This window comes from Zootoca vivipara, chromosome 1 (assembly GCF_965207765.1).
Source record: "Zootoca vivipara chromosome 1, rZooViv2.hap1.1, whole genome shotgun sequence".
In the NCBI taxonomy this organism is placed as follows: domain Eukaryota; kingdom Metazoa; phylum Chordata; class Lepidosauria; order Squamata; family Lacertidae; genus Zootoca; species Zootoca vivipara.
This window is the reverse complement of record NC_142582.1, coordinates 38,977,343-39,225,800: the sequence shown is the minus strand read 5'-3', so window position 1 is coordinate 39,225,800 and position 248,458 is coordinate 38,977,343. Positions and strand designations below refer to the sequence as shown.

At 41.2% G+C, this 248,458-nt stretch overlaps 2 protein-coding genes across 3 annotated transcripts; one reads left to right on the top strand and one right to left on the bottom strand.

Moving 5' to 3' along the window:
* The first annotated feature begins 43,653 nt into the window (after nt 1-43,653).
* MGAT5 (alpha-1,6-mannosylglycoprotein 6-beta-N-acetylglucosaminyltransferase) lies at nt 43,654-157,924 on the top strand. 2 transcript variants are annotated; one of them, XM_060279337.2, is made up of 18 exons: nt 43,678-44,000; nt 56,547-56,758; nt 91,717-92,113; nt 101,724-101,891; nt 111,948-112,024; nt 112,363-112,452; nt 118,866-118,937; nt 119,805-119,966; nt 122,295-122,464; nt 124,905-125,039; nt 127,989-128,122; nt 129,099-129,232; nt 142,741-142,890; nt 148,226-148,372; nt 150,842-150,958; nt 151,707-151,781; nt 152,353-152,510; nt 153,984-157,344. In XM_060279337.2, exons 3-18 carry the CDS (start codon nt 91,873-91,875, stop codon nt 154,180-154,182), a joined length of 2,229 nt encoding a protein of 742 aa, XP_060135320.1. In that variant the 5' UTR covers nt 43,678-44,000; nt 56,547-56,758; nt 91,717-91,872; the 3' UTR covers nt 154,183-157,344. The 2 variants fall into 2 exon arrangements, with proteins under 2 accessions (XP_034986279.1, XP_060135320.1); XM_035130388.3 differs by lacking the exon at nt 56,547-56,758 and having other exon boundaries at nt 43,654-44,000; nt 153,984-157,924.
* A 5,865-nt stretch (nt 157,925-163,789) lies between these two features.
* TMEM163 (transmembrane protein 163) lies at nt 163,790-242,983 on the bottom strand. The gene is made up of 8 exons (XM_035130432.3): nt 242,629-242,983; nt 238,732-238,851; nt 190,994-191,037; nt 189,282-189,373; nt 180,728-180,824; nt 172,577-172,688; nt 165,430-165,571; nt 163,790-164,985 (listed from the first exon to the last, which is right to left on the bottom strand). The coding sequence occupies exons 1-8, from the start codon at nt 242,801-242,803 to the stop codon at nt 164,925-164,927; spliced, it is 843 nt and encodes a 280-aa protein (XP_034986323.1). The 5' UTR covers nt 242,804-242,983; the 3' UTR covers nt 163,790-164,924.
* Nucleotides 242,984-248,458: the final 5,475 nt, after the last annotated feature.

The window sequence follows — 248,458 nt, the reverse complement described above, 5'->3', positions numbered from 1 at the left end:
GGACATACCAACCTTCCCCAACCTGTTGCCCTCCAGATGTGTTGGACTACAGCTTCCATCAGCCCTAGCCAGTGTGGCCATAACTCCTTACTCTGGAGATTCCCATCTGGCTTTCTTCATCCCTTTGACCATGCTTGCTGGGGGCTGATGGAATCTTGAGTCCAACAGCATCTGGGGAGTCATTATATTATTGCTTTGAGATGCTTCATGGGAAGTGATATAATTAATAATAGACATATTTTGAGGTGAGAAAGTAATTAAGCATTCTGAAGTGGTGCAGTCCTGGATGGACAGTTACTATCTGCAATTTTCTTTTCTTTTTTCTTTTTTGAATTAGCTTTTATTGAAGATTTTATTGTGTTACAAAACAAATAAACAAGGAAGCAAGCATCTCCATATTCAATCCATAGAGTATTTTTCACAGTTTGTTTACATTCAGTCTGAGACACTATTGTCATAGACATTGTGCGGTTGGGGACAGAGGGGAGAGGGACAGTGACCTATCCCCCCCCCCCCATAGCATACAAACCAATATGGCTAATCTGACCCAACATCCCGCCCCCAATACAAACAAACCACACTGCAACCAACCAAATGCAACCAACCAAGTTCTAAATTCTCGCAATACCAATTAATCAATCAATCAATTAATTAAAGGACCTACATGCATGATGCTGATACAAAAATCCTGCACAAACACCATCTTCACTTTTCTAAATTTGACCCCTTGGCTTAGCTTCTACTTTTTAATTTTAAACCTATTCTGTATATTAACCAGCAGAGGGAAGCACATCCCAGCTAGTACAGTACTGTATTGTTAATCCAAGCAACTCATATTTGTTATAATAGTATGTATGTAGAAAACACACAGAGAAAGATGTGATCCATTACATTTAGGAAGGGGAAAGGTATATGGTATAGGTGAGACAGAGTATCTATACTGTGCCATGTATCAATCTTTCAAAGAATGAAACATGAACAGAAGTCCATCTTTGCCTCAGTAACAACAATTTTGACATATTTTGCGACAGTTTTTCCATGCAAGAAAAGAAAATTTATCTAAAATCTGGTTTTAGATAAAAGAGCTGAAATCTTTATTCACAATGTTTACTACTATACTGCATATTGAATGGTTATAGATAATGGTGGAATTGTTCACAGCTCAACAATTTATTTACAACATGCATACCTTGTAATTAGTTCAAATGCATGCTAATGAGAATGTGGAGAATTGAGCCAATATCAAGCATAATCGATTTCCCATTGTGCTATATAGGGTGCTACTACCTACTCCCAACACTATCGGTCAAAATAAATAAGCATAATTTCCAGATCAAAAATCACAGATTTTGCATAGCAGAATAGAATATAGAATGAAAGAAGATAAATGCATGGATTAGTTTTCTTTTCTTGAGTAGAACTGGTGTGGTTCCCTCTAGGCAATGTAAGTCTTTCAGGCATATGAATACTGCAACAATGAAAATCCTTAAGTTGTAGGTTTGGGAGCAGGGAGTATTTTAAGTATGTAGTATAATATATTCTTATAGACCCAGTTCAGACATCATGGACTCAGCTTGAGAACTGTGTCCCAGTGCCATCGTATCTGGTTGTTAGAATCTTTCAAAGGAATCCAATGCAACATCTGCAGTAGTGGAAGCTTGTTGCACAACAGCTGGTTCTTGTGAAACAGCTGGTTCTTGTTGTGCAATACGCTGCACAACAATATTTGGTAATATACTTGTGTTTTCCCTTGTGTGGCAGCTGATTTGTTGAACAACAGTTGATCCTTGCTGGGGAAGCCATTGCAAACAATATATACATATTGTGTTTTCCATTACTCAATAATGTTCCATCAGTACACATATACCATTGAGTGACTTTAACTTGGCGCTACATTGTACACAACCCTGTGTCTTTTGTATTTTATTTCATTTTATTATATACAACTCAGACAGCTTGTGAGAAGGAGCCTGAGTAAATCTGAGTTGTTGGGGAGTTGAGAAGCCTGGACAGAGACTGTTACAAGAAGATCCAGATTGTAAACTAAACTGAAAGCAACAAGACTCAAAACAATAACTTTTTTCCCTCTTCCAAACTCACAAAAGGAATATAAAATGTACAGTTGCAAATCTATTCAAATTGGATGAAGCATGTGAGTTTTAGTCAATTGGTTAAATGTGCACATGGGTAAAAGCAAAGAGCTGTATTTAATGGTGCCTTTGAAAAAAGAACTTCCACTCACCCAATTTTCAAGTGTCCCTTTACCTAGTGCCGCCCTCTGCAACATGTTCCATTCTGTTCTGGAGGGTTACCCAACCCTCAGGTTCCAGACAGTTAAGGTAACAGTGGGGACATATCAAGTGGCACACTAGGCAAAGCTTGGATACAAACTATGGCTTTTCTCAATTTAAACGGATAGATTAGTAAGTCATCTAACACTCATATGATAAATAATTACCAACACAATTCTTTTATGAAGGAAGAAGCACTTTTTTGTTCTTAGAGAACCACCTCTTTTATTATGGTGCGTGCCCTCTGCATTTTTTATAACAGGGTTGTGAAAACCTTTCTAGGCCAAGGGCTGCATTATTTCCTGGGCATCCCTCTGGGGGCTGCATGCCAGTGGTTAGTGGGGCCAGGTTTGCGGGGAAGACCAGAGGCAAAAGTGGGTGCAATAACGTATGTGTTTCCTGTCTTTGCACAGTAGGCTACATTCCGCTCTCCACACCTCTGTGCATCCTTCCATCAAGGCAAGCAAGAGGTCATACCACAGCTCCAGATAACATTCCAAGCAGCTCAAAAAGAAGGTGTAAAAGGGCAATGAGGGGAGAGAGAGACCTGGAAAAAGCCACGAGGGACAGATGGAGGAATCGGGGGGGGGGCTGCATTGGGCTACTGGCCCTAAGGTTACCCATCCCTGTTTATATTTTTAAAACTCCACTGCCCAGAGAGGCCACCTTTTTAGATTAAGCCTACAATTTCATGGGTTCTGGAAGGGCACCCCAAGGTTTATAGGAAGCACTGGATCTCCATCTCAGGGGAGAAAGAGAGAGCTAGCCTTGGTGAGGGAGATCTATTATCAGATCCACCCCCCCCTGTTTCCAATTGGATGGAAACAGGGTAGTACAAGAGCACTTCTTCATCCCCACTTCCAATGGGCTCCTCCCCTCCCACATCCTAAGACAGTAGCCTAAAAGTTTTTGAATCTAACCAATTAAGTTGTTGCCCTAATAAAAGACACACTATGCACCATAGCAGTGACTGAAAAAATAATAGCTATCTTAAGGTATGTATACTTTAGCATACACGTACCTTTATTTCTAAAAATAAAAGCCAGGGATTGTAAAGCCCCCTGATTTATTAACATACTATTTTCGTAGTGCTTATGAAAGACCAAAGAGAGAGAGGTGTTCTTCGGTTCTGTTCATTTTTTTTACAATGTTTTTATTAACTCAGCAAGCCACTAGAGAGCAGCATAACATGAGCTACTCACAACAGCAGCATATTTTTAATGACACAATCATGTAAACGTAAGCTTGTGACACTTCTGTTATTGTAAAAAAAATTGCAACCAGCTAAAAAAACCCCCACAACAATCCGTGTCATCTGGTTTATCATTTATCTTGATGATCATGCCTCATACATATCCTGCCTTTGAATCGGAGTAGTCCTGTCTCAAAGGCATTGTAATTTGCAATCATATTTGGTCCACATCTCAAAAGGGAAGATTTGCCATTGCTGAATGGGAATAGTCATACTGTGAAGAGATTGTATTTCCTACTTTTATTACGTTTGTGGGAAATGACTTGAGTACAATGTGCATTCTTCAACAGGGCCTGGTCGACAACTACTACTACTACTACTACTACTACTACTACTACTACCCTTCCTCCAAGATGCTCAAGGAGATATGAGAATCATAGAATCAGAAAATTGTAGAGTTGGAAGGGACCCTGAGGACTATCTAGTCCGACACTCTGCAATGCAGGAATATGCAGCTGTCCCCTATGGGAATCGAACCTGAAACTTTGGCATTATCAGCACCATGCTCTCACCAAGTGAGCATGTTTCTCCTTCCAGCTTGTTTTGTCACAAGAAGCCTATGTGGTAGGTTATGTTGAGAGAAGCCCAAAGTTACACAAGCACCTTGCAACATTGTTGGGTGTTGCAATGACTCTTCCAGGGCCAAAGTCTAGAAAACACAGGCATAAGCAAGCTTTTCTTACTAGGTGGGGCTACCATATTTCCTAGCTTGGCTTCAAAGGAATGAACACAGAGGACACATGCTCCAGTAGCATAGATGTTGCTATAGGAATTAAAGAGCAATAACCACAAATGTTTTTTGAGTCTTGAATACCAAGACCAAATACAGAGATAATACTAAACCAGAATTTCAAAGCCTTTGAGAATAATGCTCTTGCAAGTATAGTCAAAACTAAGCTGGATAAACATACTAATCTTCTATACTTCCCTTTGTCTGTATTGTTTCTACAGTAGTTATTCATAACATTGATCACAGATGCAATGCCAACAACAGAGTACCTTTCCCACTCCAGTGTCTATTATCTGATGCAGAACGCCATAAAAAGCTTTTTGTTAAAACTGCCAGCTTACATTATTTACTGGTACATGCCTCTTACTAAGAACATGCAGCATCTGCTTTACAAATGGCACTGCACATGTGTCACAGAACAACTTTATACATCGAGTATTTCCTTTCTGGTTTTTTTTTATAAGGGACAACCTGGCTTCATTTTTTTTTTTGGCGGCAATACGATGGCTTGCATTCACAGAGATGAATCTGTTCACTTGACAAAGAGAAATTCAACAGGATAATTTTTATTCCGTTCTCTAATGCCCATCCAGATATACGCATATGTGGCAGCAGGCTGAATAATGCAGAAATCATCATGAAAACAGATGGTTACTGCTGATTACCTGAAGAGGAGGGAAAGATACTTGGTGCAATTCATTCCTGCAAACAAGTGATCGGGGTGTCATAGCTGACAGCGCCAATCTGCCTGACAGGGCTTTTGTGGCATAGGCGCAAAGAGGTTCCTTACACCTACAACATCTGTAGCAAACGTCTGTGTACAAAGGGGAAACCAAGCAAGTAAAATAAAGGATGCACATGCTAAGGTGAGGAGATGGCTGGTAAAATGTTGAATGGAGAGAACTGTGTGGAATACCTATGGCCTGCACTAGGCACCCTAGAGGGAGTGCAGTGGATGAGCCTGGCTCATTGTCAGTGTTGAAATGCGATTCAACTACCAGTCTGGCCAGATTCTGTACCTTGACTGGCAGCAGGAAGGGAGCACCAAATTGTCCCTCGCCTTAGGTTGCAAAATATATTGCGCCAGCCGTGAAGCCAAGTGAGTTGGAACTCATCAGTTCAGGCCCTGCTCTGTAGTCCACAGTTACTAACCTCAGTATTGTATGCTCAGAATCCTGTTGCTCTGAGGCAAGTAAAAAACAACAGGGAGTGGCAGCTATTAATGTAATGTATGTATTCGGAGTGGAGTAATGTCACACCGGAGGAGTGGGGTGGGGAGCTACAGAGACACATAGCAGCAGCAGCAGCAGCTGCTGCTGCTGCTGCTGCTGCTGCTATTGTTGTTAGCATACCTTCCTTCATCCATAGATCTCAGGGCAGTTCACAACATAAAATTACAATATAAAAACCACAAAATACATAATAAAATTAAGAACAGCAGCAAACCGATAATGGATATGGGTGTGTGTTTTCCCCATGACCCATCCATGACAATCAGAATGAATAAGTGGATTCTGTTAAATATTTCATTTCCAAATTCATCGAGCAGCTGGTGGCTGCTTCATTGACAGCCTGATTAGCACCTACACCTTGATTCCAAGCACCTACATTTTTTTCTTGGCATCCATCTGTCTTGAGAGACAATGGAGTGTGCCTCTGGGGCTGAGGACAAACCGCTAGAGAATCACAAAGCGCCTGCTGTAGCTGCAAAGACACTTGTAATTGCTGCCTGTTGCATTCCTAAAAAGGGACCCCCTGACCATTAGTTGTGACCGACTCTGGGGTTGCGGCGCTCATCTCGCTCTATATAGGCCAAGGGAGCCGGCGTTTGTCCGCAGACAGCTTCCAGGTTATGTGGCCAGCATGACTAAGCCGCCTCTGGTGAACAAGAGCAGCGCACGGAAACGCCGTTTATCTTCCCGCTGTAGTGGTACCTATTTATCTACTTGCACTTTGATGTGCTTTTGAACTGCTAGGTTGGCAGAAGCTGAGACCGAGCAACGGGAGCTCACCCTGTCGTGGGGATTTGAACCACCGACCTTCTGATCAGCAAACCCTAGGCTCTGTGGTTTAACCCACAGCGCCACCTGCGTCCCTGCAACCCGCGTTGCATACCTACTGATGTGCAAATACAAAGTTTGTGTTGATCCAGAAGGAAATCCTATGTTAAGTGGGAAGTACATCCAACAGGGTTGCCATACATCCAGAAAGGACAACAACTTTAGGCAAAAAAGTCAACACTTTTACTGTTCAGATTTTCACTGTTTGAAATATGGCAACCCTAACTTCCAACTAAGCGTGCAAAGGATTGCAACCTTTGTTGACCTTCAGCAACAAATGCTAGGTCAAACACACTCATGGATTCACAACTAATTCTTGGGCTGTAGGCTTAACTGTACTTGTATCAATACTTGTAAAGCTTTTTAGTAAATTATGCCAGTGAAAGGGGGTTAGTTGACCGGGTTTGATACATAAAGCTTCAACTACAAATGACTAGAAAATTGCAACCATGAGAAAATCCTGTATACAAATTAATTAATAATTACATAGCTAACACTGAAGCCTTTGTTCAGTCCAATTTCCCATTATAGATCAATGGACTTCAGCCTTGGGGCCTCAGGAAAGTGAACAATATGCCTTCAAAAGAGGATAATTATGAAATAATTACAACCTCATAGCAATGTTCAGTCTAGACAAAATAGCTGCAGCATAAAAGACCAGAAGCAGTTTCTAGACTTACACGGTTCTGAGATAATAGTTCAATTATACAAAATCTGACAAGCTGTTTTAAGTCATTTAAAAATGTATACCGAATGATTTTTTTCCCTTGCCTTGATTCCAAGCAAATTTACTTAAAATTTACTTCCACCAAAATCAGATAGTACTTACTTTAAATGAAATGTATTTAGATTCAAGCTGTGATACAATACAAATACAAAGAAATACAAAGAAATACAAAGAAATTATCTTCTTCCAAAGTGTGGTTCAAGTGCCTTGCAGGCTTAAGTCAGACATTTTTTATATGCTGGCAACTACAACACTGGTTCTTGTATACAATATTTCCGAAGAAATATCTTGTTGCTTCAATGAGTGGTTGATGCACGAAAGCAGTGATTGGTCTTAACTTTATTATCAAAGCAGTGATTGGTCTTAACTTAAGTCATTGAGTCTGTACTCTGAATAGTGACACCAGGGACCTAGAAGGTGCTGGGCTTGGCAGTCCAACCTCTGCACAGTCTCATCAGGGCTGACCTTAAGGCAATTGGAGCAATTGGGCCAAATTGGCCCTGTGGTCAGCTCCTAAGGGGGCCTCCGCACCAGGGCAATCTAGATGGATTTTATTTATATCTCTGAGATTTTGAAGACTTTGGCTGTGAACTGGGGCCCTACCAAAAAAATCAAGTTGGGCCTCACTGCTTCAAATGGGGCCCCACTGGCTAGCCCTGAGTCTCATAGTTGCTGGGTTCAAGTTGCCCTGCCCTCGCATGAAGTCTTGGGTTTGCAATTTTGGGACAGGGCAGGGAGACTGCCCACTGGGGAGCGGGTGGACTGGTGAGGCCCCCTAGATTTAGAGGCCCTAGGCTTCAGCCTACTTAGCCTATATTGTACATAAATCCGGCACTAAGCAGTGGCTCCTATCTGTTGACACTGACAGGTAACATTTTCCAGAACATAGAAATAAATGCTAATAGCACATCTGCCTATCCAAGCTAATATCCAAGCTGCTGTTAAGAAGAAAAAAGCTGGCAACACTAAAGAAATTGCTGGGGAAACTCAGCCAGATGGGCGGGGTATAAGTAATAAATTATTATTATTATTGGAAATAGCTGGAAAGTAAGACAGACACCATTTTGCTCCCTTTTATATTTGAATCTTAGAGGCAAAAATATATTAAGTTGATCACATCAAATCTTTACATGCTGATTCCAATCACCAGGCCCACTGACAGATTCTTAGAAGCCTGACATAAGCATAGAAGTTGGAAGGTAGCATTACAAATGTTTTCCAGAAGCACTACATAATATAGGGGATTGTGATTCAAACTTTTAGCAGTTTAATATTTGTCATATTCTGACATTTTTAAAGAAATGCCATATTCGAAGCCCATCTTGTTGCTTTGTCAGCTGTCTGGTTTGAGGTGTTTTGCAAAAAAAAAATGGTTCTGGTCCATTAAAAGTCTAGTACTCAGTATCTGCCAGCATTCTGGGATTTTTGACTGCAATTTATAAAATCCTTGGACCACCACCATCCCTGGCTCCCCTCAAATCCAGCAAGAGAACTAGCAGAATGCCTAAGTAATATATACAGACTTCAAAAATGTAAAGGATGAGGTTATGAGGTGTCTTGGCCGTGGGCTTTTAAATCTGCATTCAAATACATCTGACAAGCTTTAATATTACCTAGTCAAGGGATTAGCAACACAGAACTGAAAATACAGCCAGTTTGAAAAATCTGACAGCCAAACTGAAAGGAAATTCTTTATTTTAACTCTAGTTTGAAACCTGGCTCATTGGAAGCATATTCCCACAAGATGGAGAAACTTTTAGAAGAGTAAAGTAAAATCCTGTACATTAGGGCATAAACACATACTGTAGGTGAAATTCCTCACTTTCAGTTCTTAATAGGTTACTCCCAGGGAAACTTCCATTCCACTGAGGCAGATAAGCTGCACTTGAAGCTCTGTCATCAAACTTGCTGCTTCATAAATAACGTACAGTATGAGCATTAGATTTGAGTAAACACAGTGCATTTGCTGTTCCACTCACTTTTTTATTTTTATTTTTGTCTCTGGTCCTACTCATCCCTAGCAGGTAAACCCCAGAATGTTGCACAGAATCAAATGCAGCCCTGAAGAAAGGTTCTCCACTCCAGGTCTAGAAACATAGACCTACCTCACCTTCCCCTTTTGACCTGTCAGCCTTCAAGTACTAGCCTTGGTTTTCTCAGATGATAACTGCTCCCAGAGAGCAGGCCCATGCAGAGGCCCAGGACAGGAGTCTTGTTACAACAAAGTTATTAACTCAAATAAAAAAAGCAGCCAGTCCAGTTAACATAAGATGGCAGGGGCCCCCAGACAGCTTCGACCTCCGGTGCAAGTGGACCCTGCTGAACCCACACCTTCACCACAGGCCTGTGAGAAAAAGTAAGTATATTTTTACTTACTGTGTTTACTCTTTCAATAATGCACCTTTCCTGGATAAGCTTCATCTCTGTTGCTTTCTCCCATAGGGCTGAGGTGTCTTCATTCCCCCCACCCCATTCAGTGTTGGGACAGGGCCAAGGGCCCCTCCCCCCCCACACACACACAAAGGGCTGAGCCTCACTGGGCCTCACAGGCTTCACAGGTAGTGACGAGCCTCGCCAGGCCTCACAGTGGTGGTGGCAGGCCTGACTGGGCCTGGTGGCATGCGCCGCAATGAGTGTGATGCCACACACGAACGATACGCCCTTCAGTGTTGGGTGGAACTCGGCGCCCCTGCTCTCTCCCAAGTACTTTATGAAGACACTTCATTATCTATCATAAAGTTTCTTAAGTGTTTTGTGCCTTGCTGCTGGGCTCCTGACAGGAAGAATAGAGTCAGGGGCATAGAAGAGGGAACTCCTTCCTGGCGCTCAGTCTAAATTCTTCTCAGTCATTTGAACTTAAGCATTTGTGTTCCCTGTGGACACAGAAGAGTAGATTTTTAGGCTAGAAAAGAGAGGTGTGGCCCAACCGAGTGTGGTAGAGCAATGGGCTTGTCGTGAAATAAATTTGGGTGTGTTCATCACAGATTTATGCCCCATATACAAAGGGAGGCAGTGCTATCCAAAGATGTTTTGATTCCTGAAATGGAGGCCAATTTCATGCTACCACTACTGCTCCCTTTCCTTACTAGGGCCAAACTTGCAAAAGTCTCCCAGCACCGATTTCTAACTTCATCAATCCAGCCTCATGGTACTGCCTGAGGTAGGTTACTTCACTCTGCTGCCTTTCGCTCTGAAGGCAGTTCATCTTGTAACACACAGCCCTCAGAAACAGTTTGGTATGGTGTGAGCTAGATTGTTGTCGCTATTCCCATAGAAAAATGTGTTCTGATCTGTGACACTTAGCAGACTCCAAGTGAAAAATGCATATTAATAAAGCAATTCACAGGGTATGAGGTAGGTTTGAAAGCTGAGCAGTGTGATTGCATCTCCACACAATGACAGTAACACTTACAATTTCCACATCATTTTTAAAAGAGGAACATCATATGCTCCAGTAAGCACCACTGTGTTTGAGTTAATAAGATCCCTTTGTATATCTGATTTGTTTTCCCATTAAAATGCTATTAGTTTTTTTTTTCCTTCAGTGTTCGAAAAATTTCTAAATAGGAGTTATGTCTATCAGACAACAAAATAGCCTACAAAACTTATCTTTTCCTTTTCTTTTTTAGGAAAACAATATACATCAATCACACACTGGGGATCAGATGGTCCTGTTTGATTGGATTGCCTACTTATTTCTTTACCTAAGATAATATCTACAGCATCCATGTGTCTGACAGAAATGGCTTGAAGCTATGATGCAGTTGATCAAAAAGAAAAGAAAAGTGAAATGCATGCCTCCCAACTTCCCCACAACCCAAACTTTTGCTGAGGTTAAGTGAAAACAGTGAGATGGGGTCATTCAATCAATCCACCAGTCAATCACACTGTGGGATATACTGCAGAGAGCAGCTTCCTCGGGATGTGGTGGATGCAATATATACCTGACTCAGCAGCTACCAAGATTGCAGCAGATCACTGTAATTTGAAACTATGCACACACAATTCATGCTTCGGTTTAAAGGAAAAGAACAACACATCTGCTGCTGAAGCAGATCATGGGATGGAAATGGTCAGTATCCTGAGTCTAGTAGTAGTAGTAGTAGTAGAATAATCATATAATCATAGAGTTGGAAGAGACCATAAGGGCCATCCAGTCCAACCTCCTGCCAAGCAGGAAACACCATCAAAACATTCTTGACATATGGCTGTCAAGCCTCCACTTAAAGACCTCCAAAGAAGGAGACTCCACCACACTTCTTGGCAGCAAATTCCACTGTTGAACAGCTCTTATTGTCAGGAAGTTCTTCCTAATGTTTAGGTGGAAGCTTCTTTCTTGTAGTTTGAATCTATTGCTCCGTGCCCGCTTCTCTGGAGCAGCAGAAAACAACCTTTCACCCTCCTCTATATGACATCCTTTTATATATTTGAACATGGCTATCATATCACCCCTTAACCTTCTCTTCTCCATACCCAGCTCCCTAAGCCGTTCCTCATAAGGCATTGTTTCCAAGCCTTTGACCATTTTCGTTTCCCTCTTCTGGACACGTTCCAGCTTGTCAGTATCCTTCTTGAACTGTGGTGCCCAGAACTGGACACAGTACTCCAGGTGAGGTCTGACCAGAGCAGAATACAGTGGTACTATTACTTCCCTTGATCTAGACGCTATAGTCCTATTGATGCAGCCCATAATTGCATTAGCTTTTTTAGCTGCTGCATCACACTGTTGACTCATGTCAAGTTTGGGTTCGGTCAGTCAGCCAGTTACAAATCCACTGAATGGCAGCATTGTCTAGCCTGCATTTTACCAGCTTCTTTACAAGAATATCATGGGGCACCTTGTCAAAGCCCTTGCTGAAATCAAGATAGGCTATATCCACAGCATTCCCTTCATCCACCAGGCTTGAAATTCTGTCAAAAAATGAGATCAGATTAGTCTGACATGACTTATTTTTCAGAAACCCATGCTGACTTTTAGTGATCACAAAATGGGCGTAGGCAGGGGGGCAGGAGGGGGCAATTGCCCCCCCCCAGAAGCAGGGCCACTGGCCAGCCTGCCCCGCTGCCCGCCCGGTGCCGCCTCCCTTCTCCCTGGCTGGCTGTGGAGCGGGCGGAGGGAAAGCCAGGCAACCGCTTTGCGCGGCTCTGGGACTTTCCCTCCACCTGCCCCGGCGATTGCAGAGGGGGAGGAGGGGATCGGAGCAGCCCGATTTCGGGCTGATCCTGGCTCCCCCTCGCCCCTGCCAATCGCGGAGGGGGAGAAGGGAGTCGGAGCAGCCCGATTTTGGGCTGATCCTGGCTCCCCCTCGCTCCTGCCGATCGCGGAGGGGGAGGAGGGAGTCGGAGCAGCCCGAAATCGGGCTGATCCTGGCTCCCCCTCGCGCCTGCCGATCGTGATGGGGGAGGAGGGAGTCGGAGCAGCCCGAAATCGGGCTGATCCTGGCTCCCCCTCGCGCCTGCCGATCGCGATGGGGGAGGAGGGAGTCGGAGCAGCCCGAAATCGGGCTGCTCCGATGCCCTCCTCCCCCTCCGCCATCGCCGGGGCAGGAGGAGGGAAAGCTGGCAAGGGAAAAGGGAGCTTTCCTTGCCCCGCTGTGGCCCCTCCCCCGCCCCTTGGCCCCGCCCCTTGGCCCGCCCCTTGCCCCCCTGATTTTCATCCTGGCTACGCCCCTGGATCACAACGTTTCTTTCTAGGTGCTCACAGACTGTTTGCTTAATGATCTGCTCTAGAATCTTTCCTGGTATTGATGTCAGGCTGACTGGGCGGTAATTGTTTGGGTCCTCTCTTTTCCCCTTTTTGAAAACAGGGACAACATTTGCCCTCCTCCAGTATGCTGGAACTTCGCCTGTTCTCCAGGAATTTTCAAAGATTATTGCCAGTGGTTCTGAAATCACCTCTGCCAGTTCTTTTAATACTCTTGGATGTAGTTCATCTGGCCCTGGAGACTTGAATACATCTGAATTAGCCGAGTATTCTTGTATTACCTCCTTACTTATTCTGGGCTGTGTTTCCCCTGCTGAATCATCTGCTCCATATTCTTCAGGTCGGGCATTGTTTTCTTTTTTGGAGGAGACTGAGGCAAAGAAGGCATTGAAGAGTTCTGCCCTTTCTCTGTCCCCTGTTCGCATTTCACCATCTTCTCTAAGTGACCCCACTGTTTCCTTGTTCTTCCTTTTGCTACGGACAAACCCATAAAAGCCCCTTTTGTTGCTTTTAACCTCTCTACCAAGCCTGAGTTCATTCTGTGCTTTAGCTTTTCTGACTTTGTCTCTACACATGCTGGCTATTTGTTTGAATTCCTCTCTGGAGATTTTCCCCTTTTTCCATTTTTAGTACATATCCCTTTTAAATCTTAATTCAGTTAAAAGTTCTTTAGATAGCCACCCTGGCTTCTTTAGGCACCTTCCATGTTTCCGTCTCATTGGTATTGCCTGAAGTTGCGATTTTAATAACTCCCTTTTAACAAACTCCCAACCATCATGAACTCCCTTCCCTTTTAGTATTACTGTCCATGGGATTTCACCCAGCGTTTCCCTAAGTTTTCTGAAGTCGGCTTTCGTAAAGTCTAGATTTTGAGTCTTGGAATGCTTGGTTGCTCCTTTCCGCTGTATAATAAACTCCAGAAGAGCATGGTCACTCCCACCTAATGATCCTGCCACTTCTACCCCACTAACCAGGTCATCACTATTGGTTAGGACCAGATCTAAAATGACTGATCCTCTTGTTGCTTCTCCCACTTTCTGGACAATGAAATTGTCTGCAAGGCCAGTGAGGAATCTGTTCGACCTTATGCTCTTGGTTGAGTTTGACATCCAACAAATGTCAGTGCCAATGGCCAATCAACCCTCCTCCCAAATGGCATGTCTGGAAGTGCGTAGACGCGACTTCTGGTGTCTGCGGTGGCCATTTTGGGTGCCCATAGATGGGCAAAGTGACACCGGAAATTGCGTCTACGTGGCTGCCGGTCCCAGATTCTGCAGTCCAGGACTTGGCAGGTATGAAAGCAGAGCAGGTTTGGATTGGAGCCAAGGGCAATTTGGGGCAGCTCCAACATCAAAGCCCATTGTTATTTTTAACAGGTCAAGGAGCTCATGACAAAATCTATTCATCTTGGTGTCAACACAATACAACATGGAAGCTAGTTTGGTGGTAGATTTGGAGCAGAGCCATGACATTGGTGACAGGGGTGTAGCTCAATGTCTATTCCCTGACTTAAGTCACATTGCTCACCTCAAAAACTACAGCGAGCTACAGAGGTGGAAACTCATCGTTATAAGAGCTTTTGTCCATACATTTTTTTAAAAAAATATGCAGATGTGTGTGCAATTTAAGACAGGGAACCAGACACATCTTTAATCTAAGTCAGGCTCTGCCCCACCACTGCTTTTCAGAAAGAAAGCTAGTGGAAGCCTTAATCACAGAGCACTTGCATCACATCTAGTCTGACTTTAAAATGTGCTTTTTAGTTAAATAGGTTGTTAAGACAAACAATCCCTTATCAACACTTGGCTAGGTCCATTTCTTTTGCTAGTTTTTTGACAACCCTTTCTGTCCTGTATCGGAAAGACATGGCATAAATTGAGGCAATTATGTTCTTATGGTTAATTTCCATTGATCTTGTGTACTGTATGTTTTTTGCAATCTTTATGTGCACTGCTTAGAAACTTGGGTGATTAATTTGTATATAAACAGTTGAAATAAAAAATAAATATATTAGGATTAGGAAAGAAGGTATTCATCAGGTGGGTGGGGAAACTGTGGTCCTCCCAATGTTGTTGAACTCAAACTCCCATCAGCTCCAGGCAGCATTGCCAGTAGTCAGGGATTATGGGAGTTGCAGTCCCAACGGTTTTGGTTTAACTGGTATAAACATAAGCCTACCAGGAGAAAGGCTTCTGAATTTCACCTAACATAAAATTCAGTTTGTGGATTTGAAGGGTACTGCTCAGATGAAACACCTGCAGGAACTTTTTGAGGAACTTTTAAATAAGTATAGTAAGGGTATTTTTAAAAATTCACAAGGGAGATGGTTAATTGGCACATCTCTGCCCACAGATTGTATTTCTCTGCTTTTGCTATCCATGTCTACTGATTCTACACTGCTGTTTACTATCTTGTTACTTAAGTTCTCTCAGGTTCTAAAAGGTGTGACACTGTAGTTAATAATGTATGTTCCTCCAACTATAGATTTCTTCACTAATCATGTTTCTCAGTCTCTAGTTACAATTCCACCAACCCATTTGCTTCAAAATCAGCAGTGGGATTTAGGTGGCATTCAGAAAACTCTCTGAAAACTCTCTTCAGCCTTTTCAGGGTTTATGGTCACTGGCCTGTGTTAAGTGTAACAGTGAAACTCATTTTTTCCAGGAACTTGGTATCAGTTGTTCCTGGAGGATGAAAGGTCCATGGTGCTGTATTTCTGCTTAAGCAATAGTCATGCTTGCTTGCCGTCATCCCACCATTATATAGAGAGGTGCCTAGGTGATTGTATTTGATAGCCAAAGCTCAACTTACGTTACTAGAAGAGTGGGTTTGTTAGGATTATTAGCTTGACTGAGCTTCTTAGCTAAAGAAAAACAATTTGCTGTAGTCGGAATTCATATATGACGTGAGTTGCTGTTTTCTATGTAGGGCCATAACAATGAATTATTTAGTCAGAGAGAAAGGACATGAAAGTATTGTTCCTTATGCATGTTGTATTTACTTATACTCAAGGCTACAGAAGGAAACAAGAATGCTGCTGGATCAGAGCAAAGGTTCCTGTAGTGGGACATACAGTTACCCCACTGTTGGGCATCCAGGGGCAGAGGCACATAAAAGGGACCTGCTTCAATTCCTACTGCCCTCCTTTCCCTTCATACCTATAGACACCGTCTCACCATCTTGGTCACCCTCTTCTGGACACTCTCCATTCAGTGGTTTTATTTTATCCATCTTGTCTATTATCTGTCCAGTCAATTTCATTGAGGGCTCAGGTGCAGTGAGGCTGCAAGCAGCTGGGGGCTAACAAGGGAAGGTGAAATAATCACAGGGCAATCACTTTGGGATAAAATAGGCTACAACTTTATTGATTACAAATGTAAGAAACTCTTGGCATAGGCAATGGTTGTATATCCAGAATCACCCAACACGACTTCTGGTTGATTACTGAGTAGGGTTAATCCCAGGTTAAGGATCACCTCTTGATGTATATCTTTTCTTTTTTAATATGATTTTTAATTGAAATCTTTGAACGTATGTGAAATATACTCGGAGTCGAGAGTGAATTTCATGCTCTTTATTCAGCTCATAGTCATCAAGGAGGAGAAGAGAAGACGAATGGCTCTTTTCCCAAAACCATCTGCTTATATACATTATTTACACAATGGGCCTTGCGTGATTGGCTACTTCAGGGCTACACCTGTGGGCCAATTATATTGTGGATTGACTTCTGCCTGCAGCCTGATTGGCTGCTCCTACAGGCCAATCAGGTAGCAGATTCACTTCTGCCAGCCGCCTGATTGGCTGCTCCAGCAGGCCAATCAGGTTGCGGATTCACTTCCACCTGGAGTTGGATTGGGTAGCTCCCGCTGATTCTGAATCCTATTGTTCTAGGATTCAGCTCAGTACATAACACCCCTCCCCTCTAAGTTCCAGTCCTGCCCGGGAAGTTGCATTCGTAGTCCCCAAGGTCTGCTGGCCGCCTCCGTGTGCGTTGTGGCCTGGGGTGTTCCTTGGTCAGGGGTTCTGGTTCTGGCTCGTGTTCCGAGGCTGCTGGCTGTGCCGGGGCTGTCTGGTCTGGCGCCACTGAACCACTAGGTTGTAGCTCTGGTTCCGGTGTCCTTCCAGCCTCGGGGCGCCCCTCTGTGCCTACTGCTTCTGCTTCCCCTGCCCACCCCTCTCGCTCTACAGGCCTCACTGCCCTGCTGTCCCCTTGGGACCCCTCTGTCCCGCTCTCCTCCCGGGTTCCTCCTGGGAATCGTCGCCGTAGCTGGTCGCAGTGGCGGCGCCAACATTGCCCCCCTTCCGTTAGTACCTCGTACGACACGGGACCGGTCACCTTGGTGACTGTGGCGGGTACCCATGCTGGGCCTGCCCCAAAATTCTTTGCATACACTGGGTCCTGGGCCACAAATGTCCGGGGGTTCCTGCCTTTCCCCACCACTACCTCATCCTGAGCTCTGTCGGGGTGAAGTCGGTCCAGTCTAGTTGCAAGGCGCCGGCCCATTAGTAATTCAGCTGGGCTCCGGCCCGTCGTTGTGCTTGGGGTGCTGTGCTGTGCTAGAAGAAATGTGGCAAGGCGGTATTCCCAGTCCCCTTGTGTCATGCGGCGGAGGCTGTCCTTGGTGGTCCGCACCATGCGCTCCGCTTGGCCATTGGTGGCAGGGTGGAATGGTGCTGAGCGGATGTGGCGGATGGCGTTCTGCGCTGTGAAGGTCTGGAACTCCTCTGACGTGAATGCGGTTCCATTGTCCGAGACGAGGGTGTCAGGGAGCCCGTGGGTCGCAAACAGCTTACGTAGTACCCTGATGGCTGCCGCCGTAGAAGTGGATGGTACCAGTGCGACCTCCAGCCATTTGGTGTAGGAATCCACCACTATGAAGAATGTTTTTCCCTGGAAGGGGCCAGCGAAGTCCACGTGCAAGCGTGACCATGGATGTCGGGCGGACTCCCAGGGCTGGACTGGGGCCCTTGGGGGATCCGGGCGGGATTCTTGGCAGGTCTGGCAGTGTTGGACCCAGGCCTCTATCTCTCTGTCAATCCCCGGCCACCACACATAACTCCTGGCAAGGGCCTTCATCCTCACTACCCCTGGGTGTGTCTCGTGTAGGGCTGTGAGGACCCTTTTGCGGAGGGGCTGGGGAACAACAACCCTGCTTCCCCATAACAGGCACCCCTTGTGGGCCGACAGTTCATGTTTGCGGTTTGTGTAGCCAGCGAATTCTGGCCCGGGGCTGCTGCTGGGCCATCCTCGCCACACCCAGTCCAGGACCCGGGAGATGACCCTATCTTTTGTGGAATGGTGCGCAACTTCTTGTGCCTGAATGGGTCGGTCGGGAAGCAGCTCCAGGGTCATAACCTCTTGTGCAGGCGCTGGGTCGGGGCCTGTTTCTGGTAGTGGTAGCCTGCTGAGGGCGTCTGCGTGGCCCATCGCCTTCCCAGGGCGGTGGATTAGTGCATACTGGTAGCCGGCAAGGAAAATTGACCACCTGAGGACACGTGGAGACAACACTTGGGGGGTCTGCTTCTCAGGGGCAAACAGGCCAAGCAACGGCTTGTGGTCAGTCACTATGGTAAAGGGCCGCCCGTACAAGAAATCATGGAATTTTTTTACGCCCTTCACGATTGCCAGACCCTCCTTGTCAATCTGTGAGTAGTTTCGTTCGGCTGCAGCAAGCGTCTGGGAGAAGTATGCCACCGGCACCTCTCTTCCATCCGGGAGTTGGTGTCCCAGGACAGCGCCGATGCCATAGGGAGAGGCGTCGCATGCCAGCACCACTGGCAGCCTCTCGTCGAAGTGTGCTAAGACCGAGTTCGAGACGAGCAAGTCCTTGACTGCCTGGAATGCGGCCCTTTGTCGCTGGCCCCACACCCAAGGGGCCCTTTTATCTAGGAGTCTGTGTAGGGGCTCCGCTACCGCTGCCTTATGTGGAAGGAAGGCATGGTAAAAGTTCAATAGTCCCAAGAATGACTGAAGTTCGGGCTTGCTCTTGGGCGCTGGGGCCTCACAAATGGCCCGTACCTTGTCACCGGTTGGATGGACCCCTTCTGCGTCCACCTTAAATCCCAGAAAGTCCACCTGCGGCACTCCCAGTAAACACTTTTCCCGCTTCACCTTGAGGCCCGCCGTCTGGAAATGGTGCAGGACGGAGCGGAGGCGGTCCTCAAATTCCTCTGGTGTGGGCCCGGCGATCAGTACATCATCGAAGAAGGGGGTGACGCCAGGAATCCCTTTGAGGAGAGAGTCCATTAGATTCTGGAATATGCCTGGTGCCACGCTAACGCCAAATTGCAGCCGCTTTACTCTGAATGCCCCTCTGTGCGTCACAATCGTCTGAGCCTCTGCTGTGGCTTCGTCCACAGGCAACTGTTGATACGCTTGGGCCAAGTCCAGTTTGCCAAAGATTTTTGACCCAGCCAGGGTGGCGAGGACATGGCTGACCACTGGCACTGGGTATGCATGGGCCGTGAGAGCCTTGTTTATGGTGCATTTGTAGTCTGCACAGATGCGGACCGAACCGTTAGGCTTGACGGGTGTGACAATTGGAGTTTCCCAGGGGGCGTTGGGCACCGGCTCCAGCACTCCTTGCTCCACGAGCCGGTCCAATTCCTCGTCTATGCGGGGTTTCAGGGCGAACGGGACCCGGCGGGCCTTGTGTCTGATGGGTCGTACAGCGGGGTCTAGCTGTAGGGCAATGGGGGGTCCTGTATATCGTCCCAATGCCCCATCGAAAACCCCTGGAAACTCTTTGCATATGGCGTCCACGTCCACTTGTAAGCTAGTGCGGTTCACCCCGGTAACGGCTAGCCCCAGAGGTCCAAACCATGCCAGTCCCAGTAAGCTAACGTAGGGGCCCTTAACTACCAGCAAGTCCAATTGTTGCTTTCGCCCTCGATATTGCACCCTGAAGGTCCCCACCCCCATAGTAGGGACCTTACGTTTCTGGAAGTCCCGGAGGGTGAATGGGGCCGGCCTTAGTTTGGGACCCCCATTAGGGCACAGTTCCCTTAATGTTCGGGCCGAGATTATGGATAGAGTTGAACCCGTGTCCAGCTCCATGCGGCATGGGGCTCCCTCTATCTGTACCTCTATATAAATTTTCTCTGTGCTGGGATGGGGCAACTGGAATACCTGGTAGTCCGTGATCTCCGTTGAGTTGCCTCCAAACAAATCTAAAAAAAATATAGAATGAAAGGGGGGGGACAAGAAAGAAAGAAAAAAAAAGGAGGGAAAAGAAAGAGAGAGAGAAAAGAATAATATACAGAGCCCACTATCAGGGGTAGATCTTAACTCTTGTCTCACACAAAAGGGGGAGGACCTTTCCAGCTCTCAACGTGGAAGCTTCTAGGGTGGTCCCTCCCCTTACCTGGCCAATCCCCTGGCAATGCCTCCCCAGGCAGGATTGGGCAGTTGACTGAGGTAGACAGAGACCCCAAGTATCCAGCCTGTGGAGGATGAAGCCAGTGCAAACTACCAGGAGCCACACTGGGATCCAGGGGGCTGCGTGCGACCACACAAAAGTTCCCCCTCATTTGATATTAGGGGTGGTCATTCTACTTCCAGCCCCCCAGCCTGGGAGTTCTTCTCTTCCCTGCCTGTCATGCAGGGTTCTTCATCAGTCATCCATCTTCTTCCTGACATATACCATATTGAGGTATTTGATTAGTCAGAACCATGGATGAGTCAGTGGAAGCCCCTGTGACCACTGGAGGAGGAAATAATATCCTTCCTGGTCCCACAGGAAACCAGCACCCCCACCCCACCCCCAGAGTCACTGTGACCTGCATCGGACCACAATCACTGCACATCAGGGGAAGAAGCAAGCAGTCCTTGTGTAACCCTGAATTCTACCATTACAAGAGTGCAGAGAAAATATTGTCTCTCTCCACATTCTCCAAATCACACATCACAACACACTGGTTTCAAGGGCAGATTTGCTACCTGAAGTAATTAGATGTCTGTTAGCTCTTGAAGCAAAATTCTGTTTACCCAACTGCCAATGACACTTTCACAGTTGTGATCCCACTCAAATCAAATGCAAGGAGAGCAACAAAGAACAGCCTGCCATTCCGCTATGGAAATAGGAGATCTTGCCACTGACTGAACTCTTTAACAATAACATTGTCTTTCCAGAATATTAATGTATCTCACAAGCTCTTAACCGTTTTCTCAGTGATGTTGATTGAAGGGCCTGAAGGAGATCAATAAAAAGTGCTGCATAAGGCTTATTTGTTTTAATCACCTTCAGATAAACCATAAGATATTGATCTTAAGCTTTTCAGCAGCTTGAAAAGGAGCCAAATCTTTATCAGTTTCTAATAGCATGCAGACATTCTGAGGACTAATACCACACTGTTAGGGAAAGTTCCATGTGCTGTACTACCATAGAAGCCTTGGAAAGCCAATCCTCCAGTTTATGGCTGCTTGCAAGTTTTTGCTTCCTCCCTTGCTGGTTGTGATGGAGAACTGGAGCTGTCAATAGATTCTGATTAATGGACAAGGAAACTAGGTAATGCTGCAGAACTTGATGGCTGAAAAACATATTTTTAATTTATTTCATAAAATTCATACACTGCTTGATTGTAAAAAACAAAACAAAAACTCAAAGCGGTTTACAAAAATTGTGACTTTTATCTCCCCTCCCCTTTTTTGGTTTCTGATGTTCTTTTGAACTCTGGTTTCTCCTCTTCATGATGATCTTATTTTGCAGTTTGAAAATATCTTGACATAGCTTTCAACTCTGCTTCAAATTTTGTAACCTACACTGTTCCTGTTGTCTTCACTGTTCCTTATTTAGTATGTTTCATCAACCCGTGCCTTTGAACAGCTGAAGTAAATGGCTGTATTCCATTAAGAGCTTAAATGAAAAGTAAACTACTTGTAGAAAACTTTTTTAAAAAAAGCTGCTCCTTACAACCTAGCTTTGTATGCATTTCAACAATAAACTGAGCACTCTGGAATAAATTTTTCATAAGCTAGTCTTCATTAAATAGCAGCACAAGATCAGCATTGACGTGAGCAGGGCACCCATCCATTAGTAGTGATGCAGCTTGGGCAGTTCATTTGATATGTAGAAAGATGTAACAGCAAGCAGTATACGGTATTCTAATTTCAATACATGCCAAAGAATACTGCAGAGTAATTGGAGATTTTTCATTGCAACGTCACTGAGGCTAGCAATGTTATTTAAGGGTATTGCTCACATGTGGAGTTGCATCATATGAAGGGTTCTAACATATTAATGATCACATAGTTTATCCCACAATTTACCCTAACCCTATCCCCTATCTACATTTTAACTTCACACAACTAACCTGTGAAACTGGTTAAGTCAGGATAAAAGGGAATGATTTGCTCAAAGTCACCCAGTGAGCTTGGCTGACCTTGAATCTAACACATTCCAACACTCTCCAGTCTGAGTCTATCCACTACAACACAATGGTTCTGATGATGTTTGGACAAAGTATAATAACTCCAAAGCCAAATCTGGTAGCCTCTGAAGCAATAACATCTAACCATTCTAGGAAGCATATACAGTAGATCCCTACTCAAGGGGCTGTGGTTTGGGGCAGCAGTTGTGTTGAAAACAAAACATTTGAATTTGATCGTAGATTATTTAAGTCCATGGAAGCCTGTCAGTGCAGAGAGTTGACTATACCCAATGACCTTTGTAGAGTTCTGTGGATTCCTATTACACTGAATTTATCATGATGAACCTTGCCTTCTACAAAATGTCATGCAACATTTAATTGTTTTATGACACAAATGGCATTTTCTTTTGCTGCCATTTAAACTGTGTTGAAAAGATATGTTCTACTTTTACTTCCTCTTCATACATCTCAACACAGCTGACAACTGCAAAGAAGTTTTCCACTACCTTTCCCTCAATAAACTGTTTCCATTTGTTTTGCAAGAACTGCAAGATCCAGTGCCCCAGGTTAACCACCTAATGTATATCATAGTTTGTGAAATGAATTTATGGTGCAATATAAATGCCTATGGTAAACTTAGCTTTTGACCTTTATTTAATGTGTACACTGATTGCTTCAGTATTTAGAGGTAAAACCTTTGAAGTTTAAGGTAGGTATTTTGACAAATAAAATGCCCTGCGTTGATTACTGTGCAGGTTAACATTTAAAATGTCAAACATTTGGGGGCATAGTCAAAATATAATTCTAACGTGTATGTCATTCTGTTGGAACAGCAAGAAAAAGCTAAAGTGCAAGAAGCAAAACGGGAACTAAAGCACAGGAAGAAATTCTTACTAAGCTTCTGTTTTTCTTCCTCCATTTTAGCTTTCTATTGCAAACATTTATGGCATTGTCCTTTGAAATACTTCTTTGAAGCATCACTTATGTAGCTGCTGTGGTAGAAAGTCAGAGGAGCTTTCAGGCTTCCAGGAAGAACATATACTGCTACTTTCTAACAGGACTTAACCATTTATTTTAATGTAGAACACAATCAAGGTCAGAGCCTCTAACAGCAGTCAGCCATCTTCACATAAACAACAACAAGCTGTTCTTCTCGTGCTGCCTCAGGAAGGTAGGTGGCATCTCCTACAATTATTAGCCATTCACTCTCCCAGTATTGAAAAACCTATTTGTTTATCCACAGAGCTGGCAGTGCTATTACGTAACATCAGGTCAGGCCATGGTGATCCGCATGAATGAAGAAAGAACTGAACTGGTGAAACCTCAGGGGGTAAACTACGTGCATCTACCCTAACCCAGATGTGCCCACCCAGATAGCACCAGTCCATAGCTGTCAAGTTCTCCCTTTTTTAAAGGGAAATTCCCTTATGCTGAATAGGCTTCCTCGCGAGAAAAGGGAAAACTTGACAGCTATGCACCAGTCCAGACTTGATACTGGGGTGGGCTTAGAGGGTCTGCACATGGTGCTTTGCCTGTGAGACCCCACCCCTTTTATTGAAGTTGGTGGAGATTGTCAAGGTGGGGCAACTGCAGACTTCTGTAGATAATATGGATTATCTAGACCAGGCACACCCAAACTTTGGCCCTCCAGATGTTTTGGACTACAATTCCCATCTTCCCCAACCACTGGTCCTGTTAGCTAGGGATCATGGGTGTTGTAGGCCAAAACATCTGGAGGGCCGCAGTTTGGGGATGCCTGATCTAGACTCATTCCAGTTTGGTTTCAGGCTTGGTCAGGGAACTGAAAGCTTTGCTTATCCTGATGGATTCCCTTTTATTTAGAATGGGATCAGCAGCATGCAACCTTATTCCATCTTCTCCTTCCCTGCACCTTTTGTTACCACTGACTATGAGATACTCCTGGACCAGCTGTGTGGGGACACTTTGTTAGAGTGGTTATGGTCCTACCTATGGAGCTGAGACTGGAAAATAGTAGCATGTTTTTCAGCTCCCTGGCAGTGGGCACACTTGGAATTTTGAGATACTGCTATTGGCACCTGGCACAAAATGGCTGCTGTGTTGTGTGTGACTTCCACATTGAAAACAGCATAAAAAGAGATGAAAATGGTGCAGATGGTCTCCCAAATCTCATATATGGTGGATTTCTGAGTGGATATTTGCTGAAACTTTCCACGGATGCCAGAGGGAGTACTGGTGACTATGGGCAGCAAGTTGACAACCCCTGTTCTAGGCAGATGCTCCATATCACAGTTCATTGGCTCCCCACAAAGCTGCACACAAGGTTACCTGCTGGGACAAACTTTGGTGATACAGCTCCCTGAGTGAGGACAAAATTTTGTGCCCCCCCCCCAGTCTTATTTTCACAACAATTCCTTTTTAATTCATTATTCTTTTTTAATTCATCATTATATTGTGCCCCCTCAGCTCAGCGGTTGGCAATGCCCTTGCTGAGGTTTATGTAGTATTTTGTGATTTGATGCTGCTCAGAATCTCAGAATATTAGATAAAATTCAAGTGTTCTAATCACTAGGTGTATTCTACCACTGCCTGAAACAGAGTAGGAAGGAAATCTGATGAAATTATTCAGAGTAATATACCAAGAGAGCCATGAAAAGACTCTGTAGCAAAGCTTTCCCCCCATTGCTTCTGTTGTTACTCATATTTCATCTGGATGTTCATTCACCATTGACCTCTTTGTAGCATGTTGTTAAATCAAATTTACTTGAGGTTAAATTGGTATGCTGCTTGGTGAGAGATTTTACTTTAAAGTCAAAGCTGACATGATGTCCCATCTCAAGAATAAACACTGAGACATAAAATATTATCACTTCTGTTAACTTCTAGAAAGGGGGTTTCAGGTTTCGGGATATAACTGGACGAAGCTCAGGAAGACATTCTTACTCCAGTGAAGTGGTGTAGTGATTGTTAGGTCATTCAGATGTTTCAGTTCCTGAAAACTGAGCACCAAGTGTTCTCAAGGCCACATTATGAATTCACATAAACCATTTGCTCTTTGGGCCTCATTCCAATGCCGTCCTGAAAAAGAGTATGGTACAATTTCTGATAATGTAATCAAAGTTTCCAAAGAATGTTTTTACATGTATTGTTTGGTCTTTGTATTGTTTGGTCTTATTCATGTGTGTACATTTCCAGTAACTTTTGAGATAGTAAAATAATGTCTATTTTTTCAAAAATAATTACCGCATTATTTAATGCGTTCCTACTTGTTACTGCTCATGAACCAAGACACTGTGCTTTATCTCGCTTCCTCCTTGTTGCTGTCCCTTAATTTACAAATAACAGTACAACCACTTACAATAATAAATTAATCACCTGGTGAGGATTTCCTTTTATGCCTGCATTTCCAGGCCTACACTAAATGGTTTTAGGTTTTGTTTTGTTTCATTTTATTCTTTTAGTCAAATAGGTGCCCAAACAGAATATTAAGTGCAATTTATAAGAGAATGTTGATTTCTTCTACAACAAAATCTGTGCTTTCTCTGATGGGAGCACCAATTGTCATAGTATACTCAGCATTATTATTATTTTGTTTTGTTTCATGAAAGAAAGATGTGCAGTTTTGTAGTTTAACAGCAATCCAATGAACACTTGCAGGGGAGTAAGCCTCTCTGAACTCATTCGTACTTATTTCCAAGTAAAAGAGTTTAGCATTGTGTTTTTAATCCCATTACCTATTCAGATAGATCCTATTTATCTAGGATTTGTTGTTGTTGTTTAGTCGTTTAGTCGTGTCCGACTCTTCGTGACCCCATGGACCATAGCACGCCAGGCACTCCTGTCTTGCACTGCCTCCCGCAGTTTGGTCAAACTCATGTTCGTAGCTTCGAGAACACTGTCCAACCATCTTGTCCTCTGTCGTCCCCTTCTCCTAGTGCCCTCAATCTTTCCCAACATCAGGGTCTTTTCCAAGGATTCTTCTCTTCTCATGAGGTGGCCAAAGTATTGGAGCCTCAGCTTCACGATCTGTCCTTCCAGGGAGCACTCAGGGCTGATTTCCTTAAGAATGGATAGGTTTGATCTTCTAGCAGTCCATGGGACTCTCAAGAGTCTCCTCCAGCACCACAATTCAAAAGCATCAATTCTTCGACGATCAGCCTTCTTTATGGTCCAGCTCTCACTTCCATACATCACTACTGGGAAAACCATAGCTTTAACTATACGGACCTTTGTTGGCAAAGTGATGTCTCTGCTTTTTAAGATGCTGTCTAGGTTTGTCATTGCTTTTCTCCCAAGAAGCAGGCGTCTTTTAATTTCGTGACTGCTGTCACCATCTGCAGTGATCAAGGAGCCCAAGAAAGTAAAATCTCTCACTGCCTCCATTTCTTCCCCTTCTATTTGCCAGGAGGTGATGGGACCAGTGGCCATGATCTTGGTTTTTTTGATGTTGAGCTTCAGACCATATTTTGCGCTCTCCTCTTTCACCCTCATTAAAAGGTTCTTTAATTCCTCCTCGCTTTCTGCCATCAAGGTTGTGTCATCTGCATATCTGAGGTTGTTGATATTTCTTCCGGCAATCTTAATTCCGGCTTGGGATTCATCTAGTCCAGCCTTTCGCATGATGAATTCTGCATATAAGTTAAATAAGCAGGGAGACAATATACAACCTTGTCGTACTCCTTTCCCAATTTTGAACCAATCAGTTGTTCCATATCCAGTTCTAACTGTAGCTTCTTGTCCCACATAGAGATTTCTCAGGAGACAGATGAGGTGATCAGGCACTCCCATTTCTTTAAGAACTTGCCATAGTTTGCTGTGGTCGACACAGTCAAAGGCTTTGGCATAGTCAATGAAGCAGAAGTAGACGTTTTTCTGGAACTCTCTAGCTTTCTCCATAATCCAGCGCATGTTTGCTATTTGGTCTCTGGTTCCTCTGCCCTTTCGAAATCCAGCTTGCACTTCTGGGAGTTCTCGGTCCACATACTGCCTAAGCCTGCCTTGTAGAATTTTAAGCATAACCTTGCTAGCGTGTGAAATGAGCGCAATTGTGCGGTAGTTGGAGCATTCTTTGGCACTGCCCTTCTTTGGAATTGGGATGTAGACTGATCTTCTCCAATCCTCTGGCCATTGCTGAGTTTTCCAAACTTGCTGGCATATTGGGTGTAGCACCTTAACAGCATCATCTTTTAAAATTTTAAATTATCTAGGATTACAATAACCTTTATCCTGTTCTTCTCTCCTAAACTGCCACTGTCTGTGGATAGAGATAGCATTGTTTGGGTGCTATAATTACTATATATAAAATTTCAAACCACACCACAAATTTGTCAAAGTCTGTTCTAGGAAGGCAGCAAGGTAGCAATGGTTTTGTTTCTTATAACTGTAAAGCATGAAAAATGCATTAGACAGAGGCAGGGATGGGTTGCCAGGTGGAGCAAATCTGCAGTAGTAGCCTCCCTACCACTTAAAGGCAAGCAGAGGAACAAGACAGACTCCTGTTCAGTCCTTCCCTCTCTCTGACTGCTGGTCAAAGTCCTCCCACCTCCTTGATGTGCATCTCCAGTCCACAGAAAGGGCAGAGGAGAGAGCCAGCATCTATTCTTCCCACTGCCTAGCATCTAGGGTTACCACACTCCTCTACGTCTGGGTGCCAATCTTACAGCCCCAACCCCCACTTGCTCCTTCTCCTCCTTCCTTGGTAGCAGCTCAGTTGGTAGAGCATGAGACTCTTAATCTCAGGGTCGTGGGTTCAAGCCCCATATTGGGCAAAATATTGCTGCATTGCATGAGGTTGGACTAGATGACCTTTGTGATATCTTCCAACTCTACAATTCTATGATTCCTCTTCTGTCTGAGGCTGCCAAGCCATGCAATTTCAATCTTGCTATTTCGATCTCTGCCCCACAAAATGTGAAATAAGAGAAATGATTGAACACTTTCCCACACCTCTTCTATTTTCACAAGCACATCCTTCTCTGTGTCCTGAAAAGAAAATATTTAAATTCCAAACCACCCATGGGAAGTTAAACCCTAACCAACAACACATCTTAACTGCTACAATGCCTGCAAATTTCACCCACTTCTATCAAAGGATTGGAGTGGAGTTATGGCCATTTGAAAATTTCCTAATAATTAATACGGGTGAGGAAATGAAGAAATGGCGGCCCTTGTGGAAAAACCACGGGGGGGGAACCTTCTGAAATTTGGTAGGATATATATGCCCTCAGAAGTAGAAACTTGCTGCAAATTTCATATTATTCTGTCCTTTTTACAACACACAAAAAGCACTTCGGATCAAGATCAATAATTAGTTTTTATGGTTTATAGCAAGAGTCAGAAACTTGTGGCCATCCGGGTGTTGCCAGACTGCAACACCTTTCATCCCTGAACTTTTGCCAAGCTGGCTGGAGCTGATGGGAGTGGAGTCCATCCTTGTTTTATAGAGAACTTAGACCCAGGTGTGACTTGTGATCCAGGTATCATGAAATTCCCATGGGAGTCTCCAGGATTATTCCAGAGGTGTTAGTTGTGGATTACATTCACAGGACACTATTCAGTCAAATGTAAGCTCATGCTTAGCTCTATCACATTAACAGTGATACTTAGAAGTGCTTTATTTTGGCTGAATCACACTCTTAGTGTTTTTCTCAAGTCTGCTCAGCTGCTGAGCTGGATTATAGCTCAAGTCTCTCAGGTACAAATATAACAATAGCCACTGAACCAGAGGAGCTCAGCTGTAAATGTATGTTTCAGTTGCCACACTGGTGTCTCTGGAGTTGCTGCCTTGAATGCCATGTGTTATTAACTATTGAGAAATTTGGATGGGAGAATAGCACTATTGGTGTTTTATATATGAACTACCTCCCTCCTTGTGTCCTTCAGTCTAGTATAATTAAATTGAGGGTTGGATTCTTCAAAGAACTGTGTTATGCAGTAACATGAATAAATGAATATATAAAATTAGATTAATTTCTTATATTGCAATTGTGATGATAATGCCCGTTCACATAGAGCAGTGTTTCTCAACCTTTTTTGGGCCACGACACACTTGTTCCGTGAAAAAAATCACGAGGCACACCACCATTAAAAAAGTTAAAAAAATTAACTCTGTGCCGCCCTATATTATAATTATGACTGTAAGAAACACTTGCCAAATATTGCTTTCCGGCGGGTCAGCACTGTGTATTGGCGGCCACCAGGCACGTGACAATGCAAATCGCCCTTCTCGTCGCTGCACATCGCGGCACACCAGCCAGCGTCTCGCGGCACACTAGTGTGCCGCGGAACAGTGGTTGAGAAACGCTGACATAGAGCAAGTTCATGTACTTCTTACTTAAATCTTACAGTTGAGAGGGGTGGTATGGATGGTGTGGTGCTTGTTTTTAACAGCAGCTTCATGTGCAGAATCAGAATATGAAAGTTTTAATGGGAGAAAAATAAATATTATCATTTACCATTGTCTGCACATCAAACTGGAAACCCTATTCTCACTCAGTTGTCAGAACACAAAAGGTGGCCCAAGGTCAATAGCACTTATTTCACACACAGAAAAGGTTTCCCACCTGCATGCAACTTTACGCGTTTTCTTTCTATGCCACTTTTCTTAATTTTACAAATTGATGTTTGATCTCTGCTTTGAAGGGTTGCCGAGCAGAGTGTTAACTGATCTAACAGCAGCAAATCCTTCTTGTAGGGAATCTAAATCAACTCCCTGTGTTGAGTTCTCCATCACTAAAACAGAATCCTCCCTCTTGGCTTAATTATAACAAAGCTTTTCTGTTGGAGAAGAAGAAAAGAAGTTACGCTGCCACCAAAATAAACAAACCTCATAATTCTTCTCCCAAACTGCAATCACTCAGCTCTCAATAGAATGAAACTTCACTTTATTGGGTTCATTTTCAAGGCTGTCATCTTTGCTCGCAACCCTGGGATGAACTCACTCCTATTGTATTCACAATGCCATCATGGCTATAGAAAGAGCAGAGCTGATCTGAAACACAGGTAAAATTGTCCCCTCAGCCTGCAGTCCTTCAAGTTTCCTCAGTGGTGTTGCCAATTTAAAGATGACAACTGTTCCTCTGAGATTCACTTTCCATCTGCCTCTGCTTTCAAAACACTCAACAACACTTCTACTCCTTAACTCCTAAATATATTCACTGATAGATTTTATGCACACACAAAATAAACCATTAAAAATTGCCGTACCTGAACAGATCATTGGTTCATCTGTTCTCATATTCTGCCTTGGCAGTATCTCAAAGGAAACTTAAAGCTCTCATTCTGCACCTGGCCAATTAAAAAGTGCTATATGTGAACAATGCCATTTACTTCCTGGTTACTTTGGCCACCTAAAAAAGAAAAAGAAACCTTTTATTGCCTAGTTGCAAAGGAGGGTATTTCTACAAATAGAGTTGTGCAATGTGTTATATATTCTCACAGGACACAAGCCAAGAGGAGCATAGCCAAGAACAACTTCAACGATAAACCAAACTTAAGTAGAACTAGGGGTAGGGACTCTCCAGCCCTGGGAGCCTCTTCAGGCCTTTCTCCATGTCCCTCAAGTGTTTTTGCCTGGCTGTATGTGTCTTTGAACTGTGATGCCTATTGTTTGCCTGAATGGAGAGAAGTCTTTCGCGCTGTAGACAACTCTGACTTGCATGACTCAAATGTAGCCTACTTTAAAAGGAGCATTTGAAACTGGGACAAAAGTGCTAGCATAATAATCAGGAAAACTATCATGGCTATAACCTTCTGAATGCACCCCTGTTGTTGGTGTCCCTGGTTTCCACTCTACTGTCCCAATGGGCACCAGCCACCACCACTGCACATTTTATTCAACACGACCTAGTCTGTTTAAAATTACCCTAATATGCCATCACTGTTTTTCTTATTCCATATGCCTGTTATTTGTCTGTGGGAAATGCTGTTTCAATTTAGTATGCTATATAAATCAGCTAATATTAACCTGCTTCTCCAGTGCACAGGGTATTATATTCAGGGCTGTCTCGAGCAGGTCAGGGGCCCTGGTGCAGAGGTGCAGAGATCGCTCCGGGCCCCCGCCCGCACAGCATGGCTTCCGCGCGGCTTTGTTGTGCAGCCGGCCCCATGCCCTAGCGCCCCGCACCACCAGAACTGCACCTAGAGCCGGGCCTAATTATATTTTCTTAAGTGTGTTGTCTCCAAATGTAATCAGTTTACTGGATATTTATATGCAAGTCTGTAGAGCAAATCCAGGTGTGTTTCTGAACTCATTTTGGATGCAGTCTGTTCTAGAGGAAGCTACATCTGAAAAATAAAAAGGCATCATTCCAAGTGGCACAAATGTGTGCATAATGCAAAAAACGAAGAAATGTAATTCCTGCTTGGCTTAAAATTTATAGTGATAGAGAAAGTGAGAAAGAACCCCCTTAGGTCTCAGAATTCTGCCTTAAGAACACTAGGAACTATGTTCCCTTTTGGGACAAGGAGGCACAACAGAGGCGGTGGTGTCTTTATGATATATGCTTTATTTACACATATATACAACCTGAACCTAGATGGAGGGATTGTGGGGCATTCACATCCTAAGAGGGGCTTGTCCTTTCCAGCAGCACAGCATTGGATTCAGGGGCATCCTAAGCGCCCGCCACCCCCCTGTCTCTCTTTAACAGCCTCCTCAAGCCATCCAGTATGGCTGCTATCCCTCAGTCCCCATATGGAGTTATGCCCACTTCCTCCTCATTTCCAGCAACATTTGCAGAAAAACAACTACTACTCCCCTTCTACTTCCAGCAAACACACATCCCGGTCACACTGGCATGTCCGGAAGTGCGTAGAAGTGACTTCTGGCGCTGCAGACATTTTGGAAATGGGCACAGCGGCATCGGAAGTCACTTCTACGCATGTCCAGAAGTGAGTAGAAGCGACTTCCGGTGCCGCAGCGCTGCTGATCCCGGATTTTTCAATCTAGAACTTGGCACCTATGTGGAAATATAAACTGTTAAATGTTTAAAATATGCCCTTTAAAGGGAGTTCCAAAGTTTCTCTCTAGCAAAGAAAAAGACAACATGTTTGGCAAGTTAAAAAAGGGGTTACTTACAAACTCTTCAAAGGTCAGGTACATGTGCTTCAGAAAGTTGCACAGGCAGTAAAACTTGGCTTAGTTAAAAAGTGGTGAACGTTCCTAATTTACTGGTACAGTATAAGAATTCAAGAGTGAGAGCCTTGCAGTTTGAGCTGGAACAACCAGTTCAAACTTCTTTACATGCTGAGCAACTCAGGTAGACTGAGGAACAATAGGCTTGATTACCCATTTCCTCCCATGGTAAGGGAAGTGGACATAGCTATGGCTGGCAGGACAGTTTACTCTATGGTATTAACCCCTTCGTGCATTAATTAGTTTTAAGCGTGTTGATCAGGGATCCCCAAACTAAGGCCCAGGGGCCGGATGCGGTCCAATCGCCTTCTGAATCCGGCCCACGGACGGTCCAGGAATCAGCATGTTTTTACATGAGTAGAATGTGTCCTTTTATTTAAAATGCATCTCTGGGTCATTTGTGGGGCCTGCCTGGTGTTTTTACATGAGTAGAATGTGTCCTTTTATTTAAAATGCATCTCTGGGTTACTCGTGGGGCAAAGGAATTCGTTCATTTCCCCCCCCCCCCAAAAAAAATATAGTCCAGCCCCCCACAAGGTCTGAGGGACAGTGGACCAGCCCCCTGCTGAAAAAGTTTGCTGACCCCTGGTGTTGATTATATGAGGCTGGTTATCCCAAGATATTCACATATATCATAATATGTGCCTTCAACATATGTATGCCTTTATTTGAGGGTTTATGGTGCTGTGGTCTAAACCACTGAGCCTAGGGCTTACCGATCAGAAGGTCGGCGGTTCGAATCCCTGCGATGGGGTGAGCTCCCGTTGTTTGGTCCCAGCTCCTGCTCACCTAGCAGTTCGAAAGCACATCAAAGTGCAAGTAGGAACCGCTCTGGCGGGAAGGTAAACGGCATTTCCGTGTCCTGCTCTGGTTCACCAGAAGCGGCTTAGTCATGCTGGCCACATGACCTGGAAGCTGTCTGCGAACAAACACCAGCTCCCTCAGCCTATAGAGGAAGATGAGTGCGCAACCCTAGAGTTGTCCGTGACTGGACCTAACAGTCAGCGGTAACTTTACCTTTACCTTTTTACCCCACTCTTAAACAAATTCCATGACTGGTTTACAAAAAAAAAAAAAACCTACTAGGATTAAATATTAGCAAAGGGGTTGCCTTATAATGTCCCTGTAATTTCCCCAAATAACCATTTCCATGATGCTTGTCTGTTCAGCAGCTACTGGTACCTACCTGTGTGTCCTTAGTATTGCTTTGCTGATTCAGTGATGTCAATGAATAAGTGTTCTAGTATTCTAGTGAGAGCAGCATGGGCACTTCAGTTGGCAAAAAAGATACTCCCCTCATGGTAATTATTACAGTGTGGGAATATTTTGTCCAACATGGGGCTCAACCCAATGACCCTGATATTAAGAGTCTCATACTTTACCCACTGACCTATCCCAGAATGGAGAATACCATTCCTTCACCTTTGAATAACTACAGTGAGTCTTTGCATTGTAATTGGGACTTTGGGCCAGGTATTCCTGAGCCAGTGCCGCCTCTTTCAGACACTGACCACTCACTATTTGTGAAACATTCTTTTAATTATTTGAGACGCTGATTTTGTAAGACACGCTTGATGATACACCGATTTTCAAAAGATTTCACAAGGTGCCTTATGGCCGGGATATATATTGTTCTAGCAAATACGCACAATGGATTATAGCTTATGTTCTTAACTCTAATGCTCTAGCAGTCTGAATATAAAAAGAATCCTCAATAAATGATTTGCTGAAAACAAGGGCAGCTAGCAAGGGATGCTACTTTATTTCCAATATTATGAACCCCTTAACTATTTCTAAGATCAAGTGAGGACTCATTTCTTTCATTAAATCAAAACGGGGTGGGGGGAGGCATGCTGTTTCTATGCTGGTCTGTTTCTTCCAAGAAACAAGCAATATTAATCCCCCTTAATTGTGCTGCTTCATGCTCTGTTTTTCTTTGCCTGTCTGCAGTTCACACACAGAAATGCTCATTAGTAAGTGTGGGGAGTGGCAAGTTGCAGCACTTCCTTGCCAGAGAAACAGTGAAGGTGAATGACTGGGGCCTGCCTGTTGCCACAATAAATCTGTCTGCAGGAGAAAGGTGCAGCCTATGGCGTCAAGCTGCAGCCTGCAGCCCAGTTGTGTCAATGGACAAGAAAAGGTTTCTGTCTGACATGAGTCACCAGGCTGCAGACTTCCTACTAGCAAACAGATACATTTGAAGTTAATGGGTTTCATTTAGGGTTATTGCTTTAGAAGTACTAATTTTCCCAGAGCAACAAAACAAAAATTGAAATGATAGCAGGTTCAGCTTGCACTAGCGATTTACAAAATATATTGTTGTGTGTGAAGATATGTTGGGCAGATCCATCTTCAGATGGCTCTCTCCCTAGGAAATTAAAAACCTTTCCTTCCTGGTGCCCTTAATTTCCTAGACCATTTTTGTAGACCTTAACAATTGTGGTATTGGGGTGTATGTGTATTACAATGCATAGAGTGTTCTGGGCAGCTGTGGTGTGTGAGGTAGGGAGCTGCTGCTTCCTGGATGCAGTGGTACTGCCACTCCAGACTCCAGATGGGCTGGGGCAGGGTGGCAGTGAGGGTTGAGGAAGCACTAGGTTGGCAGCGGCAGGGGCAACTAGCTGCACCCAGCACTGCCAACCCATTGCTCCCCAATCCTCAACACCACCCTCCTTCACCCTACCAGTCATGGAGAGTGGCAGCACCACTGCAGCTGGTACAGTAGCACAGCTGCAGCCCCCTACCACGTACACTGTGACTTGTTTTGGAGAGGTGTCTCTGTCATGGTGAGTTCCTCAGTCCCCTCCCTATGCAGGCAACATAAGGGAAGTAGTGGAACAGAAACAGTACTTTATTGGTTGGCCCTAGTGGAGTTTCCAGGCTGCTCTGGATGTTTCTTCAGTTTTCCTGCAACATTTTGCATATTCTGGTTGTAGATTTCCCCTCCCCTCACTGACTGAGCAAGCGTTCAGTCCGATGGTTGTTCCATTGACATAGTGGCAGCCTGCCTCTGGTCTCAGCATTATATGAGTGTGGATTGTTCTGCTTGTCACCTATTCAGACGTCTGCCATTATGAGTAAAAAAAATTCACTGCAGTGTTTCTGAAGAAAAGCATAAGACATTTTATGAGAAGTTCTGAAAATGGCACGGTTTAAACTTCAAATAACCCAGAGCTGAATTTGTTTTAAATCACATTGATCCACTTTCGAAAATTGTGGCTTCCATTGGCTTTTAAAGACGGAAGCAAAACGGTTACTAAAACGCCCACCCTGCAAATGCCTGTGGGTTGAATTGCAAGCCGCACACATGGTGAAGCAATCAGAATGACCACCTTGCTGTATGCCAGATGCTGCATTCTCAAGGAATTCAACAAGCATGGGCCAAACTCAGCCCACCTTCTCAATGCATCCTCATAGCTTATGTAACTTGACCCCAGAATTTCTGGGAAGCCATCCTGAGACCTGGTGGGCAAATGTCCTAAGCGAGATTCTCCACTGGAATTGCATTTAAATAATTATTTTGCCATTTCCAACTTCCAACCAATGTCAGCTGCTGTCATTTTTAGCTGACATTTTTAGACGTTCTGAGGAAAATTCCTAGTTATTATTAAACAAAGTAACTTGCCTACTTATATAAACTTTTGAAATTGTCCTTCAATAATAATTATTTTTCTTATTTGGTGAAACTGCAAAGCAGGCAACTGTTAGCAATGTGCCCATTAGGGAGGACATTCTGAACTCTGGATGCAACTGCAGGAAAAGCCCCCTCCTTTGTGGAAACAAAGTGTGTCTCTACTAAAGAGTATACTTGGGTCAGGGCCTCTCCAGGAGATCTTAGGATTGGACAGGCTTGTATGGGAAGAGTCACTCTTTTAGGTATTTGGTTCCTAGTCATTTAGGGCTTTAAAGTTAAGCACCACTGCTTAAATTGGTCTCAGAAGTGAGAAGACAGCCAACATAGATCTTTCAAAGTAGGTTGAATAGGAATGACTCCAGCCATTCCTATCATTACTCTTGTCACCAAATCCTACACTAACTGAAGCTTCTTGGTGATATTTAATCGCCAAAAAATATGGACAAGTCTGATCAGTCATGATTTATATACTGAATATGAACAGGAATTGAACAAGAAAATTTAGACGTCTGGGAAAGCTTGAATTATTGGCTTCCATCTCTGAAATAGTTTCAGTAAGTCTCCCCCCCCCTTTTTTTCTTGTTACAAAGTCCAATTAATGTGACCAGTTCATTTGAATTACAAATCACTAGCAACCTTAATTTCAAAATATATTGAAAAAGTTAACAGCACTCATAGCCTTTGCTCCCAGGGTCAAGACATTCTGCTGGTGAGTAGCTATTTCAATTAATGCCTCTGACAAACGTTCACCCTTTAAAACCAGCAAATATTCCTGGCAAAATATGATTTGAAATAATTTGGTTTTCTAGTGCTCAAGGTCTTTATGTACTTGCCTTACTCTTTGATATTTTTCTTATCATTACTTCCATGGCCTGACTTTAGGACCTTGAACTCCTAGAGGTAGCTTTCATCTTTATATGTGGTTGTAAAGTGCCATAGATATCCATTGAGCTACAATAAAACTGGCAATGAATAAGAAATTAGATCCTGAGCTTCTCAGAAGAGAACTGTATCTTTTTGTACTCTATAGTAATTTTTATCCACCTGTAACCCTTAATAAGGCAATCAGCAGTTCTTAAATAATAGAAATACTATAGAATGAGCAGTTGTTTCTACAGGAAAAACTTTGCCCTTTCCTGTGGTGAGGCAGAATATCTTTATACTTCAGGGCTAAAAGTTGACTAGGAACACATGATCTGCATTTAGTCAATATATTTGTTGCTAGACAACACCACTTCAGATTACATATGCAGGATCAGCTATGTAATGGTCCCCATAGGATAACTTCCTCCATATAAAAAATTACAATGTCAGGATTCTACTTTGTGACTTTATATCTCAATAGGAATATGGAAGTCCAGAATATAAGAATTTGAACACACTGCTTCTGCTATGAATTAGTGAACATTTGCATTGGGTAACATACATTAAATTTTGTAATATCAAATTTGTGGTCAAACAACAAAACCAAAAACTGATAACACCACATATACCCTGCCTCTGGATTCTGTTAGATCAAACCCAGCCCCTTCTGCATGCAAGGCATGTGCTCTGCCACTAAACTAGGGTCCCTGGACATTTTGTAGGTCAAATTCCACCAAGTTAAGCAGCAGTCAACCAAAACTACTGTATGAGAGAGAACCACAGTAGTGAAATACAACCAGAACTGCTGCAAAACTTCCTTGAATCCCCAACTTCCACAAGCAACCAAAAAATAATTCTGTTTTCTACTTAATGAAAAGCCTCCAAGAGGTCAAGGGAAATTAAGTCACGCTCCTCTCTGCCCAGGTAATAAATGGATCCTCTTCCTTAAACACAGGCCTGAGGTGCAATGGAAAGGAATTCAGAAAATCAGTAGACAGGGACTTGGTTGTTATATGGTGGTTCTGTTCTTACATCCTGATTTAATTGTTATTGTTTTCTTTTTCTGTTTAGTAAACTCCTGTGACCTATTGCTATGAGTGTTGTGTCCTATGCTGTGACTTACAGCTAAATTCTGCACATATCTATTAAAAAACTGCACAACACTACAATGTTTACCCAACAGTAAGTCCAGTTGAGGTTAGTGGGGTTTACTCCCAGATAAGAGGCTACAGGAATATAGCCTGACCTGATACACGCCTACTCTTAAAAAAAAAAAGTACCCTGGAGGACATTGGGGTTAAATTTCCAGCAAGCAGACACAGGATTGCGGACTAACAGTGCAATTATATACATCCCTACTTTAAAATAAGTACCACAGAGGTAAATGTGGCTTACATCTAGGTACATGGGCAACAGCAATCCTATACTTTCTATGGCTGGTATTCTATACCCACTTTCTTGGGGGGAAGCTCTGTTGACCTCAAGGAGAATAAGATCTGAATTACACATATGTAGGATCACTTCTGAATAGATTGAACTGTAAATCCCAGCATAAGACACAGCCATAGGTCTCAACAGTTTACCAAGCAGAAAACAAAAACCTTACTACAAGTTAATTAATTGACTACATTATTGGAATGCACTCTGTGTCAGGTTTCCCATGAAGATGGTCCAGAAGCTGCCTCTGGTGCAAAATACCACTGACCAGCTAGTATCTGGTGCAGCAAGTAGGGATGGGGGATCATATTGCTCTGATCTTCCAAACTTTGCACTGCCTCTTTGTGAGCTGCTAGACTGGTACAAAGCCTTGAATGACCTGGGGATCAACTACCTGAAGGAAAGCCTTCTCCTGTTTTCTCCCATACAATCATTAACATCGGCAGGAGATGCCTGCTTATTGTCCCACCACTGGCTATTGCTAGCTGGTCAGTGCTCCATGACACAAGGCAGGCATCCCCAAACTTGGCCCTCCAGATGTTTTGGGACTACAACTCCCATCATCCCTAGCCAACAGGACCAGTAGTCAGGGATAATGGGAGCTGTAGTCCGTTTGGGGGTGCCTGACACAAGGCATTCCCAGAAACAGAACCTATAACCTAATTGAGCTGTGAGATTATGGCTCTCCTGATTTCTGCTTGATAGTCCCCCCATACTGGATATTTTTAGACATTGTGTGTGTACACACACAACACCACCATCACCATCACCACCACCAGGCCTCTGGAGTATAACAAATTTTCCACTGACTGTGCTGCTTTGTTTTATTCAGTTTTAGTATGGTTGGTTTGTATGTTTTCTGTTAGCATTTTAAGCTACGTTTTGTTTGTTGTTACTGAAACCTGTATTGTTAGCCACCTTGGGTTCCAATTAGGATGAAGGGTGAAGTATACATCTATAGAAATAAATATATCTGTTTTTTCTTATAATCATTCATTCTTGACAATCGCCACAAACATTTCACATACTGAAAAGCATTCCAGAGAATGCAGGTCTGAACTCTGCTAACCTTATTTCACCTTAAGTCCTGAAACGGAATAGGGTTCACAAACCCACACACAAAACCTCTAGCATGATTTCTGCTGCTTTCTCTTCATGAAAAGAGCCTGTTTTATAAAGCATATGAATCACAGGAGAATACTTCTAAAGTTGCCCATCTTTTCTAACAAAATAAGGCTTTGATCACTAATAACCTATGAGCATTATAAATTCCAAATGTCTCATTAAATGTCAAGGGCTTTTTATACATATTATCATAGAATACTATATGCTACAATGTACAACTGCTGATTGTGCCAGCCTTCCTGGAGATAAAGACTTCAATGTTACTTTGTGAATTTAATTAAGTCTTCGGCAACTGCATTTCAGAATCTAATGTATGTGTCTCCCCTGAAAAACAAATTAGTAGTATTTTGTACCAGTTATGCTTTCATCCACAGCAATCAAGCAAATTGTACTACCTTACCATTTGGTTTTCTTCCATTACTATGGATAGTTTTCTTGCATTATAAGCTGCATTATTCAGGCTGGGTCTTGCAAATGGTACGGTACAACATGTACAAATATATATAAGGTTGTTTGGCTATTGGTCTAACATATTAACTTTGTTCTGAACACACATTGCAATCTTCATATGAGTTACACAGGAAGTAAGCCCCATTCATTCCAGTGGAAATACTCAACTTTTTAAAAACTTTTTTTAAAAAACAACAACAAACAAAACAAAACCCAGAGAATTTACACTGACCACCAGATGTCACCCATCTTCCATTGGTTGGCTTTATGCATCTGTCTTTAAAAATACCCCAAATGTTGACTCCAACAAATTATTTTGCCATTCATAAGCAAATAGGGAAGGGGCCATGTCTCAGTGGCAGAGCATGGGGTTTGCATGCAAAAATGGTCCCAGATTCAAGCCACAGCATCACAAGGTAGGACTGGGAAAGTCTCTTGCCTCAAACCCAGGAGAGCTTAGGCCGCCAATCTATGTTAGCAATATTGAGCTAGACAGCCTGATAGTCTTATCTCAGTACAAGGCGATTTCCTGTACCAAGTAACTTAGTACCAAGTAACTTAGACTGTGGCAATTCTTTTTTCTTTGTTGTACTACAGTTCAATTTTTCAATTATTAGTATTATTATTTTCTATTAAAATAATTATTTCTTCATGTAAGTCTGCACTCAGCGGAACAGTATGGCGTGGAATATCTTAGATTTATTTATTTTATTTTTTATTTTAAAAATTATTAAGCTTAGTAATAGCAAATATGCACACTGTATTCCCTGTTCTGGACCAAAAGGCATGAAGCAGGGAATAGAAAAGAGACCAAATAAATAAATAAATAAATAAATAAATGCCTTAAAAAAACCCAAAAACTTCCAGGTACTGGAAGTGACAAGTGCAAATGACAGTGCCCCTCTTTTAAAAGCCCAAATAGAATATGCTTATAGTGAACTCATTGCTCAAATATGCACTGTATTTTTTTAAAAAAAGGTGATTTGGCATGCCATGGGGTGTATAAACCTGTTTAAGGTTGTGTGCTATGGGCATTTAGTTTGGGCAAAATATGGTGCTTGGGTAAATAAAGATGAAATATAATAAGGATAAATGGAAAAAAAGATGAGAGAAAATAAAAGCACACGTGGTGATATGTTAAAAGCCCAGCAATTAGCATACACCAATGGTAAATTAAAATGTCACCTGCTCTACCGTAGTCTTCCTTCAGAACTAAGTTAAACATACCCTCTAATTTCAGTGATCCCCATTAAATAAAGCTGAAGGTAGAATCTTGAGAAGATTTTCTTTTTTCACTGTGAAATCACTAGCAGTTTAGCTTACAGGCTCCTGTCTGTAAAGGTCTGACCAAACTTACATGCTTTGATCATACTCTACAGTATCAATATCTAGGTCTGGGTAACAGTGTCTTACAGTTAGTGTCAGGCCTATAACATCTTTAACATTGAAATTTATGTCTTGGAGTATCACCATATAGTATTCATAGAGGGATGTAGCAAATCTATAACGGAAATATGATGAAACACACATCTTACATTTTAATCGTTGGGCAATCGATACAGAAAGATATTATTTTGAAATCTCAGGCTGCCAGATAGTAAGAGTGATGTCTCATTTATACCCTAGCCACCCTTTTCGTCTAAGCCATTGATTGTTTTAAACTGTCTTTTATCAGGCAAGTCCAATGCAGAGTTAGATTAATTGATTTCAGAGGGCTCCTGTACACCTAACTGCACAAATATGGCTGCAAGAACTATTAACAGCCGGCAAACACTCTAATAGAAAAGGTTATAAATTCCATCGGGAGAGGATAAGATTCATATATGTTAATAGGACTCTTCCATATAAATGACACTAAACTTATCCTTGCTTGATCTGCTTTCTTGATGGCTGTACTGTATTTCAGGCCACTTTGACAAAATGGAGAATATTTTAATTGATGGCTTAAAGAACAGTATATATAGCCAACATTAGTCATACTGGGAGTAGACTCACTTAAATCAGTTTGTCTACTCTGAATATGACTAAGGTTGGCTGATAATAACTTTTAAAGTATATATTACAAGGTGCAACCCTGACACAAAGCTGACATTGACACCCCAAAAATAGAACGTGGCAACTGATGCGTGGAGTGCTGGAGATGCCAAGAAGCATGTGTAGCTTGTTTTCTCCTCTTTCCACATCATTAAAATCTCACTTCTCTTTCTCTCCATTGTCCTTGTTTTCTTCTGCAGCAGGAATGGGCAACATGGTGCCCTCCAGATGTTGGTGGGCTACAACTGCCATGATTCACAGCCAGCAAGACCAATGATCAGAAATTTATGGTAGCTGTAGTCTGACAACATCTGAAGGGCATCATGTTGGTTACTCTGCTTTAAGAATCAAACTACGTGTGACATTTGTCATGTAGTTTGTCTTGGCATGACTGATTGAGCCAGATCTGGACCAAGACATGGTGTGAAGACATGCCCTTGCTGCATCCTGATTCACTTTGTCTCTGCCCCTCCCACCAACTTCAGTCTGATTTCAAGCAGCCACCTTCCTCTTCCTAGGCTTAGTCAATCCAGAGCTCAGCAGGGAAGGGGATGGGGCCCCGGGGCAAAACTATAATTGTTGGGTGTTGCCTGCCATTAGCTCTGGCTCCACCTGCTGCTGGTCACCTTGCAATGGAACCAGCCACCATTGCCACCATCATGTCCAAGTAAACAGCAGTGACACCAGTGACAGGAGGATGGGGTTTGCATTGCAGGGGATAGATGATCACCAGGGTCCCTTCCAACTACTGATTCTCATTGGTCAGGATTCCCCCTTACACTACACATGGGAGGGTCTATATCTGTATCATCTCACTTGTGAACAATGCTTGCAATGCATGACCATGTGAAACACCCCCAGGGATTCTTCAAAAACGTTTTGGGGGTGGCCATTTGTACCACAGTTATTCAATACATGATGGCTGGCAGCTGATTATGTCAACTGACTGAATTGGAAAGCGTTGCATTTAGGGGTTGGTGTTTGCTTGTTGAAGTGGTATGGAAATGTGATATTTGAGCCAGTCGCTCATTCACCACGTGTTAACAGCTGTCGGGCGTATGGGCCTTTATTGCGTGGGGAGCTGCACTACAGGGTCGTAGCTGGTTCTAAATCAGGCTCTCACCAAACTTCCCACTTCTAGTTCCGTAATGGGTATTTACGCAGAAAGCTCCGATTGTGGTTATGTGTTTTCCACTGCCGTGCAATGTGCACGTAATCTTCGTGCATGCATCATTTAAGTTTATGCCTTGGTACCTATTAAGGTACGAAACGCTGCACTGCAGAGCAGTCCATTGGGTTGCCTCTAGCCGCTTTGGGGCCGTGGCCAGCAGACGGGAAATCTATGATTGTCTGTGCTTTTTTTAAAGAAGGGGGGGGGAACGGGAAGTTTTAGGTTTATCTAACCGTATTATGTGTTAATGATGCCCGGTCGTCTCGGCGGCTAGGCGGGGACTTTTGCAACCACAAACGGAGAGGGTTTTGTGGGCAGGTTTTCCTGGGCAACGGGACCCGGGAAGCTGCAGATGCTTCCTGCTCATGCAGTGTTGTTTTACACACAGAGATGAAGGATTTAACCCCTTCATGCTGAGGACTTTCTGGAGCAATGTGGGACGTGCTGCCGCTCGGCGCATTAAAACGACAACAACGCGGCAGCCAAACGCTCACACGGTGTCATGCGCCTCCGTGGAGGCCTGCCAAGAGCCTCGCTCTCTCACAAGTCCTGATTTGCTGCGGTCTTTCTCCCATGCCGGTGGATACGAGTGTGGCACTTTGGAGACGCTCCCTTTCTCTCGCGGCAGGCGGCTCTCCCCCCCACCCTTGTTGTTTTCGTTGCGCGCGCTCGCCGCCAGGGTGGGCACTTTGCAGACGCTCCCTAGCTCTCTGGCGAGGCGAGGCTGCTATACACGCTCCCGGCCGGGCGGGAGGCTCGTAGACGCTCCCTGCTCGGCCCGGGCTCCTTGACCCTGCTGCAGGAGCCGGCGTACAAGGAGCCGCCGAGCACGGGCCGCTCCGCGCAGGATTCCGGCGCTGCAGTCGCGAGCCTGGCCCTGGGAGAAGCAGGGCGCCAAGCGCCGACGCCTCCGACGCCACTACTGCGTTGCTCCAGGTCCGGCCTCCCCGCCAGTCCGGCGGGGGGGCCAAGCCCCGGCCGCGCTTGGGAGAGTAGGATGGGCGAGGAGGGCGGCGGGGAGACTCGCCGGCGAAACTGGTAAGCGGCGGGGTTGCGGGGCTTCTCTCTCTCTCTCCTCCACTCTGCTCTGCCTCCCTGTAGCCCGAGAGCAGCACCGGCGTGCTCCGGTAAGATCGCTTGGAAAGGCGGCTTCTCCCAGCGCCTCGAGGGCCCGGCGGGGTGTGCAACGGCGGCGGCGGCGTTGCCGGGCGCCGGTGGCTGGCGGGGAAGGATTGGGGGGGGGAGCGGAGTGCAGTGGCTCCGTCTCCCCTCCCTCGTTACTCCGCCGTAGTTAAACGTGCTGCTTCTCTCTCCCCCCCCAACCTCTCTCTGTGTGGTCAGGATGGAAGCAGTTCGCCTTTCCTTGCCCGCATTTACGCGGGGGGTGGGGGGTGGAGAGCGGTGGAAGAAAGAGCGTACTATTCCCCCTCGTGTGCTGGAGCAGAGGCAGGCAGAGGAGTAGGTCTGCTCCTTTGCTTGCCTGCCTGCCTGCCTGCGCCTATTGGGTGGAGAGCGCGGTTAAAATGCTGCTTCGCCCTCGCTTGCCTTCTGGCGGCAGACCAGCTTTGCCAGGGCGCTCCTCTCTCGACGGAGGAATGGATGAGTGACAAGGTGGCTTCTGCTTCCTGCTCTCCAGCGCGTCCCGCGTGGTGGCCGCGTCCTGCGCACAGTCACTTCCCTGCTCGGGTATCTCGCTATCCCTTCCTCCACCTTGTCAGTGTGGACGACGAGGGTGTGTTATCTCCAGTCCCTTTGCCCTCTGCTTTTGTCAGGCAGGTAAGACCAACAAGGAGAGGGGGCTCTTTCCTATCATTAGGACAGTAATTGCTTATCTCCCCCTCCAATGCCCATTCTTCTTGGCCACGAGATATGCGGAACAGGTTGCCACACCTGCGTCTACTTTCCAGGTTGATGGAGTGGAGAAATAGGAACCTGGGAAGCTGCCATTGGGGCAGGTCGGTCCACATCGACTGGCAGCGCCTCTCCATGCTTGGGGATGCCCAGGATTGAACCCAGTACAGCTCCTGTACGCAAAGCAGATTCTCCAGCCCTTTTCATCTGCCTCCTACTAAGGGGCCTTTTCCCTTGGTGTGCCGGTTTCGCTCCCCTGCCTTGTGCGTCCCCCTGAGCAGAGTCTGCCACCTTGCTATCTTTTCTTGAGGGAATATAGTAAACATTATTCCTGGGATATATCAAAGTGTTTCAGTGGGATGAGGGAGCCCCCTTGGCTCTCTTCCTGGCTTTTCCAGGCTCTGGTTTGTAATGTGCACCGCTGTTTGCTTCCAGCCTTTGTCTTTGTGGACAGCTATTATTGGTCTTCCATGAAAGAAAAGTCTTTTTTCTCCTGTTCTCTTCCCTCCCCCCACCTCCCAGTGCCAACGAGCTGGTGGTGATGTTCCCAGCCCAATTTCCGAGGGAGGGATGCAGCTTTTGCCAGTAAAGATACTCCGCCAAGTATCTTCATGGCCTGAGGGATGGCTACAATGCCTTTTTTTCTGTGTCACCCAGCAGAAGGAACACTTGTTGGCCTTCTTTTACCCACCCTGCCTTCCCTTTGGGCCGGTGGATTATGTGATGCTTCCCTGAGATTGTAGGCAGAGATGGGGTGTGTGTGTGCGCGTTGCAGGGGACTATATCATTCATCTGCTGCATTTATACTCAGCCTTAATGTCAAAGCATTTGCATTGCAGGTATGTGCAGGAACAAAGGGGCCTGGTGTGTGTGTCCCCTATGGTGTGCACTTCAAGCTTTTCATTGCTCTTCAGGAAGAGCATTTATTTGCGCTTCAGGAAGAGACTCAGGGTGCATTCAGAAATTCAGCAGCTCAACTAGAGTTTGTATTTCCCTAAACCTATTGTTTCCCAACACACAAACACACAAATATATGGCTAGGAAGTCCATAGGGTACCTGAGGTCACTGAAAGGCATCTACAGCTTTTGCCTGGTGGTTGTAATATCTCTCTTTGTGCAATTGGAAATGACATGTGTCTGTATGTATGGCTAGGGGGTGGCAATTGGTCACACCAGCAAACTTGGCATGTCAAGATTATATTGACATTTTTATACTGAATTTCTATACTGCCCTTCATCCAAGGATCATAGGGCAGTTTACAGTATGAAAACACAAAAAAAATATAGCATAGTAACAAACAAAAACAATAAGCTTCCCACCCCACGGAGAGTTTAAAAGGCCATATGTTGTTGTTATTTATTAAATTTCTATGCCCTCTGTTGCTGGGTAGTAATGTGACAGTGGCACCATACCTAAAGCTACTTCAGAATGTAGCACACTTCATGCTAAATGTGACAAAGCCAGAATGTTAAATCTGGGCATTAAAATTCCCAAGTCCAGTGTAGCATGCTGTCACATTTTTTTGCTAATATAAATGATAATTTTATACAGAATGGAAAAGAGCAGGGAGATGGGTTCATTCCACAGTGGAATTCAAATATAGCACAGCATGAAATGACAGTAAACAATGCAGGGAGAGCAAGCATACTCGTGATAAAAGATAATGAGGTATACTTGTGTTTCCCTAGGCAAGGATGGCCAAAAGGTTTATTATGCTCTGTGAGAGGAACATTGCGCAGAGCACAATGAGTAGGAACACTGGTTTTTAGTGTTGAAGTAGAAAATAACTTTGTGGTATTGACTGACTTCTGTATTTAGCCTCAAGTTTGCTTAAACTTCTTCATTGCCAATCAGAGGTATATAAGCATCCCAAAATGTGAAGTTGGTAGAGTGCTCCAAAATGTTTGTGATTTTGAAAGGATGCTTCATTTTTTGCATGCTGTGATTATGGTTACCGTTAATTGGTGAGGACTCTTTGAATTGTGTGTTATAACTTAAACAGTAGCTTATGGGTCCAATTCTGTATTCCTTGTATCTGCAAATTTCTCACAAAGGTCTACAGGTGTTCTGAGTGCTCATGTAAGGCTGCATCAGGACCTATATGTTTTTAGTGGGTAGAGTGGTAGAGATTAAAAATTCATAGAATTGTAGAGTTGGAAGGGACTCCAAGAGTGATTTAGTCCAACCCCCTGCAATGCTTGAATCTCAACTAGATCATACATGACAGATTGCCATCTAACCTCTACCTAAAAACCACCAAGGAAGGAGAGTCCACAACCTCCCAATGAAGTCCGTTCCACTGTTGAGTAGCTCTTACTGTCAGAAAGTTATTTGTCTTGTTTAGTTGGAATCTCCTTTCTTGTAACTTGAACCCATTGGTTTGAGTCCTACCCTCCAGAGCAGGAGAAAACAAGCTTGTTCGATCTTCCATTTGACAGTCCTTAAGACATTTGAAGCTGGCTATCATATCTCTTCTTAGTCTCATTTTTACCAGGCTAAACATACCCAGTTCCCTCAACCATTCCTCCTAAGGCTTGGTTCCAGACCATTTATAATCTTGGTCAGCCTCATCTACACACATTCCAGCTTGTCAATTTCCTCCTTAAATTGTGATGCCCAGAACTGGACACAGTAACTCCCAAGGCGCAATAGAGTAAGAGTATTACTTCCCTTGATCGGGACACTAAATGCAGCTTAAAATAGCATTAGCTTTTTTTGCTGCTACTTCACACTGTTTAAGCATGTTAAGCTGGTGGTTTTCTGGGATCCTTAGATCCTTTTCACATGGCAATTCAGGTGTCTTGTATTTGTGCCGCTGGTTCATGTCGTAAGTGTAGAACCTTACATTTTTCCCTATTGAAATTCATAAAAAAATATTTAATGGCTTAAATCCTCTGTTAACATATTTCCTAAATCTTGCACACTGAGGCACAGAAATATAGTTTGTATAGTTAATAAAAGTGAAGCATAATTTATTCATCTGTTAGAAAATAGGGTTTAAATACCAGTAATAATAATAATGCTACAATACAAATTTATAGATGTTTTCTTCTTAAAACAAACCTTATTGGAAGTAGAAAAATTTCTTAATTAGTTGCCCATTCAGTGTATCTAGTGTATCAGACTTCCTGCACATTATAGATAAATGTCCTATTGTGCTGCACTGCTTGAGTTCAAAAGTGCTGTGGTCTGAACCCCTCAAATCTCCCCACAGTCTCTTGGACTTCCCCAAATGTCATGCTATCTTCAGAGTAGAGCTGGGGGTAAAATCAGATGTCTGGTTGCTGAAGGATGCAAAATAATAAATAAAAATGAGACTGTGCCCAAATCTGCACTCCTGTATCCTCTTACCTGGAATAAGCTTAGCTGAACTCAGTGAGTTGACATGCATAGGATTGAGACAGCTATAATCTTTCTTGCACATCTTGTCTCCTCAGAATCATTTCCCCCCATCCTAGATTCTGAAAGTCTGTTAGCTTGAATGCATGTAAATATCATAGCTCTCTGTGCTAATAAAACCAAAATTCTACATGTTAGATGAATTATTGCTGCTTGTACATGTTCATCTTCTGTTGTTTTCTTGAATGGAGGTGGGGGTGCCAAGGGACTGTGTTGGCAGATGTGATGGCATGAGAAATGTGATTTGTCTATACTGTGACCTAATAATTCCCACAGCTGTATTTATTTATTTTTGTCTTTTGAGGAAAGAGAGAAAAAAAATCTGATCCAACACCCTTTGGCGTTGATGGGGAAACTCCAGTTGATCATAATTAAATTTAGTTAAGAAAATGTTAACATGCTCTGTTTTGTTCCTTAGGTCTATATGTAGCAACAGTCTCATACTCTACTGTTCTACTGGGAGTTCTTCAGACTCCCCTGAACCAAATTCATGGGGGCAAAAGATAAGGAAAAACCCCATTTTGCAGGAAGAATTCCTTTCACAGGGCTTCTCCTGATAGGAACTCATTAATTGAATTTCCCCCTAAGTCTCCAAGAGAACTGTTATTTTGGAGAGTTGAAATCCCTGCATTTCAGGGAGTTGGACTAGGGTAACCCTTGGGGGCCCTTTCAACCCTAGGCACATTTTGCGACAGGGAATTTCATTAGTGCGAGCAGTTTCTGAGCACTAATTCTGAGATTAAAACTGCAGAGTGGAAGGAAAGGTGGACCTTTTCCTGCCTCTGCACTTCCAGCTACTCTCTGAAGACTGGAGGAGAGACCCTCTTAAGAATATTAAGGGGGTGGGCAGGTGAAGGACTAGACCACGTGAAAAATGAACATCATATTTTAGCTGTCATTCATTCATTTTCAGCTTTGTATTCTTATTATAAAAAAGTGTGTCTAGGCATTCCGTTGTTGCGCCCATAACCTAGGTTTAAGGAGTCATTTAGCTCCTAGCTTTCATATCAGTTTCTAACACTGCTTCCAACTCTACAGTTCTTTGAGTCTATGAACCTGCCTAGTGCTTACCCTACCTTGAAAGTCATTACTCAAGGTGGCTTGCAAAATATAATGCCAAGTGTAAAATAGAAATCCATAATTAGAACACAATTTCCAGACTTAAAAGCCTGTAAATTGCATCAATAAGAGCCAAAACTTAACTATCCATTAAATCAAGTAACAAATTAATTTTGTTATGGCATCCATCAAAGATTGCAACAAGAGTGTTTTAAGACAGTAGGTGTCCATACCAAAAAGAATTAAAATGTTGTGACAGAGGTGACTACATAAAATTTCTGTGTTGTGCCTGTGAGCTATCCATCTGATTATGCATTTGTACTACTGGAGTTAAGTCTCTGTTGCTCTGTTTTTATTGAATCGTGTTATTTTTTTGCCGTGTGTGTGTGTGTGTGTGTGTGTGTGTGTGTTGTAAGCCTCATTGAGTTTTCTTAGCAGCCTAATGGACAGATATAAGCTTGTAAAGAGAAGAACAAAGTAATCTTCCAAGCATTGGGAATTTTTGTCCTGTTAGTTTAAAATGTAATGAAAACATGAAGGTTAGACTTAATTACAAAATTTGGCACAGATCAGAACAGCATACTAGTAGGTGTTACCACAACTTTTTGCATGTTTGTGTGATCATTTTTGGTATGGTTCACAGTATATTGTCTTATATAAATTATGAAGAACTCATTTTTGTGGGGAATTTTTTAATTATTAGAAGGGAGGAGCCAACAAATGTGCCTAGTAACTGGAATGGGCCATCTTTCTTGGTTTCTGCTCCACAAAGGGTGTCTTTTGTATCTGCCTGATTAGATTTACAAGGTTGCAGAGGCAGTCACATATGCCATAAATCGCTGACATTGACACCACGACAACTTGGGCCCCATTTTTGAATGTAGCACATATGGCTAGCAACTTGCTAAAGTCAGTTGCCAGAGACTAGGTTCTGCACTTGAATAGAAAGCCTGTAGATACACTGCCATCTACAGTCAGATGGCTTCTCCCCACCTCGAGTTCTGATTGCTTTTCCAGCACCGCAATCTAGACTTTTTGTAATTATATTCCTTTGACTACAGAGTTTCTTGCTAGCCATTACAGAGTAGCTATGTTCTGCTACAGTTGTTACAATTTGGGCAAAGTTGCTCAGGGCATGTTCATCTAAGGCAGGCATAGGCAAACTCGGCCCTCCAGATGTTTTGGGACTACAACTCCCATCATCCCTAGCTAACAGGACCAGTAGTCAGGGGTGATGGGAATTGTAGTCCCAGAACATCTGGAGGGCCGAGTTTGGCCAGGCCTGAGCTAAGGAACTTAAGTGCTGGAGACACATTTCTCAACCAGAAAGTTGAGATTCTTAAGAAATCAATATGCTAGTCATCATCAAAACGCAGGCTCTCAGTTGTCAAGCTAATTTAGGCAACTAGCCTGGTACATTTCTACATCTATCTTAGCACTAATGTCATAGCTGCCAAGTTTTCCCTTTTCTCGTGAGGAAGCCTATTCAGTATAAGGGAAAATCCCTTAAAAAAAGGGATAACTTGGCAGCTATGCTAATGTATTTTCTGCATTTCAGTATTACTTTCCTGTTAAGATAATTAGAGAAAAGATAAAAAGACGAAAGAGCCAGAGTCAAAAATGTTGTTATAAGGATGACATTGACTTTATGAGACTGGCAGTATGGTACATGTTGACGAAAATTCAGTACCAAGAATTTTTTTTGGTACATTCTTAATTTCCCAAGAAAAGAGAAGAAAGCTGGTAGCATTCTATAAATGATGCTTCTAATAATCTATGGGTGCTATTCAACTAAATTAGTTGAATCCATTGATTTCAGTGACTCTGCTCCTCCAGTTAGAGAAATAAAATTTGTACACCCTTAATTTTAAACTAATAAAATGACTGGTCTTATTAATCTAAAGCAGGCATAGGCAAACTCGGCCCTCCAGATGTTTTGGGACTACAACTCCCATCATCCTTGGCCACTGGTCCTGTTAGCTAGGGATCATGGGAGTTGTAGTCCCAAAACATCTGAAGGGCCGAGTTTGCATATGCCTGATCTAAGGGCAATATTGAACTAAAAGCTGTTTAAATCCTTTGATAGCTACTAAAAGTGTGACTTAACATTGGATATCATCATAATTTGGGGGTTGGTTTTTTTGGTGACAAGTCGTTTTATTGAAAAGATTTCAATTATAGATAATTTAAACATCATTTAAGAACAGTTTTCCTAGCAGCTTAAAGCAGGAGCAAATGAAAACAAAAAGTAAGAGATTTGAAATGCCTCAAAATAAACTAAATCCAGATGAGAAAAGGTGTGACAACTTTGTGAAAGCTCAGTAGGGATGAGGCCCTCCTCCATCCCAAGGATGGATATCCAGAGCCTTCTAATTTGCAGGAATTGTAACAGGTAGCAGGAAAACATTCTTGTGGTCAAGGGAACATGCGATAGCTGCCTTATACCAAGCCAGAATACTCATCAGTATCCTGAATACTGACTGGAAGTAGCTCTCTACAGATTCGGGCTGCATAATTTCACAGCCTACCTGGAGATGCAAAGGATTAAGCCTGGCACCTAAACCTTTGCATCATTGTCTTAGGGTAATTTAAATGCCATTACGCCAACAATACCGCCTTGAATTATGTTTCGTTGCTTGTCTCTGGCATTTTTGTATTGTTTTATTTTGCTATGGCTGTATGCTAACGCAATAAAGATTTGAGCATAAAAAAAGCCTGGAACTCTTTGCATGCAAAGCATGTATATGAGCACACCTGTTAGCATAAATGTATTCTGAAAGTTTATTTCTCCTAGAGCAGAGTTCTTAAAACTGGAATTCCAGGATGTTGGTGGACTACAACCCCCACCATCCTCAACCATCTTAGCTAATAGTAAGTGATGATGAGAGTTGGAAGTCCAACAATATCTGAGGGCACAAGGTTGGGGAGAGCTGTGCTAGAGGACTTTATGTGAAATTACCGGTGAAGTTGGAAAATATGATCAAATGACCCTTATATATGGACCTGGCACAAGAGAAAAGTGACAGTTTCCTCAAGTATTCATCTTTGAGTACACTTTATTTACAGCTTCTGTTGGAAATACTGAATTGCAATCAATTTGTGACCTTGAATTGCAGCTTTTGTTCTTGTGGAGTAGATGCTTTGCTAATGATGAAGTGGTTTTTTGTCTGTCTCTCCAACTCCTCCTTACCCTGTACTACCTTCCATGCTGTCTTCCCAGAACACCTTAGTCCCCCCAGAACAGATTCTTGGTGTGTGTTATGCAGGGGGCTTCAGTAGGAAAGAATGTAGCCTGTCCTCCTTTTACATTACAGTACTCTGTGATCATCACCTGAGGCTTTTCTTTTTGTGTCTCTCCTCCATGAGAGGTCTGGAGTGTGGTAACACATGAATGGACCTTTTCTGCTGTGACTCCCCATTTGTGGCATGCTTTCCACAGGGAGGCACCATCTTTACATCTATTTAGGCACCAGGCAAAAACATTCTTTTCCCAGACCTTTGGCTAATTAAACAATCTATGGCCTTTTAAATTGGGGTGGATTTTTTTTGTTCGTTATTTTTGTGTTTTTATACTGTGAACTGCCCTTTGATTCTCAGATGAGGGACAGTATATAAAACTGATAAGTAAATAAAATAAATTCAAAGTATTCTACAAATATATCACTCTAAATCTGTCTTCCCATTCTGCCAAACCTCTTCAGAGAGGATACAGAGCCTGAGAAGCAGAAGGAGAAAGTACAGTAGCACCTATTGTCTTTGGTGAGTCTTCTGCAGCAACTTTGGGCCAGACAACTTTGGCTGCACACAAACATGCAATCATATACTGTACAGTACTCCCCTATCAATCCATACCTATCTCTTTTCCTCCCATCTACACCCCAATTATCCTTTTTATTTTCAAGACGTCAGCAAGCAGAAAGAGGAAAGTTTTCAGGGTGGGACAAAAGGTTGGTGCTTTGCTTTTCAATAGTACTTACTATACTGGCCAAAACCCTTATCTATTTAGTGTTCTAAAAATTGCTCGAATGATCTGGACATTCTTAATTTGCCATTCTGTTTCAACAGTAACTATTCATATGTTTCCAGAAGCGCGCATACAGAATACGATCAGGAATGATGTCCTTTGATTTACTGCGAACTGTCAACAGTCTTTTTCCACCCTGCAGTGAAATTGGGAAAGGGGTTGTTTGTACATCTCTTGCCTTGCTTGCATAGTGCTTTCACTGTATGCTGTGTCATGTAATGTTTGAGCAAGAAGATGTATGCTTGTGTAAATGAAGGATCACCTTCTGAAATGTGGCACTTTTTCCTGGATCTTGGGCAAGTCAATTGGCAAATCGGGCCTTTTGGGGCAACTCTGGGGTTTGTAAAAGAAAAAGCTCAACAATTTTTGGAGTCTTCCTAAAAACTATAAACTTTTGGGGTGTCCTGGTTTTTACTTTTTGAAATATGGCAACCCTAATGGCAGGCAAGATAGGGCATAGACCTGGAGCAGGTTATTTATGGTGAGGTTCCCTGGGAAGTTGGTTGTGTTTCATTTAGGATTTCACTGAGCAGAAGCAATTTGTAAGTAATAGTGTGTGCTGAGAATAGTACAGATCTATGCATCTACAAAATGAAGTTGTCAAAATTAAGCAGGTAATCAATATGCCAACTGAGATGCCTACAAACTGACTTTAAAAACAGAACCTGACTTCTTGTCTTCCCATTAGCTTTGCTGTGAAAAAGACATATTTAGCTATAGGTGAAACTCGGAAAATTAGAATATCGTCGAAAAGTGCATTTATTTCAGTAAAGCAACTTATTTTTTATTTTTATTTTTACAAATGCTTTCTTTTGGAAATTCCACAGTAATAAAACAAATAGTTACAATAATACAAAAATAAACATTGCAATTACATTTCATGAATTACATTCCATTTATATTTGACCCGCCTAATGACAAATAATTACAATTACAACAAATAAAGGCTTGACATATCTTGCTTTGCATGTCATGCATCTATCTCATATATTGGTTTCCCCTTTTAAGTTGCGTTACTGAAATGAATGCACTTTTCGACGATATTCTAATTTTCCGAGTTTCACCTATATATGCAAGCCCAGTGATGATTGATTAGCCTTGCTTCAATCCCTCCATATTTTAAGCAGAGTGTTTGCCTTTTTTCATTTACAAAGAACTGAGTGTATGCTTATTCAATTAAATGTAAACCTGTTCCTTTTGTGTACCTTTTTTATTTATTTAAAAAAAGCACAAAGAAGTTTGTTAAAAAAACTATGATACTGCTCCAGGGATATGATTAATGGGTCATGATGTCATGAACTGAGCCAATTGGCCTACTCAGGTTATATGCATTTATACAGAACATATGAATACTTGGTTGGTTGCAGTTGAAGTTTCCAATTAGAAGCAATTTGTGAACTGAGCAGATGATTCACTTTTCACATTTCATGTTGTTTCTGTCTTATGCAATTTCTGGTGTTGGGCTTTGGGGTATGGTTCATTATGGGTCACACAAGTAAAAGCCAAAGCAAGCTAGAATGGATACAGGAGCCAGTGACGTAAATAAGGGATTCCACTATAATAGATTGGAATTTATATTCAGGCGGATACATGGGTTACCCATGCAGCCTCCCACTCAGTTATGTACCTTCATACTATGTCCCACCTAATCAAATGCTGACACTTGAGGAAAATTTGCTTTGCAGATAAGTTGACAATACAAAAAGTCTGCTAAAGTGCTCATAGGGTGGATCTACACACTGGGGGGGGGGGCAACCCCGCTATAAATAAGTCAGAAACTGTTAAAACTAAAGAAAAAAAGCTATGTAAAAAATGCATAGAAATTTGTTTTGCTCTCTGGCACCATCTGGTGTTGCATGTTTATAATGCATTCAAAATGTTGTTTTTTGACTAATGTAGCTGAGTCTTGCTTAATTAGATGTTTGAGTGCTTGCTTAATTAGATAAAATTGCATAGTCATTTATTTCTGTTTTAATAATCTAATATTTGTTATCTGTTGAAGGCTGGTGGCCAGAAGTTGTGTCTTTTAGTTTAGTTGTGTTTGTTTCCAGTTGTTTCATGATACAGCTGCAATGAAAGTATGTCAAGTATGTGGTTTTTAAGGACTTATTGAATAGGTTTAAAGTTTATGTGAATGTGTTTAACACCACTGCATATGGACTCACATCTGCAATCATAGTTTTCTGTATTCAAGAAAAACAAAAGGAGAACTAACTGGGTGAGAGAGGGTTAATGAAGGATTGCTGTATGCCTCCTTAACTTTTATATGGAGGTTGCTCTTAATATTTTAGCCTTCTACATTATAGTCTGGTAGAAGATTTATTCTTCCCATATCATAATTGGGATGTGACTCTGGGGGGTCAATGTGTGTGTGAAATGTTACATGTTGTAATCCTTTGAATCATTTGACTTCTTCTTCTCCTTTTTTTTTTTTTTTACTAAAATAGCTTCTAAGTTTGTATTCTGGACTCTTGTCATGCAGTGAATCTCAGTCATATATAAAGGTTTCAGTTCTGTTCTTATTGTCTATTGGTGATGGTAATTAGCCTCTTGTTAGGCTTCAGTGCATCAGTAGGCCTCATTTCTTGTCAAGACATACTGTATTGGAGAGGTATGTTACCTCTGTATTTTGCATTATGAAGACCAATAAAATGACCTTTAAAATAGCCCGAGAGACCGTTGTGGTGTAATAATCTAAAACAAAAAAACACCCTTCTTCCTATTAATAGGGATGCTCAGAGAACATTATAAATAGATGGAATTCTTAAAATATTCTGGTAAAGGGATATTTATAGAAACAGACAAAGCCTTACATAAATGGCTGCTTTTACAGATACAGAGCTGTTTATGAACAGATACAGATTGTATTTCTGAGTAGTTTTTGGCCAGTATCATTTTTGTTTTGATTACTGACTTGGCCAATGAGTTTTACATTTTGTATACTGTACATGAAAGAGGAAGATGGTGTACGCAGTCAATAACAACAGGAGCCTTTTTTATAAAAAGGTTGGGTTTTTGAAAGCTGTAAGTTTGAACACATAAGATGAATCTTATCAGCTTTTCACTTACTTCCAAAACGACAGCAAAATGCCAATAACTTAAAATTTAATTTTTTTAAAAAAAATGCTTTTTAAAGAAAAATCACAAGATAATTTCTTAGTTCCAGTATTATTAGTAGAAACACACATTATAATCCTCATCATATATTTATATATTTATATTTGTATTTATATTGTATATATATTTACAGTGGTACCTTGACATCCGAATGCCTCGACTTACGAAGGTTTCGACTTACAAAGTTGGCAAACCCGGAAGTCTTTTTGCCGTGCGTGTGTTCTGCGCCTGCGCAGAAGCAGCGTGCAGGGTCGGCGCACGCGCAGAAGCGCAAAATCGCGCATGCGCAACATGGACAACCAAAGGTTTCGACTTATGAAGAGCGTCGCGGAACAGATCGCCTTCGTAAGTCGAGATACCACTGTATATTTGTTATATTTAAAACATTTTTTTTTCAACTGCGAGTGAGGCATTCCTTGGAGGCTGGATCTGCTGCCCCTATGGATATTGCACCTGAGGCAGTCACCTCACCTTACTTCATGGGTGGACCAGCCCTGAAAGTAAAGGTAGAGAAAGAGGATGCTAATTTTCACTGGACTTTTTTGCGGTCCACATGGATAAATCAGCAGAATGGGCATGAGGACAGGTTGACATCTTCCCTCAATTTCTTTACAACACTGGGATTGTGAGCAACTAGCACTGTGTGATATTAGTGGTGCTATTAGAGGAAGTCCAATCACAGCCTTTGCTAACCTGGTGCCTTCCAGATCTTTCAACCACATCTCCCACAGTGCTGTCTGGGGCTGATAAGAGCTGTAATTCAGACTATCTGGAAGACGCAACATTGGCAAAGGCTGTCCTGTTGCTTTAGGAGTAACAATGGGCTTCTCACTGTGTTTGCTACGGGCAGTAGGCCATCAGTGAAAGGATATCAAAGTGTAACATTTTGGATTGTCACTTTGTTTTTGTTGCACCCGAGTTAAGTTGTGATGTGCTTTGATGATTTAGGTGCCATGTTAACTCCCCCCCCCCCGGACTTTTATTGGTGAGTTTTGCTATACCAACACCAATCCTAGTTTGTCGATTAGTAATTATTGCGGTTTTCTTGTGAATAACGTTTTGATCTGTAAACTGTTTTAGGAGCTTATGGTTGACAGCTGAAATAGAAATTATATATATTTCTTGTTCACTTTGACTTCTGTATATACTTAATCTTTTTTCTTGCATTTTGTACACTTCAAGCATTTTGCATGTATTATCTCAGTAATCCTTACAACAATTTTGCAAAGCAGATCTGTAAAGGTGGTAGAAAGTGCAGCTGGGGTTCTGTCAGTGATGGCTTTCCTAAAGCAAGGTTCCATAGATCTTGCCTGGCTTTGATAGCTAGCCAGCTTTTGCAAGCCCCAGGACTCTGCATTTATCCCTGACTGGAGGGAGTATTCTGTTACAGTGACAATTGTGATAAATTTACATAAGAAAACAGAGCATGAAACAGTTTAGGAGGATGACAGGGAATTGCGCAGCATGGTTGCCTTTTTGGATAATCTGAGAGAACCTCTAAGTGCACCATGACAAGACAGATACCGCCCCCCACCCCCAAACCACAGCCATCCTCTAAATTCTTAGGAGAAGGGTAGAAGGGTGCGGGCATAGCTTCTTGGTCAGAAGTTGCCAGATCCTGTCTATTAAACTTGTGGGCTCTTGCCTAAGACCACCTAATGTATGCAGTAAGTTTGGACCAGTGGATTTACAGCTGCTTAATAATAATAATAATAATAAATAGCTACAGCTACTGGTGTAGGCACATCTTTTTATTATTGTTTATTTCAGTGTACAAATAACTAAAAGTTGATGAACTTTATGTTAACACATCTTTGGGGATTATAACACATCTTTTCTTCTCCCAGATATTTGCATTTTAGCTGAGAGTGATACATTCTTAGTTCTTCTGCAACAGTATGGGTCCAGTGAATATGTTGGTCACCCCTACTGATCATTCCATACTGTTGTTGAATCACTACAATTTCCATCTCAGTCATAAATTATTTAATGAGTTTCGGTAGGTTACCTTAATGTTTCCAACTTCCTGATTCCAACTCTTCCTGCTGTTTGAGGCTAGTGACTAATTTTCTGTCTGCTCCAGGAAAATGAAGCCTTTGAAATTTCAGCAGTCAGGGGAAGTCACTCTTAAGAGAGCTTCAATTATCTAGAATGGGAAGCTGAATGTTGTTCTTGATCTAGATAACACATCTTGTGAAATATATTGTATTTGTCTGTGTAACTCTCTAAAAGGCATGGATTTCTTTTTGGTTGCTGCAGAAAAGGCTTGACATGAGTAAGTGAATAATCTTCCGAAATCTTCATTGGCTAATCATAGCAAAGAGTGAGCAATCATTTCACTCCTATACTTATATCCTATATTATCCCTGAACAGTGTGTGCACAGGGGCGTAGGAAGGGGGGTGCAGCCCGCCCCAGGTGTCACCCTGAGGGGGGGTGACAAAATGGCGGCTGGCACTCAGGTGCCCGCAGGCTCTGTGCTGTCTGCCAGCTGCCTCCCCACCAGCTGTAGGGCGGCTGACGCCCCACGCCGTGCTCACCGTCCATATGGGCGATGCGCACCCTGCCCCTGTGGGCGTTTTGCCCTGCCCCTTGGTGCACCGCACCAGGTGCCTGAGAGCCTTCCTCTGCCACTGTGTGCATGCAATAATTTTGAAGCTGCAAAGTTTGGCATCCAGGGCTGAGTTTTGTGAAGTGGGAGAGCATTTACTTCAGCTACCTTTATTCTTGTAACTCCCTGAACTACGCACAAACACCGAGACTTTATTTTGAACCATTGCATCTTGCTTTTCCTCCCAAAGTAGATCAGAGCATAGTGTACAATAAGACACTTAAAAATAATAAAACACTAAGCAGTCTAAAATAATAACAGCAGAGCAGTCTAAATATCTAGAAGGGCTCAAAAGCCTGATATGTTTCAACTGCCTTCTAAACATAAGCAGCAAAGGAGCCATATGACATTCCTTAAAACTGCTCTAAGTGACCAATGTTATTGTATAATACTGATAAGGAATGTTTTTAAATGTTTGAAGCATACCATTATGCCCAGTAGAAAGGATGGGTACCGCTGGATACTAGTGGACTGTTGTGTTTCATTGTCTTGGATGAAACAACTTGTATCCAATTGATTTATATCACCCGCCTGCCTATAACATGACTAGTCCTACTCATTCTGGATTTCAAGGGTGTTTGAAATAATTGCTTCCCTGGATCAGGTTAACATGCCCTGTGGGCTCTGAGAATTCTTACTGAAGGGAGTTCAGAGTCCACTGATGTATCTTATTGCTAACAACCTACCATTTGTAAGCTTGTCTTAAGCCACAGAGCTCACTCCTTTGCATGGCTAATGGACAGTAAAGCCAGCAATTGCTGGAATTGAACTGAAATTGAACTGCCACTGACATAGGTGAGAAAGAACTCCCTGCTCTCCTGGCTTGGACCTTGTCTGATCCATTCCCAAATTTGTTTTTTGGAGGGAGGGGGAAAATGGATGCTTACAAGGAATGTTGGCTCTCCAAGACCACCAGATACTGCATAGTCAATCACCATAAGATGCTCCTTAGAGCAGGCATAGGCAAACTCGGCCCTCCTGATGTTTTGGGACTACAATTCCCATCATCCCTGGCCACTGGTCCTGTTAGCTACGGATCATGGGAGTTGTACTCCCAAAACATCTTGAAGGCTGAGTTTCCCTATGCCTGCCTTTGAGGGTAAAAAAATCTACATGCATAAGCCCATCACTGCTGAGATTGTAAAAGTTACTGGAACATGTTTGAAGCAGCTATTTTTAACTATGGTATGTAAACTTGCTGTGAGTACTTTCTTTTGAAGCTTAGTGTACATTTATTGCTTAATTTCTCAAATTCCCGGTGGGTTAGTGGTTTTTATTGGCGGCCGCCAGGCACGTGACAATGCAAATCACCCTTCTCGTCGCCGCACGTCGCGGCACACCAGCCAGCGTCTCGCGGCACACTAGTGTGCCGCGGAACAGCGGTTGAGAAACGCTGCTCTAACACATGAAGGAGTATCTCAGCAAATGAATGCACCGGTGTTCTGTCTTGCCCAAAATAAAATTACATTATTTTCCCCACTGCCATCATCTCCATGGAGATGTCCAAACTCTCAGTGTTTCATTTAAAGTTGCATTTTGCTGAAGGATTTGATACACATCTGTGCTTGTGTCAGCTAGGACTTGGATGGAGATGAACACCTTGTTAGCTTATCAGACTAGTCCTTTACATAGCTACTTTGCAGCCACTTTCATTCTTGACTGACCTAATTACACTAATAAAAAAATTCCTTCAGTAGCACCTTAAAGACCAACCAAGTTTTTATTTTGGAATGAGCTTTCGTGTGTATGCCCACTTCTTCAGAAGTGTATCTGAAGAAGTGGTATCTGAAGAAGTGTGCATACACACGAAAGCTCATACCAAAATAAAAACTTAGTTGGTCTTTAAGGTGCTACTGAAGGAATTTTTTTATTTCGCTTCAGCTCAGACCAACACGGCTACCTACCTGTAACTAATTACACTAAAAGACTGTTGCAGAATGAAAAAAAATAGTACAAGTCATCTTACACCTTACAATTTTTTTTGGTAGAACTTGTGCTCCCATTAACTTAAACCTTTAAGGTAGCTACTGAATACTGTATTAAATGGAAATGCATAGAAGTGGCAATAAGCTACTGAGAAATGTGATTGTAGAGTACAGTCTTACCTCGGGTTACAGACACTTCAGGTTGTACGTTTTTGGGTTGCGCACCGCGCCGAACCCGGAAGTACCGGAACAGGTTACTTCCGGGTTTTGGCACTCACGCATGCACAGAAGCACTAAATCACGCTTTGCGCAGAACCGCCGAATCGCAACCCGCGTGTGCGCAGACGTGGTGCTGCAGGTTGCGAACGCTGAGGGTTGCGAACGTGCCTCCCGCACGGATCATGTTCGCAACCCAAGCGTCCACTGTAAATAGAGTATGAGGCTGTTTCAAGTTAAACTCTGCTGTTTCGACTAATTTCCCATAGTTGCTTTACTCATCAAATTGGTTGAAAGCAGCATGGCGTTAGAGAAGGATAGCATTGATAACACTACTTCATAGAGATCAAGTGTACTTCATGCATACCAAGATATTGGCATACATGTAGCAGATGCCTACAGCCCTGAAAACAGTTAAGTCTTTTAGTAAGACAAGACAGTTATCCCATTTATAAGGAGGTGAGCTTCATGAATATTGCTGTGATTGAAATACATATTGATTTTAGTTTGTGTTTAAATTAGCATTGTACTGTGTCTGGAAAGAAAGACTGGCATGATTTGCATGTTGCATTAAACTGCAGTTAAAATAAACCATGGTTTTGTGTGAATGAGCAATATACTGGTGCATGTTGATGAAACTGAGAGTTCTTTGCTGGTCACCCACTCCTGTGATTGTCATGCTGCCAGGAAACAAGCCATGGTTTGGCTTGTTGTGTTTCAATACTGGCTCATGGTTTGTTTCTCTCCCAAAATGCCTCATAAGTGAAAGCTAAGCTTTGTTATGAAGCCATAGATTGCTTAAACTATGATTTAATGTAATGTGTGAACCAAGCAAGTTATTTACTCTACAGTCAAGGAATGACTATAAAGTTCTTGGAATTGCAGTCTGTCTCCTATGTGTTTACAGCTTCAGAATAAGCTTAAAACTGTTGCTGTTCAGACACCAGCAAACATTGCCTGCTAGCTTTAGCCACTATGAGGGAAATAATTCTGACTTGTGTAACCTGAAAAATCTGAATGCCATCATCAAGTGGGCTGGGATAAGAAGAGCTACTTCAGGGGTGCCAGTGGGGCTGTACATTTATTTTTCTTTGAACACAAATCTGTGCTACTTCACAAACTACTTTTGAAAGTCCCATCTATTTCCTGTTCCATGGGAGTACGTCCTGAAGTAGTACAAGCATAAAGCCTCAGGTACATGGAACTTGTACAGCTATTGGCATTCAGCCCTGGTATTATTGCTACCTGTCATTTGCAAGTACAGGTACCGGTAACTCACAATTTATGAGCATTTAACTTGTGCACATTGAGCTTTATACATTTGGAATTAAAATAAATAAATAAAAAGGGGGTGGGCATCCAGGGAAAAATGACTTTGGCAATTCCACTTGATATACCTGATATTGGCTGGGAAGTGCAGTTGGGGAGGAGTGTCAGTGGCACAATGGGTCAGTGTATCTGGCTGTTAACCAGAAGGTTGATGATTCAAGCCCACCCAGGGATGGCTGTGGGCAGGATTCCTGCATTACAGGGGGTTGGACTAGTTGACTCGGGGACCCTTCCAATTTGTATGATTCTATGACTCTCTGAGTGACTTACATGTTGATGTGACATTCTGTCTTGGTATTTGCTCAGTATATTAAAAAAAGGTAAAGGGACCCCTGACCATTAGGTCCAGTCGTGACCGACTCTGGGGTTGTGCGCTCATCTCACATTATTGGCTGAGGGAGCCGGCGTACAGCTTCCAGGTCATGTGGCCGCTTCTGGTAAACCAGAGCAGCACACGGAAACACCGTTTACCTTCCCGCTGTAGCGGTCCCTATTTATCTACTTGCACTTTGACGTGCTTTTGAACTGCTAGGATGGCAGGAGCTGGGACTGAGCAACGGGAGCTCACCCCGTCGCAGGGATTCGAACTGCTGACCTTCTGATCAGCAAGCCCCAGGCTCTGTTGTTTAACCCACAGTGCCACCTGCATCCCTGCTCAGTATATTAGGACACTATAATTAGGCAATTGGGGCTCACCTCCTCCAAATGCAACCTACTTGGCAAGTGCTTTGTGTTGAATCGTATCAAAATAGTCACAAGAATATAGAAAAACAAACAAACAAACAAAAATCAATTGAGAAGCAGTTTTGAAATGGCTTTGCCTTCTACAGTAATCCCAATGGCTGGTTCCAAATGGGACTTTGGGTTTATGTGTGTCAAACATAGCAAAGTTATTTAAAAATGAGGAGTTTCATAAGCAGTTTAAATATGGCATGAAAGTTCTGCTGCTAAAAGAAAAATAGTTATATGAAAAATTCAGCTAGACATGCCAAATCCTACTGTGCACCTAAAATAGCTCTTTGGATCCCAGTCTATGAAATATTTATTTAGAAAGTTATGTGAATTTACCTTTTGCATTCAGATTTTAAATCCTATTTTATTCAAATTTTCCTCTGCACTGTAAAACTAGCAAGTTCTTTTTCTTTTTTCTGTTTCTATTATTTTAATATTTGCTTGGTTTTGTTTCAAATGTGTATATGTACCTGTTTATGGAAAAATTAAAAAAGAATTCATTTTTTATATCTTATCTGCTTGCATTTTGTTCTGTAAAAAGCAGCAGAATGATTGTCTTCCTCTTCCTTGGAACTATGAAATGTGCTGTTTTCCCCTGTTGTCAAATTAAGCTTTCCCTGCTAGCAAGAAGAAGCATTACTGTAAGTTTTGAAGAGTGTTTATCCATCTGGAATTCCTTGTACAGTCTCTTTATCAGATAAAGTGGTTCTCAAGGTTATACTGACAATCATTTCCCTCAAACGCCTCTGCTGTATCATATAATACGATCTGTGGATTCCCTGTCTTTTACCTTCCAGGAAACGAGGGGAAGCGTGCTGCACATTTTGAATGGATTGGAAAATGAAAATATTGCCATGAAATATCCTAAGTGGGGGTTGGGGGGGAGGATGTATGATGTGGCAGATGGTATACCACTTCTGAAGCTCTGCTGGCTTGCCCAAGGCGTGGTGCAAAATGTAAGGGGTTGGACTTACCCTGTGTGTATCTTTATTTTTCAATCTGGCTCCTATTTCACAGATGCTCCTATTTCACAGCTCCTCTCCAAAAAATGAAGGGAGCTTGGATTTAGCAGATCTGAAGCTTCCTCTGCTCCACCCCTAAAATGCCCATTTGGGGACCTAGCACTGGTTGCGTGCAGAAGCGTCATTGTCAATGTGGATTATACTACTGGGCTGGCTGCAGGTGTAGTAAGGCATATGCAGTGGATGTGCTCCTTTGCCAGCAGAGCTCTTCTCTACAAATAGAGAGGTGACACTGTTCCTTTTTAATCCCTTCTAGCTAGTTGATCTGGGGGTTAGGACACCTAGAATTGCAAGCTTCTGCACAGAACCTTCATGCTACCTCATGCTGCCTTGCTCCTTCCCCTCTTAGTATCTGGTAGTGTTTGGAAGCTAGGTGAGCAATGCTGCCCTGCTTGCATGCCACTTCTGTGTTAACATCAATAAATATATATAATAATCCCATTTTTAACAATGTAGCTCAGTGCTAGAGCAGCTACTTTGCATGAAGAAGGTCCCATATTCAACCCCCTATGTCTCCAGGTACTGTTGGAAGAGACTCTAATATGAAATCCTGAGAGTTGCTTGTATACAGTGTAGACAGTACTGAGCTATATGGACCATTGGTCTGATTCAGTATATAGGGCAGCTTTCTGTGTTTTCATGTCCTCAGACTCTAAAAGGTTCCATACCCCTGACTTAAGTTACAGTAATTCTAGATCATGTCTAAGTCAGATATGGCCTTTCTTTTTGCCCCAGTGCCCCAGCCCTCATCCTCTCTTCCTTCCTGGCAGTCAGAGTGTGTATTGCTTGACCTTTGTGTCAACCCTGGCTAATATTCTGAAGGTCATGCCAAACTGTCGGTTTTGCATACAAAACCTATAAATATGAAACCTAGCCTACCTTGGATAAGTTGCCTTCAGCTGGAATCAGTATTACATGCTTCTTCATTTCCAAGGAGGATATTGATTTCTGTTTCCATAATTGCTTCTTCCACAGCCCATAAGAGATTAACTACATGCCCGTTATACCAGCTGTGGCAAGACCTTGGCAGTTATATTCAAGATTTTCATTATTTAATTGTCTGCCATATTTATGTGTTATATGTTCTGATTGATAAACTATACAACCCCCCCCCATATATATACACACACACAGAGAGAGAGAGAGAGAGAGAGAGAGAGAGAGAGAGAGAGAGAGAGAGAGAGAGAGTTTAAGTGATATACAGTATTGTGTTCTGATCTGGGCATACATTTTGAACCACTGTATATCATTCTGTTTTTCTTCTGATTCAAACTACTGTCCGGGCATATGTTACCCTTCTAGGGAGTTGGGTAGACAGAAATTGAGAGCTGGCAGAGCGGTGTGTCACAGTACCCTAGTCAGATTCCTCTACTTGCTACACTTAGTATCTCACTGCAGGTTTAACTCAGCCTGTGTTGGCAGCTAGGATTCCCTGGGCTGTCTTAGTGTTCATTTAGTCCCAGTAGTAAAGTTGGGAGAATTAAACATGCATTTGACCCTGCATACTTCATGAGCTTATGGTGCACAAGGTTAAAGGCTCTCTTAGAAGGACACCAGGGATGCTAGAGTGCCAGTGCCTGGCTGTATACACAACACTGTGCCACTTCCCACCCTTGAAAGCACTTGAAAGCATTCTCATTTTTTCCCTGTGTGGAGGAGGCAATATAGAGCTAAATATATCACTTGCCATTTTTATTCCTCCTTAAGGTGTTATATTAGTCAGTCTGGCTCCTAAATTTCATTTCATTTTGATTTAGTTTGGGTATTTATATCCTGCCGTTAAACAAATTCTCATGGCAGCTATATAAATATTGTCAGGAAGAGATTGTAACAGCCCCCTGAAATACAAGCAATACATCTAGAAAAAGATTTGGAAAAAGGTGTAGGAAAGGGGAAATGAAGATAGCTAATTAATACACTGTTTTTCTTTTCTTGCTTTGTGCACTGAATTTTAAAATGAGATGGAAAGGTTTTGATAAACCATTCAGGAGGGGAGCTCCGCTCATTTGATTTAGACCATCTTTTTCAATGGCGTTTTCAGATAAAAATTATCTAAAAGTGCCACTGAAGTCTCTGAGTGCTGTTCTAACATTGTAATTTGAAAATATCAAGTGTGTCTACCTTTTGTGAATGGTGTACAAAAGGACTGAAATTTGTTTTGCTTAGTTCCAGCATTTTTTCCGGTGATATATATTGAACTGATAATTCAGCTTGGGAGATTTGTGCAGCTGGGGTGGGGCAGAGAGGGTAAACTTGTGGTTTATTGGGGAAAGAAAAAACCCAAAGGTTCCTTACACAATCCCACCCTCCTTTATTCCTCTCTGCCTCTCTTAAGAAATTCATGAATAGTCTACCTGGTCTCTCTTATATTATTTATTGTTGCTTACCATTATTTTTCAGTGGTGCAACTTGCAATAGCTGCAGTATGGAGTTTGTTCAGGATTTCAGCTAGCCAGCAACACATCACATTCTAGTATATTTTATTCCATTCCTCTCCCCTTAATAGTCAATCAGGTTTTCATGTGTATTGATCATGCTAAATCTTTGGGAACACTCCACCTTTAGGTATTATTAGCATTGGTATTATAATATGGCATTGGTAATTATAATATGTTTATGGTGCTGGAGGAGATTCTTGAGAATCCCATGGACTGCAAGAAGATCAAACGTATCCATTCTTAAGGAAATCAGCCCTGAGTGCTCCCTGGAAGGACAGATCCTGAAGCTGAGGCCTCCAATACTTTGGCCACCTCATGAGAGGAGAAGACTCCCTGGAAAAGACCCTGATGTTGGGAAAGATGGAAGGCACAAGGAGAAAGGGACGACAGAGGATGAGATGGTTGGACAGTGTTCTCGAAGCTACGAACATGAGTCTGACCAAACTGCGAGAGGCAGTGCAAGACAGGAGTGCCTGGCGTGCTCTGGTCCATGAGGTCACGAAGAATCGGACACGACTAAACGACTAAACAACAACATATAATAATCAGCATTATTGCTATGGTTATCATTATAAATTTCTGCAAGCACACTGATCCTGCTGATACCCACATCTTTGTTGGTGCTATTTTGGCTATATAAAGAGAAGGTAGTAAATAAGAGAACATAATATCTAATAAATACCTCTTTAACTGCAACACACGCAAACAATGCACACGAACACACTCACCAGTTTTTTATGATCATCCTCATCAGTTCAGTTGCTGTCAAAATTGGGAAATGGCTGCATGAATTTTACTAGTTCCAACAAGTAGAAATCCATTTACAGGAACTTTTGCTATTTTAAATGCTTTCCTATATATATATTTTTTAAAAAAATCAGTTTCTCTCTACACAAAGTCAGTCTCTTTAAATTGTATACCCATTAATTCAGGAGCATTCCAATCTCTCTTCACTGTTCACCTTGAAAGCAGAAATTAGTGATCTTTTGAGTCTGGAAACCTTAAAGAGAAACTACCGGTAGCAGACCCTTTGCTTGGAAATTAAACAAAGGGTCTGCTGGTTTCTCTTTAAGGTTTCCAGACTCAAAAGAGAGCAGGGCAATTAAAGGCACAGAAGTCTTGTTCACTATTGAGTCTGGTAACCCTATGTACCAAACCTGTTCAACAGAAAGATACAGAATGAATGGTTCAGCAAATTTTAGTTGCAGACATAGTTTTCTCCAAGTCACTGACCTGTTATTCTGTAGATGCTAATATTCAAGTTCATTGGGGCTTAGTTGTTTATCAGAGCTGCCCTGAAGTGCAACATTGCTGATTCCTAAGGGACAAGTGTTAAACAGTGACTTGCCTCCTTGGTCATGGTAAGTAAGAATTGCCTCCAGGTGAGCGGCTGAGAAGGTTTTTGTAAATGAGAGGACAATGCTTTTGCTTTCTCTTCCAGCCTCTTAAATTTCCACAAATTACTTATGCTGGTATGCATTTGTAGGTGGGCTACAAAATTTCTGTGGAATTATTTACAATAGTGTCTTAAGGTTAATTTTCTACCTTCTTTTAAAAATTGTGTGGTGATAATTGGGTGCTCCCTTTTTGTGAAGCTGATTGTTGTGTTAATAATAGTGGGAGAGAATGAAATGAGATGTTTTCCTTAATAGACCATCTACTTGCAGAGCGAAATCAGTGTTCTGCCAGTGGTGGGGGTGTAGATCTGGGCTATAATTGTTAAATGAGAATGTAGGTGGGTTTTTTCCACTTAAAGAGAAGAAACCTTCGTTGCATTCTTTTAATGGGAGCAGGGTGGTAAGTGCAAGGTGCTTAAGTGCAAGTTGAATGTCTGAATCAATACATTTTACAGTTGTACATTTTCCTTGATTTTTTTCTTCTTCAATCAACTACAGCTGAATTACTGAATTACTTTAGAGAGCTCACTTCAGTAGCAAGTAGATTTAAAATGAGGTCAGTACTCATAGAGTTGTCACTCTTGCGTAACCAAAGCAGATCTGTTGCTGGTTAAAGGGTTGTAATACTTGGTTAAGAAAAAGGTTGAGTTTCTTGTTGCTGTTATATTCATTTGAAGCCACCTGTGCTAAATACTATAAGCAAGGCAGTACAATAGTGAAAACCTAAGTTAACACTGATGTGATTTGTACATAGAAATCACGACTGTTTTATAAGCAAGCGTAAGAATTTAGATAGGAAACAAGTAGGCATCCTCCATCTGGCTTGCAGTAATTATATAAATTAAAGCTGTGTTTCTATGGCCTGCTTTCAGATAATTTTTACTGACATAATACATGCTTGATCCTCCCAGGGAACTTAATCTGGCCTCATTCTGCTGAGTGATGACATCACCATATACTATGCAACATAAGCTATTTGTTAAAGCAGAACCACAGCAATCTGTTTGGTTCCCAAGCTACAAGTGCAGTGTATTATATAATAGTCTGCCACTTGAGCTGAAGTTCTCTAGAGTTCATTTTGTGGATTGGCTGCTTTTGATGGATGGTAGCAAAGCAATTTGCTAATTTTGCTTCTGGTTTGTTTGCATCATGTTTTACTTGTTTGGGTCCTCCTTTTAGTATTTTTTGTTGGTCCCTCCCCCAAAAGTCTAAACTGGCTTCCCACTATCTCTGCACAAGGACCAGATGTTAGCCGAATGAAGGTAATGCGCTGTACAGTAAGGGCTGTTCAACGGTGGAACAGTCTCCCTTGGGAAGTTGTGGATTTTCCCTCCTTGGAGGTTTTTAAGCAGAGGTTGAATGTCAATCTGTCATGGATGCTTTAGCTGGACTAGATGACCCTTGGGGTTCCTTCTAACTCTACAATTCTATGATTCTATGGAAGGGAGGTGGTTTTGTTGATTATATTTTCAAATATTTTTTTCTGTTATGCAACTAGACTGGCCTCTGTACAGATGCAACATGTTTACGTACCTGGAGTTTTGTTTTGTTTTGTTGTTTTTGAAAATCACAAATGCTTTGTAGTAGCTTTTGAACACATGCCAACCATAAACTCACTACCTCAAAAGCCTCTCAAGGCCCTCATTGCAGTTTTCACAACTGGGAAGACTTCAGAAATGTTCATCTCTCCAAAAAGCTACTAAATATAAAACAAAACTATGATAATCATATTCTACATTAGAAAAAACAACAGAGTTTGATTAAAGAAAAGCCATTCCAAACCTTAATTTCAAGAATGTCTTTGCAATTTTAATATTTTGTTTCTACTTCACTTTAAAGTTCTCATTGTTAATATGTTGGTATAGTTGCATGGCTTTTAGCACTTTTTTGTAGTTGCACTTGTAAAAGTGCCACTTTCCACAGATTGACCCAGTTGAGTGGGCACATATGGGTTAAAGTGATCCTTCAAGTAAACAAGTCCTAAGCTGTAAAGGCCTTAAGGAGGGAAAATCCAAAATCTATCATAGAGAAGTTAATAACTGTGATGAGACAGACAAGTCTAATCTACATCTGGCCTGTCTGATTTTCCTTTTGTCTGATGATAGGTTCCTGATATCCAAAGTGGAATTCAGCATATGCATTTACTTATGTTGTAGAAATCAGCAGCAGGCTAGCACATTCCACTATGACCAATCGCAATACAGAAACAAATACTATTATTTCTAAACAGCTGGAAACTCTTGTATTCACCATCTCTTGCACTAGATTATAGTGTTATGAAGCTTCAATTAGTATAATTAGGTTGACAGCTGCACATTCACAATGAGTGAAAATCCAATTGTTGACTCTTCTGGATTGGACTCCCAGGACCTTATTGAATTACATCAGAAGGGATGTATTTGTTAGCGATGTGACGCATTTAAAGTACTGTAGAGAAAAGCTAAGCAAATAAACCAGGGTCGGCCCTAAGGCAAGGCTGGGTGGCGCAATGCGCCAGGGCGCCGGGCTGCCAGGGGGCGCCGCGCTGGGAAACGGGGGGGGCGGGGCGGAGGGATCTTCGCACCAGGGCACCAGATATGCTTACGACGGCCCTGAAATAAACCATTGTTCTAGGGGCTTATGCTTGTAACTTAATTCTAAACTCTAATTTGTGAACCTGTTCTAAACTTGTAATAAGAGCACAATTATTATTTTTTTAAAGGTAGTAAAAGCTTTGCCTGCTGACTGACTTGTAGAATTACTGTTAGTGTTGTCTTCAATATAGAATGATCAGAAGAAGATTTCTTAAGCTAAATGTCAAAGAGTAAAAACTTGTATAAAGATACATTTTAAGAAAGGTATGTCGTGGCTTTTGTTAGGAAGTTGTCAGATTCCTTTTAACAGGTTTTTGTGTGTGGCATTTTTATAGATAAAGATGTAAAGTATTTTTGGTGGGGGGAATTGCCAGAAAAAGCCATGCTATGCAGACAGGTTAAGATAAATGTTCATAGCCGATGGTTTGAGTATGAACCCGTCAGACCTTTTATAGCTACTCACAGCCTCTAATTCAGTGGTTCCCAACAGGTGGTCCGGGGACCCCCAGGGGTCCGCGAGCTATGCCAGAGGGGTCCGCAAGATGCTATTAGAATAAAAAATATATTTCGTATGATAACAGATTTTTTGTTTTGGCCGCTTCCTGCATGAGCAGAGTCTAGCCTAGCGGAAAACTAGAATTAGATAGAGGTAGTAGTTCTGCTGTATGCCGTTAGGTGGCGCTTTACAAACACTACTGTTTTGCAAAGAGGCAGCGCGCGCATTCTACTAACGCTCACCTCCCCAAGATGCTTTGCGCGCGTCGGCTTCATTTGTGCGCTACTGCGCAGGTACCCTGTCTTTTTAATTTTAGGATTAGGAATTATTGGGGGTCCTTGTCACAATAGCGGCTCGATGAGGGGTCCTCGAGAAAATTTTGTTGGGAACCCCTGCTCTAATTTTCAAAACTTGCAGTAGCTGAGGGCGACATAAAGTGATACAGTAGATGTATGGTTGGCCAAAGTTGAAGAGGATAGTCCTTATATTTACTGTGTTTTGTTACCGTACATGTTTTTCCATATGAAGGGTTTTCTCCAGCAGCTTAGAATGAATACTCCTATTTTAGATGCCTAGGTACAAGAGTAGTCACTGTGATAGGGGAGTGCTATAGATTGGAACCATGTTCCCTACAGCAGCAGTACTGCCACATACCTAGATAATGTAGAGTTGGGGTGGCAGCAAAGTCAGGGCTGCAAAATTGCACCGATGGAACAACAATGCAATATTCAGAGGATGGCTCCTGAATATGTATTAATGTTAAACATAGTTCCACGGTCTCAGAACTCTTTCTCCAAGGTCAGCAGGATCTGTGGGCATGACTGATTATAGAGCAAAGCTGAACCAGGAAGCCTCCAAACAAATGTGCATGCTTTAAATGACACCGCGTTTTCACATTGGATTGGCCTCTGAACGAGTGGGAAAGTTATGGAGTGGGGTGGGGGAGAGAGAATAAACACCTGTGGCCTGTCCTGTGCTAAAATCTGTTTTTCGAGTGAACAAAATATTATGATACAAACAATCAACAACTTGCTCATAAACACAAATAAAACTAAGGAGCTTGTGGTGGACTTTAGGAGACAGAAGAACGAGGTCCAGCCACTCTTGATTGACGGAATTTGTGTGGAGAGGGTAACAACGTTTAGATTTCTAGGCATTGAATTACAGGAGGATCTGTCCTGGAGTGTTAATACAAGGGGGCTTGTGAAGAAGGCACAGCAGAGACTGTATTTTTTGAGAATTTTAAGGAAAAACCATATTCCACAAAAGCTGCTGCTTGCCTTCTATCACTGTGCCATACAGAGCGTGCTCACGTACGGTTTATGTGTGTGGTACGGAAGCTGTACTTCCCAGGACAGAGCAGGGCTGTGTAGAATTATTAAAACAGCAGAGAGCATTATTGGCTGCTCACTCACCACCTTAGAACAAATTTACACCACCAGGTGCCATAGAAAAGCACTAGACATATCAAGAGATTCAGCGCACCCTGGTCACCATTTCTTTCAGCTCCTGCCATCGGGACGGAGATATAGAACAATGCAGGCAAGAACGAGCCGTCTCAGGAACAGTTTCTTCTCTAGAGCAATTTTGGCCTTAAATGGAAAGCCCGGACTTTGAAGTCATCTTATTTTACTTGTTATTTTGTAGTATATTTACTGTTTTTAATTAGCTTTTTGTAATTTTGGATTATGCGGAATGCTTTATCTGAGTGGATGTAGCAACCGAGTAATTTCGTTGTTCCCGCAAGGGGACAATGACAATAAAGATATCTTATCTTATAATCCTAATAAATAGCAGGAAGAATGAATACATAGAACCTGGAGCAAGCCACATTAAAATGAAGTCAAAGGCTTTTGGGGGGAAAAAACCTCTACAAATGATAGCAGAGGGGAGGTTAAGGAGATATCTTTGACAAAAGAATTCAGTCTCCCATGGCAGCCACAAAAAGCCCCTCTCTTGTAGTGACTAACATAGACCCTATCTGAGTTGGACTATGAATCAGAGTGGCCCCAGAAGATTATCTGCTTGCATTGCTAAATGTTTTCCCCTCCTCTAAATAATATGGCACATGAAGCATTTGCTAGCACATTGGTTCTGTACTCTTAGAAACTGTGTACATGGCAGAATGTGTTCTCTGTGTTGTTTCATCATTAATATAAACACTTTTATTCAGTTTTGGCTCTTAGATAGTTCCCCTCCCCACTCTTTTAAAAACTCATTTGAGACACTAATCTTGTCCTATTGGAGCTGTTCTTGATGCTTAAACTCTCTTCTATGTACTCATTAAGCTCACTGAATTCAACTTCTGCAGAGTTATTAGCTGCCTTACTTCATGTGTATGAAATGGCATCCTTTGTTAATTCAGACCTATAGACAGCAGCAGATCCCTGGAAAATTCTGTGTTCACAGATTGAGGTGGCACAATTGGTATTGCTCTCTGCTAAAACTCTTTTCCTTGAGTGTAAATCAGTGTCATTTGGTATGGTAGGCACACATCAATAGCTGTATAATTTATCTCAAGATGTGAGCTCGATTAAGTGCAGAGTGTCTTTGTAAACACCTGCAGGGTTACTGAATAATAATAAAAAAGAATCTCTTGGAAAACCTTGAATCATCCTTGAACACTTTGACACACCTTGTTGCATAAACATGTTTCCCTGAAATATAAAAAAATTCCTTCAGTAGCACCTTTTCACTGTATCTGAAGAAGTGTGCATGCACACGAAAGCTCATACCAAAATAAAAACTTAGTTGGTCTTTAAGGTGCTACTGAAGGAATTTTTTTATTTTACTTCGATCCAGACCAACACGGCTACCTACCTGTTCCCTGAAATATGAAATTCTTTACTGGGGATACTTGCTTTTAAAAATGGTTTTTTTGTTTGTTTGAAGAACTAGAACTGCTTCCTGCCATGATATCCTCCTACACCTTTCCTGCAATTTAGTTTGCTGACACAGAACATTTATACTATGGATGGGGAATCTGTGGCCCTCCAGATGTCATTGGACTTTAACTTATACTGGCCTTAGCCAGCAGGGCCAATGGTTAAGGACAGAAGGAATTGTAGTCCAACATCTGGAGGGTCAAACATTCCCCATTCTTTGTTTATGCAAAGCTTGCCAATTATATCAAATTCAGTAAACAAATATTTTCACAAGTTTGTAAATATTCTACTATCTCCTAGGCTGGTGGTATTGGTGGGCTGGTCCCACTGATGCAGGTGATAAATAATGGTAATATTGTAAACTGAGGTTTTCCATTCTTCCCTGTCCTCTGCTTATTCCCCATTGACAGTTTTTTATGTAGTTTCTTGTTAAGGCAATCATTAGTTTTATGTACACACCTCTTCCCTTTTTATGGATTTGGTTCAACTTGCAAGCACCTGTCTTGCCCAAATTTTATTTATTTGTGCTGCATTCAACAGCAACCTGTTTAAGAATTGCTGTTCCCTCAGTCTGGGTGGAGTGCATGTCTCCTCGTACTCCTGCTAGAAACATTTATGGGATCGGGTAGTTAAAATAAAAATGGCGAGAAGAATGTACAGGGCGAGTCCTTTAAAAGAGGCCCCATGGATACAGAGTACACGTTTCTCGGGGCCTCTTTTAAAAGACTTGCCCTGTATTATTGCTGTGTGTGTAAGTAAGTAGGTGTAATTGAATTGCCTGAATTCTGCTGCTATCTGATCCCGTCCAATTGTACCTCCGTGATGTCCATGAGAAGGTAGAAAGGGAAAATGAGTTGAGGATGTACTATGCATTACATTTATAGTCTACTTTTCTTTCATCATAGAACTTGAGGCAATTTGCATAGGATTCCCAAGTAGGCTCCCTTCTAGGCACTCACAAGACACAGGCCTATTTAACTTCAGCAGAGTTGAAACACCATATGCTTGTAGAGCATGCTGTATATCAAGGGTTCTTCCCCAAGCTTCTATTGCTCCATGGTCAAATTTCTGCCTGTTGCTCATATGAGAAAGTCCATGGCCTTTTCAATATTGGTGCTTTTATTTCTGTAGTCACACTGTGTGGGTAGCAGAAAATGCAGAAATACGGATGAGGTGCTGGTGTTGACCTACAAAACCCTAAATGATTTTGGACCTTGCATCTCTCCCTGTGACAGACTGTCCTGTGCTTCTAGATCTATAGGTGAGCCCCTCATCCTCTTACATCACTCAGTGGAGAACATTCTGCAGTGACATGGGATGCAGAGCATTCTGAGTAGTGGTATCCCACTTTGAGAATGCCCTGCTCCTAGAGAGGCATAAGAGGCATGGGCAAGTATTTGTCATTTGGTTTGGAAGCTGCGGCTGGTGCAAAATATGGTGGCTCAACTGCTCACTGGGGCAAGACATTGTTTTACACTGCTGTTTGAAGAATTGCACTTGCTGTCAATTATGTGCTGAGTTAAGTTCAGCATGCTGGTTTTAGTGTATAGAACCCTATGCTGGGACCACCAGGAAACCTGAAAGATCATCTCACCACTTACTGTATTTACCCAATTCATCAGTGCACTCTATGGACAAGGATCTCCTGCAGATACCATCTTACCATTAGGTCTCTTCCATACAATGTAGCAATCAGGCCTTTAGTGTTGTAGCACCTACACTTGTGGAATTATTCCCCCATGAATATAAGGTCCTGTGTCTTTTCAGCACCTACTGAAGACCTTCCTATTCCAACAAGGTGATAGCTTTCCTAGCCTGCATCTATATTGGAGTTGTTTTTAAGTTTTGATTTGTTTTGTTTGGTTGTTTGTTTGCTTGCCACCCCGGTCTCTTTTGAGAGGAACAAGGTATATAAATTTAATAAATAAATAACTTTTCCAGCACTAGGTGAAAACTCATCTGTTTGCTTTTTGGAGTTGCTGTGAATTTTGTCATTACTGTAAGTTACTGCCCAGGCTGTGACTCCCTGTGTGTTTAGAGTGCTATATTTTTTTTATCTGCTTCCATAAGTTGTGCTGAATTGGTTCTACTGCCATGTTATTGTGCTGCTTTATTATATTGTAATCTGCCCTGGGGCCATATGATGAAGGGTTGGGTAGACATTCTCTTACAAATAAAATAAATAAATGTGTTCTCAGCTCCCACAAAGCTATGTGTTTTGGTGAAAGAACGTGTCAAGGAAAGAAAGCTGGTTGGCTTTGCAGCTTTCAGCAAAGAACCTGCAGTAAGCAGAGAGTAATACATTTCTCCCCTTTAGATTTGTCGTCTAATCTTTTACTTCTTACCTTCACTATGACCTGTATTTGTCAGATCCCCTGAGGCTAGCATTGTTAGTGAATGTGGTGACAGCTGTGCCATGTTAATGAGTCAGTAAAATGGGACAGTTGTCTGGCTGTTGCAACTCCTGCAGAATATTTATCAGCTTTGTCATATATTTTTTAAGGGCACATGTCCTGGTGCAGCATTGGTAACTTGATAAAAATAGAGAAGCAAGTGCACAAATGGCAGAAGGGAAATTGATTAATTAGAGTATGAGATCTTGAGACCTCATCAGAATGTGTTAAACCTTAGTAAATTTGCCTGCATAATGCTTAAAGTTTTTTGACAAACACAAATGAATTTGTTACTGTGGATTTTATTACACAGGGCATATTTAGTCTTCAGGCGCTAGCTACCAAAACAGCAGATCCATTATTGGGGTACTACACATAAGAACATAAGAAGAGCCTACTGGATCAGGCGATGGCCCATCTAGTTCAGTATCACGTTCTCACAGTAGCCAACCAGATGCCTATGGAAAACCCACAAGCAGGACCCTAAGCACATGAGCACTATCCCTTCCTATGGTTTCAAGCAACTGATATTCAGAGGCATACTGCCTGCAATGGGTGGGCGTTTATTTGTTGGGCATCTATATTCTTCAAGAAAAGAATCTAGACTACTGCCACATAACTAAGATTCCTGACGGTGGTCCAAATACTAGGATCACTTTTTAAGAACTATGTGAAAGCTCTGCTCATGTGAACAAAAAGTGAAGGTTTTGCTTGCCAACAGCTGTGTTGTTTTAAGCAGCAAAAATACACCAGTAATAGATTTCCTCAAGGGACTTGGAAATGTTATTGTGTGGGTTCTTCATTATTGTACTTAGTCCTAAGCCTGCAGATCAAGTGTCCTGATCAAGGGAAGTAATAGTCCTGTTCTATTCTGCCTTGGTCAGACCACACTTGGAATACAGTCATACCTCGGTTTAAGTACGCTTCGGTTTGAGTACTTTCAGTTTAAGTACTCCACAGACCCATCTGGAACTGATTAATCCACTTTCCATTACTTTCAGTGGGAAAGTTCGCTTCAGGTTAAGTACGCTTCAGGTTAAGTACAGACTTCCGGAACCAATTACAGTCATAACTCGGGTTAAGTACACTTCAGGTTGAGTACTTCGCAGACCTGTCTGGAACGGTTTAATCCACTTTCCATTACTTTCAATGGGAAAGTTCGCTTCAGGTTAAGTACGCTTCAGGTTAAGTACAGACTTCTGGAACCAATTGTGTACTTAAACCGAGGTACCACTGTACTGTGTCCAGTTCTGGGCTCTGCAGTTTAAGAAGGATATTGACAAGCTTGAACATATGCAGAGAAGTGAGGCCAAAATAATAGTGTCTTGAAACTAAGCCTTATGAAGAACAGTTGAAGAAGTTGGGTATTTTTAGCATGGAAAAGAGGAGACTGAGAGGAGACATGATAGCCATCTTAAAGTATCTAAAGGGATGTCACATGAAGGATGGAGCAAACTTGTTTTCTCCTGCTCTGGAGGGTAGAGCCTGAGCCAATGACTTCAAGTTAAAAGAAAGAAGATTCTGACATAACATTAGGAAGAACCTTATGATGGTAAAAGCTGGTTTGATAGTGGAAAGGCTCCATTGGAAGGTTGTGGACTTCCTGTCTTGGAGGTTTTTAAGCAGAGGTTGGATGGCCACCTGTCATGTATCATCTAGTTGAAATTCCTGCATCACAGGGGGTTGGACTAGATGACCCTCAGTGTCCCTTCTAACACTACAACTTTGACTCTGTTATTCAAGTATATGCTTTCCTTCTTTCAAACTAAACTGTTCTTCTGTTAAAGTAATCCGCATTCTGTTTAGATGAGCAGGAGCTGTGAAAATAACATTCCATTTAGAAAGAGGCATGTGTTATGAGGATTTGTTCATAGGTTATATGTGTCAAGGGAGTTCTGGGAGAAAATGGACAAGGGTGAACAAGCATCAATGAAGGGAAATTAATGCCTTAATTACAATGTTCCAATGCAAGATGAATACTTCTCATCTAGGAGCATGAACCACCGGGGTATAAATGCTATGCATTCATATAATTAGTAGTTGATATTTCAAAAGCAAAGCAAAGAAAATACTTGAAATGCCACTGATGTGTACAAAGGTATAAAATTGGAAGAACCCCCTCCCCAAAGCAAAGTAAAATAAGTGCAGTATTGATCAGTTCCACTTACAATGGGTGGCAGTGTTGCTAACTCTCTGCATTAAAAAATATTAGTTAGGATTCAAGTAGAGCCACTGCCACTGATTTGTTTTCCATTTTATGTCAATAATGATACATATTATAAATTAGACTAAATCCATCTGTCTTGAGGTTATGTGGTTTATGTATAGTTCATGTATAGAGAATGAATAGTTTTGGAATTATCATTACAAAAAAAGTGATGGGGGGGATATTAAACACTTAAAGCAATCTTCCAAGTGGTGATCTTTACAGCAGACCTATAAAGATGCCCAGTACAAAGTACGGTAAATTATGGTTCAAGGTGTTTTAGCAAGTGTTGATGTTTCATTATGGCTTTAATTTCAGCGTTCTATCTTACAAATAAAAATTGTCTTCACTGAAAATGTTCAGGGTTGAAACCTTTGTGAAGTCAAGGAAATTCACCCCCACCCTTACTTCAGTTACTGAATATGAAAAAAGTCACTGGCAGCAATTTCAGGAGTGTAGTCCAGTTGATTCAAACTAATGAATCATTTTATTCGATGTAGTTTTGGTTTGCTTTGCTTAGTATGGACCAGGGCCGGATTTAGGTTTGATGAGGCCCTAAGCTACTGAAGGTAAAGGTAAAGGAGCCCCTGACCATCAGGTCCAGTCGTGTCCGACTCTGGGGTTGCGGCGCTCATCTCGCTCTATAGGCCGAGGGAGCCAGCTTTTGTCTGCAGACAGCTTCCAGGTCATGTGGCCAGCATGACAAAGCTGCTTTCGGTGAACCAGAGCAGCGCACAGAAACACTGTTTATCTTCCCGCCGGAGCGGTCCCTATTTATCTACTTGCACTTTGATGTGCTTTCGAACTGTTAGGTGGGCAGGAGCTGGGACCGAGCAACGGGAGCTCACCCCATTGCAGGGATTCGAACCGCTGACCTTCTGATCAGCAAGCCCTAGACTCTGTGGTTTAACCCACAGCGCCACCATGGGGCCTTTTATATAGCAAGTGGGGCCCATTACTTACATCATAGGAGCCTACACAACACAAAACACTGTTGCTGTATGTAGGTTTTATTTTATTTGTTTTTTTATCTTATATTTTGTAAATGTACATCTGGTGGATTTTTCCTTTACATTTTTTGGGGAGAGCGGGGCCCTAAGCTATAGCTTGTTTAGCTTATACATAAATACATAAATCCGGCACTGGTATGGACTCTCAAGCTTCTTCCATTGCAAAATCTGGTGCCTCTGAACATCTTTGCCTTGAAGATTTTAACCAAGTATGAATTGAAAATATCTGTTCACAAAGTGGCATTTTAAGTCTGCAATCTTAAACATTGTTACTACGTAAGTGCACTAAAACAATTTCCACTAAGTTTCAACTACACATGTTGAGGATCAGGTTGTGAAATCTTAAGTTGCAACACTATTTCATAGAATCATAGAACTGTAGAGTTGGAAGGGACCCCGGGGGGCATCTAAGCCAACCCCTTACAATGCAGGAATATCAACAATTTCAGGAGAATGTAAAGTCGAGGAAAATTATCAGTTGAGAAGTGCACTGAAAATACAGCTCCTGAGAACTAGAACTTGCTTATTATGTTTATGTATGTTAGGCTAGGGACGCGGGTGGATCTGTGGGTTAAACGACAGAGCCTAGGGCTTGCTGATCAGAAGGTCGGCGTTTTAAATCCCCGCGATGGGGTGAGCTCCCGTTGCTCGGTCCTAGCTCCTGCCAACCTAGCAGTTCGAAAGCGCCTCAGAGTGTAAGTAGATCAGGCACCCCCAAACTTCGGCCCTCCAGATGTTTTGGACCTCAATTCCCATCATCCCTGACCATTGGTCCTCTTAACTAGGGATCATGGGAGTTGTAGGCCAAAACATCTGGAGGGCTGAAGTTTGGGGATGCCTGAAGTAGATAAATAGGTACCGCTAAAGTGGGAAGGTAAACGGCGTTTCCGTGTGCTGCTCTGGTTCGCCAGAAGCGGCTTTGTCATGCTGGCCACATGACTTGGAAGCTGTATGCCGGCTCCCTCGGCCAATAACGCAAGATGAGTGGCGCAACCCCAGAGTCGGTCACGACTGGACCTAATGGTCAGGGGTCCCTTTACCTTTACCTTTATGTCAGGCTAAGAGGTGATGGTATTGCCCTGTCTGTTCCAATAAATGAAATATGATCTGCTTTAACTAGAAACTGCTGACAGAATTGCTCTACAAAATTTTAAATCAAAGTATATGAGTATGCTTTACATACAAGCTGTGAATTGGTTTTTCCTATGTGAACAAAAATTCACCGAGTTCTAATATTTAGATACTGACTTGTGGGAAGTCTCTTGGTTTTCATGTTCATCTGTGTTAAAATGAAAGGTCTGCAAGTGCATTGTATGCAAGCTTCTTTATTTGAGGAAGTAATGTTGTACAGATTTTTTTGTGGTGATTACTGAGTTGGCTGCCGTGTGCAGATAAGAACACGCTGCTGTACTGTGCAATCACTGGCTTTCTATCTGTAAGCTTTAGAGTTGTTGCTATAAAAGACTAACCTTCTGCAGGTACTGTACATGACTGCAACAGGTTCCTGACCCTGGGTCCTCTGGGCTGTCAGTCAAAGATTCATACTATAAATTGCTACCCAGCTCTAGACCAAGAAGCAGCAGCAGCACAGGAATTCACAGGTCAGGTGAGAGTCATTGACCTCTATAAAAGCTTCCAGATCCAGTTGTCTCATTGATCTGATTAACTGGGGCAGAAGTGGGTAGACTTTCAGGTTTGTTTTAAATAGAAACTTGAGATCCACCAGCCAGAGTCAGGTTGAGGATAGTGGGTGGGTCTGAGCACATCTCAACCCAGGAATTTGTTTCTAGTGACAAAAGTGAGTTATTGATTTGTTGGCACACAAATCTCTTACTTGTTATACAGTAAGCTTTCTTTCTTCCAGCAGCTGAATTTAGAGAAACAATACTTTGTTGTATTAGTTAGTTACTTCGTATTGCTTAGTTAGTCATTTGGCTATACAGATTAAGGCTCTTTCTCAAGTTCATGTCTAAACATTGCTGCTGCTTTTACACCAATCATACTCTGTTTAAGAATGTTGGTTCTGGATTCTTAGTCAACATGGGTGGTGAATGTACAGCTTTTGATGGCAACCTGCTTGCACCTTTGCCTGTATTATTCTGCGAAGCACTATGTGTGGAAAGTGGAACTTGAGCCCCTAAAAATGACTACCTGGTTGTGTGCATGAGACTCATCCAAACCATATTGGAATGGAGGTTAACATATTTATGTTAGGTGACTGCCACAATTCAGCAGCAGTCCATTTGTTGAATTCTGTCCCAAGAGTGGTTCCCCTAATGCAGGCATTGCCATCTTTTGGATGCCAGGCGAATAAGTTCTTATTTTCCCAGGCAAAAATGGCCACTGGTATTGTGTTGGTTTTTGTGATATTCCTTTGGAAGCAGGGAAGAAATAATCTGTGTTGTAATTGATCTCCATGCGCGATTTTCTTAGTGTATTAGTTTTTTAAACAGATATATTCATTACAATTTTTTTTTTTGCGGCCATGAGTTGTATCAGGACTTCAGTGTTTGTAGAAAGCAATACATAAATAAATAATAATAGCAAGTACCCTGTGTCTAGACTTTGCAACTATCAAGAGGCAATGCATTGTTGCACATGAAATTGTTTGATGTCTTCTTATGGAAATTTTTGATTCTTTTAAAAAAAACACTATGATTTTGCTTGCAAACTGCATGGCAAAAGGCATGAGCAACTAGAGAGCTGAGCTACAGGTCTCCCTGCATTTTATTAAAGGGTGTTCAGGAAATGTTGAGAGGACTCCTTAATATCTATTCCTGTATCTAGAGTTTCAGTCTTAACAATGTAATTAATAGCTTGGCTTGAGTGTTGCCTCCCCTCCTCCCCTTTGACACAAATTGCAGGGATTGGAAGTTGCGGTTCCAGCTATACTTCTTGACTTACATATTATTGAACTAGTTCACCATTTCTCTTGTCAGTGCAGAGAGCAGGGTCAGGGACAGGCCATTAAAGCAATGGAATGGCAGCTAAATTATCTAGCTGCATTGGAATTATTAACTAAATGGCTACTCCTGGACAACAGGTAATCATTTTTCTCCAGGCCATTACCTCTGGATCAATTCAGATGCCATCTGAAACCATAGTTTGTGAAGCTTAAATCCAAACCTTTATTACCACTAACTTTCTATTGAAATACCTTCCTGAAGTTATCGGAAGTTAATGCAGACTGACTTGGGCATGTGAAACTAACAGTATTGTCGGCATAACAGCATGCATGAGAAATTATTCTTGCCAGAGATGCCAATAAATATTTTACTCTCTTTAAGTTATCTCGTTTATGTAAAAATTGAAACGAGATCTTACATGAAGCATTGTTTACAGAAATGAATGAGTAGAGCTCTTGGCAGAAGGACAGCAGGAAAAGACTACCGTATGGCTTCAGGACTTCCAAGCTATACTGTTGATGAGGTACTGGAATCACAGGGTGGGGTTGGATAGTACTAGTGACTAAGAATGTTAAAGAGTCCAACTCCACTTCTTCAGGTTCTGCTCTAGCAACAACAACTAAGCTTGTCTACTCTCTTACAGCCTCTCCCTTTCTCTGTCTCATGTTTGCAGTGCACTCATGCTGGTTTCGAAATGGCACCAATGTCCACAGCACTTTTCTGTCCAGTTAGGAATGCTGAAGCCAGCTGTACGTTGTTCTACACTTCAGTGTTTTCTTAAGTGCAGTACATAAATGACATTTGTAAAAGCTACACTTAAGTTTCCTTTAGAAACAAAGCATATGTATTTGATGAGTTCAGTAATAATTACTGAATAAATCTTGGCTACACATCCTGGTTAGTGAGACACAGCTTAACCATGAACCCAAGTTTGGAATACATGCTAAGCCAAACCTTGGCGTAGTTCAGCAAAGCCAGGGAGTACCGGTATACTGTATATTAAAAAAGACCAGGAAGGAGCAGTAAAAGTGGTTTTAAACTTTGCTGCTACCCAGGAGTCTCCATGTTTCCACAGTCCTGGTAAGCCCTGGGTGGCTTAGTGTGGTGTGCAAACTGGGGCATTTTCTCAGATGAGGCGGGGGAAGGTATTTTAGAGTGCAATTACAGTATTGACTTTGCAAATATTAGACAAAAGGAATCTGCATCAACTTTGGTCTGTACTGCTTGCTCCTAATGTAGCTATATAGATGTAAACTAATTTATATTAGCAGGTAGAAGCAACTGATTACACTCTTAAGGAATCCTCGGGTTGGTGTAAAATTCATTCCAAACTGTGCAGTAAGTGAGCCTGGGAAGTTCTGTTTTGAGAAGAGTAGCTTTTTATCCAGCTAGTCATTAAAATCAATTTTCTTTCCTACTTGATTCAATTTTTTTCCTAAGGCAGTAAAAGATTTCTGCTTATTCCCTAAACTGTCTGGCAGTCTGGGGAGAGTGCCAGTATAGGGGAAATGGAGGAGCTCTGTTTTGTAGTTAATGATATCAGCTGGAAAAATCAGAGAGGCTGTCAAAATGGTACGCTGTTGCCAAAACAGGTAATTCTTTAAACTTCATGTAATAGAAGCTGGTAGAGTAGGGGAAGAGGAAGTAGATTCTGATCTGAAAGTTTCATTTACTCACTCTGTGTGTGTGTGTGTGTGTGTGTGTGTCTGTGTGTGTGTGTCTGCGTATATGTTGTGATATGAGTAGCTTCTAAGGACAGGCAGCAAGCCAAAATAAGAGTTGTGGTATTATGTAGAATTTTAAAGTGGTCAGAGTTAAAGATATGCCTCATTGGGGCATGTCGGAGGGTGCAGGGGGAGAGAAGAAAGAAAACTGTGCAATCACATAAACAAGAGTAGCCAACACGGTGTCCTTCAGATATTGTCGGACTAAAACTCCCATCATTCCTGACCATTGGCCATTGCCGACTAGGCTGATGGGTGTTGGGAATTCAGCAGCACCTGGATGGCATCATTTCGGCTGCCCAATACAAACCATGATGGCCACATAAAAGCATTCTGCATGGAAGCTGTATTGCAAACTATGAATCTGTGTGAGCCTGAGTGCTGTTGAGCCATGAGCCTGGTGGCAGCCCTCCAAGGTGCCTGTGTGGGGGCCCCGTTGCACCTGAACCTGGCCCATATTTGAGTGAAATGCCTTTCATTATGATAGTAGGGAGAGGCTGTGTATTGTAGAAATTTATCTGGGTAGCAGTACAGCTATCTCTTGTTTCTGCAAGGCTGGGCAATGGTGAAGGAAGGATGTGGTGATGACTCAGTAGGCAAACGAATGAAGCTGCTTGCACAGTCAGGCCATTGTTCCATCTAGCTCAGTATTACAGTATCTACGCTTAATGGCAATAGCTGTCCCAGAGTTCTGGGCCAGGGATTGAACTTGGGACATTCTGCAGGCAAGGCATGTGTTCTGCCACATTAGATTGAATGGTTAGATTGAAGTTGTATCTACTGAGCATATCTCAGGATGAGGCCACCCAAGTACTTAAAGTGCTGTTAACCAGATTTGTGGCATGTAATGTACTCTCTGTTCTGCAAATCTGCCCTGCATATGATGGAAAAAAAGAGCATATTATGTCATCTGCTTCTGGTGCACTCTTCTGAAATAAATTAAATTAAGCATCTTTTTTATATGAAATTGTTTACAGTTGGTAGAAAACATAGATGCAATTTATTTTTAGACCTGTGTAATAAGATTCTCTTTTAAATATTTATTTTGTGGAGGCGTCATGAGCAGCTCAAAGCTAAGGCTCAGTTGGCAGAAAATTGCTGTTAGTGCTTCTTTTAATCTTATGGAACAGGATCAGTTACTTTAGCAAAAACATCTAACACTAAGGCAAATAATTGTTTTCTGTTTTTATATATATTATATACCTTGTATGCAGATTGGTAGATATTTTTAGATCTGGCCTTTGAGTGGCTTTTTCTAGCCCGGGTGTGGGATTTATTAAGGAACAGCTTTTGATGGTTGATTAAAATGGACATAAGATCTTTTAAAGTCCTGTTGATTTAAGAAAAGAAGAAGAGACTGTTGGGTGATACCAGTGAGCCATCTAGTCCAGGATTCTGTTCTCACAGTGGCCAACCAGTACTATTGGAAGCCCATATGCAAGCCCTGAGCGCAGGAGTGTTCTTTCTCCTCACTTGTGAGGCATGCTACCTCTGCCAATGGAAGAGTTTCAGTGGGAGACTTAAGCATATGGTGCATATTCCTTTTGTTAACACTTAACTTTGGCTTAGTTGTATCCAAAGTTCTTAATTGTCACAATATTTGGCATGTAGCTGCCATATTCTTAATTCCTGGAATTTTGAATGGAATCAATTTCACCTGGGCCATCTTTCTTGTTGACCTGTTGCTCCTTACATATGTAGATCCACTTCTGAGTATTAACTCAAGAGTCATTTGAACCATTTCATTTGAATGCTCGATCAGCAGGAAACTAACAGGAAAATCACAGATTTTCCATTCTTAGAATGTACTGTTGGAGTTGGAGATTTCTTACAAATTAAGCTGTGTGTTATCTCTAACAATGGCATTAATGTGCCCTTCACTAGTTTTCAAGCCCTTGCATCTTTTTGTATTATTCTTTTGCATCTCTAACCAGTCTTCAATGTCTTTAATCTTTTTGTCATTATTGTTCAGCTTTGACAACACTGTCCTATCTTGTATCACTATAATGCCTGTGGCTTTGTCTTTGATCTTCATCCTTAGAAAATAGTATATGTAGCACTGGTGGGTGTTTTTTTAATATTATAGATATGTGTTGTGTGGAAATAAAATGGCTTAACAAGAACTGGATGCTCAGGGCCATATAATTTTCTTTGTTCGATATTACCATGCTGGTATTGAATTCCTTACAACCCAAGACTTAATCAGAGGTCCACAAATTATGGCTTTGCTTGGTAGCTCAAGCACTAATTCCTACTTTCCATCTCTGAGATGCAGTCCAACCAGGTTAGTGCAACAATAGTATTATCAATCTATAAGCACAGATATGGTGGAAATTATGTAAATAGGCTTATTTCCTCTCTTGCCCCCTTTTAAATCTAAGATTGATGTCAGTTTTGGCAGGGTTGTGTTGTAGTTGTTTTCCTTTGAAAAATTCCAAGACTGTCATGTTAGTTTAGGTAGTTAGCTTCCATTGGTGTTTTCTGGCAAAAACCATCAAATGTTGGGAAAGTGTGGAACTTAGCCAGTAAAATGTTTGTTTTAATTTTCTGTCTAATAAAAGTTGTAAAATGAAGGGAAGAATTTTTTTCACAAATGAGTCCTATGACATGTTAAATACTTCCCCCCCTGAAGTTTTCATAACAAGAAAAAGTGTACTTCTGAGATGAATCTACTCCCTCCCCCCAAGCTTTATCACTGAAAATATCTACCCACAGCTACATGTGTTTCATAGAATTGTGGAGTTGGAAGGGACCTCATCTAGTCCAACCTTGCACTGTACTTTCTTCTCTGACAGAGGATTGATGTCCAAGATCAGGGGATGGAGTTTATTTTGTAGCTCCAAATACACAGCATGACTCCTGCTTTTTTGTGTCACATTCCACCAGGGGTTCACCTCCTGAACTGGGCAATCTTCCTCCTCCCTAGGGGTACTGCCCCTGCATCTCTGTTCCAAGACAGTCCACTCTGGTCTAGTGAGAATTTCCTCATCTTGTTTGTGTTTATCAGAATTCATGAAAAAACTTATAAAACTTCATTTATTTTATTTTTATTTTATTACATTTCTATTCCAACTTTCCTTCAAGGACCTCAACTTGGCATACATGGATCTCCCCCACTCCATTTTGTCTTCAAAACCCACTACCAGTCAGTGTAGACAATAATGTGTTAGATGGACTTATAGTTTAACTTTGTATGAGGCAGCTTCCTATGTTCCTTAGGGCAATAAAACAGAATTTATTTACCCTTCTTCCTCTGTTCTTTATTTTAAGCTCTCTCAAGAGTAGTTCAGTTTGCGAGGCTCATGATGAGTTTTAATTGCCACATTACCAAGCTCTGAAGAAAACATTGGCTCCAAATTCATATGGGCAGGTGGTTAAGCAAATCAAGGGCAGCAAGGAAAAAGGGGGCACAAGTAGCTCCACTGTGACTATCATATAACTGTCTCTGGGAGTTATTGTGAGGCTTTTGTCTACACACATCATAGCCCAACAAATTTAACTTTTCCCCAGGAGCCATATCAGTTTAGTAACTATACAGATACCCAGCTGCGTCTCAGACATATGCCATGTTATGCTGTCAAGCTGATTATAATTATTACTTTAAATGAAATTGGGGGTAATTGTTTAGAACCTTAATGGAGTATTGTTTGTTTCTTGAACAAAACTCACAGAACTGTTAGTAGTTGTAGGACCGCTTTCCACATCAACATGTATGCTGAAGAGCTACGTTATCCTACAAAGGGTTCTGGAAGTGCTCAGTATGTTGAAGGAAAAGTATAATTTGGAAAAGTTTGTCCCCATGGGTAAACCCCTGATAGCTGCTGCAAATCCCAGGGTTTCCTGACACACTTGAAAACAATTGTTATCCAGGGAGCTGTAAATTTTGGCTTGGTAGCCAAACATCTTTTCCAGAAGCCAGGAAGTCTAACTTACTTATATCTATTGACCAAGAAATGGGTAAGTGCATCACTTCTGCAGCCTTTTCCCTTGGTGAGGTGGAGTTAGCGGGAAGGAGTAGCAGGCAGGCTGAAAAGTGTGTTGCCAGCAACACATTCCCTGTAATCCACGACACTGCATCGCAGCAGAAGTTGCAGGCCATTTCCATCTTCATTCTTTGCTTTCCTGAATTGCCTGATGATGGGAAGACTCCATGTTTGCCCCTTTCAGCAGAGTAGTAGGATCCCTGTTGGTGAGCGTTGGAGCAATATTATAAAACACCTCACAAAAAGCCCTATGAGTTCCATATCAAAGATGGGACCTACTAGTAACTAGACCAAATTAGTTTCTGCAGCTTCGGAACAAGGCATTGTAACCGTACTTGCATGTCACAGGGGAAATCATGAGACTACAACTGAGTTGACATCCAGATTTCAGCATCATCGTGGCGATTACATCCTGGAAATAGGAGTCATTTGCCCTCAAGCCAGCTTCTGCCAACTCTTTAAACCTAGTTACAGGTAGGTAGCCGTGTTGGTCTGGATCGAAGTAAAATTAAAAAAAATTCCTTCAGTAGCACCTTAAAGACCAACTAAGTTTTTATTTTCTTTAAACCTAGAAGACGAAGGGAGAACATTTGGGGCAGGTGAAGTGTTTTTCCGGGGGAAGCTCAAAGGGCATTCCTGCTTATTATTCTGTTCTTGTTATTACTGGCCAATTAAAGGCTGACCATAAGTTTGGGAAGATTCTGTTCAGACTTTGTAAACATGATATTAAATAGTGAGAGGCTCTGGAAGGCCTGTTGTTTTAAAGCCTCCATTTGTCTTCATGCAAATGATGATTCAGGGACAAGCAAAAAAAGAAAAAGAAAAAAGGTTGATCACACCATGAGAAAAGTGTCTGCTGATGGATTCATTTCTGTGGGGCTAAGCCGTGTAAGATGGCATGCTTGACAGAAAGTTGGAGAGGTTTCAAGATGCTCAGTGCAACCAAGGACTCCTGTATCTGTTAGAATCATGGGTGGTTGCCACAGGCCTGTTCAGCAGCACTCCAAGCACAAAGGAGACTTCTCCCTGCCCCCCACCCTGAAAATAGAACTACATTGCTTGCTCAAGGTTAAAAGTGATTTCATGTTGCATTATCTTAACGTCTACCCTTGTCAGTTCTCATACATGTCTATTTAGAAGGGAGGAAGTAAGTGTGTGTGTGTGTGTGTGTGTGTGTGTGTGTGAGAGAGAGAGAGAGAGAGAGAGAGAGAGAGAGAGAGAGAGAGAGAGAGAGAGAGAGAGAGGTATAGACCATGGCACTTAGAGCTTAGCCTCCTTCAGCCCATCTGCCTCTCATCTCTCTGCATAGTATATTTTTAATCATTTTCAGTAGAGGTTATTGTTAGAAAGCGGGAGGTGGCAGATATCACCGTATAAAGGAGGATTACCATCTGACATTAAGAAGGGAAGGACTTCAGTATGTAACATTGCAAGAACAGCCTGAGAAGAATGGAGTGTGACTATCTGTGGGCTGTCCATAAGGAGATGTGGGAGAGCAGCTGTTTTTGTGATGTATAGATGGGGGAACAGGATTGACCCAAGACCTCTTCTTTATTTTATGTATTTGAGAGCATTTATGCTGGCCACATGACCTGGAAGCTATACGCTGGCTCCCTCGGCCAATAATGTGAGATGAGTGCGCAACCCCAGAGTCGGTCACGACTGGACCTAATGGTCAGGGGTCCCTTTACCTTTACCTTTTTATAGATCACTTAATCTTGCAGCTTGAGGTGAAGCAGCAAATGGTTTTCTCCCCACCCCTGCCCTTGCACCTTGGGACTCAAGGTGCAAGCTTGGGCAGCTGAGGCAGGAAATCCCACAAGTATGGTACTACTCCCTCCCCTTGGCAGTAAAAATACAATAACAACTGACAATTTGCTGCACTTTGGCAACATCTGAAGTCATCAGCTGGATGCAACCATCTCTGCCAAGAGGACTGACAATAAACCATCCTCCTAATCTTTATAAGCGAATGATTAACAAAATATGAAATAATTATTTGTGGAAGTCACTCATTGATTTTAGGCTGTGTGTGTTCTTCGAAAAGATAAGCTTAAACTATATTTCCATTATATCACAGGATGAAACTGGAAACAACTTTCTTTTCCAAATTATCTACACCATTCTTCCCCAGTCTTAGGTCTCCACATGCTGTTCAGCCACAACTTCTATCATCACTGACCATTGACCCATTGGCTAAGGATGGTGTGGGGATGTGCATGTAGCAACATTGTGGCTGTGCATGGTTGCATAAATTGTGCATGAATACTTCTGTTAGGGGAGGGGTAGTACCTTTGGTAGGGGATACATCATGCTCCTTCTGGGGAAGTTTGTCCATCTTTGGTCCCCAACCTGCACTCAGCTCTCACCTGTGGCTCCTAGAACCTGTCAGCCTGAAACAGTAGCCATACCCTGACTAAACCAGCAGCAAATGACATTTCTGTGTGGTCTGGCACCCGTCATGGTGTTCCGTGTGCCAGAAGCGATTTAGTCATGCTGTCACATGACCCGGAAAAGCTGTCTGCAGACAAATCGCTAGTTCCCTCAGCCTGAAAGTGGAGATGAGTGCCACATCCCATAGTCAGATTCAACTGGACTTAACCGTCCAGGGGTTCTTTACCTTTTACCTTTCAAACCAGGCTGGCTAAACCAGGTGAAGGTAGCTGGTGGGTCTCAAATGCTCAGTGAGTTAGGGACGTCCCCTGCATGCCAAAGACAGGCTCTGGAGGATTGAGTGGAAGAGACCAATAGTGGACCCAGTGGTCAAGAAGGCGGTTTGTGTACATGCTATAGAGGGAAATGAAGGGCAACCTGGGAAGGTAGCCCATCTCAGATAAGGAAGACTCTGATCCTAAACCTCTGCTGCTTTGCAGGATATATTCGGGAGAACAAAAGGCTAAGGCGTAAACCAGGCACCCCCAAACTTCGGCTCTCCACTGCAGCCAAGCTGGTGCCAAATGTATTGCTCTGCTTTTTTTTAAACCACATTGGCAAGGCCAAGAGGGGGATCTTGTCGTCTGGGCAGCCCAGCACCTCCATACTCACTGCCTATGTTTGCGCTCCAGGGTGATCACTTTGGTGCTGCTAACACAGCAGTTTGACTTCACTCCCCAGAGGCAGACTCCATTGTCTCTTGAGACAGATGGATGCTAACAACTCTTCTGTCCCAAATGTAATGTCTTGCACATATACTATAGGACATCAGGTGATAAGGTCAGCCCAGGGACCATATCTGTTAAAGACACATTTCTTGATCCATTCCCGAATGTTTCCTGGACTCTATGGTCACTTGTGTCATAAAATATTGATTCATAACAATTAAAAATTTACCAAGAAAGCACATTGTCCTGCTTTCCAAGGCTGGCAATGGGGAGTTATAAACATGAAAACAGCTTTGAAGAGTTTTGGTGGGTATTTTTGCTACTCTAAATTGCCATATGTTTCCTTTTCTCTTGCAGCAGCAGGATGGAGTTGAATAGCAGCAATATGTTGACTAAGGAGCCAGCGTGAATAGCACCGGAATTTTGTTTGTTACTTGCCTGGACTATGAACTGAGACATTGGCTTGGACTTTTCAAACCTTTTCCAGTTGACTCCAGAGCTGGTTGAACAGCCATGGCATTTTTTACTCCATGGAAGTTGTCCTCTCAGAAACTTGGCTTTTTTCTGGTGACCTTTGGCTTCATTTGGGGAATGATGCTGCTGCATTTTACAATCCAACAGAAGACTCAGCACGAAAGCAGTTCGGTGCTTCGTGAGCAAATACTGGACCTCAGCAAAAGATACATAAAAGCACTGGCGGAAGAGAATAGGAACGTGGTGGATGGACCATATGTTGGTACGATGACTGCGTATGGTGAGTCGGCTTCCTAAAACAATTAGACACTGTCCAGGGGCTGCTGTTGTAACAAGAATTATCTGGAGACCAAGTTCAATCCTTTCTAGTTCACCTCCAATGTCAGTTGACCCATTCAAGCATATTCTCCCATTGTTAGGGCCCCCCAAAAAAGAAAGGATGCAAGGTTCTTCCCTATTTTATCCTTACAACATCCATACAGTATAAGGTAGTTTAGGCTGAGAGAGACTGGTTCAGGGTTATCCAAGTGAGCTTCTTGTGGCTGAGTCAGGATTTGAACCCATGTCACCCTAGTTATCTAACACTTTTAACTATGAAGGATATATGATGGCATGAATGGGAATTAGATGATGGCAGGAAGACAGGTAAAGTGGGAGTCAGTTTTAGAGAACTACAGGAAGAGAAAAAACACTGGGATTTCTTTATCTGTCTTCAAATACTTGTTGAATTGTCTGTTTAGGTTTGTCTGTTTAGGTTTTGTGAGAAATACATGCGGTAGTAAATATATCAACTAGTAAGTTCTAAGAAAGCATTTGATTATCGAAACTGGAATAGCTTTTGGAATATTGTGTGTGTGTGTGTGTGTGTGTGTCTTCTTAATGTAGCCTTAAAATATTGTTACTGAAAGAACATTGAGGTAAGAGTATATAGAATATACCAAACAAGTTTTCATTACCATACAGAATTTTAAAATTGACTTTACCCGATATTAAAAATATTGTTGTTGTATATATAGTTGCATAATAATGTATGTTACTCTTTAAAAAAGTATCCTTTGTGACTCTTAGGTTTCTAAATGTGCATTACCTATGTTTGCCTCTTGAGCTTTTTATAGACATGTAACATCTGGTTAGTCACTGTAAGAATAGAATGCTTGTATTCATGCGCTTTAGGTCTGATCCAAAAGAAATGTCCTTACATTTCTATTGTTAAGATAATGCTTTTGAGATAATAAATTAAATTTGCTTCCCCCCCCCCCCGGGGGAATGCTCTAATTCACCCTTTATGGCTTCAAGTATACACCTAACATTTTCTGCTAAAATTATAATGCATCAGGCAGATTTAGGTGCACATTTGCATGCATCACTGATACACAAACAAGAGAGGTAAAACTAACTGCAGCTCTCAGTTGGTTATACATTCAGTGGTACCCCTGCTTTTACTGCAATGAAATATGTGGAATGCTCCAAATTGTTTCCTTTAATCACAAGAGTGAGAAACCTGTGGCCCACCAGATGTTGTACTCCATAACTCCCATCAGCTCTAGCGAGCATAGTCAATAGTCAAGAGATGGTAAGAATTGTAGTCCAGCAAATCTGGAAGGCTAACGGTTCCTCATCCTTGCTTGAACATATATTGCATCTAAAATTCCTTCATGGCATACAGTTTGCGCCTTGGGGCTGTAAATGAGACCACTGAATGTTTGGAAATGTTCACGTCACTTGCCAGTTTCTAAATATATCATTGTGTAATATGTGCTTCAATGCAAATAAGCCTTGGGAAAGTCTACTGATTGATATACCATGTCATCTAAGACCACTTCTACCTGCCCCATTCATTTTCAAACTAAAGTTTTAGTTAAATAATGATTCTTTTTAAAAAGCCCTTCATGTCTTCACGTACTTCAGTATAACTACTTACCTAATTGCCTCACTAATAATCATGTTCCTGCTGGAATATGTTTGTCAAATGGGTTGGTGGTCAAAATAGTGTAACAAGATCAGTGGGAAGGTGCGGTAACCATAGTACTAAACCAAATGCATTAGGGCTTGTAGCTCAGTGGTGGAGCATCTACTTTCATGCAGAAAGTCCCAGGTTTAACCTCTGACATCCCCAGATAGGGCTGGAGAAACTCTGGAGAGTCATTGTCAGTCATTGTAGAAGGCTGGACTAGATGGTCCAATGGCAGCTTCCTATTCTTTATGTTGAAGGTACCTCTTGTTCTAGATCTCCAACAATAGGGAGGGACTGCTATTGTCACATAGTAAGATTTTTTTCTAGAGCAAGATTAACCCTACAATTCCCCACTGTCTTGGAACAGAGTTATTTTTTGCTATGGCAAATAAGCCCTAATTGCTAAGTATGCATTCCACATCCTCCCACCCATTGCCCCGCTCTGCCAACCCGTTCCCTATTTTAGTGACTCAAAGTGTCAACAATAGTGGCTATAAGGAATTGGGCTTATAACTACACAGCAGGAACTCCCCAACTTCTTTAAATGTCACTTTAGGTGGTTTAGGCAAAGAAACATCACCCACTTTGTGGTTGAAATGTGGTGTTTCAGACTTACTGGTTTTTTCAATTTTTTTATTTCATAGGAAAAGTTTTTCCAAGCTAAAAAGTTGCATATTAATAGCTGGCAATGACCACAGTGAGCTCAGCCTTTTCCACTGGCTGAAACCCAAATACTAGCCTTCATTTTTTGCCAGGGAGCAGCTTCTTCTCAAAAAGTTTCAGTTCAAAGGCCTTTTTCTCTTACCAAAGATTTGGATGAATAGCAAATATCTGATAAAATGGCAGGCCAGCAGCTTGAAGGGCATTGTACATGGGAGGGGCAGAGAGATTTTTCAGTTTGTCAGCCATATCTTGCTGCAGGGCACCCTTTTGACCTGGGATAGTCATTGTGATGTCCTCCATACATTGTTTAAAAGCCTGAATGTCTGGGACTCAGGATCTGCCGCTGAGGGTCTCCCTATGTATGCCAAAATCCAAAAGTCAGTGTTGATTGGGATACCTATGAGGCCAGAACTAGAGCAATGATGATAACCACATAAGAGCCCTTCAGGGTCTGGCCATATGGTCATCTAGTCCAGCATTTCATTCTCACAGTGGCCAACCAGATGCCACTCTCTGTGTGTGATTTAAGGTTAGTGAAAATGTTTTAATGACCTTAACATTGCTGCATTGCAAAATGCAGGTGTAGTTAATATTGTCAAGTTGTAATATTTTAGCTGTATCTTGTGAATTTCCTTGCTGTACTCTTCAAACTGTACTCCACTCTTGGCACCGCGCTTACCTTTTCCTTTTTTCTGTTATTAACTATGTCTGTCCTTTCTTTTTCTCTCACCACCTCCTACTCCCCCCACCACTTGTTGTTATTTCTTTTTTGTCTCTCTCTCATTTTCATTTTTGTTCACTTTATTCTGTCTTGTGTCACCTTGTGACTCCCAATCCACAATTTCATGGAAATTATGACAGTCAAATCCCAACTCCAGATGAGAGGCTACATCAGTGATGACCAAACTCGGCTCTCCAGCTGTTTTGGGACTACAACTCCCACCATCCCTAGCTAACAGGACCAGTGGTCAGGGATGATGGGAATTGTATGGGAATTGTAACAGCTGGAGGGCCAAGTTTGGCCATCACTGGGCTACTTGCCATCCACCTCATCTTCAGTTAGTATTTCACCTTCCAGTTTGAACCCCAGACAGGTTAGGCTTAGGAATGTTCCATAACCCCCAAATCAACCTACATGCAAGATTTGTAGCTTTATATAACAGAACAGTCTGCAACAGAATAGTCCATTTCCTTCACAGTACATAAGAACAATTCAGGAACTGGAGGAAGTAACACTGAATCATTTTTTTTAATTTCTCCTCCCAACTGCATGGGAGAAATGAGGTGGAAGCACTTGAGCCAAATATTTCTCAAAGACACCTGCACACAATGTCAAATCATAGTTTAGCATCATGTGTAAATGAGGTCAGTGTTAAGGTGAACAATTATGCATTCATTTATGATGACAGCTAAAGCTGGTAGGGAAAGCAAAGTAAATGTTTGAAGACTTGTTCTAATGTGTGTAAATGAACAAGCTTCTCTATTTGCAAGGAATGTTTATTTGTTTCGGTGCTTATAAGACTGAGTAAAGGCTGAAGCTATGTCTCACCTTTGTGCTACTACCAACCAACCTGGCAATTCATAATTAATTACTATAAATGCAGTTGATTATAATAGATTATGTGCTTCGGTTACCTCTTTGTAACTAGCACCATTATTTAAACATTTGTATGTCACTTCAATTGATAGGAACAAGGGTTGCTCAAAATGTATTAGATATAGGGGAAAGAAAAACAACAATAGCCCTTACTGATCTGTTAAAAAGAAACAAAACCAATGTTTTATGAACCGCAGTGACGAAATATTTTGATTGTTCAGATGCAGAGTCCTATTCCTTGCATATGCATTTCATATGGTAAGAGAGAATTGGATCAATCTGTCTGGTTCGGAATGATATGATTTTGACTATAGCAAAAGCATGACTTTAGCTTCACTCACTTAGCAACTTCTCCTGGGATGAGCTGGCTGTCCTTTTGGGTTCCACTGTTTTATGATTCTGCTGCAAGGTAAATCCAGCTAGTGAAGCAGGAGCATGTGTTCCTCTGTGTTTTGGGAAGAATAAAAACAATTCATTAAGTGGCTCAGACCAAAAGCCACCCAAAATCTTGGCACAGATGCTGCCCACAGATAAAAATAAGTTGTACCAGAAATGGGAAGCATGGCTTAACTTGTATGTGTTGTGTTTTATTGGTATTTATTTATTTATTTATTGAATTTAGAAACTTTCCACCACTTTTCATTATTGACTTTCAGGAGCCCCCCCCCCCCCCCGAAAAAAATCCTGTTTACCCAGGCATTTGATGGTTGAAAGATACTGTTCCAGGCAACATTGAAATAATTGGTTAAGCGCATGTGATTGTTTTTAACTGTTTCTGGAATATTTTAATGATATTGATGTGTTTGCCACCCTGGGTTCCTTTGGCAGGAAGGGGCGGAATATAAACGCAATAAATAAATTTAAAAAATATTGTGGTGTACAAAGAGAAGTAAAATAAAATGCAAAGCTAAAGCTGTAAGACTATGTTAAACCCATTTGTAAAATTCCCAAGAGCAATACCCACCAATTCTACCTTGAAAAAGCCTAGTTGGATAAAACAGTGCTGTATTTGTGTGAGCAGGCACACATGTGCACAAATGCACATAGAAACGTTTTATTCGCAAACTACATGCAGGAGCTCTCTAAAGGCTTTTTCTGTATATAGTTGCTACACGGGTCATAATCTTGTTTATATCCCTGTGTTGATGTCCCACATCTCTAATTTTAAGTGACATTGGCTCTGATAATCCAAATAGTGTCCCTGTTTTCCATCAATCACATGCAAACCTTTTCACTGGAAAAATACAGCCATTAGTAAACAAGGGAAGGTCTGTCAGCGTAAGTACTTAATTGCATGGGAACCAAGCAAAATTTACTGAACTGCCATATAACATCAGAGGTGCATTCCTTCTGAAAGTGGACTCATTTTACATTAATTCCACATGTAAACCACTACTGGAATATTTTAGGTTAGTTACACAGCCTGGAGAAAGCTACAGTAAACCTTCCTTGTCTTTTAAGGTGCCCCATGACTTTACTCAGAAAAAAAACCCAAGATAACATCCTCCGTGATCCCCCTCCAATGTTCTAATGTTGCATGAAATTCATTAGAGCCATGAGAATATAGTATTTATGCTGTTACTGTCATGTAAGAAGTGGATCCTAAGTTCTGAAGCAAGGTTTTTCTTGTGTTAGGCTCTGTGCAATCCCTTTTTTCATTTTAAAAAAAAGGTCAGTGGTTGATTTCTATAAGGCAACAACAATGTGTGTTGTTATGTGATTACATCAGACATTTTCTTTGTCTTTATGCAATGTACACTTTGAATCTTCTATTTTGAAGCATAAAACTAACATTGAGTACAGGGGTTGTTAACCCATTTTACCTGTTTTTCTACCTTTCGATGGAAACAAGGTATGTTTATGGGGAGAGTGTTGAATGGGGGGTGCATTTGTGGAAAGGTTAAGAAACAAATGTTAAAGTTTTGCATAATGTGAATAAGAGTCTGAAAAAAATAAGCATGGAACTACATGTAGTATGTAGAATTTCTCTAAGCTGAAGACTGGTAATGATGGGAAGAAACCATCCTTGCCAGGCTTGATAACTGGGCTCAAAACCCAGTTTCTTTTTCCCGTATGCTCAGCACCTGCCTCCCTCTTCCTACCACCAAACTCTCTACTTTCCTTGGGGAACTGCGTTAGGGGAATGAATGATGGAGAAGAAATATCCCCCCCTTCCTGGTACAATGTTATGGCTGCAAGCCAAACACAAGCAGTGCTGGGAAACAGCATTTCCATGTGCTTCTTTTGTCTGGCATGCAGCCATAGCATCGTACTGGGCGTTAGACAGGAAAAGGGTACAGAAACCTTTCTCTGTTCTCTTGCTCCCATAGAAGTAAGTAAGTGGAGATATGGGAGGGAGGGGAAAGGAGGCAGGATAAGAGGGCTGAAGGTCTCTGTTTAAGATTTAATCAAAAGATCTCTCAGGCCTACAACAAGAGCATCATATTTGAGGTGAACATTATGAGCCAAAAAATACCATCACTAGTTAACAGTGTTTGTATTTATCTATTATTCATTGCAATTAAAGCAGTGCGATAAGTTTTTAAAAAGTTTCCACATTATGGGTAGCACAGACAATAAAAGGTTTCCCAACCCTGGCTTGCCGTTCTCATCAAATACTAAGATATATTCAAATAAAATACTAAAATATATGTAGCTTTAGCACAATATTACGTAATTAAACGGCAGCTATATAAGTGATCCTTTAACCATGCACCAAGAAAGCATACTGTATATCCCAAGGTATATTGAAAGTGATGAATCAGATCGGTCTTTGCTAACCTGGTGCCCTCCAGATATTTTGGGCTCCAACTACCATCAGTCTGAGCCAGTACAGCTGAGCTGGCTGTACCTGATGGGGGTTGTAGCCCAAAACACGTGGGGGACACCAGGCTGGCAAAGGCTGTCTTGGTTTGTTTATCAGATCAAGCCATTCACTTCATATGTGAAAAGTGCATGGAAGAATATACTTGGGCATATACTTGGGTTTGAATTGTGATCTTATACTTCATGAGAATTTTGTGCAGTGAATCTGTGCAGTGCCCCTTTAAATGCAGTGTGACTGTGTGTGTTCCCTGTACATTGGTTTTCATTTTCTGACCTTTCTGTTTGTTTTGCTAGAAGGCACCTGCCGCTTTAGAAAGCTAGATGCCAATTAGTTGTTCACCTTGTTTTCACTTACAATGGTCCTTTTCCCCCATCACTATCTTATCATTGCGAGATCTAACTTGGTTTGTCTGTTAATCTTGCCAAAGGAGAAGGGAGCTGTGATGCTCACAAGTCAGAGCATACAGCCATTCATTTACTGCTTCGGGTATCTTCTTCCCCTTCCTCTGTTAGGAATGAAAGCCCTTCTTTAGAACTGGTGCCAGAGATGCCAGGGTGCCATGCTGCTTTTGTATACCTTTGTCTCATTTTCTGATAAGATGCTGGTGTTTCTGTGAATACATTTGCTTGAAAGGTTGAGGCCACCATCCCCTAGGCAGCTGACTGTTGCATCACTTTGTAGCTGAAGTAACAAATATCCCTTGTTCTGTAGCTCATGTTTGTCTGTGGCAGCCTCCAGGCTATGGTAGCTTGCATTGTGATTTTACTGTGTATTGCAAACCAAGCAGAATCTGTGCTAGGCTGGCACTTGCATGGAACAAATTTAGAGCATGGTGATGATGTGCTGCTTTCCTCTTCACAAGGAGCCTTTTAAAAAATTAACAAAAAAAGAAGATCCACTAAGGCATATGAATGCTAAAGGCTGTTCTGAAAGCAAAGCCTTTATACCTTGATCCTAAGTCGCAAGGGAACCAAGTACATTTCCTGAGGGTGTTTTTAAAAATAGCAACCTGCCAAGATTAGAAACTTGCCTGGACCAAATGTTCACTTCATTTGGCTTGTTAGCTATAACCGTTGAAGATCTTCTGCATCTGCATTGTTCAGCCATCAAGTATGTTGACTGCTTCAGAAAACTTGCCTTAATTCCCTCCCCACAAGGAAATAATTTCTAATTTCTATGGTTTCAAAGGATGGGGAGTTATCAAGTAGTATCTGTTGAAGGTTTTTAGAAGTCTGAGTTAGGACGTAGGAGTGCTTTCTATTCCAGGAGAAAGAAAAGCAGAAAATTCCCGCAATAATGCAGGTTTTTTTTTTATTACCACAGGTCAAATTTCCAGCCAAAATCACTTACCAGAAACTAGTGGTAAATTTGGAAATTAATTTTCAGTTGGAAAAATATTGTAAGATGTTGTAATATAATTCTGCTTTTTCTTCTCCAAGTATTTCACGCTATGGCCTGGTTTTCACGATGTAGCAAGCCAAACCATGGCTTACTGGGACTGCACAAAAGTTTGCTCTTGGCTACAACTTGTGTTGAAGAAAGAGCTTAACCACAAGCCTGAGATCAGATGACATGTGGCATGGGAATAAAAAAGAGCAGGGTGGAGCAAGGCCCCTGCAATCTCCTCTAATATAAGTTATCTTTAAGAGGTGTATAAGATAGGGTTGTTGCTTACATATTTCTAGATCATTGAGGAAAACTGAAATACAGGAATAGTGGGTTGAGTTAATAAGGCCACTAGAAGTACGGTACTCATGTCAGTCTGAGCCGGAACTGCTAGTGCTTATAACTGCACTGCTACTCTAGTGTACAAACCTACAAATTATGTGGTAGAATGGGTGCTGACTTCCAACATGGAGTTGTCCAAAGGTCTGAAGTTATTGGGTGCAAAGTTCTCAAATAATCAACCAAATAACAGGAGTTATTTGATGTTATTCATACATCATATACAAGATGTGTTAAAGAAAGAGAATGAAAGTTTGATTGTTAACCTTTTCAAGTATGGCAAATATTGTTGCTCAGTACAGTACTGGTGACATTTAGCAACCCCATCTATTAAGAAAAATGGCTATTTAAACGGTTAGAAACTGCACATATGGACAAGTTGAGATGGTATACAGATGAAATTGACAAGTTATAAAAAGTGTATCCCCTCCCCACAAAAGGTAGCCTTTTACTTTGTATTGAAATACTCTTTGGGGGGGGTTAAAGGTAAAGGTAAAAGACCCCTGACCAATAGGTCCAGTCATGACTGACTCTGGAGTTGTGGCGCTCATCTCACGTTATTGGCCGAGGGAGCCAGCGTACAGCTTCCAGGTCATGTAGGCAGCATGACAAAGCCACTTCTGGCAAACCAGAGCAGCACACAGAAATGGCGTTTACCTTCCCGCTGTAGCGGTACCTATTTATCTACTTGCATTTTGACATGCTTTTGAACTGCTAGGTTGGCAGGAGCTGGGACTGAGCAACGGGAGCTCACCCTGTTGCAGGGATTCGAACCGCTAACCTTCTAATCTGCAAGCCCTAGGCTCTGTGGTTTAACCCACAGTGCCACCCGTGTCCCATTTTTGGGGTTAAGAAGGTGCATATCTCTGTAGTTAGAAAAAACATAACTGTTGTCTGTAAATGTTCATTATTATAATAAACCATATTGACAGCATATGGCTGTAGAATGCCTTTAGCCTTAGAAACACACTTAGGTAGTTAAGGAAGATCTGTGGAAATATTTAGGTAAGAAATTAGAGGGTTGGAAGGGTTTGTTGCAACCCTGTTACTTTTACGAAATGGGTATATTTCCTGGTATATGTTGTTCTGTGTAAGGTTAACTGACTTTATTTTTCTTAACTTAGATCTGAAGAAAACTCTTGCCGTCCTACTAGACAACATCCTACAACGCATTGGGAAGCTTGAGTCTAAAGTGGAGAACCTTGTAATCAATGGCACAGGTGCAAACTCCACAAATAGTACCTCCACTGCTACTCCCAGTTCAGGAGCAGCTGAAAAACTCAATGTTGCAGGTGGGTATGAAAGTTGCTGTGCCTTTTTAAAAAATTCTGTTTTAGAGTATCAAATATCCAAGATGGTATGATTTCTTTCTTCTGTTTTTTTAAACGGCAATGGACTTCAGTCTTTGGTGTCAAATCTTAACTGAAGGCAATTGCACCTCTTGTCTGATCCTAATGTACTTTTGCATAAGACTTAGGCTGCAGTCATACTAGTGATTAAATCCTACTGGTCTGAATGGAACTCCTAGTCTGAGTAAACAGGCTTGAGCCCTCTAATGAATAATGCTTAGCATTTACCTTCATTCATGGGCTCAGGGTCTTCCCATACATTTTAGTTAGTTGTTTGTTTTATTATTTATATGCTGCCCATCTGACTGGGCTGCACCAGCCACTCTAGATAGCTTCCAACAAAATATTTAAACACAAAAAATACAAACACTTCAAACATTAAAAAACCAGCAGTATAGGGCTGCCTTCAGATGTCTTGTAAAAGTCAGATAGATGTTTATTTCCTTGATATCTGGTGGGAGGGCGATTCACAGGGCGGGCATGACTACTGATAAGTTAGGTTTCATGGACATGCATTAGTTAAAGCTATTATTGTTGCATAACCAGCATTAAGTGAACTGGTTTAGTGAGATCAATGAGTTTTAACTAATGCTGGTGCCTGTGACTTAAAAGTTATCTAATCAGCAAACATGCTTTGCTAAAGAAGGTTAATGCAAGGAAGCTGGACTAACCTCAGTGGTCAACCATGTAAAATAAAGCAGCCCACCTGCAACATAACAGTTTATTGTGATGTTATGTAATCCCTTAATGTTTAAGTAACATGAAAAGGTATGCAATTATATAGCTTTTGTATTGATATCAAAACCGGATCAGAGAATCCACCTTAAAAAAATAAAAAATCCTTAAACATTTTTGTTTCTCTTGGCAAGCATGAGGCACACAGTTACGTGTCTGTCTTTTATATCTAAAAGTGTAGAATTCAGGTTTAAGTTGATGCCGATATTTTACCACTTTTTGGTGCAGGGCAATAATATAAATAATATGTCAGTAAAGGGAATTTGTTTTTAAAAGATTGCACATAGCAGATGTAATACAGATAAATTTGAGCAATTGTGAGTGCTTTTTTAACCCCCTTGGAGGAATGTTTAAGCTTCAGAGAACACGGGAAATGTGATAAGGGTGTTTTTGCTTCTTTATAAAAGATCTGCTATGTGACTCTTAGACTACCTTTTTATTTTTTTAGTTGTGTCTATGATTACCACACACGGTGTGATGAAAAAGTTACTAAAAGTCTTTAAAGTTTTAAAGAAGAGTGCTATCTAGAAGATGCATAATTTGTTGAACAATAAGTAGCAGGCTTATAAGACACTAAAAGCTTAGAGTTTCCCAAGGGGGGCAACTGAACGAGAGAAGGAGAGAAACCCAAAGTCCCATTGTGCAAGCAGACTTCAATTGTTCAAGTTGGCAGACATCAGTAGATATTGCACCATATGGATATTTCATTTTTTAAGATACACAGTTGTACCTTTGAAGTTGAACTGAATCAGTTCTGAAGTCCGTTCAACTTCCAAAATGTTCAGTAACCAAAGTGTGGCTTCTGATTGGCTGCAGGAAGCTCTTGCAGCTAATCGGAAGTTGCGGAAGCCCCGTCAGACGTTCGGCTTCCAAAAATAGTTCGCAGACCACAACAGTCACTTCCAGGTTTGCAGCGTTTGGGAGCCAAAACATTAGAGAACTAAGCTGTTCAAAAACCGAGATACGACTGTACAAATAATACTACATTATTTGGAGCTAAAATTTGATTTCTTGTTTTCTTGTTTCTTTATTTGGCACCTTGACCTTTCAATGCATTAGGTCTTATGTATTCTAAGTGACACTTTTATAGAGCCATGTTTAAAACATAGGTCTTGACTCTTTCCCCTTAAAAAGCAATGTTTTTCTTTTTTCATGATGTGTCACATGAGCTGTCTGTTTCAACAACATGCTGTAGTTTCCTCTAAGCTCTTTAGCTTGTTGTGTCTGTCTGTTGTCCCACCGGCATATGACACTATGAATTTCCACTCATGTTATGTATTTCACGCTTCATAGAACTTAGAAGAAGCATTAGCTTTGCAGTGCTTCTTCAAAAATGAAACTCATTTGAAACAACTAAATCTCCCCATTTTATGAAATCAGAACCAAAATATAATGGCTTGTGGAAGGACAGGAACTGAGGGGTTTATGCTTATAGTGAGATTTGATCAGATGTGTTGCATATACTAGTCAAACACAGTAACATCATACCAAATTAACATTTTGTGATGCAGCAGCAAAAAAGCTAATGCTATTCTAGGCTGCATCAACAGAAGTCTAGTGTCCTGATCAAGTGAAATGATATTCCCAATCTATTCTGCCTTAGTCAGACCACACCTGGAGTACTGTGTCCAGTTTTGGGCAGCACAATTTAAGAAGGATATTGACAAGCTGGAACATGTGCACAGGAGGAGGGCAAACAAGATTATAAAAGGTCTGGAAACCAAGCCTCATGATTAACAATCGAGGGAATTCAGTATATTTAGCCTGGTAAAGAGGAGAGAGGAGATATTATAGTCATTTTCAGATATCTAAAGGGCTGTCACATGGAAGATGGAGCAAGCTTGTTTTCTCCTTCTCCAGAGGCTAGGATCTGAACCAATAGCTTCAAGTTACAAGAAAAGAGATTCTGACTCCTTCAGGAAGAACTTTCTGACAGTAAGTGCTGTTTGACAGTGGAATGGACTACCTTGGAATGTGGTGGACTCTCCTTCCTTTTAGGTTTTAAGCAGAGGTTAGGTGGCCATCTGTTATGTATGTTCTAGTTGAGATTCCTGTATTGCAGGGGGTTGGACTAGATGACCCTACAATTCTGTGACTGTATTATCACTTGAAGCATGGAGTTTGTACTGAGAGAGCAGGAGGGCAGATCTCTTTCACAAAAGATAAAGGTGTGACCTTGCATGATTGAGTTGCTGTGAAGCTGCACTGCTTCCTGACTCTTCAAAGGTCTGCCATGAGCATATGATTAGAATGTTGCAATAATATATTTGCTGATCACATCTTTCTTGCTTTTAGTGCACAGAGTAAACCAAAATCTTTTTCATTAAAAAAAAGTGCATGTCAATAACCAACCATTTAAGAAATGGTGGCATTTCAGCTCTGTTTTGAAGTTCATCAGTCTCACATGAGGTCTTTGAAGCACAGCAACTCTGTTAATACATAGTCTTTTACTATTGATCCCCCAGAAAATCCTCACAATAAGGTTAATTCTGCATTACCTACTACCCAAATACCTACTAACCATTGATCTAAGTATGAAGGTGTTATTTACTGCTATGTTGTTTGCTTAAACTATTTTGCTCACCTATAATGTTGTTTTCTTATTTACTGTATATCCATTTAATTTGGGAGGCTTGCATCCAATAACTTTGGAGGGCAACTGGAATCAAAGAACACTGAAAATTGCCTGATTGGGTCATGGTGGTGACACCCCTGTCTGTAACTATTAAAGCTCTTGTGATAAATATGTTTTAGAAAAACTGAAATGTGCTGTAGGTGGTCTGCAGTCAGTATTGGGGATTAACTACTTGACAGTTACGTGAACATTTTAAAAGTTGCATTATTTCAGTCAAGTGTTAATGGAAAGCTGCTAGCTCAGCAGGTATTTTTTGAGAACAGAAGGAATTTACTTTTATTTCTTCCCAAAAAGCCATTAATGCTTCTGTTGGCATGGAACTGTGAAGCATTTTACCATCTCATTCAAAAAGAAAAGGTTTTCATAATTCATATCACTTCTGCCTAAGCCCCTTTTTGTGAGTCGAAGGGAAAAAATGAGTGTATAAATAAGAAAAGAGGTTATAAAGTAACTATTAATGCTACTTCAGCTTATATGTGAATTTCAACTTTGGGCACTTGTTCTCAAGACAGAAATAGTTTTGGGTTTGGGAGAAGACAAAACAATAAGAGTTTTGTGGGAACTCTGAAGAGTTGACAGATAATAATTAATTTTGAAAAGGAAATGGGCATGTCTGCAATAAATGAGTAAAAGCAAATGGAAAAGTCTAATCATAAGTGCAATAATTATACAACAAATCAACAACACCAAAACTGGCACATTGCACTTTAGTTTGCTCATTGTTTATTAGGTTTATGAGTTTATATACCTATTCTAGTAAAATTGTCCTTTATATTCATAAGACAGTCTTGGTGTTGTTGGTTTGTTGTATTTGTTGTTTAGTCGTTTAGTCGTGTCCGACTCTTCGTGACCCCATGGACCATAGCACGCCAGGCACTCCTGTCTTCCACTGCCTCCCGCAGTTTGGTCAAACTCATGTTGGTAGCTTCGAGAATACTGTCCAACCATCTTGTCCTCTGACGTCCCCTTCTCCTAGTGCCCTCAATCTTTCCCAACATCAGGGTCTTTTCCAAGGATTCTTCTCTTCTCATGAGGTGGCCAAAGTATTGGAGCCTCAGCTTCACGATCTGTCCTTCCAGGGAGCACTCAGGGCTGATTTCCTTAAGAATGGATAGGTTTGATCTTCTTGCAGTCCATGGGACTCTCAAGAGTCTCCTCCAGCACCATAATTCAAAAGCATCAATTCTTCGGCGATCAGCCTTCTTTATGGTCCAGCTCTCACTTCCATACATCACTACTGGGAAAACCATAATCATTGTCATTACACCTGATACTTTTTGTGTATACTAATCCTAAGTGCAGTCTCCCCAAGTTACACAAAACTAGGATTTTTATTTATTTATTATAGCTATGATAAACGTAATGCAGAAGGATCCCAAGAGGGGCTTCCACCAGTGAGCTCACCAGACCCGGTCCTCCTTAGCTTGAGCAAGGTTGCTGATCATGTGCCTTCAGACAACATTGAAAGCAAGCCCTCAGAAGAGGGGTAGCCCACATGGTGCCCTCCAGATGTTGTTGGACTACAACTCCCATAATTCCTTATCACTGGCCATGTTGGTTTGGGCTGATGACAGTTGGAGTCCAACAACATGTGCAGGGCACCATGTTGGTTGCTTTAGATCAGGGGTCAGCAAACTTTTTCAGCAGGGGAGGTGGTCCACTGTGCCTCAGACCTTGTGGGGGGGCCAGGCTATTTTTTTGGGGGGGAGGGAAATGAATGAATTCCTATGCCCCACAAATAACCCAAAGATCTATGCATTTTAAATAAAAGCACACATTCTACTCATGTAAAAACACCAGACAGGTCTCACAAATAACCCAGAGATGCATTTTAAATAAAAGGACACATTCTACTCATATAAAAACACGCTGATTCCCAGACCAGCCGTGGGTCTGATTTAGAAGGGAATTGGGCCAGATCCGGCCCCCGGGCCTTGGTTCGTCTACCCATGCTTTAGATGCTATGGTGCAACCTGGGTGCCAGACAAACTTTAATTAATGTCCCATGTTTTCCCCACATCGGATGAGGCAAATGTATTCAAGTGAGCCAACAGCTACTGCTTGCCGCAAGCTAATGTATTGGGGCCAATTTGGATGCCCCCCTCTCTGCAATAATGAGTTTCAAAATCTTAGTAGTGCAGGGCAGAAATAGAATAGCTGAGCAAGGACAGGAGCTGACAGCTAAATCCAAGCTGCAGCATCACATGTAAAAAGAAATTTGATTTATTTTAAGGAAATTAGAATCAAAGCAGATTCACACGTATACGCTAAAAGAATGTATTTCAAAATCTGGCCAAGAACCAGGCATCCTTATTGTACATTCTTAAAATTTGCCCTAGGTTCTTAGGGTGAAGGGTGGGATCGTCACCATCACCATAGGAATGATATCTGTCAAATTTGGTTTGCAAGGCTGATTCTGATAAGGATCTTACCTGTGGAGTCAAAAACGTTCTCTACCCCTGGAATAAATGGAAGCAGTCAGGGTTTTAAAGAACCATTGTGAGTATAGACCTGGTAGATCAGGCATCCCCAAACTTCGGCCCTCCAGATGTTTTGGACTACAGTTCCCATCTTCCCCGACCACTGGTCCTGTTAGCTAGGGATCATGGGAGTTGTAGGCCAAAATATATTGTGTATCTGAAGAAGTGTGCATGCACATGAAAGCTCATACCAAAATATAAACTTAGTTCGTCTTTAAGGTGCTACTGAAGGAATTTTTTTATTTTGCTTCTTGGATAAAGTGTGGCAAAGTTTCAGTTTGGGGATGCCTGTGGTAGATGATCCAATAAATGATTACATTTCTGGGGTGATATTAGCATGCTGGTCCTACTCAAAGAAGACCCATTGCATTTTAATGGCTATGACTCATTTAGGTCTGTTAACTTTGATGGGTTTACTCTGAGTAGGACTTAGTTAAATGCAACCCCTATTCTTCTTCTTTTTTTTAATGACTTACTGTCTTGGAACCGAAAAAAGCATAGTGATGAAACTGCACTCTGTTGCTCCTCATTCCTTGTATTGTATTGCCGAACTGGTTTTAGAGAAAACCTACCCTACACACAGAATTGCTGAAGCGTGTTGACTACATTTTTCTTTAACATATAAAAGGATACCTATTTGTTTCCTTGCTGGAGTTGTTCCGTGGACCTAACAAGGTGTAGCTTGCACTCACCTTAAAATATTTGGCTGTAGTATTGTATCACAGCCCTGATGTGCCCTTTGTGGGTGGAAAGTGTACCTTATTTGGCAGCAATCATGAAAAGCTTGTCAAGACGGGAGGATAGAATTGCAAGTTTTGATATGCCCATGTGGATGAATACCCTTCCAACGTATCTTGGAGCTGGCAGGTGCTTCATGCTTTGCTTCCACAAAGTAATGATAAACAATGTGACATCATTATTCCAGCTAACCCAATTTATTTATTTTTACCTTTTTTGGTCAGTATATCAAACAAAAGACTACTAATGCAGGAAAACACCCTTATAATACTTTGGATAGGCTCAGAATTGTAAGGTGCAGGCTTAAAACATGTTTTTCCCTTGTAATGTATGTCTCCACACAGATGGTCCAATTGCGGAGTGTGCGCGCGCTTATGCAATGATTTTTCTCACAATGTTGAGTGTAATTCTTTTCATTGTATGATAGGATTGGATATTACTATTTGTAGTTAGTACGGTATTCCTGGTATGTTGATGGTTTCCCTCGCCACCCCCACCTTATTTGTTAGCTAGTGAAATGATGTATTTTCTTGGGTACCGTAGGTTGAAACACCTGCAACTCCATCTCAAATACTAGTTGCATTTGTAGTTAGTCAATTATCTTTGACTATAGAGTGAAGGATTTATATTTTTCGTGCTTCATGCATATACAAGACAGTATTGTTTTGTTCAGGAAGTTGCAATACACTTCATGTTTCCTAAACAACTGAAGTTTAGGATGTCTTTTTGAATAACTCCTCCTGGTCTTATCTCTTCATGCTGCATCACTGAAAGTGTGTCTTTGGGTTATGTGCTTCTTCTTCATTCCTTATTTCACAGAGAAGGCAACGCCAGAATTGGGTTTCAATGTTTAAATGTAAGATTTCCTAGTTTAGGTACTAACTTTTTATGCATGTGAGAAAGTGTGAGCTCAAAAAGCTGTCCTGATTTTATCAACACATAGAAGCAAGATCATATAAGGGCTGAATACCCCCATGTTTGCATACATTTAAGTTCTCCCTACATTTCCCCAAAATGCCTGTTTCTCCCACCCTGTGGTTTCAAAATGCCTACATTGCATGCTTTTGTATTAATGTTGAAAAGCATTTATTGTTGTTGCTGCTGCTGCTGCTGCATTTTAAAGGCCAGAGCTCACCATAGTTGTTGACTTTGGTTTCATAGCAAGTTAAATTTAATGCTGCATAGAAAGCTGAGGAGGAGGAAATATGAAGTAGAATGCCTGAGCCTGCATCTGGTTTCTGATCCTCCAGACCACTGAACCAGAGCCAGTGCCTGGCAGATAGCCCCATATGCTACCTGCAGCAGAAAGTGAGAATTAAGCATGGTTCCTATTGCAAAGGATAGTGAAAGGTGAATATTTCCTCCTTGAAATTTTGCACCCTCTCCTACAATCTTCAAGCTACCCTTTTCAGACATATCTCTAGGGTGTGTGTGTGTGTGTGTGTGTGTGTGTGTGTGTGTGTGAGAGAGAGAGAGAGAGAGAGAGAGAGAGAATATTATTTCTTTCTCCCTTGTTGCAGGATGTGGGGAGTCCTTCTAGAAATTATAAATAGAAAGGCCATTTTCTATTCAAGCCCATGACAGAAAAATCTATAATGAATCTCTTGCAAACTTCTCTTTGAATTAGCTTGCAGGTTGTGTACTGAAGGACAAGTATAGGACTCAGCTAAATTAGTGACCCTACATAGGCTTTTAATGCTTGCTAAAGCTGTAGTCAAAATGTCAGCTGTCCAGCTCAAACTCATCAGATATTGGCTTCAATTATGTTTCTTAATTGTTGGGAATCTGATTGAATTGACAGTAATCATTGTTGTTACCAATACATTTCAGTTCTTCTTCGTGTAGTTCCAAGGACTTTGAGGCAGAGAGGGCAGTGCCCTTCAAGCAAAACCCCATTTATTGTCCTTGATACACTACCTTCATGATAACTCCCAGCTGAGTCAATATTATTTGCAAACAAGCCTTGACATGTTGTTTTGATACATCTGGTGCTCTCTCTGTGTTATGTTTTATTTAAGCATTCCTGTTACGACCTGAGCTTTATCATAGCATACAAGCTATGTATGCAAGTACTTAACAGTAGCGTTCTATCTCCTTGGCTTGGTATTAATTTTGTGTACTCTTCTTTTGCTGCCTACACTGTGCTATAGTTTGCCTACAATGACATTTTAAGTAAAGCTTGAACCATTTTAATATGCTAGGAGATGTGTGGGTTGGAAATGGCTATACTTGTGCCTTGAGGTGATATTCACATGCTAAAGAGTCCCTTCACATTATATATAGCACAACTCTTCTGAAAGACTCCCCAAGGAGACAATGGGTGCAGAAAACTATTGCTGCTATGCTGCCATTGCCAAAACAAAGTAGGCACACTAATGTGCCATTCTGGAGGTCATAATTGATTCAAGTTTTCCACCACCTATATTTAGTAACAAATCTAAAACACTGCAAATGAACACTTAACATATAAAATGCAGGGCTGGAGAGAGTGTAATTGAGTTACACCATCACCCAGCTAACCAGCACCATGCCTAGATGTTCAGATGAAAATCTGAGTTATTTCTGTATTGCACAGATGAACGATTGTAGGGATGAAGAACTTGTGGCCCGCCAGATAAAGGTTGGACTCCAGCTTCCATCAGCCTAAGCCAGCATGACCAGTGGTCATGGATGACGGGAGATGTAGTCCACAACATCTGGGGGGCGGCGGCTGCAGGTTCCTCATCCTTGTCCTCTGTACAAAGTCACATGTGCATACACATACTTCTCACACATGACTTTCGGAATCAAATGAGGACTGGGTAGAGGCAGATAGCAAAGAGAAAGAAATCTCTGGTGTTCAGATCCCAAGGTTCTGACCAACATCCCATCTCTCTCTATTTTCATACCCATAATCATGCGTGCCACTGTAAATGCATGTGCTCCATGCAGTGATAATAGGGAGCGCAGCTTTAAAATGAATTAAGCTTCCATCTGTGTTCTGAGGTTTGTCAAACATTTGACTCTCAACTGCTCATTGAATGATTGCTGTACTTCAGTTTTAACAAATAGGTTAATTGCATTTCTGCTTAGGAATTTGGCTGTGCTTAATTATAAATGATGAGGAATTATTTCCATTTTTAATTCTTAACAACCTGTCCTGATTGAGCACAATTGATGCACATTCAGTTTTATTCCTACCTGGTTGTATGGCCTGGTTGTATTCCTACCTGGTTGTATTCTCTGTTTTTTGGGGGGGTTGGTGGGAGAAAGGCAGTGCTCATTTTTATAATTCAGTTGGAATTTGGGTGGTGATCCATCTGCACAGCTGGTTGAGATGAAGTATGAATAAGTTACGAAGTGTACTACAATTATTGAATGATATTCTCTCTCTCTCTCTCTCTCTCTCTCTCTCTCTCTCTTTCTTCTCAGATCTCATTAATGGAGCCCAGGAACAGTGTGAATTGCCTCCCATGGATGGCTTCCCCCACTGTGAGGGCAAAATAAAAGTAAGATTGCATTTCTTTATTGAGTGGACCAATGGTCTGATTTGATATAAGGCAGCTTCCTAGCCCGAAAAAGCCCCATATATAGAACAGATCTTGGTCCACTTACATTGTGTGCACAGCAGTAAACCATATGTTGATGCCTTGACTAACACTGAGGTTATCCTACATGTTCATCCATGAAATATTAACATGATTAATAATCGCTGCAGCTGACTTTGCTGATCTCAAATGCTGCTTTCTACCAGTTCACCCATATTATATATGTATGGTTGGTATTGTAGCTACGCTTATAAACCCCATATCTGCTGACTGTATGTGTTGTTTTTTTAATCTTCTAGTGGATGAAAGATATGTGGCGATCTGATCCTTGTTACGCAAGTTACGGTGTGGATGGATCAACATGCTCCTTCTTTATTTACCTCAGTGAGGTCAGTAAATTTGTATTGCGACTGATATGTAAAGCTGTTGAAAAATCCCAATGACTGACTGGAGTTTAAAATAAAATTTCAAGCAGTAATTGTTTAGCACAATAAATCATAATTAACGCTAACCACAATTTAACCCCATAGGCCCCATGCTAGTGTGGAGAGGCAAAGTGGCTCAGTACATAGTTTTTTTGGAAACCTTTAACTGCGATTTAGATTGGTGGGCAAAAAAGTACCGGTAATTAGTCTTGCCCTTTGATATGTACACTGCATCGTTCTGATCATAGTCTGCACAATTATGATCAGTAGGGTGCCCCCCCCCCCGGCAGTATGTTACTGTTTGTACTTTATAACACGTGTAAGATGGAAAACGTTTTTATTTTCTTTTGTTTATTTCTCTCCGGTATCATTCCCTGCATATTCAAAGTACAGATTGACCATGAGTTATCCTGGGTGAACTCTTCAATTTTGTTGCACTTTAAAGATTAGTTCCCTTTTAAGGAAGGTCTTTCCTTAATAGAATTTAACTGTCTTTGAATCATCAGCATTTCTTGCTGATGTAGCTAATGAAGAACGTAGAATTCTTCTTTTAAATTATTAAAATGCTATGTGCATACTGTGTGTCATAGTATTTCCCCCCCCCCAAAAAATGGCATATTTATTCTCTCAGCTTTCAAGAGGTAATGAAAGGCCAAAACATCTTCTTAGAGCAAGTTAGCTTGTTAATATCTCCCTCACTTCAGGAGGTATCATAGTGTTTCCGGCATGTGTCAGTGAGTATTACCGGTATCTTTTTATAGACATGCTAATTAAGCTCAATATAGATGATGGAACAAATACAGTTCACAAGAGAATGCCAGCAAAGGAGTGCCATAACTTGGGTGAAAACAGATTTTTAGAAGATCAGTACATCCAATATTGATGGCTATTGATCAGCTTGTGGCTTAACTTCTAAACTGTTGCTTATTAGATTTAATAAGCTTGTGGCTTAACTTCTAAACTGTTGCTTATTAGGTGGCGCTGTGGTTAAACCACTGAGCCTAGGACTTGCTGATCAGAAGGTCGGCGGTTCGAATCCCTGTGACGGGGTGAGCTCCCGTTGCTTGGTCCCAGCTCCTGCCAACCTAGCAGTTCGAAAGCATGTCAAAATGCAAGTAGATAAATAGGAACCGCTACAGCGGGAAGGTAAACGGCGTTTCCATGTGCTGCTCTGGTTTGCCAGAAGCGGCTTTGTCATGCTGGCCACATGACCTGGAAGCTATACGCTGGCTCCCTCGGCCAATAATGCGAGATGAGCGTGCAACCCCAGAGTCGGTCACGACTGGACCTAATGGTCAGGGGTCCCTTTACCTTTACCTTATTAGATTTACAGTCTATCTTACTAATAGGTTCTGCGTGAGTTAAAATGGTTTGAAGAAAGAGATGGAACATGCAGTCCCAGTGAACCTCAGCAGTGGCTCTTGCTGTCATTTGCTGGCTACCAGCTTACACTGGGCAGCACACACTCCCACAATTAAAAGAAAATAAAAGCATTCTAGAACAGTTACAACACTGTAAAAAGATTTACAATTAAAAACACGATTTCATCCAGTGATCTCAGGGTTGCCAGGTGTGCAGTATTCTTCAGCCATTATTTAGGAACGTTTTCAAATTCCTCTTCACTATGATTCACCTCTCTGGTGAACTATTGCATGAGGCTTCACTGTTTAACATCTACAAATATATCACATGCAGAGACTTTTGCGGGGATAATAGAAAGACAGAATTGCAGTGGTAAATTATTTTGAATATGTTCTTTTAGAGTGTAGGAGGAGCATATTCTCAAACAGTTCAGATTGGAGAGTAATTTTGCCTTTGCTCATCTCATTTTTCTAAAAAGCAAGGTGTAATGATAAGGCTATAAATATATAAGTTTGTGGAGCGGGTGTTTTAACCTCATCAGTCATACTTTTAAGACGTGTTTTCTAGGTTGTGTATTGTTGAAAAGATTTTTCTTTACCAGAGTCCATTACCCCATTTTTAGAGTGAGTGTAAGAACTGAAATCTGGGAGAGGTGCATATAAGTGTTCTGTGACACCTACTGTAGCATCATATGACCTAACATGTTGGCTAGGAGAACACCCTATAGACTTCCATTTTGTGCAAGGCCATTATATACATCAGGTTAGAGCTATGCAGCCAATGGGGCAAAATGTTGTTTATAACACCCAATTCACTATCAGTGCTCTCAGCCATCTTGTAACTGTTGATGGAGAAAAAAATGTCAAGGCCTGGTGATTTGTGTTTATCATGTCCTTTGCTTGAGATATTAGGATGCTTCTGTATTTAGGAAAAAATAGTGAATCCTAGATCTTCAAACACTCCAGAATTTAGGGAATTTATGAAGTTCTTTGTGTGACATTTGTTACAGTACATAATTGTATAGAATTCATTGTGCTTCCCTGAAGAAGAAATGATCCATATTACTCATCAATCTGTTTTATGTTTAGTGAACAGCAAACATAAAAGTCTTTGGGGGGTTTCCTAAGAGGTTTCTTTTTGACAGCACATAAAACTAATATTGTTTGGTCATGGTATTAACCTTGAGCTTAAATTCAGCATACTTAATCCTGTGATTAATGTTATGCTTAAGCTAAACAGCAAATTCTGAAAGCTTAAATATTTGTGAATGCAAGCATGGAATAAAATTATAATAACCACTACAATGATGTGGATATATGAACTGTGTTGCTTGCTAAAGATAACCTGGAACTGGTATCTCATTAAATAATTTGTCAATAGGCAGTGATGGAGAATTGATAGTTCATGATATGCATGAAACCTGAATGCTAAAATGGGTGACTGTGTAAAGTTGTTCTGGGAAGTTAAAAAGAAAAGAAAGCTGTGTTAAATGACAATATTTTCGTTTAAAATGTAATCACTGTGTCCCAAAACATGTTTTTTGAATAATAGAACAATAATTTTAATTTCTAGATTCTTCATCATATTTCATGAGATGTCAGGGTTTGTTTGTTTGTTTGTTTGTTTGGGTTTTGAATGGTTTGCAGGAACATATGAAATACGTGGAATGGTTGGAATTTTTAAAGTGTCTTGATAAAGACCTTTGAGAGTAGATGACCTTTGAGAGTACAGCATATAGTTGAGTTGCTTTGTTTATGTGCCACATTTTCAGCAAATACAGTTGTGCTCGGGAATCTGGAAGCAGGATGGGAATGAATAAACTAAAGCTGACAATGAATAAACTAAATTCTGACAAGATAAAGGTGTGCCCATGGATTGGTCAGCCTGGGAGCTGGATGCACAGCTCCTTCTGAATGGGGTAACACCCCCAAAAAAGGATTGAAGTTCATACTTTAGCATGCTCCTTGATGCTGCTGAGTCACTGAAGGTTCAAGTATCCACAGTGGCATGGCATGTATATTGCTAGCTCTGCCTGTTCCTGTTGGTATCTGAAGAAGTGTGCATGCACACGAAAGCTCATACCAAAATAAAAACTTAGTTGGTCTTTAAGGTGCTACTGAAGGAATTTTTTTTATTTTGTTCCTAGACAGAGATAGCCTGACCACAGTAATACTAGCCTAGTAACTGGGGGGATCTTTAAAAGATGACATGCAAAATACTGACAGGCCAGGAGCAAACTAAAACAGATTGTTGCATAACTTTTCATGAAATAGAAGACTATGTGTGAGTATTTTTTCAAGAACTGACAATATTTTAAAGGTATTGTTCCAAGATTTTGGGACATGCAGGGAATTTTTACTTACTGTAGTTAGGAGCCCAGAGTTTGTTAAGATGATATTTGCAGGTGACTTGCGACGTTTTTGAGATGCAGGCATTGAAAAAACAGCAAACAGTGTGTCTACAAAAATTGAAACATTATATCTGTCTGGGACACCTCTATGGTGTACAGTAGTGCCTCGCTAGACGAATGCCCCGTCAGACAAATTTTTCGCTTAATGGAGAGATTTTTCAAGCGGAGGTTGCCTCGCAAGACGAATTTGTTTTACGAAAAATTCGTCTAGCGAATCGCGGTTTCCCATAGGAATGCATTGAAATTCAATTAATGCGTTCCTATGGGCAATATATATATATATTTCAATGCATTCCTATGGGATTTGCTAGACGAATTTTTCGTTAAAGAATTGACCTGTGGAACGAATTAAATTCGTCTAGCGAGGCACCACTGTATATGCTATTTTTATACAAAAGAGTCCCCACAAAAGAGTAGGAGAGATTTAGTGAATCCAAAACTATAAAGGCTGAATTAATCCCTGAAGTTATTTATCTGTAATTTGTCAGGTGTTGTTGATTTATGAGATGCTACAATGCCTGCAAATTTAATCCAGTTCTGTGAAAAGGAAAAAAAGTTAAAGCCTTTTAAATATTCACATAATAGTGGATGGGGTGGCATAAATATTCATTCGTAAAATGTCATCTATCTCATACACCTGTTCGATGTTGAATGGACAGGTGTACTGGGTCTCTTAACTTGCATTAAGTTTTTATTTTATTTTACATCTATAAGATATCAAAGATACTGCCTAGTATGTGTCAGTCTTCTTGTCTGCACAACTTGTCAACAGTTCCTTTGTCTCTGGGTGTTCCTAACTTTTAAAAAGCACAGGAAGCAGTGGCAGCTGGCTGTGGTGTATCCCACTTCCTAGAAAAGTGTGGTGCTTCCTTTGTCTTTGCCCCCTGCAGGCTTTCAGCCACAGTGAAAATGGATCAAAAACCTGTCTTCTTTTTGCAGCAGACTCTTCCCTGGTCTACCTTTCTATCTGATGCTCCAAAGTCATGGAGAATTATTTCTCCAGGCATCCTCTCAGAGATGGAAGATTCTTTCTCAACACAATTCACTCTTTAAATCATTCATCATAATTTTCAACTAGAGTTCTAGACATGGATATTCTGCATTAAGGAATGTGGTAGTTTCAGTAAGGAACGAGAACAGTACTAAAAAGGAAAATTGGGTTTTTGGGGGGTGGGTAGAATAATTTATGTGCTTTAGCTTAGTAATTCACCATAGGTGCGAACTATTTTTCTCTAGTGACTTCTGACGAGGAGATTCTGCTTAAAATGTGTAGTTGTTCCTCAGTATGTAGCATGGTGAAGTACCTCTGCTGCAAGACAAAATTATAAAGTTGCTTGTGAAGAAGCTTGCTTGGTAATAGTGTGCCATTGGCTAAAATTTTGATTGCTGATGACAATCCTACCATCCCTCTAGCTGTTCTTTCTATCAGAATTAGGCAATAGAGATTCTAACATGGTCAGAAGCATTTCTTTATTCATCTATTTATCCCCCCCCCAAAAAAAAATAGTACTAACAAAAAGCAGATTATATAAGGCTGTCTTTTTATGGATTAAATTTTGGACTATAGCCTACTTTAAATCACAGATTTCAAAGTCCCTGTCCTAGGACTAACAGCAGTTTAGGGTGGGGTGTTGTTGTTTTTTTAGCACAGTGGTGCAGGAGGAAAGGGTTGATCACGGACACGGTGGAATCCTAATCAGACCTCCTTGCACTTTCCATTTCTATTTTAACAACAACAACAAAACATTAATGAAAGTAATGAGCAAACCATGATAGTGTTATGGGCAATTTGGCAGATGGACTCAAACTCTTTTGACTGGTAAGTTATTAACTCCTCTGCTAGCACTGAAGATTTTGGTGAGTGGCAAAGGTTTTGGCCTTTTTGTAGTGAATCATTTTTTTTAGTGTCCTTATCACTGGAACACTCATTTTTGGACTGTAGAAAAATATTTGCTGTTATGAATCCCACGTGTTTTTGGATGCCAATGTGCATTAGTACCGCCAGGAAATCCATTACGATAGGAGAATGGATTCATGGCATCCTGTGTTCTCATATATTCATTGTTGTTGGCATCTGTCCGTCTCGAGGGACAATGTAAGGGAAGTGTTGCCTTCTGTGGATATTGGTGTTCCTTCTTCTAAAGAAGTAAAGTCTTAATGTCATAGTTTTTTATTTATTATTGACTATTGTTGTGCTTTATTCATGCATAATGATTTAAACACATTTTTCTCCATGTGCCAGCTGTCCTGTTGTGCTGAGCACTCCAATTTTCTCATATCAACTTCTTCAGGGTTGTTTCATACGATACGTATATGTTACGTTGAAGATTTGATCAGTTAATGAAAGGGAGCCAGTTTATTGAAGAGGTCAAAGATAAGACTTTTAATAGCCAATCTGTTTTCGTCGTCTTTTGAAAATGCTATTGCTGTTGCTATGATATCTTCAAAGAGGTGCCTTTTTTCTGGTTTGTTGCCTACTGCCCTTGTGCTGTTTTGTTATGGCTGCCAGCAAATGAGAATGGGGTCGCATCAAGGAAATAGCCGAATGAACATCTTGCTTGATGCATCTGAAGCTGTGCCTAACAAAAGATCCCTATATCTGCAGGTTGAAAACTGGTGTCCTCGTTTACCCTGGAGAGCAAAAAATACTAATGAAGAAACTGATCAAAAGACAATGGTAAGGAGTATGGTTAACAAAGTGGCCTTGGAGTTACCTTAAGTTCAGCTTTCAGTGTAGGGAGGAAAAAACAAAAAACAAATCTTGGGTCATAAAGTAAACCTAAACTGTCTGAATGCCTAGTAATTCTCGTCCTAATCTCACACACTTGCTTTTTCTTGCCGTTCTTTTGGAAACATGCACTTGTTGGACATACTTAGAAGTTAATACACAATTTTTAGATACTACAGCAAATATTTGGAAGCATACTCTTTATATTGCAGGTAGGTCTATTCAGTCAGCAGACATATTTGGTGTACATAAAGTCAACTTCATTAAAATTGGGAGCCTGGGGGGGGGAGAGAAACATTAAATTATATAATAATATATTTATTATATAATAATAAAGTAGTAGTATGTCACAAGTTAAGATCCTTTCTTTCTAATGAAAGAGTTGCAGTACTGAATAAAGCAAATGTTATACTATTAACTTAACAATTAAGAGCCACTCCATAAATTTACTATTTCAGGTGTATGTTTAAAAATGTGAATATGAGAAGCAAGCACATAATGGCTAACCTGTATATCATATCGGTATGGTAGCTGGGGAAATGTATTTTTCTTAATGTATGAAATTACCAAAGTAATATGCAGGGAGGGGAGAACACATGATGAGCTCAGTTATCACATGGATAATACCCGAGAGCTTACTTTTCATTTTCCGACTTTGTGAGTTTGAATTTTGGAATATCTGTATGCAATTTTTAAATAAATGAAGTGAAATGACACTGTGCCTCACACACCCACACACTTTAGAGAGATTTCTTATTAGGAAAAAAATAATCATTTCTGCAATATCACATTTAAAACTTTTCTGTTTAATTGAAGGCTGAAATCAGAACAAATTTTGAATTGCTATACAAAATGATGTCCAGGCATGAAGAATTCCGGTGGATGATGCTACGAATAAGAAGGATGGCAGACACTTGGATAGAAGCAATTAAATCACTTGCTGAAAAACAAAACCTGGAGAAGAGAAAACGAAAAAAAGTGAGTTTTGCTCCAAGGCAGAAATACCATTTACATTGCTGCATCCATAAAACTGCCCCATTAGCTCTAAGGGTCGAGTAGGAGTTGGTTCAATATACTTGCCATATGTCAGTATGGTACAGTATACCTCTTCGTATGTCAGAGAAAAAGAGAGAGGTAACCAAGCTAGCAATTCAAAATGCTTCCAAATGGTGACACTTAAGTAGGTAGTGTATGCTAACTAAAAACCAGTTACAATTCTCTGCCAGTGGGATTTTAATCCAATTAAAAACATGAATCCAAGGAAAGGAGCATTTTGAGGATAAAGGTAAAATAGTATCTGAATAATCTTGATTCTGGGCAGACAGGTATTGACTTGCAGTCTCTCCGTGGTGTTAAGGGCCTGATATAAGCTGATTTCAAATGTCAGACCCTCCAAATGTCCCTATTTTCCAGGGACAGTGCAGGATTTACAGAAGCCGCCCTGGTTTCTGATTTGATCCTGAAATGTCTCGCTTTTCCTTAGGATGTCCCTACTATTTTAATTGGATAAATGTTGGAGGGTATGGAGTTATGCGACCCCTGAGTAAAGGAGATTATAACTATGCAACCTATAGTAGACACCTGAAGGCAGCCCTGTATAGGGAAGTTTTTAAATGTTTGTTTTGTTATATTTTTCTATATGTTGGAAGCTGCCAGAGTGGTTGGGGCAACCCAGTCAGATGGGTGGAGCATGATGATGATGACTAAATAGGGCATCCCTATTTTCATCAGAGTAATGTTGGATACTATGAAATATTAGCATCCTGTATGGAATACCTTAATTTTAATCCAGATGTCTGGAGTTAGAATTATACCCCGGGTGCACTTTTTTATTGCAGAATTTATCTACAATGTAGTCTTTCTAGGACTAAAAAGGAGCCACATACTATTTACAGTTTTCTATCTGTGCACAAAAAGCACCTGGGACACACAAAATATCCTAAGAAAACTAATTGCAGTTTATATGTGAGGTGCTTTTTTGGCCTTGCAAATACAATAATTTGGGATATGATTTTCCTAGTCATCACAGAATTGTAGAGTTGGATGAGACCATGAGGGTTGTTTTTATCCAGCTCCCTGCAATGCAGAAATATTTTGCCCAGTGTGGGGCTCGGACCCACATCCCTGTGATCCAACCAGGTTGGTACAGGTTTATGGTGAGATGGTGTTGTTTGTCATTGGTGTACTTTATTGCTCCAGCCACTGTTAATATCCTGGCATTGAAAAAGTCCCATGGTTTTTTCAAACAAAAACTGACATGACACTTTTTGGGGACATCTTACAACCCCAAGTTTCACTCCCAAAACTTACTGTTTTTGAAGTTTATTTTATTGCTATATTGAATTGGTATTTTGTGCTGTTTTATGTGAATCTCTTAGAGACTGCGATTTAGTGGTATTTGAATATTGCTGGCTAAATAAATGATACTGCTGAGAGTAGCCCTATTCATGTTTTGCATAGGGCATAAATGTTTAGGGAGTGGGGAGTGGCTCACTTTTAGTCCACCTTCTTACGGGTTATGTAAGGGGAAAATACCAATGTATGAGCACATTTGCAGGAGCTCCATGTAGTCTGAGAACCTAATTGTGGGGTGTGTGCCAACCAGTGGCGTAGCGTGGGTTGCCTGGGGCAAGGCAAGTATCTTTGCAGCTGTGATGCCTGTGAGCATTGAGCAGGATGGGGGTTTGGTCGGGAGCAGGTATCTTTCTAAAGCCCGTGCAGAGGGAACCTGAGCAACTGGCCATTGCCTAAATCTTCTCCTCCACCCACATGAGGAAGAGGGTGTGTTGTTGTTGTTGTTGTTTATTAGAAATTTTGTACCCCTAACAATTTTGTGCCCAGGGCAACTTCCCCCATTGCCCTGCCCACGCACGCCACGGGTCCCAGCTGTGCAGATCCCCAACTCACAAACAGGAGCTTGCATATGCTTCTCACACAAAAGTGAGGCCTTGCTTCTCTCTCTGCACACTTCTGCCCATATGAGTAGGTCTTAAGTAACTTCAATAATTGATGCCTTTGAATGCATGACTTATTCTCTTAGTTTCTTTCCCTTTTGCATTGTGCCTGTTAGCCTGTGAGTCTGTGGCTGAAGAGTATTTTGTCTGTGTTTTTAACGTTCTGTAGATGCTGTAAATGAACAGCTTCTAGGTGTTTTATAAGTGATTGAAATAATTAAGTACAAATATTTAATATGCTATGTTGTAGCACTAACAATTGGGGCTATTGATGTAAAATGATGTTATAGTTAAACCCTCTGTTCCATATATATCCAGTACTGAATACTTACGTTTCTGCTTTCTTTTTCAGGTCCTTGTTCATCTGGGACTCCTCACAAAAGAATCTGGATTCAAGATTGCAGAAAATGCCTTTAGTGGTGGCCCACTTGGTGAATTAGTCCAGTGGAGTGATTTAATTACATCTCTCTATTTACTAGGCCATGACATTAGGATTTCAGCTTCATTGGCGGAGCTCAAGGAGTAAGGAGATTATTTTCCACTTTGAAACTTGAGTACCAAAAAAACCCCTTCTTTTAACTGCAAAATCTATTGAAGCCTTTATTCTACAGCCTATAATTTTGTGAAGAGGAAAATGAAAGTGATAATTCACTAAACAGATGATAAGTAGATTATTTTCATAAGCTAAATATGTGCACCATGAAAAGCATAATATGTTTTCATTGTCACTGCTTCCTCCTGAGGCTTCATAAATGAATGCTGGAAAATTCAAAACTAAGCAGTTCTATTCTCTGCCGTTACAGGTGTGCTAGACATCTGTAGCAAGAGAAATGTATTCTAATTTGTTTCCTCTTTTTCTTAAATAACCTTTATTTCCAACATGAAACTGTTTATCAGTTGTGTGAAAGCCATCATTTTTTCCCAGAAAGGTTTTGGATTTTGAGCTATTTTCTGAAGGTCCTGTTCTTCAGCATTCCACCCATAATTTCTAAATTATTTCATTGGAAACACATTGAGAATTAAGCCCATGGTTACACTGTATTGTGCTGGGGGCAATGTTTAATAGCACAGGTGTTGGTACAGTAAGTCCACAACTTATGCACACTTAACTAGTTGGCATTCAGCTTTATGCTCTTGGCAAAAAAAATGCAAACAAATAATAAAAGATAAAAGCAGGCAGAAAGGGGGCAGGCTTCTGGGAACAAAGGCAAACCCCACACACCATTACATCTAACGTGTTTTGACTATACGTGGTTTTAGGCGTGATCCCAGGAACGTAACCCCCACATAAGTTGTGGGTTTACTGTATTTGTATGTCAGAAACCGATGAGTTTGGATTTCAAGGCCTCAAAGAGCTGCTGCACCATGTACTCAATAAGCCTGAAATACTTCTCTATTACGCTTCCTTGTAAATTAAGCCAGACAGCTAATGTATGGCAGCTAGTCCGGGAAGTGTGTATGCTTGTATCTGTATACTATACATAAGCAGCCAGGAATGAAAATGTTTACAATATGGGCTTAAAGGATTAGTCATACTATTTGGTGACACTCCTGTGGTACATGAATAGCCCATCTGTGGAAAGAATTATGTGAGTTTAACATAATAGGGTATCCCTATCTGTTTTAATCTGGTCTGGTTTCACTGTATTTCTGCCAGTGCAGTGAGCACATGTTTATGCTAAGGAAGTTATCAAGTGTTAACCCTGTTGTGGACATTTCCATGCATTAATACCTCTGTCAGTAGTACTGTTTGCTGAAATGCGAGACTAATGCTATTTCAAAATGAGACTAGCATAATTTCTCTGGAGATGGAGGATCTGGCAAGTTAGTTGCATCTGGAAAGACCAATTTTTTGGAGCCATCTCACTTTCCCAATATATAAAACCCTAATAAGAAATTGGAAGCACATTGTAGGTCACCTACTACCAAATTTGGAAAGAAGAGCTATTGCGCATGTGTACACCCATGTGCACATCCATGCCATGGTAAGCTTGGGGATTTATTCCTCTTGCAGTGTTTCACAAGTATACAGTACAAGGAGAATTGGCTTCTCTGAAACATGTAGCTCACAGAGGGAAAACAGAACTCAAGGTCAGTTGTGAGGGTTACCTATCAGTATTGGATTGCTAGGCAGGAAATGGGGAGGTGGCACTCAATGAAGGGTGGGGAAAGGCATAGGTACTTCATTATAGGGAAAATGGCTTCCAGCTCCAACCTATTCCATTTCCTGCTTCCATTCCCTGACACAATATTCCACTTCATTCTAGTGGGGCTCCTGGAAAAGGCTGCAGTGAAGAGTAGAGGCAGGAAAGCCATGTTGCACAAACCATATTTTTCACATTAGTCTTTGCTTGCACAATACAGTTAGACAAACAATTGTTTTCTGGGACTGTGTGGATGTGCAGGTACAAGGAGAGTTGGTTGCAACCATTATGCTTCTTCCTGGTCTTTTTTAACTCCTCTGCTGAGCTAACCAATGATTGTTTAGCTTGTTTTCCAAACCCAAGTGCTGAGAACAAGGCTTGGCTGTAGCTCACAGTTAGCAAGAAAAGAGCCTAACCACAAGGCCAGGTTTTGATGACGCACTAAATCAAACCATGGCTTAGCTCAACAAAGGACAAGAATAATAAAAAAGACTGGGGATGAGTAAAGTGGGGATGAGTAAATGTTAGATCAGTGCTGAGGGTTAGAATACTGCCTTGGGCAGGCTTTTGGAATTACAGTGACTCCTTCTCAGACACTGCTCTTCAAAAATCATGTTGAGGCAACACATGTGCATACATACATACATACATATACATACATACATACATACACACACACACACACACTGGTTTGTTAGTCATTCTGTCTCTGGGAATGGAAAAATAAAAGCTCACTGTTAAGACTAAATTTATTTCATTCTTATGTATGAATGCAGGAATTCGGTGGAAATAAAGTTATTATTTTTTCTTACTATTAGGATTATGAAGAAGGTTGTTGGTAACAGATCTGGCTGCCCAACTCAAGGGGATAAAGTAGTGGAACTAATTTACATTGACATTGTTGGGCTCACTCAGTTCAAGAAAACCCTTGGACCATCCTGGGTTCACTACCAGTAAGTATTCCTTTCTAAAGAAATTTATCAGAAGGAATTGTGGTTCCACATATCTAGTGCATTTTTACATATTTCTCCTCATTGTTCGTGATGTTGAATCTGAATTTCTAAACTAGCCCTATTTATGTGCTACTCTCCTATAGAGCATTCACATAAGGCCATGGCACCAGTGTCACATACCCAGGCTGTCCTCACATCTTGTGTGGACGTCGGAAAAGAACTCCTGTGTATGAGTAGCTGCTTCTTCATAGGAGCGCTGTTCATTTGCAGGCCTGTGCTCAACAAGCAGCCTTGCTCCTGCTTTAAAACGCAAGTGCCCAACCTGTAAGAAATTGTATGACAGTAGCTTCTGCACCCCCTTATGTCCCTCAAGGCCAGAGCATTGGGAGTCTCCCCCCCCCCTCCTTCAGAGAAGTGGAACTGGAAAATTCCGGGATATCAGGAGGATAAATCTTGTACAGAGCAGAAATGTAATATTTTTATCTTAAGACTAAGATTCCTGATTTATTCAAGCCTGAATCTGATTCTATTATGGAGTAGCTAATCCACTAATTGTCGTTTATATGCTACTGAAGAAGAAGTCTGAAATGCATCTGGCAATTGGAGTCACTACTTTTTGCTGATTAGATTTATTAATCTCTGTTTTGTTTTTTAATATTTGATTATGCGTATCTGAAAGTAAACTTAACAAAAATGAATTGTATTATTTTGTATTCTTCCTGCTTTTTAGTTGCTTTAGTTTTTTGTGGTCAGGGTGACTCAGGTGTATCTCCAGACTTTATTTTGGTGCACTGTGTACAAACCTTGTTTTCATACCCTCCCTTCTCCCCACTGACACCCAATTACTTCCTCTTACACACAATCCAGGGCTTGTTTTTCTATCCAGTGTGGTGAACTGAACCAAAGTTTATACTTGCTCTCCAAACCATCTTTTCAAATCAGCTTCAAGCTGTGGTTTGCCATTCTAGTTTGTAGTGAAAGCATAATCCATATGGCTCAAATGTAATAGGCTTGCAGGAAAATGGAAGTAAATATTTTTTCAGATGAGCAAGGAGAGTGTGCATGTGTGTGCAAGCTTTATTACGTAACACAAGCCATGGTTTGCAGCTGTAGCTGAACAGAGCCTGAGAAACATAATTGAAAATATGAATGGGCAACATATATTCACTCATTTTTCATTCATGCAGGTTTACATTGCCACTGGATTCCAAATTTTAGAAACTGAGCAGATTCTATTAGGCAGAAGATGGGAGGAAAAATGTGCCTGACAAACTAAAACCTCATTGCTTTCCTTCTTCCTAGTTCATTAAATATATGAAATAACATGGATATTTCAACTGCTTTTCTTTACCAAATGGTTCAAATTTTTAAAAGGCAGTTTTTGGCATTTGAGGTAACTTGGTTAACTATTCATTTTGCAGCATGAACTGAGTGATTGAATAAAGTGCTTTGGAAAGCTGTGGGCTCTGGAGGCATTTGTTGACAATGGATTCCAACAATATCTTGCTTTTTCAGTTCAGGAAGTTGAATTAGTTATCCTTTGGTTTTCTTTAAGTTTTCTGTTTTCCAGTTATTCTTTGGTAGTCTATAAAGTGGAAGTCAGCAAAACACCTCCAAGTGGTATAGCAGTAAAACTGCTAGCACATTTGCAAAGCTAAGTAGAGTCTGGTATGGTTTCAAATTGGATGGGGAACCATGTGTTGAGATTCCTGCATTGCAGGGGTTGGACTAGATGGCCCCTGGGATCCCTTTCAGCCCTATAATTCTATGAAAAGTAGAGAAGAAGAATACTTAACAGTAAAGCTACTTTAGGAATCACATTATATACCTTTTCTTAACTTTGGTTAACTTTCCTTCAAACATTATTTTTAAGAGTGCGCCATATGCATAACAGTGCATTAAAACTTGGCTTGGTGATTCATTTCTTTGTTATCAGTTTTAATGCAATGGGGAGAATAATAAATATTATGTAACCTGTCACTGTATTTCAGATAGTTAATTCAGCCTACTCATTTTGCTAATCCTTATCTTCCAAGAATCATCCCACGTCCTGCATTTGGCTTAAAACCAAATGCTTTTATTCAAATCCCACTCTCCTTTCCACAGTATAACCCAACAGATTCCTTCTGCTGTATGATTTATTCTACTAAATAATACGTTTGGTTCCCGACAAGCACTTGATGTAATCAAAAAACAATTCTGCTGCTGTAAAATGTTTTCACTGGAAGCAGTTGACATAAAGCTTTGAATTTTAGCTACCTAGTGCAGACTTAGGGGACTTAGAATGTGGAAGTATCATGGATGCATAAAATAGAATCACAGAATTGTAGCATTAGAAGGGACACTGAGGGTCATCTAGTCCAACCCTCTGCAATACAGGAAACTCAGCTAAACCATCCATGACAGATAGCCGTCCAACCTCTGCTTAAAAACCTCCAAGGAAGGAAAGTCCACCTCCTGAGGGAGTCTGATCCACTCTCCAACAGTTGTTAATGTCAGAAAATTCTTCTTTATGTTTAATTTCTTGCAACTCTTCTCCCCCCCTCCCCGATCCTATCCCAACTCTGAAGCTGCCTTTCAAATACTTTTTCTATCAAAACTTCTCAACAAAGTACTCCTAGGCCATTGTTAAGAAGTACTTCTAGCCCATTTGTCAGTGGACATGTGCAAGTAAGAATAATAATACCTGGTATTTGGGGAGAATGGGCTATTTCTAAGTCACAGGATTGCTAGGTTTATGGTGTAAATTGGCCCATGGTGTTGCTATCAGAGGCAGGTGTTTACTGTATTTTCTTTGGCGTGAATAATTATGGATAGTAACTATGCTGAGTTGATGCATATCATGGTATTGCTTTTATTTTCGGTTATGCCAGAAATTTCTGTATCAGCTTTAGAAAGCATGGTCACCAGTTACTAACACTGTTGTTGCCTTCCTTTATCTTTGCACAGGTGCATGTTACGAGTGCTAGATTCATTTGGGACCGAACCAGAGTTTAACCATGCTCATTATGCCCAATCTAAAGGCCACAAAACTCCATGGGGAAAATGGAACCTTAACCCACAACAATTCTACACAATGTTTCGTAAGTTCAAGTTGTTTACAAAAGCAATTTTTGCTTTTCAGAATAGGAGTTAGCCCTCGGAGTCCTCCAAGTGGAGATATTACATTAAAAAAGAATATATGTTCACATATTAAACTGTTTTTATAGGTCTGTAGTTATTTTGGTATTCTTCACTTTTAATATCAAAAGTCTTTGAATATAATGAAAAAGTAAACATATATTCTAGGTACTTATTAGATGCTAGGGGCTGCACCCCTGCTCCCTTTGCTGAACAATCCCACCTACCCTTATCAACCCCTCACCAAAGCCACCCACTCCCCTTAAAGGTAAAGAGACCCCTGACCATTAGGTCCAGTCGCGGACAACTTTGGGGTTGCGGTGCTCATCTTGCTTTACTGGCCGAGGGAGCTGGCGTACAGCTTCCGGGTCATGTGGCCAGCATGATTAAGCCGCTTCTGGCGAACCAGAGCAGCACACAGAAACGCTGTTTACCTTCCCGCCGGAGTGGTACCTATTTATCTACTTGCACTTTGACGTGCTTTCGAACTGCTAGGTTGGCAGGAGCTGGGACTGAGCAACGGGAGCTCACCCCGTCGCGGGGATTCGAACTGCCGACGTTCTGATCAGCAAGCCCTAGGCTCAGTGGTTTAACCCACTCCCCTTACTCCTCATCAAAGACATTTCTCTTCCCATTTCTCCTTACAACTTGCCAAACATCTTGTTCACTTACCTGCCCCCCCACCCTCTGGCCTGTGCCACCTTCTGCCTTTCTATCTCCCTCCTCCTCAGCCCCTTATGCTGCTGCATTGGCCCAGCAGTTCTGAGCCCAGTTGTTTTTTTTACCATGCTGTACCTCACAGTGCTACCTGTCAACAGCCATGTGAATTGCAGCATGACAATATCCTTCGGATAATACATAATAGAAGATAAGATTTATGACAGTGTTGCAGTGATGCATAATGATGCAGTGCTGATTTTTTGTTTGGTTGGTTTACAGCTCACACTCCAGACAATAGTTTCCTTGGTTTTGTTGTGGAACAATATCTGAATTCCAGTGACATCAAGCACTTCAATGTAATTAAACGGCAGGACCAGTCGCTTGTCTATGGCAAAGTTGATAACTTCTGGAAGGTGAGTTGCTATGCTGAACAGATCCTTTCTTGGAAGTTCATTTTCAAAGACTGAGCAGAACACAAAGTTGCAAGCTTAAACTGAACTATATTTTAATTAGTGTTTGACAAGTACTTTTTAGAAAACAATGCTGGCAGATATCTGTTCAAGGAGGTTTTTAACAAAAGATGCATCTCATTTATACTATAGTCTTGCATACAATTTTACATCATTATATGTTCAGCCAGATTTATTGCACCATGTTTATAACTGAAAGATTTGGAAGGAAAAAGGGACGTGCCATTAATCTGTACCAAGCCACTAACTGGTTGATCATAATGTGTATGAGCAAGTACAAACATTTGACAATTCTCTTCTCCCCTCTCCTCAATTCTCATGCATTGAAAAGAAACTTAGAGCTCCTGGTTGGGGTCTCAGTCAAACTAGTTTCCATATTATATCTGAATATTGGAAACAAAAACTCTCCTAGCTGTACTTACTGGGTGGAATTCAACATCTTGCTCTTCCAATCATTCTATCTGTGCAAGCATTACAACTTGTCAGGTGGAATGGTTCCTCTCTCTCCTACCTCCTCGTGTTGTTCATGTGGCTTTACTGCTTCCACCCCCCCCAAAAAAAAAAACAAATTTCAGGGAGTGCAGGATCCAAATTGTACATGTGGAAGTCCTTGAACGGGGCTTCTGTTGATGAGGCTGGTTAGGTGAATCCTGCCCACTGTCTTTAATACACTGTTTCTGTGTTCCCATTTGTGAGATTTCTAGTGTGTCACATTCTTTTTACCAAAGGATCTCCAGCTAATTGTCACCTTAACTGAATATTTAGCCTTACAAGTGCCTGCAACAAAAATCCCTGTTTGCAACACTCTAAAGTTTCTTTGTAATCAAAGTATTGGGGTTGCGGCGCTTATCTTGCTTTATTGGCCGTGGGAGCCGGCGTACAGCTTCCAGGAAGATAGAGGCCCTGGTTTGTGCATCTACACATTGTGAAGCCAAAGAACGACCAAAGGAGACTTATTTCAAAACTCTCATTTGTTATAAGTAATTGGTCTCTGGGTAGCAGCCTCTGGCCAAACTTGCTTGTGGATTCATGTGTTGTTGAACTTGTAGGTACTGAAAGAAAAACAGAAGAGTTGATTTCTCTAGCTTCAGTTATTATTTGTCTTTCCAAAATGCTCAAAGGAATTGCTTTTATGTGTTTAAAGATCCATTGAATTAGGTATTACGTATTTTAAAAGTATTGTTTATGAAGTGCCAATGGTAGACTAGGCCAGGCATCTGTTAGCTAGGGGTCATTGGAGTTGTAGGCCAAAACATCTGGAGGGCCGCAGTTTGGGGATGCCTGGACTAGGCCATTCGCACTTCCAAAAATGATAACCTATGTGTTATCTTTTGTTGAAAGTTTTTTTTCTTTTTTCCTTGCTAACTTGCTGTTTCCCTGAAATCATAATATTAAATAATTCACTTCTTTTCACATGCACAGCAAAGTCTTGCCTGAGTCAAACCTCTTAGCGCTGACTTCAAGGCATTCTCCTCATCCAGATAGCAGTGCAGAGAGAGAGAGAGAGAGAGAGAGAGAGAGAGAGAGAGCGAGAGAGAGCGCGAGAGCTGGGTGCTTACCAAAGAGATTTTCTTTTGTTCATTTCCCTTGAGAATTAAGCATACAGCTCCAGAGAGCAAGGGCAAAAAAAAAAATCCTTGGTCACCTCTGGTCTGCTAGAAGAACAAACATATTGGGGTATCGGTATCCTTCCCCATCCTATTGCCCTCTAGATGTTTAGGACTCTAGCTCCTATCAGCCCCAGCTAGCATGACCACTGGTCAGTGATTATGGGAGTTGTAGTCCAAAACATCTGCAGGGTACTAGGTTAGGGAAGGCTGCTTTGGGGCGTTCTCCAAATTGCCCTCCATTCTCAGTAGAAAGACTTCATGTTGTCCCATTATTGCCCAGAGGGCACGGCCATCGTCCATAATACAACACAAGTATTCAGTGAAGCAAATGCAGCAAGTACTACTCTGTGCAATTAAAGTTCTGTAATTTCTAGCTCTTCATAAGAGGTAGCTGCTGAGACCCAGATGAGGTAATCTTAACCTTTTGTGCTTACATGCTGTCATTTCATTGGGTAAATGGCTAGTTGAAATGCAGTTGTAACAAACTGAATTATAATGGCATGTTAACAGCCAAAGGCAGGTGTTAGCATGTAAGCAAGAAGCTTCAAAATCCAGTTGGCCAATCAAAACATTGCAAATTTGTTGCAAGCTTTTGTGTTGTCCAGACAAGATGTTACATAAAGCAGGAGATGAGGGTTTTTCTTTGTTTGTTTTTAGTACAGAAAGGTTAGGCTAGATATTGTAGCATGCTTGAGGTGGATCTTGCAGGCTGGGTAAATCCTTGGTGCTACAAATACCAGGTTTTACACCTCACATCCTAGAATAAAGAATCAGTAGCTTGCAACCCAGATATGTACTTTAGTTACTGAAAGCGGGATTTCAGCTAGTCACAACATAAAGAGTTTGGGTTGAGGAAAATAATTGACTGGATTTGCATTGTTTAAAAGTTCAATTTTGCTTGCACACAAAAGTAAAATATTGTTTATGCAAGAAGGCATCTCTGTTCTCTTACCTTCCAAAAGAGCTATCATCTATACTAAGCAGTGTCTGTAAATCACAGAGAAGGTACTTTAATGCTAGCTTCTGAGTCTGGCTTGTTTGGAAGCTATTAGCCATACTCCTTTATTCAGACCAAAGGAGAATTTATCTGGTTTGTTTCACCGTTCAAGTGAAGGGAGGGGTAGAGGAGATGCATATCAACTGTATATATGCTGGCTTATTAGACCAGGATCTTATTATGCACACGCAGCCACAGATGTCATAGAGTGGATGCTACTCTGTTTTAAACTATTAGAGGACACTCAGTCAACCAGGTACATCACCCTTTTTTGCCATTAACCTATGACTAAAAGCTGCTTCGTAGATACAGTGTTTCTCAACCTTTTTTGGGCCACGGCACACTTGTTCCGTGAAAAAAATCACGAGGCACACCACCATTAAAAAAGTTTAAAAATTTAACTCTGTGCCGCCCTATATTATAATTATGATTGTAAGAAACACTTGCCAAATATTGCTTTCCGGTGGGTCAGTGTTGTTTATTGGCGGCCGCCAGGCTCGTTTGCACTGAGCTTTGGGAAAGAGGAGGAGACATATTGCTTTCCGGCGGGTTTAGTGCTGTATATTGGCGGCCGCCAGGCACGTGACAATGCAAATTGCCCTTCTCGTCGCGGCACGTCGCGGCACACCAGTGTGCCGCGGAACAGCGGTTGAGAAACGCTGGATTAGAATGTGTAGGCATCCTGGGAAATTGTTGAATAAATCCCAAAAAATTAATGGGTGGGTGTATGGTGTATACCAGCTTCCCTGAACTTGGTGCCCTCTCGCAGGGTGCCGTCTTGAACTATAACTCCCATCAGTGATGCTAGAAGTTGTTGGGGGAATACTGATTTACAGTGTTGCATTTAGAATATTTAGGAAGCCACAGCCAATTCAAGCTGTCATACATGCATGTATGCAGTGGTGTACAGATGCATATAGAAACTTTTAACATGATGGCAAACATGATGTGTGTGGGTGCACATGTACATTATCTAGTGCTAAAGCAGCTCTTATAATTTCTTTGTGTAATTAAAATATTGTTCCTTAAGGAAAAACTAGTGTACGTGGTTATCTTAAGCTGTTGCTCAGTTCATTATAGAAACATGCCAGACTAAGGATTTAAGAGTACAAATTTAGGAGTACAGGTGTCATTTCAATTTTCAAGGGTTTCACAAATTATTTGAGTTTTGTGGGGCATCTTAGTTCTGGCTAGCAGCAGAAAACCATGAGAGCTCTTAGTACAGACCTTGGACACGTAGTTTCTTCATCCGTACTGTAGTAATTTCCTGGGATTTCCCAGTGATTTAAAGCCACAGTGTACAAACCTTCTCGGTGAAAGCATTTCTCATTATACGTCCCATAGGGATAAATCTGCTAGGTTAAGCCCACTTCAATAAGGCGCCATGGCAGAAGAAAAGAGACACAGAGAGAATGATAAATGTCTAGTTGCCCCTTTGCCAGCCTATTTTGCCTGCCCATTACAAAGCCTGGAGGCCTATTAAGCCTTTTTCTCTGTGTGGCAGCTGTCTGTATATTCATTTCATTTGTTTAGCAGCATCTTGAGGTTTTGATTGTCCTATATTTGCCCATGGTTCTTGAGCAGAATTATTATTTTCTTAATATTTAAGTGGTAGTTGTGCTGCTTTCATTGTGATTTTAGAAGAAAAAGATTCATTAACTTTTTCATCCTCATTTACGAACACTCTAGGATTTTAGAGTGTGCTCCTTGTGCTAGAGTACACATCTTAGCAGCATTGGAAACTGTTAATTCATTTTCAGCTTTTGTGATTATGCATTCTGTTCTATTATCAGTACTAGGAGACTTTTAAAAGCCTCAATAAAAACTGAGTACTATTAGTGTATTTCCTGATGTGATTAGTAGTACATCAGAAGAATAGCCTGTAAGATAGACTTGGGTTTTTAGTGAAAAAGATGTATCAGACTTATTTTCAGATTTTTCTTTCAGTTTATTTCCCCCCAGCTCCCTCCTTTGGTTCCTTCCTTTCCTCCCTGTCAATTTGTCTGCCATATCCAGCATATTTGTATCCGTTGTTAAATGCTCCATCTGTTAAATAGCTCTTTCCAGAAATGTCAATGAATGTCTCCTTGCATGTTAACTCACTGTGGAAAAGATAAAATATTATCTTAACCAGTATAGTGTTTGCCCTTCTCTCACTCCCCTGGTCTACCCACTATACAGATACATCTGCTGAAATGATTAGGGAATCCTCCTTGAATCCTTAGATCTTTGCCTTTCTCGGGGGATGAAAATTTTCTAGTGCCGCTTGTTCTGTGTTACATGTTACCCATCTTCCTAGCCTAATTAAAGACCATCTGGAGGATGCATGCTTGTAAGGGTAAGGGCAGTGACAGCAGCCTCCTGATCATTACACATCTCCAGGTTCCCAACTGTTAAATGAACAGTTGTAACAGGCAAAACTGATAATAGGTGGATAGAACTTGCTGCAGAATGTGAACAGTGTGTGGCATTGGTGGACAGGAGAGAAAAAAAAGGGACCCAGGTGGCGCTGTGGGTTAAACCGCAGAGTCTAGGGCTTGCTGATCAGAAGGTCGGCGGTTCGAATCCCTGCGACGGGGTGAGCTCCCGTTGCTCGGTCCCAGCTCCTGCCCACCTAGCAGTTCGAAAGCACATCAAAGTGCAAGTAGATAAATAGGGACCGCTCCGGCGGGAAGGTAAACGGCGTTTCCGTGTGCTGCTCTGGTTCGCCAGAAGCGGCTTTGTCATGCTGGCCACATGACCCGGAAGCTGTCTGCGGGCAAACGCCGGCTCCCTCGGCCTATAGAGCGAGATGAGCGCCGCAACCCCAGAGTCGGACACGACTGGACCTGATGGTCAGGGGCCCCTTTACCCCTTTACCTAACAGGCAAAACTGATAATAGGTGGATAGAACTTGCTGCAGAATGTGAACAGTGTGTGGCATTGGTGGACAGGAGAGAAAAAATGGTATTTGTTTGTATTCAGGAGAATAGAGTTTCTTCCTCAAACATTTGGGATTGCAGGCTCCCATACATTCATCTTCTCCAGTTTACTAATGATACACACAGAAAAGCTCATCGGGGATCCTACCTCTCCAAATTTGGGGGAAGGGAGCTGCTGATTTATACCAAACAGTCATTGCTTTTTAATATAGGGAAAAAAGGTGTTGGTACTCATCATTAAGTTGTTACAGTACATGCTGCACTTTTAACTGGGGTGGGGGTGGGGAGGAGGTGCCAGTACTATGTGCCATTGAGCATCCCTAGAAAAAAATGTTCTGCAAATTGTTAATAGGCATATAACAAGTGGCGACCGGCAAGAAAACGTTAGAGTGTGCTGTGCTTTCACTCAGAGTTCCAGCCAATCCATTCCATTGCTCCTTCCACTAGTCTGGTTTTCCTCAGTTAGTATCAGTCAGTTAATATTCTGTGCTCACTGAGAGTGCTCAGCACTCAGTGGCTTGTTTTGTCACAAGGGTTCTCCATTTGGGGATGTTTTTAGGGTGTGAAGTAGATACAGTCTCCCAGTTCCATTCCTAAAGGCAGGTGGATTTTGGTCCGCCCCCCCCCCCCCGGCATCTGCAAACATCACGATTACCTCAAGTCTGCATGGGTGGTGCTGTTTTGCCTACACCTTCACAAGCATAGGTAGATAAATAAGAGATGCAGGGAATGAATATTATATTTTCAACCTACTGAATTTGAATCCTACTCTCCAAAGTTTGTACTGTTTGTTCGTTCCTTGCTTAACATATGTTTGCAAATAAAGAGTCAATCTCTTGAATCTGCAAATAATGATTAAATAGTTCTTTGGAAGAATTTTCAACTGTAATTAAGGTAAACCCAGATTTACATCTGCGCCAGCCCAGATTTCATAGTAATGACTGCATTTGTATAGTCACATTTTTATCTATAAAATAAGGCTGAGTATTTGTCATGCTGTCTTTATACAGTGGTTCTTTTGAGGCTCACTACCTTGTGCTATATTCATTCCTTAATTATCTGTGCTACACCAGGTTTATGTCTTTATATAGCTTATAAACAGTGATAAAGTGCTTGAGCACCAGAACTAAGAATGCTATGTTCAAAAGCGAGTAAGAATTTGGGGGTGATTAAAATTGCAGCACAATCATCACCTCTAGTTTGTCCTTGATTGTGTTTATGAAATTTAGCTGTGATGCCATGCACAGAAAAGCCACTCACCCTGATTGTGAGATAATCCTAGGGTTGTTCCAAAGCCATGGCTAGATGACGAGGGTGTTTCAGAACAAAATATATTAGGATTGTAAGGATTGTGTAGCAAATGCATGCATTCTTCCTAATAGACGGAATCTATTTAGTTAGATGGCGTGTGTGAGGGACAGAAGCTACAGGCAGGTCCCTCCCATCTTAAGTACCAGCTTGTCGCCCAGCGCTAGTGCTAGTGGGGAGGGAGATATCTCCAGCGGCGACTCAGGAAGTGGTGACCGAGGCTCAGGCAAGGTAGCAGAGCCCATGCCTAGTGTGGGAAGGGAAGTGGGAGGCAAGGGAAGAAGGCCGATCCCGCCGACCCCGGAATTGCGCAGGAAACGACGGGGGCGGAGATTCAGTATCCCTAGACTACTTTGCTGGAAGAAAACGCGCAAACCTCCATTCGGAGGTTCTGACCCCTAACTGACAACATGTACATAGCACTGTTCTGCACTGTAAATAATCAGCACTGAATAAAAGCATGAAAAGACAACGCTTTGAGGAGTCGTTACTCTAGAGTAGCCGCTACCGCGCCTGTGACAGCGTGGAATAGGGATATGAATAGAAAGACTCTTCCTTGTGCAATAGAGACAAAATATTTCACAAGATTCCACTCAGTTGGCACCTGTTTGAGGAAATAGCAGTTTACACATGTGTTTCTGGGAATGTAATTTGTTTTACAGAAGCTGTATTATTGAGAATGAAATCCAAGAAGGAATAACATATCCTTCTGCCAAATTGAATTTATATCACTGGCACTCAGAAGCTCTTTTTGTATGCTTCGGCATTAAGCAGGATTGAAAAGAGAAAACATAGATAGATTTAAGATTCTACCATATTCCCTCGTGAGATTTTGAAAAAGTATCTGCTATTGAGAGTTACAATTAACTTCTAGTTCCACACATCTTGCTGCATTAAATGTGACATTTTAAAAATAACAAAATTGTCCCCAATCATGTTCACCTGCTTCAAATCTTTCCTGAAGTTTGTCTCATTTAATCTTGTAACAATAGCAAGACTTTTTATTTTCCTATCTGTAGTCACATCTGCAGAGTCGTTATGGAATACAGAACTAAAGACTAGAGGAGAGGGGTAGCCAACATGATGTCATCCCAACCGAGTTGGACACCTATTCCCATCAGCCCCAGCCAAGGATGATGGGAGTTTTAGTCTATCAACATCTGCAGGGCACTATGATAGGTATCCCTTGGCTAGAATTACTGGTCAATTCCACCTAAAGCAGATTGCTAACAAAATGTTGGGTGCTGTGTCTGGGTTGTAGCGTTTAATCCTGCAAGTGAAACTGACATGCTTGAACGCTGCTCCACTAAATGGCATCATAATACATCGGAAACTGTGCAGGAGAAAGCTAGACTAGCTCCTTTAGGTCTAGCTTTCTACATGGAGGGTTTTGTTTTGTCTTTTGTACAGAGAAAAATTCCATTAAATCGTGAACGATTTACCAACTCACTGGAAAATAGACCTTAGATACATGCACACTTTTATATATCTTTTAGAAATCCTGCACTTACCTTTTAAAAAGCATGTGCTGTGGTCTCCAACCATGTATCCAGCTGTGTAGCAATAGTTATTTTTTTAAAAATGCTTCCAGTACAGGTATCGGCAGCATGATGCTCTCCAGATGTTGCAGACATCAGCCCCAGCCAGCATGGGCAGTGGTCAGGAATTCTGGGAGTTGTAGTCCAACAACATCTGGAGAGTGCCATGTTGGCTACCCCTGTTCTCTTGTTTTCCATTGAATTCTATGAGAAGTCAGAACATAGAGCTATAGAACAAGACTGCCTGGTGCGGTGACAATCGAGCAGTGAGGTAATGCTTGGGCTCCCCCCACGCACAGAGTATAGCCAGATTGCACTTTGTTCCTGTGGCTTTTAGCAGATCATTGATTAACAGGATTACTATTCTGTGGAGGTGACCTGCATAATTTTTAAATAATGCACATTTTTGCTAATTGTAGGTTGCCAAGTTGATGGCTCAGCCAGCTTTACATCCTCCTTCTTACTATCTCCATTTAAAACAGAACACTTGTACTGTATTCTTTCTTTCCTCCCTATGTTTCTGCAGCTGATTACCATAAAGAAAGCTTGTGGAAATTTGCCCCTTTCCCATTGAAAATTGTACGCCTCTCCACACACATGATTATATTTTCCAGTTTAATGTTGCTTTAAGAGGGAGAAACGCATCAGGCTTTGTCATCCCATTCTCTGATGTGAAAGGTCTTGCATACGGAGGAGGGTTGTAGGTGGAAAATAATTGGCACAAAGTAATAACAGTTGTGTATTTGATGATCAACAGAAGTGCCATCAGTAAATGGCAAGTTTATTGTAGCTGTCAAGAAGAAAGCAGCTGCTGGTTCTGCCGGAGTAATAAGAACCGCTCTTTTGCTGCTCTGCGGTAGAGTTTAGTGTTCGGAGCCTAGCTTTTCTCTAAAAAAGCCTTGGCAAATGAAGTTCCCTCTGGCTGTGCAGCACTGCACCCCTGGAGTGTCATTTGCACCTGGCCAGGAAGAGATAAGATGCATGGACGTGCATGTAGAGGTCTGCACACACATAAACATCTCTATCGGGGGAGTGGCTGTGGGGTTTGTACCACGCCCCCTTTGGCCTCGTTGGGCATTTTGGAGGCCTGATGTTCTGAGTTGTGGGGCCCTTAGCCTGGATACCTCGTGCCTAGAGTTGTAAGGCCCTGGCATGAGACAGGGTCAGGAAGGCATCCCTGTTCACTGGAAGGTAAGGCCTAGGCAATGGAGCTATGCCTGATCATTACCCTTGCTGAGGACAGGACTAGGTGCATACAAGGCAGTCATAATAATAATAATTTATTATTTATACCCTGCCCATCTGGCTGGGTTTCCCCTTCCACTCTGGGCGGCTCCCAATCAAATACAGTGGTACCTCGGGTTAAGAACTTAATTCGTTCTGGAGGTCCATTCTTAACCTGAAACTGTTCTTAACCCGAGGTACCACTTTAGCTAATGGGGCCTCCCACTGCCGCTGCCGTGCCACCGCCACACAATTTCTGTTCTCATCCTGAAGCAAAGTTCTTAACCTGAGGTACTATTTATGGGTTAGCGTAGGGTTACCAGATGTCCCCGGATTCACCAATCTGTCCCTGGACAAAATATGTCCCCGGAATGATGCCTGGGGACTTCTGGCAAGGCAACATGGCGAGCGCCATGGCAGCGAGCAGCACTGGAGGTCCCGGCCACGTCAAAGTTCCAGCCAGCCAATCCGCCGGCTTGGGGGGGGGATGGCTATTTAAACCGAGGCGTGAGCCAGAGAGTTTTTTTCTGGCTCGCTTCCTCGATCAACGATCGCCCGAACTTGCACAGAGCTGCCTGCAGCAGAAGAGCCCGTGGCACTCTTCTGCTGTGGGCTCTGTGCACCCAAGTTGGGGGGGGGGCAAGCGAGGTGCTGAGGCAGTGAAGACGAGGAGGAGAAGCATAGAAAAGAGCTGTGCCGCGTTGTGAGACAGAGAGAGAGAGAAAGAGAGACGGAACATGGCGGAGGCTTCTCATGGGAACAAAGTGGAACGAAAGCGAAGGCTGGGGGGGAAATGAGCGGGGGAGGCAGGCAGGTGGGCTCCTTTGCTTTCTCTCCCTCCTCTCCCTTCAACGGCCACTGCAGAAATGGTGAGTTTAACGGGGGGGTTGAGGAAAGTGCTGCAGCGCCCCTTGTCCCTGGTGGTGCCACGCTGCCTTCCTGCCAGGAGTGGGAGGTGGGGTTTGAAACATTCTTGTGAGATGAAGCCTCCCCCCTCCTCCAGCACCAGCAGCCTCTCTTGTGAGGAGGGCTGTGTGCGAGTCCACCGTTTGTCCACCTGTGGTAATGAGATACCACCACCGCCAGTTAAATCTTCATAGAGACTGCACTCGCCCTCCATCAGTCTCCCGGTTATGGGAAGCCGGTGCCTTATGTGTGTGTTTTAATGCGTGTTTTCCCAAGACCAGTGAGCGCCTTTACTCGCTCTCTCTCCACCCCCCCCCCACCAACCTCTTTCTCTTTTTTATCTTAGATAATTCATTTGGTGTGTGAGCTAATCCTTGAAATTAAAAAAAGTATTGTAAATTCTAAAAGGATTAAGAAATTAAAATTTATAATACTGTACAAAAGAAAATATGACATGATTTACTATTACATTCACAGTAATCACATTGTGCTCTAAAACCCTTTGATTAGAATATTAACATTCCTATGGAGCAGGGGTGGGCAGTCTTTTCTGGCTAGATACTTATCTCTCTCTCACACATACCCCACCATGGACTGAAGTTGATAGTTGCTATCGTAGTGATGTTGAGAGATTCTTCCTTTTGAAGACACACACACTCCATCGTTGATTGGACTTCAAAACAAACCGTGGGGCTTTAAAATAGCCCTTTTGTAAACATTCACCAATGGGGATGTTTACAAAGGGCTCTCTCTCTCTCTCCCTCTCTCCCACCCACACCCTTGAGTTTCTCCTTCAATTCTCTGCAGAGTTTTGAAGGAGAAATGTTGGAGGGATGTGTTGAAAGTATGGAGCAATGCAATGCATGCTCCTACAGCCTGTTGGTTGATCCCAAATGCCCCCCTCCACGTTTTTCCTTCAAAGCACAGAGATTTAAAGGAGCAGTGTGAATGGGTTGTGTGTGTTGAAGGTGTTCTCATAGTACCCATCACCTGGGAATGCATCTTGCTTGATCAAAGGAACAACCAAGAGCTTTAATCTCACCTTAGCATCTGTCTGAGCAGCCCCATACTGATCTTGATTCAAGCTCTATTTCAAAGACCACAGTCATTTAAATAATGTGTGAGGGTTTGTAGATGCTAGAATTGTTGTTGTCATCATCAGCACCATTATTAAAATTTCCTACCCACCCTTCACCATAAGGTCTAAACATGGGTTACATCAAGAACACAATACAATTTTAAAAACTAACAACCATACAAAACAAGTTAATTAGGCACACTTCTCTTTGAGGAAGAATTTGCCTTTAAAAAAACAACTCCAACCTCATTGAGTTTCATGAGATCAGAAAAATTAAGCCAAGCTGTTTAATTTTGTTTTTTTTTCTGGCTTGGGTTTTCATGAAGACAGGGTTTGGAATTTACAGATAAGCCCAGGAACTGGCTGTCTGTACTATAGTAGGGAAGTGAGCAAGGCAAAGAGATCTGAGCTCCAAGGAAAGCTAAGTGGAAGCATCTTCAAGGAAGGGGTGCTGAAGACTGCTGATATCTTGGGATCAGAAACTAATTGTTGTAGTCCAAAAAGGAGGACAATTTTTTAAGACCAAAGGGAAGACCAAATCATCACCTCCTCCTTCACTGGATGTGTGATCTTAAACAGCAATAGAGAAGGATTTTTCAGTGGTAGACAGTCAACTACAAAACACACACACACACACCCCAAAAAAGAGGCTTGGCTGGCATGGCACCAGTGTTGCCATGGGGGAGGGACCATTTTGGAAGCAAAATGTTTTTGTTTCCACAATCATTTTAATGGGTTGGAGGTTTCACTTTCTGGATTTTATTTATTGTCCTATTGCCCTGTTAAGATCACTGATCATACACCATCATGAAAACCCCCAAAAGAATGAAATGTGGTATTGAACTTTTGAAATAAATTTTAATTAAATAAAACTTCTTACAATATATTTATTCTTCGTTAGAAGATGTAATAGCTAGTGTCTTTTGTGTTCTTAAACTGATAATTCAAATATATGTGAAGATGCTTGGATTTTACAAGGCTCAAGGCAGGAAGATTCTTCCTAGTCTCCTGTAACCTTTGAATGAGCATCTGTGCATGGCTTTTAACCAACATACAGGGAATAGTGTGTTGCTGTTGCATGTGATGGAACTAAAAGATGCAAAACACAAGCTTGTGCTTTCTGATCCCACTGAAGACAAAGGGTACATTTATTTCTCAACTAGAAATCAGACTTTGAGGTTGCTGATCTACACAGTTGAGAAGTCTCATTCATGCAATATGTTTCAAGGGTTATTCTATACTGAGCACTTCACAATCCATCTTTGAATGAGTTCTAGAGAAGAGGAAAGCAGGTCAAGGTGTTTTTTTTTAATGAAATAAATTTCTCCCAAACAAAGCACCTAGTTTTCCACATTGCTCCAAGTCCTAGTATATGGAGGGAAACCAAGAGACTTTGTGGCTCAATCGGGAGAAGAATTTTTAAATGCCACTATGTATGTAAAGAGCAGCATGACTCTACCATTAAGCTTTTGTGAACTGGGGAAGAAGAGAGGGATTCTTTTTCTTCAAAGCACTTGCATAGGCGGAGTTAAATTTGGGAGAGGATCAGAAATTATTTTGTGTGGCTCAGATGTGTGGGGCCCAAAACTTAGTATAGCCAGTCTCCTTGGTGAAATAAGAACTTAGATTTTAACTGGTTCCAATGGTGGGAGTACTGATGGGGCACTGCAGCAGTAGGTGGAGCAGCATTTTTTGCTGATCTGACCACTGCTACAGCCCCTTTGCCCCTTGAAATCCTGCGCAGTAGGATCAGGGAAGTCTTGGAGCAGCATGAGATATTGTATTGTGTAGTGGTGGTGGGTCATTAGATAGATAGGCCTCTGCATTATGTGAAGACTCAATTTTGGTTGGCTTATGTTTCCTTACTAGGATAAGAAAGCTTATTTGGATGTCATTCATACCTATACAGAAGTTCATGGAACTGTCCACGGGACAAGTACTGTCTACATGCCCAGCTATGTTAAAAACCATGGCATCCTCAGTGGCCGAGATTTGCAGTTCCTGCTGAGAGGGACAAAGGTAAGTTGGCTTGTATGCAAAAAAAGAAAAAGAAAAGATTAAAATACATGTGGATTCAAATGCATTTACTCCCCCCCTCCGCCCCAAATGAAACGCCTGGCACATTATGCTCATTGTACCATAACAGCTTTAAACATTTGCCAATGTCCAGTGTCCCAAAGATTCCACTGGTTTCAATTTCTCATTGGGATGGTGCTTCATATGTGTGTGAAGTTTGTTTAGAAAAATGAAAGCTTTCACTGTTAAATCTACCCCTTCCAAGCTTTGCATGCATGAGAACCAAGTTTGTTTGGTGATTTCAGAAACTCTTCTCCTACACAAATTCACTTCAGAATATGGCTCAGCAAACTTGAAGTAAAATCCCTCTCACACAAATACACACAAATAGCTGTTTATTCTGTTATGTTGTGTTTCTGTTATGCTATTTTTTTATTTGCCTATCAGCCTGAAAAGGTTCCCAAGGCAGCGCACAAAGTACAAACAAATAAATGTGAATACAAAATAATGCAAATGCAGACAGTACAAATGAAAAAAATTCGAGAAAAATATTAATATTTCAAAAGTATTAAACACCAAATACATGTGTGTTCCTGCCAAAAAAGCAAACAACATTCCCCACAAAAATACTGAAAATATTCTTTCAAAACGGCTAAAAGGATTTGCTTGCATGGGATCTTTTTGAAAGAAGCAAAACATCACTCAGTAAAATAATTTCCTTTCTTATTGAAACAATGGTGTGTGCTGCTTATAATTTTGATCCACTTGGTGAAGTATGTGGTGTAGTTACTTCCAAGTTATACTTCACAGATGGTAGCAGCTATTTAATATGAGTGGAGGACAGTTGGTGCTGTATTTATTATTAAGTGGTAACAGAAGTCCCTGTGCTGTCAAGACATGTGAGCTGCACACTCTCCCCTAAGGAGCTTTTGTTAAATAAGTTGACAGCATATAGAACAGAAAAGATATTTCAACAGTGTCAAGGTAAAAAGTGGAGAATGCTTATCTACCCATCCAGTATCATTTTCTGTAACTAATTAAAACTCAGCCACTGCTGAATTGTTGGTGACATTTTAAAGTCCTTTAATTAATGGTTTGGCCATGTTTCTGCTGCTGCTAATTAAAAGATATAATTTAATTGCTTATCAGACTTGTCTACCTTTTTTGTTTGCTGCATGGGAATGCAGAAATAGATCAGGTTGTTCTCTGTAAATGTTGAGCCCATTAAATCTGCTTTAAAAAAAAAAAGAGTGGGAACTCATAATGCAGTTTGATATATCAGTAGGTTTTGTTAGGTTTTCTTTTCCTGTATTTCACTGTCAGCCTCTCCACAAAAGGCACTCTGTAATAAGGGTTATAACATTTTTCAGCCAGATGGCACTTTGCCCTATTTTTCTTTTGAAGAGGTATATTCATAATCTATACTAAAAATTTGTTGCTTTAATATCCAGTATTGTTCATCTCAAAAGAGCCTGAATTATGCCCACTTAAGATTTACAAGTTAATAATTATCAGCATCAGTCCTTGCCAGGAGCTTTTGGGGATTAAAACTTGCCCCTGCTCCAATGGCAAAGATCATTGCAGGATGTCCGAATCAAGATTTGTGCATGGAAGCTCAACAAAGGTGCCTTCAAATGATTACACTTTTCCCCAGTCATATGAGGTTCCAAAGTCATCCGTAGACTTTTAGATGTGGCAATTTGCTGAAAGTGTGATGGCTGGAAAGACCCATTCATGTGGCCATACTTGCTGAGGACTTCCTTTTTTCAGAAGAGAGGGGGATGGAGTAAGGAAGATTGAAACCAGTAAGGAAGATTGAAAGAGTAAGGAAGATTGAAACCAGTAAAAAAGAGAAAGTCAGGACATTTAAGTAGCAGAAACTTTTTGAGAAAGTGGCCAAATAATTCTCAAATTCATCAAAAGCGAATGAGTTGAATTTCAGGGGGGAAACCCTGATTTTAATAAGCTCAGAGAAATACTAGATAGGGAAATTCTTCAGGTGGCCGAGAGTTCCTGAAGAAGGGAGGCACAGCTAAGAGAGATTGAGAGAGAGGTATACAAAAGGCAATGTGGCTTCACAAAAAGTATAGTGAGGAGCTAAAAATAAAAAGGTCATTTATAAAGGGAGGACAGGTAACAAAGGACAAGTGCAGACAAGGAATCCAGACTAGTAGGGACAGTGTCAGGAAAGCTAGAATGAGCTGAAGCTGGCTAGAGATGCTGAGAGCAACAGAAAGGGTTTTTCAGGTCCGTACAATGGACTTCTCAGTAAGAATGGTGAAATGCTAAAGGGTGACACAGAGAAGGCAGCATTGCTTAAATTTGATCTTACATTCATCTTCTCTCAAAAGAGGAAGTGTGAAACCTTGCATAATTAGCATTAATGAAGGTCAGGATTGCAGTTCAGATAGATAAGGAATTAGTCAATAGAAACAAAGATGCCCGAGTTCAAGTATTGATGGCCAGACAAATTGCATCCTAAAGTACTAAAGGAACTCACTGATGTACTTTGAGAACATTTGTCTATAATAATTGAGAAATCCTGGAAAACAAGTGAGAAGAGGCAGAACTGCCCAATTTTCAAAAAGGGTAGTGAAAGCTGAATCAAGGAAACTACATACCAGTCAGTCCAGTTTCATTACCAGTTTCATGCATGCACACGAAAGCTCATACCAAAATAAAAACTTAGTTGGTCTTTAAGGTGCTACTGAAGGATTTTTTTATATATTATAAAGGAGTCAGATTGAAAGCAACTTGATAAGAATGCAGTATTAGTAGAAACATATATAATTTTGTAATTAATTATCTTGCCAGAATAAATTTATCATCTTTGTTGAGTTACTGGTTTTGTGGGTTGTGGGATGCTCATGATATGTCTATATTTTAGCAGAGACTTTGACAAAGTCCCCCATTGTACCTTGGTTAGCAAACTGTTTAAATGCAGGCTAAATGACAGTGCTGTCAGGTGGATTCACAGCTGGTGTGAAATTGTACTCATTAGTAGTTCCTTATCAGACTGGAATGAGATTTCAAGTGAGGTGTTGCAGGGTTGTGGCTTCAACTTTTTATATATATCAAGGGGTGGAATGAGTCACCACATTTGCAAATGACACAAAAGTAGGAGGGAGAACCTCTCAGAAGATTAAAATAAAATTCAAGTTGACATTGACAGGATGGAAAACTGGGCTGAAGCTGACCAAGCGAAGTTCGGCAAAAACTAAGGCAAAGTTCTTCAGTGTGAGAGAAATCAAATGAACAGGTATAGGACAGATGATTCTCACTTGGCAGTAGTTCATGCAAACAGGACCTCAGGATTGTAGCCAGCCACATGCTGAAATGAGTCAGCAACATGATGCAGCGGCAAAAAAGAAAAAATTGGCTTCAGACTGCATCAATAGAGTCATCGTTTCCAGGACATGGAAAGTAAAGTAATTAAGTTCCATTTTATTCACTAATCAGACCCCCCTGGAGTTCAGTGTCCCATTTCTGGGTGCTACACTTTAATAAAGATGTGAACAGAGTGGAGTGGTTTAGATGAGAATAATGATTATAGTGAGCAGTATAAAAAAACAGGGATGCGGGTGGCGCTGTGGGTTAAACCACAGAGCCTAGGGCTTGCCAATCAGAAGGTAGGCGGTTCGAATCCCCGCGATGGGGTGAGCTCCCGTTGCTCGGTCCTAGCTCCTGCCAACCTAGCAGTTTGAAAGCACATCAAAGTGCAAGTAGATAAATAGGTACTGCTCCGGTGGGAAGGTAAACAGCGTTTCCGTGCGCTGCTCTGGTTTGCCAGAAGCGGCTTAGTCATGCTGGGCACATGACTAATGACCTCGGCCAATAAAGTGAGATGAGCGCCGCACCCCAGAGTCAGTCACGACTGGACCTAATGGTCAGGGGTCCCTTTACCTTTTATAAAAAAACAAGTTTTATGAGGTAAGGTCAAGTCAGGGATTGGAGTCTGCGCCTCTTCAGGTGTCTTTGGACTGCAGCTGCCATCATCTCTGATGATTGGACATGCTGGCTGATGGTCATTGGAGTTCAACAATACCTGGAGGCCAACAGGTTAGCCTTCTTTGGGTTAAAAGAACTGGGAATATTTAGTCCAGTTTCCCAAACTTGGGTCTCTAGCTGTTTTTGGACTACATTTCGCATCATCTCTGACCACTGCTAGCTAGGGATGATGGGAGTGGTAGTCAAAAAACAGTTGGAGACCCAAGTTTGGGGAAACCTGGTTTAGGCAAAGGAGAGAAGACCAAGGGGGCAGGATAGCACTCCTGTAGATGTCTGAGGCGTAGCCATGTAGCTCTCGGTTTCCTGCATCAGGCTGGGGTTGGACAAAATGGTCTATAAGACCAGATACTTCTATGCAACTTTCTTTCGGGTGACTTTTTGCAGACCACTCACACTCCCTTCTTTCATCTCTTATGCTAAACAGTTTCCAAGAACAGCCTTTTCACACAGCTTTCCATGTAGTTTGAGCTGGACTTGCTGTTGTAGACTAAGTGCACATTCCTGCAAACTTTGCTGCCACCTGCCGTTGGTCTTTGGAAGTCTAGTGCTGTTTGAAGAATATGCTTATTCAAGAATGTCACCCTGTTCGGCTACTCTATGCAAGACATTTTAAGCCATTTGTGTAGTAATCATTGTGCGGCACAAGTTCAAGCAAAGTTTTTGCTAACTCCCCAAGGACATGTTTTCTCCTTATGCCAGGGTCTAATGTGGTTCTATTACTCTGTGATGGGCCTAGAATATCTTAAGGTCTGTGAATTGTGGTTGTGGATGAAGTGAACATTGGTCAAAGCTTAGGACTTGGTGATATATGTTACCAAGAAAGTGGGTGAAAATACATTCTCCCAATAATGGAAAGACAGTGTGCCTTGCTTCACATTTTTCACTGTGCTTTTGGCTGTAAAGAAATCTAAAAATATTTTAGAAAAGGGTTTCATCATTTTCACTTTTGCCCATTATAAAAAGGTTATCAGGTTTGCAGTATATTTTCATGGCTCTTTCAGGTGAGTGGCATGTTGCAAAAGCAAGCACCTTTGGCAGTCGTCAGAGAGCATCTTGGATAGGGTAGGAAGCTGCCTTACTTTGTGAGTTACGTCCAGGTTGACCCTCCTGTTATGCCACAGGCAGCCTCCCCAAACCACGTGTCCTTGTGTCAATAATAAATACAAAAGAATCAATCCATGCAACATTGCATAAAATAAGTTATAAAGTAAGCTAACCAAATTTTACAGTTTAAAACTAATCAGGAAAGGGAATAATGCCCAACACAGAAATAAAATGTAGCAGAGAAAAGGAAGTAAAGGCTAATGTTATGAGTGTTTCTATTTTACAGCTCTTTGTTGGTCTTGGTTTTCCATATGAGGGACCTGCCCCTCTAGAGGCCATTGCAAATGGATGTGCATTTCTGAATCCAAAATTTAATCCACCCAAAAGCAGCAAAAACACAGATTTCTTCAAAGGCAAGCCAACACTCCGAGAGGTAAGCAATCAATATCCATATTCACAATTTTCTATTGTGTGTACTGCTGGTTGGAAATTTCAACAGTAGCTTTTGTAGCACATCCTTTTTTTAAAATTTCCAAGCATCCAAGTATGGGATTTCATTGCTATTGCCATAGCAAACTCTTGATCTGAGATTGTTTCCTTCTGAGCCTATCTCCTGCAATTACTTTTAGACATTTGTATCTAGAATAGTATCAGTGCTCAATTCTTTCAATTGATTCAGTTTACACAGGAAATCCTCATTGTTAAAAACAAAAATCAATGTATGAAAATCTTAATAGTGTAATTTTAAGCAGGCCACAGGTTGTTGTTTTTTTGTGAGGTGTGTTTGTACATTTATTTAGCTTTATGTACATTAAATGCAAGAAAGATAAACTCTGTCCAATTTCCAGCAAGGAAAGAAAAAAACAACACCAAACCACTTGAATTATTTTGCTAGACTTTAGGGGCAAGGTCCTTGCACCCCCCTCCCAAACCTTCCCTGTGTTGGGTGATGGAGGTCTACAGTGAACTTTTACTTGCAGCCACACATTTCAAGGTTCCTGATCAGGATTCTACTCAAATTCAAACACAGGGATAGTCAGGGATTAAGTGAAGGGGGTGAGGTGGATGCAGATATTGGGCCAGGGCTTGTTTGCATACCCTACTCCCTTCCCATAGATCAGAGGCTGACAACCTAAGGCTCATGGGCCGGTTCTGGCCCATGAGTTTCCTGAACTGGCCCACGGCCGTTCTGTGGATTGGTGTGGGGATTCCGTGCTTTTTTTTGCAGTGCCATTTTTTCTCTCGTCGCAGGGCACACTTCTGGGATGGAAGTGCGCACTTCTGGGATGGAGGAGCGCCTGTGCGCATGCACACATACTATTTCTGGCGCTCTTCCAACCTGGAAATAGCTTGAGAGCACTCACGGGTGCGCACGCTCCAGCACTGAGAGGTCTGCTGGGGAGTGGACCAGAACGGCCTCAAAAAACACTGCCGACCCCTGCCATAGATAATAGAGTCCACGTGTTCACTCCTGAGCATACTTCTTGTTACTTGGAAATAACAGCTTGTTCCTCAATATTTACAGTCATCACCACCTGAATATTGTACAGTCATCACCACCTGAATCCTGTATGCTGACAGCACATAGCCTATTAAAAGAGTGTAAATAAAATTCTATGAAGATATTTGTATTTAAATCAATATAAAGAATATTTGTTTAGCTGTTTTAGTTCCTAGAAAGGGCAGTCAGAGGGGGCCATTAATTTAATAAAAGGGATAAACATAGCATTGGGGAGGGGAACCAATTCTTTTCATAAACTGCTTGAGTGGCAATAGCCTCTTTCTTGTAAAAGAAACATTTGGTTTACAAGGTGATTTCACTCTGTACAGGCAGCAAATATAAGCTGATAAGGATTTGTCCTCAAAATATGTGTCAACAGCAAGAATTGGCTTTGTAAATATGACATTCAGAAAGTAAAGCAAGGGAGATTAGGATTGAAGGCTCCTCATTTATCTACACATGTGTTAGCTGCCTTTTAGCCTTCACTGGGCAGGAAGCAAGGTCTCGCCAGCCTTTAGCTAACATTAAGAATCATCAAACAGTGGAGTATTTTGGGCATAATGCCCAGCACTATAACTCTGTAGCATTAATTCTGAAGGCTTTTAGAAGAACGAGGCTATCTAGAAGTACAGGAGGTGATGACTCGTGGACTACAGACTCATGGGCTACCAAGGGGCTGGGACATGTGCATGGCAGTGCTTTACATGACCTCATATGCATCTCTGCCAAATGCATAATATCAGGCAAGGAAGTGGCTGCAGGAGAAAGCCAATTCAGGTGGGAACAGTTCCTAAAGAAGTAAACAGTGCCTATAATATTTTGAAGCAAGGTAATAGGGGGTTATAGAAAGAGTGGGTGCAGAATGTTTTGGAACACCATGAAGGTAAAATAAAAAAAGAGATGGCTTAGATAGCATATGCTCTGAATTTGTTTTTTAAGCTGTATTAAGTTTTTCAAAACGTTAAGTAAATAAGCTACAAATTAAGCAATCTTATCAAGTCTTCCAGCTTTGACACAAATGGAAATGACTGAGCATACAATTCTCATATAAATACTAATTAGCTTGGCAAGAGATACTAGAGAGGTCAGAATTTAGTATCAGAATGTTAGGATGCTTTATTGCAAGATACACTAGACTGTCTGCTTCCCTTTTTCAAGATGCATTACACTGTCCCTGACACTTATCTAGTTACTTGCCCCATATTTCAATGATTAGGTTCTAAGGAAATCTTGACAGATAATTCATTTTTGGTGACTATGATGACGTGAGCAAAGCTTTGAAAACAAAGGAATAAATGGCTCGAGTGTTATGTTATCTACACATTTTGCATCTTATTGAAATTTGCCTACTGAAATGAACACTATTCCCGGAAAGATGACATTTGATCGTTTTTCTTTCAGTTAACATCTCAACACCCCTATGCTGAAGTTTACATCGGGAAGCCTCATGTTTGGACTGTAAACATCAATGACCTCTCTGAAGTTGAGAAGGCAGTGAAAGCAATTTTGAATCAAAAGGTTAACAGTTTTGTGTGTTGTTGATTTTTTTTAAAAAAAAACCACCCACTGCATTTGTAAATCAATGCATAAATATGGAATAGAAACATACGATAGTGTGAGATTTATCAGAAAGAGCTCAATATGAAACTAAAAGCCTTAAATAATCCAACAAAAATAAAACTTTCTATGTTTTTTGGCTATGATGAATTAAAGCTTGTTGCAAACTCACATGGATCATTATATAAGATCCATGAATATGCAAAACCTATATATTGCAAATACCATGCAATATGCAAAATATGAATGACATTATTTCAAAAGATAGACTGTTTATATCCTGTTAAGAACTTGAAACTGGGGGGGGGGGCACTCAGCTGGTAACTCCGCAGCCCTGCCCATCCAATATAGCTAGAATGTCATGTTTGAATATATGTATAGATTGTACTTTGTTAAAGCAGATGCCATTTTACTATGCATCCTGAGCAAATAAGAAGCTTCGGGGGGTGGGGGTGGGGAGTTACAGATCAAAAAAGCACAAAATTATTTCTCTGGTAGCTGAGAGCTTTAATGGTAGGGGAAACTGGGCTAGGAAATACTACGGGTGTGAAAGTTGCCGAGTGTTTATATAGTTTCAAGTAATGGCAGATGCCTTACTTAACAACTTCATAACTAATACCTGAGCACCTGCACAAACATATGTTACAGTGGTGCCTTGGATAATATTTTTTAAAAAGAAGGAACTAACCTGCACATTTTATTTTAACAGATTGAACCTTACCTGCCCTTTGAATTCACATGTGAGGGGATGCTCCAGAGAATGAATGTTTTCATAGAGAAACAGGTATGTTCTCCATGTGTATGCCACTATATTACCAATGCTTGTTCTCTGTTGAATAGAACTGGAATAGACTAAAGCTCACAGTTGTGCAACTAATTTCACTTAACCAGTAAACTAACTGGTAGAGGGCTATTTTATAAAGCACTCTTATCAGCGTCCAAAACAAATCTTGTGGTCAGTGCACACCTCTAATAGATTGCTTGGTGATGCTTTTTTGTTGTTGCTGAGCCATTTTCAGTGCTCTTTTAATATTTTTATTTTATTAGTTGGCTGCTGTTCATTGCCTTGGGGGTCCCACATTTTTAGACAGAAAACATACATTAAAAGCTGCCTTCTACTAAAACCAAACATTGGTCCATCTAGCTGTGTTTACCCTGAGTGGTGGTGGCTTTCAAGTTTCAGACAGGAGCCTGAAACAAGATTATACATTTGGCGGAGATCTAGGCAGTCCTGAGATCCATGCTGGTTACCTTAGTCTTGATTGAACCGTCTGGAGATTGAAGCTTTGAGTAACAACAGCGTATTGAGTAAAATCACTTTTTGCCCTGTCATTATGAAATGTACTTTTTTTCAGGATTTCTGTCACGGGCAAGTGATGTGGCCCCCATTAAGTGCCCTTCAGGTTAAAATTGCTGGGTCTGGGAAATCATGTAAGCAGGTTTGTCAAGAAAATCAGCTCATCTGTGAGCCATCCTTTTTCCAGCACCTGAACAAGGACAAAGACCTCTTGAAGTAAGTACTGCAGTTCCAAGGACAAGAAAAGAAAGTTGCAAGAAAACATTTTCAGCACATTTTGAATGTTGCTCTGGAACAGGGTTTTGATCTCACCACGAGATAGAAACTTCAGAGGCTTTGGAATATTTGTGTTCATGCATCTATATGCCTGCATAGCACAATATTCAGAGAAAAGTGAACCAAATGATGCCGTGCATGTTGCTAAGCACAGAGAATTTACCATAGCTTTCCTTTGTATTGCAACCAATTCCCGGGCTTCTGCCTACCTTGACCTACAAGTTACAATTGATGTTTAGATCTACTTTTCAAATAATTTCCCCTAGACTGGTGTATTGGCGAAAAAGAAACCCCCATCTCCCTATATACTCTCGTGTATGTTAACTTACATATGCTCGCTGAGAACTGTGTTAAATCATGGTTTGTTTAGGTATATGCCCCCAGTAAACTTGTCACATGGGACAATTATTGTATGAAGTGAGTCAACCGTGGTATTAGTGTGGAAGATTTCCATTGTACTATAGGAATAATAGTAGCATTACTAGAATCACGTTTGTGAATGTGCATCTGCCACTGCTTTTTGTTCAATCATCATCCTTAAAATAGTTGCCAGCTTCTAGCTTTACTCTACACTGCTGCATATATAGGCGGGTTTGCTGGATGAATTAGAAAAGTGTAAACTGGCCCATAGGCTTGGGGAATGTCCTATACAAGACAGTCACTACTTTCCAGAGCAGTGTGCCACAGTGCCCAGGCAACCTAATTCCGAATCACTCATTCTCACCATCACCACATGATAAGCATTGCATGAGGAGAAGTGCAAACAAGGAGTGATTCCTGCACACTCCATCATTGTTCCTGCAGTTCACTGCTTGTTGGGAACATGTTGTACTGAAGCAGACTTGCCACGATTTAGAACTTCCAGGGTTTTCAATTGCGCAGGGAGCCTACTTGACTAGAACAGGCAGCGTGCTGTAGAGGGAGGATGAAGGATTGGGGAAGTGGTGGGGGGCAGTGGGCTCATCCCTACTTTTCTTTTTATGGAAGGGAAGGGGGGATATAATGAATAGGCCTATAGTAAAACTGCATTGTACAGATATCATACATTCTAGTTATCCACTTTTAACTGTGAACTCTATGCCACTTCATGTCAAAGAGAACTCTGGATTATAGTATTTCTGCTCATCAGTGTTTGTGTAACCAAGTATTCTGGGATGCTGTCAATCTGTTCCGAGTAAGTGAGGCTCTGACTTCTTGTAACAAGCTTTTGAAATTATCGGTGTGATTTTTGACATTGTGAGTTGGGCAGCTTACGGGACCTGGTTGCTGAGATGTCAGTTTTATGTATGAACTGAATCTCTGCATTACCTACCTTTGGCACCATGAGTTGGAAGTGCTGCTGCTGCTGCTGCTGCTGCTTGCTGAATTATTGCAGGTGATGTAGGTTGTCTTACTTTTCCTTTTCTTTTCCAGATACAACATTGAATGTCATACAGCAGAGTCTGCAAATGATATTGTGGTTCCATCTTTTGATGAAAAGAGAAAACACTGTGTTTTCCAGGGTGATCTCTTGTTGTTCAGCTGTGCAGGATCTCATCCAAGCCACAAAAGAATCTGCCCTTGCAGAGACTACCTTAAAGGACAAGTTGCACTTTGTAAAGACTGTCTATAGCAGCAGCTCACTTGACTTGATGAAGGGACAAAGCCAGTGGCTTAGTGAGAGCTGCTGCAATTTCTTGCACTTTGCTACTGCAGGCAGAACAATTGCTGAGGAGCAAACATCTGTGCTACGATGGAACAGAAAAGCGATTTTAAAAAAATCTCAAATGATTTATATTTTTTTCCTAAGCAAGCAATTCTAGTGACACAGAAATCTCTTTAATTTACTTAAGGAGGTAACAAACGAAGTCCGGCATTTTTTAAAGGTAAATTAAGAGTGTTGGTTTCTTTTACCAACAACTTCTCATGATAAACAACTTTTCTGAATATTATTTCCAGTACAAAAAAACAAAACCAGACCTGGAAGAGATTGGTCAGTACAGGAAAGACTAACACAATCCTGGGTATTGTTTATGGGGGTCTTCTGAATCCTGAATGGCTGGTGAACATGGAACCACAACGGAACACAGCTACAGAATATCTATTGGTTTTTATCTCATCTGACACATTCTGCAAATCCACAGCTATGTGGTGGTCTCCACATAGCTAAGCAAGTAGCACCATTAACTGGTGGCTTCCTGAGTCGCAGATCATTTTGGTTTGATAATGGATTATGATTGTGCCATTCATTGGGGCTTCTAAGCCACATAAGCGTAATATTTAAAATGTATGGTCTTGTCTAGAATTATGAGTGTACCCATCTTTCCCGGTCCCACAAAGTTTTGTTGTAGGGTGGTGATTAGACATACTGTTAGATCACTGAAAATAAAATGGTGCCATTGGAGCAATATTTTCCTCGGTATAAGGTGGAGAAACAGTGACTGAAAGTTGAAAATAGAAGTGAGGCAGTCAAATTGTGCTAGTCTGTCTTTGACAGCTTGTGGGGATTTAACAAGTTTTTATAGGACGGACGGACATGAACAAAACAATGACTATAAGCAAGTGAGATCTCTTCCTGAAGTCCTTAATTAAAAGTAGTTGTAGACCAGCTTTTCCCTCTTTTTAGGAAAAAGGGGTTGCTTTTGCAGCACAGCTGACTTCTTTAAAAGCACTGTTTGTGGAAGGCAAAAGAGACATTAGATAGAAAATGGATGTTTCCTCACTTTGAAGCTAAAAGCTACCACAGGTTGGGAAGAAATAACTTGGACAATTTTCAATATTATATCAGAGTATGATACTTCAGTTATTTGCTTCTCCCCCCTCTACCCTAAACATTCCTTACTATTTCTACTGGTGGGATAATACACTTCTTTCTGCTCTTTTGTAATGTAACTTAATTCATTATTTGGCATTCACTGTTTATTGTGGGAAGCACTCACATATCTTTTGACATACCAAAGACCATAAGGGAAAACACCTCTTTTTTTAAGTACTATTTAATATCGGCAGGGCATAGCTCCAGAAATGTTTGACAAGACTACAAACTTTTAATTGTTTGTGCATAGGATTAAAAATTAGCAGTGGCTGGCCCCAGTTCCAGTAACTCGTGACTGGCTTTTGTGTGATGTCTTGGACTTCTGTAATAGTTAACACTTGGAATCTAGCCTTGTGTGTTAAGTTACCAGGCAGTTTCTGCCCCACACTTGTAAGTACACGGGAGCCCATCCCTCTTTCCTTCCTTTTTAAAATGATCACTCTTCAACATTGATACCCTTGTTGGTTATTGACTTATTTGTTCTAATGTGTTCTTTATGAGGACAAACCATCATCAAACTAGACCTGGCAATAAACAAAGCACTACCAATTGCTGCTGCAGCAAAAATGTTTGAGAATATATGTGCTGTAAATGCATCTTAGTTAGCACATTCAGATTAGTTTGGCTTTAGTAACAGGGCCAGTTCCAATCTAATATTTCTTCTCCAGAGAAAGATATAAAGTAAATGTTGATATACAGTTTTACGAATCTGATCATTTGCTTAGATATTTTTCTTTCAACAATAACATAAATTTTGTCCTCTACTGCAACATTTTAAATGTGTTTTTGTTTTCATACATTGCATCAAACAAGCCCCAAGAGAAGGATTTGAGTTTTGTTAGTTTGTTGGTGCAATGAATAATATAGTCTTTCAGCAGGGGGTATATTTGTAAATTGCTAGTTTAGACATACTGTATGTTGGCCAAATGCTATGTGGTTATAATGAGTGGCAGTGTACCGAGAAGGTTTAATTGATAACATTTTTGTAGGGTGGTATCAGAGTAAGCCATATTCAGAGCAGGCCACTGAAATGAATGGACTTAAATTATGACTAACTTCAAGTTATTGGGTTTACTCTGCATATGGCATGGTCTCCCATTATTTCTTCAAGCGTTTTATGATATCACTGAGAATAGGATCAGACCTTTGATAGGCTCATCCAGTTATTTCATAGCTGCATTTTTTAAAGTAACAGTATACACCAATTGTGGAAAAGAAATGAATTTGTGTATTAGCCTTATTATGGTGTTTACTATGAAGACTTGGCAGATGGTACAAAATAAGTTTCATCTAACCATGTTGTAGTTAGTACAGGGTCAGTGTACCTCACGCTTTTTAAGCATCAAAATGTGGAAGCAAATTAAACTTGTACCATGATCCACACTATCTAGAAGGTTTTTCTTCAAACCTATCTCTATGAATACCTTTAATGAATGACACATTGAAAACAAATGCCTTCATAATCCTCTGCCAGCATAAAGAGCAGATGGCAGGTGATGATTAAGGTGGTTTTTCATTAAAGCCAGACAAACTTATATATTTGAGGGGAATGCCTTTCTTGACTGAAACCTGGACCATTTTTTAAAAGTTCAAATGCAGAAATGTGGCATTTCACTTGAGGATTATTAGGAGATCTAAGGGGATAAATAGAATTGCAAATCATTTTGGCAGGTTTTGGCTTTGGGTGTAGTGGTCTACAATTCATGGAGCTCCCTGAAGTCTGAAATAAAATGAAAAAATGCATCATGCCAGAAGCATCATGTCTTCATATATCAAAATTTTCTCCCTTATTTTACAAGTTTGTAACTTGGTATTTTTTATTTTTTTATAAAAAGAAATCTTGTTCTAAGAGATCACCAAAACCTGAGAGAAGCATTTACGTAATTTATTTTTAAAGAACTTTAACATTAAAGCTTACCTTTGAAAGGTAAAGATTGAATACACTGTTTAAAAATGCCAATAAAAACCTCATTTATTTCATATATGCAAGTTGATTTGCACATCTATAAATAGGTATGCTTTTCAGTACATTTCACCTAGTTTTGATCATTTGTCTCTCTTGTGGTTCAGTGGGTGGGGTTGGTTTCTGCATGGCAGTGTTGAAGCACATTCTGCTAATATGTGTGCCTTTTAATTTTTTATTTTAAATTGTGTGTTTGGGATGTGAACATTGCCTGAGCAATTATAATGGAACACTAATTTGAGGATTTATATACTTTCTGTAAATATTGGTATGATTTATAAAGAGTATTTTTTAATATTGGAAAAAAGACAAAGCAAAAGTACGTACTTCAAGCTGCAACAGCTCAAAGAGAATGCTACCTATTGATATTTGTACTTGAATGTTTGTGTCTAAACACAATGCGCTTATATATGATGCATTATCCATGCTAAATCTTAGTAAAGGAGGGAGGAGAGAATATAGTTAGCTAATCCCCATCTGCCTGGTCTTAAATGGTTTGGTAGTGTACTTTTCATGTTCCAAGTGACAGGAAATTGTTGACGTCCAATATCAAAGAATTAGAAATGTAAATTGGTATGTACATGATTTTTCTCTCTCTCTCAAAAGAATGCAGTTCAGTATGTTCTTCTATAAATTACTAGTACTTCACTGGCATGATCTTTTGAAGAAATAGGTTATTTTCTTGTAGGAAATGAAGTTCTTAACACAAACTTTCGCAAGTATGAAGGCACTCCTGTTAAGTTCTTCACATTTAGTAGTAGGTAAGGTTGACCACATAAGCACTCCAGAAGTTGTTTAGAGAGAAAAGTCCCTTCCTGTTTTTCTTCAAAGGAGGTGTAATTGCTCATCCCTGTAGCATCAGAGAGTGCATGTCCCCTAGCTCAAGTTCACACAGCTGCCATGGCATGTTATGTGCTTCTAACATTCACACCACTCTTGTAGAATAAGGATTATCAGACGCCTAACACCAAGTCACAAGGAGCAGCCTAACCACCTCAAGCAAGTGCAGAGAGACTGGTGTTGTATGGGTCTACCTATGCACTTCCTCAAAAATAGTCAGATATACTACAGGATAAATTTTTGAGCACAAGTGGTGACACTTGTAATAGCATTGGGCTTCCTTCTTTTTACAAATTGCCACAGAGAAGAACATTGCCTCCCAACATGACTGAATACTCGCACGTTATTTTGTCAGTGTGGCTCTGGTTATATAGCTGTCCAATATGGAGAATTTTTAGTGTGTGTAAGTAGGCCCTAAATCAATTCCTCTGAAAAGTCTATAGAAACTTCCATTTGTAACTGGGGATAAAAATGTATTTAGCATTATAATTAATCATTCAACATTTTATACCTTGATGGTACGATGCCCACTGGTTGTCTTGACAGGCTGCTTAGTTTTTTAAAAATGTGCTTGGGAGCAATTCAGGGACGGTTCACTATGTCGTCCCGTCCCCCCCAATAACTTTTGTTGCAAAAGTTATAAAGTTTTTGAGGCACACAATTGAATTAACTACATAACGCAGTGGCCTCCCCATAATTAGTGCCTTTGTTCTTCTATTTTTGAAAGTGAGCTTTCTAAAGAAAGAATAGCCTTCATACAGGTTCTGAATTGAAAAGGGTGTCGTGACAGCTACAAAATCACTGTGCATTCACAATGGATGTTAGTACTAGTAATTGTGGTGGGTTATGCCTGAAGATTATAAATCTCAATAGGTTTCATACAATACTAGATCATTGCTTCCTGCCTTTTGGGCAAAATAGAGGCCATTCATATTCTAGGTAACTGCTGTTTATTTAGTGCAACAATTGAAGAGAGTTACTGTTGAAAAGGCATTGATAGGTGTTTTAAGCTGGTTATGCAGTATGTCCTCTGGCTTTGATTATATGTGGTGCTCTAGATGGCTGTTGTGAAATGCAACAAGCAATTGCAATTGTCATGCAAGTTTTTGTTTTATATATATAAAAAAGTATCAACATGCAGAGTTGTACATAGCCCATCAATGTCCTTAGTAATAGCTGGTTCCTTCCACCCTTTGATAAAAATCTTATCTTTCATCCACAATAAGAACCTCTTTTTTAAAAAGTCTTATTCAAAGGAGGCATCTTCCAGCAATCCATCTTAATCTATCAAATGCCTTTTCCTTTTAAAAACAAAAACAAAAACTGGGTGTTTTGCTGCTACCAGCATGATTAGGTGCTCTTTGAACCAATTCCTCTTTGAACCAATTCACCTAATATGAAACCATATGTTATACAAAGATGCTATAACTATTATTTTACTTTGATTGGTTCTCAGCAGTTTTAAATGATTGGTGTGGTTTCTGCTTTGCTAAAGGAACCCTATACACCATTTTTATAGATGGTCTTTTTGCTTATTTTTTTTAATCAATAACTTTAGAGGTAATAAAGTACCATTCCAACTTAAATTATTGGTGCCATCACATTAAAATAGCATAATAGGTACACAGAAAGAGACATTTTCAAAGTCTATTCTGTATTCTCTTCCACCAGAACAACCTTGCAAGGAAATCCAGGAACAGGTGCATCCTTCCAACTCATGCCAATTTGTATCATGTTAACCTTCCTTCCACATGAAACTAGACTAATTCAAAATATCTGAAATTACAACCTCCTGCTTATAATGTTGCAAGAATAATTAGGATTGTTCTGCAGAAAACTTAGTAAATAGTCACTCAGATGCTTGAACTACAAATTGCCTTAAGGCAATGCTGTGGACCTGGTGGTCCTCCAGCTTTTACCGCAGTCCCATTATATCTGACCACTGCTGATGCCAGTCAGTGCTGATAGGATTTGGGAGTCTAACAGTACCTGGAAAGCAAGAGAGTGGCTATTTAAGAAGCTTTGCTCATGGCTAGCGCTATTTTTCTAGGAAAAGGTGCTGGAACTCACCCTGAACGCCTCCCTTGTTCTCTTATAATGGCAATGACACCCACCTGAGAGGGACAAAAAATAATTAAAAAATCCTACCCATGGCTTACAGTGCAGCTAGGGCTTTCTTTTTCTCACTTTGGAGCAAAGCTGGTTTAGGGAAAAGCACATCAGAATGCAGCATTTTATATGAAACAACAGGGCAGATATGAATTGCAGCTAAAGTCATGTGCACACCACTTCCCAAACCAGGAGTTTACTGGATACAAAGTAAACAGGCATGTATACACTGCCCAAGACAAAGCCTAACTACTGTCACCTTGCTTGTGCTGATATTTTAACAACCACATTTAAGCAGTTTGAATCAATTTAAAGCAACTAAAATTACCGCCTAGTTTCAATTATGCATTCTCTGTTGTCCTTAACTTTGTTTTACTAGGATAGGTAGCAGCTATTGAGGAGTGAATGTACACAGCATATAAAATAAGAAGAGCCTGCTGGATTAGGCCAGCGGCTCATCTAGTCCAGCATCTTGTTCTCACAGTGGCTGAACAAGTTGCATATGCTTCAGACATAAGACTCACACCTGCAGCAACTTCCACATTCCATCTGCCATAAATAATTGGGTTCTAATGGCCAGTATTGATATCTCTCTTATCTGTGCTTGTTTCTATTTATCCCAGTCTCCTGGAATTGATTTCCAGTACCTTAAGCTTCTTATACTGAGTGGCTCATGCTTCGCTTCTTCTTATTCTAAAAAATTTAAATGTTTTCCACAATTCTACCCATAGCTGCCAAGTTTTCCCTTTTCTCGCGAGGAAGCCTATTCAGCATAAGGGAAAATCCCTTAAAAAAAGGGATAACTTGGCAGCTATGATTCTACCTTTCACACTCTAAATCTCCTCTGGATGTAAAATTCCCATAGTAAAGACTGAACATATTGTGCATAAATTGACTATATTACAGAGCAGGTAGGAAGGTCAGTCAATATATTGCAAATGTTAAAGTGTGTGTGTATATATATATGTTATGCTATAGAAATAGCATATACAAGATGAATGTACCTTGGTATTATATCTTACTGAATACTATATATTCAGGACACTGAATGATGCTACTTAACTATGCCCTGTCATTTTTTATATATATAAACAAATTAATTTCCTTGGTATTGATGTATACATGAAGGTACCAGCTTTGCTTAATAACCCACCATTTGGAGTGTGTTTGTATCAAGTGACCCCCCCCCCACACACTACTACTACAATTATGAGAGTGACTTCTTGTATTGGAATTGGTCATATCCTGTATATAGCAGTAGGTGTTTATGGGACACTTTCAGTTGCTAGTTCTAATTAAACTTCTCCTTGAACCCAATGCCACAGGGCAAGTAGTTTACAATATGACTTTTCACTGGCAAACCATGCAGAAGGCTTGCATAGCTTACTGAAACCCAGGTTCTAGGCAAATGGCATTGTTTTTGTCTGACAAAACAAAGCTTACCTCCCAACTTAGACTTGTCCTATTTTTTAGAACAGAAAGCAGTGAGTAGTACATATATTCACGGCTCTCCTGTTTCACTAAAATAAGCTAAGCAGTCCATAGCCAGGGGTCAAGATCACAACATTAACATTTGGCTAATAAGAGAAACCCTAAAAAAAGTGTGCAACAGAGAATAGCAAGTCACTGACTATCTCTATAAATATAACATTGAAAGTCAAAATATTGTTTGTAATGAGAAGTGTTAGCTTCCCAGTTCTGAGTACTGTTCAGCAGAGTAGTAGGTTAAGGTTTAATAAGGATTTTAATCTGTTTCACAAGCACTGATTATGTTTTTTAAAACAATACATGCTTGAAATTTTGTGGGGGTTTTTTTATTTCTTAAATTGTGTTCCGTTATATTTTGTTTAAGCAGGTTGCTTCACAGCAAGTAACTGTAAAATTAGAAGATTAACAACATGGGAAACTTAAAACCAAGGTGTAAATATGTATGTATTCTCATGGCTGACAATGCTTCCTTTCCCCACCCCCACCAACTGTTGTAGGGCAAACTAGGGAAAATTTTATTTTTCAATAAACTTTTTCTTGTGTGACTGCATTGTTTTCACCTTTTCTTTTATCCAACCACACTGTGCTTGAAATTAAAATTAAGATCAGAGTTTTCTTATAAATGACTGATAGTTATTAAAACAGAGGAAGCCAAAAGCACACTTCCCCCTCTTTTAAGAATTGAAAGTCCCTGCTTTCATTTTTCTGCTTTTGGTTGTTGTTTTTTAAAAAAGAGGGATAGTTACTACCTTGCCAATGCAACTGATATTCTCCTGCTATAAAATTCATGAAATCAGCCTTACACATATGGGTGTGAGGCCTGGTTGATGGTTTCACAGCACAAGTTCTGTATGCCTGAAACAAAGGTGTCAGAAAAACAGTAGAAGCTGTAAATATGTGCAAAGTATGAATATCAGTTGCATTACCAATTAATCTATTTACCATGGGTGCTGCCAGCTCTTGGTACATTTTGTACCAAGCTCTTGGGGCCTGTTGGTACATTTGCAAACCGCAGAAAATTATGCGCACTAACTAGATGCATAGTGCGGCTATTCTGTTTGCTATACAATCAATGCTTCTTTCAAGGCTGGGAGAGGAGATGCTGTGGCCTTTTGGGAATACCTCTATTTGTATGCCCACTGGTATCATATTGGCAATCTGTGCTGCACACCAAGTGATCTTTATTTAACCATGCCAAACACACACACACAGCTGGGATCCTAAGCTTTTGTTCTGTGAACAGAAGGAATTCCTGGAGGAAAAGTCCTCTATGCAGAGAAAGCTAGCTGGCCAATTCATTGCTTGGAATCTATGACTCCTTTTTGTAACAGATTCTTCCTAGTGTGGGAGAAAATATTTGCATCATTTCTACCAACTGACCCCATATGTTGCTGTAGTGGACTAGATGCCAAATGTGTTTAACAGGATTTCTCTGGAGGCGATTACAGACCTGATTTCTTACGAGAACCCTCATTTCTGAGGTGTCACATAAGATAATGAACTTCATTGTTAACACTGTCATACACCCTTCAACAAGCAATTTCAGGCAATTGCACTTCAGTGTTTTTTAACTGGAGATAAGCATTTTTTTAAATAAAAATGTTTAATGCCTACACCTACTACCATCAGTCTCACATTTTGAGTTCTATGCAGATTTACTATATAGCAGGTGTAAGAAAAAACGTATTAAAGAAGGGTAGAGGAGCTGCTGTGTTGATTACTCAGTATGTGACTATATGTAAACTTTTATTCCACTTACATATTTCTGTGGAAGCTGCTGCTTGGGTAAAGGTCTCATTTCTACCTTTGCAAAATGCAGTATCAAAACAGTAAGAGGTACGAAGTTATGTTTTGATAATTTCTGCATACTCACCCAATGTAAAACTCACGTAGAAAGGGCTGAAAAAATGGCAGCAACATTTCAGAGGGCTTTTGTACAAGACGACTTGTTCTATTGAGGAAGCAATCTTGAACACACTTACAAGTTAGTAAGCACCATTGAAGACAGCAGGACTTAACTTTAAATAAGTACATAGATTGTATTGTTAATGTATTATCTAGAGAGCTTTTTTAAAGCTTAATTACAGGTACTGTATAAAATAGGTAACAGCTTTATTGATTTACATAATGGGAGTCATAACTTGTAATCCATATATTAAATTACATAAGATGGTGGGTGGGAACATGGAACACCTACAGAATAGCCTAACTAACAGCAGAAAGGCTATCTTACTACCACCTTGAAACCATCACTTTTACCAGACAACAGGACACCCAAGTATTTACCCATATATACCGCTACATAAGTGCATAATACAGCCATAGACATATAATCAAACTCTACCCCCTCTTGCTTTTTTGGCTTTTGCCTGTACATTAACACTTTGTGCTTATTTTTTCTGTGCAGCTTAATATATTTCATAATGTGTTGCTTCATATTTATGCAGTGCAGAGAATTTTAGAAAATAGTATGAAATTCACATTAGATTCTTTGAATTTAAAAATGTAGCAGTTTGGGAAAGGGGGTTGATTTGAGGCTGGTGGGGTGGGGGAATTAATTTCATGCATCAAGTAGTGTCTGTTGGCCCCCATAAGCTAAGTACAATACCACTGAGTTCTGTGCAGAAGACACTGGAAATTCTCACTTGCTGGCACATTCTGGAACGTTGGTGGCAACGTAACTAAAGGCCATCTCTTGTCTATATTGGATGCAGTAGTAGTCTCTTGTCTATAGAAGCTCATGCCACAATAAACCTTTTAGTCCTTAAGGTGCCATGGTAAAAGACTACTGTGGTTGCGCCCTTTCGGGTTTCGCTCCTTTATATAGGCATCTGTTGTGTTGAAGAACTCAGTATTCCAGAAGACAAAACATGGCGGCTTGATTAGAACTGTGAACTTTGCTCATCTCAGTTACCATTTGCAGGATTTTAAATAGCACACACAAAAGAAAACGGCTGCTTGTTGCTACTTTTGCCAAGATCTAAGCGGTGTACATATTTGCCTAATTGTACAGATTGACCTTTTCTTGGAAAGATAATGTAAAAAGAAAATATACCATGAGAAACAAAGTGCAATCTTGTAAATATAATTGGCACCGTTTGCCAGGATGTAGTAAGTTATCACATTTTGCAAAATTTTATTCAGTCCATGGAGCTCGTCTTTATTCAAACATTTCATAATGACGTGTTTGCCGTACACGAGGAACCATGTCCACAAGTAGTCTGGAAATGAAAGCACATGTTGATGAAGGACAAAAGTCACAAGTTGTGAGCAGAAAATCATGGACAATGGTGCTGGAAGATTTTTGAAAATATATCTTTGTATTCTATCCAGAGCTCAACCACTTCGAAGTGGATTTTGATAAGGTGGATTCTAAAAGGTGTTCTAAGCAAGGCATGCAATTATAAGTCATCCAGTACATTGATATTTAAGCAATGAAACTTTGTAGTAATAAGGTAAGGGCAATGGTAATAAAGGTAATAAAAGTAAGGGCAATGGTAAATAATGAAGATACACCACTGCAAAGTAAGTGCAACATCTCAGGAAACAGTCTTGAGGCTGCTACCCCATGCCTCAAGCATCATATACAAGGAGCAGATCATCACAGTATCTGTTAAGCATGCAAACACAAAGAATAAGGTGAAAAAAGGAACAACTGCACTTACTTAGCTCCATAAGCAAATATTGTCAGTCCAATTAGAACACCTATACTTCCATCCAGGTACCAAACAGCAGCATTGTGTTTAAAAACCTCCGCACTTATAAGTATGGAGAATCCCATTATTCCTCCTACCAGAGAGTTGAAACCTGAGATAAAAAGTATAAATTTAGACTTGTCCAAGAACCAGAGAGTTTGCACATGAGTTTAATGAGTTACATGTGTACCATTGTCAACTCACATAAAACAAAACCCACTAAGAAATTTAAGGTTTTCTAGGTACTGGCCACAAGATGTCACTCTGATCATGTCCCTCACATGAAAATACTGACCACTTTGATACTGCAGTGTTGTTGTTTTAATAAGACTTTGCTTATGTTTACATTTGATAGTTAGGAATCTATGATAAGTGCAGGGAACATGCATCTCCCTTCATCACAGAGCTTGTTCTGTAGGTTTTAAGGAAACCTATGACAGCTTGGCTAACTCTCAACTACCCTTCATTGCCTTTTCTCCAGAGGTCTCCCTATACACTATATGGTGAAAGAGTCAGAGTGTCTGAGCTTTTAGGAATTCATAAGCAACAGCCCAAGTAATCCTCTGCATCCAAGTGCTAAGGATGTTTTGTATTCACTGCAGTGCCTTGGAATTTCCACCACTCATCCCACCTTGCACTTCAAGCTGCTCCATTTCTTCCTAGTTCTCACTCAGGTATCCACACCATTTCGCAGCATTGCGAATTACCGGTCGGCATTCTAACTTCTCTCTGTAACCCAGTTTCACTCTATGCATGTCTATCCAGCATCTGCCATCTTCACACCCCATTTGCAATTGGATTCCTCCCATCTCTGCTGCCTCTTAGGGTGCTGGTCCAAACAGAATGCTGTCTTTGGGTGCTTCCAGATGCGGACCAATAGGCATTTCAAATCAGACTGCTATGTGTGTATTCAATATGTTAGTTTCCACACATTCCTGTTTGTTTCCCCCCAGTCATGGCTGTTCCACTGCTTGCCACTCGCACTAGTGGATGGAGGTTGCTGGAATGACTCTGGGGGACTTTTTGGTTGTACACTCAAGTTACTCCCACTCGGCCATTCATTGCTTTTTCTGTTCTGGGCATGCCCTGAGGCACTGCTGCACTTTGCACTCACCACCTATAATGATATGCATTAGGGTGCCTAAATGTGTGCTGGGGGGTGCCTTATTTCATGAGCACCCAATCTATTGCTAGGGGTGGGCACTGAAGTTCCCCTTGGGGGTGGGAATCACTGGAATGAAAAATACTTAAAAGGGGAATAAAAATAGCAAAAGCACCCTATTTCAGCTCAGCCTAATGGCAATTGGCCTTCCCTTGTTTACCATACTAACACCTAGGGATGCTATTTCCTTATCTGGCTGGCCACAAGATGTCTCTCCTGTGCAGCGAGAAGTCTTTGAGAAATTGTAGTCCTGACTATTGCTGGTAAAACATAAAATACTGCCTTGCCTGTTGCGCTGTTGCTGTTCTATCCATGTTTCGAAGTAGCTACTGATTATACCACACAACAAATTAATATTTATTTTACTTAACAGAATTGGCATACCGCTTAATTGTAAATAAAATCTCCAAGCGGTTTACATAGAATATAGTTTGGATTGTGGAAATCATCACAAACAGAAGGAAGCTTGGAGAATGGGACTTGCCTACTCTCCATCCCAGCCCCCCAGCTTTGTAGTTGGATTACTTTCAGATTCAAATGAAATTTGCATTTGGAGAGAAAAGGATTAATGGGGCCAGAGTGACTGCTTAAAGTTCCTTAATAGTCAAGCTGCCATCCTCATCACTTGTTAGAAAAGTTACAGGTAAATAGCCCAGAATCCCCAAGGAAATAGCTAGAGTTAGGAAGCATATCTCCAAGCTAAGGACAACCTTAAGCAAGTGTGTACATGCACACATTTGCCCATAGAAATAGGTAAAGGTAAAGGGACCCCTGACCATTAGGTCTAGTCGTGACCGACTCTGGGGTTGCGCGCTCATCTCGCATTATTGGCCGAGGGAGCCGGCGTATAGTTTCCAGATCATGTGGCCAGCAAGACAAAGCCACTTCTGGCAAACCAGAGCAGCACACGGAAACGCCGTTTACCTTCCCGCTGTAGCGGTTCCTATTTATCTACTTGCATTTTGATGTGCTTTCAAACTGCTAGGTTGGCAGGAGCTGGGACCGAGCAACGGGAGCTCACCCCGCCACAGGGATTCGAACCGCTGACCTTCTGATCAGCAAGCCCTAGGCTCAGTGGTTTAACCCACAGAGCCACCTGGGTATATATAGACAGAAACAAAAAACTGCAGTTTGAATCAGGAAGGCAGAATGAGCTTTTGGAGATCTGATGGAGCAGCGATTTCAATGATGCTATGTCCTGTCTCCACCTATGCTCTGCTTGTGTATCTGTAAATAACCTGAATATTACAAAAAGTATTAAATCACCAATGATATATTTTCCAAAGGCAGTCAGACCTGGATGAGCACTGCCCCTAGAAGATTTCACCACTTGGAGAAATGGTAGCATACATAATACTATTCTTGGGTTCAACTTATGTGACAGTAGCAGGGTCTGTTGAAAACATTCGGGCACTTAAGGCGGACCCCCAAATGGCACTACCCCTCCAGGGGCAGAGGAAGGGGGTGCGGTGAGTGCGGACCACCCTAGGTGTCACCACTGAGGGGGGATGACAAAATGCTGGGTGGCACTTACCCGGGAGAGACGTGGTGGCTTGGACAGGAAACAGGCTCCGTGCTACCCAAATAGTCCGCCCGCTGCCTCCCCCACCAGCTGTAGGGCAACTGAGTGGGAGGAGGCAGGCAGGCTCCGGAGGCACCACGGCGCATCGCCCCAGGCGCCCAAGCAGTTTCCTCTGCTGCTGCCCCCCTCACCAGGGAAGAAGGGGTGAGGGAAGATTTACAACAGAAACAAGTGGTGGTGGGATCTGCTGTCCTGCTGGATCATGCTGCCTGAGGCAGTTACCTCACCTTGGCTCATTGGTGGGCTGGCCTTGGACAGCAGCAATATACAAGGGTAAATAGATAGTTCAGTTATCTATTGTTATCCATAAGTCTCTGCCTGCTGACCAGGTTCCATCTTGAGCCTTCCCAGATACCATATTGTCTCTGTTGAGAACATTGGCAAGCATAATATATGCCTCCTCACTTAGCATGTTTTTAAACAATTAACTAAGACTAAATACAGGAGACATCTGCAGACTTAAAAAAAGAAATCCCTGCTAGATAGGAAATGCTGGATTCTGCCCCTCTGTGCTGTCTAAAAGAAACTTACAGTTCCACAGGCTGTCACAGCAGGAAGCAAATTAACAGGAATCAGAAAAGTGCTAACAGGCAAAAGAGACATACTAATTCACTTTGTGCAACTGCTGCTTCCACCCCCATGCTGTATTGCTTGTTTGTGGGTGGGAATCTCACCCTCCCAAAGATTATATTCCACCAAAATCCAAAAATACAAAGAGAGAAATCTGTGCGTAGCTGCCTGACTAAAATAGCTTGAATGCACAGACACCAGGCTAATTACAGAGTTCAGTCTCTAATTTAGCTAACAATAAAATCAGCAGCAACACAATTATCACGACGATGTAATTAATGGAAGAGAAGTTCCTCAGCTATTTGCAAAATGCAGGACTAGTTGAGAACAGTGGTACAGTGGTGCCTCGCTAGACGAAATTAATTCGTTCCAGGACTAAATTCGTCCTACGAAAATTTCGTCTAGCGAGGCACCGTTTCCCATAGGAATGCATTAAAAGTCAATTAATGCGTTCCTATGGGCTCCGGGGGAACTGGTGGCGGTGGCGGCGCCTGTTCTCTTGGCTCGGGGAAGGCAGGCAGGCGCTTCCCCGAGCCAAGAGAGCAAGCGCCGCTGCTGCCAATGACAGAGCCGGATTGGACGAAGCTTCAGAAGCTTCGTCGGATCGGCTCTGTCGGGCGGGGTGGGGGAAAGGCGACGGAACGATCCTGCGCCTTTCCCCCACCGCTGCCAAGCCCCATGCCGACAGTGCGTGGCGGGGGACGGCGACGGGAGAAAAGCTTCTCTCGTCGCCGCCTCCCGCCTGCCTCCCCCAACATTGAGCGCAGCTTCGGAGGTCTCCGAAGCTGCGCTCAATGCCGGCTGTGCGTGGTGGGAGGCGGCGACGGGAGAAGAGCTTCTCCTTGCCGCCGCCTCCCGCCTGGATCGGACACGAGGCGGGGAAAGACCTTTGCCTTCTTTCTGCGCTAGTGTTCCGCTGGTCTCTGCCGGTTGCCCCTCACTGCTCGGGGCAACCGGCAGAGACCAGTGGAAAACAAAGGGGAACCAGCCGCAGCTGGAAGAAGGCAAAGGAAGATCAGCTGAGAGGTGCTGACAGCTGTCAGCGCCTCTCAGCTGATCTTTCTTTGCCTTCTTCCCTTCCTACAGCTGGTTCCCCTTTTGCTAGACGAATGCCTTTTGCAAATAGGTTTTGTGATCGGAGGTTTTTATGGCCACGCTTCGCAAGACGAAGCGGCGGCCATAGAAAACCTCGTCGTCTTGCGAGGCAACCTCCGATCGCAAAATCCATTCGTATAGCGGAAATTTCGTTAAGCAGGGCATTCGTAAAGCGAGGCACCACTGTAATTGTGGCCTATTAAACAGGTAAAGAAGTGGGACAAAACATTCCATCAGTTTTACCACTGAGCCGATTCAGATGGTCTTATCTTGGTTTAATAAGCAGAGATATGAATGAGCCTTTTTTTATCAACACACACAACCGCTTTGTTTGAGCTGCAATTAAACCCAGAATTCTCTAATTCCCATTTTTGATGTAACTGACATCTGGTGAAACTATGGTCAGTTACATAGTATTTAAACCAGGCATCCCCAAACTTTGGCCCTCCCATCATCCCTGACCACTGGTCCTGTTAGCTAGGGATCATGGGAGTTGTAGGCCAAAACATCTGGAGGGCTGCAGTTTGGGGATGCCTGAGGTAAACCTTTGCTGCCTCCATGCTCTGCTTTTGCTGCTGCTCTTCCTGAAAGTGAAGAAGCCAGACCATTCCTGGGGGACCAGAGAGAGACACACAGACATGCAAAAATCACTGAAATGAAGCAGCTGGCCTTGATTATAGACTTCTAGGAGTGGTGGGGAAATTAAACAACAACAACTGTTTTGGGGCTAAAGAGGGGGCATTTGTGTTGAGTTAATTACCATAGCACAACTCACTCCAGTACTTTAGCCTCCAAGTTTCAGTAGTTCAAACTTAAAAGCATCTCAGCACTCTCATCAATCATGGATTTTCTTAGAAGAAAAAAAGAATTGCCACAATTGTTTGCTCACAGCTGATGGCTCTGACAGCTGTGATGATGTGAAAGCAGTCAGCTTTTTCTGCTACCACAGGCACCACTCGCTCCTCCAACAGTTGTCATCCTTCTTCAACAGTCAAATCATCTAGGGAATTTTTACTCATGACGCTACTCATGTTTCTGGGAGCCAAAGGTTGCCTATGCCTGCGCTACACCCTACAGAATATCACAGGGCAGTATTTTCGCCCATTCCAGAGGGTGGAAAGAGCAACCCTGAACCTCCTAAACTTAAGGAATGCTTTAGCTTGTAACAAAGAGCCTCCTGTTTTCTTACAACCAATGTTTCACTGTGAGGAGAGGGGCTTATACCAATAAAGAGAAATGGTCTTTAAGGTACATAGGCCTCAGGCAATTAAGAGCGTCAAAACATAAGAACCAACACTAGGAAGCTAACCAGCAACCAGTGCAACCGCTGCAGTGCTGAGTGAATATGGTCTCAACCTCCCAAAATGTACCAGTAGGAAAGCAGTGGCATTCTGTAGGTTCTAAATGATCTGTTTGGCACTCTCTCACACAAAGCGCAATGCAGTGAGACTATAAAAGCTAAAAAAAAAAATCCTTCCAGTAGCACCTTAGAGACCAACTAAGTTTGTCATAGGTATGAGCTTTCTTCAGAAGTGTGCATGCCCACGAAAGCTCATACCTATGACAAACTTAGCTGGTCTCTAAGGTGCTACTGGAAGGAATTTTTATTTTTATTTTTTGTTTCGACTACGTCAGACCAACATGGCTATCTACCTATAAAAGCTCAGTACACATGGCTAGAGCTTAGATGACACAGTTGTTGTTGTTTTTTAAAAAAATAATGTTTATATGTTACTTTTCAACAGTTTATCCAAGATTTGAACCATATTTAATTGCATTAAAATGAAATTAGTGGTATCAAAGCATCTGTTTCCAGCTTTTGTTTTCAGGTTCACAGAAAGGCACCATGCTTCAGAATACCACACAGCAGGAAAAGCCTATTACACTCATTGGACCACATGATGGATCACTGTGGGAAACAGGATGACTAGGTCAATAGGCCTTTCTCTGTGCTCCTTACTTGAATTTCTCATGTCTGCTGTCTTGACTCCTGTGGGATTTTTCGTTTGGAGCAAGACAAACAGGGTTGTCCCTCATAAGTACCGGTAATTACAGTATTCTTGCTGCTGTTTGACATCTTTTTATGCACTACACAGCAGCCTGCATGGACAAAACCACCCAGTATCAGAAGAAGCCTATGATTTGGCCATTTTGGGGGGGCCTCTCATTTCCTGCAACACACACACTCCATCTGACTACTATTAATGCATTCAAGCTCTCCTGACTTGCTTGCAATAGTATTACTAATATTAACTCCTTGGAGTTTACTGGTCTCCATGCTTTATTTAAAGGGCTACTTCCATCCATCGTTTTGTCACTTTGAATGTCTTCATTTTTTTATAGCTTGTAGTTGCCAGAAATGCCAGAAATAAAAATCTCTGCAAATCAGGGAAGCTAAGGCTGCATACATACAATGCATTTAATCATTTGTTAAAAGTGCTGGGAATTAGCTCTGTGTAGGGTAAACTACGGTTCCTATTAATCTTGGCGCGGGTGTGTGTGTCTGTCCTTACAGCATTTGGTGATTATGCAGTCTGAATCACATGTTTAATTTAATTGTAAGAAACTCAACAATTCTGTCAGCTGCATGTTAACTGGTAGCCCATATCTGTAGCTGTTTTTGTATTTTACCTTATGTTCATCTCACTCATCTTTCATCTTATATAAAAGTAGCCAAAACATAGAGGAATGTGATACGTGCTACTTACCATCAGTTAACAATGCTCTGCTTGTGAGCACATTCCCCAACATAAATTTGATCACTGCCAAGGTAGTACAAAGGATTCCACTTAAAATAGAAACACTATATAGAAAGTTATCCTGGAAAAGAAAAATGAAAAATAATTATGTGTCACTTTTGCCATGTAATACAAAGCTGTCAAATAATTGTATAGATATGGGCTCAAGCCAAAAGCTTCTGGGGGTGGCTTTGGCTAGATATATCTGAGCAGCTGGGAGTGTGGGCACACATATCTCAATCAGGAAATGTTATCTTTGAAAGGGAACTACATTTCTCTCCCATAGGGATATGTGAGAGTGATGCTCTTACCCTCTCTGTGAAAGAAAGATCAACAACTTCCCCATTCAAACATACTTGAGGAGCATGAAAAAGGTGCAAGATTCAGCAGCACATCTGGTGGAGCACACCCAAGCCTCCCATGATGGATCAAAAACCACAATGGCTCAGCAAAAAAAGGAGGAACTAATCCCTAGCAGCTTGTCTGGCAAGTATCCTGGAAGGGGGAATTAAGTTGCAAGGATGTGTACTATGAGAGTAAACATACAGGTTCTGAATATGACCAGTGATACCTTAGCTATATAACAGAAAACAAGGTTTCTGGAGAGTGGAAAGGGGACAGCCATGGGAGTAGCCAGGATTTATTTAGGGGGTAGGCTTTATGTTTAGGGGACAGAACAAAGTTATCTGCAACACAACTGGTCAGTTAAGTATTTTTATTTACTTACTTGATTTAGCGGGGGGGGGGGGCAGCTGCACCCACCTGGTTATGCCCATGGGGGCAACTGTGACTCCTTCCCTGCACTTTCCTCTAGCATTATATAGGAATAATGAAAAGAGGAAAAATTAGACCCATTCTCTTTCCCAGCTTCCCTGCTCTATCAGTGCTCATATTCAGGGTCACTATGCAATCCTAAACCTGATCCCTCCTTCTCTTTATAGAACAGGAAAGGGGAAGAATAAAAGGGTCCATTTCCCTTTCACCCTTCCAGAAATGCCTCTCCTGCCAGGCCTGGACATTTCAAACCAGCCTGGAACAGGAAAACTCTCCTTAAGGGATAGGGATACAGCGCAACATTTCATTGCACATGCCACATGCACTGTCTATTTTTGAACTAGAAATACGGTAGGTTATTATACCAACTAAAAGAGTATTCTCATTCTAGGATTTTATTTTATTTCAAAGTTGCATGCTCTATGCAAATATTATGACTGAAACACTATTTACAACCCCCAGCTTTATTTAATACAAGTAAAGAGCTGAAATGAAGGAACAGAGGAGGAAAAGCAAGTGTAGGAGAGCAAAGGAACCCAGTTTTCAAGTACTTGAGACCAGAGAGAGATCTGTTCAAGGAATCCCTGCAGTATTTCAATGCATCCACAGAGTGGTGCTACTCACCACAATATTTGTATGCCTAGTCTCTATGCTTCTTTACGAACCAAAACGGCTCCCAGTGCTCCCCACCACCTTCCCCAGGATTCCCACTACCACCAGTACCAAGTACCACTGACAAATACACAACTAGTACAGTCTAGATTACATTTGGGAGGCAGAATGAATGAGCTGAATTATGAGTAGGTTTGTGCACTTCCTGAGGGTCTAGTGAGTTGTGTTGTGCACCACGGGGTCAAGGATAAAAGATATGGCAAGAGACAAGTGGAAGTGCTTGTTATGAAGATGAAAACTGAAATGGCAAGGAGATGGGCAGTGACCTGGTATCAGCCATCACTGGTAACACATCAGGAGCCTCAACAGCATCCCACTTGGTGTGAATGATTACCTTTCCAAATTAATTCATCTTCCAGAAAACTGATCAGAATAGACACTTTAATATGGTAGTAAATTAATAAAATAACGCTGACCATCTGCTGCCATGTCCCTCAGGACCTTTCCTCTTTGTCGCCTCAGATTACCTTCTTGCCATTGCTTCTGAAAATCATTAAATAAGGAATCAAATCCATCGAGATTCATTGTTCGCTACCTCACTAGATTTTAATTGGAGCAACAGCACTGAATTAGAAAGAGAAGATTAATTTTTTTAAAAAAACAAACAAAAACTAAACACTTCCATAATCTGCAGCCTTCTTTTGTTTGAAATGAAACTCATTTTTGTCCAGTTGTGCCATCGTTTATATCTGCATAAGTATATCCCATTCTACCCTAAACATCTTTGCTCGTGACATAATGCAGCTACAAATAATTATGTATTTAACTACGTTTTACACTATGCTTTCATGTTACACTGCCATAGCCATTCCAGTTACAAATCCTATACTAAATACACCCACAGTAAATCTGTGAACAAAGCAAAGTGTATACACAACAGACCTGAATGTATAGAATCAAGCCTTCTCCCTCAGTAACTGAAATGCTTTTGAACTTTTCCTTCTCTCCCTCTCCCTCTCTCATATTTTGCTTACAAGTCTGCTGGGCCAGAAAGACCTCATCTGCCGAGCTTGTTTACTTGTTCACAAACCTTAATTTGCATCTCTGCATACAGATCTATTAGCATATGCCAATTTCTATCACAGGTCTGTGCTTTGAGTCTTTTAAGTGCTTGATCGTGCCCCTGATAGGAAAGAAGTGGGGGAAAGAACAGGGCAGACTTTTCTGTCCTTTTTCTTTATGGTTATGCAATGATTGAACTGCAAGGCAAGCTGAAATCATATATTTCACTATACTAGGAAATCCATCTCAATAAAAGCACTCAGGGCATCACCATGGAAACTGCACATTACAAAGAGCAAACAAGGAAGGTATTTGTGGCACACTACCATTCCTTGCTAAGGTTATATCCTTGCATCCAGTTTTTACAATAGGCATGCTTACTAGTATACTGTGGATGCCCTCTAGCCCAATAAAACATTGTTGAGTGGCAGTGACTTCAGCTGTTTCCAAATCACTTAATGCCCATCATCAATGAGAGTGCTGGTTTCATAAACAGGCAACACACAACTTCAGGACTGCTCATACCTGAGGAGGTTCTTTCAAGAGTGTTTCTTTCTTACTGCACTAAAACAACACTATTTGTTCCTTCATGCCTTGCACTGGGTGAACACTGTATGTAAAATTTAAGACTATATAACAGGTTCCTGTAGTTGACTCAAGTGCCTTTCTCTCCAAGTATGAAATTTAGGGAAAGGTAATTCTGTGCAATAGAACCCGCATTTGGTTAATGTACAACCGTACTAACTGCAATGCAGATACTGCTCACAGAGAATATCTACTTTCTATAAATGAAAGTATGAAAACCAGAGTGTGCTGTAATTTAGACAAGGAAAGAAGGCACTTGGATTTGATCCTAATATTGCAAAAAATAGAATAGCTCTCATAAACTGGGGAAATGTTTAAAAACAACCATAGGTACAAACCAATAAATAATATTAGTATGAATAATATTAGTATGAAATTCTGCCTCATACCACACCCACTGTATCTTTGCGACTGGGTGGTGGAACCTCCTGTATGGGACTAAGAGAAGCTACCAGGCAGATACACCCAAATTCTCTTTGTACAAACACACACACACATGATATACTCCATAACTGATTTTTACTTAAACTGTGTTGTTGTTGTTTTAACTCCCAGAGAGGTAACGTTAAAAACAAAAAATGTCTGGTAGCATCTTAAAGACCAACAGTGGCAAAGCAAAGGCTGGACCCGGGGGCCACAGTCCCTGCTGCCCAAGCTCCTTGATATTGCTACCCAAAGTGTGGCAGATGATGCAACTGTGAAAAGCAAGTTCAGCATCTTTGTTCAGCCACCAGTTTGCAAGTGTATATACTGTCCTGCACCAAAACACCACAGGGCAATTTAAAGCATAAAAATGCATTAACCACACAACCCAATAACGTCAATTATTTCATGCTACAAAGCTGCTTTTGCTGTTCCTACGTCATTTCAATTTGGCATGCTATCCCCTTTAAACCCTTATTCTTTTTTTTAAAAAAAATTTAATTATAGCTGCAGCATAGTTACTACTGTTCTGTGAAGGAAGCATATTTTGATAAACTCAATTCATAGAGTGATCAAAGTCAATGCAATATTGTGTGCATTCTCAAGAGGAGTATCACCAGTTCCCCCAAATTACCTTTTTAGCAAATATACATTTAAGATGTGACTGTGTGCACCAGCACAGTCACAGATCTAGTAGCAAACAGGATCAGTGTATGAGCTGCACTGCTGTAGTCCTAGTTTTCAACCAGTACATCGCGTCTCTTAGACTAGACGTATTTTCACTATTCATCTAATAGCACAGCTAGTGTTACAATAGCTTCTTAAGAAACATTTTCTACTGGAACTTCAGCTTTCCCTTGTTGTGGCAAATGAAGTAACCCTATTCACATCCTAGCAAACAACATCCTGGATCATATTAATGAATGTAAACTGCACTGCCACTGCATAGAAGATACTGCTGCCTGGGGAAATAAACACACTCCCTGAATTGCAAGTAGCTATTGATTTAGCACACCAAGCAAATGGTTGTACTCTCCCTGGCCCTTTGACTTGCTTTATCAAACAAGAAATTGTATGCATTTTGTAGTACATAACAAGAGAGATAACCTATTTTGGGGGATATGGAATTATGATAAATTATAATAAATTGTTGAATTTACAGTCTACAACAAGAAGAGAAAAACTCAAAAAGATTGTTAGTTCCTCTGAAAGAAACTAATAGCTTAACTGAAAAAAAATGTCAAAACTACCAGCGCACTTGAAAGTAACTTTCAGAAAACCATTTTCAAAATATGGGCTGTTTTTCGTGCCACTATACCAAGCTTGGGACGTGGGTGGCGCTGTGGTGTAAACCACTGAGCCTTGGGCTTGCTGATCGGAAAGTCGGCGGTTCAAATACCCGCGACGGGGTGAGCTCCTGTTGCTTGGTCCCTGCTCCTGCCTACCTAGCAGTTCAAAAGCACGAAGTGCAAGTAGATAAATAGGTACCTCTCTGGCAGGAAGGTAAACATGAGTTTCCGTGAGCTGCTCTGGTTTCGCCAGAAGCAGCTTAGTCACGCTGGCCACCCGAAAAAACTGTCTGCGGACAAACGTCGGCTCCCTCGGCCAGTAAGTGAGATGAGCGCCACAACCCCAGAGTCGTTCACGGCTGGACTTAACTGTCAGGGGTCCTTTACCTGTACTGAGTTTAATAATCTCTGGTTTATGCAAAGTGCTCTAGTGCAAGGAACTTTTTTTAAAAAATACAATCTATTTCAGAAAGCAGGATATTCAGTAAGGTTACAGCATTATTTTAGACCAATTCTCAGTGGGTTATCTCGTCTTAGAAAGTACAGAGATTATTCAGAATTAGCCCCAAGTGCGCTTGTTAGGGGCTTGACTAGCTTTTACTTGCTCACTATAGTAAAGAGCCCACGGACAGCATTTTTCCAGTTATCAGAGTGATGCCACTACCAACACAATTGCAAAGCTGAAATGATTTTTTGGGATGATTCAATTTGCAACAGAGGGCAGTAGCAGGCCACAGGAATATAAGATACGACGACAAGAGTTGCAGCAAGCAGAGTCAAATCAATCTATCTGAGATAACAAGGTTATCTCAGAGTGCTGTCTACAGGTCATCAACAACCCATCCTGAACCGTGGGGAAAGAAACCTCATTCAAGTTCATACAAGGCTTCCAGCCAATGAGCTGTAAGTAAATGAAGGTGTAAGGAAAACTTAAAATGTTACCTTTGCATCATGGGAGCATTTGCAGATGCAGGTTGCTGGTACAAGACCTGACTCTGAAACTGAAATAATGCCAAAATGGCCCCAGGAAGCCCAGAATGAAACATTTATGCAGTCTGCTACTTCCCAGGCCTTCCATGCAACTCAGGCCTCTCTGGCTAGGAACCGAAAAGATGCACCACAGCTTCACAAGAGGACTTTCTAAGCTGCGGCAATCTGAAAAACTTGAGGTAAAAGACAAAAGGGTGCCTCCGCCATTCCATGCACAGAAGCTAACACAAATGCTGCCTTCTAGCATATTTGTGCACCCTGCGTATACCCAGAGACACAAGCATCTGTTGGCATTCTTAATTATGCCACCTGAGGCAGCCACCTCACCCTTACTAATGATAGGGCTGGCCCTGGTGAAAAAGTGTGCCCCTTGATAAATAGAAAATCTATGTGAGCTACTGCCATACAGCAGCAGCTTCCAAAATTGATTCTGAACTACACATCATATTGAGTGATTAGTCAATATAATCCATATCTACAGCATATGGTCAAGTGGCTTTGACCAAGTTTCCATCTTTCAGTCTGAAACTACCTCACTAGGTTGCTATAAGACTGAAACACTCCACTCTAAAGTCCTTAAAGAAAGGGGGAAGAGAAACATTAACTCCTTAAAAGGCCCAGAAACAAATGCAGTCTAGAAGCCCAGCATAAAAAAAACTTATACTTGTCCCGTTCTTTGATAGAAAATGTTTTAATCTGCTATGTAAATTATATTGCTCCAAACCAAGAGTTAAATGTTATCTTTCTTAACATTTAAGGAATGGCAACATTTTCTAGTGGAAAAGCGTTGTTCCACAACCGCATGACTCAAAATCAGAGTCATGCTGCTTAAATTTTACACCAAGCTAGGAAAGCCTATTCTGAAAAGAAACTTAATTCATGAAATCTTACATTTTCAAATAAATTAACATTTCTAAAAGTCTCTGGAAAATATGCTGCTTTGTGTCAATTTAAATGGGTTACAATGCACTACATGGGGTTCATTTTCAGACATTGCTGGGTAAAATTCCACACTTACGTAAATGCAATCTGAACTCTAGCACAAAATACTATTTTGAAGACTCTAAACTTTCACTTTAAACTGCTTCAAGCCTTTAGGGATGTAGGCGTGAATTATTATTTTTCCAGTAACCCAATTCACACATAAGAGGTGGCTCTTTAATCCAAATTATACACAAAATCCAGCTGCATGTGGAAAACATCCAAACATATTAGTAACCCGTTAATATATGTGCATCTCCATGTATTATCCATATAGAAGCCTGTGCTATCATGTCCATCTGTCCTCTTTTATATAGAACAAATGTCCGGTTATTTTACAGAAGATGGTTTTGATCTCCATTGCAGGCCAGAAAAGGGTATGAGGGAAAGAAGGCAGCAGGATGGTTGCCATATTACTTTAAAATCATAGCACTTTCTGGTTTCTATTTACAGTACTGTATTACTCCTTTCACACATATAGTAAGTTGGATACAGCACCAATATGTTGTGCTTTTCCAGCACATGTGATTTGCATAATTTTGACAACTTCCAGACATGCAGCATGAGTGTTCTTCCATGAGTGTTTGTGAATATTGTTCAATGTTCACTTTTACAGCCTGTATACAAGGTCACCCGTTTTGCAAAGCAACAATGTGCCTGTAGCCTCAAGTTGACATATGGTTTCTCGGCTGCAGCAAGTTATGGAACATAAATTTACAGTTTAGAAATGTAAGTAAATCTGAATCCAACCCATTCTACCTTCTTCTTAAAGCTTCCCTAGATTCTCTATCTTTGAATTAAAGCTATATCTCTCCAGATGTTGTTGGACTCTACAACGTCCTTCAGACCTGGCCAACATGACCAATTGCCAGAGTTTAAGGGAGATGTAATCTGAAGGGCCACAGCCTCCTCTTTTCTGTTCTAATCATTCCTAGGTCCATTGTCTAAAGCAGTGTTTCCCAAACTTGGGTCTCCAGCTGCTTTTGGACTACAATTCCCATCATTCCTGACCACTGGTCTTGCTAACTAGGGATGATGGGAGTTGTAGTCCAAAAACAGCTGGAGACCCAAGTTTGGGAAACACTGCTTTAGACAATGGACCTAGGAATGATTAGAACAGAAAAGACACTGGTTTAAAGTGTGAAATACAGTGGAATTTTTGATTTCTAGAAGTGAATAGATTTTAGCTATTATTGCAAAGAAAAACCATATTTGGAGCTCAAAAAAGATAAATATTAGTTAATGGTCAAATACATACATTAAGATAGAATATTTTCATGCAGTTCTGTTGAATTATACAGGGACCAAGCTATAAGTGGACATAGGCATGTGCCTCCAATACCATACTATTCTAAGGCTAGATTTTAAGTTTTTCATTTTAAAAAGATAATATAAAAGGTCTTACCACTTCTGGAAGCAATTTAATTGCAAGGTCGTGGATGGCTTTGATCACTATACATAGGGAAGACAGGAGAAATATCACACCCAAGATGACACAGGCACTGTAGAAAGGAAGAAATATTTGTAAGTCATTTGGAGCTTTGTGGCCTATCGATTGATGGCACACAGGATTCTACAATGAACATAATGTTCAGAGAATGAATGTCTACTGAAGTCCTAGAGGCTGCTTTACTGAATGAAGAGAAGCACACTGCTCTTTGCCATTGGACAGGAAACCAAAGGCCACTGGGAAACTGCTCCTCCTACATTCCATGAAAAATTATCACTGCAAAGGGAGAAAACATCACTGCAATCTTGAGGAAAAATCATCACTGCAAAGGAGAAGAACAGCCTGGCCCCATGCAACAGCCAGGGGCTGTTAAAATGCATCCTTTTAAACACAATGTTTAAAATGTTTAAATGTTTAAAATGCATCCTTTTAAACACAAGAACGGAAAAGAGAATCACTGTTAGGAACTCCAAGGTCTGAATTAGACATTTTGCAGTCATATGATACATGCCCTATCAACTAGTAAGCTACCAGAGTCTGAATATCCTCAGGCCTCATGGTCCAGGAGCTGGGAGGCTGGGGAGGGGCAGTTTGACAAGGTAAATGTGTACAAACTTTCTAGGAAGCCTTTAGCAATTTTCCTGTTGTATTTCTCAGTGTTTATAAGTTTAAATGATACTGTGTAAATAAGATAGAAACCTATGCAGAGGTTTCTAAACTGCAATTTCAAGTTGAAACTGTGCTGCACTGCTAATGGAAGTCATTTTTAGGGAGTTCTCTATCTCAAACAAATCCTACGTAAACAGAACTCCTGGTAACCACAGTGTTTTGAACATCTCCCAGACTATTCTGATAAATGATGCTGTATGATAATTCCTTTTGTAACCAGCATCTGTTTTCTTTATAATAAGAAATAAAGACGCAACGATTCTCATCTGGCATTCAGTGTCTTGTCACCTATTGGGAGCACAGTCTGAGGCTGTTATAATTAGCACAGCAGTGCGCTACTATTTTTTACCCTGTAGACATTAGCCAATCTGGAGGTTTGGCAGAACATGCAAAATTTACATCAAACTCATTAAAGAGGCTGCAAAGGAGTCAGCAGGGTTCTGCCAAGCTTAAGAAATGCAAGCTCAAGTTGTGACATCGTCACAACATTTTGTGGCATACCATATTCAGAAATGAAGACATGGGGCCTTATGCTAGAGCACATTTGCTGGCGATTCCAAGATGCTAAAGCTCTGTTGCTCTCCCAGGAACAACTGTAAGAGCAGGAAGGAAGATTGGCTGCATAGATCACTGCAAAATCAGACAGGATTTTCTCAATGATGTTACAGCAAGACTACAGAATCCCGTCACTGGAGAAATGAGGACAAACCTTCACTGATCTTAGGATAAATATATATTCAGCACTTTGTGAAGGCAGACATCCAAAATAAACTTGCGTAAGGTAACATCCTCTACCTGTAGCAGAGATGGCACAGGCAATCACGGGACTGCTGGACCCTTGGCAAAGCTCATGCACTCAAGAGTGTGTCTATACCAAAATGTATCCTTAGCACTTGTCCCAACCTCTGCTTCTGCATCAACTCCCAGCCCAAACCAGCTTGTTTCCATTTGTTTCACAAAGCCAAATCTCACTGATGCAGACAGGAACAGGTGCAAAAAATTTTTTTAGGAAATCTAACTGGTTCTGATCATTACTGAGCCAATCTTAATTCAGAAATTATCTGTCCACACCACTGAGAGCTCCCAAACCCCTTCCTTTCTACCAACACCCATCCACTGATTCTTCAACCCACTTTCTTCTCTACCCCACTTTCTTGGGTGGCAGTTCTCCAGTGGTGGCAGCAAACGGGGAAGGGAAGAATTTCTGCAGGTAGCAACATTGTTCTGCCAATAGCAGCAGACACAAAAGGAAAGGCCTCTCCATCTTCCCCTCCCATGCCTTTTTTCAGGCCACAAACAGCCTGTGGAAATGTAGCTTCCCCAAGGCAGACGTTGCAGTAGACCTTGAGGAAATGATATTTCACATATGTGGCTTACCATTTGCACACAAAAAGGGGAGGCTTAAAATAAGGGTTTTACTCTATAACCTAAATTTGTTGCCTCCTTTTCTACCCAGCAGAGAGGAAACATACAAGGAATCAAAATTTGAATAGCTTATTACATCAAAAATCGGAAGCTTGTGTCCACATCAAATGGGATAAAATGTACTGGAAACTATGGCTAAAATGGAAATTTATGTTTCAGTATTATTGAAATAATAATAATTCTGTGGCAGCTGCCACAGACAACAGCTATCAGTTTATATTTAGCAGAATATTGACACCTCAGATAGGGTGAAAATTCGAACAAAAAGGGAGACAAGCGCTATTATCTTTTGAATGATTTATCATTCATTCATCATATTTAGCTAGGGCAGCATCTTTTTTAATATACTTGCTGCGAAATTCTGCGGTCATGCAAAATTCATGAGTGCGCCTGTCTTTATACCTATACTAGAATATCTTAATGGCTTAGGCACTTCTAAGTGTGCTGATATCTCTCTGCACTGCAGCTAGAATGCTTTATTGTACACTAGACTGTTCTAGTGCTAGCAAACGATAACCTAATAAAACTAGAAAATCACCCAAAGAGGTACGTAAGAAGGAGAAAACAACATTTTTTAATAAAATTATAAAGGGCTATACCTAGAGAAAAGCCTGTGGAATACATCTGGGGTGCAAGTTAACTTTCCCAGCCCCTCTTCACCTACACAACACACACACACACACACACAGCCTCTCTAGGGTCTGGTAACCTAAACAATGTGACCTGTGATGTAAGGGAGATGCTTGAAAATTAGGTAAAGGCAATGGAAAATAGCTCATTTTTCAAGGATCCCCTCTATTACTGCTCAATATACAATGTATAATTCCCTATTCCATGACTTACTGGGGAGGCACATAGTATGTGTTTTGCAGCAATTGGTTGAGTTGGAACAGAGCCTACAGGTGAGCATGACTTGAGTTGGAACAGAGCCTACAGGTGAGCATGGGTATTTTTAAGGAAGCTTCCTTCGGTAGTGTGGAAAAAATGCTTCCAGTTCATGAGACCTAGGAATAGAGCTGCCTGACCTTTGAGATACAACCACTTAGAAACTACATGTGGGAAGTGATAGGGAGCAGTACCAGCAGGTTTAAATAGGTTGTGGTGAAATGTTTTTCCCCTGATACACAAAAAAGGACAACCTCAATGCTTAACAACTTTTGGGGGGAAAGGCAACCTGCCGCTACTTAATGGTTTGTGCTGAGCATTATTCAAATAGCAATACGAAATTGCTGAAGAAGTTCCTAAAAATCCAAAATGAGGCCGTAAGTATCTCCTCCTTATTGCTCAAAATTAAGATAAAGTGGCCTGTAAATAATATATAATGGCAATAGTAAGTAAGTAAAACCTTTATTGGCATCAAACAAACTCACAGACAAAATAATAAGAGATTAAAACTGTCACTGTGGCAAACACTGTGTTAAGAGAGAGAAGGGAATATCCGCTATCCGCTCTCACAATGGGGCTTCTAATAATTCAGACGACTGCAGAGTACAACGACGAGAAAATAGTAAATTAAGATATTGAGCCACCATCTTGATGAGGACCTGGTCCTTCCCCAGCAAAAGGAATTGTAAGATTTCCTGCTCTGGTCTCCTTCTGGGGATGCCGAGCCGGTCCAGGAATTGTTGACGAAGGTCGACGTAAAGATTACAATGAAAAACCATATGTAGAAGGCTTTCCACCTGAGGGTCATGACACAGACAGAACCTCTCGTCCTTCGCCCTGCCCGAGAATCTTCCCCACAGGAGGTTCGATGGATTTACGTTGAACCTGGCCAACGAAAATGCCCTTCTTTCTTGTGGGTTCAGTAGGAAGTCAAGATACACAAAAAAGGACAACCTCAATGCTTAACAACTTTTTGGGGGAAAGGCAACCTGCCGCTACTTAATGGTTTGTGCTGAGCATTATTCAAATAGCAATACGAAATTGCTGAAGAAGTTCCTAAAAATCCAAAATGAGGCCATAAGTATCTCCTCCTTATTGCTCAAAATTAAGATAAAGTGGCCTGTAAATAATATATAATGGCAATACGCTCATGAAACTCGTTTTTCACCGACTGACTCCACTTGAATAAAAAAAAATTGCTTTAAAATTACCAAATGTGTGTGTGTGTGGGGGGGGGGGGAATTCATGAAAGAGAAAACAGTTAATTGTTGGTAAGATAAGCTATGCATCTCTACTACAATTTAACAAAGGTGTGGAAGGAAACCGCATGTCTGAAAATACATTAGTAAGAAGCACCAGGAATTTCAGCTAGCCACAATTTTTGAGTGGCATTTGTCTTGCCTCTTTAAGCATGCAGCTCCCATCAACACATAACTATGGCCACTGTAGTAGATAAACAATGTTTTGCCTTTTCTATAAATCTGAAGTGGCCCAATGTCAAAAACAAAACTAGTATCTTCAAAGTAATTATTCAAGTAGGCAAATGTCTAGGTGAGTCATCAAAACTAGGGCTGGGGTAGGGAGCCTATGGCCCCCATCAGCCCCAACCAGCATTGCCTATAGTCCAGAATGATAGGAGTTAACAGTCCAGCAACATCTGGAGGACCACAGTTCCCCATCTCCGGATTAGGGATGTATAGGATGTTGCTTTTTGTTCTGTTTTGAGTGAATAGAACCCTAAATGTGTGTTTATGCCCATGTGGTGGTAGCATCCCATTCTCTTTCAGATGATTCCTTCAGCCTACAAGCAGAGCTGTGATGTCATGATCACCATCTACTGGTACTGGAAAAGAATGGCTCTGTAACAGCATGTGAAGTTGTCTGCATCTCTTTGTGAGGCTAGCCCTCAGGCTTTGCAATCTCAAAGGCTTTTCTGTTTCGAGTCATCCCTCTGAAAATTGTTAACCACTCCACTGTTCCCTGTAAGAATATTCAGCAATGTTTAGTTGCAACTGCTATTTTACAGTACATCTCTCTCTCTCTAACTGAAGAGCAAAATGTGGTTTATATAATTTAGCTTCTGTAAAATATCCAATGTGGGATATCTCCCTGTCTAATTATAATCCCGCTGACTTTCCAGCAAACGGAATGTAGTAACAATATGTCTAAATGGGTATATAACAAAGCCCTTGGTAATTACTACTCTCAGTTCAATCTGCTGAGAGCAGCAGAGGTGTGGCAACAGAATTAAGCATTAAGTAAAAATTAGTGAAGCATGCAAATACAATCTGTACAAATGTTTTCACTTAAACTTGCCAGTATATAGATATTATGCTGCCTCCCTCCTTTAGTGCATTCTGCATAGCAAGATATCTTTCACATGGAGTTGAAACCAATTTTAGCAGCTCTCCACATAGTTAATTAGGATATTCACTGAACTGTGATGACATTATGCTAAATAAAAACAAGATTGTCAATATCAGTCAAATAACTAGCTAGTCGACTTTGTTAGCTTGTGCTTATCTTACAGCTTGGCTGTCAAAGCTGCCAGAAAAACAGACCTCGTTTTCTTCTAACATAAGACCTTTTTATAAAAAAAAACCCAACCAAATGTTTTATTGTTATTACAAAGCAATAGCTAAAATAGTATGTCCAAATTCTCGTGCGACAATTAAGCATGTGCTTCACATTTCCATTGAGGTCAATGGGATTTTAGATTGCTGAACCCTTTGACTGCATTGTATCTTTGATTTATGTTCACCGTGAAATGTTCAACATCTTTGGGAGGCATTATTGTGTGTACCCCAGGAATCTAACCTTCAAGCTAAGGGTGAAACAAATTTAAAGACTGTAAGAAGATTATTCAGCTGAGCAAAAGTACTCCGGGCCACCACCAAAATCAGGATAAGACAGGTCCAGGTACAATTTCTGTGGTTATAAAAAGTTAATCAGGAGTTTACTTGTTAAAAAGGAAGGTAAAACTATACCTCAGAGTTGAGGGAACAACTGCATATTTCTAGCTCAACAATCATTTTACCAACACAATCCTATGTGTAGCTACTCAGAAGTCCTACTGAGTCCAAAGTGACTTGCTCACCAGTAAGTGTGTGCTATAAGGTGCCTGTGGGATCAATAATACCCCTGAGGTCTTCCCCTGGTGCCCATGAAGCCTCAGCCCTGCCCCTGACACACTGCACCATGGTCATGAGGTGGTGAGGGCAATTGTCTCTCCCCCCCCCCCCTGAAAAGTACATAGAGCTAAAGGAAGAAGAGTGACCATCTTCCTCACCCATGAAAGAGACACCTTGTGGACCACTTGTATAACACTGTGCCCATCCTCACTTACAGCAGCAAAAGGCTCTCAGACTGGAACCAATGTCTTGCTCATGTCCATTAGGGTTTTAACCTAGGGAGTTAATACATTTTAAGACCCTTTACAAAATATTTGCACACTTTGTACAGTATATCTTTTTGGCTTAACAACCAGTAAGCCTCCATGAAGGTTCTATAGCACAAGTAGCCCATCTTTCATTTGGAAGCACCAACTATTGTGAAATATAATTGATGATTTAATATCCGTGCTGCATTTGTCTTTATTTCTTACAAAACAAACTGAAAATTGTTGGTTAATGTCAATGATCAAGTAGACAAGAAAATATCTTCACCCCATGTGCAGTTCTCATGCTTTAAAAATTCTATTACTATGTCCTTGGTTAGAGTAAACAACATTAAGGAAAAGGCGGTGAACAGCTGGTCATCATGCTTGTACATACTGTATAATCATCTGTTTTTCGGTATCCTGAATGCTTCTTTGTGTTTATCAGAGTACTGTAAGTTAATTTAATACGTGACAGGGATTTAGATGAGTTTTCAAATAGCAGTAAAAATTCATTTATCATAACAAAAATAACAAATAACAAAGAGTCTTGCGACTCCTTAAAGAGTAATAAATTTGTTATGGTATAAGTTTTAATGGACTCAAGCCCACTGCACATGTGATGAAGTGGACTGTGATCCAAAATGTTTATGCTATAATAGGTGTGTTAATCTTCAAGGTGTCACAAGGCTCTTGGTTATAGACTGATTTAACAGTATTAATTAGTTCTGCACTCTGGTTTTTTTTTTATAAAAAGTACTGTATTTGGTGCTTAAGTTGTCATTAGACTCTCACAGCACTACAGCAATGAAAACATAAGTCATGGGGCTGTGCCAACATGTGGCAGGAGAGACTCTGGCCTCCGTTTTCTTTCTTGGGCAGGAAGAGGGTTATTGGAAAGTGGGAGATATTGACATCAGTCCCTTGTCATGGTTGGATCACCTCCTGCTGAGTTTTAAGCTTTCGGCACCTTTTCCCCTCTGGCAGAGGTGAGGGACCTATTAGGATGATCTGCCCTTAGATTCTGATGGATTCAATTGGCTTCCAGGTGGCTGGCAGGGAGTTAGAGCCAATATGACTGGCACTCCTGTTGAAGCCCTGGCAGATTTATGAAATATGCAAATAACACAAGTCATTGACCTGGTAGTCCCTGAGCTCGCTCTTTTGGAGCCCACTTGACTCCTTGCTATACACCAGAGCTTTGGGCAATGAAACACACCAGGAAATGACTTGAACATAGATGAATGGGCAGTGGGCAGTAAAGGCAACAAGGGAGACCTATTTTTCTGCCTCCATTGCAACCTCATTGTGCCGCCCCTCAGAGCTTTCCCAGGTAGTTTGGGGCCTTTTACAGTCTGGCCCAAATGAGATGGTGGAACTGATAGTAGCTTGCTGAAACTTTTTTGCAAAGCATCTTGAGGATAAAATTGCTTGCCTCTGCCAGGACCTTGTCTCCACCGTTATGAGCATCAAAAGGTGTCCAGAGCACTGTCTAGGCATGTTGTGTTGAAAGAGTTTCAGTTAATAAGGCTTGAGGACATCTGGAAGGTGTTTGATTCAGTCTAGGTAACCACTTGCACTCTTGCACTCGCTCTTGCACTCGCACTGCTTATAAAAACAAGCTTCTGGGCCAGGGAGGTGATTAACAACTCCTGGTGAGAGGGGGTGTTCCCTGCCTGCTCAAGGAGACAGTGGTAAGACCACCCCTTTAAAAAAAAACACCTTCCATGGATCCACAGAATTCAATTGTATCCCCCATGCTGTTTAACATCTACAGCCTCTCTATGGAATGGCACACAACCCTTGAGTTGAGCTTACCGAAAACGTATTTATGCTCCTAGGTTGTTACAGATACTTAATTCCAGTGGGTTATTAATCCTGCCCTGGGTTATCAGATGCATTTTTGGTACTGTAATTTCAATGCTTTGTGTACCTATTTGTGTACACCACCTAGAAACTCGTGAAAGGCAGGATAAAAAGGTTAAAATAAAGAAGACTTTGTAGTCAGCTGTATAAGAGCAGGGAGGCTCATATCAGTATGGCTATTATGTTGCTAGGAGAACATAAAGAGGGAAACTGCCCAGAGGAAGCAGATTTTTTCTCCTTTATCTTCTCAGACTTTGATAAGTGCTAAAAATAACCACAAGTACTCACATGTATTCTCTGTGCGCTGAATGTACTGCAGCTGCATTGCTGTAGCGCCACAGAACTATCACCGATGACAACACATCCAAAGTGGCATCAAACTGGAAAAGATACAGAAGCCATTAAGGCAAGCCATGCTTAAATCAATACACTGCTAATTGTGCCACAAGCCTGTAGACTAACTTAGTATAAATCATTTGAATAAAAGGATAAGCACAGATTAAAGCGAGCTTTAAGCACAGATTAAAGGTCAGCACATTCCCCTGCCCCAAGAATCCTGGGAAACGTGGTTTTCACTCACAGAGAAACATTTCCCAGAACTCTTAAACTGCAGTTCCCAGGATTCTCGGTTTGTGCTTTAAATGGGTAGGGTGCATGCAGCCTTCATGGTGTCAGTCAAGAAAGTTAAAGGAACTTATTCAGTTGTTCCCTACCAGTTTACTTACTGCAAGATACCCCTACCACAAAATAAGTTGTTAAATGCTTACTGATCTTTCTACATCCTGCTTGAGAAGCATAATTCTATTTATGTAGAGAGGAGGAGGAATGTGAATGTAGACTTCTTACTAATTTGGGTACAATTTGAGCATCCCCAAGAGGATAGTTTATGGGTAGGGTGCATATGGATACCAAACATGGTGGAAGCGTTTTGCATCCAGAATGAGAGGCAGCTTGTCTCTGAACATCAGTTGCTGGAAAGAAGAGAAGGGGCTGCTTTGCCCATGGTCCTACTTGGGGGGAACACTGGAAAAAATGCTTTTGGATAATCTTTTGAACACATTGAGTAAAAGATATATAAATGCAACAAATCACAAGCGTAACTTCATTTCAATAATAAAAAATAAAATAAAAATCTTGCATTGTGAACCAATTATCTTCATGGTCTCTGTAGAGGAAAAACATAGTGATCTGACCATAATAATAATAATATTTTATTATTTATATCCCCGCCCATCTGGCTAAGCTTCCCCAGCCACTCTAGGCGGCTCCCAATCGAGTGTTAAAACAATACAGCATTAAATATTAGAAACTTCCCTAACAGGGCTGCCTTCAGATGTCTTTTAAAAATAGGATAGCTGCTTATTTCCTTGATGTCTGATGGGAGGGCGTTCCACAGGGAGGGTGCCACTACCGAGAAGGCCCTCTGTCTGGTTCCCTGTAACCTCACTTATCACAATGAGGGAACCACCAGAATGCCCTCGGTGGTGGATCTCAGTGTCCGGGCTGAATGATGGGGGTGGAGATGCTCCTTTAGGTATACAGGACTGAGGCCATTTAGGGCTTTAAAGGTCAGCACCAACACTTTGAATTGTGCTCGGAAATGTACTGGGAGCCAATGCAGATCTCTCTGGACCAGTGTTATATGGTCCCAGCGGCCACTCCCGGTCACCAGTCTAGCTGCCGCATTCTGGATTAATTGGAGTTTCTGGGTCACCTTCAAAGGTAGCCCCACGTAGAGCGCATTGCAGCAGTCCAAGTGGGAGATAACTAGAGCATGCACCACTCTGGCAAGACAGTCCGTGGGCAGGAAGGGTCCCAGCCTGTGTACCAGATGGAGCTGGTAGACAGCCGCCCGGAACACAGATTTAACCTGTGCCTCCATGGGCAGCTGTGAGTCCAAAATGACTCCCAGGTTGCGCACCTGGTCCTTCAGGGGCACAGTCACCCCATTCAGGACCAGGGAGTTGTGCAATGTACATTTCAGTTAAGAGACTACTTACAGCAAATCCAAATGATGAAGCACTGTACCTCATTACGGAAACAGCTAAAAGAAAAAAAAAGAAATACTCTTTTGAACTTTTTGTTCACTGAAGTGAGGAAAAGTTGCAGTTTAAAGAGAAATAAACAAATAAAATATCACAATATATTCATTATATTCATTAGCAATGGTAGAGACTCCACCAAGCTTCTGTAAATCAAAGGAGGAACAATCTGTCACTTAGGAGATGCACTTGAAAATCATTTGTAACATTTGAGGCTGAAATAGAAGCCAACTAAACATGCAGGTAACACCACCCAATTTTTTTATTTTCAAGAAGTAAGCAACTTCACAACAGAGCTTATTCAGAGCAAAGGTGCAACCCAAATAAGTTATCATGAAATGCCACTGAGAAGTCTACAAAATCAAGTGCAAGCCAACACTCCCATTTCTTCTGGTTTCCCTCTCAAAATCAGATCTGAAATTAGATTAAAGTGGACCCAGATAAGCCAGCCTTATCAAAGAGACCCTGGATCTGGTTAGCTACCACCTCATTTTAACAACTTACTTGAGAAAGGAAAGATTTGAAACTGAACAACGGGGACACATTTTCCCCAAAAACTACTTAATTTTTTTAAAGGGGGAGGGGGACAACTGACAGCAGTCTGGTTAGATTTATCTATGAAGGGCAAACGTCTAAAGGTCAAGATCACTGGCTGGCCATTCAGCTCAAAGGACTCGATCCATATTTCCAAGTTACAGGTACTCACTTATCTAACCAACAGCCAAGAGGTTCAGGACACCTTAGATCATAGCTGCCAAGTATCCCGTTTCCGCCGGGAAAACCCCTTTTTTCTTACCGTTTCCCGGCGGTCTCCCGTTTAGTGAAAAATCCCGGTAATGTCCCTTAAATCGGCTTCTGCCCGGCGGCCATTTTTCTGGTGCCGCTTTGCCCTTCTATGGGCACCAGAAAATGGCGGCGCCGGAAGTCGCTTTCGCGCATGACCAGAAGTTGCGTGACGCGACTTCCGGTGGCGATTGCCCTTCTATGGGCATCAGAAAATGGCGGCGCCGGCGCCAGAAGTCGCTTTTACGTGTTTCCGGTCATGCGCGGAAGCGACTTCCGGCGCTGGCGCCACCATTTTCTGGTGCCCATAGAAGGGCGAAGCGCCACCGGAAGTTGCGTCACGCAACTTCCGGTCATGCGCGCGCTGCCGATCCCGGATCTTTACGTCCCGAAATTGGCAGGTATGCCTTAGATACAGAAACTGTATTCAAGCAGAAATACAGAGATTTGACATAATTTATCCAAGGAATGTTTTACAAACATGCCATTGTGAACTATGGAATAATCAGCATTAACAAATAATGGCTCAATAGCTATTAAAGCCAGGTATTATCCAAAATAGCTCAACTTACTTACACTCCACAGACAATGATGTGGAAAAATACAGCATGTACACTTTGCTGCCATCACTACACACAGTGGTGCAGTTAGAGAGATTTCAGACTCATTATTTAAGGGTCTTACCCCTTGAGGTGGCAGCATTACTTCAGAATATAACCCACCTCTGCTGCATTTAGGGGGTTTCCTTTTGTACCCTGACAGCACCACTGATTGCACCAAGCAGATACTGATTATTTTCAAATTGTGTTCTGTTGGCTTTTTCCCAAGTTTTCTTCCACCTACATTCTAGCAATCACACCTCCACTTTGTTGCATGCGGTTGATCAGTTTACCATGGGATTTAACAAGTACTACTATCAGAAAGGAAGAAGTTGTCTGGGAAATAATAATAATAATAAACTCTGAAGAATTTTTAAAACCAATTGTTATTGGCATTTCCACAGTGGGACTGACCCAAAGGGAATATTTAATTTTCAGCATTGCAATAAGAACAAGCCCTAATTACAACATTCCTGAGTAAAGTAGGAATAATGGGGGTTAGTGGAATATTTATCATGCTTGCATCCCACCCATTCCTGTCCGCAATAGGGACTATGCCAAAACCCAACAAAAGTATTACACCAATTCAGAACATCAGACCCATCCAACATCTTTAGTCTATCTGCAAAACTCCAACAACAAGCACCAAAGCAGCCAAAGCTATTTTGGGCAAGTGTTATGTCCTTTTCAACTCAAAGAAGAAAATGTGGTTTATGAGAAGGACTGCTTTTTTCCCCCAAGATCTCAGAAACTTGAAGAAACCTGAACCACTTGTAAAGAGCCTCGTACAAACAAGCTGAAGACTCAATTTACTGATAAAAAAGAGCACTAGGGAGAAAGGCTAGTGCTTGGAATTCTAGGCAAAGAGGTTTATTGAATAATGAAGCTAATGGAGGACTTAACCTTTCACAAAGCCACAGAGATGGCGAAGCAATCCAAATTTATCAAAAGCCCAGTTTTAGGGAGGGAAGACAATTTTGCTCTACTCCCATAAAAACACGAGAAATAGCCATTTTGAAAAGGGCAAATTCACTCCTCATGTCTCTGCAGAAACAGCACAAAAGCCAGTCCAGAAAAATTGGCACAGTGATTTTAAAAGCACTCTACAGTATAGCAAAAGGACCAACCTTTCAGATCATATATGCAAGGGATGGAAAAGTTTGCAACATTGGAGGGTTAGTTCAGATAGAGCAACACAGCACAACCACTGTTCAGAAACAGAGCATTTTGCTTGTGTGTGGTACAAGAAGTGACCACAGCAATGGATGGCAAATACAGTAAAGGCACTGGTTCTCCCAACGACTCATTTTAAAACAGAATAAGGAAACAGTAACTCCAGTTTGTTCAAGGGACAAACATGGTGACTTGCATTTTCTGCAGGTAGACAGTTTCTCATGAGTAGCTCAACCCAGGTAGTGAGAGCATAAAATGAGAACACGTACATTTCCGGGGGGGGGGGGGAGCTGCAAATACTTCTAGATATGCATAAGCCAGTAGCCATTGCATATAGTCCAGGGAATGCCCTCTTTTGGATGCTTTGCAACAGAACCTTTAAAAAGAAGCAGTTTGTGTTTACTGTGTACGCAGTATGAAGCTGTTAAGCAGAATAATCATTTGCTTTCCAGGTTCAGTTTAAACTGTTAGTTTGGGTCTATAGAGCTTTAAGCAGTTCAGGACCCCAACGCCTCAGGGAAAATCTTTGCCCATATAAACCTACCTAGATCCTGTATTCATTAGAGACCCTTCTCACAGTGCCCCCTTCCAAGGGATGTGCAGAAGGTCACATTGTGAGAAACACAACGTGTGGAATGCTCTCCCTAGAGAAGCACACCTGGTATTATCACTGCTGGCTTTAAGATTCCAGGCTAAGGCATTCCAGTTAATCCAGCCTTTGGGTTGATTTAATTGGGATCATACTATAATAAGATCTCTGGTCTGTTTGCTACCCTTTAGTTGAATAGAGTAGGTCTTGTCCTTTTTAAAATATTGCTGGATGAGCACTTTACAGATTTTATCACACATCTCATGATATCACAAGGAATTGCCTAAAGAACTGCAGGAACTGCAGCAGGAATTGCCTAAAGGCAAAACACATGACTGTGACTATCATGCCGTTTCATCATGTGCCTACCCTATTACATATAAGGTAGAGAGGTGGAGACTAATTTCCATACCAAAAGTACAGCTTTGTGGAAAGTACACAGGATATCTGTGATAGGATTTCCCTGTGTTTTTAAAAGGGCAAATGACTGTGTAGGGGGATTACAATTTGAATCAGGGAGATCTGATCTGATGTTACAACTGGGCTACACTTCTCCACCCCTAGACTCAATGCACCTTTTTCAAAAATAATGGTCTCTTTATAGAGAGAATAAGGAAACAACCAGAAACTAAAAATAGAGGCAGACTAGAGAAACAACTCCACCACTGTCTTTAATTAAGGAAGCTGTACAGAATGTATTTAAAAGGATGACCCAGATTTGGTTCAAAAATTTTAAAGTTATCCCACATTGACTAGAGATCACCTGTCAACACTCTAGTAGGGTAGTTATGTCCTATCACATGTTTTGTATTACTAGAAACTGGCTACATTCTGATGCAACATTAAGACCTTGGTTGAAAATAAGCTAAAGTTTAACACATTCAAGAGATTTGCCCTTCCCAACTCCCAACATGACCATGGAGGAGAGGAAACAGCTCCCAAACAAGCCACTGTCTGGCTTGTCATGATATGTGAACCTGGTTTGTGGTTTGGTTCCTCCAAACAAACCACAAGCATAAACCTTGGTTTACAACTCACAGCTTGTCTGGAAGAAACAAACTACAGTATGAGATTCTGACTTGTGTCTTGCTCTATGTGGCACAGTTAGGGTCAGGGAAGGAACTATGGTTTAACATCCTGTGCAAACCAGGCCACAAATTAAAGGAGGAGATTCACCACTGCTACTGAAAACCAGAATTCCTCAACTGCTGTAATCTCTAGTCCAGGCACCCCCAACTCCCATGATCCCTAGCTAACAGGACTAGTGGTCAGGGAAGATGGGAATTGTAGTCCAAAACATCTGGAGGGCCGAAGTTTGGGGATGCCTGGTCTAGTCACAGCCTGCGGGAAAAACCTAAACAGGTGATCCAAATGTGCAGTGAGACATACTTAGTAAGACTATACCTTCTGCAAGCTAAACTCGAAATGCCTTGGAATACAGAGAGTGTTTACTAAAATCCACTTCAAAATCAAAGTCTGTTTTGACCTGCAGTTGTCAGAGGTTAAGGATAATTTATTTATACTATCTATCAATCTAAAAAACAGACAAGTTGCTCCATTTCCCATTACATGCCTAAAAATGTATTCATCCAGCCATTTATCAGAGGGATCAGCATTGTAATATTGAGGTCATGGGGAAAGAAAATAGGTTTAAAAATATATAACAGAGTAGTTGCTTAATTGTTTATATAAAAACTGCTGCTGTTGTTTTTTTCAAAGCTAGATTGACATACTTTTTATAGCCAACACAGTTTTTATAAATATTTAAAAGGTCCACTTCAGATTTGTGATGCAAGCAGAGCACGTTAAAGAAATGAATTGATTTTTTTCATGCCTCCATTATCATTCAATACTATTTACAACCATTTCTTTTCCATGTTCTACGGTATTATATAAACTTAAACCCAGGACTTTGTGTGTTCCCTGCTCCATATGGAATATGTGCTTGGATATAATTTGACAGCCTTAAAAATCTCATTTTTTGTAAGTGCAGCAGTCTGGTATCTTGTTTATCTATGAACAATCGAATGCAGATATTGCATTGTTAAACAGTCTCATTTATTTCAGAACCTTTTCCCTCCCCCTTTTCAGAAGAAAATAGAAATAAAGATTTCTAGTGTACTATTTCCTAGGTGGGAACCACTAAATGTTGCTTCCACATGAGAGTGCCCCACACACTGCTTGTAACATAAAAACTTCTTTTCAGGTGGTTCTAACACATTGTGTGCAGATTCTCTAACCCAGTACTAGAGAAAATAAGGCTCCGCAGAAAGTGACTTTCAGCAGAATAATTTATGCATAATGGCTCTTGAGCAGCCTTCATAGTAGAGCTTACTGAAACAAGCAAACCCTAAAAGTGAGTTGACAGATGGTAACAAAAAAAATTACAACACAAAACAAACAACAACAACAACAACAACAACAACAACCATGTGATTCTTTCTGTCAGGCCACATCACATTGTCTCTGGCACAATGTCTACAACAAGAAGGTGGCACAAAACTGAGAATTAAGTTCTAAAACTTGTGCCCAGCCTATGGCCAGATTAAATGTGCCATTGGCATTTCCCTCATGAAGATGCAAAGGCTCAGAATACAGAAATACTATGAAACCGAGATGCACTGACCATATTACAGTAGTTTCAGCACCAGACAGGTCTCTCCTGCTTCCCCATTAGTTTAATTGAGTGTAATCTAGTCTCTTTATAATTCCCTGTATCTTAGCCTCAGCACATTCCTTCAAACAAAAACCAACATTTATGAAAGTCTGTTTTCAAATTAGAGTCTCTACCCAGTAATTTAAAATAAATAAAATTCAGCATAAAAAATATTTACACATGGATTTCTATCCTGCTTCTCTTCTAGGAAAAGTCCAAGGCAGCCATAAAACAAAACAGACAAAAAAATCCCCTACATTTTTAAAAGAAAAGAACAAAACTTTAAAACAGAAAACTAAGTCAAGGTGCCAGATCATCAATAACGCTGGACATACAATATGTCAAGCAAATGGAATGCCTTCCAGAATTTAAAAGAAGTACTGAAGAGATAAAATTATAGCAATGAGGAAACCAGATGGATACCGTGTTTCCCACATTTTAAGACACCGTCTTATATTTATTTTACCCAAGAAAACAAGCCTATGGCTTATTTTCGGGGGGTGTCTTTTTTTAAAAAAAAAAATACTGTACACGTTGCTGCTGCTGGGTCCCACGGACTCAGGGCTCAGGACGTGCAGCAAGCCTCCTTCTCCTTCTGCCACGTTGCTGCTGCTGGAGGCGGCCTGCCGGGTTGGCGCCCAGCTGCGCTGGCACTGGGCATCGGAGAGAGCAGGAGACTGATCAGCCACTGCGGCATCGCGCTGCCAGAGACTCGCAGCCACTGAGGAGCTCGCGGCACTGGGGCTTGAGGGCGGCTCTCGCCTTGCCGCCCTTTCTCCCGCTCCAGGGGGAGACACGGCTTCCATCCCCCGTTGCCAAGGAAATGGCCCAGGGGAGAGACGCCAGAGCGGAGGGGCCGCCCGGCTGTTGCCACCGCCGAAAACGGCAATGCTTAGGGCCGCCTCCTCCTCGCGCGAGATGAAGTAAGGCCCCTCGAGCGGTCCAGGGCTCGCTTCCGAATGCGCAGGGATAGGGCTGCGCCATTAAACTGCTTGCAAACTCCTTGGAAAAAAGAAACGTGTCCTGCAGAGCCCAGATCAAGGAGGTGGCCTGCGGGGTTGTCGCCGCTCAGCACCGCGCAGAGCGCCGGATTAAGGAGCTGGTCTGCAGAGTCGGTGCCCAGCAGCGCGGCGCTGGATTGGGGAGGCGGTGCTTCGTGCGGAGCTGCTGGGCGCCGACCCTGCAGACCGGCTCCTCGATCCGGTGGCCTGCCGGGTCGGCGCCCAGAAGCACCGCCCAGAGCACCGGATCGAGGAGCCGGTCTGCAGGGTCGGTGCCCAGCAGCTCCGCACGAAGCACCGCCTCCCCAATCCAGCGCCGCGCTGCTGGGCGCCGACTCTGCAGACCGGCTCCTTAATCCGGCGCTCTGCGCGGTGCTGAGCGGCGACAACCCCGCAGGCCACCTCCTTGATCTGGGCTCTGCAGGACACGTTTCTTTTTTCCAAGGAGTTTGCAAGCAGTTTAATGGCGCAGCCCTATCCCTGCGCATTCGGAAGCGAGCCCTGGACCGCTCGAGGGGCCTTACTTCATCTCGCGCGAGGAGGAGGCGGCCCTAAGCATTGCCGTTTTCGGCGGTGGCAACAGCCGGGCGGCACCTCCGCTCTGGCGTCTCTCCCCTGGGCCATTTCCTTGGCAACGGGGGATGGAAGCCGCGTCTCCCCCGGGAGCGGGAGAAAGGGCGGCAAGGCGAGAGCCGCCCTCAAGCCCCAGTGCCGCGAGCTCCTCAGTGGCTGCGAGTCTCTGGCAGCGCGATGCCGCAGTGGCTGATCAGTCTCCTGCTCTCTCCCATGCCCAGCGCTGGCAGGCGGCGGCATGGCTTATTTTCAGGGTATGGCTTAAATTTTACAAAAGCTTTCAAATCCTGCCATGGCTTATATTATGACTACGTCTTAAAAAGGGGGAAACACGGTATCTGAGGGCAGAGACCACATCCCAGCCAAATGTACTTTAGACAGAAGACATGCACAGGAAAGGGAAGGGTAATATGGGTTACTTTGAGAGTGCAGAGATGACACATTTTAAACAAGAAGCTAGTTGCTGTTCTTATGGGAAAACAGCAAGTTTCCCTCATAAAAAGACACAGGTCTGACAAGCTCATGCAAATACTTCCCCAGCCAATCCCAACTTGCCTTTATCAGTCAGGAGAAGCAAGAATCAAGCAAACATGTGACACTTCTCTTTGATACAAGCGGAGGCCAATGTTCTTGAGGTGCAATTGACTCAAAGCAAGTATAAACAACCTGGTATCATTGACATCTTCGACAGAAGCCCTTTTTAAACTGCCAAGTAGGCCTTTTTAAACTGCCAAGTAGGTACAATTTTATCAAAGTAATTTTAAAAACCACATCACAACAAATGGTATGCACTGCTTCATCAGAGTTGCATAGTCTAAACTGTAGCAAGCCATTCTCGACCCATAACTATTCTATTGGATGGGACACCATTGATTCAATGGTAGTCAAAGAGAACCTGGCTTTTTCAGAAAAAACACACAGCTAGCATACATCATAGAGTGTGACAGACGTCTACATTTCTATAAAATGCATTTTATCCATACATTTCCCCCTAACAAATATGCTTTTATTTATATCCTTGATTCTACCACCTCATTGCCTAAAAATGGGCTTTCTAACATGTCCTATCTAATTCAGCACAATTTTTCCTGCAAGTTTTAGCCCGCTCTGCAGTAAACCAAGGTGCTTAATTTAAAAGTCAATAGTGAAGGCCAGCTTCCTATTTTGGCAGAGAGAATCACCATCAGTCAAATAATTCCCCAAGAGAATTCTGGGAAATTGACCAGATACACAAGTTGGAGATCGACAAACCTGCAGGGTCCAATGATTTTGCTGCAGTCCAATGTTTGGTCATATTACAAAGGAAGTGATGATTCAGTACAATGTAGCATTTTGTGTTTAAACTGTCAGGCAGCTGGGATAGCTCAGTCAATAGAGCATGAGACTCTCAGGATCGTGGATTTGAGTCTCATGTTGGGTAGAAGATTCCTGCATTGCAGGGGGTTGATGACCCTGGCATTCCTTCCAACTCTACAATCCTATGATTCTACATTGCACAATGAAATAACCAATATCATCCTTACAACAAGGTTGTGTCTTGCTGGAATGAAGTACAAGCTAAATAATTATACCGCTAAATGCATGATACATGCACTTTGGTACCAAGGACAGCAACACTGGCATAGGCAAATAAACAATAGCAGCAGTATGCTAACCTAGAAGAAACTTAATTTCAGAGAATCTCCTTGACCTTTCAGTTGCATGTCAATCCTCACTGCATTGTGAAGCTGTGAATAAGTAAATGTTTCATGTCCATCTCTCTAGCACAGCAGGTCTCATCACCACAGAAAAGCTTTGTCAATAAAACACATACATATCTGGCAAGGCACAGAGCCAGGCATACTTCCAAATTTCTATGCAAAGTATCTTAATTACACTGCCTCTTAATATAGTGTTGTTTATATCCTGTGATCAGCAGCATGTGCCCTTCTGATCAGATTAATCAAATTCCTCTATTCTGGAGTGTTTCACAGGGTTTCACTCTCATTAGAACAGATTTATTTATTCATTGATTTTCATCACACTTCCTCTTAATGACAGAGGTGGTGTACAATTTTTTAACAAAAGTAAGAAAAGCCATGAAGAAGAAGAGTTTGGATTTGATATCCCGCTTTATCACTACCCGAAGGAGTCTCAAAGCGGCTAACAATCTCCTTTTCCCCTCCTCCCCCACAACAAACACTCTGTGAGGTGAGTGGGGCTGAGAGACTTCAAAGAAGTGTGACTAGCCCGAGGTCACCCAGCAGCTGCATGTGGAGGAGCGGAGATGCGAACCCGGTTCCCCAGATTACGAGTCTACCACTCTTAACCACTACACCACACTGGCTAATATGCATTGCAACAGATCAAACAGGCACAATTACTATTCAACCCCAAAACTATTTTAAATAAAAGACTTTACACTTCTCTAAAAGTGAAGGATCAGGTCCACTGGCACACATTTACAGATGCTTCCTCAGGGCTGGAACTGATAAAACCCTATTCCTGGGATAGTTGGATTTCACAGTCCTATAATGTAGACCAGGCATCCCCAAACTTCGGCCCTCCAGATATTTTGGACTACAATTCCCATCTTCCCCGACCACTGGTCCTGTTAGCTAGGGATCATGGGAGTTGTAGGCCAAAACATCTGGAGGGCTGCAGTTTGGGGATGCCTGGTGTAGACCGTCAGTCAGGTCATGTATCCATAGCAGTGACTAAAGGAGAAATTACCTCTGGGAGGAGTGCAGAGACGAGAAGTGCCATGGCACACCTGTAGCAGCAAAACCAGACTTCTTCATCTGCCCCAGCTGCAAAACCTGTCTCTCCCATACTGGTCTCTACAGCTACAGCAGGTGCCGTAACTCTCCAAAGGTTTGACTTCACCCGTAAAGGTACATTCTTCCATTGTCTCCCCAAACAAACAGATGCCAACAATTAATCATGTTCGTGTAATCTGGTGCAGGTAACATCAGCTAACCATGCCTGTCTACTGCAGTTTTCATGCCTGAGCAGCCTGACCACAAAATGCTATTTAGCCATCTAATCATTATGTTTAAAGTAGGCAGGCAATCATAAATCAGCCTTCATTTATTTGGTTCAATTGGATTAATGAGCTTCTTATCCTGTAATCCATACCATGCAGTGTTAAATTAAACTGAGGTGGGAGTAAAATCTGCCAGATTGGGTTGGGGGAGGGTATTTTAAAAACACACCAAAAGCTTTTACCACACTGGGAAAACCAATTAGCATTAATCATTCATTAATTCATTAGCACACTTCATGGATTATGTGCAGCTAAATTTTAGTTGAATATTCAAATTAGGGCTACCCAAAGCCCTAAGATTCAGATATTAGTATTTATGAATGCATAAAGGAAATGATAGATTGAACTTGTAGTAGTCTTATATAACTGAGTAATTCTAAATGCATATGTTTTGCTGGGATATTTTATTGGTTTTTCTTTTTCAAACAAGTTATCACAACAGAATGTTTTACAATTTTTCAAACTGAAATGTTAAAGCCAAACATTGAAATAGTACCCACAGCTCATATTACAATACAGAAACCTGCATAATTAAATTCTATCATGCCATCAGGGCTACACATGTTTTTAAGAAACACCTTGCCTCCCATTAAACATGCAAATCCTGTTTTGAAATTTAAACACTTTGCAATATAGAGCAGGGGGGAGGTTACCATTCAAAGAAAAAGATCAAACAAAAAGTCATGATGGGCATGTGCTGGTAGTTAGACTCGTTCCTAAAATAAGTCTGAAGTGCACATCTGTATGTATACATCTCTAGTGGTATTCAACTACGTTTTACTCAGAGTAAACCTACTGAAATTAACAGCTCTAACTTAGGCTGTGTACATACACCGCGTTTAAATTTGCATCCAGTGTACTCCCATCTCTATTTTGTGAAGCCATGCACACATAACATTAGCCATACCCTAATTCACATGTATCCTGTAGCTTGATAAATATTGTGTTTTCCTGAGTTTTTCCCAAACCAGCTTCAATTTGATTTGAAAATGGGATGATTTCCTGAACAAATTGCAGGTTCCAAAGGTCTTATCCAGATCAGCACCAGAGTGGGGCACAGGGGGCTAAATACCCCCTACCACAATACAGGCCGCAGGATCAAGTCATTTTTCTGTTAGAAGCCATGTATGTTAAGGCAGAGATATTTAATGTATCCTCTAGCTTGGCCATCACATAGCTGCCAAGTATTCCCTTTTCTCACGAGGAAGCCTATTCAGCATAAGGGAAAATCCCTTAAAAAAGGGGATAACTTGGCAGATATGCCATCATCTTCTCTCTCCCCTCTACTCCTTTCTAAACAGTCTTGAACATGTGAAATGTTAATTAAATTACTGGTGAACAATTTAGTCGGTATAGCAGTGCATTAAAAGCTACAACAAACATGTTGTCTTATTCAGCCCAATCTCTCTTTCTTTGAGGAGTTAACAACCTTCAGGTCATTTTGTGCTTGGTGAGCTATATGAACTGTGGGTGCATCGTTAATACATTCAGCAAATTTAGTCTAAATACATGCAGGAAACAGCAAGGATGAACCTGCTGGATTTATATTGAAATCTACAGTAAAAGTAAGTTCTAGTATCAGGTTTTTATGTTTATTTTAGCCACACCCATTTGCTGAGCAGGTAAAGGAGTAATGAGAGGATGCAACAAATATAAAATATTTCTCTCTCACATACAGTTATTTGCTGCATGCTAAATGTTTGTTCTCTAAATATTTTAATCACTTCTAGAATAAATAAAACATGATGACTGACTGAGCCAGGATACCCTGGTTATTATAATTACTCCTCTTTTGTATCATTCTATTCATATGAAATAACCTGGGTTTTAATTAGTTAGAAATAAACTCTGCTTCAGATATGACAAGCTGCAAAGGCCAATTAAATAGATTGACAGTATGTTAGCATGACACTACAAGACTTTCATTGTTTACAATGGATCTTAAGCCCAAAGAGCTGTGATATGATACAGAATGCAATATTCTTGACAACATTTATTTTTGCATTCTGCGGCCACAGGGGCTCCAATTTTGATCAGAACAGCATGCTAGTGAGATGAAGTTTAACCTTTTCCCCTGCACTATTTTTCTGGTTTAAACCTCCTCTGCACCTGGAGCTGTCATTAGCCCTGCTGGGAAACAGTGCGGAAAACAGGTACCAGCATTTTTCCCAGGGGGGCTAATGATAACTTCAGGACAGGAGATGTTCAGTCAGGAAAAGAACACTGGAGCCACTGCTACAGCAATCAATCACGGAGGCCACCAGTGCCTGGATTACCGTGGCCAAGTTATCTCTGTCCAGGAAGGGTTGTAGCTATAAGCCAGAGCTGGTGAAAGGCATCCCTAGGCACTGAGATCACCTGGGCCTCTAAAGAAAAAGATGGATCCTGGTGCATTTCCAGTCTATGAACCTACTTCTATAGACAAGTGCGACCACATCCAGAATGCATAACTAACCTCTCCAGTCTAAGGCTTGCAAAAATATACCTGACTCACATGCAGTGGAGAAATAGATACTGGTAGCATCTCACTCCAAATCCCCTAATGACCACTCCCAATGCTAAACAGCTTTGGTGGCAATATAAGTTACTTGTGGCACCCCATGACATAATTGTCAGAGGGCTGAATAGCATCCCTCAACACTACTTTGCAAAATGACTCCTCTGAAGTACAGCACCCCTGATACCCATCCCATGGAGTCAGTCTGGATACCATGTTGATAGTGTCAAAAGCCACAGAGAGATCAAACAAGAGGAAGCAGGGTCACATGTACCATCTCTCTTTCAATAAAGGTCATCCACCATAGCGAAGGACAGTTCAGTCCACAAACCCTGACTAAAAAGGGTCTAGATCAGGCATCCCCAACCTTCGGCCCTCCAGATGTTTTGGACTACAATTCCCATCATCCCTGACCACTGGTCCTGTTAGCTAGGGATCATGGGAGTTGTAGGCCAAAACATCTGGAGGGCCGCCGATTGGGGGTGCCTGGTCTAGATAAAATCAGTGTCTTCCAGGAATGCCTGTTAATATGGGCAAAGACCTAAGGCTGGAAGCTTCAGGAGCTGCACAATGCACAATATGCGCTCAAAGTGTTGAATTATTCCTACTTTTAGAAGAGCGAGTGTACCTTGATATATCTCATCCTATTTCCTGCCCCATTTTAGGCAGACCTATGTGTGCTACTGCTGAACACCAACATTCAGTGTATAGAAATGCTGAGTTCTGCAAACTGCATATGCATATTTGTGATACTTTGCATAATTTATTCTGCTTCTACCAAGAAACTAAGAAGGCAGGAGCCACACATGGCACAAGAGCCAACACCCACAACTACTGTGTTTCTGTCTTTCTTCAAGTACATAAAACCCAGGTCAGCATTTCTAAATTAGTTTAACCCCTTTTCCCCTTTTCTTTCTTAAATGAAAAAAGAAATGAATTAATGAATGAATAAATAAATAAATAATATCAAGTTTCCCAGGGATCTAAATTTTTAATCAATTTCTACACTCACTCTGCAGAATCATAACACATATAGCTTGGGTATGTCTATGTTGTCAGAGAAGGCAGGCTAATTCTTACATTTCTGTAAACTACCAACAAGGCACCACCCCTTGCTTCAAACAGGTCACACTATAGTCCTTTGTTTTTTTTGTGTGTTATTTTTTATAAAGGGTAATAACTACCCCCACAGTGCAGTGCTCCACCTTTTCCATCCTTGCTGAAAGAACAGCAGTTGTTAATGCCAACTATATGGTTGGCTTTTCAAATTGTTTGCAAACTTTTGCATAAAAGAAAATTGCACAGTTGGCAGCTTAATGGATGTTTACTACAGTTCTAAATACAACTTGAGAAATTATGCATATCAAATGTGTTTGTAATTGCATGATTTATTGTTGACTTTATGTAAATACGCACTTCAGTCAATAGCCAGTTATTGCCATTAAAATGTATTCAAGGCTGCATGCTCAAGTCAGCACACACTCACCCTTCACTCTGTTATTCTTAAGCAAGGATAATGTTACCAGAATTGTTTGTTTTCTGAAAACACATTTATACAAGCTGTTATCAGGCAGTTTCTGTACGCTTACAGCAACATGCTTTACTCAATAATATATATTTCAACCAACCTGATTTGCCTAGGACAGACTACCTCAACATCACAAATGATGGAACCAGTTGAGGACATAAGAGATTTAAGAAGACTATAAGAAGACTTGGAAAATTTAAGGTGGCCTTGAAATGATCTCTTCACTCCAGCTGGATTTATTTTTATTTGACATCATTTATTAACTGCTTAATAGGCAAAGTCTACAATTGGTTTGCATAAAAACAATATAAAATGGTCATTAAAATACAAATCAAACTTTAACCAACCTTAAAAAAACCAAGTTGACAAAATAAAATTTATCTATGTAGAAACGTCAAAATAGCACATCGGGGTAGACTTGCCCAAACAATTTATTGTTTTAACAAGCCTTTAAAATGTATAGTAAAGGTGCCTGCTTAATATTAATCTGCAGGGAGCTCCAGACAACAGGTGCTGCCACACTGAAGGATCAATTTACTTGTAAAATAATAATAGAATTGGAAGGGACCCCAATGGTAATCTAGTCCAACCCCATGCAATGCAGGAAACTCAACATTATACGGCATTTGCAAAAGTGCCAGTTACACAGGTTGAAGCTGTTGAGTGGATGAGCAAGGTAAACTGGTCACAAGCTGTAACAGGTGTTACTAATAGTAGCACCTTGAATTTGGCCCAGGGCCATGGGTGTTCTAGGCTGACAGAATCTCATTCCCACCAATCACGCTGCAGCATTCTGCACTAATTTTAGTTTCCAAACCAAGTGAGGGAAGCCCCATACAGAATGCACTGCAGTGATCCAATTTTTAAAGACACTAAAGCCTGGACTACTGTGGTCAAGCTTTCATGGTCCAAGAATGGCAATAGATATTGTTCCAGCAGAAGCAGATAAAAGGCATTCCTAGCCACTGAGGCCTCATGGGCCTCCAGTGACAAAGCTGGATCCAGAAGGATCCCCAAACTGTGGTACCTGCTCCTTCAGGGACAAACAATTGGCCAATTTCTTAGACATGGGAACCACTCGCCCATAGTGCCTGGTTACAAGCTGAGTAATGAGCAGGACTATTAAAGACTCGTATGCAATTAGGAGAGAGTCTTTCCTCTCCCAGTTTCCAGGATCCATGCTCTAAATCATAATTTTAACAAGTTTTCAAAACAACAACAACACCCAAACCCTGATAAACCCATTCACAGATGTGGAGGATGGAAGGAGAAACAAAACTGAAAAAGTAGTTTCTCCCATTCATAATTCCAAGAAATTTACTGAATATTTACAGTATATTCCTGCGTATAAGACTACTTTTTAACCCAGGAAAATCTTCTCAAAAGTCGGGGGTCATCTTATATGCCGGGTCGTATTTCTTATACGGCGAGTATATCCCAAACTCTATATTTTAACTGGAAAAGTTGGGGGTCGTCTTATATGCCCAGTCGTCTTATACGCCGGAAATACAGGACATCTCGCAGAACAGACGGTTCAGGGATTATCCATTCTGTTACTGTGGTAGGCTTTTCTTTTTAGCCATCCCCCCCCCATCCTACCCAAATTCTGCTTGTTGTTGCTAATTCTTCCTTCTCATCTAAACCTGCTTGGGTTAGTCAGTGGCATCTGTTGCCTTGGACAGGAGAGTAAATACACAGGATAGTGTGTGCATTGCTGAGATGAATGAACAAATCTTAATCTAATGATTAAGAGCTAATAAGAAGGTCGAGTTTTAGCATGTTTCATTGATCTTACGAGCTGGCATCACTTTCTAAATTCCCTGTGATTTTTTTCTGCTTTATTTGTTCATTGCATCTGATGGAAACATAATACAACTAAACTCAGGGCTGCTCAAGCAACATTGTTTGTATTTAAATGTCAGCAGCTGCACACCTGACTAGTTGATTTGCCACCACAATCCTGCACCCTGTGATGTTGATTTGCAACAATGCATGGGAATATTTGGTTATTTAGAATGCTTGATAGTGAAAATTCAGAGCATCCTGTCCTTTTAGCTTGCTTTGAATCTAAGGCTAGATGGAAGTATTTTGCTTAAAAAACCATTATGCTGGCAGCTCTGGAAAAGACATTCTGTTGGAGTACTTTATTAATCAAATACACCTTCTTTGGTATTCCCAGTGCGCCAGATTTGCTGCTTCCATTTCTGAGGAATGAAAGGCTTTGAACCTGCTCAGCCTGATGAGACAATGAGACAATGGCCCAAAGTCCCTCTGTGACGTAAGCACCGCAGACTCCAAATGATTTCTACTTGCTGCTGCCTGAAGACAGCAACATGGGAGGCAATGAGAGGTGAAAGGTGATGTTACAAGGCTTTGTCAAAAGAGAGACTTCGTGTTCAATTATATGTCAAACTGGCTTCCAGGTATATAGATCTTGACTATTAATACACTATTAACTGTAGTAGCTCTTTCTTTTCTTTATCATAAAGAATTCTGTTTTGTTGCCAGGCATTGTGAGCTTGCTGCATTTTGTAGTCTGCAAAGGTCAAGTGTTTGCAACAAAAAGGAGAATACTGTGAAACTTAAAGCAGATCAAATGTGTGCAATGATAGTTCACAGGTTTCTATAGCTCCAGTAGCCAATTAAAATCTTATTTGGTTTTTACTGCTAAAATAGGGTAATGTGAGGGTGGGCATTTTTTGACAAGGGGAGAGGGGAGAATTCAACAGCAGTAACACTACATAAAAGTGAAGGAAGGAAGAAAAGAAAGGAAAATTTAGACAGGGTTGAACAATATTTATCGATTGGCATATCAAAGCCCATTCACAAGATCCAAAGCCTGAGATATAACGTAATTTCAAAATGTGAATGTAATGTTTTTCACTCCTATTTTTCTATACTAGCTTTTCTTTCATTCATTTTATATATACTAATGCTACTAATAATAATAGGAATCAAAGGGCCCATCTAGGTATGCAAATCACCTCTGTGAAGAAAAGATATGGGGAGAGTAGGTAAGTAAAGGAAAAATTATGGGGAGAACATGTATCTGCCCACATGCCACATCAATTGTGGTGGCTGAATAACTGTTTAAGCTCTACATCCACACACAAACACATGGCACTCTGCACAGTACATGTTCATGAAAACAAGCCCCAGTTCCCATTCGGTTTTTTTAAGGACAAATTAAAATTTAATCTTTGATATTTTAATATTTATTTCTAATTAATCAAAAGCGTAATTCAGTAACATGTAGAAAGTAAAGGGAGTAAATGCAAGTGAATAGAATTGAAATTGAACACACATGCACACAGTACAATTCTGGGATTTTACATGTTTTGTGGATCCTTTACCCTTTTCTATAAACCTTGGAACCCCCCTCTTGTGCATAAGTGTGTCTTTTAGCTACATAAGCACTGGCACTCATGCCTGGAAAATAAGAAACGGAATGATATCATAAAAACTACGGTATAAACCCCAACACTGCTCTCAACTCTCTTCTTTTCTGTAATACATTCCAAATTAAGCATTGGCAGCTGGCACACAAGAAACAGATGATATCTTAGTTGTTTATCTCAAGGTAAAAGTACAGAACAGGTGTTGATATTTTAGAACTATATTTCATTTTTCATAGGTTCTATAGCTCCAATGCACTAGGACTATGCATGCTGGTTTTTGCACCAAGGACCTCCTTCTAATGATGGATAGTTTATTTGGAGTGGGAGTAGACTTGGGCAGCACTACATTGGCCATTCCCAGAAATGGTTTGGGGAAACCAAAGACAACATTAAAACCAACAGCAAAGGGAAAGTTAAAAGGGTCTCAAAGATATTATTAAAAGACATTGGGGAAACACAATACAGTAGACTTAATCTGGCATCCACAGGTTAGGTTAGAATGGTTCAGGCACATATGTCTAGGGGGAAAGTTCTACAGTCTGGGTATAACCACCATTTTCAATATTAACCTGCCTTAATTAAGGAGATAGGGTGCATCCAGAACAGGTCCTCTGAGGTAGTGAAGTCATGAGATAAAGTAGGGCTATTTGTAAAAGAACATCCCCTTGCACCTCACTAACCAGCACAAACATGGAACTTAAGTTTCTGACTGTCACAGGAATAAATGGTTCAGTTTAATCCTACAGAATTCAGAGAAAGATGCTCCTGCACAGAATTCAACGATGGAGGCTGAAGGCCACCCATCCCCAAGGGGATGCACATTCCAATTCTATCCCCATAGCTTCTGAACCCCATGGGAGTTAACAGAAGACTAAAAGCTGGTCGCCCTCCTTTCGTACAGATTATTCAGTGGGAACATATCAGCCTACACCCCATCAATGCTGCCCCCCCCAAACAATTCTACCCCCTATATTCATTAGGAACCAAGAAATAGAAGCTTATGAGGTCAAATCCCTGACTTCAGCATTTGAACCATGAGGGTTGTCTTCAGCACCTCCCCTTCTCATTTTCTCCTCGGGGTTTTAAGCGTCTTGATAGATAGAGGATAGGGCTAACACTGCCCCTCCTCTGAAATAGCTCTCTGTGCATGTTGGCCAGCCAGAAGAAGAAAAGCCACTACAAACAGTGTCAGTACCTTTGGGAAGCCTATCTACCCACTCACCTAAGAGGCCTATGATGTCCAAAGTGGCTTTTCTTTTGGGAACTGACTACAACATGCTGAAAAATCATACCTACTTAGAAGTAAGCATTGAATGAAGGGCAGGAAGCTTCCCCTGTGGAACCAACTGTCCCTTTAGATACCCAGGTCCCAAGCCATTTGGATCTTTTAAACCACAAGCACTATGAATTGAACCGAGAAACAAAGTGTTAGTCAGTATACCAGAGCATTCTCTCTTTGCTAGACCTTATCAGTCACAATGGATCAGAATCGTAGAGTTGGAAGGCACCCCAAGGGTCATCTAGTCCAACCCCCTGCAATGCAGGAATCTCAACACGTGGTCCCCCATCCAATTTGAAGACATACCAGACCCTGCTTAGCTGTGCAAATGTGCTAGCCATTTTATTGCTGTACAACCTGGTCCCCCACATGACAGAAGGGGGTACTTACCACTACTGTATACTAATGAGGAACAAGAAATGCTATTTTCTAATGATAGAATACATAGAAACACAAAGTTGCAGTGACCTGGGGTCCTTGTTTATGGTTGCAATAACTTGATATAAATATCACTCTGACATACAACAGAAAAAACTGGGGTTCTTCTCCCCCACCCATCTGCTCTGGGGTTCTTCCCCCTATCAGCTCTTTTATTCTATTCTATAATGAAGTAGCTCTCAACTTACTTCAAGGACTCTCAGCCTTCTAAGTCATTACTCCAATATTCTTTTATCACATACAAGGCCTGATCGATTAAACCACCACTGAAATAACAGAATATCACTAGTGTTTGCTAGGTGTTGCACCATAAAATATCATTTACAGGATAAAAATAAAATTAACCGAAGTTCATCCAATCTAGTTTAATCTTCAGTGTAGATTAGCTTCTATAACAAAGTAAAAGAATTGAGAAAGGCATTCTGGCTACTGCTATGAATCTGGTAGCAAGATCTACCAGGGGTGCATTCTCCTTCCCAGGAAAAATACTGTTGCAGCAACAGAAAAACCAGCCGAGCTTGTGTCATTGGCTAAAGGAGAAACTTGCTTTCTGCTTTTTGCCACAAAGAACTCTGTTACTGTCAGATGCCCTGGGCTGAAGAAATGAGACACTCTCCCAACAACCTAAAGGACCATTGTTTAGTTTCATTGTTTCTACCCAAGCAAAAACTCCAGCAAACATCAGCCAGGCCCCAACTGAATATAAAAATGCATTGTCAGGGTCCAAGGACACATTCCAGCCATGCAAGTACACTTCAGGAGAGAGCTGAGGACCAGATACAGAGGTGTGGAGGGCTGCATCCCCCCACCCCCACCACCGGCCAGAGATTCCCTACCTCTATACTAAAGATTCAGTTAGATCGAAAAGCTGAAGAACAACCTGCCTGATATTCCTATACTCACAGAAGAGTAGGGAAGAAAAAAGGAGGGAGAAGAGCCTGACACTGGTATAGATAAATAGAAGGGATTTAAACACCAAAAAAAATCTAGTGGCAGTTCGATGTTCAACAAGGAAGTATGAATAAAATGGAGTCACGTGTATGGAATGAGGGAATACAATTTTATTCAAGCAATATTTGCTCTATTAAAATAATCCATCAAGAATAAACTGACAAAGTCATTGTTGTTTGGGGAGATTGCTTAACTATATTAAAGGTTTATAAGTGCCACATTTGTAAATTCATCATTCCTGCAGTAGACTACACAATAAAAGATAGCATATGCTAACAGATATTAGCAGTTGTAAAGAAAAGCAAGAATAGCTTCCAGGAGGAAAACGTTAGTTGGATTATGTTCATGTCTAGCTCCTTCTTGTCTTTTACAACTACAGTTTCTTCTGGCTTCCTTCTGGTTTCTGCTGTAGCATTCTTAAGTGAAAACTGTCAAATTCCCCCAAGGCAAGGGTGCTATACATAGCACAGTCTGGCTCCAGAGATGTTCAGCCAATGTGGTTCAATCAACACTATTCCAGGTGGATTAATTACGTGCCTACACATCACATTTATCCATTGTCCAGATTTGCAGCAGCATGGCTTCTGGTCATGCTTCAAAATGATGAGCAGCATAAAGATTGCATCCATTGCTCTGCCTAACACTATCCAGCTCTACCCTACATGCCATAATTACTATGGGAAAATTGCTATGGAAATAAGGAAGTGGACTATTGCTACAAAAACATTCCCTAGTTCCTCAGCCAACATTTCTACTCTTAAGGCTGCATTCCCCAACCTGGTACGCTCCAATGTTTGGGACTACAACTTCCACCAGCATGGCCAACACCTCGGGATTATAAATGCTGCCCATCAGAAAGGAAAGCAGCATTAGGGTTTCATGCAAACTGGCTCAAGGAGGGCAATACCACATTGTAATCCTCTGGAAATCTCATGCCAATGGTGGGTGTGGCCATTCCACATATGCATGCACAGATCTAACCCTTGTTAGATGCTTGTGACATCTGAAATACATAAGCACTGTTTCTGTTCACGAGGACTCCGTTGGGATTCTTGTTCCTCCTCTGAATTTCAAGGGAAGTCTGTTTGTAGCCTCTGTCATGTGTGCCAGAGCTGCTGTAGATCTTGCTTGCCTGCATGTTTGTAGAGTACAGGAAGCTGCTCCTGCATTGGTCATCTCCACCCATTCTCACTGGGTGGACATGCAAGGTGAGTGTTGGCCAACTTGAAATCACCACCTTGCTCCACCTGTAGAGTAGGAGTTTTCCTCCCTATTATAGTGCTCAGCTAAAATAAAATTGTTCCCTGCTCTTCAGAGACCTATCTATGAACAGCAGAGGAGACAATCGTCCTCCCTATCATGGCACTGGACTGAGTAGAATCTTGTAGCAGCTGCTGAAATTGCTGCAGGTTCTGTGCAAAATTTCCAGCCCTGGGACACAATGGGAAAGGAAACCATGTCCTCTCAGATCTAAAAGGGATTGTGGCAACTTTGTTCTCCACTGTGGCACTGGACTGGAAAAGAATTAATAGTTCTTCAAGCAGCATATGGTTGCCTTGGGAGCTGCAGGTGAGAGAGGAGGAGAAAGAAATTGTGGCTGGCTTTGTAGTATGGGAATGTTAGGGATGTGGATTAGGATATATTTATTAGATAGATCCTATCCAAGCTTGTGTTAGCAAGCTTCCAATATCAGCAGAGTGACATTCCCCTTTTGTGCGCAGCAAAGCATGTGCGTTAGATTCGCTAGAATCTCTATAACAATATTACACTTTATAGTTCAATATTACACTTCCTGGCAAAGGTCCCCTTTGTCCCTCTTAAAAGAAATACACAACACAGTGTTTATAAAATAAGATAGAGTTTACTTACAGTTTCATCCTGAGTTACAGCATAATCTCAGAAAGGCAGGCTTGCTTAGAAAAGTTACAAGTACATATATATCTAGAGACTACTTAGTAAAGTAAGACTCCATTTGGTCTCACTCTTGGCTGCAGGCCTAGAGTGAGAACCATGCTAACTAGAGATTCTCTGGAGATGTGTCCTCATCGAGGGAGGAAGTAGCTAAGAGAGAGAGTGATTGCAGGCTAGGGCTTTTGTCTAATCCAACTCATTTGCATGTCTGAGGGAACAGGAACTGACCTGTAGTCAGGTGTCCCTCCAGGTGAGTTCCTGTTAGTGGACACTCTAGGAACTGTTGTGACTTGTCTGCCCCAGTGTTCCATCCCACAAACCCCTTCTCAGGCAATTCACAACATTCATTACATACAAAACAAAACATAAGCAACTTTATTCAACCACCCAAGAGTCCCAGCTTGACACGCAGGTTCTGGAAACTCTGTCTTGGCAGGGGTTTTGTTAGGATGTCTGCTGTCATCTCCGATGTGCAGCAGTACGACAGTTCGACAAGTCCATCTTGTATCATCTGGCGAACGTAGTGGTACCTGACCCCAATGTGTTTTGAGCGTGCTAGGAACTTCTCATTCTGCGCCAGCTTTAGACAGCTTTGGTTGTCCTCCAGCAGGCTTATAGGTTCCTTTCTCTCCACGCCAAAGTCTGTTAGGAGTTGGTCCAGCCAGGAAATCTCTCTGCACGCTTCTGTAGCCGCAACATATTCCGATTCTGTAGACAATAAAGCTATACATTTCTGTTTATAACTGCCCCATGTGATAGCTCCGCCCCCATACATAAAGACATGCCCGCTTGTGGATTTATAATCAGAATTATCACCCGCCCAGTCAGCATCAGTGTACCCAATGAGCTTAGGGTCACTGACAGCTGGTAACTTTAATTTACAATCCATTGTACCCTTAAGATATCGAACCACCCTCTTCACACCAACCCAATCATGCTCAGTGGGACTACTCACTTTCCTGCTGAGAATCCCTACTGCATTGGCTAAATCAGGTCTGCACGTGGTAACTAAATACAAAAGTTTACCAATCGCTGAACGATACTCTGTGTTGTTTGGCAGCAGCTTCGAATCCTCTTGGTTCTTTAAGAAGTCTGTAGCCATCGGGGTGTCGACGGGTTTTGCATCCTGCAATTGCATACTCTCCAACAGTTCAATTATCTTTTGCTTCTGATTAAGTAGAAATGAACCATCCTGTTCTCTTTCCACTTGAATCCCGAGGTAATACTCAACTGGTCCTAATTCCTTCACTTGCACTTCCTTGTTGAGGTGCTGGACTACATTTTTATAATCCCTGTCATTTGACGTTGCGATTAAAAGGTCGTCAACGAAGGCAAGAATATAAGAAAATTGTCCATTACTCTGCTTAGTGTACAAACACTTGTCAGCTTCACCTTGCTTGTACCCAAGTTTCACCAGCATTCCATGCAATTTCAAGTTCCAGGCTCTGGCTGCTTGTTTTAAACCATACAGTCCCTTTTGAAGCTTGCAAACCAAATGTGCCTCATTTGGCTTTATAAAACCTTTAGGCTGCTTCATGTAAATTTCTTCAGAAATTTCCCCATGCAAAAACGCAGTAGCTATATCGATGTGTTTCACCTCCATCCCTTTTGATGCTGCGATGCTTAAAAGTAATCTTACGCTACTGTATCTTACTGTCGGTGCAAAGACTTGGTCATAGTCGTGGCCATATTGCTGTGAAAAACCTTGTGCCACTAGTCTTGCTTTGTAACGTTGCACCTCCCCTTCTGAACCCCTTTTAACCTTGAACACCCATTTGCTCCCAATTGCTTTCTTACCAGCAGGCAATTCTGTGAGTGTCCAGGTCTTGTTCTTGTGCAGTGCGTCAATCTCCTCCTGCGCGGCTTTCCTCCAGAGACTGGCTTCGGTGGCTGGCATCTGCTCTACCTCTTCCCAAGTGGAAGGTTCTGGTGGAGACGCCGACCCTGCAAAGTAGGACAGTCGTAGTGGCGGAACGCCCTTGTTGGTTCTGGATGAGCATCTGACCTCTGGTTGTGCAACCACATCAGCATCCTCATCCTCCTCCAACGCTGGCATGTCCACGTACAGCTCCTCCTCTTCGTCTCTGGTGCCGCCAGGGGTCTGGACCTCTGCGTCTTCTGGGGTGTCGCCTGTAGGGGGTGTTGTGACACTAGAAGGTATATTAGTTCCTTGTGCTAAAGGAAAACTTATAAACTCTTCATCTGGTGACTCTCTAGAACAGTCAATAACAGTGTTCTTTGTATCAAACTTTCCTAGTTCATCAAAATGAACCACATGGTATGGGTCTACTCTGCCACTCTTTGGATCTAGAACTCTATATCCCTTACCTCCAGGAGCATATCCAACCAGGATACCTGCTTTTGCTCTGGAGTCAAGCTTGTGTCTGCGCTCTTTGGGCACGTGGTAATAACAGACACTTCCAAACACACGTATGTGCTGCAGACTTGGGACTCTCCCGTGCCAAAGTTCAAATGGTGTGCGTTCTGCACCCTTTGTAGGCAATCTGTTTTGCAAATAAATCGCCGTATTCGCCGCTTCACCCCATAGCTTCTGTGACAAGTTGGCCTCTTTTAACATGTACCTTGTCATCTCCATAATAGACCTAAACTTTCTCTCAGCAATGGAGTTCTGTTGAGGCGTGTAAGCAACTGTAGTTACATGTGCTATGCCTTCTTGTGCCATGATGGCCTTCATCTGCCGTGAGCAAAACTCTCCACCATTATCCGAAATTAAGGTGGAAGGAGCTCTCTGGAATTTGTTCTTCACCATGTTTAAGTACAGTTTGAACAATTCCGGTGTCTGACTCTTTTCTTCTAGAAAATATCCAACACAATATCTTGAGAAGTCATCTATAAATATCAGAATGTACTTATTGTTTCCTAGGGAAGGTACATTCAGCGGACCACATAGGTCAGTATGAACAGTGTCCATGACTTTTGTGCTTCTCTTCTCTGTACAACGTGGGAAGGAAGGCTTGACTGCCTTTTCAGTTATGCAAGTTGTACAGTTTGGCATTGGTGTACTGCAATTCTTTACCTGTAGACCTTTTACCAGATTTTCCTTCTGCATTTTCAGGATAAGGTTGGTATCCCTGTGTCCAAGCCTTTTGTGCCAGAGTTCCAGATCTGGTTGATCCTTTCTGCTGGGTTGTGCAACCCTTGCAGACTCATTCTCTGAAATATCAATCTCATACACATCATTGATTAGTTTGGCTTGAATAAACACTTCACCATCTTTTATCACATTGCATTGTCCATTTTTAAATATAATTTCAAAACCTTTCTTGTCCAAACTAGACACACTTATTAGATTACAGTTCAGCTTTGGTGCATACTTAACATTACTCACTGTAGTATCAAAAGACTCATTGTTCACTTTGAAATTCAAGTTCAAAGATCCTGCACCTATTGACTTTATAACATTTCCATCAGCAATTTCAATCTCAGACTGTTTATTATTGTCTATTTCATTGAAATATTCCCTTTTATAACAGAAGTGGCTGCTTGCTGCACTGTCCAGAAGCCACTTATTGCGCTTTCCTTCACAGCTCTGGAAAGCTACATTTCTTTCTTGCAATATCATTGCACGCCCATGACCCCCCTTCTTTTCGCCTTTTGGTGGAAAGGGGCGGGATTTATTCTTTGTAGATGCTCCATACTTGCGCTCAATATCCTTTAAGATTTGCGCTGCATCATCTCTGCTATTAATTGACGTTAGATGCTTATTGCGAAGTCCACTCAAAATTATGTGTCTGGCTTCGCTGTTCATGCGTTTCCAAGTTGCTATCTTTGCTAAATCCTCTTCTGTTTCACCAGTAGGCATAGGATTTTCAATGGCATCCAAAACATTCCTTGCATCTAAAAATGCTATCAGGCGTTGTTTCCAAAATACATAATTGTCATCATCTAGAGCCATGAATCCTGGCTTAACTCCACTATCAAAATCTGCAAAAGCCATCTTGGAATCTCAAAATTCTAAAAATTTCTCAAAATTCAAAAATTTGCCAAAAATTCCAAAATCAAAATCTCTAAAAATATCTCAAAATGCAAAATAATCTTCACTGCCTCTGAGTTCTCAGTGCTGTAAACTCTGAGGGAGGGGAGGGGTAGCTAATCCCCTAGGCACACTGGAGAACAATAGACCATGTGATTACCAGGAAGTTCTAACTGAAAAAATCCTACTCAGTTCAAAATCACAATCCAAAGCAATCCTTCAAAAATACACAAAAATACGCAGTCCTGGGCCCATAACCCTTTATGGGAATGTTAGGGATGTGGATTAGGATATATTTATTAGATAGATCCTATCCAAGCTTGTGTTAGCAAGCTTCCAATATCAGCAGAGTGACATTCCCCTTTTGTGCGCAGCAAAGCATGTGTGTTAGATTCGCTAGAATGTCTATAACAATATTACACTTTATAGTTCAATATTACACTTCCTGGCAAAGGTCCCCTTTGTCCCTCTTAAAAGAAATACACAACACAGTGTTTATAAAATAAGATAGAGTTTACTTACAGTTTCATCCTGAGTTACAGCATAATCTCAGAAAGGCAGGCTTGCTTAGAAAAGTTACAAGTACATATATATCTAGAGACTACTTAGTAAAGTAAGACTCCATTTGGTCTCACTCTTGGCTGCAGGCCTAGAGTGAGAACCATGCTAACTAGAGATTCTCTGGAGATGTGTCCTCATCGAGGGAGGAAGTAGCTAAGAGAGAGAGTGATTGCAGGCTAGGGCTTTTGTCTAATCCAACTCATTTGCATGTCTGAGGGAACAGGAACTGACCTGTAGTCAGGTGTCCCTCCAGGTGAGTTCCTGTTAGTGGACACTCTAGGAACTGTTGTGACTTGTCTGCCCCAGTGTTCCATCCCACATGTAGGAGCAGCGATATCAGGGCTAAATGTCACCACCACCATTGCCCGCCATTTCAAAATGGACAGAGAGCACGCCAGAGACACCAGAGCTTGTAAATGTCTCCCTCTCACACAACACTAGAACTCAATGATATTCGATGAAGCTGAATGTTGGAAGATTTGGAACAGAGAAAAGAAAATACTTCACCACACTGTGTATTTAAAACTAAACTATGGAAATTGCATATTTACAACTATGGAACTTGCTTGTCGAGGAGACAGCGATTGCCATCAACTTGCATGGCTTTAAAAGAAAACTAGACAAATTCATGGATAATAAGGCTATTAATGCCTACTAGCCGTGATGACTGTGTTCTGCCTCCACTGTCAGAGGCAATATGCCACCGAATACCAGTTGCTGCAAATTGCAAGTACTTTTGTGCTCATGTCCAGCTTGTAGGATTTCCACAAGCATCAGTTTGGCCACTGGGAAAACAGGATCCTGGACTAGATGGGCCATTGGCCTGATACAGCAGGCTTGTCTTATGTTCTTATGCACAGCAAAAAAGAAAAAAAGAAAGAGGAAAACTCATCATGATTTTATTTCTTTTAAGAATATTGATATACTGTACATAGTTGCTCAGTGTCACCGGTATATGCAAACGTCTGGATCATCTGAGACTTTACAGAACTTCTATGCTCAGTAGTGGTAAAACTCAAAGTGGGAAAATACTTTTGTTTTTACATGTCTTCATCGTTGCTTTGATTCTTTGTTTTCTGTTTCCTTTTGGTTAAATGTGTACTTTAAGAAAACCAATTAAATATTATAAGTGAAAAAAGAGAAAACAAGCAGTGGGGCAGTGGAGGGGACCTTGATCACCAGCTTTTCCTGAGCCATCTACTGCAATTTATGTAACCAGCAAATGTGTAACCACAGTGCCAAGTGTGCAGTGCCAAGCAAAAAGACTTGGGAGGCTGGATCAGGGCTGGGGGCCAGCACTTCACCACACCAGCTGCAGGTAGGCCATCCACTACCCTACTTTCTCCAAATTAATCTAGAGCAGGGCATATTTGTCAGAGCTGCAACAGCTACGAAGTGTTAGTTCTGGGTTTAAGCACAATATGACACACTTAGGGAAGAAGACTATATAACACCAATCTCATATATTAGAGAAAGAATCTTGTGACAAGGTGTGTGCCTTGTCTTGCTAAAATGATGTTCTTAAATGCCTTTCCATTAAACAGGATATCTAGAACATATGAATAGACTAACAAGCGGGTCACCTGAAGGAAATCCCAAGAGAAAAAAATGCACAGATTACATGTGCACGTTTGTTTATTTATTTACTCATTGCCTAGTAATGCATGCCAGATAAATGAATGCTACTGAATTAAATAAAATTGCATCCAGCAACTGAATCTACCTGCTGTGATATCCTCATTCTTCTTGTCACTCCACTGTTTCTTGTAACCATTTTTGTTTCATTTGCATTGCCCACTATTCCTGCTGTATTTTCCTGTCTAGAAATCCCCCTCAATGTATCTTATCCAATTCAGCACCTTAATACTAGCTGCATATTAGTATGTTCAACCTATAAGTAACAAAAACATTGCTGTATTGACACACACCCAAACACCTATCAAAACCATAGATTGGTTCCTGCAAAAATGCACTTTTGAGGAGAAAGAAATGGATATTTTCCATTACAAAGGCTTTGAGGGGGAAATGATCACAATTTTATAATGCTGTTACGCACTACAAGGAAGCATAGAGAAATCAACCATCTTTTTGGTGACTCCTACCATTTCTCTTTAGGATGTGACCTAAAAAGCTTGGAATCCTCAGGAACCAACACAAAGTCCATGCCTGGTCTTAACTATCCAGCGATTTCTGTCACTGAATAATTGTCTATCAGCCCATGAAACCATGTTAAGCTCATTATACGAGCTAGAATTTAATCTGATATGGGATTCAGAAGCACCAAGTACTAATTACAAAATGGGGGGGGGGGTGCTAATCATTTCTCTTCCTGACAATTAGATGAATTAGACTTCAGTATTACAGACAATTAGGCTGTGATAGGAAACCTATAACTAGCCCTTTCCTATCAGTTTGAGAATCCCAATTTATGATGGAATCTTTAAAAACAAATTAAAGAAAAATTAAGTCTGAGCTGAACTTTTAACACCAGTATAAATCTTTGTAAACAATACCTTAACAATACCTTCATAATAAAGTGCCTTGAATTATGATAAACTCACAAGCTGATTAACCTGCTTTACTCATAGCTGCCAAGTTATCCCTTTTTTACAGGGATTTTCCCTTATGCTGAATAGGCTTCCTCGCGAGAAAACGGAAAACTTTGCAGCTATGGCTTTACTTCTGATTTTGAAAACAAAAGCTAATTCTGACCATTCCGTACAAAATGAACAAAATTATATCTGTCCTGTCATATTTATTTATATCACTGTTCCACTCACTTGGGCTGCAATCCGATGTCTATTTAGCTAGGAATAAGCCCAACTGGAATCAACAGGATTTTGAGTCTGCATAGGATTGTACTGTTAATAGAACGTTTAGGGAAATAAAGTAAAGTTGATCTACTCATTTGTTTCCCTTAATTCAGTGAACATCCACAAATCTCACTAGTCCATCAAATATTTGTTTATTTATAACTAAAAGAAAGTGCCTTGCACTGCCCAGGAATTCGGGGGGGGGGCTGTGATCTATAAATGGACACGCAGAGACAGACAGAGAGAGAGAGAGATGCAGGGCTCAGTGAGTCCAATGGTGTTTCCATCTCAGGAAATCTTGTTTCAAATCCAAATGAGTGAACTCATGCGAAAGTCATATTTCAGTCCACCATCTTGATTCAAAATGGCATTGATTCCAAACCCAGACCAAGAATGAAGCCTTCCCCTTGAGAACCCTTGTGCTAAGTCAGGCAATTATATAGTCAGACATGTCCAAATTGGTGCATGTTAGAAGCAGCACACCAAATTGGGTGACAAAACCTTCAGAATCATCCAAATTAGTGCAGTTTGGACCCATGATACCAAATTGAGCAGAGTCACACCAAACTGGATGATGATGCTCAGCAGATTCAACAAAACTATGCATTTAACATCACTGTGGCTTGTATCGGATATGGCTCTAAGTAACTGTCCCATCAGTGCAAGGATTTCTGCATAACAGAACTTTGTCCATTTCCTTGCCGACCCCTAAATCTGTGGATTTCTCTAATCCTCCAGAATAGAGTTGGGGACAGTGCAAGGACAGGGGAAAGCCCTATTACACAAGCCAAAAACCTTGCACAGAGAGGATGGTTACTTGGATACTACCGTAGCCAGAATAAACATTTGTATTTATTTATTGAATTTATATACCGCCCTATACCTGCAGGTCTCAAAAATTATTGGAGAGACCTGTTTCAATCCAAAATAATTAATGATCTTTTAAATGTAATATAAATATTTGTTAAAATGTGAAGCATGGATTTTTGTAAATTTTCCTGCACTCTACGCATTCCTAGCCTAGGCAATTATTCAGCTCTGTTGTATCTGTATCCACTGCTTTCTGCTCTCTCGTGCTTGTAGACCAGGCATAGGCAAACTCAGCCCTCCAGATGTTTTTGGACTACAACTCCCATCATCCTTGATCACTGGTCCTGTTAGTTGGGATGATGGGAGTTGTACTCCCAAAACATCTGGAGGGCCGAGTTTGCCTATGCCTGTTGTAGACATTTCCATCCTGTGGCATCTGTGTCCCATGTTAAACACTGTAAGATAGATACGTTACATTTATGTATCTTTAGGTTCTTCATTACACTGATGCTGTCTGAATATTATTTGCACTGCAAGTATATGGCTCAGGACCTCAATACCCATACGAACCAACTCAGATCCTGCACTGGTCATCTGCCCTTCTCTATGTTCCGCCTCCTTGACAGGTTTAGAGGGTAGCAACACAAAAGCGTGCCTTTTCTGTGGTGGCTCCCTCTGTGGAATGCTCTCCCCGGATAGATTCACCTAGCGTCATCATTTCATGTCTTTAGGTGCCAGGCAAAACCATTCCTCTTTACCCAGGCCTCTGCACATTAAATAATCTATGGCCTGTTAAGACCACAGGGGAGGGCTGCTATTGTGATTATTTTAGCCTTATGCTGTCTATTCTTAGGGTTTTTATTATGTTTTTATAATTGTGATCTGTAAAATATGTTATTAATGTTTTACATCACCCTGGGATATTTGAAAAAGCGTGGTATAAATCAAAATAAATAAATGTATTTAATAGAAGAAAAAAGCATCATGTACCTGGCTGTAAATGGAACGCGGGTGGCGCTGTGGGTTAAACCAGAGCCTAGGGCTTGCCGATCAGAAGGTCGGCCGTTTGAATCCCCGCGACGGGGTGAGCTCCCGTTGCTCAGTCCCAGCTCCTGCCAACCTAGCAGTTCAAAAGCATATCAAAGTGCTAGTAGATAAATACTGTATATTCCTGCGTATAAGACTACTTTTTAACCCAGGAAAATCTTCTCAAAAGCCGAGGGTCGTCTTATACGCCGGGTCATATTTCTTATACGGCAAGTATATCCCAAACCCTATATTTTAACTGGAAAAGTTGGAGGTCGTCTTATACACCCAGTCGTCTTATACGCCGGAATATACGGTAAGTAATACAGCGGGAAGGTAAACGGCGTTTCCGTGTGCTGCTCTGGTTCGTCAGAAGCAGCTTTGTCATGCTGGCCACATGACCTGGAAACTGTATGCCGGCTCCCTCGACCTATAACACGAGGTGAGCACCACAACCCCAGAGTTGGTCATGACTGGACCTAATGGTCAGGAGTCCCTTTACCTTTACCTGGCTGTAAGCTGCCCGGAGTGGCTGCAGATGAGCAGAGTATAAATAATAAAATTATTAATTATTATTATTAGTAGTAGTATTTACAATATAAACTTAGGAAGAGAATAGGAAATGTGTAGAGCTCCTATAGGGAGGGCTATTTCTTTTTATTCTCATGAGGATTATTGATTTAATGTTGTTATGTCCTTCTAGCTGCACAAAGTGGTGAAGAAAACATCACAGTTTTTTCCATACTTTATTATTTTTTGCACATGTATGAATTCCTAATCTTGCAGCAAGATGTTGACAGAACAAAGATCATAACCTAACATAGGGCACAGTATTGATTTCTCAAGAGACCAGAATATGATTGGCACACATGATCTATGAATAATTCAAGTCTTTCAGTCTGGGGGGAAAACCCTGCTATCTAACAGTTTAAATCATCCTGTGTTAAACAAGTGTTTTAAAAAGAACAATTTGTAAATACTAACATTTCCTAAAACACATTACTTGCATCAGTTAGGATTATGCTAGTAGTCAATACAAGAAAAATGACTTGCATATATATACGAGTTAAGCAAATTATGAGAATTTGGGCAGTTAGTCTGGGTCAAGACTCTGTCATGTCACTGGTGGTTTTATGCAAGTCTCTTCACACAAGATGCTCTTCAGGAAATCGGGGTCAGATTTGGGGGTGGGAGATCATAAACCATTTAAATCCCAGCAGCTCACATTATAAATATCATTATAGTCAGATTTCAACATATGAAATGCATTTATCTCCAGGGTAAATTTGTTACAGTACTGTAATGAGAATGAGTTGTACTACTTTGCCTTGTGATATGTTTCCCCAGAAATTATTTACTTTTTCCAGATTCACGTTTTCAGAAGAGATTAGAACTGCCTAATGTGCAATTATTTCTACATCTTCTCCCTAGGCACAGGCAAGGAACTAAAGAGTATATTTTAGTACAAAATTAGACCAGTTTAGAGATTCACTAGCAAATTTCTCAGTGTCTTTTTCAGCAACTGCACAATCATAGTGGCTGCAGATGAAAAGCCTGCTTGTAGACACCAGTACTCAAAAAGCAATTTGATCCATGTCTGGGGGAATCCCGCACCAGGGTCCTGAAGAATTAGCATGGGGGTTGCAGCAAATGTGAACTATCCCACTGAGAAATCCTTACCTGTCTGCGACTTTTTAATATATACTTTAAGACCACATACAGGGCATCTGAACATTAAGGTTTTTTTTAAAGAAAGGATGGAAAGGAAGGAAGGAAGGAAGGAAGGAAGGAAGGAAGGAAGGAAGGAAGGAAGGAAGGAAGGAAGGAAGGAAGGAAGGAAGACATGTGCCTCATGTGACAGATGAAATGCCAGTTTTGTTTTATAGATTATTCTACATTGTGAAACCATTGCTCTCCTAATGTGTGTTGGTGTGGATTCCTAAAAACTACACCTATGTTGCAAAGACAGTGACAGAAAAACAACCTGGAATACACAAATGAATGACTGGAGAAAAGAAGGATCTGAAGAAAATGGGTAGGTGTCACAGGATACAGAAAATAGAATATCCGTATTCATTCCACACACACACACCCTTGAAGGAAGTGTATCAATTATCTTCAAGAACTACTACATGCATCATTTTTACTCCCATTTTGTCTAAGACCAGCACTTTAGCCAAAAGCAAAAGGCTTGAAGGGAAAGGTTTTGGAATGTCAAAAAAAGAGAGACCTTGGTCACATGCTTGCCAATGAATGCCAAATGAGTAACACAATGTCTACTTTACATAATATCATGTTCCAAATAAGATTTGAGTTATGCATTACCCAAAAGCATTTGTACGATGGATTATGTTTCACATTTAGCTTTCCTACTGAATGATATTGCATTAACGACACATGATATATTATTGAGGTATTCAAAAATTATGAAATTTGATCAGTCTTTCTTGATGTAAAAAAAGCCACAAGGTTAGCTCTTAACAAAAGAAATGGCTACAATAATCTAATATAGGTTGACATGTCAAGAGGTAGAGATTAGTCAGGGTAGTGAAGACTCATGGATGTCTCCCCTCCCTGCTGGGACAAGCTCCCCTCCCCATCAACTCCCCAAACCAGGAAAGGGATGAAACGGGGAAAAGCAAAGATAGGCTGCATGCAGGCGCAGTCTCCAATTGTTTGGAAGAAACCCTGGAGAGGAGGAGACATAGATGGCTGTGGGGAGAGAGCTTTAGTTTCAGCAACTGATTTCATGGAGTAGGACCTACAGGGCATGAGCTGCTGTGCTCACTGAGCATGAAACCCAGCCAAGTCTGTAAAGATTGTGTTTTTCTAATAACTCCAGCTTTGAACTGTGTGATTTACTGACCAGCTGACTCTGTGACAATATCTAAGGCAGGCATAGGCAAACTCGGCCCTCTAGATGTTTTGGGACTACAACTCCCATCATCCCTAGCTAACAGGACCAGTGGTCAGGGATGATGGGAATTGTAGTCTCAAAACATCTGGAGGGCCAAGTTTGCCTATGCCTGATCTAAGGCTTCCACACTTCCACACTAGCTCTGAAGCACACACATACAAATCTTTCATTTGGATCTCAGAGGAAAATTCTTCGTTCAGAAACCAGGAAGAAGAGGTGTGGCTGGTGTGACTTTTTATGTCATTGTTGAACAAATTCATTACTTAGTATTTCCACTCTACTAGCTTAATTTAGAGCTGGAAATAGATAAGTTTGTTTTGCATTGCTACAAAGCAATAATGTGATTTTCTTAGGTTGAAGAAAAATCTGACAGCACAAGAGGACTGAAAATATACTATAAATATAAAATGCTATAGAAAACTTCAAATGCTACTGTGGCAGCTCCTTTTTCTCATACAATAGTTTTTTGTACAACTGCTGTTTAATTATCATATAAAACAGTTTAATTATCAGGGGAATGTATTTTTCTATCTTGCCTACCTAGAGTATGTGAAGTGTTATGCACAAACTCTTGCTGCTGCATCAATATCATCCAAAGCAACTTGCAGCTCCAGCAGCAATCAAATGCTACCCATGAAAATCTATACATTTATGCAATGTTATGCTATGTTAACGTCATTTGTTTTCACAGGTATAAATATAACTTCAGTGTGACCTTGTCAGTTTCCCAGTGAGAATGATCAACTGCTAATCTGTGAAGTTCATACCATCCCTTTCACAAGTGCACATTAAAAAATATAAAAGCTATGATCTAGGTTATTTTCAAAAGGATTAAAAAGTTACCTGAATGATTGCTCAAGTTCCTCTAGTCTAGTCCCACAGGCACAGAATAAGCCACTCCTTTATCACTTTATGGCCCAAAAAGAATGAAAACCTGGCTACAGGCCTAATTAAAGGCTGAATCGTACAGCCATCAGAGGCCTTAAATTCAGAAACTAGTAGCCCTTTAAAAAAAAACCCTCAGGAATCAAATGCTCAAGAGGATTGAACATGTGTGTGCCTGAGTGTGCATAAATCTGCAAAGCTAGAGAAGCAGTCAAGAGACATTTCCTGGGAAACCATTGAACAGAGGGTAGCAGGTGAGAGGATTTGTAGTTCTCCTACCCCACACTTACCAATAAAAGAGATGGATGAAGAAGCGCTCTGAGTTTCTATTCAATAATCATGACTCACAGCTTTTAATAGAATTGTCCTCCATTAATATACCAAATCCTTTCTCCCCTTTCATTTCTTCAAAGCTAGTAATTACCATAATATCTTGTAATTTCATACGTTAATTATTAACTCTGAAGTGGTATATGCTATGTAAGTTTGTGATCAACACTAATATGACTTCACTGGATGTCCCCAAGTTTAGTACAAATGAAGAAATTGCTTGTCTGCTCTCCTCAATACAGTACTGTATTAAGTTTTCTCTATTTAAGATGCAACCCTATACAGTGGTACCTTGGTTTATGAACACAATTGGTTCCGAAAGTCTGTTCATAAAATGAAGCGTTCATAAACTGAAGCGAACTTTCCCATTGAAAGTAATGGAAAGTGGATTAATCCATTCCAGACGGGTCCGCGGAGTACTTAAACTGAAGCGTTCATAAACTGAAGCATGGGTGTAATTGGTTCCGGAAGTCTGTTCATAAACTGAAGCGAACTTTCCCATTGAAAGTAATGGAAAATGAATTTATCCGTTCCAGATGGGTCCACGACATTCATAAACCGAAAATTCATAAACCGAGGTGTTCATAAACCGAGGTTCCACTGTATACACTTACAGTTGCCCGAGATTAATAAGTCCCCTCAAACTCAGTGAGACTTACTTCCGAGTATACGGTACATACATAGGACTGCCCTGTGAAGCTTTAAAACTTTTAAACATTTATTTAAAACTGCAATCCTACGTGCACTCATAAAGAGGTTCCAATTAGGTTATGGTTGGACTTATACACAAATAAGTGGATACAGGTTTTTAACCAAACTCTTCACAATTTTAGTTTCTTTCCATACCCTTTTTCAGACTGTATTTTTGTTTAATATATTATGACCAAAATAATACATAGCAGCATTATACAAATATGTGGCGCGGTTGAACATACAATAGCATTTTGCATTCTTCACTCCCAAGAGAAGCTGCATATCAAGAAAAAACCCTGATATGAACAAAAATAATTTGACATTCAATTCAAGAAATGAAAATCCTTCCTTCCTTCCACCAGGGCTGGCATGAATCATTTTGCTACAGGAGGAGATGGCATCTCCCACTTCCATCTGGGCTGGAACTAAGTTTCAGTTGCAAAACCGGCAATGTGATAGCGTCCACACTGCTCCACAGAATAGTAGGCTAGCTCAGGGGACTTCAAGTCATTTAACCCTGCCTAATGATACACAATAAAGAAGGCTGATCGCTGAAGAATTGATGCTTTGAATTTTGGTGCTGGAGGAGACTCTTGAGAGTCCCATGGACTGCAAGAAGATCAAACCTATCCATTCTTAAGGAAATCAGCCCTGAGTGCTCACTGGAAGGACAGATCCTGAAGCTGAGGCTCCAATACTTTGGCTACCTCATGAGAAGAGAAGACTCCCTGGAAAAGAGAATGAGAAGGGGACGACAGAGGACGAGATGGTTGGACAGTGTTCTCAAAGCTACCAACATGAGCTTGATCAAACTGCGGGAGGCAGTGGAAGACAGGAGTGCCTGGTGTGCTCTGGTCCATGGCGGTCACAAAGAGTCAGACACGACTAAACGACAACAACAAACAAATAATGATACAGCTACCCCTCCATTCCTGCATTGTGGGGTGAAAGCACAATACCTTAATACCCGAAAATAATGAGCAACCTTTTGAGTTCTCCAGATCTCTTTTTAAGATGGATGTTAAGCAACAACAACAACAACAAAAAGGGGAGGGGAGGATGAGTGAAAAAGCTGAGTGTGCTGGAGCGCAGAAGTCTGTAGACTGTAACCATCTTGAGATGCTGCCTAAAAACAACTAGTGTTGAAATATACTGATGAATTTCAATCCACATTTTAATAGTTTATCTTACTTTTTACAACATACCTTTCTAAAAAGATCCACAATACAGCTAGTGGCAGTGTTTGAAAAAGTCTAGCATCTTATTTCCAGCTATAAGATGACACATGCCTCCCGCAGGCACAGATTTAAATTACTATAAAGTATTCCAGATTTTGCCTAAATCCAGATATGCTTAATTATCATACACTTGTATCAAGGCATAGACAGATTATTATTGTTTCCAGCTGGACTAAAACTTGTAGATTACACAGCTATGGTTGTACATCTTCCTCAGCATCAAACCATACAGGTCGAAAACTAAGCTTCTGGCATAAGATGCACTATGCCCATGACAACCTGTTCATAAAGCACAGATGGCAATATCATACCCTAAATTATATTTCCTGCAAAATGTACCACTTGGATGGCAGTTAAACAGATTAATTACAAGGAAAGGTCAGGTGTTTATGCACCTTGTACTACATGATTAATTATTTATACTTGCATAAAATATATTACCAAGAGGACAAAATATTTGAATGATGTAGTTGTGTTGATACATAGCTGGTAAAACTTGTTTTTCTTGGAAAACAAAGTACAATAAGTTTTGGTGTGCATTTTTAAAAGAAGCCAGGGCATTTTAAACTGCCATTCCTACATCACTGAACCAAGGTATGTCCGCTATAACTACTTTCTGTTACTAAGTGCTCGGGAAGTCATTCAGTGGTTTATTATAACAATTATCATTTATACAGTATATCCCTTTTCACTGCTCGATGAGTTTCACACACTCAATAATCATCAAAACCACCTTTTAAAGACAGGCTGATATCATTGCCTATATTAAAGCTGGAGGACTGGCAGATGAACATTTATACAGTCCTTTACAACTTCCTTTGGTAGTTTATGTAACAAAAAGCTTAGGGAAATAAAAAGGAAATCCAGTAGGACAGCTAAATCAGGGCTAGGTGCACCATCACTGAGAAGGCTCTGCACCTAGAAGCTACCTCAATTCCAATGATAAGGATGCCCAGATAAGGCCTTCTTCATTTTTAATGCTAGTGGGATCAAATGCATCTCAGCAGTTCTAAGGGATAAGAGACAATGGAACAGATGAGAAAGTAAGAGAAGAGCTCTATAAAGGCTGTGTACCTGTGAAGCACACTCAAAGCACATTATTTCAAAGAATTTTGGCCACCTCACCCTGAATTACATTTCCCAATGACTGTTAAACTACAGTACCCAGAATTCTTTGTAGAAATGAATGCGCTTTAAATCTGTATTTTATACACAGTCTTAAGACATAAGAAAGTAGACAGGATTTCGCTTAACAGGAAAATCTTTCACACATACACACACAACCCAAGGGTTACATCATATGAACATACTTTTAAGGGCATAAAGAAATTTCAAATTTTAGCTACAATGATTTGTTGACATCACAGCATGATGTAATATCAAGGCAGGAGGGCAAGAAAAAATATATACATCTCATTTCACATTAAATTTTAGGCCTCCTACCGTGTAATCAACCTGCTTATGCCATTTATTCATTCTGTCCATAACAGTACACTATAGAGTTGTTTTCTACATTTCATAGCTGATTGTTATCCTACCATAAAACTGCACTATTTAATTTTTTTTAGTCTTTTTCACTAAAAATACATTCATTAGTTGTGCTCTATTACGTTTTGAAATATCAAGACTTGTTAATTAAAATGATAAGTTTGTGTTGCATACCTAACACCCCACACACCAAACCCATAGAACAGGCCCCTTTGGGTATTATTAGTTCCACACAGCTGGAAATGATAGTTGATAAATGTTGGCTGCCACAGTAAATCACACAACAGTAAGGTCTGTTGTGTCAGGAAGCAAGCATTAATTAGTAAAGGCTGATTTAACTCAAAGGATTAACATCCTCAATCATACAGTGAGCCCTTCTTCCACACCACTCCTAGTGATCTGATAAAGAGTTTGAGGTCAACTTAAAACATTCAGCTCATAATATCTTGCTGATATTTTTGCTAAGGTAACAAACATCCTGCTACTCAGTCAATGAGAGTTTTTGTCCATTGTTTCAAAGAATCAGGAAGTAGTCTGTTAAGGCCTATTAAAACAATATTGCTCTAAAATTATCTTGTATTTAGCTCTGAAGAGATCTTTATCCTCATTAATAACATTACATTTTGAAGCATCTCAAATACCACGATTCACAAAACCATGAGGAGGAATCCAACTGTGCCCTTCTAATAGCAAAATGGTTATTAATCCAACAGACACCTCAGCTAGCAAAAGAGAGTACGTGATTTTTAACCAACTCTACCTTTCTCCTGTTGGAAATAAAGCTGCATCTTAAATGGGGTGTGGTGTGTGTGGTTTTCATTCTTTTTTCGCCCTCCTCCTTCAATTAAGATTAGAGACTTTCCTTTTGTTAAGGACTCAATGATGGCAACATGTAAGCTTGTCCTCAGAATGGCTTCGATTACTACTAGGAAGAATGAATCTTAAACATATTTCTTCTTTCAACCAGCTGTCTTACCAGACTATTTATTCCTGTACTCTGCTATGACATACAGTACATGCCCAACTCCAACATCTCTTGCAGCCTTTTTACACTTTCCAAAAATATATTCAGGAGTTCAGGAACATTCAAAAACAGTAATGAAGGGTAAGTAGTACAAAGGGCTGCAGGTGGGAGGGGTAAATCTGGGAACAAGCAATGCCATCAGTACTGCTGGCATGGTTCTCAGAGCAATGCATTGTGGGCAAAATCACTGAGAGCTGCTACCACTTTGCCAAAACCATGGCAAAATACAGTTTAAAAGTGAAGGGCATCTTACACTAATTTGCCACCTCCATTGCTGGTTGTGACAGTGCTCTTGCAGTAGGTGGGGAGCAGCAGAGGGAGGGAGAGTAGCAGGAGTTGAGTGAGGAGAAAGGAGAAGTAGGTCTGTTGGACAACCACTGAGTTGTAATTGGTTGGTGATTGGACATGCAGGGAGATAGCAGAGACATAATCTGTCATCTCACCCAATCTGCTGTCTCAGCCATATTGTTTAAGGCAGCTCGTTGCTTATTGATAGGTCACTCTACATAACTAGTACCCAATATTTGGGGAAAGATTCTACCAGGCTACATCTCAAACACTGCATGGGGAAAACATTTGGAAGCTAAATTGTAGATCATGTTTAGGGTAATTGATGGTCGTGGTATTCTGCTTTTCCAATGGAAAAGAAGTATTTATTGCGACCGACACGTATCTAAGTGTGCAAAATTCATATTCCTATAAATATTCTTAAGATCGTTGATTATGATGCACAGGTGTCAATCCCATTTAGATTAGTTTTAGGGTATTACTGTCATTTTTAATGAAATTATAAGACTGCTCCATCTGGTCTTTAATGAAACACCTGTAGCTACAAGTAGAAAGCTCTTCTCTCCATACTCAGCTGGCTGCTACTTTAACCTGGTACTGAGAAGCATGTAAATTACAGCGTGATTCATATTTGAACTTAATTACAAATTGCATACATACACCATGAGCTACACTAAACCCACTAAGAGCTACACTCTGGTTTATGGTAAACCAAAATATGATGTTTCTTAAACTGTTCTCTACATATGCAGAAAGATTAGAACAGGTAAGTAGAATTCATTCTAACTGGCCTTATAAGATTCGCCAGCCAAGTTTTTCTGATGGAAAGTGAATGATCAATGGTATATGGTTATTTCCATGCAAGTATTTGTTGACTTTGAAATCCTTTTGAAATATTGTAGTTAACACCAGAACTACATTATAGTTAGAATATCTATGTGCGAAATGGAGTACAGTATCATGCTAGAAAATCTAATCAGCACATGTATCATAGAAGCCAACTCTTTGGTCCCCCAAAAGAATATTTGAGCAGGCGAGGCCATTTTGGAAAATTGTTTCTTTGTTCCATTTTGGAAAGTTGTTTCTTTGTTCACTATTTATTAGGACATCTCTTAAGATATCGTGAACAGATTCTGCATGATAGTTCCCAAGATCAAGGTGCAGGTCTTCATCTATGTTTTGATACAGGTGGGCACCAATTTGAATCAAGATGACAGAATAAACTTTTCAAAATGCAGTGTTTTCATTTATTGGAATCCCTGGGCAATTCCAGGTACAATGCTGCTAGTTATTAATGAAAAAAACTATTCAATTTAAATATATTTCATATTTTTAAAATAATAAGATATTAAAAAGTGAATGTTCTGTAATTTCTCCAACTATTTAGCATAATTCACATATTTTTGTCCTTAATTTGAAAAATCCACTGCAAAAATTGAATAGCCATGACATATATCCTAATTTCATATCATATAATCCTAATTTTGAATAGCATAAGCATGAACTATCACCAGCTACCAGAAGTTCAGAAAGGCTGAACTTGCTGATGACATAAAAACAAAAAGACTCAAAAGTCAAAGGGCGCATCTCTTCTACCTTTTTCTCCAGGACTTCACAAAGTGAAATGCATATTGGAGCCAAACATCCCCCCCCCAATCATTCCAACCCACTTTTCCTCAGAAATTCAACAAGGATGGAATTACATGTTTGCACTGGAACTTGCTGATCTTTAGCCTTCAACATTAGTGCTCCCTCAGGCAAGGATAGCACTCTCAGTGCCTCAGACCCACCGCCTGCAATAACAACCTGTTTCATAGTTCTGAGCACTACCCTGGCTCAGGTGTAAATATTGCAATATGTTTAACATGGGGGACGGGGAATCAAGGAAGTGTAAACAAGCATTAGCTTTCCCTGGTTGTATATTTTTAGGATAATATCTATGTTACACGTGAACCTCCATATTATTGGATTCTGTTAACAAACCTCTTGAATGTTGCGCTCCAGAAGCACATTCAGGGTGTCGCTATTGTCTTAGAAATCACTATTATGACTAATTTGAGGACCAAAAAGAAATGTACCAAAAAGAAAGACACAAAACATGTTCTCAATACACCCCAAACTGTATACTCTTCTGATCATGAATGATAGGCATTCATTCAATGCATGCAGCTGCCATAATCTGTAGACCCATAAATCTACAACAGTATTATTTCTGCTGACAACAGCAAAGTAAACTCCATGGAGGGGACAAATCTTCATAGCAACAATAGAGAACAGCGCTTGTTAGACTATCAGCTGTTTCTAAAGGAGTTTCTACATTAAATTAGTCATCTAGTAACTATTCGGGCAGCTGAGAATATATCACCTAAATATGATTCTTGACATTTGCACTGTCACCAGACATTTCCGCCTCCATAGTTCAGAGAATGACATGTCCTTAACTAGATTAACCAACAGGTTTTCAAGTTGAACAAGGAAATAATCCTGCTTTTGGATTCTATTTGGCTCCAATAATTCCTCATTATCTTTGGTTTGTCCAGAATATCTAATTTTTTCTTTGCATGGACAGGCGGAGTCCCCCAAACCCGCAGGCGACCCCCCCCCAAGCGGAATAAATACACGAGAAAATGTGCTATGGGATTCAAATTGGCCACAACTTTATTCAAATTCAGATGTAGGGAGACCTTGGCTTCAGGCATTGGGCGTTATCCTTCCCAGTCCCCAGCCGGGGTTCTGGGAGGCTTTGGGGTCATCCACATGTATGGGGGTTGGGGCTGGCTCTGGAGAACATATGTTCAAACAGAGAGAGCCCGCCCCCTGTTCGCCGCTGCTGGTAGGGGGAAGTGATGACACCTATTGGCATGGTCAAGGCTTCCCCCAATACCCCAATCTTGTCGCCGCAAGGGGGTGAGGTCTCCGCCTCACACCCCTCCCTCTAGGAAAATCGCCAAAGAATTCCGTCCAAGGCCTGACACCACCAAGTTGTGACATATTGCTACAGGAAAGGCGAAACCTGCCAATGCAGGGAAATTCCTTTCCGACCCTTCAACAGCGGCCTTGATGTAGCAGCGCCTGAGAACCTGTAGAGAAAAGGTTAACCTGCAAAAGAACATGAATGAAGGGTGTGGAGGGTGGGAGAAGCTCTGGAACCAACTGCTGCTTGTAGGTAAGATTCAAAAGCTATTGTCCGAGCCGGATTGTCCCTCCCCTTACCTGGCCATCCCCTGGCAACACCTCCCCAGGCAGGATTGGATGCCAGGCTTGGGTAGGCGGAGACACCTGGCATGCTACCTGGGAAGGCGGTGCCAGACCTGAACTTCCAGGGAGATCAGGGGGCTGCACATGTCCACGCAAAAAGCGCCCCCCATTGATGTGTGGAGCGGTCATTGTTGCAACCTGGCAATCCTAAATAGGAAAATGGTTCTAGCCAGACCTGAAATAAAGATTGGAGAATCTACTACAGATACATTTAAGACTGTATTTTTCTGCTTTTTTATTAAACTATAATGAGAAAAAAATCATTCCAGGGTCTTTTTTTAATAACCTCGTCAATATATCTGAATATCTCATGCACCCTACTCTTATGTTAAAGCAATCAGAAGTCACATAAGTTTGCTTAAGAGCAGAAGGTAAATTATAAAGACTGAGGGCTCTTCCAGACCTGTGCTTGTCCCATGCCTAGAAAGCATGTATCCAAGCATTTTTCCACTTGCCCCAGTGTTTTCCCCCAGAAAACCTGCTTTTTTAGCAATAAATCAGCACAAACATCAACCCAGAGAAAACTCAATTGACACTTGTCAATTCAGTGGTAAAGATTGAGTTTCTTCTGAGGAAAGCAGCGGGGCAAGGGCAAGTCTGGATGAGCCCTGAATAATAGCATGTAAAAATAAACTGAGGTTTCAGAATGTATCTTAAAAGAAATGAAAATGTTGGAACACAGAAAGAAAGCAGTAACAGTCTGATAGCTACCGAAAGTGTTGGCTAGCTGGTCTGCATTCTCAAGAGAAGGGGATAGAAATCACTGGACTTCAATGCTAACACTTTGCCATTGTGAAAAAGCAGGAAGAAGCTGGGAAACAGAGTGCCATAAATAGCAGGTGTTTGGAAATGATTCTCCGAGTCAATCTAGCTATCCCAAATGACAAGCAGAAGTCAATCATATAACACAGGAAGCAATCACCAAGCTGTCTGGCAAGCATCTCAGCTTGAAAGATTGGCCAAACATGGGAACAGCTGACAAATGAAAGGAAATATGAAATATGGAGACAATGCAGCGTTATAGTAATGAACCATCAAACAACTGAATCATGCATAAAATTAAATCACTCCAACTTTATCCAGGCTATACTTGATATATTGAATTCACTGTAACACATTTTTATATTAGCTAATTACTTATCAGCCGACATATACTTCTTTACATTGAAGATATGTAGTGTGTCTCTGTATTGAATCTTCTGTAAACCTAAGGTATGGGAACTTCGTTGAAAGTTACATTAAGACAAATTGAAAATCAATCAAGCATTCTTATAGAAATGCTTATATTGATTAGAAAGCTATCTAGACAACACAGCATTTAGCAAATGTATAAAATCTGAATATTCTGTTCACTTTATACTATTACGTAGCATTCTGCTGCAATCAGATTTAAAACAAGTATTTAACATGCAGAATATAGATCTGAGGGTCAAAAGATAATAGATTGTTGCTATTATCGTTTTAATAAGAATAATCAGGGTGTGGGGGGAGAAATGTAATCTGATCAAGACTGGAACACTGGGGAAAGGAGTGAGCAACCCACCCCCAATTTTGTCTCCTTACCTGTCATGGATCCCACCAAAGACCTACATGCCTTATTAGTGGGAAAACATGTCTCTGTATAATTAATGGGGCATACAGCAGCTTTGGAGATAAATTAGATCACAAACATGACACCAGTGCCCACTGCCACAGCCCCTGATCACATTTGGAAACCCTTGCAACTACTCCAAAAAGAAATAAAAGCAATCAGGCTATCCTGTCACAGATATCCAACTTACGTATTATCTAGCTTGAGCCCTTTGATTCTATACCATTTAAATCAGCATTGAACATGTTCCTTTCTTGTAGCATTAATGCTATGTACCTAATAAATCTATTTTACTATACAGTACTAAAATGCCTATGGGTTAAAAACCTTTATGATACTCAGGTTACAATCCTATGTGATTTTCTTCTGACCAAGTCCCATTGGAGTTCACTTCTGAGTAGAAACATATAAAACAGAAATGCTAGATGCTATGTTGTGTTCATGCTACTTGCAAGTTGATATATCTTGGGTTCCAGTATTAAAAAATACAAGTGTCTCTAAAGAGCACTTCAATTTTTTCTATGCAATTACTATCATTACTAGGATTTTTAAAAAATATTAAGGGAGGTGGCTGTAGATGGAAGGATATGACATCAATTTAAAAAATTGTTTGGTCTCCCACATGATACTTCAGTGCTTGAGACACAATGGGTGGTATTCAGGCAGTTTTTATTCAGAGTAGACCCACTGAATGAATGAACATGACTAAGGTAAGCCCATTAATTTCAGTGGGTCTACTGTAAAACATAGTTGAATACCACCCAATGTGCCCCTCTGTCTTTAATGTGGGCTCCTATGTCCTAACAGGTTTAATAGCAATAACCTGATATTTAGGAAATTAATTTAACTTGACTAATCCATGCAGCCCAGCATTGTATACTCTGAATTAAGCCCCACTGGTTTAAAGAGGACAAAGCAAAGTGTACACGGCACTCTTTTTCAACAGCATAATATTTCAACAAACTGCACCATTCGCTATACCGGTAGTTGGCATATTTACAGAATCAAAGTTCCATCAAAAATCTCCAGTGTGTGCCCTCTCCTTTCAAACTCATAGAAAAATTCTTAAAAGCCACAACTCATTCCGTCTACTAAATACTTCCTTGTGCCCTAATTGGATGCCAATGTATCATTAACATTGTTTGAGGACAATATAATTGTTGTTGTTCTGATCCCAAGGCAGTAAAATTATAGCAATGAAACAGGACAATTCTCTTGTCTGTGCTTTATTTCTTTTGTACTAGAGGAAACCCTGCTTTCACAATTTATTTTCTTCTTTCTTTTTAAATATTGACGCAGGGTGTGTGTGTGTGTGTGTGTGTGTGTGCGCGCGCGCGTGCCATACAAATTACTCCGAGTAATATATGCTGAGTATTGCAGAGCCCATTTGGCCAGATTCTAATAGCTCCCCTTGGGAGCTGACACCAGCTTTCAGCCATAGCCCATCACTGCAGATTAGCACAAGGACATGTGCTGCAACGGCATCCAGTTTTGCTTCTCTCACACCAAGAGATGATATTCTAAGAATCCACAAGCAAGTCCTGTGCGTCTCTGAGAACTGGAATACTATTTTTATGACGAGCAATATTAAACCAAAGATAAACCAACTAACTTTTCTGTTAAGCTACTGCAAAATCTTGTAATTCACGTCACAAGATGTCTCTACAGAGTTAAATAAAGTACATTTTGCATAATTCATAGGTTAGCACAACCTGCTACTAAGTGTGTAACATTTAAAACTATGCTGAGCTAGCGTCTTTCAATTTAAATGAAGCAAGCAGCCTTTAATTTCATTTGATTTTTAAAGGAAAATTTGCTTTAGAGAGATGCTTTCTAGAATATTTAAAGAGCCTAAAGCAGAAAAGCCAGATCCACATGGGCATCATTAAATGTACCCCAAGGAGCATATAATCTTATCAGAATGGTGGAGATTGTATTCCAAACATTAATTATGTATTATTAGCCACAGGAAAATAAATATTACACGTTTTGTGTGTTATTTTTCTGCCTTTGCTCTGTATTTTTTTAATGGCATCCAAGAAAGATACAGGCTTGTTTAAACTTCCTCAATTTAAAATAAATTCACCGTGTTTTATATTATTCAGAAAAAAGAATACATTTCCATATCTGCAAAGACTAACAGGAAACAAAAATCTGCTCCTTCATCTGACCTTCAACAATTATGTCCTCTTCAGCAAAAACAAAAACAAAAGAATACACACAGCTGTTTTATTAATTTATAAGCACCGGGCAAGCCTTCTCTAAATCACTTCAGTAGTACAGCTATATAAAAGCACAGAGCAGCATCGTGTATGGCTTTTTAAGCATTTGGGTATCCAAGACAAAGGCTGAAAGATTTGAAATAGGTTCAATACTCACTGAAGGCAGCAACTGCCAGAGCCAGTGTGACAATAATGGAAACCCATGAAACCCACAGTGCTTTCTTTCTGTAGCTTTGAGCTTCATGAGGTTTTAGTCTTGTGCTGCTTTCTAGTAAACCTGGTAAGGGAATCAGAAGAGGAAAGATGTGTGGGCTGTGTTTTATTCCTCTTTTAAAGAAAAAAAGAAATTAGGTCCATTCAGAACCAAACCAGGAATTCCTTGTGTACAGCATTTTTCCCGTTTAGGAGAAATCCTGTTCACCTTATTTATATACCATAAATAATGCTAAAGCAGGTACATGGGTTCAGGTTTGCCTTTGTATTTCACAGGATGTAAAAAAGAGAGTACGAATTGCTGCCTGGAGCAACCTGGAGCCAATTATAAAATAACCAGACATCTTTAGGTTTTTGCATTTTGCATTCATACACTCAATTCCTGATCAAACCTTAAAGAGCATGGGGAGAGATTGCTTAAGGTGCCAGTGAAACAGATGCAGAAACCAAGCAGCTGCTTGATAGGAGAGCAAAATAAAGGTGCTGATATGATGCATCTCTGAAAATCAGAGCAGGTACAGTAAAGGTTAACAAACGCCATTGTTGTGCAGGCATCTCCCCAAGCTTGTTGGTTTTTTGTATGTTTCAGTTCTAAGCACCTTACTTGCACTAGCAAATTTTAGTCAAAACAAAACAAAACACGTGTGTTCATGGATTAAGCTCCCCTCCCCTCTTCGTCTTGTTCACTCTGTGATCTCTGGAAAGAATACAAAAAATATTTCCAGTAGGATTTCGCTAACTCTTGGCAACAAATAAGCCAACTATCACAGGATCAGACTCACAAAACCCCAATGAATTAGGAGGATCTATGCCCAGCCAAAACAGAACACATACTTGTGGTGCAAAGTTAATGACGACATTATAGTAAAAATAGTTAAAACCAGTTATTGGTTGCTACTGGATTCTGAAAGATGGTACAAGTCTAAATTGTTTAAACACCTCTCGAGTTAAAATTTATGCATTTTACATTAAATTAAAATATTTGAATCTTACATACTATTAGAGTTGGACAAATATTTTACAATTTACCGGTATTACCTCTAGGGGGAAAAGGAATGTGTCACCAGGTAAATTGTTCCCCTTAAAACATATTGTGCTTGTATGTATGAAAAGTCTTTGGGGATTGCACACAAGCATCTAAATGCCAAACACATACAATGAAAATAGTTTCACAGGTAACACTAGACCTTTGCAGCTTATATCATGAGTGCAAATCCCATCCAAAATTTGACTTCAAATCTTCCTATGGCACATACCTGGGTAAATTTATACACAGACAAAGCTAGAAAGCCTATATTATAATTATAAGGTCATGTTCACGTTTGAAGATTACTCCATTTGATATTTTAGCACATGTAATGAAAGATGTGATGTGTTTTATTAAATTTATGTTTTTTCCATTTGTCTGTAAAAAAATAATTTGTAATTGATACAATAAAACTCTCCTGCTGACAATATCTTTATGAAGCTGGTTTTTAAAATATGCTGCTTTAATTGGTATTACACATACTTTTAAAATTTCAGGTTACAGGTAGGTAGCCGTGTTGGTCTGGATCGAAGTAAAATAAAAAAAATTCCTTCAGTAGCACCTTAAAGACCAACTAAGTTTTTATTTTGGTATGAGCTTTCGTGTGCATGCACACTTCTTCAGATACTGAAGAATCTGAAGAAGTGAAGTATCTGAAGAAGTGTGCATGCACACAAAAGCTCATACCAAAATAAAAACTTAGTTGGTCTTTAAGGTGCTACTGAAGGAATTTTTTTTATTTTAAAATTTCAGATTAACTGAACTAATTTTAATGCATTTTCTTATACCAAATACAGTAGTCACACACAAAGATTCTCTGAATCCTAACGAAAGAAGAGAGGAGACTCTCACAACTTTGTTTTATACTAGACACTGAAAAAGACTAAGCTTCCCTAAAGTCTGAAACTAAAACCTTCATACTTTTGTCCATGATCCATCAAAATGTAACTGAACACCCTACAGACATAGCATTTCAAAAAGAAAAGAATAAATTCATTGAAATTTTGATTTGATTAAAGCAAAAAATAAAAACTATTCCTAACATTTCCTTGGAAAGAATAATAGCTCAGACCTGTGAGTTTGTTATCAATGGAAAGGGAGGAACAAGGAATGAGCTTATAGGTTCTTTGTCTTATTTTCCCCATACATCCATTATCTTTTACTAGGTCCTTTGTTCCTTCTCACCATCATCATCTTACATCTATAGAATATGTTTAGTGGGAATATCATTCCCAGGTGAATCAAGATCTCTCTATTCCTGAGCCCAAACTCTTGAATATAGACCAACTTGGCATATACTGCCCAATCCTTATAAAGTGACTAAGCCACTGCAAAAGGCCTTCAAATATCACTATTTCGTTAAGAGTGGCTCCTAATTAAATAAAAATAAAAATGGATGCACAGTGATCCATCATACCCAACAAGATTGTAGCCAGAATGCTGCCTGGGAATAGGATCATCCCTTTTTATAACTCATAAACTGAAAAAGAACTGTGGACAGTTGCAGAGAACGAAGAGCAAAGAGCAGGCTCCAAGTAAGGCAGGGAACTGTTTGGCTTCAGATGAAACAAAATGCCATGGGAAGAGTGCAGAGAAAGAAAAACACACAAATCTATTGAATAGGCACGTGCTTGGCAGGTGCCTGTTAGGGAGACAATAGATTGAATGCCCCTTCTTTCTAAGAAGGGGTGTGGAATGGGTAAAATAACATCCTTTCTTTGCAGTCAATGGGGACGCCTGTCTGCATTTTTGTGAATGCATTTTAAATTGCATTTTGAAGACTGGGTGGTTCAACGCTAAAGAAAAGGCTGGTGTTTCTTTGTTTAAGGCTGTCAGTGCTCAATTTCTTTTTTAAAATAAAAAAGAATGAGGTGAGCAAAGAATTTAACTGCATGGTTGGCAAAATAGATTGTGGTGTGTGTGTGTGTGTGTGTGTGTGTGTGTGTGTGAGAGAGAGAGAGAGAGAGAGAGAGAGAGAGAGAGAGAGAGGGAGGGAGAATTAAATAAGACAGACCAACAGCACAAGCTTAACCTTGTCTACTCTGAAGCAAGTCCTAATGGATTCAATGGGACTTACTCCCAAGTAAGCAGAGTTAGGATTTCAGTCCAACTATTAAGAAGGGTCAAGGGGGACAGAGAATGGTCATTCAGATGGCTGTTGCAGGTGATAAGACAATGGACAACAAGCAGTCGAGTTGTGAGGCGGAGGAGACAGACCAGGGGAGGTCCATAGATTATATATGAGAAGCAGGAGTGGCTGAGGAAGGTGAAATATAGGAGGCAGGATTCAGCAATGGAGGATGCACGGCAAAAATGGGTCCCAGCATCTATAGGAAGGAAAGGGCGGTAAAGGCATAAGAAGGGATGGACTGTGGGGTCTTGGCATGATAAAGCTGGTTACAAGAGCGACGTGGCAGAATTTAGTGGGGTTAAGAGTAGCGATTTATTGGTCAGCGAGGTAAATTAGAAAGTGCTAGGACGTCCGTGAAGGAGATATAGAGGGGAGCGGGTGGGCTGCAGAGACTTGGCCGGACCCGGGGTGGCGAGAAAGAGAGAGAGAGAGAAGTGTAGAAAGGAGCCGGCCATAAGGGTGAGGTGATTGAAGGCTTTCCTAGAGAGTCGCCTGGGAGCGGTGGCTTTGTAGTGGGTCGGTCCTGTTCGACGCCAACTTAATGAATCTTTCGGGAGCCGGCCAGGTGCAGGGCGCGCGCGGGAAAGGAAGAGAAATGGGCGCGTGACAGGAGCCTGCTTTTTGCGGGGGGAGGGAGAGGAGAAGCATGTTGTTGGGAGACGTCACTGGCCCCAAAGACTTACCTCTATCCTCCAGCTCTTCACTGAACTGCACGTCCTCCCCGACGCGCAGCGTCTCCGCTGGCTGCGGGTCCCGGGCAGGGTAGGCTGGCGGGGGAGTGGTCCCGGGGGGCTGCACGATGGTGGGCTCGGGGAGGCTGTTGCTGCTGCCGCCCAGTTCGTCTCCGGACGTCTCCATAGTTGGGCAAGGCGGCAGAGAAAGGCAAAGGAAGAAGAGGGCTAGGCGGCAGGGGACGCCAAGCCGGGGGAAAGGCGCGCGCGCGAGGGAAACGCCGAGGCTTCCTTCTCACGAGCCAGGCATGCAGCGAGCGAAAGTGGCCGTCGCCTCGCCCGCCCTTGCCGCTCCTCCTCGCGCATCAACTGCAGGTGGGACCCGCCGGCGGCCTCCCCGGTCGCTCGGCTCCTCCCACCGTCCTCGAGGCGGACGAGAGCGCGCCCAAACTCCCCTCCCCGAGCTCCGGCGTCGGAGGGGCTCAAGAGCTGGCTGTGGTCTCTCCGGACTCGGAGTCCCAACAAACCTTGCCTAAAATCTGCCGTTAGCCGAAGGGAATGCTAGGCTGCAGTTAGCCGGAGGCTACACCTCGTGTTAGCACGAGTCACAGAGCTCCCACCCGCATCATGGGAAGTTTATGTTTAATTCAACTTGTGCGCTGCCCTATTATCGAAAGAGGTCTCGGTCGCGGCTGGTGGAAGCATCGCAGCCACCCTTTTTAAAATGCTATAAATTAAATGAGGAGGAGGAGGGCTCTCGGGCGTGTAGCAGCGATTGCGGTTTAAATAAAAACAAAAAACTATCTCAGCTCGACCTTGCTTGTTTAAAGAGATGCAGCGCAATCTATAGTATGTTTACTCGAAAGTAGGTTTGGTTGAGCTCAGTGGGACTTACTACCTAGTGTTAGGGTTGCATACTTACCAAGGAGTAAGACTGCAATCCTAACCCTATCTACCTGGGAATAAACCCCGCTAAATTCAATAGGACTGAGAAGGCATGGTTAGGATTGTGGTGTAAACCCTACTGAATACAGTTCTTCCCAGTAATCCTGAAAATCTGGAAGGGCGGCAAATCTTGAGCCACCCCATTGCCAACACCTCTTGCTTCATAGATTAGTAATCCTTAGACATTTTGATATGTAGCTGTACAGGTTTGGCCAGAACTCATTAGGGCAAAAACCAATCCCAGAAAATGGATGTCTATATAGGTAGGTTTGAGGCCTCATAGTGGTATACAGTCTGATTCTGTTGAGACACCATCCCTATTTGCAAGCATTCACAGTACACTTAGAGGGGAGGAATTTTAAGGGTAGAACCAGATGCTCCCCCTTCTAAATTCATATACATTGATCAGAGTGTTTACACAGTAGCCTTCTTACCAAATGGGTGCGTGACACATGGAAAATAACCCTCAGACCTCAAGATTACACCTGAATTGCAGGATATGAAGCACACCTTCATTTGAAATAAATTAGGTTTCCTTCCTATGGGGGGGGATACAATATTACAGTCACCACTTACCAATTTTTCATCACTGGGCTGTTTATTAATATAGTGCAACCTTAAATATTAATTGTTTGGTTTTAGTCACTATGGTAGAATGTTGTCAAACAATTACCATAATTGCTAAAACCTCAAGTCTGAGAACTTTACAAAACCAAAAATAAATAGATAATCTGACATATACAACCAAAGTCTGCTAAAATAAAAGGGCTTTTAGTAACAGCAACAGCCAACCAAACTTCATGGGACAAAAAATTCCACAATGAAGGTGCAACCACTGAGAAGACTGTTTCATCCCACTTAAACATGCTTCTACCAAAGTGGAACCCAGAGAAGACCCTTTCCACCCAATTTTCAGCAGGCAGGGTGATATGGAAGGAAGCAATCTGGACTTATGTTATTTAGGGCTTTGGAGGCCACAATTCCAACTCAATCGTGTAACATTGGAAAATGTTGATCACTTCTACCTAGGCCAGGGGTTCCCAACAAATTTTTCTCGAGGACCCCTCATCGAGCCGCTATTGTGACAAGGACCCCCATTAATTCCTAATCCTAAAATTAAAAAGTGAGAGCCAAATTAAGAGTCTTTTTATATTTTATATTTATACGTTTTTTACAGTTACAACAGAGTACTCCATCAGTATACAGTTAGTTTTAATTTTCAGTTCTTAATGAGATGAACCACTTTTTAACCAACGGTCCATTTGTAACTACGCGAACTGTAGCTTCCGCGAAAAACAACGCTTTGTTTACAAACACTACTGTTTTGCAAAGAGGCAGCACGCGCCAGGGAGGAGGGAGGGGAATGGAGAAGACAGGGTACCTGTGCAGTAGTGCACAAATGAAGCCGATGCGCGCAAAGCATCTTGGGGAGGTGAGCGTTAGTAGAATGCGCGCGCTGCCTCTTTGCAAAACAGTAGTGTTTGTAAAGCGCCACCTAACTACTGCCTCTATCTAATTCTAGTTTTGCATCTGCTCATGCAGGAAGCAGCCAAAACAAAAAATCTGTTATCATACGAAATATATTTAATATATTTTTTAGCATCTTGCGGACCCCTCTGGCATAGCTCACGGACCCCTGGGGGTCCGCGGACCACCTGTTGGGAACCACTGACCTAGGCAGTTATATTTCCACAAGGGCCAACATTGATGCTGAAATCCAGCGCCACCTGAGTTCTGCAAGTGCGGCTTTCTCCTGATTGAAGTGCAGAGTATTTGGGGACTGGGACATTCGCAGGGAAACCAAAATGCTTGTTTACAAAGCTATTGTACTAACAACCTTACTGTATGCTTGTGAAACATGGACCACTTATAAACGCCATCTCCAACCCCTCGAAAGATTCCATCAACAGTGTCTCTGAAAAATTTTACACATCACTTGGGAAAAGAGGTGAACTAATATCGGTGTACTGGAAGAAGCAAAGATCACCTGTGTTGAAGCAATGATTCTTCAACATCAACTTCGTTGGACTGGTCATATTGTGTGGATGCCTGTTTGTCTTCCAAAGCAACTATTCTATTCCGAACTTAAAAATGGAAAGCATAATGCTGGTGGTCAACAAAAGAGGTTTAATTTGTCTCAAGGCAAATCTTAAAAAATGTATAAAATGTATAAACACTGACAACTGGGAAACACTGGCCTGCAAGCGCTCCAGTTGGAGAACAGCCTTTACCAAAGGTGTCATGGGCTTTGAAGACACTCAAACTCAGGATGCAATGGAGAAATGTGCTAAGAAGAAAGCACGCTTGGCAAATCCACACCGTGACCAACTCCCACCCGGAAACCAATGTCCCCACTGTGGAAGGACGTGTGGGTCCAGAATTGGCCGCCACAGTCACTTACGGACTCATTGTTAAAATCGTGTTTATGGAAGACAATCTTACTCGGCTACGAGTGATCGCCAAATAAGAAGAATTGCCAATGCTTTGAATTGTACCAGGAAAAAAGCTGGTAATTAGTACAACGTGATTTCAGAGGTATGTACTCAGCAGTGTCCTTGCAGCTGCATACGGGACCATTCGAAGCTTCTCAAGACTTTTCAAATAAAGCCCCATGTACGCTGTTTAATTAATCCAACCTAGGCATGTTTTTTCATGCAAAGTTCTAGCCTCCTCAGAAATGAGCATAGCTGGTCAAATGCTCCTAGCTACATCCTCTCTCTGGTCTTTCATTTGTAAAACTGAGCCCCAAACACACCCACACCAGAATGTAATTACTCCAAAACAAGCTGAAACACTATTCCAGAGACAGTCTCTTTCCTTACCATTTTTAGATGGTACTTAATACATGCCAGGATTAATAAAATGTTTTCAACACTTGAAATACATGGTTTCCCCCTCAGATTTTTAAAATTATTATTCTATGTGGTTTGTTGGAAAGGGTAGCTGGAATTATTTCACAGATTTATGTACTTTAACTTAGTAATGAACCCTTTAACACCTTAAAATTCCTGGTATAAAATATATCAGAATTTGTTTTGGATATTAGGTGAATACAGAAATGGCTTTTAAAGGGTCTGTATTTGGCAAAAAAGGCTAAGGCATGTGTCTCTCAATCTATTTCCTATTGCTGTAACAAAATTATAATATAATTTATTTATATCCCACCCATCTGGTTGGGTTGTCCAAACCCCTCTCTTGCCTGCCCTAGTCTCTGTCCTCCTATCCAGCAACACGAGAAAGGTTCTTGTCCATTGTCTCTGAAGTCTCAGCCTTAAATACAGGTCCTATTTATGAATGAACACAGGGCGGCTTAAATTGAGCCAAATAAGGGGTCAGTCTAACCAAAGACCACTAATTTTGACTTAGTAAATTCTGACCATGTCAGAACCCCTGACATGTCAACAATCCTCTTTTTAATAAAAACATCGTTTCTGCTGAGCCTTTTAGGGTTATCCTTCCATCGAACCCACCTTATGTCCATCCTAATCTGTATTGAGGGTACCTAATAATAGCCATATTTACCTCAATATGGCTCAATACCAACACTCCAACTATTGCTATAATGCCAATTTACTCCTGGCAATATTCGCCTGTGAAGCTGGCACAGGCCTCATCCTTCTAGTCAGTTTTGTCATCCATCTGGTAGGGGAAAACTAAGAAATGTACATTTTACGCCTTTTCCAGGTATTTCCCTGGCTTGATTATGTGGATAGATTGCTCAATTGGTAGCACTTGATCTCAGGAGCCTTATACTAGGCAAAAAGATTTCTGTATTGCATGGAGTTAGGCCAGATGACCCTCATAGTCCCTTCCAACTTTGCAATTCTATGATTTGTGTACTTTTTTCTGCCTAAGTGCAGACTGATCAAAGATCCTCTCTTATGGAGGTTAATCTCATCCACACACACTTCCTAGTACTCATCTTTAAAATAAATAGTTTGAATTGGACTTCTGTTAGCCTTCAACTGAAGCTAGTCAGGATCAGGTCCCAAGTACTCTCCTTGTCAATTATTTTATTATTTGATACATCAGCTAAATATTTGTGATTTGATTGTTAGCAGTTATTAGATGTGAAGAATAAAGAAAAGTGGGTTTAAAAATAAATGTAGTTCAAATCCATCCTGTTGAGCTTGTCTGAATGAGTATGTGGATGGTTTTCTAAAGTCAGCAATTTTCATTAATGGCAAAACTTCAGCAAAGCTTTTACAGCAACCATTTGGGACCATTTGTTAGTGACTATTACAACAATGGCTTAAATATATATAATATCTCTTAATCCTAAATACTAATCCTTGAGATACATTCAGCTGAGCTTTCAAATATAAGTTTATTAAATAGGGAAATGGAACCGAGTAAAAACATTAAGGTTGAACTAGAAGCTGGTTTATTTTAAATTTTCAAAGACCTATGCATATTAAATGTATATTTGGTGCGGGGTGTGTGTGTTAACCAGTGGGACATATATTCCTTGTGATAGGATGCACGTGTAAATATATGGTGACTGTTTCCTTTATTAAATGTTGTATTGCTGTTAGTATTGCAGTATTTTCTTTCATATAGGAGGAGGACCCTAAAGCAGGTACAGGGAGCCTGTGGCTTTCCAGAAGCTTAACTACAACTCCCATAATTCCTGAGCATTGGCCACATTTGACTGGGGCTGATGGGGGTTGCCTTCCACCCCACCAGCCCCAATGGGCACCTGCCACTGCCTAGGAGTAAGCCCCACTGAACCCAATTGGACTTACTTCTTAGTAGACATATATAGGATTGCACTCTGTGCTGTGCCTATACCAGGCTTCCTCAACCTCAGCCCTCCAGATGTTTTTGGCCTACAACTCCCATGATCCCTAGCTAGCAGGACCAGTGGTCAGGGATGATGGGAATTGTAGTCTCAATA

Coding starts and splice junctions, on each gene's coding strand:
- TMEM163 (XM_035130432.3), bottom strand. CDS start 242,803: ATGGAGACGTCCGGAGACGAACTGGGCGGCAGCAGCAACAGCCTCCCC. Junction 191,038..238,731: donor TCTGGCAGTTGCTGCCTTCA/GTGAGTATTGAA, acceptor TTTTTCTTTTAG/CTGTTTCCGTAATGAGGTAC. Junction 164,986..165,429: donor ATATTTGCTTATGGAGCTAA/GTAAGTGCAGTT, acceptor TTTCATTTCCAG/ACTACTTGTGGACATGGTTC.
- MGAT5 (XM_035130388.3), top strand. CDS start 91,873: ATGGCATTTTTTACTCCATGGAAGTTGTCCTCTCAGAAACTTGGCTTT. Junction 101,892..111,947: donor TGAAAAACTCAATGTTGCAG/GTGGGTATGAAA, acceptor CTTTCTTCTCAG/ATCTCATTAATGGAGCCCAG. Junction 150,959..151,706: donor AAGCAATTTTGAATCAAAAG/GTTAACAGTTTT, acceptor TTATTTTAACAG/ATTGAACCTTACCTGCCCTT.